Genomic DNA, 288,358 nt, shown 5'->3' with positions numbered 1-288,358 from the left:
TATTTTTAAAGATTTATTTATTTATTTGAAAGAGAGAGAGCTTGTGTGAGTGGGGTAGGGGTGGAGGGAAAGGGAAAGAGAATCTCAAGCAGACTCCCCGCTGAGCATGGAACCTGACTCAGACCTCGATCCCATGACCCCGAGATCATGACTTAAGCCAAAATCAAGAGTCAGATGTTTATCCAATTGAGCCACCCAGATGCCCCTATTTATTTATTTATTTATTTAGGGAGGTTTCCATGCCCAGCATGGAGCCCAATGCAGGGCTTGAACTCACAACCCTGAGATCAAGACCTGAGCTGAAATCAAGAGTTAGATGCTTAACCAGCTGAGCCACCCAGACACCCCTATCTTTTTTATTTTTATTATTTTCTATTTTATTATATTATATCATCTATGTAAGTCTCCTCAAGCCCTTGATGGAATAGAAATAGAAACGGTTAACTAAAATATTCGGGCACTAGAATTTTAATTGTCCCTGGCAGATTCCACCAGATTCACATATTTAGCTGGAATGGGAGTGCTGACTTCAAGCAAGGGATCATGAAGACAGCAAAACAACTTACCAAGTGGCTAAAATGTATAGTATAAAAGAGCTCCTGTATGCAGTCAACACAAGTATGTCTGTCTGCAACAAACCATAAATAAAATGCAGAAGATTCTGATATTTATTTTCATCTCCTCTTCGTTATAGAACTGGTGAAAATCCTTAACTGCAAATGACTAAGTCGTGTTTTCTGTTTTGACTTATCTTCTTGTGTAGTCCAATGCTGATTTTCTTTTATGTGTTCTTTATGTGTGTTTTTTTTTTAAGATTTTATTTATTTATTTGACAGAGAGAGACACAGCGAGAGAGGGAACACAGGCAGGGGGAGTGGGAGAGGGAGAAGCAGGCTTCCCGCAGAGCAGGGAGCCCGATGTGAGGCTCAATCCCAGGACCCTGGGATCATGACCTGATCCAAAGGCAGAGGCCCAACAACTGAGCCATCCAAGCGCCCCTGTGTTTTACGTGTTTTATCTGTCCTTGAACCATGCAGATCTGGCTGAGACGCAAGGTGGCTTTTGAGATCGATGCCTTTATTATTATTTGCAAAAGCAGTGGTATTTTCTAAACCTGCAATTTCTGAGTGATAGCTTCAAATAGAGACTTTGTCAATTGTCTTGCTGACAAGGGTTGGCTAGAGCTCTGCCTGCAAGTTCTGCTCCACATCAGCTTCTCTCACTCAGCCATCTCCACGCTTGATGTGATCAGAGTTTCAGTAGTACTGTTGACTGATGAGATGGATAATTTGTATACTTTGACTTTTTTTTCCACGTTCTGCAAAAAAACTGGTCTCCATTATATTTCATCTGTAACATTAGTTAAAACCTTCTTGTCCACATCCCTGAAAGGGTTTTACTGTTGGGCCAATTTAATCTCCCATTGTGAGGTCTACAATAGCATTTACACCATTGTATTGCAAATTATCTCTTTAGGAAGTCAGGAGATTATGAATTCCGTAAGGCCTGGGACTTTAGACAGGATTTAGCATAAATCTGACACATATTAGGTCCTCAGTAAATGCAGAACTTATTTGAATAAATAGATTAATGGAACTAGGCATACTTTTTAAGTAGCAGAGAAAACGTCAGGAGAAATTTTCAGAGGAATTTAAGACATGAAATGAATTTCCTAAACTAAAAGTGAAAACCCAATTTGAGAATGGGCAAAAGCCTCTAAATAGAGATTTCTCCAAAGAAGATATACAAATGACCAATAAAAATATGAAATGATGTTCAATTTCATTAACCATTAGGGAAATACAAATCAAAACCACAATAAGGGGGCACCTGGGTGGCTCAGTCGTTAAGCATCTGCCTTCGGCTCAGGTAATGATCCCAGGGTTCTGAGATGGAGCCCCGCATCAGGCTCCCTGCTCTGCGGGAAGCCTGCTTCTCCCTCTCCCACTCGCCCTGCTTGTGTTCCCTCTCTCACTGTGTCTCTCTCTCTCTCTCTCTCTCTGTCAAAAAAAAAAAAACAACACACAATGAGGTACCACTTCACACTCACTAAGGTGGCTAAGATAAAAAAGATAGATAAAAATATTAGAAAGGGGGGCGCTTGGTTGGGTATCTGCCTTTCGTTCGGGTCATAATCCTGGGGTCCTTGGATTGAGCCCTTCATCTGGCTCCCTGCTCAGCGGGGAGCCTGCTTCTCCCTCTCCCATTCCTCCTGCTTGTACACGCACGTGCGCACTCTCTTTTTCTGTCAAATAAATAAATAAAATCTTAAAAAAAAAGTATCAGAAAGGATATGGAAAATTGGAACACTGAGATATTGCTGGTAAGAATGTAATATGGTGCAGTTACTTTAGAAAACAGTTTGACAGGTCTTCAAAAGTTAAGCATTGATTACCATATGATCCAGTAATTCCAATCCTATGTATATACCCAAGAGAAATGAAAAAACATCTATTCATATTCATATTCATGAATATTCATATCAGCATTGTTCATTATAACCATAAAGGAGGAAATAACTCAAATGCCCATTAACTGATAAATGGGTAATTAAATGCGGTATATCCATGCAATGTAATATTATTCACCCATAAAAAGTAATGGAGTAGTGATACATGCTACAACATGGATGAACCTTGAAATCCATATGTTGAGTGAAAGAAGCCAGTCACAGAAGACCACATATTGTATGATTCCATTTATGTGAAATGTCCAGAATAGGCACATCTAGAGACAGAAAGTAGACCAGTGGTTGTGGGGGTGCGGGGTGGGGTGTGGGGGTGGGTAGAGGAAGAGGGGAATTGGGAATAAATGCGGGGTGACAAGTACTGGGTAAGGAGTTTCCTGCTGGGATGATGTAAACATGCCAAAATTGATCACGGTGATGGTTGCACAACTCTATGAATACACTAAAAACTATTGAATTGTCCACTTTGAACGGATGAATTGTATTGTGAATTATATGTCAATAAAGCTGTTTTTTAAAAAAAGGAACTGAAAGGCATTTTGCCAGTAACAATTACATTGCTAATCCTCAAATTTTCACTTCTTTTGCAGGATACCTTTTAAGAACAAAACTATACACGAGAAATGCAGCAGATTCTTAAAGGAAAAAATACCTTAGTCCTTATAATAACCCTAGGAGCAGGACAAAATCCATATGATGAAATTGGATCACTTCCTTCTCATGGGCCTTGACCTAATATTATCAGTATATTTATAAATAATGTGGTTTGTTGAAAATAATGCTTGAAATCTTAAGCTGTTTCAGGATATAGAAAGGGAAAAAAAAAAATCCCTGAACCTATACATTTTAGGCCTTAAAGTAAATACTAGAATTTGTAAGCTTTGCTTAGATTAACAGTGGCCTTTACTACTCCCTTCAAAACTCTTCTACAAGCAAGTAGTGTATTAAGCAAGAGACAGAGGTGTGATAAGAGAAGAATTTCTTATAAGAACAGTGTACCTGCACCCCTGCTGAGATACCATCTATTTCGTCACAGGTTTGTTTCAATTTTTCTCAAACAATGGCCAGCCAGTAACACTATCTATCATTCAATCTCACGCAACAATTACAGCAACCGAGATGATGAAACTGATAACCAATGGTACGAGTCCATTACAATACCAAAGCTGGCCTCTACATCACCAAGGATTTCAGTACAAGGGCCAAAGAAAGAAAAATTAATGAGGTCAGAATGGAAAACAAATGACAAGAGAACAGGGAGTGAAGTCACTAGCTCACTAGGATATACTTAGAAAATCAGCTGAAGTCTGCAAGCATTTTTGCAAATAACATTACAGCAGAAATAGGAAGGTGTTTGCCTTCTAGAACAGTTCCAGGAGGACAGCTTTATATGACTCGTTTTAACAATCAGTAAAGTGACATTTACTTAACTTTTACACCTTACAAAGCTCACATCTATTTTCACATTTGAGCCTCCCTCCCATGAGGTGGCTAGAGCAGGTAATACTTGTCTCATCATTACCTGACCTGTATTGAATTCTTGTATCTCAGGCAAAAAGGGATGTTTTGACCCAAACTCTTTAATTCAATGAATACTTTGGGTCACAGGGAAAAATAAAGTTTCACAGAATATAATAGCTGGAAAGAAAGCTCATCATAGCAGCAGTTAAAATGGACAGAATTTGACTAGGATAAAAACCTAATGACTGAAATGAATCTCACTGTAAAATGTACATGGAAAAAGTAGATCCTGCACATAATCATTTCAGTAAAAGAAAAATGAGAATAGAAAAAAGTTGGAAAGGGCGCCTGGGTGGTTCAGTTGGTTAAGCGACTGCCTTCGGCTCAGGTCATGATCCCGGAGTCCCGGGATCGAGTCCCGCATCGGACTCCCTGCACAGCAGGGAGTCTGCTTCTCCCTCGGACCCTCCCCCCTCTCATGTACTCTCTCTCTCTCATTCTCGCTCTCTCAAATAAATAAATCTTTAAAAAAAAAAGAAAGAAAAAAGTTGGAAATAATTTCACTGTTACTGCATAAAAATTTGATCAAGAATTAAATAGATTAGTGCTCACTTCGGCAGCACATATACTAAAATTGGAATGATACACAGAAGATTAGCATGGTCCCTGCGCAAGGATGACATGCAAATTCATGAAGCGTTCCATATTTTTTTTTAACTATAGGAAACAAACTGAGGGTTGCTGGAGGGGAGGTGGCTGGGGGGATGGGGTAACTGGGTGATGGGCATTAAGGAGGGCACTTGATGGAATGAACACTGGGTGCTATATGCAACTGATGAATCACTAAACTCTACCTTTGAAACTACTAATAAACTATATTTTAATTAATTGATTTTAAATTTTAAAAAGAAAAAAGAATTAAATAGATAACTATTCTTAAATGGGTATCTTCATAAATAGAGTTCAAAATGGCAGATTAAAAGCATGCACCTGATTCAAGTGGGGGAATAAAAAACAAAAAGGAGAACATGGCAGGATCAAATTGGCATTTCTTTTTTTCAAATTGGCTTTATTGACTTGATTTTTATTTTTATTTTTTTAAAGATTTTATTTATTTATTCGACAGAGACACAGCGAGAGAGGAAACACAAGCAGGGGGAGTGGGAGAGGGAGAAGCAGGCCTCCCGCGGAGCAGGGAGTCGGATGCAGGGCTCAATCCCAGGACCCCGGGATCATGACCTGACCCAAAGGCTCAACAACTGAGCCACCCAGGCGCCCCTGACTTGATTTTTAGAATCCTGCCTGCCTTCTTATCTTATTTAACATGGTTCAGGTAAGTCTCACAATCAGGCTGTCTATCTGTGAAATGAGAAATGTAATGTTGTGGATTAGATGAGATAATGTGAATAAAGCAGTTAGCATAGTAGTGGCACAAGTGAAGTGTATTTTAACCCTCCCTTTTCCAAGAATTTATTGTATCCTTTCAGTATGCCAAACCAGGATCTTTAAAAGTAGGTCTCCTAGTCACTAAACCACATTACTTCATCTGTAAGTACATTTCTTAAAATTGACAAAATACCCAAAGCAGATCTCTGATGAAACTACAACAGAGCTTTACCTCTGACTGTCTATATATTTTAAAATAGAACTTTTAATTTAGAAAATATTGTTCCAACCAACTATTGGGGTATAGAGTAAATTAAAATTGCTCCAAGTGTCCGTGGGTGGCTCAGTTGGTTAAGCGTCTGCCTTCAGGTCAGGTCATGATCTCAAGGTCCTGGGATGGAGTCCTGCATGGGGCTCCCTGCTTAGCGGGAAGCCTGCTTCTCCCTCTCCCTCTCATGCCCCCCCCACTTGTGCACTCTCTCTCTCTCTCAAATAAATAAATAAAATCTTTAAAACAAAAACAAGGGCACCTGCACAGTGCAAACCTGTGCTGTTCAGTGGTCAACTGTGTGTTCTTATCTCACTTTACTTTTAGTGTCATTTTAATACACTGAAAATAAAGACTAGAAGGGAATGCACCAAAAAAATATTAGCAGTAGTTATCTTGAGGTAGTAGTCTCATTGGTTATGTTTAATTTTCTTCTTTAAATTTTCTACTTTCCAAATTTTCTGTAATTTCCAATCTTAGTTTTATAATCAGACTTTAACATATTTTTAAGTATAGAAAAAAGAAATCTGACAAAAATTGAGACATTTTATTAAAAAGTCTACCTCAAAGAAAATGAATCAAATATTATCACATTTCTCTTTAACACCAAGTACTAGAAGACAGTGAAAAAAATAACCACAAAATCTGAGGAAAAATGATTGTGATCCAAGAATCCTACACCCTGCTAGGCTGTTTTTTGTATGTACTACAACAGAAAGTATTCTCACACATTCTTCATTCTTTCAAGAACCCCCTAAATTAATTGTGTGTGTACATTTTGTAAATTGTATTACTCAGAGAAGTACCCTAGCTGACCTCCAAATGATTTAACCTAGAAAAAGCTATGATAAAATAAAAGGAAGTAACCAATGACCAAAAAATACAGAGTTACATATGTGGAATTTAAGAAACCAAACAGAAGAACATAGGGGAAGGGGAAAAAAAGAGAGGAGAGAGAGAGGGAAACAAACCATAAAAGACCCTCAACTATAGAGAATAAACTGAGGGTTGATGGAGGGAGGTGGGAGGGGGTGGGCTAAATGGGTGATGGCTATTAAGTGCTGGGTGTGGAGCCTACTTAAAAAAATATTTTTTTTCAACTAAATTTTCCCATTTATTTACTCAAAAGTTTCTTGAGAAAAACCAGGACTCTCTGCTCCCTGTTAGGCATTTTTAAGCAAAGTTCTCTCTTGGCAAATAGCACCTACTTACTTGAGAAATTTTCATCACAAAGCAGAGGTGGGAAGAAATCAGCCCTCAGGTGTTTGGGCTGCACACTATAGCATGATAACTGACTTTAGTGACTCAAGCCAAGTAATAAACAAGGAGTGAACCTGAATGTCTGTGCAGGATCCAACTTGATGGGGAATCAAGGGAATTCAAAAACAATCATCCAGCATTACGTGGTGTGGGCCTTTGTTTTTCAGAACACTGTAATTTTTCACAATGTTTGCCTTGAGCTTGCTGTTATTGGATATATCCCCTCCTGTGGATTCTTTTGAAAGTCTCTCATCATGTCACCCTGAGGGTCATATTTGTTCCAGAAGTGCAATGAAAAGCATGCTAGACATAGTCAAGATGCCTGGATTTTAGTCCAGCTCTACTAGTTAGGAAAGTGATCCTTCAGCTAGTAATCAAAACACTTTCTCTGAGCCTTAGTGTCCTTATTCCTCACTACCTCAGTGAGAGTTAAATAAATTAATGGATGCAAAAATGCTTTGAACACTCTAAGGTGCTACATAAAGGTAAAACATGATTGTTATTCTTTTAATTTGAAATCACCATGATTAAATCGGTCTTGATTGCTTAGTGCCCTTTATTTGCCCTTAAGATTAGTATCGTCAGTTCCACTATTATCATGTATTGAAAAAGTATCAGACATTTTCTGAGCTTTAAGCCAGATCTTACTTAAGAAGGGTTATCTTAAGCACTTCCACTTCTAACCTTTTTCCCCATTTTTCCAGGAACCAGTTCTTATGCTACCCTGAACCTTCAATCAATTGGTAAAATAAATCAATAGACTAACTTAAGATGATAGTATTGGAGCACCTGGGTAGCTCACTCAGTTGGGCAGCCAGCTTTGGATTTCAGCTCAGGTCATGATCCCATCATCCTGGGATGGACCACTATGTCAGGCTCCACTCTCAGCGGGGAATCTGCTTGGAGATTGTCTCTCTCCCTCCCCCTCTTCTCCTCCCCACCCACTGCTTGAACACGCTCTAAAATAACTAAATATTTTTTTTAAATGATCGCATTATCCTTAAGTGTTATCCCTAGTGATGTATTTCTATTTCAAAAGAAGTATCTTATAATCAGGGGCGCTTGGGTGGCTCAGTCGGTTGGGCGTCTGCCTTTGGCTCAGGTCATGATCCTGGGGTCTTGGGATCGAGTCCTGCATCGGGCTCCCTGCTCCTCAGGGAGTCTGCTTCTCTCTCTGCCTCTGCTTCTCTCTCTCTCTCATGAATAAATAAATGAAATCTTAAAAAAAAAAGTATCTTATAATTAAAGTGCCTGCTATTCTCTCCACCTAGAAAAACTTTTGTGTTTACTAGGTAAAATTCTATCCATCCTTCACATTTCAGTTATCCTGCAAGTTTCCTAGTGAAACCTTTCTAAATTCTCCTAAAAGAGTTGCCACTCCCTCCTTTGCACCTACCTCTGTTATGCTTGTTACTTTAAGGGTCAGCACTTCCGTTAGGATGGGAACATTGGTGTATGAAACAGCTGCGCCAGGGTTCCTGGAGGTGAAGAGAGTAGAGGTGTTAGCTGGGAAGACTCTGAGGGGCTGGCAGAGATGTTACACTAGGAAAGGAGCTTGTAGTAAAGTTTAATGCAGAGGTGTGACACAGGTAAAAGAGATACTTTTACTTTTTTTTCAGATTTTATTTATTTATTAGAGAGAGAGAGTGTGTGCCTATGAGCAGAGGGGAGGGGCAAAGGGAGAAGCAGACTCCTGCTGAGCAGGGAGCCTGATCCCAGGACCCCAAGATCACCATCCGAGCCAAAGGCAGACACCCAACCAACTGCGCCGCCCAGGCGCAGACACTCCTCTTTGGTATCCTCTGGGTCCTCTATGGGGAAAAATAGGATATATAGGACCAAAAACATTAGATAAGTATTTAAACATTTCTCTCTTTTACATGCCTTGCTTCATGTAGTTAGTGTGAGAACCACATGAAAGAGAACCAAAGAGTATTAAAGCTGTAAGTACCTTAGACACCATCTAATCCCACCCCACATTTTACAGATAACAAAACTGAGGCCCAGAGAACCTAGGACATGTTGAAAACTTAAGGACAAGGAAGTGGCTGAAGAAGTCTAGAACACAGATTGGGCAGTGTGGCACTTTCCCCTCTAAATTTCCTTGCCTCATTTATATGCAAAGTACTTAAAAAATATATAGCCTCTTAGGGGCACCTGGGTAGCTCAGTTGGTTAAGCATTTGATGCTTGATCTCAGCTCAGTTCATGATCTCAGTTCTGAGTTCTAGCCCTGAGTTGGGCTCCATGCTGGGCGTGGAGCCTACTTAAAAAAACAAAACAAAACAAAACAAAACAAATATATGTGTGTGTGTGTGTGTGTGTCTACACACACACACACACACATATATTTAATAAGTAAATAAAATCCTTTTTTTTTAAGTGTCCAGCTCTTGGTTTCAGCTCAGGTCACGATTTTAGAGTCATGAGATCAAACCCCACATCTGGCTCCATACTCAGTGCAGAACCTGCTTGAGATTCTCTCCTTCCCTCTCTGCCCCTCCCCCCTTTCTGCCCCTCCCCTGATCACGCCCATTCTCTCTCTCAACAAAATAAATAAATATGTTAATTAATTAAAAAACCTTTTTAAAAATATTTTATTTATTTATTTTATATTTTAGAGAGAGAGTGAGTAGGGGGAGGAGCAGAGGGGAAGGGAGAGGGAGAGGGAAAGAACCTCAAGCAGACTCCAATCCTGATGTGGGGCTTAATCTCATGACCTGGAGATCATGACCTGAACCCAAACCAAGAGTCATTTGCCCAACTGACTGAGCCACCCAGGCACCCCACTAGTGTAAATTTTTTTAAAAAGTAAAAAAACCCAAATCAAAGTAAAGATAAATCATGACTCATTATAATATCAGCACAATCAGATTAGGAACACATTACCTTTTAAAATGAAATATCTTCTAGATTCACTGGGGGATTGCCAAGACCATGTATGTAATATTAAGAATAAAGTGCCCCAGGTAAAGCACCTCAGAATATAAGTGATCAGCTTTCATTTGTATGTTTTAAAAATTTTATAAGGACAGAAACATGTCAGTGGGACACCAAAACCAACCTCAAAGAACTCCAGATGGCCAAAACTGGAACAATTTGAGTAACAAAATTAATTGTTGGTTTATAACTCAAAGTAAAAATTAGTATATGAGTCCATATAGATGTAAATGAATAAATAAATAAATGGGGAAGAAGAAACATATTTTCCTGGCAAAAGAATTCCATTTAATGTTATGTCAATACTCCCTCTTCCAGGAGGTGAGCTTGATCCCTACTACCCCATTCCCTCTCCACCTGTTTTTTGTTTGTTTTTTGGTGGAGGGAGGTTGGGCTCTACCCACAAAGTGGGACTCACACTCCAACCTGGAGATCAAGATTTGCATGTTCCACCGACTAAGCCAGCCAGGTGCCCCCTCCCCCTCTTTTTTAGAGAAGATTTTATTTATTTACTTGAGAGAGCGAGAATGAGAGATAGAGAGCACGAGAGGGAAGAGGGTCAGAGGGAGAAGCAGACTCCCTGCCAAGCAGGGAGCCCGATGCAGGACTCGATCCCGGGACTCCGGGATCATGACCTGAGCCGAAGGCAGTCACTTAACCAACTGAGCCACCCAGGCGCCCCACCCCTTCCACCTTTTTGAGAATAGGCTAGACTTAGCGACTTGCTTCAAAAAAAAGATTACAGAAAGGGTGAAATAGTAACTTTAGAGTGGAGAAACCTGGCAAAATCTGCCTTAACCAGGTGATGAAACTTAGCTTCACTAGTGATACCATGTAATGTCACCCACCTCTGATATGATGAACAGGGCATCTCAGCTTTGAGGTGTTCTTTCCAAAAACCCTCACCTCCAATCTAAAGGTGAGAAAAATATCAGACCATCCTGATTTGAGGGACAGTCTACAAAATACTCCTCAAAACTAAGGTCATCAAAAAATAAGGACAGGCACCTGGCTGGCTTAGTTGGTGGAGCATGCAACTCTTGGTCTCCAGGTCAGGAGTTTGAGCCCCACGTTGGGCATAGAACTTACTTTAAAAATTTTTTACAAAATAAGGACAATCTGAGAAACTATCACAGTCCAGAGGAGCCTAAAGACACATGATGATCATATATAATATGGTATCCTGGAAGGAATCTGGAATGAAAAAAAGACAGTAGGGGAAAAAAAATTGTGAAATCCAAATAAAGTGTGGAGTTCAGTTAATAGTAACAGGTTAGTGTTGGTTCCCCAGTTGTGACAAATGTACCATAGAAATTAACAATAATATGTTAATGGGGGAAACTTGACAAGGGGTCTATGGGCACTCTGTACTATCCCTGCAACTTTTCTATAAATCTAAAATTATTCTGGGGTGCCTGGGTGGCTCAGTCGTTAAGCGTCTGCCTTCAGATCATGTCATGATCCCAGGGTCCTGGGATCAAGCCCCACATCGGGCTCCCTGCTCCACGGGAAGCCTGCTTCTCCCTTCCCCCTGCTTGTGATCCCTCTCTCACTGTATCTCTCTCTGTCAAATAAATAAATAAAATCTTTAAAAATAAAAATAATAATATAAAATTATTCCAAAGTTAAAACTTTTATTTAAAAAATTCTTAAAGGGGCGCCTGGGTGGCTCAGTCGTTAAGCATCTGCCTTTGGCTCAGGTCATGACCCTGGGGTCCTGAGATCGAGCCCCACATCGGGCTCCCTGCTCTGCGAGAAGCCTGCTTCTCCCTCTGCCTCTGATGCTCCCGCTGCTTGTGCTCTCTCTCTCTGTCAAATAAATAAAATCTTTTTTAAAATTCTTTTTTTTTTTAAGATTTTATTTATTTATTTGACAGAGAGACACAGTGAGAGCAGGAACACAAGCAAGGGGAGTGGGAGAGGGAGAAGCAGGCTTCCCACAGAGCAGGGAGCCCGATGCGGGGCTCGATCCCAGGACCCTGGGATGGAGCCCGATGCGGGGCTCGATCCCAGGACCCTGGGATCATGACCTGAGCCGAAGGCAGACGCTTAACAACTGAGCCACCCAGTCGCCCTCTTTTTTAAAATTCTTAAAAAAATAAACATAAAATAGAATAAAAAGTTCTTACAGAAAATAGGAGAAAAGGTAATTCTTGGTGGGGGCCATGAGTTGTAAAATATACTTTTAAATAAGTTATTTCCCCCTTGAAAGTGGCCCTACCAAGAGACAGAGGCCATGAAGGTGAGGGTGAGGTGCCCTTAATTTTATAGACTGTGTTTTAGGGCAGAACGCGTTAGCATTTTATCTAGGAACTCCAGGCTCAGCATTTATGAGGAAATTTTTGGAATGTTCACATAAGCAACATAAGGACCTGCCTGTCCTTGCCTGTGGCCTTATTCCTCTGTCCCTGTTTTCTGGGAGAAGCTGTGGCTTTGACATCTAAAGGAACATTTCCTCACTGATTTCCCATGCTAGCCTGGGGCCTCTGAGAACCAGGGGGGTGAGCCCTCCAGCAAGCTCTGAATTTGGGGAGGGCCCACAGGGCAGTGATTATGCAGACAGAGCTTTCCACATTTCCGTCCTGTCCTCCGCTTGGCAGCACAAGTACAAAGTTCTGAAGATAAAAGGCTTCCATTAATACCAAACCAATGGAAGTCAAAGAGATTTCTTGACTATGGTTAGGTCATAACCACAATTTCTTTTTCTTTCTTTGTTTCTTTTTTAAAAACATGTTTATGAATCAAAGTCAGGATTTTGACTCCCTTGGGCTACTTTCCAGCTTCTATACTCTAGGAGGGCAGCAAAGATTCAAATGCAGTTTTAAAGGTTCCCAAGGATGAGTAGAAGCAAATGCCTTAATCCCTGGCAGCTCCTTTTCCAGCTTCCAAGGAAGGGAAGGCAATAGGGACACAATAGAAACTGTCTATTCCTCGTGTGCAACATCACTGTTCTGCACTTCATAGACATCCACTTTCTTCCTTCATCGTTCACCAAGCGGCCCCCAATACACTGAGGGATTCACACGCACATTTATGCCCAGACCTCATCATCAACACTGCTCCACTTCCTTCACTAATGTGCTCTCTGGCAATGATCTCCCTCCTTATTTGTTAATGCATTCATTCAAAAGCTATCTCTTGAGCACATCCTTTACTACTGAATGAGGTGCAGGAGGTGGGGTGATGCTCAAGACAAACCAGATCCTGTGCTCAGGGGATTTATGGTCTACTAGAGGAGGCAGACAGAACTGAGATACTGACAAGTCTCGGGGAGATGGATGAGAGAAATATTAGAAAGGTGGTTGGGAAAGCCTTCTTAGAGGAAGTTATCTGTGTACCACAGTCTGAACAAGGAGGAATCAGCCCAGTGAGATGGAGGAAAAATATTTCAGATGGAGGAACCAGAAACCCTAAGGCCCTGAGTCAGGAAGGAGGAATGAGCACTGAGAAAGTGCTCTAGGATCCCTGTGGGGAGAAGGCTATGATCAAAGAACAGAAGGAAAGGAGATAGGGCCAGAGAGATAAGCGGGGTCCATATCTCAGGGACCATGGAGGTCCTAATGAGTTTTCATTTCCACCTCATGGGAAGTCATTAGAGAGTTAGTTACAAGCAGAGAATTAACATGATCCTTCACTTTTCTTGTGAGGGGGTAACTGTTCCCATATACCCTTTACACAAATTCACCAATTGTTTATCTTTTACCCTCAATCGTTTTCTCTCCCATCTTGTAAAACCTCTTCCATCTTACAAAATAAAAATATCAACAACAACCAATGAATCATTGAACATTATATCAAAAAACACCCAAAACCATAAGATACCTAGGAATAATCTAACCAAAGAGGCAAAGAATCTGAACTCAGAAAACTATAAAACACTCATGAAAGAAATTGAAGAAGACACAAAGAAATGGAAAAACATTCCATGCTCATGGATTGGAAGAACAAATATTGTGAAGATGTCAGTGCTACCTAGAGCAATCTACACATTTAATGCAATCTCTATCAAAATACCATGAACTTTTTTCAGAGAAATGGAACAAATAATCCTAAAATTTGTATGGAATCAGAAAAGACCCCAAAGAGCCAGAGAAATGTTGAAAAAGAAAACCAAAGCTGGTGGCATCACAATTCCAGACTTCAAGCTCTATTACAAAGCTATAATCATCAAGACAGTATGGTACTGGCACAAAAACAGACACATAGATCAATGGAACAGAATAGAGAGCCCAGAAATGGACCCTCAACTCTATGGTCAACTATGACCAGCAGTAAAAGAATGTCCAATGAAAAAAAGACAGTCTCTTCAATAAATGGTGTTGGGAAAATTGGACAGCCACATGCAGAAGAATGAAACTGGACCATTTCCTTACACCACACACAAAAGTAGACTCAAAATGTTTGAAAGACCTAAATGTGAGACAGGAGTCCATCAAAATCCTAAAGGAGAACACAGGCAGCAACCTCTTTGACCCCAGCCGCAGCAACTTATTCCTAGAAGCATCGCCAAAGGCAAGGGAAGCAAGAGCAAAAATGAACTATTGGGACTTGATCAAGATAAAAAGCTTTTGCACAGCAAAAGAAACAGTCAACAAAACCAAAAGACAACCGACAGAATGAGAGAAGATATTTGCAAATGACATATCAGATAAAGGGCTAGTATCCAAAATCTATAAAGAACTTACCAAACTCAACACCCAAAGAACAAATGATCCAATCAAGAAATGGACAGAAGACATGAACAGACATTTCTGCAAAGAAGACATCCAAATGGCCAACAGACACATGAAAAAGTGCTCAACATCACTTGGCATCAGAGAAATCCAAATCAAAACCTCAATGAGATACCACCTCACACCAGTCAGAAGGGCTAAAATGAATAAGTCAAGAAACAACAGATGTTGGCGGGGATGTGGAGAAAGGGGAAACCTCCTACACTGTTGGTGGGAATGCAAGCTGGTGCAACCACTCTGGAAAACAGTATGGAGGTTCCTCAAAAAGTTGAAAATAGAGCTACTGACGACCCAGCAATTGCACTACTGGGTGTTTACCCCAAAGATACAAATGTAGTGTCCGAAAGGGTACGTGCACCCTGATGTTTATAGCAGCAATGTCCACAATAGCCAAACTATGGAAAGAGCCAAGATGTCCATCGATAGATGAATGGATAAAGAAGATGTGGTATTTATATACAATGGAATATTACGCAGCCATCAAAAGGAATGAAAGCTTGCCATTTGCATCGACATGAATGGAACTGGAGGGTATTATGCTGAGCGAAATAAGTCAATCAGAGAAAGACATGTGTCATATGATCTCACTGATATGAGGAATTCTTAATCTCAGGAAACAAACTGAGGGTTGCTGGAGTGGTGGGGGTTGGGAGGGATGGAGTGGCTGGGTGATGGACATTGGGGAGGGTATGTGTTATGGTGAGCACTGTGAATTGTGTAAGACTGTTGAATCACAGACCTGTACCTCTGAAACAAATAATACATTATATGTTAAAAAAAGAAGAAGATAATAGGAAGGGAAAAATGAAGGGGGGGCATTCAGAGGGGTAGATGAACCATGAGAGACTATGGACTCTGAGAAACAAAGTGAGGGTTCTAGAGGGGAGGGGGGTGGGGGGATGGGTTAGCCTGGTGATGGGTATTAAAGAGGGCATGTATTGAATGGAGCACTGGGTATTATACGCAAACAATGAATCATGGAACACTACATCAAAAACTAATGATGTAATGTATGGTGATTAACATAATAAAAAACAAACAAACAAACCCAACCAAAGCCCCTCCCTAGACTCCACATCTCCTTCCAACTGCCGACCTCTTCTCCGGCAGCTTCTCCGCGTCCTTTCCACTAGGCTACCTTTCCTCTGCCTACGTGGCTCAGCTTTCACTTGGCCAACACCTATTTCTTCAGGTCTCAGCTTAAAATTTACTTCCTCAAGGAGACATTCCCGAACCTCTAAGTTGGAAAATCTCTGCTTGTGTTTTCCTAGAGTACTGTACTGTCCCATCACATCATTCCTCACACCTTATCATCTACCTTCTCCCCATGCTCCATGAATACAGACACTGTTTTTCTGTTTTTAGATCTTTTAAAATTTTTATTTATTTTTTAGTAGGCTCTATGCCCAACATGGGGCTTAAACTCACAACCCCGACATTAAGAACCGCATGCTTTACCAGCTGCGCCAGCCAGGTGACCAGAGACTCTTTTTCTTGTTCACTGCCATCTCCCTAGCATCTGACACAGTGCCTGAAACTAAGGTAGTACTCAAGAAAGAGTTGCTAAGGGCGCCTGGGTGGCTCAGTTGGTTAAGCGACTGCCTTCGGCTCAGGTCATGATCCTGGAGTCCCAGGATCGAGTCCCACATCGGGCTCCCTGCTCAGCAGGGAGTCTGCTTCTCCCTCTGACCCTCTTCCCTCTCGTGCTCTCTCTCATTCTCTCTCTCTCAAATAAATAAATAAATAATCTTTAAAAAAAAAAAGAAAGAGTTGCTAAATGAAAGTACATATGATCTTCAGGCATTTGGTAGCTTGCAAGGGTGATATATTGCTGAGTGACGAGTGTTTTTTGGAATCCTGAAGGTTTCAGTTAACTCTGCATATGGATTGTTCAATTAGGAGATGAGGAGCAGGTAAAGTGACAGCAGTGGACACAGGAGACTGGATAACTGGCAGGCCTTGGCCTCCTTCTCCAGGATAGCTAACTGCCCACCTTGAGTCTCTTCGACAGCATGGGTTCACTCTACCACGGGTGCCCCTCTCTGTTTCAGGCCTTGGTTCCAACGCAGAAGCCTTAGGGTAACAGTTTGGCCTGAGGAATTTCACTCTCTTCCAGGCCCTTGCTTCCACAAGACCTCAGGGGTTACTCCTCCTGGGTAACCTCCTCTTCTCTCTGACCCTAGTCCTCACTGTGGAGGCTTGAGTATGCAGGAGCGGCCAAATGCCCTAAAAGTTAGGACTCTGAAGTCACTTATCCTGGATCGTATCTCAGCTCTTGTACTTAGCTACTGTGGCCTCAGACCGATTACTTAACTTGGCGTCTAAGCCTTCTTTTCCTCTTCTGATACGCATGTCTCACTCAGAGAGCTGGGGTGAGGAGTAAGAGAGATCATGAAAACAGAGCTCTTAGCACAGTGCCTGATACACAGTGAGTGCTCAATGAATGTAACCTGTTATTAGTATAGCAGAGTGCGAGAGCATACCTGTTATCTAGGGCACCTCTTCTCTCCAGAGATTCTCAGACCCTAAGGAGAAGGCACCAGTGTTAATGGAGATCAATTACCCACTGCCAGATAGTCCTTAGATTCTAAATTACCCGGTTTACTCAGCATCAGACACCTCCACCTCCATAACCAACTCACTTTAAAGATTTTATTTTTAAGTAATCTCTCCACTCTACATGGGACTTGAACTTACAACCCTAAGATCAAGAGTCACACGCTCTACTGACTCAACCAGCCAGGTGCCCCCATAGCCAATTCATTTTAGAGCTAGGCTCCAAAGGTACCTTCTGTCCCTGGAATTCAACTTTCAGGTACAGAAGCCTGACTTCTTGGGACCAAGGATGGCTTTGCACCAGCTTTTATTGGTTTCCCTGACAATGATAACTTTCAGATGTCTAGCAGGTAGCAGAGTATTAGCTGGCAGAGACACTGCCCACTCTATACTGGGGAGCCTGGTTTTTAGTTGTGCAAATGTAAAGACTCTCTTTTTGGGGGGCAGGAAGGAAGAGAGAAGGGAAGAGAGGGAGTGAGGGGAGGAGGGGCAGAGGGAGAGAGAGAGAATCCCAAGCAGACTCCATACCCAGCACAGAGCCGGATGCGGGGCTTGATCTCACGACCCTGAGATCATGACCCAAGCCGAAATCAAGGGTCAGATGTCCAACCGACCAAGCCACCCAGGTGCCCCAAGACTCTCTTTTGAAATAAAAATGTTTTATATTTGCTTAAGAATAAAAAAAAAATCAAGGGTGCCTGGGTGGCTCAGTTGTTAAGCGTCTGCCTTTGGCTCAGATCATGATCCCGGGGTCCTGGGATCGAGCCCCACATGGGGCTCCCTGCTCAGCGGGAAGCCTGCTTCTCCCTCTCCCACTCCCCCTGCTTGTGTTCCCTCTCTCGCTGTGTCTCTCTCTGTCAAATAAATAAATACAATCTTTTAAAAAAAAAGAATAAAAATAATCAGATTTATGTTTTAGAAAGAATGGGTCAGAGCATGACTAATCTGACTTCTGGCAGAGAAGAGCTGACCAGGGAGTTAATGATCCATGGGATGGTGGTGAAGGGAAACCAGGGCCAGGAACTCCAGGGTTTTGAAATGGGCAGTAGGTATCAGTAAAGCAGGTTTAGAGATAAACGTTTTTGGCATATAGTGAATGTGAGTTGCCCATGAGACATCCAAATGACACAACTGAAAATATAAAACTTATATATGGTCATAGAAAAAATTCTGGGAGGACACACACCAAATTTTTAACAGTTATTATCTCTGAGTGGCAGGATTATGGGTGATTTGCATTCTTTAGTATACAATTTTTTAAAAGATTGATTGATTTAATTTTTACGTAATCTCTACCTCCAACGTGGGGCTCGAACCTACAACCCCGAGATCAAGAATTGCATGCTCCAGGGCACCTGCGTGGCTCAGTCAGTTAAGTGTTCGATTCTTGGTTCGGCTCAGGTCATGGTCTCAGGATTGTGAGATCGAGCCTAGCATGGGGCTCTGCACTCAGCACAGAGTCTGCTGAGGTTCTCTCCCTCCGCCTCTCCCTCTGCTCCTCCCCTGCTTGCACGGGCACTCTTTCTCTCTCTGTCAAATAAATAAATATTTATTTGACAGAGAGAGACACAGCAAGAGAGGGAACATGAACAGGAGCAGTGGGAGAGGGAGAAGCAGGCTTCCCAAGGAGCAGGGAGCCCGATGCGGGGCTCGATCCCAGGATCCTGGGATCATGACCTGAGCCGAAGGCAGACGCTTAACAACTGAGCCACCCAGGCGCCCCTAAATAAATAAAATCTTAAAAAAAAAGAAAAGGAAAAAAGAATGGCATGCTCCATCACCTGAGCCAGCCAGGTGCCTTAGCATATAATTGTTTTTCTGTGATGACCCAGGCATAGGAGGGGCATCTGGCTGGTTCAGTCAGTCGAGCATGCAACTCTTGATCTCTGGGTCACAAATTTGAGCCCTATGGTGGAGGTAGTTTATTTTTTTAAAAAAAGGAGCCATGGGAGCCTGGGTGGCTCAGTTGGTTAAGCAACTGCTTTCGGCCCAGGTCATGATCCTGGAGTCCCGGGATCGAGTCCCACATCAGGCTCCCTGCTCGGCGGGGAGTCTGCTTCTCCCTCTGACCCTCTTCCCTCTCGTGCTCTCTATCTCTCATTCTCTCTCTCTCAAATAAATAAATAAAATCTTTAAAAAAAAAATAAAAAAAATAAAAAAAATAAAAAAAGGAGCCACAGGATTTGATCTTGAGGCACCCCTGTGTTATTCAAGGCTCCTATCCTAAATTGCTCTCACCCACTTCCCACTTCATTTCTTGTCTATTCAAGATTTTCCTGGGTTCTGACTTCAGGACTTTTTTACCCACATAGGGACTCTCTTAGTCTTCAGACCAGACTTCAAGCGGTCCCCTTGGCCTTGCCACTTCTTTCTTTCTTCTAGCACAATTTGGGCTCTCCCTCTAGCCACAGTGCTGCTGGACGCCCTGAATAGACAAAAGATGCAGGGATACACAGCAAGGTGCTCCTCCCTGAGATGTATTATTTCAGTTTGTGGAATTTCATAGGACTTTGAGAACTTGGAGAGAAAAATCGCAAATATAAACTAAAGAATTGGCAAACTATGACAGACTTATGAGGTAGATGATAAGACAAGGCTTATTTAAGATTGAATTGTTGATTGGGGCGCCTGGTTGGGTCAGTTGGTTAAGTGCCTGCCTCTTGATTTCGGCTCAGGTCGTGATCTCAGGGCCGTGACATGGAGCCCTGCGTCAGATTCTGCACTGGACGTGGAGACTGCTTAAGATTCTCTCTCTCCCTCTGTCCTCCTCTCTAAAAAACAAAATAAAAAAGATTGAATTTTTGATTATTTCTTGAAAGGCCCTCAAAGTGAGCTAGATAAACTACTCTCTATCTTCACTGAGGGAAGACCAAAAGAAAATGGACTGAAGTTGCAAAGACGCTTCTGGTTAGATGAGTGACTTTTTGTTATGGAAACATTTCCACAAATAAAACAAAACCTGAGAAGGTACAAACTTCCAGGTATACAATAATTAAATCACAGAGATGTAAAGTACAACATAGGAAATATAATCAGTAATATTGTAATAACTTTGTGTGGGGACAGATGGTAACTAGACTTATTGTAGTGATCATTTCATAAGGTATATAAATGTCAGATCACAGTTTTACACCTGAAACAAATATAATATTCTATGTCCACTGTACGTCAATTAAAAAAAAAACAAAAACTAAAAAAGCCCCCCAAAACAAAAAACAAAAAAATCCCCCCACCCTGGGCGTTTGATATATAAAACAGGAAAAAGGGGGATGGCTCCCATAATGGAAGCCCGAATGGGGACTGCCTAGCCCAACCAGCACTTTCTACCCTCAGAGGACTCGCCAAAGCAGTCTGAAAAATAAACTATAGGCAGCTGCTTCTTTTTATACAGACAATGAGCTAAACATGCTTTTTTTTTTTTTTTGGTAAGTGCCTGGGGGAAAAAAGAATTATTTTATGTATCATGTGAAAATGAAATGAAATTCAAATTTCAGTGGCCACAGTTTTTTTTTTTTTTTAATTGTAGTTGACTCACAATGTTACATGAGCTTCAGGTAAGTAAGTGTCTCTAAAGTTTAGTTGGAACCCACACTCCTTTGCTTAGGTATTGTCTATGGCTATTTTTGTACCACAGTGGCAGAGTTAAGTAGTTGCAATAGAAAGCGCATGGTCTGTGAAGCCTAAAATATGTACAGGCCCTTTGCAGGAAAAAATTTGCCAGACTCTTTTATTTTTTAAGATTTTATTTATTCATTAGAGAGAGAGAGAGGACACAAGCAGGGGGAGAGGCAGAGGGAGAGGGAGAGGTAGACCCCTTGCCGAGCCGGAGACCCGATGTGGGGCTAGATCCCAGGACCTGGAGATCACGACCTGAGCCGAAGGCAGACGCTTAACCATCTGAGCCACCCAGGAGCCCCTGCCAGACTCTTTTAGATGAAAGACAATGTTTTATGATATTGGCTTTAACACTGTTGGGATGAATGGAATCTTATGATTTCTCCTTGTAAGGCATTAATGTTCGGCCACGCTGTGGTTTGAAAGAGGTCCTGTCTGTATGGGGGAGAAATGACTGGTCTCAATCTCCCAGGATCCCTGAAAGTCTGTCCCTTCCAGCCCAGGGAGACTGTGGTTTTACCCTTGGGCTCCAGCCAGTCGCCTTCAGATGGCTAAAGGGAAAGAAGGCAATTACCTGGCATTATGCCAAAAAATCCCCCCCCCACCCCCCCGCCGCCCCAAGTTTGGAGCCTCAAATTCCTGGCAGTTAAAAAAAGGATTTCCTTCAGAAGAACACAATTGCCGTAATGCTCTGGCCAGCCAGTCCTACATTTCACAGGCTGGGAAAATATTTGTGATTTGGGAAGAATTGTTCAGAGAGGGAGGAAGGCCCCACGGAAGACTGTGAGAAAGAGAAAAGCACATCTAGAACAAGTAGAAAATGAAGAGCAAAATCTTAGTATCTATTTGCGCTCTTCTAAATTATTATAGATCATTTAAGATGAAATTAGATCATTTGCATTAACTTATATTTACAACTCTTTGGTCCTCAATCTAGCATTTCACAAACATGTTTCTCATGTATGTTAAACAGGTAGAGGCTGGAGTTATAATTCTGTCACCGTAACTCTTCTGTGATTCTAGTTCTACAAAATGGGGATGAGACCTTCAAAATCATGGACTGATTTCTCAGCCTGAAGTTTAAAGGCTAGTAATTGGGGATTAAGTAAGGGCAAGTGTGGGGAAATGATCAATCTCAAATAATTTGTTTATACTTCCCACTTCCCACTTTGTTCTTTACTGGAAAAGGCTTGATTACATTGGTGAAACCACAAAACTAACCAAAAAAATACATACCCCATCATGATCTCTACAGAGAGAGAAACCCAACCAATAAACAACAAAATAGCCAGTGTCATAGCTTTAGATAAAACATACATCATGATAGTTTTTGACTATAGGTTCATTTATTTTACATTTAAAAAAAAAATTTTTAAAGATTTTATTTATTTATTTGACAGAGAGAGAGAGACATAGCAAGAGAGGGAACACAAGCAGCGGAATGGGAGAGGGAGAAGCAGGCTTCCTGCTGAGCAGGGAGCCTGATGTGGGGCTCGATCCCAGGACCCTGGGATCATGAGCTGAGCCGAAGGCAGACGCTTAACTGACTGAGCCTCCCAGGTGCCCCTGTTTTGTTTTAAGTAGGTTCCATGCCCAACATGGGATTTGAATTCATGACCCTGAGATCAAGAGCCACATGCTCTACTGACTGAGCCAGTTAGCCTCACAAACTGGTATTTTACACTTGTATCCCTTTGATACAGTAATTCTACATCTAGAAATTTATCCTAAGGAAAAGTAAGTACATAAAGACAAATGTATAAGACATTCATTACAGCTGGGCACCTGGGTGGCTCAGTCGTTAAGCGTCTGCCTTCGGCTCAGGTCATGATCCCAGGGTCCTGGGATCGAGTCCCACATCGGGCTCCCTGCTCCTTGGGAGCCTGCTTCTCCCTCTGCCACTCCCCCTGCTTGTGTTCCTGCTCTCTCTCTCTCTCTCTCTCTCTGTCAAATAAATAAATAAAATCTTAAAAAAAAACATATTCTTAAAAAAAAAAGACATTCATTACAGCTTAGTAATAAAATGGCAACAAAAACCAACCTACGAAAAACAAAATTTAAAAGTACGCCAAAGATCAAGAACTAATGATGTAATGTATGGTGATTAACATAACAATAAAGTAAAGAAAAATAAAGTATGCCAAAGAAAATACTAAATTAGTAGACACTTGGACATGATAAAATGATGCTAGTATGAAAACTGATTTTGCACATTCTTAGTATATGTGCTGCCGAAGCGAGCACTGATTTTGCACATTCTTTAAGGTTATAGTCAACCAAATTAAGATTGAGAAATGCTCAGCCACTTGCACATCTGGGGCTAGTCCATACATTTCTCATTGATGTTTCTTTCAAAGATGCTTTTGTGTGCTTTCTCCTGTGTGTGCTGCCTTAAATCTGGGGTTTTAGTCTCACAAACTTAATAAAACAATGACTAAGATTTTTCACTTTTTATATTAAATGTGTATAGAACACCTGCAGAATCAGCAATTCCATTCCTTCAAAAGCAGACTCATTACAGGAAACAAGGTTGATAATGGTATTTCTTGTACCTTTCCAAAGTTTGCCTCATTTATGTAGGAAAAGCACTGAACACATTAAGTGCCCAGCCCCAATGTCTCCCAAAAATTAACTAGTGAAACAGCACAGCCGCTGCCTGACAGTGGTATTGCAGTGATGCTCATTTTAATAAGAGGCACAGGCCTGATGTCTTGGCCATCAAAGTAGGCACTAGTTTGCAGTATCAAGGAATCCTCCTAGAACAGTGGCCAACATGTAAGCATTATCACCTGGTCAAACTTGTCAAAGTGCATAATCTTGAGGCCTATATCCTAGATCTGCCAAATCAGAAATGTACCTTTTATTTTTTTTTGAAGATCTTATCTGTCAGAGAGAGAGAAAGTACAAGCAGGGGGAGCGGCAAGCAGAGGGAGAAACAGGCTCCCCGCTGAGCAGGGGGCCCGAACCATGAGAGACTATGGACTCTGAGAAACAAACAGGCTTCTAGAGGGGAGGGGGGTGGGGGAGGATGGGTTAGCCTGGTGATGGGTATTAAGGAGGGCACGTACCACGTGGAGCACTGGGTGTTATACGCAAACAATGAATCATGGAACACTACATCAAAATCTAATGATGTAATGTTTGGTGATTAACATAATAAAAAATATGGAAAAAAATTAAAAATAAAAAATTTATTTTTTAAACTTTTTTTTAAAGGTTTTTATTTGACAGAGAGATAAAAGGACACAAGTAGGCAGAGCAGCAGGCAGAGGGAGAGGGAGAAGCAGGCTCTCCGCTGAGCAGGGAGCCCGACACGGGGCTCGATCCCAGGACCCTGGAACCATGACCTGAGCCAAAGGCAAAATAAAAAGTTAATAAAAAATATAGGGGCACCTGGGTGGCGCAGTTGGTTAAACCTCTGACTTTTCGGCTCAGGTTGTGATCTCAGGATTATAAGCCCCTTTGTCAGGCTCTGCTCTCAGCAAGAGTCTGTTTGGGACTCTCTCTCCCTCTTCCTCTGCCCCCCCAAATAAATAAATTTGAAAAAAATAAATTAAAAAATGTATAAAGTTGTATTTGAAAAAGAGTCAACAAATGTTGACTTTTGAAAGCAATGAAGGTTATAGATAATGGCCACAGGACAGAATAGGAAACTGAGCTCAAGGCCCCAAAATGTGGGCTTATTCATTTAGGTCCTTAGATTTAATGTTCTTTTAGTCATGAAGAAAAATCACAAAAGAAGTCTCAACAAATTCAAGAAGACTGAAGTCCATACTATACATCTTTTTTTTTTTTTTTGAGAGAGAGAGAGCGCAGAGGGAGAGTGAGAGGGAGAAGCTGAATCCCCATTGAGCAGAGAGCCCAATACAGGGCTTGATCCCAGGACCCTGTGGTCATGACCTGAGCCGAAGGCAGACGTTCAACCAACTGAGCCACCAGGGCGCCCTTTTTTTCTTTTTTTAAAGATTTGTTTGAGAGAGAGGGAAAGTACGCACGTGCACACGCAGAGAGGCAGGAGGGGCAGAGGAAGACGGAGACAGAAACCTAAACAGACTCCATGCTGAGCACAGACCCAGACACAAGGCTTGATCTCACAACCCCAAGACCATGACCTGAGCCTAAACTAAGAGTCGGACGCTTAACTGCGGCCACTGAGGTGGCCCACCATGCATCTTTTGTGACCCCACAACACTATGAAACTAGAAGTTAAACACAAGAAAAATCTGGAAATACCACAAATATGTGGAGGCTGTATTTCTTTTTTTAAGATTTTCTTTTAGAGTGTGAGCGGGAAGAGGGGCAGACGGAGAGGGAGGAGGGGGAGAGAAGAGGGAGAGAGACTCAGACTGCCCCCTGAGTGCAGAGTCCCCCACGTGGGACTCAGTTTCACAACCTGTTTCTCCCTCTCCTCCCTGCTAATGCTCTCCCCCACTGTCTGTCTCTCAAATAAATAAAACCTTAAAAAAAAAACATCATCTTGGGCTCCATCCCAGACCTACTGACTCATCTGCAGTTTATCAGGATTCCCAGGTGATTATTATTCATGTTAAAGGTTTTGGTTACTTAGCCTAATGCCATTATTCTAAGTGGTACAGCTGGGATAGAGGATGGGCCTGAAACAAGTTTTAAAAGATGCTCTAGGAGGTACCTGGGTGGCTTAGTTGGTTGGGCGGCTGACTCTTGGTTTCAGCTCAGGTCATCATCTCAGGGTCCAGGGGTCAGGCTCTACCCTCAGTAGGGAATCTGCTTCAGGATTCTCTCTCCCTCTGGCCCTCCCCCTGCACACCTGCTCTCTAAAATATATTTTAAAACCTTAAAAAAGAAAAAAAAGATGGCCTTAGAAAAGCAACAAAGCATTAAAGAGAACTCTTCATAGAGAACCGCAGAAAAGTGATCTGAGCTTGGAGTTCTGGAGGAGCACAGCTCATCTAAGCCCATGCACAGTAAACACACTGAGGACCCAGAAAGTAGTAGAGATATAGAAATAGTTTATTCTCATTTACTTATTTATGAATTTATTTTTTAAAGTAGGTCCGATGCCCCAGTTTAGAGCCCAACACAGAGCTTGAACTCAAGACCCTGAGATCCAGCCCCACGGAGGGCTCGATCGCAGGACACGGAGATCACCACCTGAGCTGAAGCCAACAGTCCCACGCTTAACTGACCACGCCATCCAGGTGCCCCTAAAAAAAATCTTTAAAAAAACAAAAAAAGTCAGTTGCTTAACTGAGCTACCCAGGTGCCCTGATACAGAAGTTTAAACCACAAAATATAAGGCGCCTGGGTGGCTCAGTCGTTAAGCGTCTGCCTTCAGCTCAGGTCATGATCCCAGGGTCCAGGGACTGAGCCCCGCATCGGGCTCCCTGCTCAGCGGGAAGCCTGCTTCTCCCTCTCCCACTCGCCCGGCTTGTGTTCCCTCTCTCTGTCCAAAAAAAAACTTAAAAAAAAAATAAACGAAAAAGTATAAATTTACATTTTTGAAAGGATGTAGAATACAGCGGAGAATCATTGCTTTTTCGTTGAGAATCAGTAAGTTTTTAAAAAAATTTTTTAAGTAATGTCTACACCCAATATGGGGCTTGACCTCACAACCCCTCAAGAGTCCCATGCTATACCAACTGAGCCAGCCAAATCATCAGTATGTCTTAAATATTTTATATGGCCCACTCATGGAAATATTTCAAGTTTGCTAATCAAAATGAGCCATATAAAATTCACCTGCACTTCCCATTGCAGACTAAGATGCTAAGGCTCTTCAATAGAACAAGTATTTCATTTTAGCACAAAGAACCAGAACCTACCTTCTGGTTAGTGTTTTAAACAGTTAAGAGTTTAGCACTTAGGAGAACTGATAGCTTGGGGAGGTGGGGTGGGGGGAATGGGTAACTGGGTGATGGGCATTAAGGATGGGCACTTGAAGTAATGAGAACTAGGTGTTGTATGCAACTGATGAATTCTACCCCTGAAACTAGTAATACAGTATATGTTAATTAAATTGATAGCTCTGTGATTTAACTAGATTTTTCCCAGGCCTGTAGACCATTTAAAATGATGAAATGTTTATTAATTAGCATTCTCAAAGTCTATCTTGTTTCAGATAGAAAGCTTTTGACTATATAGTCCTTAGCAGGTCTATGGACAACTTTTAGCAAAAGCTGTTAAAAATCTGTTATGTCCCAAATCAAGAATGTGTGTGAGGTACTGATGTAAAATGGTAACATTCTAAATAACTAGCTTTATTACATAATTGTGTCTAGGTACGGCTACATGTACTTCACTGTAGCATTTACTTCAATTATCTACATGTGAAATGTACTTACACCTCTGAAAATTTGTACCTTTTTTTTTTTTTACAAACCACTGTTAGTGGAGAGGTAAAGTTGAGGATCATCTCCAGTCCAAGTGAGGAACTGAAATTAAGAAGGGCTGTGGACTTGCCTACAAGAAAAGCAGAGGGAACTCAAAGCTATAATCATTTTATTTTTTTAAAGATTTTATTTATTCATTTGAGAGAGCGAGCATGCAGAGTGGGGAGGGGCAGAGGGAGAGGGAGAAGCAGACTCCCCTCTAAGTGGGGAGCTGGACACAGGGTTTGGATCCCAGGACACCAAGATCATGGCCTGAGTTGAAATCAAACGTGTCATTGACTGGAGTCACCCAGGCGTCCCAAAGCTATAACCATTTTAGCTCCTCCACCTGTTGAATGCTTTTACTGACTGGGCTTTAGCACCATGCCCATGGCACACACGGAGATGCAAGACGGAGCAGCCCTGTGAAATTTGTGGCCGCCGGGACTATATGGTTGTCAATCAGGCTGTTGTTCACATACTGGAAATACTGTATTTTAGAAACAAGGATTTCTCTTTGGTGTTCTATGTCCTGGTTTATACCCATGGACATTTTATTTTTGGTCATCTTGTTTTCCTGTTATTCCCCCATTCTTTACTATAAAATCATTTTGTTATCCTATTAAAAATATCACCTTAGAAAAAAATCTACAGCTATGTTAATGTTAATGATTATTTTGTTGCTCCATTCAGAACTAGGAAGTAAAATGAAGTTAAGGATACAATTTTTTTTACTTCTGAAGGGATACAGAAAAGTTTTGCTCACCTAATTTTAAAATTTTGAACACAAAACACAGCTTTATTTAAATAAATACAAAGGCAGAAAAATAGGAGAAAAGGAGAAAAAAAGAGACAGTCCAAAAAGGAAAAAGAAACATTAGAGTGAGGCTCTTAAATTGGTCCACCTAATCACAGCCTTCCAAAAGGCTAAGTTTCAAATTAATAATTCACAACTCTCACTTTTCGGCTATAATTATCAAAGCAATAATCATCAAATGCTAAATAAAATACAGAAAGGATAATTATCTACCTAAAATATAGAGATCACAGAACTACCTTAAAATACAAAGAAAATATTTTTATTTGTGTAACAAAGACTCTAAGAAATGATGACATAATCAAGTTAACAGAATTGGTGTCAAGACACATACGTTTGAAAGGTTTAGATGATTAGTAACATTGTTTCATCCAACCTTCCCTCAGTTAGACAACATCTCAGATACATTGCTGACTGAATCTTAAGTGTGATGTATCCCGATGATTCAAAGATGGTTCCCTTCAATTAGTCCTCATTAGCTCTCTTTTTTTTCTTTTTCTTCTTTTTCTCTGGACTCTGAAAATAACAAGAATGCTTTTGAAAGAGCTGTAAATGTATGGGTGAGGAATAATAACTTTATCTTATAAGAAGCAAAGTAGATCTATTTCCCTCAAAAACAAATTTGGGTTAAAGATTAAAACCTAAAAATATAAAAATCACCTCTATGAAAATCTGTAGCAAGTTATATTCTCTGTTCCTCAATGTAAACCCATTTTGTAATAAGATTCTAGGTTTGGGAAATGGCCTGTTTTATAACAATATGATTTTTATTTTACTGTTCCTTCTATGAAACCATCTTGACGGCCTGCTCATTTCAAATATAGAGAGTACAATAAAATTGAGACCTGGCCCATGCCAACAAAGTATTAAAACCAAACATACAGGAATTGCTGTGCTGGTGCATGGTTCTTCCTCAGAAAGCGGTTCTTCCTTAATGTGTTTCTTTTTGTCCTTCTTCTTCTTCCTCTTCACAGATGTCTCCTGTTCTTCTACCACTAGTACTCCTTCTTCTTCTTCTTCTTCTTCTTCTTCCTCTGCTGCTACTGGGGCTTCTTCAACTGAATGGGGTTGGGGTTAAGTATAAGGACACAACAATTAACACACTATATCAGACCTCACTTCCCCACCTTTTGAATCTGTTTTTTCCCATCATGCTGGTTGACTATCCAATGTTTATTTATTACAAATTTTTGTAAGTGCAAAGGTAATTCAAAAATCTACGTAGTCCAAGACCACTAACTTCACGAGATCATGTAGCCATGTATGGAAATTAGGATTGAAACAGATCATCTGATCTCTAAACCCAATGTTTTTTGGAAATTGTCAATTGCATTATAAATGATTAAGAACGTGTGCTCTGGGTGGCTCAGTCGGTTAAGCGTCTGCCTTCAGCTCAGATCCTGATCTCAGGGTCCTGGGATCAAGCCCTACATTGGGCTCCTTGCTCAGCGGGAAGTCTGCTTCTCCCTCCCCCTCTCCCTCTCCCTCTGCCTCTGCCTGCTGCTTCCCCTGCTTGTGCTCTCTTAATAATAAATAAAAATAAATATAAATAAATAATAAATAAATATAAATAAATAAATACATACATACATACATACATAAAGGGGTGCCTGAGTGGCTCAGTCATTAAGCATCTGCCTTCAGCTCAGGTCACAATCCCAGGGTCCTGGGATTGAGTCCTGCATCGGGCTCCCTGCTCAGCAGGAAGCCTGCTTCTCCCTCTCCCACTCCCCCTGCTTGTGTTCCCTCTCTTGCTGTGCCTCTGTCAAATAAATAAATAAAATCTTCAAAAAAATAAATGAAATCTTAAAAAAAAAAGAATTTGTGCTCTGGAGTTAAGAGACCTGGGTTTATTCAACCTGCTGTTGACACTGAGAGGAAGTCATTGACTTCTGTAAACCCCATTTACTCATCTGTAAAACTCACTGATGCCTATTTTACTGGATTTAACGAGATAATATATCATGCGAGGCACATCAGAATGCAGACTCAGGGGTGCCTGGGTGGCTTGGCTTGTTGAGTGTCTGCCTTTGGCTCAGGTCATGATCTTGGGGTCCTGGGATCAAGCCCTGCATCGGGCTCCCCGCTCGGCGGGGAGCCTGCTTCTCCCTCTCCCTCTGCCTCCCCCCAGCTCGTGCTCTCTCTCTCTCTCTCTCTCTCTCTCTCAAATAAATAAATAAAATGAATCTTATAAAAAAAAAAAGAACTCAATAATAGGTACCTATCATTAGAAATTCGTTCACCAAAAATATATTTAGCACCTACTAAATGCCAGGCCATTTCCTAGACAACTGGATACAGCAGGGCATAAAACAGACAATAAAATCCCTGTCCTTATGTATCTTTTTTTTTTAGGAGTGGAGAGGAAAAATGATATAACCATACAATATTTTACACAGTAATCAGTGCTAAGAATAAAAATAAAGCAGGAAGAAAAACACTGAGAAAGGCAGTGCATACAGGTACTTCAGACAGGACAGTCAGGCAGGCAACACCTGGAAGAGGCAAAGGAGTGAATGATGCACCTATCTTGAAGAAAAATATTCCAGGTAGAAGAGCAAATGCTAAAGTTATTTTGGGAGAGGAGAGTTGGCAGAATCAAAGAGTAACAAGGCAACCAGTGTGGCTAATGGAGTAAAACGAAATGAGAGGGTTAATGGGGGGGGGTGCCACTGTGGCTGTTAAGCAGTGGTGGATAAGATAAGTGGTTAGATTCTGGATATATATTTTCAAAGTAGAACTGAACTGAGAGGATTTGTTGCCAGAATAGGGGCACCTGGCTAGCTCAGTTGGTGGAGCATGCGACTTTTGATCTTGGGATTTTTAAGTTTGAGCCCCACACTGGGTGTAGAGATTACTTAAAAAGAAAATCTAAAAAAAAAAAAAAAATTTTGTTGCCAGAGTAGACTTGGGTTGTAAGAAAAGAGTAAAGGTTAAAGGTTAAAGGTCAAAGCAACTAGAACTGCCATTAATAAGACAAATTTGTGGAGCAACAGACTGAGTGACAAGGATATAAGAATGTTAAGTTTGAAAAGCTTACTCGATATATAAGTAAAGATACTGGAGTTTGCTGTTTCAAATGCTATTAATGGACTTAGGGATCACCTTACTTGTTAATCAATAAAGAGAAATGTAAGAGTTAAATAACTTTATGTTTTCTTCAGCCAGGGCAGGAATCCACATTTGCTGATAATATATTTTTGACCACTAAGCTATTTAGAATCCAAAACTTAAATCAGTCATTACTTTCATGCCTGATTTTCCTGATAGACTAGCTGGCAGGCATTCAACACAGGTACTTCTAGTAAATGGGGTTACCTGCTTATCAACTTTGCAAGATAGCCTAGTTCACTGGAGAGTACCTATTAAATATCATTATTATAATGATGGTTACCAATATGTTACTACTCTAGTCCACTCTATATAACAGAAACAATGAAGAAAACCACTTCTGCAAATTCTACCCTTACCTATAACAAAAATATATCAGAGACTAATTTAAAAACCATGAACTTTTTTTCCTTTTTAAGCTGATTCTCAAAATAGTTCACGTGGTAGGAAGTGAAGTTTGGTACACTTAGCATAATATGTGATTCCATATATTCAAAGAAATGCTTCTCACATTCCTCTATGAAGTCTGATAAATGTAATACCGTAACTATTCTCAAGGAACACAATGGCTTAAAACACCATTAACTTTCAATATGGGTGGTTTCACAATAAAGTTCAATGGCATGTACTTACTTCCCCAAGACTTATGAAGTCCATCTTTCTTAAAGAATATGAATATAAGCAACATTTAAAAATTCAAACTGACCTTTAATTTTAACCTTGGCTTTTTTGGCCTTCTTTTCAACAATTTCATCTTCTTTATCTACCTGTTCTATCTTGCGTTTTTTAGAACAGGTTGGCAGTGTGGAATCACCAGAAGGATCATAAGTCTTCACTTCACTATAAGAGTCAAAGAATTATAGAAAATCTCTATAAATACTTTTAACTGAAATCATTCTAAGGAAGTTTAAAAGAAATGCCATTAGATAATACTTATATAAGTATACAAAACTGTTTCATTTTAGTAGCTTTGGGGCAGTTTAAGAAAACCAGTAATTTCCAAAAGGTAAAGAGATACCAAGCACTATTTTCCAAGTAGGTCAATCACACTTCAAGTGGTGAGTTAAAATGAATTCTCATTTAGTAATCAATGTAATTACTATGGTATAGAAAAACAGTAAATCAGTATGGGGAAAAACGGAGAAAATTTCTTTACAACAAATGATTACTCTAGAAAGTAAAAACTGAAGCAATTCAAGTTTTAGAAATAAGCAAATTCAATGAAAACAAAAAACCTAAATCAAGTTAACACAGAAGACTTCATCACAAAACCCCAAAAGGCAGAAGAACAAGGGGCTGCATATGGATGAAGATTCCCTAAAAGCCTGCATTTGCTTTTGTTCTAATGTAGAATGAAAAAACTGAAGTACTAAGTGCCTAAAACAAGAACTAATAAATCTCATAATTGGTGCTTCAAGTGCATGTGTTTAAAGTCAAAAGCATAATGGCATGGGAATATTAAAACACTGTTCAAAACAAGCCAAAGAATGTTTCATTTCTTAAGTTTATTTGTAGAGTCATGGCTGCTTAATTTTTATACATTAAAAACAATAATTTAAAAAACAAAGATCCATACTTAACCAACTAAAGACACCAAATTAGACTTTAAAAATTACAAAATAGGGCGCCTGGGTGGCTCAGTTGGCTAAGTGACTGCCTTCGACTCAGGTCATGAGGGATCGAGTCCCACATCGGGCTCCCAGCTCAGTGGGGAGCCTGCCTCTCCCTCTGACCCTCACCTCTCATGCTGTTTCTCTCTCTCTCAAATAAATAAAATCTTTAAAAATTACAAAATATATATATGGTCACTGTTGAAAACTTGGAAAATTCATAAAACATAAAATATTAACGCCCATAGTCAGAACACTTTTGGTTTCTTTCCAGAATTAGGGAAGCAATTTTTCTAAATACGTACGTTTAAATATATATGAATATATATTTATAGTAAGATGTTACTCCTTGCCCAGTTTAAAATTTTACTATTAAAATTCTTAATTACAGGAGTCCTAAGGGAGAATTTATGGGTTAATGACTAGAAAGATTTTATTTATTTTTTTTGACTAGAAAGATTTTAAAGACTCCTGATACATACTGTCAAACCACTTCCCAGAAAAACTGCACCACATTCTACTTCCATCAGTACTGAACATCACCTCAAATAACCAAAATCCCCCTCCCTACATATATCTTTTGTTCGTTTCATGGTGGGGTCTGAATACTATTTACTGTCAACATCTGAAAATGAACTAGTTAAATATGAAGAGAAAAAAAAAAAGCCAAGGGGCACCTGCCTGGCTGGCTCGGTTGAAGGAGCATATCACTCTTGATCTCGGGGTTATGAGTTTGAGCCCCATGTTGGGTATAGAGATTACTTAAATAAATAAGACTTAAAAAAAAAAAGAGAAGAAAAAGCCAAAATATATACCATGTATGTATTTATTACAATAATATGAAATTGTGATTAAAAATTAGAAATATGGAAAACTGTGAAAAAAAAATCAGAGACACTGAGGTGTTTGTTTTATTATAAACATTGCTGTCATCAATTAAAATTTAATAAGCAGATATTGTTCACGCATCCTCCCCCAAATGTACTTACCTTTTATGTTCGTATTTTTCTGTTTTTGCTAATGCTTTTCCTGTTCCACTTATTTTCCTTATCTAAGAAAAGATACCAAATCTTTGTAAATATACGGGAAACTGTCAACAGCAGGAACAAAAGATGTTATTAGACATACTAAAATTTATCATTTAAATAAAACTACTTAGTAGGTGAAATGAGTAAGTACATAAACTACTTAAAGTTTATTAATTTTTGATAGCTAACACTTCTATAATAGGCAGGATGCGGTCCTTACCCCTCTATCTTCCAAGGTCCTCAACCTGGCCTCTAATTTGGCTCTGTTCTCAACTCCCATCGCAGAACTGGAATCTTCACCAAAAGCATCATACCGGATAGCCAAAACAGTTTTGGCTGCCAGCATTCGAGAAATCTGATAGAGAACTTGAAGTTAGAGGCATTCAAACTATATTCCAAGTTGAGATGATAAAATCCTCAATAACTTATTCATGAGAAAACTGGAGCAAATCATCAACTCTATCATTCACTCTAGTATTTTTTTATCAAAGTCAGGAATTAGGAAGTATTATGAATCATACAACTCAAACCACCTAGCTTATATCTGAATCTCTCAATGGTTAACTGGTTATATACAACCCCATTCGTTTTGTTGGATGAAATAATACTGCAGCAGTTCATGTCTAAAAAAAGCTCAAACTACCCTTCTAATGTCAGTGACCTTAATTCTACACCATGAGGTCATCGGGAAAAAGCGTAGCCCCCCTTTTAAGCTAATTAACCCTTTTCATCAATCTGCTCTGAATTTTATAACATTTCTGTTTCTGTTAAATTATGTACCCTAACCAAAAAGCTTGAAAGTACTTAATATTTGCTGAAGACTCAGCTTTCTCATCTATAAAATTGATACCTACAGCTCACAGGGCTATTAAAAGGATTCACTTAAGTCCCACTAGGTATTGATCACAGTGCATGGTTATTATTTTAAAATTCATAAATGACAACGTTAAATTGATTTCTTGCCACACAGAAAATTTGTGATGTGCCATCTACTCCATCTCTCACAAACAGGTGGATTCTAGAAAAATCCTAATATAGCAAAAAAAAAACAGCTTTAACGAGATCAGTAACACTTTATCTTTAAAAAATAATAGTAATAATTTTTTTTTTAAGTAAGCTCCCAGCATGGGGCTGGGAACCCCCAACATGGGGCTGGGAACTCACGACCCTGTAATGAAGAGCTGCATGCTCTACTCTGTTAGCCAGGTGCCCCCAGCAACACTTTATGTTATTTCCTTTCACAAAAGTGCTTTTTAACTCAAGAATTCACCATTCTCTATTTAATGACAAAGAAGTAGAAAAATTTTATTGCATACTATAGAATAGGCAGAAAATGAGTTATCGATGGGTGGGGGAGGGAGAGAAAACAACCTGCCTCAGAAGAAATGCAACTCGGCGTGCACGTATGCCGCGCCAGCCCCGCCTGGGCCGAGGGGCCGCTCCAGGCCCGCGCTCTGCGGCCCACGTGGTGCGGCGGCGCGTTGGCCGGGCGCCTGGCCTCTCGCCGCCGCCCATTGTGTGCTGGCCCCGGGGCTTCCCCCGCGGCCACCGGCTGCCGGCAGCCCCCGCCCCGCCCGTACGCGGGCCGTGCTCTCCCTCGGGAAGCTGTGGCTGGCTCAGCACGCTCCGACGGCCCCTCCTGGGGCTGGCCCGGGACCCTGCGCCTGGCTCGCTGCGCTGCCTGCTGTCGCTTAGCATTTTGTACTCCAGACCTGGCAGGGCCCCCGGAGGCCTGCTCCGCTTGGCCCCACTCCGACACCCTCTTCCTGGGCAAAGGGTCGCCCGCCTACACCAAAAGGTCATCGCGCTGGGAAAGAATTCAACACTGACTTGAATTTCATCTAGCTGTGGCACAGCGTCGATATGCAATGAGAATTAATTACACTGGTGCTTTCTCAGTAGGCTCCACACCCAGAGTGGAGCCCAACATGGGTTTGAACTCATGACCCTGAGACCAAGACCTGAGCTGAGATCCAAAGAGTCGGATGCCCAACTGACTGAACCACCCAGGCGCCCCTCGTCAAAAATCATTTTGTCAGCCTCCGTGCTAAGTATGGAGTCTGGCTGAGGATTCTCTCCCTCTGCCCCTCCCATTTGTGCCCTCTATCTCTCTAAAATAAATAAATAAATCCTTAAAAAAAAAAAAAAAGAAGAAGAAATGCAACTCACCTTTCCTTTGTGTTTGGGACTTGTCTGGCCTACGAGTGAAGCATGATAAATGAGACCATACTTTGGGGTATCTCGTCTAGACTTCAGGGCTCTGAAGAGTGCCTTTTCTGCTCCAAGAATCTGAACTGTAGAAGCTGCATGTTTGGCCAAATTCAAAAGAGAACCTTCAAAAAAAAGAAGTAGTTACAAGGAATGCAATTCCTTGAGAGCTTGTTCGGAGGTTCTAGCAGGGGAGCGCAGCTACTCGTATACCCTTGACCAAAGAACAGTCCTCTCCTCTATCGGGGAAGGTCGTCCTCTTCGACCGAGCGCGCAGCTTCGGGAGGGACGCACATGGAGCGGTGAGGGAGGAAGGGGACACCCGCCTAGCCAGCCAGATCAGCCGAATCAACCCTGGCGATCAATGGGGTGACAGATGTCGCAGCCAGATCGCCCTCACATCCAAGGAATGCAATTCCAAGTATTTGAAAGTTCCATGTATTAAACATAAGACATATAATCTAAGTATTATAGCCACCAGAGTAAATAAAAATCTGATATAGATTGTATAGTCTGAGATTCCCTAAAAAGCCTCAACATTTGTGATTTATCCACGTAGCACCATAAGCAGAGGCTTACAATGAATGCTTACGACAAACTGAAGGTGCAATTAAACTTATTTGCCCAAGAGATGGTATTAACTATTCTACATTACATTAGCATACCACAGAGGAGGATTTTAGACATCAAATATTCTACCTTAGATAGGAAAAAAACATACAAATATATGGATACTCAGGACATCTCAATAGAACTATGTTATAACTTTCTCACACTTTATCTCTGTTGTTTAAGATATGGATTAGGAGATGTAAGTACACTAATCAGGTATAAAAAGTTACTGCTTTGGGGCGCCTGGGTGGCTCAGTTGTCAAGCATCTGGTTTCAGCTCAGCTCATGATCTCAGGGTCCTGGGATCAAGCCCCACATTGGGCTCCCTGCTCCGCAGGAAACCTGCTTCTCCCTCTGCCACTCCCCCTGCTTGTGTTCCCTCTCTTGCTGTGTCTCTGTCAAATAAATAAAATCTTTAAAAAAAAAGTTACTGCTTTGTTAGATTTATTGCACAGATTTTGTCAGAACAGACCCCCAACATTAACGCTCAACCACTAGATATGTATTTAAAATTCAACACAAACTTGTTAATCCCTGCATCTCTGACCACAAAAGTTTAGTTAAGCCTATGAAAATTTGGATGCAGACAAAAAACCAGCCAGATGATCCCAACCTCAAACCTGAGGTTATTTGAATGGGCTGTCTAATGATGCAGTTATAGGGGTTATTCTAGTTTAGACACTTTGATGTAAATGATAACATTAAGATCTTCTGTGACAGATTGTAATGATGACTCCAATAATAGTGATACTTCACTCTATTTGCAAATACTCAATTATACATTTTTATAGCATACCTTCTTTGTAACATCACCACACACACATATGAAGTCTTATTATAAATTTACTAAAAATATTTTGCATGTCAAATATATTAAAATAGCATATTCAGCAGTGAACTATCTTTATTTTTTTATTTTATTTATTTTTTTAAAGATTTTATTTTTTGACAGAGAGAGAGACTGCGAGAGAGGGAACACAAGCAGGGGGAGTGGGATGCGGGGCTCCGGGCTCGATCCCAGGACTCTGGGATCAGGACCTGAGCCGAAGGCAGACGCTTAACAACTGAGCCACCCAGGCGCCCAGTGAACCATCTTAAAAAAAAAAAAAGGGTATGTATCACCTGTTGTGAGAACTATTCCTATTTAATCTGATGAGGTTTGTGTTTGTTTGTTTTAGAGGTGGGGGGGCAGAAAGGGAGGGAGAGAGAATCTTAAGCAGCCTCCATCTCACAAAGCTGAGACCATGACTGAGCCGAAATCAAGAGTCAGGTGCTTAACCAACTGAGCCACCCAGGTGCCCCTAACCTGGTAGTAAATATTAACTGATTTCAACCTCCTGCATTCATCTGATTATTCTCATTAATGATAATAAACATCTGACAACAGACCACAAGTGTCTCAGAAGAGGTAGTGACTGAAGATGCCTTCATTATCCAAAAGGATATCAGGCATACGCATCAGAATCATCATTGAACACTTACTTGGTCCTTAGTCCTCTCCCATATACCATCTACTTTTATTTATTACCTAAATTTTTTAATAAATGTAATTTTACATGAAAAAATAATCCTAGGAGAAAAACAATCTAAATATCCCTATTTATAAGTTACATTAAAATCATCACCTGCATGAGCAATGAGCCGTGCTCCCACTAATTCCCCAACCATCACTGTAACATTTGGTGCAATGGCCATCATTCGATTTTGCAGATATTCATAGAGCTGGGTTCTATATTCTGAGATTTCAATTACCTAGTATAAGGAACAAAATGAATATACCATAAATGACTTGTGTAAAAATCACATAAAAACCACATGTCTGAAACAATGGAGTCCTAAATTGTCATAGATCAGCCGTGTAATCCTGGGAAAACAAAGCATTCCTTATCTGTTTCCCATTTTAAGAGAGACTTTATGAGATAATAAATGCAAACAACCTACTACACTGCCTAAAAATATTAGTCAGTATTACTGTTATTTTTAAAAACTCCAAGGGCTAGATAGACATTTTCATCTTTTTTTTGTGTGATCTTTAAGATTTGTTAAGTAATCTTTACACCCAACATGGGGCTCGAACTTAGAACCCCAAGATCAAGAGTCACATGCTCTATTGCGATCTCCAAATCGGGGGGGGTGGGGGAGGCGGGCGGGGAAGCACGCCAGGATACAAACATAGAGGCTGGAATTAAATAACTCAAGCTGTATTTCTCGGTCTTCTTAACAGATTCATAATTCATTATCCAGACAATGCTAGCTAACAATACAAATAAATTAGATAGTATTCTCTCCACTTCCTTTAGTATATAAATCAAGATGGCATCAGATGAGGTAGTGACTAAACACCCTCATATTTATCAGGTGAATGGTAAGCTTAAAAAATCATCATTGCCATCAGAAAATTATTATTACATAGCCGGTCCCACCACAACTAGTTTCTCTATGTGTATAGTTTACCTGAGTGCAAAGATGCAGAATATTGCAAATATCTTCTTCTGAAACCTCTGTTCCCATTGATATCTCCGCAGCTGCTTTCACTTCTGCTTCAACTTCCTCTGGCAGTAATTCAGAAAGTTTGGCTGAGGCATAATTCTTCCTATCGCCTATGGAATGTTTGCAGAGGATGAGGGAGAATCACTCTTCAACAAATAATATAAAATCCAAATAGTCAAAAAAAAAAAAAGTAGAGATAAGCCAATGAAAAGGGTGCCTAAACAAAACAAAAAGCGAACAAGTTTGACCTACTAATTTTCCTTATGTAAGGCTTGATTTTTAGAGATTAAAATCTCTCCCCATCATCTCCCTCCAAAAAGATATAAATTAGAATAAAAACAAAATACCCCAAAAAACAGGACTAATAATATTATAACAGACAATTTATAACTAAAGTTTTATTAAAGTCAGTGCCATGAATTCTTGGGGTGGTAATATGGTAATGCAATATGAACCTCGTTAAGTCCTATTTATTAACAATCCTTAGGTTGTTCTACTAGTAATATCACTGTACACTGGTATGGAATATAACACTAACAGTAGAGAGGGCAGTACCAGCTTTAGTATTCTAACATATCACAGGATAGCCCACGTCTACGGTTGCTCCTATTAATGGTAAATTCACTGAGATACATTCCACCTTAAGAAGCCAATTTAAGGGCGTCTGGGTGGCTCAGTCGTTAAGCGTCTGCCTTCGGCTCAGGTCATGATCCCAGGATCCTGGGATCGAGTCCCACATCGGGCTCCCTGCTCTGCGGGACGCCTGCTTCTCCCTCTCCCACTCCCCCTGCTTGTGTTCCTGCTCTCGCTGTCTCTCTCTCTCTGTCAAATAAATAAATAAAATCTTAAAAAAAAAAAAAGAAGCCAATTTAAGAAAAACCAAATCAGAGAACCACGTTCTCTTGTACTGGCCATTGACGTGAAAGTTCAAATTACCAGTTTCTGAATTCTAACAGACACTAATTTGGCTACACTCCCAAAATACACATAAGTTGTAAGGAACTCTGGGAAGCTTGTTAAGGAAAAAAATTACTATAACTCGTATTTTGGGATGCAAATAATTATTTTCAATGCCTTAAAGTTACTCACCGACTTTCTGTAAACACTTGCAGTACGTCAGATTATCTGAAATAATTTTTCCTAATTCAGGGAAATGCCAGCCGTACCATTCTCTACACCGCATAATGTAGTTGTTTAGTTCTTTATCTAAGTCATCTAACAAGGCTGCAGTAGATTAAAATGAAAAAGAGGAACTTAAAAGGGCTTAAAAAAACTAAAATATACATAAAATTTACCATTTTAACCGTTTTTAATTGTAGGTTTCAGTGGCATCAAGCACATTCACAATATTATTCAATAATCACCCACTATCCATTTCCAGAACTCTAGATCATCCACAAATGGAAACTCTGCACCCATTAAATAATAACACCTCATTCCCACCTCCCCACCTCTCTTCTACTTTTGGTCTTTTACAATTTGCCTGTTCTAGGTACCTCATAAGTGGTATCACACAACAGTTGTCTTTTTTGCGTGGCTTATTTCGCAGCTTGTTTTCAAAATTCATCCATGTTGTAAACCTTTTTAAGGTTTAAAAATAATTATCCATTATGTGTATGTACCCCATTTTGTTTATCCATTCATCTGTTACTGGGTATTTAGGTTGTTCCATTTTTTGGCTATTGTGAATAATGCTGCTACAAACATAGGTGTATCTGTATCTGTGAGTACCCGCTTTCAATTCTTTGGAGTACATACCCAGAAATGCAATTGCCATTTAAAGGGATTTTTAAATTTGGAAACTTAAAGAGTTTGATATTTCCAAAATTCACTTAATGACATGGGAGAATGACCTATTAAAAAGCCAAGTGAAAAAAGCACAATGCACTAGATCCCACTTACTGATTTGCTTCATGGAAAAAGACAAATTTGTTAACATCACTAGTGTTAATTCACCTTATCTCCAACTAGTCAAATTATGGGTGGCTTGCCTTTTCTAGTCTGCATTTTCTAGTTTATTTACTTCGCTATTAAAAATTCTAATTAATCTTCTCCTTCTTCAACTGATAAAATTATAAAAGATAAAAGATACAGTTTTAACAGCAGGAAAAAGTTATGAGGATCAGACCTCACATGCACTATACTTACAAATTGCCTGAACAATCATGGTGTCCACTTTATCAGCACTAAATTTCAATCTGTATCGGGACAAGCTGAGGATGGGGGGGGGGGATAAAAAATTACTGACAGCAGCTACGAAAAGAGTTTAATTAACATCTTAAGAAACTTCATTTTTATTTATTTGTCAGAGAGAGAGAGCACGTGCACAAGCAGGGGGAATGGCAGGCAGAGGGAGAAACAGGCTTCCTACAGAGCAGGGAATCCGATGCAGGGCTTGATCCCAGGACTCTGGGATCATGACCTGAGCTGAAGGCAGTCGCTTAACTGCCTGAGCCACCCAGGCACCCCTTAAAAAACTTTAAAACCAAAATCCCTCTTAGAGCTACATTAATTTTCCCAACACAGGAAAACCAGTTGAACAAGAATACAATAGGCAAAATTAGGAAATACACATTTAAAAAGAAAATACAGGGGCACCTGCGTGGCTGGTGGCTGGTTGGGCATCTGCCTTTTGCTCAGGTAATGATCCCAGATCCCTGGGATGGAGCCCCACATAGGGCTCTCTGCTTGGCGGGGAGTCTGCTTTTCCCTCTGCCCCACCCCCAACTCATGCTTGTCCTGTCCCTCTGAAATAAAATCTTAAAAAAAAGAAAATACAGGGGCGCCTGGGTGGCTCAGTCGGTTAAGCGACTGCCTTCGGCTCAGGTCATGATCCTGGAGTCCCGGGATCGAGTCCCACATCGGGCTCCCTGCTTGGCGGGGAGTCTGCTTCTCCCTCTGACCCTCCCCCCTCTCATGTGCTCTCTCTCTCTCTCTCTCTCTCTCTCATTCTCAGCCTCTCAAAAAATAAATAAATAAATCTTTAAAAAAAAAAAAAAGAAAATACATCGGTCCTGCTGAAATACGAATTAATTTGTGAAAGACAAACAGGATAATGCTGTGTAGTACAAATCATATTGGTTCATGTATGATTTTTACAGGGTTTCAAGGCTTTACACCAGGTTAACACATGAAAACAGAAAGCCCACAGAGGAACATTATTGTACATAAGGTTTTAACCTTGGCACTGTTAACGATATGGGCATGATAATTGTTTGTTGTAGGGGCCTATTCTGTGCACCGTGGATGTTTAACAATATTCCTGTTCTCTACTCATGTTAGTAGAGACGTGACCCCACCTATAACAGCCAAAATGTCTCTAGCCATTGCCAAATGTCCTCTAAGGGATATTTAATTGCCCTTGATTGAGAACCACTACTGTTATACAATGTCAATTAATCACAAGCTTGAATCCTGACTCAGTTTAGCTGCTTGTGCGCTCTCAAAAATGCTTATTACAAAGTTATCCTTGATTTTTATGCATTTTGTTCATCTTTGTAACTCAGCAGTTTTAACCCTTCCGTTGATTTATGCTATTTTTTGTCCAAAGGTACAGACCTGTTTACTACTACTTTAATATAAATCTAACATGTCTTTTTAACTGTATTAATATATAGGGCTATTTTTTTTTTTTTTAAAGATTTTCTTTATTTATTCATGAGAGAGAGAGGGAGAGAGAGAGAGAGAGAAGCAGGCTCCCAAGGAGCAGGAGGCCCGATGCGGGACTCGATCCCAGGACCCTGGGATCATGACCTGAGCCGAAGGCAGATGCTTAACCATCTGAGCCACCCAGGCGCCCTAGGGCTATTTTTGATAGTGCTCTGGTTATAAAGTTGCATAGGTTTTGAGTAATCTACCTTTAATCCTATTTTTTTTCCACTGAAAAACCCTGTTATTTTAGTGCAATTTCACAGGATGCCAAGCTTTTCAGAACACATATCATAGTACAGCAGAAATGCCTGTTCTAATGGACCTCTGGTTAAACATGATAAGTCAATGTGCTTCTCTTTGACTTATTATATAAAAAGTTAATACAAATCAAGAGTAAAACAAACAACAGATACACACAGAAGGAGACCATAGCAGATGAGAAAATTTGGGGAGATGAAAAGATGGAGGGATAGCAAATGATTCAGCAGAGATCAGGGAAAGAAAAAAGGGAAAGCCCAAGAATTGTGGGGCTCAACACTTGAAGAAGGATAAATGCCTATGATGAGGACTGCCTGGGTTATAATCCAGGCTTCATAACTTACCAGATGAATTGATTTTGGGCATCAGATTCATCTATAAAATAAAGATACTACTACTATCTTCCTCATAAAATTACTATGAGAAATAAATTAGTATTTGTAATATGCATAAACCAGTGCAACACAATTGCTTACTAAACAGGAATAAGTGGACTTTATTTTCCAGTAAATCTCACCTGTGTGCCAATCCAAGACACATAGCTGCCATTTCACGTGGTTCTACTCCAGGGATTAATCCATCCATCTGGGAACGGATTCCTCTCATAAGTTCATTAACAACAGGACTATGGATACAACTGAGATTCAGCTTTTCCTGTAAGAAGAACATCTGTATCAATGAAATAAAAGTTTTGGGTACCTGTATGGCTCAGTCAGTTAAGCATCTGCCTTTGGCTCAGGTCATGATCATGGGGTTCTGGGATGGAGTCCTGCGTCGGGCTCCCTGCTCAGTGGGGAGCCTGCTTCTCCCTCTGACCCTCCCCCCCCCACTCATGTTCTCTCTCTCAAAATAAAGAAAAATCTTTTTTAAAAAAGAGAAATAACAGTTTTTAGGGCACCTAGTGGCTCAGCCGGTTAGGCATCTATCTGCCTTTGGCTCAGGTCATGATCCCAGAGTCCTGGGATCAAGCCCCACATTGGGCTCCCTGCTCAGTTAAGAGTCCGCTTCTCTGTCCGCCCCACCCCTTGCCCTGGCATGTGCTTGCTCTCACTAGCTCTCTCTCAATAAAAAATCTTAAAAAAAAGTTTTCCTAAAACCATTTAAATATTAAAACAGCACAGGTTTAAATATTTTTTCACTTAAAAAAATTTCTCATTTCACATTTTTGTAGTGTGTTTGTACAAAGAATACTAAATGTATATTGTTTGATAAACACAGTACAGTACTGTAAATGTACTTTCTCTTCCTTCTGATCCCCCCCCATGCTTTTTTAAGTAGGCTCCATGCCCATGTGAAGTCCAACCCGGGGCCTGAACTCAAGACCCTGAGATCAAGAGTCAGATGCTTAACCAACTGAGCCACCCAAGGGTCCCCGATTTTCCTTTTTTCTTTAAAAAGACTTTTTTTTTTCAAGATTTTATCCATTTACTTAAGAGAGGGGGAGGGAGAGAGAGCACACATGAGCACACAAACAAAGGGGGCAGAGGTAGAGAGAAAATCCCAAGCAGACTCTGTGCTGAGCACAGAGTTCAGATGTGGGGCTGATTCCATGACCCTGAGATCATGACCTGAGCTGAAATCAAGAGTTGGATGCTTAACGGAGTGAACGACCCAGGCGCCACCCCCGTTAAAAAAAAAAAGAAAAGAAAAGAAAGGATTTATTTTTAAGTAACCTCTACACCCAATGTGGGGCCTGAACTCATACCCCAAAATCAAGAGTTGTATGCTCCATCTACTGAGCCAGCTAGGCACCCCCAATTTTCTTAATAATATTCTTTCCTAGGGGCGCCTGGGTGGCTCAGTCAGTTAAGCATCTGCCTTCGGCTCAGGTCATGATCTCATGGTCCTGGGATTAAGCCCCACATCTTAACTCTGGGCTCTCTGCTCAGCAGGGAGCCTGCTTCTCCCTCTCCCCTCTGCCTACTTGTGACGATCTGTCAGATAAATAAATAAAATCTTTTAAAAAAATAACATTCTTTTATCTAGCTTACTTTATTAATTTTAAAGATTTTATTTATTTATTTGACACAGAGAGAGACACAGTGAGAGAGGGAACACAAGCAGGGGGGGTGGGAGAGGGAGAAGCAGGCTTCCTGCTGAGCAGGGAGCCCGATGCGGGGCTCGATCCCGGGACCCTGGGATCATGACCTGAGCCGAAGGCAGACGCTTAACGACTGAGCCACCCAGGCGCCCCAAGGATTTATTTTTTTAATCAAAAATTTGTTTTAGGGCGCCTGGGTGGCTCAGTTGGTTAAGCAACTGCCTTCGGCTCAGGTCATGATCCCGGAGTCCCAGGATCGAGTCCCGCATCGGGCTCCCTGCTCGGCGAGGAGCCTGCTTCTCCCTCTGGCCCTCCCCCCTCTCATGTACTCTCTCTCTCTCATTCTCGCTCTCTCAAATAAATCTTTAAAAAAAAAAAAAAAAAAAAAATTTGTTTTAGATTTTATTTATTTGAGAGAGAGAGAGAGAACAAGCAGGGGGAACAGCAGAGGGAGAGGGAGAAGCAGATTCTCCACTGAGCAGGGAGCCCGATATGGGGCTCGATCCCAGAACCCTGGGGCCATGACCTGAGCCGAAGGCAGACGCTTAACAACTGAGCCACCCAGGCGCCCCTCTAGCTTACTTTAAGAATATAATATCTAATACATATACAAAATACGGGTTAATCAGCTATTTATGTTATTGGTAAGACTTCTGGTCAACAGTAGGCTTTTAGTAGTAAAATTCTGGGGGAGTCAAAAGTTATACACAGAATTTTTTAAGAAAGATTTCATTTATTCATCTGAGAGTGTGGGGGGGCGGGGAGCAGAGGGAGGACAAGCAGATTCCACACTGAGACTGACATAGGGTTTGATCTCACGACCTGAGCCAAAATCAAGAGTTGGCAGCTTAACTGACAGAATTTTGACCGTGCATGTGTGGGAAAGGGTTGGCACCTCTAACCCCTAAGTTATTCAAGGGTTTACTTTACAATTTAAGTTTTTACACACCCCACACTAATAAATTTTGCTCTGAACACCATTTTTTTCATTCTGCATTGTATTTGCTAAGTCCTTCATATAAATCTACAGTTCTAGTTCATCAAATGCAAATAACTACATGCATGCAAAATTAGATGTATTACATGATTAAGAAACAAATACTTGGTATGTATGTGCTTAAGAAACAAATATTTGGTACGTATGAGTGATCGTCAGTGTAATTTTTTTTTTTTTTTAAGTAGGCTCCATGCCCAGCATGAAGCCCATTGTGGAGCTTGAACTCGAAAGCCAGAGATCAAGACCTGAGCTGAGATCAACAGTCGGATGCTTAACTGCCTGAGCCACCCAGGCACCCCTTTAATGTTAAGTTTTTAAAATACAGAAACTGGGGGTGCCTGGGTGGTTCAGGCAGTTAAGCGTCCGACTCGGGTTTTGGCTCAGGTTATGATGTCACGGTCGTGGGATGGCCCGAGTCAGGCTCTGCACTCAGTGTGTAGTCCGCTTCAGATTCTCTCTCCCTCTCCCTCCTGTGCTCGCTCTCTCCCTCTCTCTAATAAATATATAAAATCTTAAAAAAAAAGAAACTGAAAAAAAAATTAAAGATACCTATAATCCCACCATCTAGCAATTTGTCATTCTGTATTTATTATGCTAAACTTTAATTTTTTTTTAAGATTTTATTTCTTTATTTGTAAGAGAGAGAGAGAGAGAGAGCACAAGCAGGGGGAGTGTCAGGCAGAGGGAGAGGGAGAAGCAGGCTCCCCTCTGAGCAAGGAGGCAGATGTGGGACTTGATCCCAGGACTCTGGGATCATGACTTCAGCTGAAGGCAGACACTTAACTGACTAAGCCACCCAGGTGTCCTTAAAATTTAATGTTTTTTAACAGAAAATTACAAACTAATACTTGTGGGCACTTCATGGAATGAATATAGAGATTGACATCATCACAGAAAACTTCTTTACTTATCAGACAGTATTAGAAACAGTTTATTTAACTGAACTTCTTAAATTCACAATCCTGACCTAAAAAAAGCCCCTCAAATCTCCTTAGAATTTTCCTAAGAAGACCTACAACATAATATAAACCTTACTTAAAAAAGCAGAGGTATGCTCACAAACACAGTAATTAACCTGTCACTGTAATATCTACTATAGGGCGCCTGGGTGGCTCAGTTGGTTAAGTGACTGCCTTCGGCTCAGGTCATGATCCTGGAGTCCCTGGATCGAGTCCCGCATCGGGCTCCCTGCTCGGCAGAGAGTCTGCTTCTCCCTCTGACCCTCCCCCCTCTCATGTGCTCTCTCTCTCATTCTCTTTGTCTCAAATAAATAAATAAAATCTTTAAAAAAAAATATCTACTATAACCACTGAAGATCAAAATAATCACGACCAGCTCTCAAACTGTTCTGCTTTTCATGCTTGGGAGCCCACTTTTCCAATCTTTCGACTTTCATCTCCATAGACTCTACCTCCTGCTAAAGTTTTCTAATAAAACACATACACTAAAAAGAAATGTCATGTCCTCATTTCTGTTGAAAGAAAAAGAAGTGTGACTGAACAAAAACATGGCAGGATATACATAGTGTTAACAGATCTCTGGGTGGCAAGGTAAAGCTAATTTTTATTACTTTTTGGGATTAATATTTTCTACAACAAACAGGCATTACTTGTATGTACTTGGGTCCTGATAATCGTATTGGAAATCAATTATTCTGTAGCCTAGGGAAAAAAATCATGTATGAGAACTTATAACAAACAACTCAATACTAAGGCTAGGCTTTGTAGCTACTATGCTGTATGGTAAGTTCTGATTAGCAGGCATGAAAAACATATTTACCTTTATGACCCCTCCTAGTTTAGCATCAGCTACAGCCAGGGGTTCATGGGCTTCTTTTACTATTTTCTTCAGAACTTTCTTCAGCTGCTTATTGATTTTGCCCTCCATTAGAGCTGTGAATGCTTTTAAGGAAAAAGAAAAAAGAGTTAACTCTCAAGTTTTTTTAATTTTAAGAACCTCAAGATCTCGTTTAAACTTAAAGAATAAAGCAAAATAAACACTTCCTTTCAAAAAGTTGAATTTAACATTACTTCTAAAATGAAATGATAAATGTAGAAAACACTGAAGGAGTTATACATTTCAGTCTCATCTGATGTTCCCACCCTCATTTCAGCTCTAGAACCAGAAGTTAAAAGCAGATACAGCATTCCTTTCCTTATGTCATATGAAATCTACTCTTGAACCCAGACAGAGCTAGAATCAAATTGTTAGAAACAATCTATTTTGAAATGACAAATAGATTTACTCTCCAATGTTACTGTAGGCAGACTGGCCTGATGCTCTGTGAGATATCCTAAAATCCTGTCAAGACTGTACTAAAAAGGAGTGTATTCATTTGGAAGGTCCTGCTGCAGTGTAAGCATGCCTGAATGAAGGCTTTGCAAATTCCAGATCCAGATACATCATTAGTCCTCTACTTGTAAACCTCCAGTGACAGAGAACTCACTACCCAAAGGCAAACTATTCTATTTGGGACTGCTTTCATTTTTGGCAGGTTCTAAATCTGCTACTTTGTAACTCTCACCCTTTCTTAGGCCTACACTTAGGAGCTTCTGGACCCACATGGACTAACATCTCTTCTGCTCTCTGTCAGGGTTTCGGCTGAATTTAAAGTATGCCTGCCAGGAAGGAAGTCGGCCACAATTTCTAAGCAGGCAGTTTATGCTTAATCAGCCAGGTACCTTCTCTTTCCTCCTGACCACATCTCCATCCATTTGAGTTACAAGTCCATTTCATCTGTTATCTGGGAAGATGAAAGATGAGGACAAAAATCATCTAGCTACCACACATCTCTTACGGAAGTCATCACATTCTAAGACGCTGAGTCTCAAGCTACTTTATCTAGGAGGTAACCTTTTACATACCATATTGTACAACAATGACTCCTTATAACCTACTTTTCTAGTAAGAGTTATATTCTTTCAAGTTTTTAATCTTTTATAATTAAAAAATTTTATTCAACTTCCAGCTTCTAGTTATCAATCTTCCATATCATCTTTTATACTTTAGTGTTTTCTTTTAAAAATTTCTTTTAAGCAAAAATTTCTACTCTAGAGCTAACATTTACATTTACCTTCCCTTTACTATTAAAAAGCATGTTAATTACTCTTCACAATATATATTTTTAGAAGATGGCAGAAATGATGACAGGTAAAGGGGAAACTGAGTCTTCTCTCTACTTCACTAGCCACTTTTCAGCATCCCCTAGTAATCTTCCCACTTCATCCAAAAGTAGGCTGGTACCAAATTCTTTTTTTTTTTTTAAGATTTTATTATTGGGGCGCCTGGGTGGCTCAGATGGTTGAGTGTCTGCCTTCGGCTCAGGTCATGATCCCAGGGTCCTGGGATCGAGTTCCGCATCGGGCTCCCTGCTCCTTGGGAGCCTGCTTCTCCCTCTGCTTCTCTCTCTCTCTCTCTCTCCCTCTGTCTCTCATGAATAAATAAAATCTTTAAAAAAAATAAAGATTTTATTATTTGTCAGAGAGAAAGCAAGAGAGTACCAAATTTTTCTGCAGTATTTGGAAGACTTGCAACTTGAAAATCAGACCGTAAAAATAAAGCTCTCCATACAAACGGTATAATCTGAACTTCTAGGACCAATATAAATTCTTTTTTCTTTTTAAAAGATTTATTTTAGAGAGCAAGCGAAAGCAAGTGCATGCTCAATGGGGAGGGGCAGAGGGAGGAAGAGAGTCTTCAGTGGACTTTGCACTGATGCCAGCTCCATCTCATAATCTGAGCCGAAACCAAGAGTTGGGTACTTAACCAACTGCGTCACCCAGGTGCCTTTAAATTCTTAAAAAAATAAAAATAAAACAAAAATTCAACCTTTTATTTTCATCTTTTAAAAGTTTATTTATTTAAGTAATCTCTACACCGAACTGGGGCTCAAACTCATGACCCTGAGATCAAGAGTCACATGCTCTTCCAACTGAGCCAGCCAGGCACCCCAAAGACTTTTTTTTTTAAAGTAGGCTCCACATCCAACATGAGGCTTGAAGTCACGACTCTGAAATGAAGAATCTCATGCTCTATGGACTGAGCCAGCCAGGTGCCCCTCAATATAAATTCTTGATATCACAACCCATCAGACTGTTTCCTAGGCTATGGGGTTTTTAAATGAATACTATGATATCTATAACCGCTCAGTTTGGGTTCTGTCACATCAAAATTTCCTTATAACAGGGAATGGAAGTTAATTCCCAGGAAAGACTGCTCTCTTAATAAGGTGATATTTGAGTTTCTAGTAAAAATAGATGGTATTTTCATTCCTTTACCCAAAATATGTATGTGCTAGAATGCAGGAATTTGATGGTGAAGAACAATGTAGACTCTGCCTTCATGGAAGGTAGATGGGGGTGGGTGGGCTGGAGTTGACTTTAAATTCTAAGCTAACGTGGCATTTGGCCGTTTATCTTTACATTCTATTAAGGAATACCAAGAGCTCAGGAGGAAAATGAGATATCCCTCAAGCCTCAGTTTTCCTATAAGTAGTAATTAACATCTAACCCACAGGACTGCTTCAAGGATTTAACAATTTTGAAATGAGGAGTACAAAACCTGACAATCACTACATGATCAATATATTACCTATTAATAGTAAAAACTTGCTTCATGTTTGGGTAGAAGTTGGATCTATCCATTTAATAAGGACTGGTCAGAAATATCTCAAAAAAGATTAAAGAGGTAATATGCAAAAAGGAATTCAAAAGAAGCCACCTGAGATCAGGGCCACTCACTTTACCACTCGAGAAGTTCAAATCACTGTCTGTGAATAATGTCCCCCAGAGTTGGAGAACAGCGAACACAATCTCACTTGGGATCTTAACAAAATTCTACCCATATAATTTTAAAGCTGTGATGAACAGATCTTTTAAAAAACTCTCCAGGCGGGGGTGCTGGCTGGCTCAGTTGCAAGAGCATGCAACTCGATCTTGGGGCCATGAGTTCAAGACCCACGTTGGATGTAGACATTACTAAAAACAAAAAAAGCAAAACAAAAAAAACCTTCAGGCAAAACTTATTATAGTTGTGCCTTAATGGCTCTATGAGGCTTTAATTACTGACTTACTGATGAAGCAGTCCTAGAACTATTTTTAAAAATTAAAAAATTGGATCCATTTGTGGGTCTTCCTTCAGCTACCCTTCTGCCAATGGCAGCCCATTAATATTCCAGCATGTTTAGTTACATTCCTAATTTTTACAAGAGAATTATACCCTTCTCTTGGGGCTGATGAACAAAATTATTTGGGTTTGTGAAATTCTTTCCTAATGATATGCCATATCCTTCCTTATGGTCCTACATTTTCAAATTATACCGCCAAGCAGTTGGCTGATTTGATATACGGAACTTAAGCAATTGAAAAATTCACAAGCAGAATTTTATATCCAGTCTTCTTGTTTTCCCTAACATTAAAAAACAAAAAAACAAAACAAAAAAAACCTTGAGACCAACTGCCAACTAAAGCCAAGCCTAGTTAATAACATCTATTGTCTGTTCTCCCATCATGAGGACCAGTTGAAGGACAGGAGTCATCCATTTTTCATGCCCCCTTCAGATTAACTCTTAAGCCTAGGTGTAGTTTTTGCATTAAAAACAAAACAAAACAAAACCATACACACAAAAGCCTACTAGTTTTCCTAAAACTTTTAATAATACTGTACTCTTCTGAACTAAAAATGTGTACTTCTGGAGAGCTGCTGTATTATTATTTCAACTGTAAATGCTGGCTATTCTCAACTTTACCCCTGGATTAAAATTATCACAGCTGTGTACTTGACTACATTACCTTGGTCCCTTGTAGAACAGCTTTTACTGAATTGTGCTTCAGCATTATGCTGTTGGTTTCCACAGGGAGATCAATTTAACCACTTCTCACCTCTCATCACATGGGGGGGAAACAAACCCTATGGTGAAAAAAGCTAACTCAATGTTGTCTCAGTGGTAGTGACGAATTTGAGTTAGATCACTTAAATTCAATTCCAAAAAGAATGCATCATTGACAACATTGAATAAGGTTAACTCAGGCAACTGAAGCAAATAATCTTTTGATAAGGATAATCAACTGACAAGTTTAAACAAAGCCAAAAAAGCTAGTCTTTCACTTTACCTGCTAATGCTTCTGCTGTATCCTGAAATTTCTCAAAATGTTTTAGCTTTACTCTAGAAGGAAAAAAAGAAAAGTTATGAGGGCATACTGACTGTGCAAAAACCATGTATGTAGGAAATAGGTTTTAGACTGTTTTGTTTACCAACAAAATACACTTTCCTGTCACTGAGTATCAGGGTGCAAAGTCAGATAAATTCTTCTTAAAACAACCAGTTTCTCTAAATGTTAGGTTAGTAATGTCTGGACTACTGCAGAGGTTGTAGGCTTTGAAGGAAAATAAGCATCAGCAAAGAGGTCTGATACCACATCTCAACCACAGGAAAGATGCTGAAGCTTCAACATAACCTCTGCTGCTTAAAGCTGGACACAGATCCTTAGAAGGACACAGAGGAGACCTTAGAAAAGGTATTAAGAGTCCCTCTTAAGTCAGGAATCTTACAACAATGATTTGTCCATCTAGTACAAATGCCATTAAGAAATAGTTTATCATCAAATCTGATTGCTGTTACCCTTATTTTACCCCCTTCCCCCCATACAGGGTATATGCAAGGTAACATCATTTTATATTGAAACAAAAATATATGATTAATAATTCATTGTTGTCTCAGTGGTAGTGACGAATATTTGAGTTAGATCATTTATATTCAGTTCCAACAAGAATACATCATTGACAACAATGAATCAGGTTAACTCAGCCAAATGAAGCATACAGCCCTTGAAAAAAAAAACTAGTCTTCTATTATGTCTAAGATAGTGTTGTTTTAAGGAAGATTTTCTTACCCACCAGGGAACAAAAACCCCGATGGGTCCCTTAAATACATACTTAACAACACAAAAAGGTTTTAGGAAAAGTAGTAATTTTATCTTATTCTGCCTCTCCCCACCCCCATTTCCACCTTTCTGAAGTGGCATTTGTTCATCTCTATGCTTGCATAAATGCATATAGAGATATACAAGAACCCTGCAAAAATGGGATCACAGTACACATATCATTCTGAAGCATGGTTTCCTTGGTATGCCACCGACCTCTCTCCAAGTTAGTAAGAGATCTATAGATATACTACAATTTATTCAATAATTCCACTACTTAGGGCCCCTGGCTGGCTCAGTCAAAGTAGAGCATGCGACTCTTGGAATCTCAGGGTCATGAGTTCAAGCCCCATATTGGGGATAGAGATTAAAACAGTAACAACAGGGGCGCCTAGGTGGCTCAGTTGGTTCGGGGTCTGACTCTTAATTTTGGCTCAAGTCATGGTCTCAGGTCCCACAGGCTCTGTGCTCACCATGGAGTCTGCCTGTCGTCCTCCCTCTGCTCCCCACCCCATTCACAGGCTCTCTCTCTCTAAAACAAACAAACAAAATCTTAAAAACTCCACCACTACCAACAACAAACACCAACTAAATGTTAACTGCTAAATTCGTGGTTTCAAGATGGCTTACATTTTATTTGCTTTCTCTGGAGTTTCAAATTCTTTCCACAAACTATCAACCTCTTGAAGTTTCTTCTCATTCAAAACCTGTAACAAACATTTAAATAATTTTAATGGCATAGCTTAGGCATACACAATTACACACTTCAAGTACAACTGCATATGTAAAATAAGAGTATAGAAGCTATTTTTCCTCACTGAAGTAACAAACCAGTTTTCTTACCCACCACAAATTTTTGGTCAAATTAATAGCTCACGTTGCCCATTTAATAACTGGATGGAATTCAGTTGAGGTCTTTGATGAAAACTTCCTATTTGAAGGAGCCACTAACCCCTTCACAAAGCATATCATATTCACAGAACATCAAGACTTTATTTGCCTACTTTCTAGAATAAAGAGTAAGTTTTATTTACTGCTACGATCATCCTAACAAAGTATTATGGATGGATTTCTCTAAAACTAAGACTGCATCAATTTTAGGATACATCATGTTATAAGAAAACTTAAAATGCAAAGAAAATGGGGCACTTTAAATTTATGAAAAAGTCATTAACATTTAGGTATATATATTCTTTTTGACTGTCTTAACATTTTATTTATACATACCTTTAGGAATCATACTCTACCACTTAGCATAATATGGACACAATCCTAGGTTTTAACAACCATTGTATGAATATACCAACATTTTATGCCCTTACAGATGTTTAGGGTTTTTCTAAATTTTCCTTTTCTCCTTCCGAAAACAGTTTTGTGTGTATATATGTTGTATTTCTATAGGACATATTCTACTGGAAGTGGAGTTAATTGATCACATAGGAAATGTATTACTTCACATTTGACAGATGCTACCAAATTGCTTTCAAGAGAGTCTATTAGTTTCACTTAAATCAAGAGTTAACAAAATTTATTTCCCAGGCACCTGGGTGGCTCAGTTGGTTAAGCGTCTGCCTTTGGCTCAGGTCATGATCCCAGGGTCCTGGGATCGAGTCCCTCATCGGGCTCCCTGCTCAGCAGGGGGCCTGCTTCTCCCTTTCCCTGCCACTCTGCCTACTTGTGCTCTCTGTCAAATAAATAAATAATCTTAAAAAAATTTATTTCCCCATACTCTCATTAATATCCAATGTAGTAAGTCAACTGCCCAAGTATAACACAGGGTAGAATCAATGCTAAAATGCATTCCCCCCATATTTAACATTCTTGAAATTGGGATGCCTTAAAACTGATGGGAGATTAGTTTAAAGTTCAAACAGGGGGCGCATGAGTGGCTCAGACGGTTAAGCGTCTGCCTTCGGCTCAGGTCATGATCCCAGGGTCCTGGGATCGAGCCCCACGACTGGGTCCTGGCTCAGTGGGGAGCCTGCTTCTCCCTTGCCTCTCCCCCTGCTCGTGCTCTCTCTCTCTCTATCTCGAATGAATAAATAAAATCTTTAAAAAAAAAAGTGAAAAAAATTATATATATAAAAAAAAGTACAAATAGATATCATGCATGTCTTCTTATGGGGGAAAAAACCCAGCCAATAAATTAAAAACTATACTGACAAACATTTCATCAAATCGGTATTATCACAGAATATTTACACAGTAAGTTTTATTGCCCAGTTATAGTCTAGTATATATTTTTATGATAAAGCATGAACACGACACTGCAAGTTGCACTTAAATTTTTTTTTTTTAAGATTTTATTTCTTTATTTGACAGAGAGAGACACAGCGAGAGAGGGAACACAAGCAGGGGGAGTGGGAGAGGGAGAAGCAGGCCTCCCGCAGAGCAGGGAGCCCGATGCGGGACTTGATCCCAGGACCCTGGGACCATGACCCAAGCTGAAGGCAGACCCTTAACGACTGAGCCACCCAGGCGCCCAAGTTGCACTTAATTTCTGTCAGACGAGTATGGTAGGATGATTTTAAAGATTTGTTGTGTTGTTTAAATTCAATCACACATAGGTGAATTGATATATTTACAGAATTGGAGAAGTTGGTCAAAATAAATCGAAGTGAAAAAACTTAGAAACCAGAGTAAGAGCAGTAAATGATCCCAAAGCATAGTGTTTATATTTAAAAATTACAAGCTGGGGGTGCCTGGCTGGCTTAGTTCGCAGAGTATGGGACTCTTGAACTCAGGGCTGTAAATTCAAGCCCCATGTTGGGCACAGAGTTTACTTAACAAATATCTTCACACACATACAAATAATTACAAGCCACTAACAATTCTATTTTGCCTATCATGAGAACTTTAGAATCCAAAGACATTCCAGCAAATCTCATGAATGCACTGAAACATTAATTCAGTTATTTTCTGATAAAGGAAGTTCACAGAACAGTCCTGACTTTTGGATATAGTTTATTCAGAGAATGCCACACTAACCATATCCAAAGTTCAGGAATTGTTGAAAGGATATGTACCAAACAGGGGATATGACTCATGAGTAAAATTTACATTTTTTTGTAGTTGAAAAGCAAGTATATTTGGAGATTAACAGTTGGGTAACAATCGGCATATTCAAGAGATATTATCAGCATTCTTAAAGTAAGAAAGGAAATGTAATGGAAACATTCAAGACTACTCAAAGGTCTCCAAAGACTCTGTTATGGCAAATAAAACCTTGCCACTCTGTTCCCAATTGTGCTACAACATACTTAAGAGAAAATTACTAATAAGGGCACCTGGATGGCTCAGTTGGTTAAACAACTGCCTTCGGCTCGGGTCATGATCCTGGAGTCCCAGGATCGAGTCCCACGACGGGCTCCCTGCTCAGCAGGGAGTCTACTTCTCCCTCTGACCCTCCCCCTTCTCATGCTCCCTCTCTCAAATAAATAAAATCTTTAAAAAAAAAGAGAGAAAATTACTAATAAAGACAGTCTGAACAAAACAAAATTAGAAATAACTGCTACATTTCCTGAAAAATATGCCTCAAATTTTAGTCACTCATTTTCACACAAAGAAATCTGAAAACTTTTGTATATAAAGTCCATTTTGGATTAAGATGGAATTATTTCCACTTCCAAGTAGAAACGGCGTATAGTTATTGCCATTAAAATCCTCAGCATAGTCTTTATCTTGCCCATACTATAGAGAGCGAGATGGTGTCATTCCTGCCAAGCAGTAACTTACATCAAGCAGTGGCGCAAGCAACCAAGGCATTTCAGCTTAGACCAAATATTGCCAAACCAGCACCAGCTGAGACCCACTCAGAAACAATAACCAGGAGAAACAGACGTTTGCCAATCAAGACTGAATAAATCCCTTTTGAAATTATTTGCAGCAAACAGTCAAGACCTTTTTAATGCTGACTCTTTCACATCTGCCCACATCAGAAAGGTAGCTGCCACCGAAGGCCCTGCCCAACTGACCTCTGAACAAGATACAGATTGTCCGGGGGTGCCTGGGTGGCTCAGCCCATTGCTGCCCTCGGCTCAGGTCATGATCCTGGAGTCCTGGGATTCGGGCTCTCTGCTCAGGGGAGTCTGCTTCTCTGCCCCTCCCCTGGCTCATGTGCGTGCGCACGCGCTCTCTTTCTCTCCTTGCGTGCTCCCTCTTTTCTCTCTCTCAAATAAATAAAAGAGATCCTCCACTGCCTGAACATAATAAGCAACTAGTGCTGTGAGCTGACCCGCACCAGACCCAGGCCTTATTTCAACTGTGCAATGGAAGACTGCATTAACTTCCTACCTCCAACTTCCCCTTGTTCTGTCTTGTTTGTTGTGTAACTTGTGCTTTGCTTCTGTGATGTGTAAGAAGCCAAGTTAAACAGGTAGTGAAATGTCATCAAGTTTGGAGTCCTGTGTTATAATTATATTAACTTTGCTTTGAAACTGAATAAAGCTAACATTGCAGGGGAGGATGACATTGTGGAAAGACACAACTTGTGCGTGCGCCTTCATAGTATACTCATGACACATATATTTACAGATAAAACTAAATATGCGGGATTTGCTTCAAAAAAATGTGGGGAGGAGAATGGGAGAGAGATAGCCCACAAAACAGGTCTGTTGAAACTGAGTGATGGTGTACATGGAGGTTCTTTATAATCTACTACTTGTCTCCTTGAAATTTTTCACAATAAAGAGTAAAACACAGACATAAATGCATCCCACAGCATGCCAGCTATTCCTAGAGTATCCTCCTCTATTCCAGACAGGCAATAAATTTATAAAGAGGAAAGAGCACACTATATCAAAAGCGTCCCTAATTTTCACTTAATTGGTTAGTTTGAGATTTCCTATGTTTTATTTAAACATTTAATGCTAACTTTTTTTAGTTTTACTTTACAAACAAAATGGGTAAGTACTGTGTTTTATGAAACTTATGTGAGTTGCTGTACAGGATGACTTGGAATAGTTTCAAACGTGAATTATTCAAAAAGGAACAAATTGATACATGCAACATGGATTAGCTTCAAATGCACACTAAGTGAAAAAAGCCAGACACAAAAAACTATTACTCCATTTACATGAAATTTCTAGAAATGACAAAATTATACAGATAGTGGCTGCCTAGAGCTGGGTCTGACTGACTTGCAAACGGGCAGGAGGTAACTTTTTAAGAGGAAGTATTATTTTTTTTTTGTAAAGATTTTATTTATTTATTTGACAGAGAGAGACAAAGAGAGAGAGGGAACACAAGCGGGGGGTGGGGGTGGGAGAGGAGAAGCAGACTTTCCGCTGAGCCGGAAGCCCAATGTGGGGCTCACTCCCAGGACCCTGAGATCATGACCCTAGCCGAAGGCAGACGCTTAACGACTGAGCCACCCAGGCGCCCCAAGAGGAAGTACTCTAAAACTGGACTGCAACTTGCACAGCTGTATAAATCTTACTAAAATGGATCAAACTGCACTTTTACAGTAGATGGGTTATACAGTATGTAAATTATACCCAATAAATGAAGCTAGAAAAACATATTGCTCAGTAATTATACGTGAACTCTGGTATACACATAAAATCTCTTCCTCCAGGCTTGAGGAAGTGAAGAACACACAACACTATACCACAAAGCTGCACTACACAATGTGACTATTAAAATTTAAGTGAATTTGGGGCGCCTGGGTGGCTCAGTCGTTGGGCGTCTGCCTTCGGCTCAGGTCATGATCTCAGGGTCCTGGGATTGAGTCCCGCATCGGGCTCCCTGCTCAGCGGGGAGCCTGCTTCTCCCTCTCCCACTCCCCCTGCTTGTGTTCCCTCTCTCGCTGTATCTCACCCTGTCAAATAAATAAATAAAATCTTTAAAAAAAAATTTTTAAGTGAGTTAAATAAAAATTCAAAGTGCTAACAACTAAAGAGATTGCTAGTGGCAATCATACTGGGCAGCATAGCTACAAAAAGTCTGGGATGAGTAAAACTAAAAGATGCCTCATGATACAAGGGACCAAGTTAAGTTTTTACAATATTCTAAAAATGGTAATAGTTCGTTTATTTGCCTTCATATATAACCTTGTTAACACCCATTAATTTTTTTACAAAGTATTTAATTCTTGGCGAATCACTCTGTATATGTGCATATATGTACACTAGATCATGATATTAAGATGTATTCCTTACTATGACCTGAGGTTAAAAATTTAAAAAATTTCTTAAAGCATCCCCACTAAGGTATGAATTTTATGCAACCAATGTAATTTTATACCCCAGCATTCTGATTATGGTAAAGGGAGCTAATAACTTTGTACTATAGATCTATTTTTAATATATAATTTACACACCATAATATCCACCCTTCTAAAGTGTACAACTTACTTCTCAGTATATTTTCACAAAATTGTGCAACCACCAATTCCAGAACATTTTCTATGTCTACTTTATTAACAATTAATAACTGCTATTGAAATATTTGGAACTGAATCATTTTATCAATGTATTCAAGCCTTTAGCTACTTCTCTATTACGTTACTTAAACCATAAACCACAATTTATTAATTTTGAACAGTAATTTGCAAGTGGGTACCATTAAAAACTGCTACAGAAAAGTCAAGACTTATTTTTATGGAGAATAGTCTTCATTAAAAAAAAATCAGTAATTCATCGAGAGACATAATTGAGTATTTTATGACCCAGGTCTAGAAACCAGAGAATTGCTAAGCCAATTCCTATCAGCAGCAGCAACCAACGGTCTGTGCAGTTGCGCCTTCCTCTCTTAGTGCGGGACAGTATACCTAACATCTACTTAGATGAGAAATTCATCCAAACACACTAATTCAAAGTATGATAGACCATGTTGGCTAAGAAAATTTGAGGGCACATGCAGAATTCTACTTAAGAATTTAGAGAAGACTACAAAAAGCTAGGAAAAAGTAAAAGAGACACACTCCCAGGCTCTAAAGCCATTACAGACAAGCCCAATGAGAAAAAATAAGCAAAGCTAGCTTTTGGTTTTTATTATTTTATCTCTCAAAAACAATAAGTAATGTAACTAACAAGTGCAAATGGAACTATATTCTCAAATGTCTGGAAAAAAACTTAATAAAGTTAAAGCTCCTCTAAATCAACATTTTGGAATGCCGATTCCAGATTTTTTGCACTCATCCCACATACACAGTTTTTTTTTATTCACAGAACAATACTATACACATTTTATCCAGCATTTTTACGTTATCAGCATATATATGAGAACTGTTTTTCGTTACTACATTTGTAGAGCTCAGAGGAGTGCCTGGCACATGGATAGCACTGTTTACTTCATTCTTTGGAACATCTCATTAGCATCCTACTACACGAATGTAGGCTCCGAGCTGATCTTTAAATTTCAAACTTTCCCTATTAAGACAACCAAATCGGGGCGCCTGGGTGGCTCAGTTGGTTAAGCGACTGCCTTCGTCTCAGGTCATGATCCCGCGGTCCTGAGATCGAGCCCCACATCGGGCTCCCTGCTCGACGGGAAGCCTGCTTCTCCCTCTCCCACTCCCCCTGCTGTGTTCCCTCTCGCGCTGTATGTGTGTCTCTCCCTCTGTTAATTAAATAAATAAAATCTTTAAAAAAAAAAAAAAGGACAACCAAATCTCCAATTAATTATCATCGGCCCAGATTTCTCCCTTAGATCTGAAACTTAAAATGACGATTGCATTTCCACGTCTTAACTAACAACCCAAGTTTCACAGCCCAAACTGGACCTTTTTAGTATCTTCCCCCCGAAAAGCCCCCAAACTCGTTTTTCCCCCACCATCACGTACCCACTTACTCAACCTAATACCCACATTCTCCATTCATCAGCCAATTCCACCAGTTCTACCTTCAAAATTTCTCCTGGTATTTGTTTCCCTCCATACCAACCTTAATCCAAGCAATTTCATCTTGTCTCGATTAATACAAAAATATTCTTGGTTCCTTTCTTGCCTTCTGTAATCTACTCTCTACACAGGAAAGCAACTTCATTAAGACAACTTTAGGTCATTCCTCAGCTTAAAACCTACCCATCATTCCTCAAAAACACTCAGAATAAACCCCAAACTCCGTACCTTTACCTGTGAAATTCTAATAAGGCTCCTGCCCACCTCTCTCACGGGGCCAAATCCTCTAACACAGAACCAGGCGCCCCAAAAGCGCGGCCACGTGTTCACCGACACACGCGCCTCCCAGGCCCAAAGCCTTCCGCCAACTTTCAGAGCAGGACACAAACGGCTCCCACGCGATCCTGAGCGGTGTATTCCTCCCCTTTTCCTCCCCTTCGTCCTCCCTGTCCTCTCCTGCACAACACCAGCCTTGCCTCTCCAACGGTTCAATCTGTAACTTACCTTAAAGATGGCGTAGCCGACAGACGTTTCAAATAGCACCAACATGGTGAGGCCGGGTCAGGGCGCTGCGCGGCCCGCCGCGAGCTCGTATACCGGCGAAAAAAGACCAAACTTTTGGCCCCCAAAGGCCTGCAAGGCCGCAGCAGGCCGAGCACAAACGCGCACGCCTTCTCGCAAAGAATCAGACCACGTTGCCTAAACGTTCCAAACTGGACTATGGGTACAACGCCGGAACCCGCTTCTCCTTCTCCAAGGCTTCTGGGATATGACATCACTTCCGATAGATAGAGTCTCGTCGCTTCCGGTATGCTCCCGCCAACGGGGTGGGAGGGGGGAAGAGGAAAAAAAAAGAGAGAAAGAAAGAAAATGTCGCGAGTTTTCTTAGGTACTAAAGCAAGCTTTTAAGCGGCACGGAAACCTAAAAGGGAAGAACTTTGCTTTTTATTATTATTTTTTTAAGATTTTATTTGTTTATTCGACAGAGAGAGACACAGCGAGGGAGGGAGCACAAGCAGGGGGAGCAGGAGAGGGAGAGGCGGGCTTCCCGCGGAGCAGGGCCCGATGCGGGGCTCGATTCCAGGACCCTGGGATCATGACCTGAGCCGAAGGCAGCCTCTTAACGACTGAGCCACCCAGGCGCCCCTGCTTTTTATTGTAAATTTCTATATGTGATATATTTTACCTTGAGAGAAATGCGGAGCTGTTTCTCCGTTTGCCCCAAGTATCTGGAATTTGGGAAATGTTAGCCGCTTAATTTTACTCCCTGGATAATGCTGCCTTGAAGTGAAGTTCTCGGAATGACAACATGACTGTCCCTGTGTATGCGAGCACTCCTGGCCGTTCTCTTCTCTCTGACCAAACTGATTATTAGTACAGATGTCTTTCATGTATATGTAGGCCTCTCCCATTTTTGCTGCAATGATTCTAGAGTAGGCGTTTGGACTTTACCTCATTGTCTTAGCGGAATTTGCTTTTCCGGTACCTTTCAGTTTGAATGACTGATTTAAATACCTCAATTATTCCACAAGTCTGGCTTTCAAAAGGAGTGAAGTTTCCTTCCTCACTTTCCAGGCCTTATATGCGGATCTCTTGTAAACATTAAGTTGCAACCTGCTGAAAGTTTTGAAACACTAAGTAACTTGATTTTTTTTTCAAGCAGCTCTGCAACCTAGCATCAAGAGGAATGAAAATCCTGGACTGAATAACAGAAAAGATGAAAGTGGGGAAAAATCAAGGGATGGGGGAGTCTAGGTTACAGACAAGAGTATGGTCAATTATACCCATAGGATTCAGTGTGGTCACGGAGGCAAGAGAAACCAAAATGGCTTGATTGGGAAAGGAAGGGTAGGTAGATGAAGTGGAAGCACAGCGTCTGTTTGTGGTATTATATCATTTCATAATATATATCATTTTTTGTCTAGTTTTCTTTCTTTTTTTTTAAGATTTTTTTTAAGTAATCTCTACACCCAACATAGGGCTCAAACTTCCCAACCCCAGAATCAAAAGACGCATGCTCAACCAACTGAGCCACCCAGGTGCCCGTCTTTAAAAAAAATTCTTAACCATTTAATGAATGAATGTTTGCAGGAAGTAAAATTCTTTTTCTTGCATCTAAAGCTTGCATCCTTTACTCAAAGGAAACCGCTTGTTCAATGAGAACCCTCTTTACTGTGGCTTATCGGAGAAGAAGAAGAAATTGCACATTGCAATTTATGTAATCAGCTCAGTGATGCATTCGTCCGGGGTTCAGAGCTGACTCTGGATTTGGATTTGGATCTTGGCCAAATACAGTAATCATCTGAAAATTCCCTGTTGCAAGAGAAAAATAAGAGATTCAATACTTGATTAAACAAAGTACTAGGACAAGGGGAGATAGCACAAAGAAGTATGAGGAGGAGAATATGGGAGAGTATAGATAACCCAGAAGAAGGACTTATAACTTTAGTAATGGCTTAACATGTGAAATGACAAAGATAAGAAACATGGTTCTTTTGTTCTCTCCTCACACTCCAGCCCCATCCCTGACCTAGCTAGAATATAAGCTCCATGAAAGTTCATTGCTGGATGCCCAGTAGTACTAAGCTAGTATCTGGCACATGGTAGGGACTCCATAAATACGAGTAGTGATGAGTAAATGAAAGACTGGAATGAGTAATGGGATTAAATTTCAAGGTGCTAATACAGGCCCCGCGTACTTTTTGGGACCAACTGATATTAGCAAAAGATATCCTTTTGTTCAGAGACCTCCCATGTGCCTTGTCATAAATAGAAGGAGATGTTTGGATCTTTCGTGTCGTTCAAGTAATAAACATCTTTTATGTAGTCAACAAATGTGAGTGTTTACTCCCTGTCAGGCATTCTTACAGGCACTAAGGACATACCAGTGAACAAAACGGAAAAACCCACATACTTCCTGGAACTTCTAGTAAGGGGAAACAAAACAGATAAATATCTCGTATATTAGAGAGTATTAGATGCTACAGAGAAAAAGCAAGATAGGGGAATAAGATATTCCTGGATGTCCAGGAAAGGCCTCATTGAGGTGACATTTGAATAAATGACTTTAGGCAGCCAGCTCTCATGATATCTGGAGGAAAAGTATTTCAGGCAAAGAGAACAGATACCAAAGCCGGAATGTGCCTGGCATGTTCTCAGAACAGTATGACCAATATGACCAGTATGGCAGTATTAGAGTGACTAATAAATGACCCCATTTAAAATTAATTAATTAACATTTTTACCGTTGTAACAGTATTTGTCTGTTTTCAGTGCTCGTCGTATGATGTAATTCTCACAACAAATTTAGGCAATAGGTACTCTACTCTTATTATTACCCTCATTTGCCTTTTCAAAGAAGTTAAGAACCCAAGATCACACAATCTCCTTCACGGTTTCCTTTAGGAATCCGCAGAGGTTGGGCCATAGAGATTGTTTCTGTCACAGAATTGTTGAGCTGCTGCCTGTCGCTCTGTATTCCCTTGCCCTGGTGTCTGGTAGTATCGCTCTTTCTGTTGTTGACTGCTGCCACATCACTGAACACAGGTGCTGCCCACACCATGGCGCATTTTCTGTACGCCACCACCTTCAAGGGTTCCTGTTCCTCTCCAGGTAACAGGGAAGCAGCTTTTGTGCTTCTTAACCTGTTCTTTTGTGAGACATATTTTTCTTTGTGCCAAAGTCCTCTCCTTCCAGAGACCATGGGTACTTGGAGGAAGGAGAGGCAGTTAAGACATGGGTTGGAAACAGGGCTCAAATCTCAGACCATCTGTTTTTTTTTTTTTTTTAAGATTTTATTTATTTATTTGAGAGAGAATGAGAGAGAGCACGAGAGGGAAGAGGGTCAGAGGGAGAAGCAGACTCCCTGCCGAGCAGGGAGCCCGATGTGGGACTCGATCCTGGGACTCCAGGATCATGACCTGAGCCGAAGGCAGTCGCTTAACCGACTGAGCCACCCAGGCGCCCTCAGACCATCTGTTCTAACAGCCATGCTTTCCTGCTCATTCTGGCTCATGCAACTAGATGCGGGATGATTTCCTTTCATGATCCTATTGCGGCTCTCTCCAGTCTGGCATTTTCTGAGGACTTCCTGCCATCAGATCAGCACCTCAGAAGGAAAATCTTTTCTGTTTTTAAAAAGAATTTATTTTTAAGTAATCTCTACACTGAAAGTGGGGCTCAAACTCACAACCCTGAGATCAGGAGTCACGTGCTCTATGGACTGAGCCAGTCAGGTGCCCCCTGAATGAAAATCTTAATGTCTTTCCCTTATTTGCCCTATGTACTGTAGATCCTATGTAAGAGCATATGTTTTAATTGAATTCCTGACTATTTTACTTAAAAAGTTTCCTGAACATCAAAAAAAAAAAAAAAAAGAAAAGAAAAGAAAAGAAAAAAGTTTCCTGAACATTGAGACATTAACAGTTTGGATAACCTCCAGGGAGGGTAGCCTCCCTAGAGAACACAAAGGTGATCTGTGTTCTGAGAAGCTGTGTCACCTAACTCTATGAACAGCCCAAAAAAGTTTCATCTCTGACCAGTTGAAGTATGCTCTTTCATCATTTTCTTGTGAGCTTGGGCAAAATGAGCAATTCCCTCTAAACTAATCAACTCTGGATTCATGATCAAAATTGAGTTTCTTACTTGTAAAGCTAAGGTCCAGACCCTGAACGACATCAAGGTATGGGCCTGAACAGACTATTAGCTGGCCTTTATCTTTGACATTAGCACCTCAGTTCTAACCTCAACATTCCTTGCCTGCAATGAGCTTAATATAGCTTTTTCAAATATAAGACCTATGCATGTTTAAAAATTATAAAATATTAAAAGATAGCTCATTCATGGGGTGCCTGGGTGGCTCAGTTGGTTAAGCGTCTGCCTTCGAGCCCCGAGTCGGGCTCCCTGCTCAGGGGCAGAATCTGCTTCTCCCTCTCTGCCCCTCCCCCTGCTCATGCTCTCTCTCTCTCTCTCTCTCTCAAATAAATAAATAATTTTTTTTTTAAAAGATAGCTCATTCATTTATATGCCTACTACATACTAGACCCTATACTTTGTTCTGGTCAAAGACATTCAGTACATAATCCCTGTCCTCAAGCTGCTACTGATTTTTGGGGAAAGCAGACTAGTGCAACACAATTGCAATACAGCAAAAGTAAGGCAGAGTCCAAATCTCAGCTTCACCTGTTACTACTTAATAGATCTTTAGGTCCCTTGGTGAATGATTTAACTTCTTGGCACTTTCCTTGTGTATAAAACAGGAGTAACATCTACCTCACAGGGTTATTGTGACTATTAGGCAAGATACTATCTTTGTTGACATTACTTAAGTACTTAGTAAATGTAATTAAATTAAATTAAGACTGTAAATCAAATAGACCAGAGGAGGGAGATATCAAGAAGGAAACTAAAGAAATGTGGAATAAAATTGATATGGCTTGTTTCCACTAAGGGTAGACATGCATATTGCATCCTGCAGTTAGGAAACAAATATACACACATGCCACTTTGCCCTCCAAGGAAACAAAAACAAAACACAACAAAACCAGGTTTTAGTTCCAGATCCCTAACTAAATGAAATCTTGCAATTTCATGTAAATTACGCTCTCAAACAAAAACAACTCTATCCCTGACTTTTTGCTATGCTAATACCTGCAGACAGGGGAAAAGCTTGACAGATAAGATATTCATGTGAGAAAACTGCTGTTTTTCCTTTATTAAAAAACCTTGGTAACCAAATTAAATGAGTATTTTCCTTTTAATACATGTTTTGTTCATTTGTTTTGTTTCGGTTTGTGATGAGCAAGTGTTTTAAATACTGCCCCCTTTAATAACTTTCTTGGCAAGTAAATTTTTTGAAAATTTTATTCATTTATTTGTCAGAGAGAGAGAGAGAGAGAGAGCAAGCAAGCACAAGCAGAGGGAGCAGCAGGCAGAGGGAGAAGCAGGCTCCCTGCTGAGCAAGGAGCCCGATACGGGGCTTGATCCCAGCACCCTGGGATCATGACCTGAGCCGAAGGTAGACGCTTAACTGACTGAGCCACCCAGGCGTCCCTAAGTAAATTTTTTTCCTTTCTTTTTTTTTTAAGATTTTATTTATTTATTTGAGAGAGAGAGAATGAGAGATAGCACAAAAGGGAAGAGGGTCAGAGGGAGAAGCAGACTCCCCGCTGAGCAGGGAGCCTGATGCGGGACTCGATCCTGGGACTCCAGGATCATTACCTGAGCCGAAGGCAGTCGCCCAACCAACTGAGCCACCCAGGCGCCCAGTAAATTTTTTTCTAAATGACTTTCTCTTTTAGACTTCCTCTGGCCGTTCTAGTAGCGATTCCACTGAGAAGTGGAGGTAGATTTTACTTATTAGATCTCAGTTGACTGCTTTGCCAGAGAAGGGCAGCATATGGGCTATTTTTACCTTGATGTAATCTTCTCAGCTCCTGAGTTGGTTTCCTGTGGCAATAGCACATTACTCCAAGTCTTTTTCTGTTTCTGATTCTGTTTCTAGTTAATGACCAGGTCTGGATGTAGTTCTGGTTTTGATTTGTGTACAATTGCTGGTGGCAGAAATATGGAATCTGGCACTTATTTATTTGTTTGTTTGTTTGTTTATGATATAACCATTTGTTCTAGGCCAGATGGCAGACAGACACAGGGAGTCTGGTCATGGTTGGATAGCAGAAGTCAGAGTGTCTTTTTTTTTTTAATTTTTATTACTGAAGTATAGTTAACATTCATGAGTAGCTGTCTTTTTATGTATTTTTTTTTTTTTTGGTTATTTGTTGGTTTGTCTTTCTGTTTGTTTGTTATGTCTGTGAGTCATTATGAGCTTAAAAACATTTTGTGTCTGTAAATAGAAAACAACTCTTTGAGATCTGGAACAGCCATAACCAGCTGGTGAGTTTTATGCTCTGTGTTTCCTTTCAGCCCTTGAATTGGAAAACTGTGGCTACTAGTTTTCTGTTTGTGTATAAATGAATAAAACCTTTTCCTTCACTGCAAGAGAAAGGTAGGGAGCCTTTGTAACGGTTCATTTATATTTCTGTATCTGTGACTACCCACCTCTCTCTGAAAACTATTGAAGATTAACTGATCATAAAAACCTGTCATTTGTATGCAATCAGAAGGATTACCATCAAAGGGAGGAAAATGAATACAGTGAAAGAAAAAACTGAAATTCTTTTCAAAGATCTATGGGAAGTAATTTGACTTTGCTCAAAGGGAGGTCTGGCCTTTGCTCTTGGCTTCTGGGAGATAAAATCTGTCATACCTCATAGGAGTGTCTTTGTTTAGGGTGGGGGTTGGCCATGTGACCAACCATGATGACTAACCTGGAAACTGAGTTCAACCCAAAGAGCAATCAATCGATCATGCCTATGTAATGAAGTCTTAATAAAAACTCTGGACCTGGAGGCTCAAGTGAGCCTCTCTAGTTGGTGGTACTCCATGAATATTGTCAACAAAAATGCTGGGACAGTAACAACATCCTAACTCCATGGGAGAGGACTCTTTTAGACTTCCTCTGGCCGTTTAGAGCTCTCCTAGATTTTGCCTTATGTGCTTCTTTCATTGGCTGATTTTGATATTTATCATTGCCTCATAATAAATAGTAACCATGAGGAGCCCCTGGCTCACTCAGTCAGTGGAATGTGCAACTCTTCATCTCAGGGTTGTGAGTTTGAGCCCCACTTTGGGTGTGGAGATTAATTAAAAGTAAAAAACTCTTAAAAATTGTAACCATGAGGTGCCTGGGTGGCTCAGTCATTTAAGCGTCTGCCTTCAGCTCAGGTCATGATCCGGGGGTTCTGGAATCGAGCTCCACGTCAGGCTCCCAGCTCGGCAGGGAGTTTGCTTCTCCCTCTGCCCTTCCCCCCTGCTCATGATCTCTCTCACTCTCTCTCTCACTCACTCAAATAAATCTGCAAAGTCCCTTTTGCCATGTATGGTAACATAGTCACAGGTTCTAGAGACTAGAAACGGACATTTTTTGGGGTGATTATTCTGCCTACCACAGAGAAGCACCATAACTCTCAAAAAATTAATTACTCTTTTAAAAGAGAAGAATGATTTTATTTCTAGGTACATGGAAATAATATGGTAATTTAAGAAAACATCCATTTTTAAGGAATGCATTCTGAAGTATGTATGGATGAAATGACATGTCTGGGGTTTGCCCTAAGAGAATTCCGGAGAGAGAGAGAAGATGAGAAAGAGAGGAAGGAAGTGTGCAAAATCTTGATGCTTTTTGAATATGGATGATGTATAATTGGGGATGAGAAAAGGTGGCTGAAGGAGATATCATTTGAGTCCTGCTAAATAGATGGGAGTGATCCAAGTGAAGGGAACTAGGAAGGGGATAGGATTATCTTCTAGTTAGAGTCATCAGTATTCCTCACATTTAAATTTTTTTTAAAGATCTTATTTATTTATTTGACAGAGAGAGACACAGCGAGAGAGGGAACACAAGCAGGGGGAGTGGGAGAGGGAGAAGCAGGCTTCCCGAGGAACAGGGAGCCTGATGCGGGGCTCGATCCCAGGACTCTAGGATCGTGACCTGAGCCGAAGGCAGATGCTTAATGACTGAGCCACACAGGCGCCCCTTAAATTTTTTTTTAAGATTAAAAAATATTTTTGGGGGGGTTTAAAAAAATGGTCCTGGGATCGAGCCCCGCATCAGGCTCCCTGTTCCTCGGGAAGCCTGCTTCTCCCTTTCCCGCTCCCCCTGCTTGTGTTCCTTCTCTCTGTGTCTCTGACAAATAAATAAATAAAATAAAATCTTAAAAAAAAATTTTTTTTTAAAGTAATCTCTACACCCAATGTGGAGCTCAAGCTCACGGCCTCAAGATCATGGGTTGTATGCTCTACCAACTGAGCCAGCTGGGCGCTCCAGTGTTCCTCACCTTTTAAAATGTTTTATATTTTATGATGCTTTGACATCTTGGGACCTTAAGGACCCAGCAAGGAACTGCCCCTTCCAGAGTTAGCAAATTCCTAGAGATCAGAAAGGACTTACCTGGGAACAGGCCTTTGATATGCAAACCAACGAATCCTGAGTCCACACCTCCTTTTGTCAGGTTCCTGCAGTTGAGGACACTAACCTTCTGCCCTAAATCACTACAGGGCCAGGTACTGGGCACTTGGGGACCACACCTATTGCCGAGAGCCCATAGAAACTATCCAATCCTAAACCTGCTCAGCTTGCTTACCCTGCCTCACCCATTCCTTCCTGAAAAAACCAAAATGAAAGCTTTGCCCACCCTCCTCCCAACCCCCTCCTTCGGCCTAATGGTGGTTGCCCTGTGGTCTTTATGTGATGTGCTGTGCCTCCTTCTTCTAGGGATCCATGAGTATAAAAATTTCTTCTTTATGACAGTTTCTGTGTCTCCATGTCTTACTCTACCTGATGAAAACAAATCGCAAGTACAATTTAAAACAGTCATGCCCTTCTTAAAATAAAACCATATGATGAGTTAGAAGAATACTACAGAATATAAGCTCAGTAAGAGTAGAGGCTTTATGTGTTTTGTTCACTGCTTAAAGTGGAATGCAACTGTAAAAACAAACAAACCAACAAACCTACATGGCATTTACATAACAAGTGGGTGGTGGGCTGCAATGAATCTAAAATCTGTCCATGGAAAGAAGGTTAGTCATGAGATACAGTGGCAAAACATTTGGCAAAATTGTTGCCTGAGATTACTTGAGCAGCAAACTATGTGTCTACTGAGTCCTGGGAGAATAGAAAATAGAAACTTAATAGAGGTTATTTTTAACAGCGTGTGCAAGATACTAAAAGAAAGAGATGAGATCAGGAAAGAATTCCCTCATGGGTTTGTAAAAAGAAATAGAAGGGAATAGAATTTAAAACTTGGAAACTTGCAGGTAAAAATTCTGACTGCTTCTACACCTTAATAATAAGAAATCAGTTAAGAAAGGCTTTGAGCTGGGGCATCTGGGTGGCTCAGTCAGTTAAGCATTTGACTCTTGATTTCGGCTCAGGTCATAATCTCAGGATCATGAGATTGAGCCCTATGCCCGGCTCCACGCTGGGCATGGGCATGGGGTCTGCTTAAGATTCTCTCCCTCTCCCTCTGCCCTCCCCTCCATGAATGCTCTCCCTCTTAAAAATAAAAAATCTATATTAAAAAAAAAGAAAGGCTTTGAGCCATTCCTCTTCCTCTTTCCCCTTTATTTTCTCTTCTTTTTTCTCCCTTTCCCTTCCAAAACTAATCCATCCAAAGTCATTAGATAAAGCTGAGAAATAAGTGTCAATACGGTATCACCTGGACAGAGGGTCAGAGTCTGCCTGGGGTGAGAAGGGTGTCCTGTGAATGGGAGGCCTAGCAACGGGTATCAGAACTTGGGGAGGGGGAGGAAGACATTCATGCTGATGGTTGCCCAGTACAGGATACTGGCGTTTGAATGGAGTGAGGGCATCCCTGTGGGGTAGCAGGCTGTTGTGAGGTATCAGAACCTTCAGAGGTGTTGACACACCCCCAGAGAAAGAGACCTGCACCATATTTACCCAAAGGGATTTCAGAATTGCTGTGACCTAGTGAGTACTGTGTGTTCAATTCTTCCTTCTTCTGAATGAGAATGTTTTTCAGTTTTCCTGTCTTTATTGCATTACCAATGGGTATGGGTGTGTCTGGGCAGATTATTTGTCTTTTTAGTTCATAGGTCACCAGACTATAAAGAGCCGTATCCGAACCTGTTGGAGAAAACTGGACATTACCTGGAGAGCTTGGACTTTGAGCTGAATGTATTTACTGGGTGGAACTTTGGGCGGTCCTCTTTGGGGATGGGGAGAGTATTATCTATACAAAGGAAAAATAGTAAGCAGGATATTTGGTGACAAAAAGAGCTGACTCTGGGCGCCTGGGTGGCTCAGTTGGTTAAGCGACTGCCTTCGGCTCAGGTCATGATTCTGGAGTCCCGGGATCGAGTCCCGCATTGGGCTCCCTGCTCAGCAGGGAGTCTGCTTCTCCCTCTGACCCTCTTCCCTCTCATGCTCTCTATCTCTCATTCTCTCTCTCTCAAATAAATAAATAAATAAAATCTTTAAAAAAAAAAAAAGAGCTGACTCTGCCACAGGTTCACTAAATGGTCACCAGTCTCTTTTCCTTTCACTGAGTCACAAGAAAATGACATATCCCAGGCTTATTTGCTTGGGGCTCTGTGTCTGGATTCTGGTCAATGGGATATGGATGAAGTCAAGTTCCATTTCTAGCCTGCCTTATTATTTCCTTTGACCTCTTGAATGCAGAGAGGATCCAATCCAGAACTCTAAGAAGACCCTGGAACAAGGACTGGTAAACTATCATCCATGGGTGAAATCCAGCCCACCACATTTTTTTGTAAATAAAGGTTTGTTGGAACATAGCCATGCCCATTTATTTGTTTATTGTCTATGGCTGCTTTCATGCCATAATGACAGAATGATGACAGTTTGTCCCACAGAACCCAAAATATTTACTACTTATCTTTTTATAGAAAATGTTTGCATTTACCTGCCTGAGAAGATGGTGCCATCATAAGTTGATAGGAGACAGAATCCTTGAATCAAAATATGAAAGGCTGCTTGCTAAACACCCAATTTGGGCTGTGGTGTGAATGAAAAATAAAGCCTAATTTTGTTAAGACATTGAAATCTTTGAGTTATTTGTTAGTAGCTAGTTACCTTATTACCAAAATACATTTTTCCCCGTACCTAGATCAGTATCTGGCTCATGGCAAGAACCAAATAATTATTTGTCTACAAAAGTAGTATATTCATGGTATAACAATCTAAATGTTAGCCGCCCCCCCAATAACTTAGATTTTGGAAGTCCCTGTAATCCCTTCTCAAGAAATAACCATTGTTGGGGCACCTAGGTGGCTCAGTCAGTTGGGTAAGTGTCCAACTCTTGATTTCAGCTCAGGTCATGATTGCAGTGTTATGAGATCGAGTCCCATGTCCGGCTCTGCTTAAGAGCGTGGAGCCTGCTTAAGATTCTCTCCCTCTGTTCCTCTCCACCTTCCTCTGTCCCTCTCCCCAATCCCTTGCTCTAAAAAAAAAAAAAGAATCATTGTTAAGAGTTTGATGTATAAGATTGTAAACTCTGTGTGTGTGTGTGTGTGTGTGTGTGTGTGTGTGTGTATACACGTATATATGGCATATATGGGGCACCCAGGTGGCTCAATCAGTTAAACACCTGCCTTTGGCTCAGGTCATGATCCCAGGGTCCTGGTCCAGCCCCACATCGGGCTCCTTGCTCAGCGGGGAGTCTGCTTCTCCCTCTCCCACCACTTGTGCTCTCTCTCTCTCATAAATAAATAAATAAATAAATAAATAAATAAATAAAATCTTTTTATTTTTTTATTTTTATTTTTTTTAAAGAATTTATTTATTTAGGGCGCCTGGGTGGCTCAGTTGGTTAAGCGACTGCCTTCGGCTCAGGTCATGATCCTGGAGTCCTTGGATCGAGTCCCGAATCGGGCTCCCTGTTTGGCAGGGAGTCTGCTTCTCCCTCTGACCCTCTTCCCTCTCGTGCTCTCTATCTCTCATTCTCTCTCTCTCAAATAAATAAATAAAATCTTTTTATTTTTTTATTTTTATTTTTTTAAAGAATTTATTTATTTATTTGACAGAGAGAGAGACAGTGAGAGAGGGAACACAAGCAGGGAGAGTGGGAGAGGGAGAAGCAGGCTTCCCGCTGAGCAGGGAGCCCGATGCGGGGCTCGATCCGGGGAACACGGGATCATGACCTGAGCCGAAGGCAGATGCCTAACGATTGAGCCACTCAGGCGCCCCAAAATCTTTTTAAAAAACAAAAAAACCCATTAATTATATATTTCATTTATATTTATATATTTATATTATATTATGTGTTATATAAACATAAATTATGTGTTTATGGGGAGGGGTTGGGAGGGATGGGGTAACTGGGTGATGGACACTGGGGAGGGTATGTGTTGTAATGAGCACTGGGTGTTATATAAGACTGATGAATCACAGACCTGTGCCCCTGAAACAAATAATGCATTATATGTTCATTAATTGAATTTAAATTAAAACAATTTTTTTAAAAAGAAAGGAGCAGGAACTGGGGACTTTCCATGAACCCATCAGATGAAAGTGGTCACATAGCTTATAATTCCAGTTATATAACATTCTTGAAATGACAAAAATATAGGAATGGAAAACAAATGAGTGGTTCTCAGGGGTTAGAGATGGGGTGGGGGGTGACAACTACTCTAGAGAAATAGCATAACAGGAGATCTTTGTGGTGATGGAATAGTCTGTGTCTTCATCAAGATGGTTTTTACATGAATTTATATGTGTGATAAAATGGCATTGCACCATTTACATATACTGTAACAATGTTAAACTCCTGATTTGATATTTTACTGTAGTTACATAAGATGCAGCCACTGGGGAAAGGGGATAAAGACCTCTCTATACTACCTTTGCAACTTCCTGTGAATTTATAATTATTTCAAATTAAAAGCTAAAAAAACAAAACAAAAAAATGAGTTTGATGTATAAGATTGTAAACTCTGTATGTATGTGCTTTTATGTATATAAAATAAACATATTATCTTTATATATGTATATTATATATGATATAAACATAAATTATTTATATTATACAAATATAATTATTTGTATATATAAATATAGTTTATGTGAATATATGTATATTATATAAATATAATTATTTATATTATATATCAGATGACTTAGCATAGTGGGTTAAGATAATGGGCTCTAGAGCCAAACTCCCTGGGTTCAGATTCCAGCTTTTTGTCTATGAGATCTTGGATAAGTTACTTAAACCATACCCCATTTTGCTTATCTGCAAACTGTTATTATAGACTTATTTCATAGGGTCATTGTGAATATTAAATAAAATTATTTATGTATTCTGCTTAAGGAAGTGTCTTACAAATGGTGTTTGCTGTTATTAGTAATAGAAGAGTACTACTTTAGTAGCAGTTTTCTTCTCCCCAGAAATATAAATCATATAATTCCTCCTGCCCCCACTAAATATAGCTCATTTTTAATTGGATTATTAAAAAATGGGCAGATTTATCTGATATCGGATTATGTCATTTGCAAATAACTTCTCCCATTCAGTAGGTTGCCTTTTAGTTTTGTTGATTATTTCCTTTGCTGTGCAGAAGATTTTTTTTTTAATTTCTACACCCAATGTGGGGCTCAAATTTACAACCCCAAGATTAAGACTCACATATTCTACTGATTGAGCCACCAGGTGCCCCAAGAAGCTTTTTAGAAAAGATTTATTTATTTATTTTAGAGGGGGGTGCAGAGGGAGAGGGAGAGACATAATCTCAAGCAGACTCCCTGCTGAGCGCAGAGCCTGACATGGGGCTTCATCTCATGACCCTGAGATCATGACCTGAGCCGAAATCAAGAGTCAGATGCTTAACTGACTGAGCCACCCAGGTGGCCCCCCAAGAAGCTTTTTATTTTGATGTATTCCCAAGTTTCTTTTTGCTTTTATTTCCCTTGCCTCGGGAGACATATCTAGAAAAATGTTGCTATGGCCAATGCCAGAGAAATTACTGCCTGTGTTGTCTTCCAGGTTTTTTTTTTTTAAGATTTATTTATTTATTTGAGAAAGAGAGAGAGTCGGGGGGGGAGGGGCAGAGGGAGAGGGAGAGAATCTCAAGCAGACTCCTCACTAAACACAGAGCCTGACATGCGGCTCAATCTCAAGACTCTGAGGTCATGACCTGAACCGAAATCAAGAGCTGGACAGTTAACTGACTGAGCTACCCAGGTGCCCCTCTCTTCTAGGATTTTTATGGTTTCAGGACACGATTTAGGTCTTTAATCCATTTTGAGTTTATTTTTGTGTTACAGTGTAAGAAAGTGGTCCAGTTTCATTCTTTTGCATGTAGCTGTCCAATTTTCCCAACACCATTTCTTGAAGAGACTGTTTTTTCCCATTGTATATTCTTTCTCCTCCTTTGTCGAAGATCAATTGACCATATAATTGTGGGTTTATTTACAGGTTTTCTGTTCTTTTCCATTGATTTATGTATCTATTTTTTGCACAGTACCATACTGTTTTGATTACTACAATTTTGTAATATAACTTGAAGATGGAACTGGGATACCTCCAGTTTTGTTCTTCAAGATTGCTTTGGCTATTCAGGGTCCTTTGTCCATACAAATTTTAGGATTGTTTGCTCTATTTCTGTGAAAAATGCTGTTGGTAGATTCATCTCATTTTAAAAATTGAAGGCATAGGATTCTATTCTAGGTATAGAGCATAATTTATGTAACTGATTCCCTACTGATAGACATAGAATTATGTACAGTTTTTCAGCTAGTATTACAATGCTGTAGAGAATATCCTTGAATTGTTACTTTGTAAACAGTTGTGTCAGTATTACTCAAGGGTAAATTCCTAGAATAGGAATGTCATGTTAAGCGGCACCTGGATGGCTCAGTCAGCTAAGGTTAAGCGTCTGCCTTTGGCTCAGGTCATGATCCCAGGGTCCTGGGATTGAGTCCTGCATTGGGCTCCTTGCTCAGCAGGAAGCCTGCTTCTCCCTCTGCCTCTGCCTGACATTCCCCCTACTTGTGCTCTCTCTATCTCTGACAAATAAGTAAATAAAATCTTAAAAAAAGGAATATCATGTCAAATTTATGTATGTATAAAATTTTGATATTTTCAATTTGTCCTCCAATAAAACTGTACCATTTACACTCTCTCTACCCATGAATGAGAGTATTCATTTCCAACCCATGACAATAGTAAGCATTATCTATCTTTCTTTGCAAAACAGGTAGGTAAAAGATTGTATCTCATTTTTTAAAAGATTTTTATTTTTAAATAATCTCTACACCTAACATGGGACTTGAACTCACAACCCCAAGATCAAGAGTTGTATGCTCCACTGACTGAACCATCCAGGTGCCCCTGTATCTCGTTTTAATGTGCATTTCTTTTACTATGGGAGATGCTGTCCTTCTTTTCATAGCGATGGGATTAGGATAAAAAGAATAGGCTATCTTTTCATCATACTTGGTTAGACTTACTGAGAACAAAGAAAGCCCAACAACTTCTTCATTTTTTGAGCAAGTGAACCAATAAAGACACAGCTGTTACTTAGGAAACATTATCAACCCTGTATCATAGCAAAAGCTAACATTCATTCCTCTACTGTGTTTTTTAAATGATAGTTTTGCTTTATCCCAAGATGTCTCCTTTTTGAATTAAATAATAATGAAAATATTAATACAATATGTCAAATTTTGTGGGAGGAGGCTGAAGCTGTGTTTAAGAGTGAATTATTTACCTTTATTTTTTTGCTCCTTCCCAAAATATTTACTTCTAAAAATATATATATATTTAGGGGTGCCTGGCTGGCTCAGTTGGTTAAACATTTGATTCTTGATTTCGGGGTCATGAGTTGGGCCCTGTGTTGGGCTCTGGGTGTGGAGCCTACTTAAAAAAATAATACAAAATACAAATACATATATTTATTAAAAAAGAAAAAAGGTTAAAAATCAGTGATCTCAGTATTAACCTCAAAAACCTAAAAAAAAAAAACAAATTAAAAGCAAAAAAGCAGAAGGGGCACCTGGGTGGCTCAGTCGTTAAGCGTCTGCCTTCGGCTCAGGTCATGATCCCAGGGTCCTGGGATCGAGCCCCGCATCGGGCTCCCTGCTCAGCGGGAAGCCTGCTTCTCCCTCTCCCACTTCCCCTGCTTGTGTTCCCTCTTTCGCTGTGCCTCTCTCTGTCAAATAAATAAAATCTTAAAAAAAAAGCAGAAGAAATGGCATAAAAGCAGAAAAATTGGCAGTAAACCTACAATATAGAGAATTAAGAAAGTAAAAGTGTTTTTTTAAATGAATAGTAAAATTAATACACATCTGATAAGACTGTTCAAGAAAAAATAGAGAAGGTACAAACAAGGTGTATTAAGAATAAAAAGGGAGCATCTTATTGATTCTACAGATTTAAAATATTTATATGCTTTGTTCTATACTTGATATATAATAGCTTCAGAATAACAATACTAATATTATTATTAATATTAAGCTCATTTAAAATTTACACTTTTTGTCCCTAGATTATATCCTGTTAGAGATGTATAATCAGGTTACTGTCTTTGAAATAATTCACTAGGACGCCTGGGTGGCTCAGTCAGTTAAGTGTCTGCCTTCAGCTCAGGTCATGATCTCAGTCAGGGTCCTGGGATTGAGCCCCCATGGGGCTCCCTGCTCGGCAGGGAGTCTGCCTCTCCCTCTGCCCCTCCCCCCCAATTTGTGCTCTCCCTCTCTCTCAAATAAATAAATAAAATCTTTTCTAAAAAAAGATTTTATTTATTTATTTAATTGACAGAGAGAGAGAGAGAGAGAGAGACAGCGTGAGAGGGAACACAGGCAGGGAGAGTGGGAGAGGGAGAAGCAGGCTTCTGGCCGAGCAGGGAGCCCAATGCGGGGCTCGATCTCAGGACCCTGGGATCATGACCCCAGCCGAAGGCAGTCGCTTAACCAACTGAGCCACCCAGGCGCCCCTACATAAAATCTTTAAAAGAAATAATTTACTCATGGCTAGACCATTGATTTCACATACAATTTGGGATGACCTGGGTTTTTTTTGAAGAGGGAATAATAAGATGTTACTTTTTTTAATTAAAAACATTTTTTAAAGATTTTATTTATTTATTTGAGAGAGCAAGAGTGAGCGAGCACAAGCAGAGGGAGTGGCAGGCAGAGGGAGAAGCAGGCTCCCCACTGAGCAAGGAGCCCGATGTCGGACCCAATCCCAGGAGTCTGGAATCATGACCTGAGCCGAAGGCAGACGCTTAATGACTGAGCCACTCAGGAGCCCCTAAAAATTAAAAAAAAAAAAAGACTTTATTTAATTATTTGAGAGAGAGAGCGAGAGAGAGTGAGCACGACTGGGGGGAGGGATAGAAGGAGAACCAATTGATGTTTCGTCTATTCTTTTCATCTGAATGGTCTATTTTCCTTTTGATTTCCAGAAAAATTTACTCCAACTTTAGTCAATATTTTAACAAAGTATTTTTACATATTTGTTGAACTAAATACAATATACATTTGAAATCAGGAACAGAAAATAGGTCATGTCCAAAAACCACCATTCCAAAGAGCATGTAAGTTACATTTGACTTTCAAAATCAAGTGGAAAAGTGTCACAGTAAGAAGTCAGCGTTTTCATTCTCTATGTTCCACTTTGACCCAATTTTTCATTAACTTTTTTCTTTCCTCCTCCCCTTCTTCTTCTTCCACTTCTTCCTCCTCTTCTTCTTCTTCAACTTCTCTATCTTCTGACTTCTTTTCCCAATGAGAAAATATGAGTGTGGTGTTGCAGGCTGCACTAGTTTCTAATTATATGTACAGTTCTATCAATAGAAGATAATACGTTAATTGCACGTATAGTTTAATTGAAAGGGCCTCTTCTTGAGAGCTACTGATATTCTAATAGGGGAATTATTTTAAAAATCAGGATAGTTGAAGTTCTTCTAAGCCTATTGGAGCATATACCAAGAGATGGAAAATGTTTCCACTTTTTGTTACTTTGCTTTTGAATGGCACCTGAAGCAAAAGTTGGTGGTACTGCCTCTTTTGAACAAAGACAACTCTCTTTACTATTTTCTACCCTTCCTTACTTTTACTTTTTCTGCTTTCTCCAGGTTTTAAAAATGTTCTGACTACTAATGGCTCCTACAGACAGGGCTTAAATCCTTCAGACAGCAAAGAAGTTGTTTATCCCTGAACTCAGGAGTTTATTCTTGGCTAGTTTGTCCATTAGTTAACACAACTGAGGAATTCTACTTCACCTGTACTGCCATGTTAATGCAGGAAAAACCTGTTGTGATTCTTCTTTTTTTTTTAAGATTTTATTTATTTATTAGAGATCGAGTGAGAGAGAAACAGCATGAGAGGGGAGAGAGTCAGAGGGAGAAGCAGGCTCCCCACTGAGCTGGGAGCCCGATGTGGGACTCGATCCCAGGACTCCGGATCATGACCTGAGCCGAAGGCAGTCGCTTAACCAACTGAGCCACCCAGGCGCCCAAACCTGTTGTGATTCTTTATGGAGGAAGAGAAGGAGAGGAGAGATAAAGAGCCAGTGATACCAAGGCTTAGCTGCATAACAGATGTGCAGGTCATGTTTAATTTTAATTTTTCCAAGAATCTTGTTTGAGAAATGGTAGAAAATTGGTCCAAGTTTTTTGTGTTTCTTAGTTTCTCCAATATGACTGTGAGAACACCATTCCTCCATTGAGTTTAAAAACTTGTTCTTCCTCTTTACTGCCATCTGCCAAACTCATTCACTGGTTCAGTTGGCTTCCAGGCCCAGTCATCTTGACTGAAGTCAGTTTCTTTCTTCTTTCTTTCTTTCTTTCTTTTTCTTTCTTTCTTTCTTTTTTTCTTTATTTCTTTCTCTTTCTCTTTTTTCTCTTTCTTTCTTTCTTTCTTTCTTTTTCTTCCTTCCTTCCTTCCTTTTTCTTTTTCTTTCTTTCTTTCTTTCTTTTTTTCCTTCTTTCTTTTTTCTTTCTTTCTCTCTTTCAGATTTTATTAATTTATTTGAGAGAGAGTGAGTGAGAGAGCACGAGGAGTGGGGATCAGCAGAGGGAGAGGGAGAAGCAGACTCCCCACTGAGCAGGGAGCCCGATGTGGGGCTTGATCCCAGGACCCTGGGATCATGACCTGAGCCAAAGGCAGATGCTTAACTGACTGAACCACCCAGGCGCCCCGTGAAATCAGTTTCTATGTGATAATCCAACACCCTAATATTCTATTCCTTTATCTGCTCATTTCTGAGACTTTAGCCTCACACTTCCATGGCCATACCCTAGTCCATGTTATCACCAAGAATTTCTCCACCTCTGAGATCTTAAATCCAAGCCACTCTCTTATTGCCATACCACACCTGAGAAACGTAAGACACTTCTGGCAATAATTGTGGTTTACTCTGGCTGTGATTCTAGAGGTGAGGAGTGAGGAAAAAAACAAGAAGAATAAACTCCCAAGGGCATTCATCTAACTCTCAGAGGTTCAGTTGATTTTGATGGGTATCCTACAGGGAGCATTTCTTCTGTCCTTTCTACCTGTTGTAAATCACTGAAGGAACTGGAGTTCAAACACTGACTCCATCACTTGGGTGAATTCAATCTCTCTCATCTCTGTTTTCTCATCTATGAGATGAGGATAGTTTTATTACTTTATAGAACTAAGTGAAATAATAAATATATAGTACTTGGAAGAGCATCTGCCACTCAATAAGTGTTAACAATTATCAACATTTATTATATATATATACATATATATACACACATATATACATATATATACATACGTATATATACTTTTAGAGAGAGAGTGTGTGCACATGAGTAGGGGAAGTGGCAGAGAGAGAGGGAGAGAGAGAACCCTAAGTAGACTCCCTGATGAGCATGGAGCCCGATGTGGGGCTTGATCCCATGACCTCTAGATGATGACCTGAGCCAAAACCAAGAGTTGGGCACCCAACTGACTGAGCCACCAGGTGCCCCAACAACATTTATTTATTTATTTTTTAAAGATTTTATTTATTTGAGAGAGAGAGAGAATGAGAGATAGCACGAGAGGGAAGAGGGTCAGAGGGAGAAGCAGACTCCCTGCTGCACAGGGAGCCCGATGTGGGACTTGATCCCGGGACTCCAGGATCATGACCTGAGCCGAAGGCAGTCACTTAACCAACTGAGCCACCCAGGTGCCCCCAACAACATTTATATATCAGTGATTCCAAATCTCTTAACTTCAGCCCAGATTTCTCTCAGTGCTCCAAATCATATCAACTGCTTCCTGGACATCTTTCCTTGGGTGACGCTGGGCACTGCACACTTACATTTAAAACTTATCATTTTTGGGGCACCTGGGTGGCTTGTTGGTTAAGTGTCTGCCTTTGGCTCAGGTCATGATCCCAGGGTCCTGGGATTGAACCGTGCGTGGGGCTCCCTGCTCAGCAGAGAACCTGCTTCTCCCTCTCCCTCTGCCTGCCACTTTGCCTACTTGTGCTCTCTATCTCTCTGTCAAATAAATAAATAAAATCTTAAAAACAAACAAAAACTTATCAATTTTTTATTTGCAAATCTGCCTCTTCTCCAAGGTTTTCTTTTCTTTTCTGTTGTTTTTTTTTTAAGATTTATTTATCTGAAAAAGAGAGAGAGCACAAGCAGGAGGGGCAGAGAGAAAGAGAGAGAATCTCAAGCAGACTCCACGCTGAGTGCAGAGCCTCACGCAGGGTTTGATCTCATGATCCTGAGACCACAACCCTTAAGATCATGACCTGAGCCGAAACCAAGAGTTGGTCACTTAACCAACTGAGCCATCCAGGTGCCCCTTAGGTTTTTTTTTTTTTTAAAGATTTATTTATTTATTTATTTATTTATTAGAGAGAGAATGAGAGAGAGAGAGCACGAGAAGGAAGAGGGTCGGAGGGAGAAGCAGACTCCCTGCCGAGCAGGGAGCCCGATGTGGGACTCGATCCCGGGACTCCTGAGCCACCCAGGCGCCCTTCTCCAAGGTTTTGTATCAAATCTTAAAATGATATCACCGTGTCAGGTTACTCAAGTCAGAATCCAATCAATTATCCAAACTTGCTGATTGTAGCATCTTCATTTCCAACCCTACTACCATCAGTCTAATTCCCTGTCCTTCTCTTTCTTTCTTTTGGATTACTGCAGCTTCCTAACTTACTTCCCTCTCATTCTCTTCTTTCCCTCCCTCTTATTGTCTTGCTTTTCCACACTGCAATCTTGTATTATCACTTCCCCTGATTAAAAACACTTTATGGGGTGCCTGGGTGGCTCAGTTGGTTAAGCGACTGCCTTCGGCTCAGGTCATGATCCTGGGGTCCCGGGATCGAGTCCCGCATCGGGCTCCCTGCTCAGCGGGGAGTCTGTTCTCCTTCTGACCCTCCCCCCTCTCATGCTCTCTCTCTCTCTCTCATTCTCTCTCTCAAATAAATAAATAAAATCTTTTAAAAAATAAAAATAAAAAAACACTTTATGTCCCCCTTGCCTCTCCATGTCCAACCCTATGCATTTCAGGATTAAGTCCAAATTTCCTAATATAGTTGACTAGATTTCCTGTGAATGGTCCCTTACTTTCCTTTCTGGTGTTTTCTTTCTAGCTCCTCCCTCCCAAACCATGGTTCTACCATACAGAATTTGTCATGCTTGCCTCTTTTCCTTTTCTCACTCGTCTAGGCCAGGAAAAGCTCTTACTTCCCTTCCTCTAGCTCAAAATATGGTCCGTGGGATACAGAGGACCTGAGGCCTTTCCAGGCGGTCTGCAAGGTCAAAATTATTTTCATAATAATATTTAGATATTATTACCACTGATAGTGCAAAGCCATAGTTTATAAAACTGCTGGCATTTTAGCATGAATTTTACCACTGATTACCACTGATAGTGCAAAGCCATAGTTTATAAAACTGCTGACATTTTAGCATGAATCAAGACAGTGATGCCAACTATACTAGCATTCATTGTATTCCTCACTGTGATGCACTTGAAAAAAAAACTAGTTTCACCTAAGAAAGTCCTTGATGAAACAGTAAAAAATTAATTGTGGTAGGCTGGACAATGGTCCCCTAAAGATGTCCACTTCTTTTTTTTTTTTAAGATTTTATTTATTTATTTGACAGAGAGAGACAGCGAGAGAGGGAACACAAGCAGGGGGAGTGGGAGAGGGAGAAGCAGGCTTCCCACGGAGCAGGGAGCCCGATGCGGGGCTTGATCCCAGGACCCTGGGATCATGACCTGAGCAGAAGGCAGACGCTTAACAGACTGAGCCACCCAGGCACCCTGCAGTGGCCAGCTGAGGGCTCCAGTCATCAGGAAGGAAATGCTGAAGAGGCACCAAGGGCCCTTGCTCGCGGTTAAGACCAGTCTGCAACCTCAGGTTGAATAGCAGTAAATCTAGGAGCTGGAGCCGTCCATTCATGCGGAAATTCCTCCTTGGTCACAGCCTTCTCAGCAGCGGCCTGCTCTTCCTTTTCAATCTCTTCAGGACCCTGTAGAAGTACAGATCAGGCATGACCTCCCATGGGTGTTCATGGGAAATGGTGCCACACATGCGTAGAACTTCCCTGGCCAGCATCTACCACAGCCGACCCCCTGAGTGAGCTCCCTTGTTGCAAGGCCCATATAGCACAGGGGAGACTCTGTGTTACACGGAGCTGTGGTAGGCAGGTTAACGTAAGATGCCTCTGTGAGAGGCTGGTGATCAGTCCTGGGATCAGTAGCCATGGTAACTCTCAGCTCTCAGAAGGCAGTCTGGATCCGGTTAGTGAGGCTTCCAGCAATAGGAGTGGTTCCGGTAGCAGCAGCGAACTTCAGCATAGCTCACTGGCCAGTATTCCTGGATGATATGACACTGACATCAGCTGACTTTTCAATGGCAACAATGGCACGAGCTGCCAGCAGAAGTTTCTCCCAGGTTCTCTTCAGATTTATGATGTAGATACCATTGCTTTTCCTTTTGTAGATGTACTGTTCCATTTGGAAGTCAAGGTGGGTGCCACCTAAGTGGGTTCCTGCTGCAAGGAATTTGAGGACATCAATGTCTCTGGACATTGTGAAAGTTTCCCTTTAGGTTACGATGGGAATGCAAAACAACACTGTAGGGACCCCTCCCTGGGTAGCACAGAGAGGTCCAAAGCATTTTATATTTCCACTTAGCAGTATACAAGTTCCAATTTCTCCATATCTTTGTCAATTATTGTCATCTGTCTTTTTGATTACAGACATTCTAGTAGGCATGAAGTGGTATCTCATTGTGTGTGTGTGTGTGTGTGTGTGTGTGTGTGTGTGTTTAAGATTTAATTTATTTATTTGACAGAGAGAGACACAGCCGGAGAGGGAACAGAAGCAGGGGGAGAGGGAGAAGCAGGCTTCCCGCGGAGCAAGGAGCCCAATGTGGGACTCGATCCCAGGACCCTGGGATCATGACCTGAGCCGAAGGCAGACGCTTAACGACTGAGCCACCCAGGCGCCCTGTGTGTGTGTGTTTTAATTTATTCACTTCAGACAGAGAGAGAGAGAGAGAGGCAGCATCTATGTGCACAGTCCAGCAGGCAGAGGGGAGGAGAGAGAGAAGGAGACTGCCTGCTGACTGGGGAGCCGGACATGAGGCTTCATCCCATGACCTGGTGAACATGACCTGAGCCGAAATCAAGAGTCAGAAGCTCAACCAACTGAGCCACCCAGGTGCCCCTCATTGTAGTTTTAATATGCATTTCTCTGATGGCTAATAATGGTGAACATTTTTCATGTCCATTTGTCCATTTGCATATTTTCTTAGGAGTGGTGTCTATTCAGATCTTTTGCCCATTTAAAAATTGCATTATTTATATTTTTATGATTGAATTGTAATAGTTCTTTGTGTATTCTGAATATTAGATCCTTATCAGATATATTATTTGCAAATATTTTCTTCATTTTTTAGATTTTTTCAACACAAAAGACAAAAGTTAATTTTGGTGAAGTTTAATTTATTTTTCTTTGGTTGCTTCCATTGCCTAATCAAAGGCCAAGGAGATTTATGCCTATGTTTTATCCTGAGTTTTTTTTTTTAACTTATTTATTTAGAGAGAGTTCACAGGTGGGAAGGGCAGAGGGAGAGGGAGAGAGAGAGAATCTCAAGCGGACTGTGCTGAGCGCAGAGGCAAGATGGGGTTTGATGTCACAACCCCGAGAACATGACCTGAGCAAAATCAAGAGTCCCTCGCTTAACTGAGTCACCCAGGCGCTCCATCTCCTAAGAGTTTTATAGTTTTGGCGCTTACATTTAGGCCTTTGGTCCACTAAAGTTAATTTTTCAGATGTTGTGAGGTAGTGATCCAAATTCAGTGTTTTGCACGTGGATATCCGGTTGTCCCAGTAACATTTGTTGAAAAATTTCTTTCACCATTAAATTGTCTTGATATTCTTGTAAAAAATTAATCAGTGTGTCAGGGTTTATTATTTCCAGAATCTCAATTCTATTTCAATTGTCTAAATCCTTATCTTCTACCCTTATGCTAGCAGGGCCACTGTATTTTAAAGAAGTCGTATAAAGAATCATTCTTTAACTTAAAGCAACTAATTCAAGGGTCAGAATTACCTCCCCCTCCCCACTGGTTTAAAACTTTCCCAAGAATCTCTTTCATCAGTAGCCATCAAGATTGTATCCAATGGGATCGTTTTGTTTTGTTTTGCTTTTTAAAAAAAAAAAAATCAAGGTCATGTGCTAGGCAGAGTGGCCGATTAATCAAAAGTTAGCTGTACGGTAAAAAGCACTAATATTCAACCCAATGTACTTGGGGAAGTTGACGAGCAAGGCCAGGAAGAGACAATAGAAATATCTTGGCTCAGCTTTCCAAAAACGTGCTAGGTGTCAGAGGGGCAGGAGTGCGGCTGTTAGTGTTTCCAAACACTAGACGCGGAACTCTTCCCCTGGAGGACAAGCTACGGACGGAAGCGAAAGATCTAGTCCTCTGTGGAGCTGAGGAGCCTGTTGTTAATTCACTCGAGCGACCACCAAAAAAGCAGCTCCTGGGCCCTCTCGCCTCGGGGCAGCTCCCCCACCCGTTTTCCCGCCTCGCCTTTCCTCTTTTCCTTATCCCTCCTCCCAACGCGTAGCGGAAGTGACGCAACGCGTAGCGGAAGTCCCTCCAGCCGCGGTGTTGTGCTGTGGGGAAGATAGACGGATTTGTAAACCCCGGAGCGAGGTTCTGCCTACCCGAGGCCGCTGCTGTGCGGAGACCCTGGGTGAAGCCACCGTCACCATGTCTGACCAGGTACTGGGTTGGGAGCGGTCCTTTGGCGGTGGCCGAGGCCTTACTCGGCTGTTCCGCCTGCCTCTCGGCTGGGGCCGGGGATGGAGACGCGGGGGAGGGGAGCGCGGAATGGGGGAGGGGGCGGCCGGTGGGACTCGGCCGGAGAGGGAGGGGAGTGGACTAGTGTTGGAGACGCCGGGGCCTGCCGCGGGCCTCCGGGAGCCGCCCTGCTCCTCTCCGGGCCTGCTTATCACCCGCTGCGCCTCAGCGTCTCTGATTGCGGCCTCCCTCGAGTGTTTCCCCCTTCTTTTTCCGGGGTCGAGCAGGTGCAGAGCCCAGCTTCCACCTCCCTGAGAGGGTCCCTGGGGAACACGTCCGTCTCCCTGTCCTGGGGAGTGACTGCAGAAGCAGGGCGCTAGGCCCCAGTTATGTAACGGGAGAGAATCCCAGCCCGGGAGACTCTCTGGCCCTGAAAAGCGGGTGGACTCCACTTTTTGGGTCTCGGTGTTTAGATAGTCCAGGAGTGGGGACGTGGGGGCGGGAGACGTCTGGTGTTGCTGGGAACCTAAAAAGCTTTGCTTTCCGTTCGGATTGCAGCTAGGGCAGGGCCGCCGCTGCTCGGCTGAGTCTTTTTCCGTGTGGTGGTGCAGAGCTGTCGCCTCTTTTCTTGTACTTTCCCATTTCTTACTCGGGATTGGTTAAGCAACTCTCCAGTTGTAAGAGAGCGCTCAGAATAACCAAGAAACAAAGTAGAACAAAACTGCCAGAGCAACAGAAAACATTCATCTGGGCATTAACCTCAAGCTGACTGATACTTTTGAGGGAAAGGATAGGAAAACTTCGTGTTTGTAGAGCAGTTGCATAATATTCACAGAAAGCTGTTTATAAGAGTGTTCCATCTCAGTGTTAATATCAAGAATTTACTTGGGATTTGCACTCGATCATGAGTGTTCAGTTTTGCTTGGTAAGTTTTTCTTCCTCATCCTTCTTCAGTTAACCACGTTTAGAGCTAGTTTTTAATTCATAAGGTTTTTGTCTGGACTTCGTTTTGTTTGCTCAGATGACTTTGACTTTTAAAAGTCTTTTTGGATCTTTTGCTCGTTTAGTGATAGTTATCTAGAAAATTTGTTTTTCATTCAACTCCATAATGTACTTGAACGTCTAATTTAACAGTTATTCCCCTGGCTTTTAACCCGGTTCAGTTTTGTACCACTGGGTGAGAGCAAGTGAGGCTTTTGTGGATTTGTACTATTGGGCAAATGTACACTGATGTTTTTAAAGCTTAATCATAATCTAGATTAGTTTTGGATGGATCTTCTTAACAGTCTAGATTAATTCCTAAATTGGTATGGGAATTATAAGTGGCATTATAAGTATCTCCCTGGATAGTTGTTTACTTGGTTACCAGGGAGGAAAGAACAGGTAAATGCTTAGTTTCATCAGCCTTTTATTTGGATGTTAGGAAGCATGTTGAAATTTACTATAGTCTGATGAAAGAGCAATGTACAGAAAGAATTATAAACTAAATTGCAGAATTTATTGCTCCATTTGAATTCCAGTCATTAAGAGAGACATGAAGGAAGAAATAACGAACTTGGTACACCAACAGGTGGCCAGATGTTCTTCAGCTTCTTTTTTAGAAGGTCCTTGAGGTCAGAACTATTTTCATGATAATACTAGGAATTATTGGTCTTTTTCATTTTCATCCTTTCATGAATGTTCACTGATGTTTTCTAAACACTAACATGACCTGTGATAATCACAACAGATTGAAATGTAGAAGCAGATGTGAAAATCTAGCTGCTTTCTCTTACAAGCCAGGCATTAAAGAGATTTACAAAAATGCAAAATAGTGTTGTTCTCGCTAGGTTTTTTTTTTTAAGATTTTATTTATTTATTTGTCAGAGAGAGAGAAAGAGCAAGCGAGCACAAGCAGGGGAAGCGGCAAGCAGAAGGAGAAGCAGGCTCCTCACTGAGCAAGGAGCCCGATGTGGGACTTGATCCCAGGATCCTGGGATCATGACCTGTGCTGAAGGCAGATGCCCAACCACTGAGCCACCTAGGTGTCCCTCGCTAGTTTTGTTTTCAAAAACATTTTCAATAAAAAATATGTTCTCTGCTGATATATAGTGGGTTTATTGTTATTTTTGAATGAATTAATGAATACTTAAAACATTTCTCAGTTTCAATGTCTGATACTGTAGACCTCAATAAATATAACCAACCTAACAAAAGCTTTATGGGGTTCTAAATAATTTCTAAGAGTGTAAAAGAGTAATGAGACCAAAAAGTTTGAGAACTGTTGCTCTAATCTGTTTTACCAGCATAGTTGTTAATAATCAAGACCCAGTACAATATCAGTGTTGGGTGCTAAGGATTTAAAGTGGTACGAAGCTGAACTCTTACCCTTAAGAGCCTTATGAGCAAGAGTAAGAATCTCAAGTTATTACTGTGCAATATCAGCAGCATGAGACTGAACCACAGCCCAAGAGGCAATATTAGCTTAAACCAAGATTTTTTTAGAAGGATGCCTTTTCTGAGGCACTTCTCAGAAGTTTGTTGTCTGGTGCTAAGATATTGCAGTTGAGTAACAATTTTAGGTTAAAAAATAGGTGGACATTAAAATCAAACAAGACTTAAATCGCTGGATTCTCCATTGATGAGTGAAAAATTATTATTTTGTGAATTTGAGTGAAATACTTTCTTATAATTCTAACAATGCCAGTATTATCTAGTGGATTTGTGAACCATTACTGAATAATCCTCTAAAACAGGTTCTAAACCCAAAATTCATGGACCCTAAGGGCCGAAAATCCAATGAAATTGTATGGTGTTTTCTGAGTATTTGTACACATGTATTTTTTCTTTTAGAGAGAAAGGGCCCATAGCTTTCATCAGAGGTACATGATCCCTCAGAAAGGATAAAGACTAGCCTTTAACCAATAATAGATCTCATTGGGTGGTCTCCTTTAGCCTGGTCTCACCTTGCAGCAAATCTAAGCACTTAAATAGAACCAGAAGCTTACTATCAAAATGGGTATGGGTAATTTGAACAAATATTTTCCCTTCTTCCCTGTATTCAGGTTTATAGTGTTCCACCCCCCTTATCCCCCATGCCCAAGTCATCAAAGGGAGCATGAACTTCAGGTTCTTTAATTCAGGTCTGTTAATTTCTAATAATTGGATGACTGATTCACTTGAAATGCTAACTGGATCTGTTGTGAGCAGGTTCACTCTCCCCACTCCCACCTCAGAGAGAGTCTAAATGATTTTCTTTTATTTTCCTTTTAGTCAAGGATTTGGAAGCATTGTGTAATTCTGGTTATCTGTTTGTACCTTACAAACCACCTCAAAACTTAGTGGCTTAAATCAGCAGTTTTATATTTTGCTCATATATCTGCAATTTGGGCAGGGCTCTGTGGGCTGAATTTAACCACTGCTCTTTGGTGTGTGGGCCCTCAGCTGGGATTATATGGTTGGGGGTTGAAATGGATGGGCTCTTCATAAAGTCACAAGGCCTCTCTGAGGCCATGTGTTTTGTGCAATATAGGGACTCTAGGGTATTGATCTGTGGTGGCTCAGCCTCACAAGAGTGTGAATGTTCCCAGAGAACCCTAGTTGGAAACCTCAAGCTTCCTTAGGACCTCACCTTGGAAGTCACCTCTGCATTCTGTTGGTCAGGCAGAGCACTAAGACCAGCCCAAATTCAAGGGAAAGGCATTTATTTATTTATTTATTTGGGGGAGGTAATTGACATATAACATGTTAGCTTCAGATGTACAGCATAATGATTTGATATTTGTGTGTGTATTGTGAATTGATCACCCCAATATGTCTATTTAACAACCATCACCACACAGTTACAATTTTTTTCTTTTTTTTTTAAAGAAGAAATTCTTTTTTTTTTTTTAAGGATTTTATTTATTTGACACACAGAGCGAGAGAGAGGGAGAGAGCACAAGCAGGGGGAGCGGCAGGCAGAGGGAGAAGCAGGCTTCCTGCATGAGCAGGGAGCCCGATGTGGGGCATGGCCTGAGCTGAAGGCAGCGGTTTAACCAACTGAGCCACCCAGGCGCCCCTACAATTTTTTTTCTTGTAATGAGAACTTAAGATCTAATCTCTTAGCAATTTTCATATAAGCAGGACAGTATTAACTATAGTCAACAAGGGAAAGGCATTTAGATTTCATTTCTCAATGGGAACAGTAACAAAGAATTTATGATTACCTTTAATCTACCACATTAATGGTATTTCTTCTGTCAGGATAGCATTATTCCCTGCAATATTCTTTATATCTTGCTTGATGTTGATGTTTACTGATATTACTGTTAGCTTGAGATAGCAGGAGAATATGATGAATTGGATATATATTAAAATTCATAATTACGTATACTACTATTTATATCACATAATAAGATTGGTAAACTGTAGCTATGACTTGAGCATGTAGTTAGGGATACATACAGTAAGCATTCTATGCCCTAGGAGAGGATTGATACAGTCTCTCTTCTCTCTGATAGATATATGAGGTGCTGCTAGTGGATGTTGCAGACATACAGGTTATAATAAAACATTGCAAATAAAATGTCACCAAAACAATATTTAATAGTATTTTGAAAACCGAGTATGATTGTTATGGTTGGAGTACTCATGAAGGTTAGTTGAATAGTTCAAATTCAGAACTGTAAAGCAGTTGTCAAATATGTCTTCATACCTGTTAGCTCCCTTAGCAGTTAGAAGGTCTCTATTATATTAGCAATAATCTCGCCTGGAATAAACCTCATTGGTTATGATACTGCCAGCAAAGCTGAAAATGTCTCTATTATAGCTTGTATATATAGTGTTACAATTATTTACTTAAGTGTTTTTCTCTATTAGACTGCTTTTGAGGGTCACGAATCAGGTTTTATTCATTCTTTGTTCCTAAAGTGCCCAGCACAGTGACTAAATACTTAGTTTTTGAAGGAATGAGTGGTCAGATTCATTCACCTAACGTGTATTTATTGAATGGCAATATGTACTAAGGACCATTCTAGGCCCTAGAATTGGAAAGCTGCCTCAAAAACTTGAAGCAGCTGGTATCTTCCTCCTCCTCTTTCAGCCTCCATGATGTTTCTTCGCTATTGAGGAAGGGTTGGTTGTCATGGAGTAGTTTTCATGATGTTTTTACATTCCTTTTTATTTTTTTTAAAGATTTTATTTTTTTTGAGAGAGAGAGAGAGAGAGAGCACAGACAGCCAGGAGAGGGAGAAGAGGCTCCCCACTGAGCTGGGAGCCTGATATGGGGCCCCATCCCAGGACCCCGGGATCCTGACCTGAGCCCAAGGCAGATGCTTAACCAACAGCCACCCAGGCGCCCTTTTACAGTCCTTTTTTTTTTTTTTTTAAATTTTATTTATTCATTTGACAGAGGGAGACACAGCGAGAGCAGAAACCCAAGCAGGGGGAGTGGGAGAGGGAGAAGCAGGCTTCCCGCCAAGCAGGGAGCCCAATGCGGGGCTCAATCCCACTGGGATCATGACCTGAGCCGAAGGCAGACCTTAATGACTGAGCCACCCAGGCGCCCCTACATTCCTTCTTGATCTTTATTTCTATTAGCAGTAGATCTGGTAACTTTATCTCTAAGATAAGTCATTTGCTTCTTCTAGGACATTGGGATTGTTATGGATAATTTTCTCTGAGATAGGTTTAGTATCCCACTTTAGAATTTTCTGTAAAGTGCTTTTTGGGAGGTCATTTTCTGATACTCTCCTTCTTTAAAAAAGTCATGTGAGTACGTTCACACATCCTGTTACTGAGCATCTAACTTTTACGTTAATTTTTTTTTTTTAAAGATTTTATTTATTTATTTGACAGACACAGCGAGAGAGGGAACACAAGCAGGGGGAGTGAGAGAGGGAGAAGCAGGCTTCCTGCGGAGCAGGGAGCCCAATATGGGGCTCGATCCCAGGACCCTGGGACCATGACCTGAGCCAAAGACAGATGCTTAACGACTGAGCCACCCAGGCGCCCCTACAGTTAAACTTTTTAAGAAAATTAATTTATTTTATTTTTTGAAAAATATTTTATTTATTTATGTGACAGAGACAGCGAGAGAGGGAACACAAGCAGGGGGAGTGAGGGAAGGAGAAGCAGGCTTCCTGCTGAGCAGGGAGCCTGATGCGGGGCTTGATCCCAGGAACCTGGGATCATGACCTGAGCCGAAGGCTGATGCTTAATGACTGAGCCACCCAGCCCCCCCAAATTAATTTATTTTAAGTAGTCTCAACACCCAATGTGGTACTTGAACTCATGACCTCGAGATCAAGAGTTGCATGCTCTTCTTACTCAGCCAGCCAGGCACTCCCTTACTAGTTTAAATTGTGGATATTCCTGCAACATAACTTCAGTTTATTTAAGGATTCGTTGTATTTGTTACACTTTTTTTCCAGGTAGTTTATATTTCTTCAAAACACAAAAGTTCAATCACAAGAATACAATAAATATATTATTCAAAGTTCCACAGAATTAAGGGGGACCTATAATCATTGATATGCTAATTTAAGTATTTTACTCATAAAGGTTTTGCATGAATTCCATGTATTAGTAATCAAGAAATAGACTCAAATAGAAATTATAAATATTGTATTTCAGTAATAATAAAGCAAAAAAAAGCAACTAACTTGTCACCTTGCACAGTAACTTTAACATAAAAGGTTTAAACTTATTTATTTTGTCAATATTTTCATTGTGTATAGCTCAAAAAAAAAAGACATCAGAAATCTGTGAGATATATTTTTAAACAAGGCAAGAACATATACTCTCACATTTCTGGTGAGTTAGTTCTGCATTAAAGGGGCTCAAGTTATTAGTAATAAGACAAACTGCAAGAAATCTTTTGACAGAGGTAAAAAAAATAATTTTAGCTGGAAATGATGGTCTCATTTCTTCTCCCCTACATACGCAAATAATGTCTAAATACTTACTAGAGCCAAATCTATCTCAAAAGTTTGGGACATTAATTTTTCTCCTTTTTGTTAATACTCAATGAGAAAAAAATACTTAGAATTAAAACTTTTTCGATGAATAAGGGATAGTAATATCCACCTTGATAAAAGTGTTAATTTACAGACCGCATTGCATTCCTTGCAGTACACCTTTCAAAAGACCTCTTCATCAAGTAGGTAAGAAAGGTAAGAATTGCTGGGCTAAGTAAGGGGACTGTTTTATTATGGTCTTCATTTTATCATTATTAAACCTTAATCTCCTATCATGTTCCAATGCATATGTGAGTGTTCAATCAAAGAAGTTAGGTTGTTCTCCAGAATTGGCTCTCTCCTAAAGGTCAAAACCTTAAGTTTCATGTCACCAGAAGACGGTAGTCAGCGGGCCGGGAAAACTGCGATAAAAGACGGCTCGGTTCGGCAAATGGGGGAGGGGACTCTCGTCCCCCTTCTGTCCAGCCCAGCCGTGCCCCGGGCCCGGCCCCGGGTGGGGGTCCGGCTGACAGATCCGCTGGGCGGCGGCAGCCCGTCCGCGTCCCTTTGTTACACTTTTTTATTTTGACCATTATTTTTGCATTCGATTGCCTTTACTGAGCTAATAAGAATCTGAAGGAAAAGTGGAGTTTTGTTTGCTGGACTCTGTTCTCAATATCTAGGCCCAGTTATTTTTCACAGTTTTACCAAAGATTATCAAAAAGTGCACATAAATGTACAGTTTGCTGAATTTTCACAAACTGAACACATCCATGCAGCCAGTACTCAGGTTAAGAACCACTGCCCCGACTACTAGACTAGTTTGCCTGTTTTTATATGTTACAGTGTTACATAAATGAGAGTCATATTGTATGTATTTCTGTATATGACTTCTTTTGCTCAGCATTGTTTGGAGATTTGTCCATATTGTGTATAGTTGTATGTTGTTAAATTGCATTGCTAAATTGCATTCCACTGTAGATTGTACCACAATTTATTTATCCATTCTGCTTTTGATGCATATTGAGGTAGTTTTCTAGGTTCTGTTTTTAATATAAAGCAAATGATACCTATTTACAGCACCATCTATGTCTGCTTGGATTTCTTTTGGGCTGAATAACAGAAAACCTGATGTATATAGTACGTTAAACAAGTAGCAGTTTATTTTTCTCATGAAACAAGAAGTCTGGATAATAGTAGTTCAGCTCTACTAAGGCAGCCCCACAATGCCGTCATACTCCTTTTTCCCCCATCCATAACAGATGTCTTCATTCTCATGCCTGTCTCCTGTGGGCACAAAGAAGTTACTTTGTGCCTAGTTCCAGGCGGAAGAAAGGGATGGAGCAAAGGGAAAAAGTATGTGCCAACAAAAAGTCTGTCACCTTTTATCTCATTGGCCGGCACTGTGTCACATGGCCATAAGAGAAGCTGAGAAATGCTTGTATTTTTTAGCTGGGCAAATCTAGGCTTCTCTTTGTAAGGAAAAAGGGGGAAAAGGATGTTGAATAGTTAATTAACAATGTCTGCCATACCTCTGAATCTGTTTGCTGGGACTTTTGTATGCATTCAAGCCAGTGTGTTCCAGGCTTTGCTTAGGTCCATAGTCTAGGCTTAAAGAGTAGTTTTACACAACCAGTGAGATTTTTCAATTATAATTTTTAGTTCCTGAGAAGTTGCATATGTAGTGTTTAACCACAATTCTAGGGTTGAATGTAAATTTGCAGAAGATCTGGTGTCTGGACAGCTTGACTTAAACCTTGAAGTTATGGGCCAAGTCTGGTTGGTTCCATTCCAGATCTCCAGTACTGTGTCTTAAGTTTGAACATACGTAGCATGAAACTGAAAGTGTGTGTGTATTTTTGTGTTTTTAGAATTGTGGTAAATACATTGAAATAGGAGGGAGATGATGTTATTGTAAATTGGGTTTTGTATGTATATTTTTAAAGATTTTATTTATTTATTAGGGAGAGGGAGAAGCAGGCTCCTTGCTGAGCAGGGAGCCTGATGTGGGGCTTGATCCCAGTACCCTGGCTGAGCGGGGAGCCCAGTTCCAAGCTTGATCCAGGATCCCGGGATCATGACCTGAGCCTGAGCCGAAGGCAGAGGCTTAACCGGCTGAGCCCACCCAGGTGCCCCGGGTTTTGTATATTTTAATAATGGATGTAAGTATTAGAATTATTCTGCTTACCCATGTTGAACTTTTTTCATTAGGAAATAAAATGAAATAAGCTGAAGTATTGTAGTCAGGCCTATGGTTAAGAGATTTTTTTGAAATTTTGAGTGAATGCATTTTCTATGAAAGGTTTTATGGAAAACTTTAATGTGTGTTTGTAATTGTACCCATATACCGATCTTCTGGCCTATTTTATTTCATCTACACTGCTCCAATCCACTCATATTTTGAAGGCAATGGCAGACATTACATCATTTCATCTGTAAATGTTTCAGTATGTATCTCTAAAAGAGAAGAACTTTTTGTTTTAACAATGCTGTTACACATTTAAAAAATACTGTAAAAAACCAGTAAAAATACTGTTTAACAATACTGTTATCACACCTTAAAAAATGAAGATTTGTTAATGCCATCATATAAAAGTAAATACATATTTCTCCAGGATTCCTGCCTCTTCCCCCCCACCCCCCAGGAATGAACAATTCTTGTACAGCTTGGAAGGGTCATTGACAAATTGGAGGTAGTTAAGTGTGATGCTCCATTCATGTGATTAAATTGTCAGCATACTGATTGCTAATGCTGCTTTTTTCTTTTTTCTTTTCTTTCTTTCTTTCCTTTTTTCTTTTCTTTTCTTTCTTTCTTTCTTTCTTTCTTTCTTTCTTTCTTTCTTTCTTTCTTTCTTTCTTTCTTTCTTTCTCTTTCTCTCTTTCTCTCTTTCTCTCTTTCTCTCTTTCTCTCTTTCTCTTTCTCTTTCTCTCTTTCCTTCCTTCCTTCCTTCCTTCTGTTGCCAATACTTCTAAGCAAAGTTCTTGTTCTTTTGACTTTGAAATGGCACAGTAAAATTCTTCTCATGAATTTTGTACATTTGTTAGGTTTTTTGTTCTTTCCAGTCTAGTTCTCTTTCCAAATCCAGCCATCTTCTATTTTCAAGCTGTTCCCTCTATGTCTTGGAAGGAAGAGTTGATAGTGCCTTGTGCCTGGTAAATTCCTTTACCATTCCATTTACCATGATTCAGGCTCTGGGATGACACCTGAAAATTTAGAGGTTTCTGGTTCCTCTCTTTGATCTCATACATATATTTACTTTTCTTTCCATTACCAATTTCTTCTGTTCTAGGGCTATGTATCCTTTCCAGCCAAATCAACCAGCCCTCTCTGGGATTCTGTTTTCTCTGATGACCTAGTGTCCCCAGACCCACTGCTGAATGAATGCTTTCACTGTTTTGTCCCATACCATTCTGTATTAGCTGCTTTTTTACAGGGGAGAGAAGGAAAGAAGACATACAAAAGACACTGAGATCACTGGAGACAGTCTTTGGCCTTTTTTGTCCAAGATCTTCTCATTTTTCAGACTAGTTTGTCAAAAGAAAAAAAGAAGGTACATGAAAAGTTGGATGACTGCGTTAGGCAAGCATGAGGCTATTAAACAAGTGATACAGATGACATTGCCATAGTGCTTCAGAGTTGGGAAGAGATCACCAAAATGTAGTGACTAGGGAAACTGGCAGCGTAGTTTTGGAAATTTCATATCCTAGTTGTTCACATGTTCTTATGCAGTTGAAGTGAATTATCTTTTATTTCCAACTGTGAATATAAAAAACTGTAAGGATTTTTATTTGGACTAACTATTGTGTATAGTAGAAGTATGAAGCATTATTAAGATTTTGTGGTATGATACAGAAAATAATGTTAATTTTATTCAACAAGCTTTAAATAATTGCCTAGTATTTGCCTGGCATTACAGAGATAATAAAGATGAAAAAAATTGGGTCCTCTCCTTGTAAACTTGTAGGGAAGCCAAGACAAAACTGTCATAGAAAACATTAATTTATTTAACAAGCATATTGAATATCTTCAAAGTACCGGGCATTGTGCTTGATTAGAAATACAATGAAGTATGCCAGTGAGGAACTCAATCTGGTAGAAGATACAGATATGCAAGTATGTGGTTATTATAGATAAAAGTAAGCATTAGTAGATAAAAGTAAGATTAATGGATAAAAGTAAGCATTATGGGAATGTTTAAGAGGGTGATTAGAGAAATCATTTTGTAGGAAGTGATGTTTGAGTGGTATTGAAAGGGCAAGGTAAGAAAGGGCATTCTAAGCAGAGGTGATTAACTGAACGGAGATGGTGGAGATACGGTAGAGGGTGCCATGTGTAAGGGGTTGTAGATCAGTATGGCTGCAGCAAAGGGTGTTAGTGGGAAGAGAGGTAGGAGAACAAGGCTGGATTGCTAGGTAGTGACTAGTACATGAAGGATCCGTGTACGTCAGCTAAGGAATTTGAATTAAGATTCTGTCTGAAGATTCTGGGCAAATCAGATTGCATTTTAAAGAGATGGCTCTGGTGGTAGTTTGGAGAATTGAAGGAAGACTGGGGGCATCTGTTGCAGTAATATTCATGCACAACAACGAGTCCTGAAAGAAGGCAGTGGAATGGAGAGAAGAATAAACTTGAGAGCCACCAAGATATAACTTTGTCAGAATGATGAATGGTTGTGAGATTTAAGAGAGGAAGACTAAGCCAAAGATCACACCTGAGTTTCTGTTTTGGGCAGTTGAGTGTATGGTAATCATTTATTGTAATTGGGAATCCAGGAGGAATTGTTTTTCTTTTTTTATTGTGGTTTTCAGGAAGGAGAAGTTAAATCTAACAGAAGAGTTAGAGATCATGCATTCAGTTTTAGATACTTATATTCAGGTACCCATGGGACATCCAAAGTGGAGATGGTCAAGCACTTGGATAAATGAGTGTAAAACTCAGAAAAGTTGTCTGGTTGGAGAGGATGACTGTGAGTCATTAGTATCTGAAAAGTGGTTGGAATCATGGGTCAGTGAAGGAGACAGAGCAGAGGATTGAAAACATGGAACCAGAGGAGCCCCAGCATTTAAGGAATTAATCAAGATGAGAGGAGAATGGAAACTTGGAGGCCAAAGGTAGAAAGTATCCAAGGAAGGCATCACTGTCTATTGTGTTAGAGTTAAAAATGAGATTTGAAACTGATGGATTTAGCAATAAGGAGTCTGGTAACCTTGTAACTGGTAACCTTGGTGAGAGCAGTGTCAAGTGAAATGGTAATGTATAAACCAGATTATAGTGGGTTAAGGGTGAAAGTGGAGACAGTTAATGCTAAGTACGCTTGTAAGAAGTTTGAAGAAAAAGATGAGGACTACTAGAGAAGATGGTTGAGGAGGGAGTATTTTAAAATTGAAAATAAATGCCATGAAAGATACGAATAAATTGCAAATACAAGCATGAAAGGAAAATATTAGTCCCAGTTGGAAGATTAGGGGGTGCTGTGGTTCCTGGAAGAGTTTTTTTTTTTTAATACTACAAATGATGTGTGGGATGGATTTCTGTGAGGTGATCTCAGGAGAGGTTGAGGGAGGATATATATTCTAGATAAAGGAAACAGGGACCACAAAGGGCTGAAGGTGGAAGAATGCTGATAGACTTATGGGGGAACAGCAAATAGTCCAACTTATCTGAATCCTCAGGTGTGTAAAGAAAGTGGTGAGGGAAAAATGAGAATTGAGTTTGGTAAGGGAGGAACTGAATTAGGTGCTATGGAGTTTGGTTCTAGGCCTAAAAGTACTGGGAGCTAATAATGCTTTTTGATAGACATAGTTATCCAATCAGAGAAGCTGTGCTTTAGAAAAGCAGTGTGGACGAGGGATTGGAGGAGAGGAAAGAACTGATTGGAGGAGAGGAAAGAACTCTTTTGTCCTTGAGTAGCTTCTATAGCTATCTTAGCTAAGAAACTGGAGCAAAATCACTCCCATTGTGCTGATGAATTGCTGCTGGGGGTGGGGTGGAGGGTTCTCCTCCTTTGTGTTGATTCAAACAACCGCTTCCTAACACCCCTTTTCCTCACAGTAAAAGAGAACTCTGGGTTTCATTGCTCTTTATTGCTCTTCACTGCATGGAATAAACTGTCCTTATCCTTTCTAGATACTTAAAGGAAGAAGCAACTGTTTACTATGAATATAAATTCATAGAAATGTGGTGGTGAGACTATATTTAAAGACAGTCTTCTAGTTTTCAGGTGAAATACTGTCTCACTAAAGAAGGTTCATTTTGTCTGCTGCCATAATATGCAGTAGTCCGCAAATGTTGAAAGAACTGCAGAATGAAAAACAGGCAAGGATTTACACTAACGAAGTCAATTCTGTTGTCTAAGCATTACAGTGGACTCTATCCTGTATCTTAAAGTTAAAAGCTACTTGTAGTTTAATATGTTCTGTTAAATTTTGAATGTTGAAGACTTTTAATTTTAAGTTACTGGCAGGAGATACACAGGTAATAATGGCCCTGTTATTTTACTTGTAAAATACAACATAGTTGGTTATATTCTTAAAAAGTGTGGATTAACAGAAATTGTTACATGTTTTACAAAAGAGTATATATTTAAATAAGTGGCTAATTTGGTGGCCAAATTAAGGTAAGGTACACAGGAAAGCTATTTTTAACACATTATTGAGTGAAATTTTCCAGGCTACTTTCTTTAGTAAAATAGCTTGCTTTTCTTAGGTACTTCGTGATGAAATTGTTTTAACTAATTAATTCTTTTAACTTCATTTTCATTTCAATAACCTTTCATTTGAAATTATTTTATAACCCTCTTTTCTCCCTTTGAATTTTGTCTGCTCTTTCCTTTCCCTACCTACGCTGTACTTTTTACTTACTCCACTTACTCCCCTAAGTTTTTTCAGCCAAACCTACTCTTTTTAAAATTGGATAGACTGCTTCAGATAGTCTAAAATAAGTAGATGATATAAAGCTGATTTGACTCTAGAGTACATTGGGCTAATATACTCTTTAATTTTCCTTCCCAAATAGACTTTACTTATGGTTATATGGTTAATTTATGTTTCTGGGTACAGTTTTGCAATTGGAGTAGATAACTTCTCCTGATAGGCTGTGAGAAGAGAATCTTGGATTCAGAATGTTTAAGGATTTATGGAGAACAAGCTACTTCTAACTAATAATAGGAGTTGACTGTAGGGTAGTGGTTTCTAGGTTGTTCCTCTACCCAGCAGCATTAGCACCAATTGGTAACTTACTAGAAATGCAAATTACAGCCCTAGCCCAGACCTACTGAATAAAAAGCTGTGCGTGGGGCCCAGCAGGCATTTAAAAAGTCCTTCAGGTGATTCCTATGCATGGTGCAGTTTTAGAACCATCATTGTAGAGTATTATAATAAAAGAGATCTCTTTTTTGATTTCTACTGCATTGGTTTTTGAAACAGTAATTGACTTAGGACTTTTTTTGCTTAATTGGCGTGGCAGAGAAAATAAATGCTTTTAATATTCTCAGGTGCAGATTTTGTACTCAGAATGATGGGTACTCATTAAGTAAGTAATTAAAATAGCATATAGGAACTTTTTAAATGTACGTTTCTTTCAGGAGGCAAAACCTTCAACTGAGGACTTGGGGGATAAGAAGGAAGGAGAATACATTAAACTCAAAGTCATTGGACAGGTGAGTTTCATTATTTTTCTCCTTTAACTCTCTAAAGTGAGTAATTTCTGACACTGGAAAAATTATTTAAATAAGGCAAATTATTTAAAAATGGCATTTTGGGGGCACCTGGGTGGCTCAGCCAGTTAACCGTCTGACTTCAGCTCTGGTCATGCATGATCTTGGGGTCCTGAGATCGGGCCAGTGTTGGGCTCTCCCTCAGTGGGAAGTCTGCTTGTCCCTCTTCCTCTGCACCCTCCCCCTCCTGCGAACATGCACACTCACGTGCTTTCTCTCTCAAATAAATAAATAAAATCTTTAAAATAAAATAAAAATGGCATTTTCATTTACTATATGTGCATCTGTTGTTGGAGGTAGAAGAGGCTGATACTGTTTTATTAATTTACTAGGCAGATTTAGATTATCTTAATTTCTCTAAATAAAAACTTTTTTTTTTGGTTAGCATCTTCAGTGGCAAATACAGTAAATACTAAAATCAAAGGGCCTTTCAGCCCTTTTCCTGACCCCTTTCTCTTTCCTGGTGCCTCTTTTTCTCAGACTGTATCTTTATTGACCTTTTTTGAGATATTAACTGATAAATAAGGTTAGTTGAAAATTGTTGGAGGAATGAATCTTCATATAGTAGTCTCTTCTTATCTGCGGGGATATGTTCCAAGACCCCCATTGGATACTTGAAACTGTGGATAGTACTGAACCCCTATAAATACTGTGTTTTTTCCTATACATACATACCTCTGGTAAAGTTTTAATTTGTAAATTAGGCTCAGTAAGACATTAGCAATAATAGCTAATAATAAAATAGAACAATTATAACTATATACAGTAATAGAAGTCACGTGAATGTGCTCTCAGAATATCTTCTTATACTGTATTCATCCTTGTGATGATGCGAGATGATAAAATGCATACGTGATGAGATGAAGTGAGTGAAGTAGGCATTGTGATGTAGCATTAGGCTACTACTGACCTACTACGTTTAGATTCTTTATTCATATCCTTTTCCCATTTTCTATGATTATCTTATTTTGAAAATTTTATTTATTTTTTAAGTTTTTTTTTTTTTTTTTTTAGAGATTTTATTTATCTATTTGACAGAGAGAGAGAGCACAGCAGGGGGAGCCAGCAGAGGCAGAGGGAGAAGCCGGCTCCCCGCTGAGCAGGGAGCCCCATGTGGGACTCAGCCCTAGGACGCCAGGATCATGACCTGAGCCAAAGGCAGATGCTTAACCAACCAAGCTACCCAGGCGCCCTTATTTTGAAAATTTTAAATTAATGTCTAATTCACATATGATAAAAATCACCATTTTATTTCTTTATTAAAGAGTGCATTTTTTTTTTTAAGGTTTCATTATTTGAGAGAGAAAGAGAGAGATCAAGAGGGGGAGGGAGGTGGAGTAGGTTTGGGGGGTGGAGCAGAGGGAGAGGGACAGACTCTGCACTGAGCCTGATGCAGGGCTAGATCCCAGGACCCTGAGATCATGACCTGAGCTGAAATCAAGAGTCAGACACTTAACCAGCTGAGCCACCCAGGAGCTCTGAGTTTATTTTTATTTATTTATTATTTTTATTATTATGTTATGTTAATCACCATACATTACATCATTAGTTTTTGATGCAGTGTTCCGTGATTCATTGTTTGCGTGTAACACCCAGTGCTCCATGCAGAACGTGCCTTCTTTAATACCCAGGCTAACCCATCCTCCCACCCCCCGCCGAGTTTATTTTTATGTTTTTGAAAAGATTTATTTGAGAGAGAGGGAGTGCACGTGTGTGAGCAGGGGGGAGGGCAAACAAGCCAACTCCCTGCTGAGCAGGAAGCCCAATACAGGGCTCAATCCCAGGACCCTGAGGTCATGACCTGAGCTGAAATCAAGAGTGGGACACCCCAACCTACTGAGCCACTCAGGTGCCCCCCAAGTTCATTTATTATTTTAAGTAATTTTTATACCCAACATGGGGCTTGAACTTAACAACCTTGAGATCAAGAGTTGCATGCTCTCCTGACTGAGCCAGCCAGGCACCCTAAAAATCACCGTTTTAAAGTGTATGATTCAGTGACTTTTGTATGTTCATAAGAATATGCTATACAACCATTACCACTATTTAGTTTCAGAACATTTTCATCATCCCAAAAAGACATGCTGTATTCATTAGCTGTACTCCCTAATCCTCCTCTCTCCCACCAGCCTCTAGCAACCATTAATCTATTTTCTGTGTTTGTGGATTTGCCTATTCTGGACATTTCATTTAAATGGAATCATGATATGTGGTCTTTTGTGTCTGGTTTCTTTCATTTAGCATATTTTCAAAGTTCATCCAAATTGTAGCATGCATCAGTATTCTTTTTTATGGCTGAATTATATTTCATTGTATGGATATACCACAGTTTGTTATCCATTTATCAGTTAACAGACATTTGGGTTGTTTCCTCATTTGGTTATTATAATGTTGCTCAGAACATTCACATACAAGTTTTATGTGGATGTATGTGTTCGATTCTCTTGGATATATATCTAGGTGTGGAATTATTGGATCTAATATAGTAGACTTTAACTTTTTGAGGAACTGCCAAATGGTCTCCAGTAGTGGCTTTACAATTTTATGTTGCCAGCAGCAGTGTGTGAAGATTTAGTTTCTCTATGTTCTGGTCAATAGTTGTTATCTATCTTTTTTTATTATAGTCATCCTGGTGTGTGTTGAAGCGGTATCTCATTGTGCTTATGTATGTATGTGTGTAATCTCTACACCCAACATGGGGCTCGAACTCATGACCCTGAGATCAAGAGTCACATGCTATTCCAAAAAGATGTTGAGCATCACATCGGGATCCCTGCTCAGCGGGGAGTCTGCTTCTCCCTCTGACCCTCCCCCCTCTCATGCTATCTCATTCTCTCTCTCAAATAAATAAATAAAATCTTAAAAAAAAAAAAAGATGTTGAGCATCTTTTTATGTTCTTACTGGCCATTTGTACTTCTTTGAAGAAATGTCTTTTCAAATCTTTTGTCAATTTTTGAATTGGATTATTCTTTTTATTTTTGAGTTATCATAATTCTTTATATATTTGGGATATTAGACCCTTATAGATGGTTTGCAGATATTTTTTCCCATCTTTGGGTTGTCTTTTCACTTTCTTGGGTATCTTACAGTACACAGTTTTTAATTTTGATCAATTGTTTCTTTTCTTGCTGTGATTTTTGGAGTCATATGTAAGAAACTATTGTCTAATCCCAGGTCACAAAGATTTACACCTATAGATTTTTCTAAAATTTTTTATGGTTTTAGTTTCTACATTGTTTTTGATGATTTTGAGTACTTTTTGTGTGGGTTTGAGGTAGATTCTAACTTTTCTTTTGCATGTGGCTATCCATTTGTCCCAGACTATTGGTTGAAAGTCTATCCTTTTCCCATTGAGTTGGTTGGCATCCTTGTAAAAATCACTTGACTGTAGATATATGTGGCTTTATTTCTGGGCTGTCAGTTCTCTTCCATTGATCTATATGTCCTATGCCATGAATTACCTTTTTAAGAATTATTGATTTGTCAGAGTTCTTTATATTTTGATTTTTCTTTTCTTTTTAAAGATTTTATTTATTTTACGAGAGAGAGAGAGAGAGAGGGAGAGAGCACAAGCAGAGGGAGAGGGAGAAGCAGTTTCCCCCTGAGCAGGGAGCCTGACTGGGCAGGGCTGGGGGACCTGAGCCAAGGCAGATGCTTAACCGACTGGCCACTCAGGCGCCCCCTGATTTTTCTTGTCTCTCTGTTGTGAATATTTTCTGTAGTGTCTCTTAACTGTGGGGTGACATTTTCAATTATCAGTGTCCTTTTTTGCTGTGTCTTCTGGCTAAAATCATGCTTTAGAATACAGATTTCCCAATGTCAAGGTTAGGGAAAAAATTCTTAAAAGAGAGAAAATAGTAAAAAAAATTTTAATGCTAGCTCCTTAGTTCATCTGGAAATGGTTTTAGTGTATGGCCTGAGGTATGCTATAGAAATTTTGTCTGTTTGTGAAATTATCCATAGGAAGAGAATTTGTTATTCTTTTTTTTTTTAAGATTTTATTTATTTACTTGACAGGGAGAGATAGCGGGAGCAGGAACACAAGCAGGGGGAGTGGGAGAGGGAGAAGCGGGCTTCCTGCCCAGCAGGGAGCCCGATGTGGGACTCGATCCCAGGACCCTGGGATCATGACCCGAGCTGAAGGCAGATGCCCAATGACTGAGCCACCCAGGCGCCCGAGAATTTGTTATTCTTTATAGTCACAAGAATTGTAAACATGCAATCTCCACTAATATGCACTTGTGAATGTGATATGTAATTGTAAGGATTGGCTTTGAAATTTTACCAGTATTATTTTCTGACGGTTGCCTGATAGTTTGACGTCTGGGTAGAAGAAAAGAATCTGTGGTCCCATATATCAGTTTGACTCACTCAGGTTTTTATTCATTTTACTCATGTGAGAGAAACTGGACTCTGTGGGGTGACTTTTTGGCAGACATGAGTTTCTTGTCTGTTATTTTATGGTATATGCCTTTCTTGTAGGTTTGACCACCTTCAACAATACTTTAGTTGTGGGGGGTACTTTTTGTTTTGAGTTGCTTTTGGGTGTGTTTATTTTGAAAATAGAATAGATATGCAATTATGAAGGAATCCATTCTTTGACATGCATGCTTTTATTTATATTGCTAATTTTAACGTCCAAGACACATGGTTTGTTTTATTAAATTTCTTTTGAAATGGATATAAAGTAACTTTGAGGATGATTAGAATGTTTTCATAAACCTTGTTAGGAATGTTAGAAAAAATAATTTGGTGGGGAGGTGTAAGTCCAGGGTTTATGTTTCTATTTGTAGTATATGTGTAATTAGTTTCAAGCAAAGCAAATAATTTACACAAAGGGATAATTATTTTTCTTTTATCTCCTTAGGATAGCAGTGAGATTCACTTCAAAGTGAAAATGACAACACATCTCAAGAAACTCAAAGAATCATACTGTCAAAGACAGGTTTGTATGTTATGGTATAAAATACAATGCTTTAAATGTCATTAATTTTTCTTGTAAGGAAGGATTTCAAAAGGAAAATGATCTTTTATTATTTTCACCATGAGTAGATCAAGGAGAATACTCCTTATACCTTGTTTAATTGTCTTCTTCCCCACTGTGGCCCATTTCAAAATTTGAACTCATAAGGTATGCAGAAGTGTTTTGAAAAGTAACTCGGAGTTGTGAAGATAGCTATATGAATGTTTCTATCTTAATGGCCTACCAGTGTATGTAACAGTAAAGGCAAGTAATTTTTGGTGATCACTGTGAAGTTTCCTTGTTTTTAATCATGACTGCTTAGCCATATGTTAAATTTAAGTACTAATATTATTAGTTTATTATCTTTATGTATATAGTACTACAGATTACTGCTAATTGCATTCTGTATTTTCAACATCAAAGAATTTTCTTAAAAAAATAAAGCTTGTTAATTTATTAATACAAATCCTCAGATTCTGGCCTTCATGAGCTCGATTATTATTAGATCAATAACTAATAATACTTTTAACCTACCTGGATTCAAATTCAGTCTCTACCACTGTCTGACTGGGATCTTAGACAAGTTATGTGCCTTGTTTTTCCGTTAGTAGGATGGGAACATTACAGTACTTACCTCATGCAGATGACCTACATAAAGCTCTTTTTTTTTTTTTTAAGATTTTATTTATTTATTCATGAGAGACAGAGAGAGAGAGAGAAGCAGAGGGAGAAGCAGGCTCCCCACTGAGCAGGGAGCCCGATGCGGGACTCGATCCCAGGACTCTGGGATCATGACCTGAGCTGAAGGCAGACGCTTAACCATCTGAGCCACCCAGGCGCCCCTACATAAAGCTCTTAACGTGATGCTTAAAAATGCTCAATGGATGTTAATCAATATTAATAAAAAAGAAAATGTAATTGAAATTAGTATATATAAGAGACAGCCAAGATTTTAATAATTGAATCATATTACATGATATTAACTTAGGTAATACAGTTTTATTTTTAGATACCTGCTTTTTATAGTTTAAATTTGTAACCAACATAAAAATCACTTCTGCCAGAAGAAGAGAGATCACTTAGGTGTTAGGATAAGTAAAACAAACATTTCTGTCTCTGTTTCTGATGTTAGTTGTTAAATAACAACTCAGTAAAATCTGATTAATTGGGGCTCAGTTCACATTTTAATAATGTTGCTGGGAGCTATAATGGAGATGTTCACAGGCAAGGAACATATATTAAGTGCGCTCTGCTAGATACTTAGAGGCATTGTCATTTAATCCTTACAACAAGTAGTCTTTTCACCCCATCTATAGATGATGGAGTTGATTATTGAAGAAAAACAATGCAAAGTAAAGAGTTAAATTACAATGCTAAAGTGAATAAACTTTGATCCAAGATTGAAGGTGCTAGGTTTGGGGAGACAATTAAAAATACCAATTTAGAATCATTTCCAACTTTCTTATTTATGGTTCAGAGTATACAGTCTTTAGAAAAAGTTTATACTTAGTTCACAGTGGCTTGATAATCTTATATTTACTGATATACAAGGAATAGGAAACTTAATTTATCTGAAGTACGTAACATCCAATAGAGAGATTGAAAAGTACATAAAGTAAATATTTATTGAGTCATTCTTACATTTTGATGTTTCAGACCGGTTTTTATAGAAACTTTTTTGACCCCAACAAAAGATAATGTTTTTTAAAAGATCCTATAATTAGAATAAAAAAATATTTTGCTTTTCTCAGTTATGCTTATTGTATTATTTTATAGAATCCTAGAATTTAAAATGAAATGAAGGGAAAATTTGCCTGGTCTCCTATATTTATGTGTTAATACTTACTGGAAGAGTTTTAATTTTTCTAATACTTTTGGACTAAAGAAATTCTTGATTGATTCTTACTAGTGAAGCAGTTTCTCTTTAAATGAGCCATTTCTTCTCTTTTAGCTATTTTTGTTGAGTAACTAATACCATTTTTGATACTTAACAGTGTTATCTATGTCATCACAGGTTACTGTCGCTCACCTGGCTAGCTACTGTGCTTTACGAAATTTCTGTGATTTAATCTGTTTAAAACTAATTTTGCTTGTATGGTTGGAAACTAGTGAGGGTGCTCATCCAATTTCAGATTTTATCTTTGATGTTAGCTTACAGATTTTAGAGGAAACTGGATAGAGTGGTGGTTAAGAGTATAAGCTTAGAACAGATTGGGCCTTAAATTGCTATCTAGCTTTGTATGCCCTCTCCATGCCTTAGATTCCTGAGCTGTGAACTGAAGATAAGGTGATAATACCTACCTTCCAGGGTTGTTGCGGCGAACATGATTATGTATGTGAAATACTTGATATAGGGAGGGCCTAGCAAATAGGTGGTACTCAATAAATGGTAATTAGGATATGTCTAGCTTTATGTTCAGTGTATTCTGTTGAAGCTTTCATATTTGCTTTTTGTGCTCAAAGTTCCTACTATCTTTTAAGATTTGTGTGTGTATGTTTTTTTTTTTTTTTACCTTTTTAGGGAGTTCCAATGAATTCACTCAGGTTTCTCTTTGAAGGTCAGAGAATTGCTGATAATCACACTCCAAAAGAAGTGAGTATAATTTCTTCTCTGAGTGAAGAAAAATGTGAAATTCTGCATTGAATGATTTGGTTCACTGGAATTAAACTACCCTTTTCTTGAATATTCTGACTTAAGTGGTATATCGTTTGTCAGAAAGAAAAATAGTCTTTTGGGTTGAACGTCCATCTATTGCCTTAAAAAGTGCCAATCAAAAGAGAGCTGGTGGAGCTCCTGGCTGGCTTAGTCGGTAGAGCATGCAACTCTTTTTTTTTTTTAATGAAATTTTTTTTTTTTTAAAGATTTTATTTATTTAATTGACAGAGAGAGACAGAGAGAGAGGGAACACAAGCAGGGGGAGTGGGAGAGGGAAAAGCAGGCTTCCCGCCGAGCAGGGAGCCCGATGCGGGGCTCGATCCCAGGACCCTGGGACCATGACCGGAGCTGAAGGCAGTTGCTTAACCAACTGAGCCACCCAGGCGCCCCGAGCATGCAACTCTTGATCTCAGGGTTGTGCATTTGAGCCCTCATGTTGGGTGTAGAGATTACTTAAAAATGAAAAAAAAATTTTAATTAGGTGGTTAGATTGATTGATTGATTGATTTTTAAAGACTGTTTATTTGACAGAGAGACACAGCAAGAGAGGGAACACAAGCAGGGGGAGTGGGAGAGGGAGAAGCAGGCTTCCTGCTGAGCAGGGAGCCTGATGCGGGGCTCAGTCCCAGGACCCTGGGATCATGACCTGAGCCGAAGGCAGACACTTAACAACTGAGCCACCCAGGTGCCCCCCCCCCTTTTTTTTTTTTGAAGATTGTATTTATTCATTTGTCAGAGCGCGCAAAGCTGGGGGAGTGGTAGGCAGAGGGAGAGGCAGAAGCAGGCTCCCACTGAGCAAGGAGCCCGATGCGAGACTTGATCCGAGAACCCTGGGATCATGACCTGAGCCGAAGGCAGATGCTTAACCAACTGAGCTACCCAGCCATCCCTAAAAAAATCTTAAAAAAAAAAAAGGTGGAAAGTGGGACTTGAGTACTGCAATTGTCATAAGGCATGCATATGTATATATATATATATATATATATATATAATTTTAAAGAGGAACAAGTATTCTTCACATTTGACAGACTTCTGGTGCACTTTCATGGTGATGGTGACCTTTTATGGTTCAATTTTGACGTTTGACCTATTTTGAGAACTTAATATAGAAGTTCAGTGTATATTAATATATTTGGCTTTGTCATCTTGATTTATGTTTTTCTGTGTCTTTAATTGTTTCATCGTATGGACTGTTTGTCTATATATCCTCTCTCCTCTTAGAGGTATTGGAAAGTGATAAAGTATGGGACAGAGTGTGTATGTGTGAGTGCTTTTATATTTATACAGATTTCCCCCTCCAAATACAAAACATTTCTGATATTTCTGATGGTGGGAACGATGTATTGGTACTAATTTTTTATTTTAAAAACATTTCAAACTTAGAGTTGTTGCAAGAGTAGTATAATATTCTCCCATATAATCTTTTCATTAGATTCACCAATTAGTAACATTATGATGCATTTGTTTTATCACTTTCTCTGTATACACATATTATCATTATTGGATCATTTGAGATTAATTTGCAGATATTATGACTGACCTTTTATCGCTATTTTGGTTATCTCCTAAGAGCCACAGTTAAATGATGAAATATAGGAGATTTGACATTGCTATAGTACTCTTACCAAATATGCAGTCGAAATAGTCAGATTTTGCCATTTATCCCAGTAAGGTCCTTTATAGCTTTTTAAAAAAAAAACTTGACCTAGGATCCCATCTAGGATTAGTGTCTTCTGACTAGTTATATCCCTCTTTAGCTTCCTTTTATCTGGAACAGTTACTCAGTCTTCATTTTAAATCACACTGACATTTTTAAATAGTTCAGGTGCCATGTTTTAGAATGTCCTTCAGTTTGGGTTTGTCTGATGTTTCTTCATGATTAGATTCAGTTTTGCATTTTTGGTAGGAGTAGCACAGAGTGAAGCTATGTACTGCCAAGTGCATCACATCAGGAGGTACATGATGTCCATTTGTCCTGTTATGGGTAACATTAACTTTGGTCAACTTTAATTAAGGTAATTGCCAGATTTATTCGTTGTCAAATTATTTTCCTTTTTAATTAATAAGTAATTTGTGGGGAGATACTTCAAAACTGTATGAATATTCTTGAGAGATTGGCCAGTGGGGGCCCCTTCAAGTTGGTGTCTGTGTTCTCTTTGACAAGTTTTTATTGTGAAGTAATTTTCATCTTACAGAAAACTTATAAGAATAGTACTAAAAATTGTAACTGTCTTTCACCTGGTTTGGCCTATTTTTAACATTTTGCTACCTTCACTTAGTTATTTCTTTCTGCCCATATATGTGTGTATTTATTACTGGAACCACTTGGGAGTAGATTGCATACACCATTGTCATTTACTACTTAATATTTTAGTGTGTATTTCTTAAGAACAAGTATATTTTACATAACCACAGTACTCTTAAATTCAGGACACTTAACACTGTTAGAATACTTTACAACCTAATTTTATCATTTGTCCCAATTATGTCTCCTATAACAAATTTTCTCCTCCATCACATGATCCGTTTCAGTATCAAGATATTTTATTTAGGTGTCTCTTTAATCATCTTTAATTTGGAACAGTTCCTCAGCCTTTCTTTGTCTTTCATGACATTTACATTGTTAAAGGATACAAACCAGTTATTTTCTACAAAGTCCCTCAATTTGGGCTGGTCTGTTTCCTCATGATTAGATTCAGGTTATGCATTTTGGACTGGAATACCACATATGGTGATGTGTCTTTCTTAGGGTGTAATATCTGGAATACATGAAGTCAGTCCCTTCTTTATTATCAGTAAACAGTGATAATGTTTATTCTTATCACTCAATTTAACTGTTTTCTTTTTTTACAGTGTAGATATTTTTCCTGTTGTAGTTTGTGGGGACATAGTTTGAGACTATGTGAATATCCTCTTTGTCATTAAAACTTCTCCCTGGTTTATTATCCACCTAATTTCTTGAGTACATTTTTTTTCTTTTTAAGATTTTATTTTTTAAGTAATCTACCTAATGTAGGGCTTGAACTCACAGCCCTGAGATTGAGTCTTATGACAATTGCAGTGTCAGTCCACTGACTGAGCCAGCCAGGGGCCCCTTGAGTATTTTCTTAATGTCTGGCACAGTAAGATACTCATCTTGTATTTTCCCTGTCCTAATTTGATATAATCTCTACAACACAGTAGATATTGACTACATTTTTAGTGACACTTTCCTCCCTGTCATTAAAATTATCTTTTCAGAAGTTTTTAATGGGGCAGAGGGAGACAGGTATTTAGGGAGTAACTCCTGGTACTGTTGCTCATTCATCTCTACAAGGGTATTTCTTTTTTTTTTTTTTTTAAAGATTTTATTTATTTATTTGAGAGAGAGAGAGAATGAGAGATAGAGAGCACAAGAGGGAAGAGGGTCAGAGGGAGAAGCAGACTCCCCGCCGAGGAGGGAGCCTAATGCGGGACTCGATCCTGGGACTCCAGGATCATGACCTGAGCCGAAGGCAGTCGCCCAACCAACTGAGCCACCCAGGCGCCCTCTACAAGGGTATTTCTTGAAGCTGATTGCTTCACATTTTCCATAGTTGTAGGATATGCACTGCCTTCCTGACTTAAAGGTTTCTTGTAATGTTTGGCATTTTGTTCCTTGCAGTATTTACTAGGCTATCATATGTGCAATTAAAATTAAGTTTTGGGGTACCTGGCTGTCTCAGTAGAACATGTGACTCTTGATCTAGGAGTTGTGAGTTCGAGCCTCACGTTGGGTGTAGATATTACTTAAAAATAAAATCTTTAAATGAAGTTTTAATAGCATCTTTAATAATTATTTTAATATTCATATATATACCACAACCAAAATATCCATAACACTAAAGCCAGCCTAATCACTTAAAAAGTCCTAAATTCATGTCTTTTTTTTTTTTTAAGATTTATTTATTAGAGAGCATGAGCATGGGGACTGAGGTGTAGAGGGAGAGAGAAAGAATCTCAAGCAGATTTCCACCTGAGTGTGGAGCCCGATGTGGGGGCTCTATCTCGCAACCCTGAGATCATGACTTGAGTGCAAACCAAGCGTCAGACGCTCAACCCACTGTGCCACCCATGCACTCCTATGTCTGTTTTATTTTTAAATTTCTTAAGAGTATTTTTTTCATTTTGTAATTCACCAAAAATGTCACCTGCAACTTTTCTCATTAGAGATTACTGATCATAGACTTTCCTTTTATTTTTCATTTGCTTTTGTGGTCTACTGTAGTTTAGTGGAATATGCTAGTTTTTGTTTTCAGTCTGCCTGTTACAGTGCTTCTGAACCCTGACTGCACACCAGAATCAACAGATTGATGTTCCTTTACCCTCACCAAGGGTAATACCTGGGTTTCTGTGTGACACCATGCCCACTTATGTACTCTTTTCTTTTTTAAAGGATACTTATAGTTAAAAATAAAAGTAATAAAAAGCAAACTACTGAAGTTTATAAAATGAAAAGTAAATATACTCTGAATCTCTCTGCATTCCCATTTCTCAGAGGCAGCCATTGTTAATAATGTCAAGAAAAAATTCCAGAATATTTCAGTGCACATAGAACACATTAAAAAAAAAACAAACCAAAAAAACACACTTTGCTTAGTGTTCTGTAAAAGGCATTTTAAAGGACCCCTTTTTTTCTTTAAGAATTGAAAAGGGCTAGGCTGACCATGACAAATGTAGCTTATAAAACTAAAGTTATCGAGTAAGAGCAGATGTATAGATCGTTTCTACCTTCAGAGTGGTCACTATCAAAGTAATAGTTATATGCCAGAAGGACTTGCAGATGACAGAGCAGACCACTTCAGAATGAATCCTTAGGCAGTATTTTTCTAACTAAAACCACATATATTTAAAAATGAGATCAGGTTTTTTGAAATAGATTCTATCAGGTAATTACATCTAGATGTAAGATGGTTTTTTAGAAAAGACGTCATCAAACTATTGCTTAAATACATGTTTCATTAGATTTAAAAGTCTTTTGAGGTATTTTTTTAAAAAACCCCTTTAGGGGCGCCTGGGTGGCTCAGTGGGTTAAGCATCTGACTCTTAATTTCAGCTCAGGTCAGGATCTCAGGGTTGTGAGATGAGCCCAACGTTGGGCTCCACACTGAGCCTGCTTAAGATTCTGTCTCCTTCTCCCTCTGTACCCCTTTTCCCTGGCTCACGCACTCTCTCTCTCTAAGAAATAAGTTAAAAAGGGGCGCCTGGATGGCTCGGTCGTTGGGCGTCTGCCTTCGGCTCAGGTCGTGATCCCGGGGTCCTGGGATCGAGCCCCGCATCGGGCTCCCTGCTCAGCGGGAAGCCTGCTTCTCCCTCTGCCTGCTGCCCCTGCTTGTGTTCCCTCTCTCACTGTGTCTCTCTCTGTCAAATAAATATAAAAAATTCTTAAAAAAAAAATAAAAACACACTATATGTTGAATAAACTGGGAGGTGAAATTGCTCAGCAGGGTCAAATGAATGACTTCACAGAATCAGGAGGAAAGACATACCTCTGTGTTCTTTAAAGGAAACCGGGATTCTTAATCTTAGAACAGGGTAACAATAATCACTTTTGTATCTTTTTGTACTTTAAAACAATGGCCACATAATTGCAGCCAATTAAAAAATAGTACTTTTATAAATTCTAACATTTTTTTATCCTCTTACAGCTGGGAATGGAGGAAGAAGATGTGATTGAAGTTTATCAGGAACAAACAGGGGGTCATTCAACGATTTAGATATTCTTTTTATTTTTTTCTCTACCCTCAATCCTTTTTTATTTTTAAAAATAGTTCTTTTGTAATGTGGTGTTCAAAACGGAATTGAAAACTGGCACCCCATCTCTTTAAAACATCTGGTAATTTGAATTCTAGTGCCCATTATTCATTATCACTTGTTTTCATTGTGCTGATTTTTGGTGATCAAACCTCAGCCCCCTTCATATTGCCCTCTCCTTTTTAAAAATTACGTGTGTGCACAGAGAGGCCACATTTTCCAGGACTGTGCATTTTCAGGCTTGTGATAAATAAGATCGACCAATGCGAGTGTTCATGATGACTTTCCAATTGGCCCTGAAGTTCTAGCATGTGATTGCTTCACTCCTGGACTATGACTTTCAGTGGGAGATGGAAGTTTTTCAGAGAACTGAACTGTGGAAAAATGACCTTTCCTTAACTTGAAGCTACTTTTAAAATTTGAGGGTCTGGACCAAAAGAAGAGAAATATCAGGCTGGAGTCGAGATGACAGGGATGGTGAGAGTAATGACTAACTCCAAAGATGGCTTCACTGAAGAGAAAGCATTTTAAGATTAAAAGAAGTCTTGTCAGAAGATCCCAGAAAAGTTCTAATTTTGATTAGCAGTTAATAAAGTTATTCATGCAGAAGTGTATTCAACAGAACACTGCTCTTTTTGATTTTATTTGTACTTTTTGGCCTGGGATATGGGTTTTAAATGGACATTGTCTGTACCAGCTTCATTAAAATAAACAAAATATTTGTAAAAACCGTACTAATGTTTATTTTATTTTTAATTGTATAGAAAGAAAAAAAAATGCCTATAACAAAGTTTTCTTGCATAATACTGGAAATTATTGTTTGTACATGGTACAAATAAATTTTTCAGTACTGTACAGTGGTGATGATCATGACTTTGAAGCACTGAAAGCTACTGAAGTGCCTTTGAATTAAGGGTTTAATTAAGGCCATGCTACCTTCTTAAGTAGTGTTCTGTTCTTTTTTTTTAAACTGGATATTCCTGTGTGGTGCATATCTATGATATAGTTACCCAATCATGTTGAATAAATGGGCATGCCAAAAATTCTTAATTGATTCATATTGATAAGATCTTAAGTCTTTCCTTTAACAATTTACAACATGTTCTCTGCTTAGTTAAGGTTTGGTAATACTTTGTTTATATTTTCCTTTTATTTCTTTGTTTTAAATATTTACACTTTGTGTAAAATGAAAGTACCAAATTAGTGCCTATTAGAGGGCTTAACCTTTTAACTCTAACAAATCACAGAATTTAGTATCTGTGTGCATACACATAATCCAGTTTCATGTTGTCCCAGGTAGAATGTCATCTGAGTACTTTAGAAGAGCAAATAAAACCTATCTCTTAGTTTTATAAACCATTACAGCTTAAAATACCCTACTCAAGTCACCTGTTAAAAAAGAATTGGCTTGCCTTCTAAATTCCTACATCTGATCCTAACTGAAAAATTATTTGTATTGTACATGTATAGTTTAGGTAAATGAGAGCGTTTAGACTGTCACCTGGCATTTATTAAATAGTGACTAGGAATGGGGTCTGTTTCTGGAAAATCCTAATTGCATATTCCTGTCAGGCCTGAGTAACAAACTTGATAGGCTATTTGAGCTATTCAGAATGCGTGAGTATGTCGTTTGGTATCTTAATTTTGTTTGCATCTCTGTCTGAAAGTTCTTTATTTTAGGTTTTTTAGGTTCTTTTATTTTAGGTTCTTTATTTTAGGCATTTAGGTGGTGGACCTTAGCTACTAGGGAAATCATTTTTTTAGTTTATCGAACTCTTCTAAATACACTGCATTCTGCTATGGTAAACTTAGTAAAATGTGCGTATCTGGTGTAGTAGTGCTGGTAAAATAGGACTTTCACAGCAACAATTTCATAGGACATCAGATTTGGAAAGGGACCTTGAATAACATTTAGTGTAGCCGCTCCACCTGGTGCTTGACTGCAACATCCTAAATTTGTAAGAGAAGGGAGAAAATAAAGTCGGTAATGGTAATTTCCCCCACAAGGGTGTTTTCCTTGCGTGCTCTTCTGTATTATTTGACATGCTCCTTTCTCATCTGCTTAAGCATTACTGAATGACTTGAATGAATGAATGAATGTGCAAGTAGGATGGACAATTTTGAGAAAAAATTTGTGACATATTTAAAATCACTGTGATAGCCAGTATTTTGGCCATTTTATTTGTTTTACATAAAGCAAGAAGTTAAAAAGCATCAAATCTAAGCAAGTCCAATAATAGCAATACAGAATCAAAATGAAGCTTGACTTCTGGTTTGTGGAAGTACAGTTCCTGTAGAGAGCAAATACTTTACAAGCTTTGGTGAGAAATTTTGAGGGAATCATCTGTAAATAGTTTTTCAGCTGCAGACTGTGGAGTATTGAGTAGGGCCAAAGGGAAATTGTGGGAAAATTCAGGTTCAGATGCTGCTTGCTTTAACGTCCTCTTCCGTATCTTGCTTGTAAAGATCTTTCATCCCTTTTAATGATCATTCTAGGATAGGTACTTTAATTAGATACTTGATATTTAAAGAGACGTTAAAGAAGAATTATCTAATCAAACTATACCTTAATAGCATCAGTATGATTTTAAAAACGGGGAAGTTATGGGGGCGCCTGGGTGGCGCAGTGGGTTGAGCGTCAGACTCTCGGTTTCAGCGCAGGTTGCGATCTCAGGGTTGTGAGATTGAGCCCCACTTCGGGCTCTGTGTTCAGTGCGGAGTCTGCTTGAGACTTCCTCTCCCTCTGCCCCTCCCCACCACATGCTCGCTCGCTCTCTAAATAAATGAATAAATAAATCTTAAAAAAAAATGACATTATGTGAGTGGTCGGATCTTAAAGGCACAGGAACAAACCCTCCAGATTTGTTAATTACCAGGGGTCTAGAACAGTGCTGTCCAGTAGAACTTGCTGTGAGAATGGAAATGTTCTGCATCTGCACTGTCTAATAAGGTAGCCAGTAGCTACATGCGGCTGTTGAGCAATTGAAACATGGCTAGTGTGACTGGAGAATTGAATGTTTTAATGTACATTTAAATAGTTACGTGTGGCTACTTTGAATGTTTTAACATACATTTAAATAGTTAACGTGTGGCTACTTATTGGCCAGTGCAGCTCTAGAATCTATATTTTGAGGAAGTGAGAATACTCTCAACAAAACGGCTCATTTTGCTCAAATGAACATTTATCAAGTGATTGCCTTATTCTATTATTTTATGAAGATTTTATTTATTTGGCAGAGACACAGCGAGAGAGGAACACAAGCAGGGGGAGTGGGAGAGGGAGAAGCAGGCTTCCTACTAAGCAGGGAGCCCGATGTGGGGCTTGGTCCCAGGACCCTGGGATCATGACCTGAGCCAAAGGCAGACGCTTAATGACTGAGCCACCCAGGTGCCCCGTGATTACCTTGTTTTAAACGGACATTACATTTTAGATTCTTAGGCTGAAATGGATGTGGTTTTGCCTTTTAAAGAGACAAAGTTCTCAATATATGAACTAACTGCTTAGCTTATTCAGAATTATTTGCATTATGGAATTTCTATACATCTGCAACTCTTTCAGACACACTGTGAAGTGAAATACTTTGATCATCTTAAAGATGATGTAAGTCTTACTAATTGAAATTCAACTGAATTTACTGAAATTCAAACAACAAATGAAATTATTGGCCAGTTTTAGGCACCAAAGCTTCTGGATTTATGTGGTTCTAGAGAACATTAAGGATTTAGGTGAGTGAAGAGTTTAAATGAGTTAAGTCACATGTGTGGTTGGGAAGGGTGGTGGGAATGGAGGTCCTAGAGTGAAGCGAGGTGTGCGTTGAGGTGAACCAGATGAAATGGGACATCATTATAGAAGTTTGTCTTTTTCTGTCACTACCTCCCAACTTACTTTTTAGTTTTCTTCTAGCCTTAAGGTCTGGGTATTTGTAGGAACTGGAAGTATGAGTAGACCCACGATCTGGAAATGTTGTGTGTCCACCGCAAGGCACTGGCTTCCTTACAGAGTTCTTGATGGAAATGAAGATGTTTCTCCAAAGCAGCTTTTTGCCTAAGGAGACAACCCACCCACAATCCCAGTATGATTAAGCATCCTAAAAATTGCCCTTCTAAGCTAGTAGAAGAACTTTGGATTTGAGCAAACATCAGTTAGACTTGGGGCTACTGATCTTGCATTTTAGTGGAAGATCATACCCTATTTGTTTAGTAACTTTACACATGAGTTTTGGAGTTTCATGAGCCTTCTACTGGAAAAGCAAAAGCTAGCATTTCTTAAACTTGTATTGCTGGAAGGGACTCCCTTGTTTTAGAGATGAGGAAACAGGCCAGAGAAAGAAGTTAAAATACCTGCACCAATGTCACACAAGTGAAGATGAAACAAAGCCAGCTGGCGTTACCTTCTAACCCTTGGTGGAGTGAGGCTCTACCTCTCACACACCGCCTTAGTTACTTGGTTTTCTGCTCTCAGCTACTTGGACTAGCTTTACGGAATTGTTTAGCTTGCTTTTTGGTCTCAATACTTACGAACCCTGTCCTGCTGCTCTTGATATATGGAATACATAATTTTGAATTTGAATCAAGACTTCTCTAATGATCTGTTTTTTAATTCACATAACAGCTGGGGGATGGCAGGGGAAACCCAACAGTTAAGTCCAGGAGTGGAACAACTCTAGGTTCGGTGGAAAACCTTGAAATAGAATTGTTCTGGCTGCCTTCTCTTTCTGGTCCCCTAAAGAGTACTTACTAGCTTAGATTCAGCTTAAGTTGTAGAAAATACATTTCGGGGGGGGTAAACTGTTTACAGTCAAGATGGGACTCACATGGTTTTCTGTGTCATGCTTCTATACCCTTCAGTTTTGATGGTTCTAAAGAGGGATGTCTATTTGTTGCTTTCACTAAGGAGTGGAAATTCACGAGAAAGCAACTATAGAGGACCTAGCTTTTAAAGAGTTAGTGGAAACCACATTGCTCAAGAAATTCTATTATCAGAGAGATGAAATGATCATTACTACTGTAAAAGAACACAGCGAGGGAAAATGCCACTGGCCCCTGATAATTAGTTCTGCACTATTTCTCCAAACAAGGCTCTCATGAGGTCTGGTCTTCGCTTACTTCTCTGACCTCATCTTGGAAGTATTCTTCGTGCCTTGTTCACTTAGTTCCAGCCATACTGACTTTCTTTTATTCTCCCAATGTGCCAGTTTCATTCCTTCCTTTGAACCTTTGCATTCACTGTTTACCTGCTGGAATATTTTTCTCCCAGATGTTTATGCGGCTAACTGTCATTCAGGCTTCTCCTTATAGAACACTTTCTCTGAGAAGTTTTGCCCTGACCGACCAATCTAAACCAAGCCTCCTGCAATCCTATCACATGTTTAAAACCTTTTCTGTCTAGCATCTATTGCCAGCTAAAAAAAATATTTGTCTCCCTACCCCCAGCCCTAGAATGTAAATGCCAAGGGAGAAGGGACATCTGTTTTGCTTACTTCTGAATTCCCAGTGTCCATAAGAGTGTTTGGCATATAAGAGGTAACCAAAAAATACTGAGAAGGGCAGTGGTTCTGAATCAGGGGGTCTTAGATGTGGTCCTGGCACAGCCCCCAACTCACTCTTCGGCCTTGATCAAGTTCCTTCCCCTTCTTTAGGACTCCATTTTCTCATCTGTAAACCAGAGTGCTGGGAGAGATGAAATCTAAACTCCCTTCCAGCTTCAATACAAGTTCTATTAGCCATGAAGAAATTCTGTGACACTGACTGCAAAAGAATCTGTTTTTTAGTTCTTCCAGATCATGCTTATGGAAGGTGGGAGAACTGCTCTTGTCCAGAGGCGGTGCAAGTTTGGTATTAGCACCAGGTAAACAAACCCCCTGTGGCAACTGTTCCCGATTATCCCCTACCTGGCTTCTTCCTGAGCTCGTGTCCGGGCTCCCTCCAGATCCAGCCTTGCAGCCTCCTCTCCCCTTCGCCTCCTTGCCTCTGCTTCCAGCTGAGCCTTCTCTCCGGCTTCCTGTTTCCTCCGCTGGGGCTCCAGCCGTTCTTCTTCAGCCATTTCCAGCAGGCGTTTTTCCTCCTCTGCTAACTGCATTTCCAATTCCTTCTGCCTCTGCTTCTCATCCTCTGCAGAAGAGAAAAGGAGGGTAGGCTCAGCAGAGGTCTCAGTACTGGAGAGAGTTCTCGGATCTAACTCCCAAGTCTGATTCCCAGGTACGCCCCCCAAGATATTGGTGTAGCTTACCTACCTGCCAGCAGGCTGCCAGCTCCTCAGTGGGGATCATGTTGGGGTCAATTTACAAATTTAAGAGTCCTTTATCAAGCACCTACTGTGTGCACTGCACTGTGCAATGAGTACAAAACCTTGCTGGAGAATTTTCCAGAGCCTGGGGTGCTCATGGGTGGTAGGCAGGTAGTTGAGGAGATGTGTCAGATTGGGGTCTGGAGAAATCGTGTGTTCACTCAGAGGAACTAACCAGCCTAGAGAATGTCATCTGCCGACATCTGCTGAGCCTCTCAAGTAAGGCTATTGAGATTCTACAGGTCAGCCCCTGAAAGGCTGGCCCGAAGCTATCCAGGTGTTTGTTTCCGTCTGCTAGGGAAAGGAGCAAGGAGCAGGGCTCTGTCGCCAATGTAGGCGGCTCCTGAGCAAGGCTAAAAGGGCAACGGGAGGGGCAGGATCCCAGTTCAGGAGGTGACTGGATTGGGAGTAGGGCCCAAGAGTCATTTCCACAAGTGAGTCTGTCTTATTTTGATCTTCTATCTCAACTCACTGTGGTCACACATACTAATCACTTCGGGAAAAAAAAAGCTTATACACTTAGAGTGCTTCACACACTAAGGCTTAGGATAGGAATAACTCTGGGGAGATTCAAATGAACACCCACAGTGGGATAAAAATACTTCTGCCCCAGATAGGAGATGCAGATTGCTCCAGAAGCGCTCCTCACCAGCCCTCTCGGCTTCCTCCTGCTGCTTTGTTGTCTGCAGTTCTCGAAGTTTCCTCCGGAACGCCTCCCGTTGCCGCCGGACTCTCTCCTGGGCCACTTGAAACTGAAGCTGCTGCATCCTCGCCTCTTCCTCCTGCCGCTGCCGTTCTTCTTCGAGTCTCTCTTTCCTCAGGCTGGGAAAAAGCCACAGGATGGCCAGGGAAATGGCAGCAAACCCTGGGACATCCTTGTGAGACTGGCCACCAGGCAGTGTTCACCCCCCCCCACCTCCCCTGGGGGCTCTGCAGCTACAGGCCACAGGGGGCATCCCATTCAGAGGGCACTGGGTGTCCAAGGGAAGCCTGAGCAAAGAGCAGAAGCACTAGCGCAGCTGCCCTGGAGCTAGAAGCCTCATGTTTCACCACACGGCTCTGTGCTCTGGGGCAGGTGTGTGGGTTCCCAGAGCTTCATTTTCCATTCTTAGAAGATGAATTTAAAACTCTGGAGGGTCTCACAGGGTTGTCGTAAAGATGAGATGAAATGAGTCAAGGCCTATGAAAGAATCTAGAACAATGCAGACAGGCATTGGGGCTCAACAAGCACTTGTGGGGCCGCGTCACAAACCCCTTCCAAGAAGATCCCAGGAACATCTAACTGGAGTAAGTAACCATCACGGTCAGGACACTTCCCCTTATCTTTGGACAGGGGACAAACGAGATGTGGGCATGAGCCTCAGAACCAGCTCTGTCGCTAGTGGAGGTCGACCCCGGCCTTTTCCTGCTGCGTCCCAGCGTGGTCACAGGCTCGGGCCGCCCTACCTACCGCTTCTCCTCGGCGCGGGTGCGCAGCTCCAGCTCCAGGTCCTCCTTCATCTCCTCCGGCCTCTGCAGTTGCTCCTGGGGGAGCCGCCATTGCGCTTCCTGCCCGCTTCTCCTCTCCACCTCTGAATGTCGCCTCTCGGCCCTCTTGGCTCGCAGCCTGTCCCGGGAAGCTCCCTGTCGCTCCCTCTCGGTGAGGAGGGCCTACCGAACCAGAGCGTTCTTAGTGCAAGGGGGAGCCCGTCTCAGGGGTCTCGGGGGTCTCAGGGGCGAGGCCTCCTCCACAGCCCTCTGTGTCCGAGGGTGTCGCCCCTCACAGAGACCACGTCATGGAGTGGTTTCCACACTGACTGCAGCCTCGGCCTCGGGCTCTGGGGTCTGATTGGCCTGGGTCCAAGTCTCTTACTTGCTTCAGGATTTGGAGGTCACAACTGAATGTCCCTGATATTGTCTTCCCCTTGGGGCTGTTACCGGGATTAATTGAAATACTGAAAGTGCCAAAATAATGTCTGCCCGTCGTCGTAGGTCTGGAGTTTTTAGCCCTGGCTGCACTTCACAACCTGGTAAGGAGCTTTTAAAAAAAATTACTTGGGGCCAAGGCCCCACCCAGGCCAATTAAATGAGAATACCTAGGTGCAAGGCCTGTGTGGTTTTAAAAAGCTTCTCAGGTGATCCTAGTGAAGCCAGGGCTGGGAACCACAGGTTCCAGATAAAGGCTACTTACCAGGGGTGGTCTTAGATGTAAATGTGTTTACTCACATTTAATCCCATGCAAACCCACTTTGTCAACGAAAGGTTCTCTCAGCTTCTGTGAAGGATGTCTTAGCTTTCTTTTTCTCCCTAACACCCCCGCCACTGTCAGAAATATGCCCACGAGGGAAGCTTTGAATGCAACTCTTCCATGGGAGCTCCGTGTGTCCAACTTGGGGTGGAATTTCCTGGCTTTTTTGCCTGTGCAGCGCAGCACAGTACTATGGGTTGACAATACATCTAAGAAATTCTGATTCTCTACCAGGCTCAGGAAAGTTCTGCCCACATCTGCCGTACAGAGCAGCATTCCATAGTCTAGGCAGCTGGGAGGACTGGGAACTATCTTTCTGAAATCCTTTTTGGTAGACCATGGGCAATAAAATAAAGAAAAACAATGGGCGCCTGGGTGGCTCAGTTGGTTAAGCGACTGCCTTCGGCTCAGGTCATGATCCTGGAGTCCCGGGATCGAGTCCCACATCGGGCTCCCCGCTCAGCGGGAAGTCTGCTTCTCCCTCTGACCCTTTCCCCTCTCATGCTCTCTCTCTATCTCATTCTCTCTCTCAAATAAATAAATAAAATCTTTAAAAAAAAAATAAAGAAAAACAAAATAATTTAAAACTGACAAGAGCCTTAATTTTAGAGTCAAAGGACCTGGATCTAAGTCTTGGCTCTACCGCTTGATGGTTTTGTAACTTCTGGCAACTGGGACACTTATCTCCACGCCTCACTTTCTAGGTCTGTGAAATGGGGATAATCACATCTGGCTCACAAGTGTGGCTATAAAGATTAGATGAGATTCAGCAGAGTTGTACCATATGCCCATGTAATTTATGTGGCTTTAACCATAGCAGTTTAGCTGTGGGTATAATTGTAGTGTTTAAAGATACTCTTTTTTTCTCCCCTACAACAAAACCTCTAAATGCAGTTCAGCACCTTCATTCATCCCGGTGGGAAAAAATTGTGATTTATTCCAACGGCAGAGGAAAAATTGGTTGTGTTGGTCTTATTGAGAGATGTATCTGTATGGTATTTTTTAAAAATTCACTGCAGGGATATTCAAGGGTAAGCTTCCTTACGCTCACTCAGTTTTTCTCTTAAATACTTGACATAAGAATTAAGGCTCTTGGAACAAAATTACTTTTATATGCCGCAGCACCTTGTAAAGATAGATATGTGTCTATAAGCTGCTGCCTATGGCCCAGCTATGTGCCACAGAAAAGCAGATTAGGAAAGGAGGAATTTCCATAGCCTTTGGGAGGCAAACAAAACATGAATTCCTGACCAAGTCAAGGATATGTGCTTGGCCGGCGGGGGGGAGGGGGGGCGCGTCGCCTGGGTGGCTCAGTCCATTAAGTGGCTGTCTTTGGCTCAGTTCATGATCTCAGGGTCCTGGGATCGAGCCCCATGTCAGGCTCTGCTCAGCAGGGAGTCTGCTTCTCCCTCTCTCTGCTCATGCTCTCTCAAAAAACACAACGATATGTGCTTGGCTCTGATGGCCAAAATCCATCTTTCCCTGTAACTGTGAGGCCCGTGCCAACTTCCTGCTCCTTATGGGATAAATATATGCTGTGGCATTTTGGGACCCTCACAGAATGCATCATTTCAGAGGGGCTTTTGCCACTCCATCTTTGATCAGCTCTGGCTTCTTACAGGGTCAAATAGAACAAATAAAAACATGTTCCAGTAGCACTGTTTCAGTAACTGCAATATGATTCAGGGCAGTTTTCCCCACCTCTGCAGTTGTACCAATGAGAACAGAAATCTCTCTGGCCAAGGTGAGAATACTGGACCTTACTTTGGAAGGGTCTTCATAACTTCTTTCTTCTTTAGATTCCATGTTTCCAGCGACCGGTAGAGTCTGGGTGGGTGATGATCTTCCATCTATGGACACTTGGCTCTCCTGAGCATCATATTCATGGGAAAGCCAAGGGTCCTCTACGACAGCATCTGCAGGAGAGAAACCTCTCTCTGAAGAGTCTTCTGTTTCCTTAGAGTTAATGACGTCAGGCCCACTCCTCTCTGCTACTTCCAGACGCCCTTCCTTCTGTGTCCTTTTCCTTTTGGCTCTTGGTTTTCTTTCTTTGGGAATTAACTCTGATTTCTTTTCAGCCTTTGATTCCTTTGACTTTCCTGGAGAAGAACAATCGGGGACAAGAGTTGTAGCTAAATAAATGTGATCTCTGCATCCTTTTCAGTAGCTTTTAAACTTCAGTGTGCAATGGAATCACCTGGGGCGTAGATTCCTGAGCTCCACTCCTAGAGTCCGATTCTTTAGGAATCTGCATTTTAACGACCACTCCCAAGTGTTTTGAGAAGGGTAGTCCACAGACCGCCCTTTGAGAAACTGCCTTATCCTATTTGGATCAACTGTAATTCAATAGTCTTTTTTTTTTTTTTTTAAAGATTTTATTTATTTGACAGAGACACAGCGAGCGAAGGAACACAAGCAGGGAGAGTGGGAGAGGGAGAAGCAGGCTTCCCGCGGAGCAGGGAGCCCGATGTGGGGCTCGATCCCGGGACTCCGGGATCGTGACCTGAGCCGAAGGCAGACGCTTAACGACTGAGCCACCCAGGCGCCCCTGTAATTCAATAGTCTTGCTACTAAAAAAAGTTCTGTTTCTCCCTGACCTATGGTAGAAGCAAGACTCTCCAGAGGGGAAAACTACATACGCAAATGGAAAATCAAGGCTCAAGAGTCTGGCTTGAGGTTACAGCTTTGTAACCTGGCAAAGTTTAAGCCTTCCATACTCTAGGAACTCTTCCTCAATTCACCTCTGGGGACCACAAGTATTTCCTTTCCCCAGTCCTGCCAATGCAACCCAAGTCATGGGCTACAACAATGTAAGGTCAGCAAGATTTTAAAAAGCAAATCTCAAGAATAGATTGGGCCCAGGAGACGATCCAATGTCATCCTTTCTGACAGCCTTTGATTTGTCTGGAGGGTCTTCTAAATCATGTGGCCAGGAAAGAATGGGTGTTAAGTTTTAAGCTAAAGAAAGTCTTCAGAAGCATGGGATTCTAAATTCCTTGGAAGGTGCAATATAGGGAACCAAGAAGAAAAGTGGCAGCTGGGGTGATCAGTCACAGCTTGTTTCGTCCTTCCCCTTCCCAAATGCTTTCACTGCCCAATTCTTAAATTATGATAGCTACTAGTTCATAGAGGCCATAGTAAGAACATGTGCTTGGAATCAAATGGTAGGGTCAGACTCTGGGTCCACCATTTCCTGTTCAATCTGTTTGATCTTATGCAGGTCACCCTATCTCTCTCAGGCCTCAACCACTATACAATATAATAATAATGCTTATTTTAATGGAGATGTTTTGGGGATTTCATGATGTCATTTATGCGGGGCTCTTAATACAGTGGGTATTCAGTAAATAGGTGCTATTATCATTATTATTTCCTCTCTTGATCACAGGTCTCTAGGCAACCCTGGTTTTGTCTCTCCTCTCTCTCCTACGATACTGACATGAAGTAAGGCTGCAATAGCATCTTAGCCAGAGATAGTTAAAAAGACTCAATTGGATTGAGTCCCATTGGATTCATGCTAATTCTCTGTGACACCTCCCAGCCCCCATTAGCTGTCTTTTCCTGGGTTGTTTGTCAAGGGCACACTCCCTTACCTACAGCGGCCTCTGCTTCCCTCTGGACCTTTCCTTCTCTCCTCTCCTTGGGCGCCTTGGACTTGTCTGTCTTGGTTCTTTTCTTTCTCTTGACTTTGCCAATCAACTCCATTTCCTAAAGGTGAAAAATTAAGGAAAAGGACCACGATGTGTAGCAAAGAAGAAAAAAAAACATCAAAGGAAGATTATGTTGAACAAAACAGAATGGCTTAGATTGGAATTTGTGTGGGTTCCACATGAAGCAGAAGAGGGAGTCTTAGAATGGAGCTGGTGCAGAGATCCTCACGTTCAGCCTTTCCTTTAAAACTGCTAGGTCTAATGCCACAGGAGGAAAGAGGAAAAAATACACCGTGATTGTCCCCTTTTTTGATGCTAAATCATGATCTACAGAGTTGGATCAAAGTGAAGCAACTTTCAACTTTGATAGAATGCTATTGCTACAATTAATGTTTAGTTTAAATCAAAGCCAGCTTTATTCACTGTTGCATCATTTGCTAACTTTCCAGAAGTTTCTCAAGCAGATGACCACAACCGTGTCAGTCTTCACCTTTCCCCATGGGCTGGGACAACAGTGGAGATTCCTCCTAAGAGAGGATGGCAGAGTGGGGCCATGGCTACCCTCTCAGTGCCTGTGATATTTTGACATAATAAGAAATATATATTTGGTCTTCATCCCTGGTCTCTGGCACAGAACTCCTAAAACCATTGTAATTTCTGGAGAACAAATGTGAAAAGAGTGGCTTTTGCTTTTCATTAACACAACCTCCTTCAACTACACCTGAGAGTGTGTTAGTAAGGTGATTTTGGAAAGCACCTAAGGAGGGGGTACTAGTTACCAGGGGAGCCAACCACGTTATTAGAGGGTTGGAACTTTCAGCCCAACACCCGCAATATCAGAGGAGGGAGAAAAGTCTAGAAGTTGAGTTTAACAATCATTTGCCAGTGCTTTAATCAATGCTTTTATCAATCAATTCCTACGTGATGAAGCCTACATAAAAACCTGAACCAAAAGAGTTTGGATTGCTTCTGGGTTGGTGAACACATCTACAGGCCAGGAGGGTACACACCCTCAACTCCATGGAGAAAGAAGCGCCAGCATTTGGGACACTCCTGGACCTTGCCCTAGGTATCTCTTCATCTGGCTGTTCATTTGTATCCTTTAAAATATCCTTTGTTTGGGGCGCCTGGCTGGCTCAGTCGGTGGAGTGTGCAACTCTTAATCTTGGGGTTGTAAGTTCGAAGCCCACATTGGGTATACAGATTACTTAACAATAAAATCTTTGGGGCGCCTGGGTGACTCAGTTGGTTAAGCATCTGCCTTCAGCTTGGGTCATGGTCTCAGGTTCCTGGGATTGAGTCCCGTATCGGGCTCCCTGCTCAGCAGGGAGCCTTCTTCTCCCTCTCTGCCCCTCCCCCTGCTTGTGCTCTCTCTCACTCTCTCAAATAAATAAAATCTTAAAAAAACACAAAAACCAAAAAACAATAAGATCTTTGAAAACATCCTTTGTAATAAATCAATTATAGTGAGTAAATAACTTTCTGAGGTTTGTGAGCCATTCTAGCAAATTATCAAAGCTGAAGAAAGGGTTGTGGGAGCCCTCCTTAGGTGACAACCTGGGACTTGTGACTGGTGTCTGAAGTAGGGGCAGTCTTGTGGGACCAAGCCCTTAACCTGTGGGCTCTGTGCTAATTCCAGGCAGGGTCAGAATTGAACTACAGGACACCCAGTTGGTGTCCTTTGAGCTGGAGATTAATTGATGTGGGAGAAGACTCCACACATCTGGCATCAGAATTGGTGTGTAGGACAACTGAAGTTTCCTTTTAGTACCTTTGCAGGAACTAGAAATGGGCACCCCATCCTTCAGAAGGATGCAGTGCATTGCGGGGGTGTGGGGCATGGTGAGTGAACCACAGACTGGATTTCAGCTCTCACTTGCCCCTTTGCAGTTCCCCTTGTATACAGAGTAAGCAATCTGCACAACTGTACATGGTAGCCTGATGGGAGCAAGCTTTTGGACCAAGCTCCTAGATGTTTATACTTACACTGATGCTGGCTAGAGCCTGCCGGTTGAACAGTCTTGGTTCAGCCCTCCTTTCTGTTCCTCTTGGAAAAAAAGATGCATCTACAGGGCCCAACCTCTCTGGGGACTTGTGTCCTGGGCGTCTCCTGTGCAGATGGCGTACATCATAATCTCTGCCCCTTTAAGAAAGAGCAAGACAATGGGACCAAACATTATCAAAACCTCTTACAGACAGGGAAGAGGAAAAGTGAACAAACATTGAGCCCTCGTTTCTGCGGTGCTATGATGGGCATTTTACACACTCGGTCAACCCTCTTTTTCTCAACACATTCCTGAAGAAGGGAGCATAGAAAGTTGAGTCTTCCCTTTTGGGGTTCTCTCCGGCTAAATCCTCAATTTAGAGAGCCGAAAGAAATAGTCTGCCTCTCTGGGGTTGCATATTTATGCCTTTAGTTGAATGACATAAGGTTATCTAACTGAAATTCTTCTATCAAAGACTCAGCTGAAAAATAAATGACCTTTAAGAAAGACTGTTTTAGGAACATGCAACTATCCATCCATTCTTTTATGCCCTTTGAATTCTATTGTTGATCAAATCTAGCCACCAGAAGGTCAAGAGCTGTGTTTGTGTGATCCCTTGTAGAATTGCTGTCACTGATTATCTGCCCTAAGGATAACAGACTTAAGTTCTCCGGGTAAAAGGGTCCCTAAGAAATAGCCATGTGGGTTTCAGTAACAGCTGCAGCAACAGCTTCTGTGTGCCAGGCCTGGTTCTGGGCATTTTATTTTCTAGCTAAATCAGTATTATATTCACTGTTGTTGTGCTAGTACAGGGCCTTACTATAGAAACGTGAGAAATATTTGTTGAATGAGGTAAATGGAATTTCCTGTAAATATATGAGTCTTTAAATCTTTCAATGTCACTCTATAAAAACCTACAGAAGATTTATCCTTTAGAATTTAATGCTAAGAACACATTTATTTCCCCCGAGGAACAGGTATGCTGCAAATGAGAGCCACAAACCTGATTGTGTTGCTTTTGTTTGTTTGTTTGTTTGTTTTGCTTTCACATTCAGGAATCTCTATCAAATCTGAAATTCTGATTTTTGGTCACAAAGACTATAATGACTTTTGTGTAGTGTTGGTGTTCTTTTTTTTTTTTTTTTTCCCTGCTGGCTTAAAATTTTTTTTCTTTTTGGTTATCTCACCATTTTCTTGGTGATGGGGTTGTTGTAAGTCATTTAAATCCATTGCGGAAAAAGCTGAGGTATAAAGGTTAAAAAATGGAATTTTTCAGAGAGCTGCCTCCATACCAGATAGTGCCTCTCTCCCTTTGTTCCTAGGGAACATAAAACCTTTTTGACCCAGGAGGGAATCCTTAGACCAGGAGGCAGGTGAGGGCAGGTTCTCAAGTCACTGATGCTCATGGGAGGTCACAAGAGGCTATAGTTCTAGCTGCCACTGCCATATGGGGCTTAGGTCAAGTTACTGGGGCTACTGGCCGAGCCTTGGTCAATGAGCTTGGAGTAAGCACATAGTGAGCACATAGGAAGCACTTACTACATGTTAGCAATTTGTGTTAGTATTATTAAGTATTATTTATTTTACCCAGAGCTGAGTGAATGCTGAGAGGAGAAACCAAGGTTGAGATGACAGACTTCACCTTTCTAGGCATGTCTGTAGATCTCAGCTATATAGACAAATGGAGAAAGTGGTTTGCACACTGTCAAGCTTCCTTCTTCACCCACCCAGCCAAAGAATATGGTTGAAGGAGGAAACATATCACAATATAATCCTCCCCAAGAATCCGTTTCTTAGACAACAATTCCAGCTGTTAGAGTATGAGGTTGGCCTGAGAATCTTCATGCTTAGAAAAAACAGAAATTCAATTAATTAAAAACAAAGAAAAATGAGGGGCGCTTGGCTGGCTCAGCCAGTAGAGAATGTAATTCTTGATCCCGGGGTCATGAGTTCAAGCCCCAGGTTGGGTGGAGAGATGACTTTTTTTTTTTTTTTTTAAAGATTTATTTATTTATTTATTTGAGAGAGAGAGAACGAGAGACAGCATGAGAGGGAAGAGGGTCAGAGGGAGAAGCAGACTCCCTGCTGAGCAGGGAGCCCGATGTGGGACTCGATCCCGGGACTCCAGGATCATGACCTGAGCCGAAGGCAGTCGCTTAACCAACTGAGCCACTCAAGCGCCCCGAGAGATGACTTTAAAACAAACAAACAGACAAATATGAAATAGAAGTGGAGCCGTCCATGTCATTACAACCTTGAACACTTACGTCTTTTGGACAGTATCTGACACAGGGGGCTGGATGTGGTCAGCCAGGGATGCACCAAGAGGGTCAGGGGTCATACTCTTCAGCTCCTGGTCTGTGAAGACAAAGAGCATCCTTAACAGCAAAGGACAACAGATGATAGACAACAATCCCAGACACGGAGAAACATCTACTTGGCTAGTAGTCAACAACATGCAAATTAGCACAATGAAGTATCTTATACCCAGAAAATTCTCAGATGCTGCACAAATCAGCGCTGGTGCATAGCAAGTGACATTAAAATTAGTAGACTCTTTGGGAAAGGGCCACGCCAGTGTGTACCAAGAACCAGAAAAATGTTCCAGTCTTTGATCAGGAACCTCACTTCTGGGTCATGAGGAAGTAATTCAAAAGAACAAGCTTTTTGTCCAAAGTAAAAATTAGAAACAGCTCAACAATAGGAGATTGGGGAAACAATTCATGATGCATTAATTTTATATTTAAAATTATGGTTAAAAAGATAATAAGCAGGGGCGCCTGGGTGGCTCAGTCATTAAGCATCTGCCTTTGGCTCAGGTCATGATCCCAGGGTCCTGGGATCAAGCCCCACATCGGGCTCCCTGCTCTGCGGGAAGCCTGCTTCTCCCTCTCCTGCTCCCCCTGCTTGTGTTCCCTCCCTCGCTGTCTGTCAAATAAATAAAATCTTCAAAAAAAAAAGATAATAAGCAATATGGAAAATATGATATAAAGAAGTAAAAATGTAAACTATAGGATAGTGTGTTAGAACTCTATAAAATACATATGTAAATGAATAAGGGCTGGAAGAGAAAATAGAAAAAGAAAATAATATGTTAAATTAGGAGGTCTATGTGTATTTAGATTTCTTCTTAAAACCCCAGTGTGGCTATAACATTGGAAATGAAACTGATTAGAAAAAAACCAAACAGGGGCGCCTGGGTGGCTCAGTCGGTTAACTGTCTGCCTTCGGCTCAGGTCATGAGACCAGGGTCCTCGGCTGTAGTCCCGCATCAGGCTCCTTGCTCAGTGGGGAGCCTGCTTCTCTTTTTCTTCTGCCCCTCCCCCTGCTTGTGCACACTCTCTCTCTCTCTCTCTCTCTCTGTCTCAAATATTAAAAAAAAAAACAACTAAGAAAAAGTAGAAAAAGTGAAATTGACTGCATTAAAATCTTTATAGGAAAAATAAATAGTATTTTTTTTTAAAGATTTTATTTATTTATTTGAGAGAGAGAGAATGAGAGAGAGCACAAGAGAGAAGAGGGTCTGAGGGAGAAGCAGACTCCCTGCCGAGCAGGGAGCCCGATGTGGGACTCGATCCCGGGACTCCAGGATCATGACCTGAGCCGTAGGCAGTCGCTTAACCAACTGAGCCACCCAGGCGCCCCGAAAAATAAACAGTATTATTTAACACTTTAAAAAACTTCCCTAATTGTAAAATTTAAATAAGTGTAATTTATCATATGCCAATTATCCCTCAATAAAGAAAAAAATATATTTTTAAAGATTTTACTTATTTATTTGACAGAGAGAGAGACAGCCAGAGAGGGAACACAAGCAGGGGGAGAGGGAGAGGGAGAAGCAGACTCCCCGCAGAGCAGGGAGCCCGATGCGGGGCTCGATCCCATGACCCGAGCCGAAGGCAGACGCCCAACAACTGAGCCACCCAGGTGCCCCAAGAAAAAATATTAATACAAATAAAGTACCTCAAACAGTGTTGGCACTTGGTAAAAATAAATAAGAACCAAAAAAACCTCACTCATGATCACTCTATTTACATACAATTAATGCAAATATTTTGGTGTATGTACTTCCATGCATATATAATATATACTCATTTTAACTGAATTAAAAAATAACATAATTGTAATTTACTTTTGTTATTAGAATTTCCCTAAATATTCCTAAAAATGATTTTAATAACAGCATAGCACTTCATTGTACAGATGTACCGTAACTGACTCAACCAAACATGTAACTTTTAAAATTCAGATTGTTTCAAATTTTTTATAATTAATAAGAACTTTGCATAACATATCCTTGAAAGGAATGTTTTTGATTATTAAAAGACCTACTCTTTGTTCACATCTATGATTATTAAGGGATATATAGTATTTAAGGCACAGTGTTTACTGCTAAATTGTTCCCCAGAAAATTTGTACTGATTTACACTGAGAAAATGTCATTTACTTCCTTCATTATCACATGCTTATTAGCGTGGGAATTGTGCTAGGTGCTGGGAATACGGTGGGGAGCAGGACAGAAACACCTAGTTTCGGGGAGCTTAAATTTTATTGGGGAAGATGGATATTAACACAAAATAAAACAAAACCAAAAAATAAAAACTTTTTAAAAGGAAGGCTCTAATATTCAGTACCTATTTCTCTCTTTGAGCAGTAGATTCTTCTGTGAATTTATTTTTCCTCAATTTTGTTCATTTATAGGTATTATGACTTTTTTTTTTATTTGACAGAAAGAGACACGGCGAGAGAGGGAACACAAGCAGGGGGAGTGACAGAGGGAGAAGCAGGCTTCCCGCGGAGCAGGGAGCCCGATGCGGGGCTCGATCCCAGGACCCCGGGATCACGACCTGAGCCGAAGGCAGACGCTTAACGACTGAGCCACCCAGGCGCCCCTGTATTATGACTTTAAAGAAAGATTGGAAAAGAAAAAATTCACCTGTCATCCTACCAACATCATTTCCTTAATACTACAGTTAATCCATTTTTCAGCAATCAAGTTGTCTGTGACACCCCCACTCCTTCCCAGCCCAGAGCGTCTTTGTTACTTGAGCTTTTTTTTCTGTCATTCCCAAACTTTAAGGGTGGCATCTACTGTCTCACACATCAACCTCCCGATCTAGCAGTGGGGGCAAAATTGTTAATGTACAGGGTGGCTGGGGAAACTGAGGAGGTTGATTGGGGTGGTACCTTGGAATTTATTTTGTTTTGGATCATATGTAATATTAACAGGGAGCTGGAGCTGATTTAAATGGCTTCATGATAAGGGGAACTCTGAGGGGGGGGTTCATTCCCTAACATGGCTGGCTCAGTAAAAGCTGTCTCACTGAAGACATTCACGACTCCTCATAGCTCTTTTGAACTTTGGGACAGGACACTACAGTACCAGCAGAGGGCGCATTTGTATTGACCAAAACCTGAGGTCCTACCTTGGTGTAATTTCACCATATTGATTAGAATCGAAGCTCTGCCAGTTCTGGGAGGTGGATGGTAGAAAAGAGCTCCCCACCCCACTCTAGTATAATAACCTGATATTTAGGAAGTATTGGAATAAACTAAGGCAGTACTTTAATAGTGTATAACTTTTAACTGCTTTTAAAAAATCTGTAAAATATTTACCACCCAGCTTTGTGAAATCTTAACATTTTGCCATATCTGATTCACATTTTTTTCTAAAGAAATAAAACATTTCAGATACAGTCTAAGACTTCATTGTATCACATACAATCCAATTTCTCTTATTCTCTCTCCAGTGGTAACCACTCTCTTAAATTTGGTGTTTGTCAATTGGACGCACTACCCCAAAATACAGCACCTTTGCATATTAAATATTTCAAGCTGAAGGAATTTGAGGAATAGCACATGAAGGAAGGATTCTCTGACCACCGCACCCTTCTCCCCTGAAGCAGGTAATAAGACCCTCATTGGGGCGCCTGGGTGGCTCAGTTGGTTAAGCGTCTGCCTTACGCTCAGGTCATGATCTCAGGGTCCTGGGATTGAGCCCCATATTGGGCTCTCTGCTCAGCAGCAAGTCTGCTTCTCTCTCTCCCTTTGCCCCTCCCCCCTTGTGCCCTCTCTCTCAAATAAATAAAATCTTTAAAAAAAAAAGGCCCTCATTTGAGAGGTGCCGCCCACCCCCCCCAGGGGAAAGACGCATCCTTGTCTCTGAAGACAGAGAAACTTCAAGAGGAATCCAAACAAACAGGACTTATTAAGTTTCTCCCAATTTATCACCCTTAACTCATTCCCTTTAAGTCCTATCATATTTGCCCACAACTTTCCACTCTTCATCAAATCTAGTATAAAAATACTCAGGTTTGGGGGTGCCTGGGTAGCTCAGTCGGTGGAGTGTGCAACTCTTGATCTCAGGGTTGTGAGTTTGAGCCCCATGTTGGGTGTAGAGATTATTTAAAAATAAAAAATATTTAAAACAAACACTCATACTTAACCATTTCTTTGGGTCCTTACTTTTTTTTTTTTTTTTTAAAGATTTTATTTATTTGAGAGACAGAGTTAGCGAGAGAGAGAGAGCACATGAGCAGGGGTAGAGGGAGAGGGAGAAGTAGGCTCCCTTGCTGAGCAGGAAGCCCCATATGGGGCTCCATCCAGGACTCTGGGATCATGATCTGAGCTGAAGGCAGATGCTTAACCAACTGAGCCACCCAGGTGCCCTGGATCCTCACTTTCTTATGAAGGCTCCTGTGTCACATAAAAATTTATGTTATATATATTTGTGTGTTTTCTCTTAAATTTCTCTGTGTCAGTTTAATTTTTAGGTCCAGCCAGGGACCCTAGGAGGGCCAAGGAAAAGTTTTTCTTCTACAGTGTCCTCAGGCATATGTTTATATCTTTGCCGTGTATAAATGCACTTATACACAATGTATAATACTATTTTACACACTAAATCCTTATATCAATAGTATCATTTATATAACTTTTGCAACTTATTTATTTTGCTTAACATTTTGTTTTTGTGGGCGCCTGGGTGGCTCAGTTGGTTAAGTGACTGCCTTCGGCTCAGGTCATGATCCTGGAGTCCCGGGATCGAGTCCCACATCGGGCTCCCTGCTCAGCAGGGAGTCTGCTTCTCCCTCTGACCCTCTTCCCTCTCGTGCTTTCTATCTCTCATTCTCTCTCTCTCTCTCAAATAAATAAAACCTTTAAAAAAATTTTTGTTTTTGTGATTAATTCATGATAATACACATAGTTTCCCTTCATTTATTATAAGCTACTGACACTATTCCATTGTATAAACATACCATAATTTATTTATCCATTTTGCTGCTGATGGCTGTTTTGATTATTTCCAATTTTTTTGTGATTACAAACAATGCTGCAATGAACCTTCTTGAGTAAGTCACTTTTCATACATGGAAGAGTTTCTCTAAGGTATACATGGGAATAAAATTGTTGAGTTGCAAGGTATATGCATTTTCAATTTACTGGATATTTCCAAATTGCTCTGAATTTCTAAAACTCCATATCCTCATCAACAATGGGTGTTTGCGGACTTTCAAATTTTGGCTAATCTGATATATATATGAAATGATATCTTTTTTTTTAGTTTGAATTTTCCTGATTAGCAGCAAAGTTGACTTTTTTTACATGGCCATTTACTTAGGCTTCCTCTTCTGTTAATTGCCTGTTTGTATCTTTCAGCCATTTTTTACTTGGGTTGATTGTCTTTTCCTTCTCTATTTGTAGCAGTTCTTGCTGCATTTTGATATTAATACTTTGTTGGTTTTATACACTACAGATATTGTCTTCTAGTCTATGATTTGTCTTTTTTTAAAGATTTTATTTGTTTATTTATTTTGGTAATCTCTACACCCAACATGGGGCTCAAACTCACAATCCTGAGATCAAGAGTTGCACACTCCACCGACTGAGCCAGCCAGGCACCCCTGTGATTTGCCTTTTAACTTTGTTTTTGCTGTCTTGTCAAAAACTTTAAATTTTAATATACCCAGAGTTGTCAGTAATTTTCTTTATGGTTTATGTTTTGAATCATGGGTAGGAAATTTTTTCCTTTCTCAAATTCATAAAGATATTCTTCTTTATTTTCTTCCAAAAAAGTTCAAAACTTTTGCTTTTTCAGGGGGGTTGGCTCAGTCAGAAGAGCATGAGACTCTTGATCTTGGGGTGTGAGTTTGAGCACCACGCTGGGTATAGAGATTACTTAAAAATAAAATCTTAAAAAAGTTTTTTTTTTTTGCTTTTTCAAAAAAATACACCCAATATTTTGTGAGGTAAAGATTTAAAAATTGGATAACCAGTTATCTCAAAATTATATACTGAAAAATAGATCATTCTTTATACTTTTGCCATATATTGTTTCCATACATGGGTGCATTTATTTCTGGATTCTCTATTCTCTTCTGTCTGTCCCTAAGCCAATATCATATGGCCTTAAAGTGATTTTTGATATTTAATATTTTTGATATTTTAGTATTTGGCCTCTTTGTTTTTCTTCAAAATTGTATTATTTTAAGCCCCTTTATGAATTTTGGGATCAACTTATCATGTTGTACCAAAAACCCAACTGGGAATTTAAAAAAACTGTAGTTGCACTGAATTTGTAGATTAGGGAAAATTGTCACTTTCCTATTTGTGAACATTATATACAGCATTATATAGAACATTATATTTATTTTGGTCTATTTTCATTTAATTTAACAAAATTTTATAATTTCTTCAAGAAAGTCTCACATATCTTTTTTACATTTATTTGTAGGATATATATACATCAATCTATACATATATATGTTATATTTAAAAATTACATTTATCCTGCCTTCCTATATAAACTGTACCAGTGGATAGCCAGTAGAAAAGGAAAGTTCTTTTGTTTCCTTTGGTAGGAGTTTTCCAAGTAATGAGTGGAGAAAGAACAACAGAATTTCAGTAACACTATTTTGCAGCCTCTGTGAATGAACAGATCTGTAGCTGCAGGCCTCGCAAAGAGAACAAGCGAACATTATGTGTCCTGATGGAAGAATACAATGCCTTCCAGGAAACAGTCTTGCTAAAAGGAAAAACCAAACCTGAATCTGTCCAGGTCTCTAGATCCTAGTACTAATTTTTATTATGGGGAATACAGAAGACAGAGAAACACATAAAACTACCCCATGAGGAAGCAAAAGCAAAATCTAGATTGTAGGAAACTCCATAGGACAAGTGACTCAATTTCCTAAAAATAAACTAACAGAGGGTTAAAAAAAAAGAAATGGAGGGGAGCCTATAAATTAAAGGAGACGTGAAGGCCACAACAACCAACTGCAAACAAACAAACTCTAAAACAATTAAAATAAATTATGAGACAATTACAGCATTGAAAAAATGGAATATTCAATTATATTAAAGAATAGTTCTAATTTTTAGGTGCAATGGTGGTATTACAATTATGTCAAAAGTGTCTTTTCTTGGGGCGCCTGGGTGGCTCAGTCAGTTAAGCGTCTGCCTTCGGCTCAGGTCATCTCAGGGTCCTGGGATCGAGTCCCACATTGGGCTTCCTGCTTCTCCCTCTCCCTCTGTCTACCGCTCTGCCTACTTGTGCTCTCTCTCTCTCTGTCAAATAAATAAATAAATAAAATCTTTAAAAAAAAGTGTGTTTTCTTGTTTTCTAGAGATATATATATACTCATGTGTATAGGTAAAATGATATGAGCCTGGAAAATTTGTTTCAAAATAATACAGAAGGGGGCACCTGGGTGGCTCAGTTGGTTAAGCGACTGCCTTCGGCTCAGGTCATGATCCTGGAGTCCCGGGATCGAGTCCCACATCGGGCTCCCTGCTCAGCAGGGAGTCTGCTTCTCCCTCTGACCCTCCCCCCTCTCGTGTGCTCTCTCTCTCATTCTCGCTCTCTCAAGTGAATAAATAAAATCTTTAAAAAAAAATAATATAGAAGGGAGGAGTTGGGGATGTGGGATTCTTGTGCTGTTCTGTTTATCTTTGTGTATGTTTGGGGTTTTCCATAATAACAATGATCTTAAAATTGCATTATAAATTGTGCTTTGTGTTTTGACATACTATTGTTTCTCCACAATCGATTTTTATGTGATCTCTATTTAGTAATCTTGCTGCATTTTGTTTGTCTTTTAATAACTTGTCTGTAGAGGCCCTCAGATTTTCCATATAAGTACTACTATTGTCTGGGAATAATGGCAGTGTCACTTCCTCCTTTCTGCCCTTTTCCTTCCCTTTGGTTCCCTACGGTGCTACCACAATGTTGAAATAGAAGCAATGGCAGAGGGCGTGCTTATCCCAGTTCCTTGTCTCAAGAGAAGGCTTTTAAAGTTTTACCATTAAAGTGTGATGTTTACTGTAGGTTTTTGGTAGACACTCTCTATTAAAATCAGTAAGTCTTCCTCTGTTCCCACTTTGATAATTTTAAATCATGAATGGGCGAATGTCATAAATTTATTTTTCTTTTTGTATCTATTGAGATGACCCTAAGGTTTTTCTCCTTTAACCTCTTGATGTGAATTACATAAACAGACATTCCCCTATGAGACTATCTGAATTCCTGGGATAAACCGAATTCAGTCATGAATTCAGTACACTCACACATACATATACACACACACACACACACCATATATCATAAAATATTATATATTTAAATATAAGCTTAAGGACTTGATTGGCTAATATTTTATTTAGGAATTTTGCGTCTTTGATCATAAGTGAGATTGGTCTGAAAATTTCCTTTCTTATGTTGTCCTTGTCTCTAGTTTCAACTGCTTTTTGGTTTTGATGAATTTGGTCTCAAGTCAGATAGAAGCTTTACTTCCTGGAAGGTGAAGAGAATTTTCAGGATCAAGGGGCAACAGCTGTGTTCTGGGATTCTGGGGACTTCCCTGGGGTTTCCATTCTGGGTTAAATGGAATGAGCCAGAAACATTCTTAAGGACAGACCACTTCCCACCATGAAGGAGGACTTTGAAATACTTTCCAGAAGCAAAAAATAAAGCAGTAACAGAGGGTGTAGGACATCCAGGCTGCTAAGAACTTGCAGATTATTCTGAACCCAGTACTGGGGCTCTAGCCCGCAGAGCCTGGCAGGGTATGGAGACTGTGTGGGCCTCACAGGGAACAAATCAGGGAGAAAGGAGCCCCGACTGACATCAAGTGGCAGCCCTCTGCAGGGAGTACCACTTTCCAGGCTGTAGAATCTGGGGCAGTGGCACTGTCTCAACTCCTGGGCACACACTTCTGATCTATTTTTTTCCATAGCTTTAAGAGAAATTTTTGCAACACTGGCTACTCCTCACTTCTTTGCCCAGGCTGGGAAGTCATTATATTTGCTCCCTCTGGAGCTGTTTATTGCTGGAGTCAGGAACTGCCCCTGAGGAAAGGCCTTCAAACCTCCCCTATAGCTAGTGGGCCAGTGGGAATTGTGTTCCTACGAGGCAGCAGTGCGCCCAGCACTGATGTTTTCTCTCCTGTCCTCAGGGTGAGGAAATGTAGAGCCAGCTCCGACCATGTAGAAAAGGGTAATGGCAAAAGGGGATGGCAGAGAGAAGGAACGGGAACAGAGCTGTCCTTCCCCTCGCCTGCCAGCTTGGACGTTTCCATGAGAGAGAAATAAACCTTCCATCTTATTTGAAGATGGAAGACCTTATCTTGGTCTTTGTTAGAATGATTGTATCAATATCCTAACTATTACACATCCATCTCTTGAATAAAGCTCTGAGCCTTTTATCCTGGTAGAATAGAAATGGCTTACTGGTTTCTAAGGGTTTCTATAAGACCTGGATTTGTCTCCCCTCGCCATTGTTTTAGGTTCCTCATTAGGGAACCCCTGCATCTCATGCAGGGCTCTCCAAACCTCCAACTCCTCTTAAGAATATCTAAAGTTCTGCCACATTCTAAGGGGTTACATCAGTATTGCTCCATAACCCTTCACAGAATGCAGAGGCTGGTAACACTGCTTCGTTCAGACTGGGTCTGCTGCCCACGCTTGGCCTTAAGTAAAAAAAGGACTTACACAGAGGACTCACTTAATCCCCAAGATCAAGCCCCCCTGTCACCGAGACTGATCTAGAAAGTAATCATCATGTTACCAACTTAGAACGAGTCTCTGCCGACAAGGTACAACTTATGGCTACTAAATTAAGGTTTGTTTTTTTTTTTTAAAGATTTTTTATTTATTTGAGAGAGAGAGAATGAGAGATAGAGAGCACGAGAGGGAAGAGGGTCAGAGGGAGAAGCAGACTCCCTGCTGAGCAGGGAGCCCGATGTGGGACTCGATCCCGGGACTCCAGGATCATGACCTGAGCCGAAGGCAGTCGCTTAACCAACTGAGCTACCCAGGCGCCCCTAAATTAAGGTTTTTAAGAAATAGACGAATAGCTAGCTTTTAGTGAGCATGTACTGTGTGTCAGGTACTTGTATACATTACACGTATGAACTCCTTTATCTCTCAGTCACCTCATGAGATAAGGAGTATTAGTACCTCCATTTTACAGATGAAGAAAAAGATGCCCAGAGTTTAGTAGCATACTCAAGGGCATGTAGTTAGTAAGTGGGGAAACCAGGACCTGAACCCAGAGAATCAGACTTGCTCTCAGTGCTCTTGATTACTGTGATTCTGCCTAGACAGTACCCTCCAATCCTTCCACCCCCATTATTTTCAAAAGAACAGATGAAATCGAGTCGCTGCTAAATTTAGATAAATAAATTCTAGAAGCAAGGCCCAGGGCAGTGATTCTCAAAGTGTGGTCCCTGTGCCACCACCCTTAGCATCACCAGCAATCTTACTAAAATTGTAAATTCTATTGACCTCAAGATCTAATCAGAAAGTCTGGGGACAGGCTCTCGGATGGTTCTAATGCACACTGAAGCTTGAAACCGCTGGCCTAGGAAAGAAACACGAATTGAATTTTCCTTCTTTCTTTGGGCCGTGGGGGTAGGGAAAAGAGGTGGAAAGGAAAGTTTTGTACTTAACACGAGCAATTTTCCAAACCCTCTTTGATTTGTCTGGCGAAAACTTGCATGCAGTAATCTCACCAAGTCTGAGACTCAAGGTATTCTCAGGGGAGATGGCACTGGTTCACTGCTCATAATTTAAACATGAAGATCACTACTTAATTTAGTGTAGGAAAAAAAATCCTGGCAATTGGATGTAAGACCTATGAGGGGAAGAGCGATTTTTAAATAGTTAAAAAAAAATTCCTTGGCATGCAGTCTTGTTTTCCTTCAAAGATTTGAAATCCTTTTTAAACATTAGCATTTATCATTCAGGACAGGCAAATGCCTTCTTTAATTTTCTGCAGTGATATTTCACTGCATTAAAGACTGTCTGGATAACCTTTATGGAACTCAGCTGGAGCGCGTCCCTCTGTCATGAGACAGGAAATGTTTCAACTGACTTGGTCATTGCTTAGATTTGGCCATGTTCTGCACTGCCTAAAACCTCCACTGCACTTGGCCAGGATCTTGGAGCCTCATCAGTGTTCACATTCTGCATATGTGACTTATGATATGAAAGGTCTGAAGACTGGAGCATGTTTCCTTGGCTACTGTCACTCAGCTTTGAAAATGGAGGGGGTGGGAGACTTATTTTAGCAAAAGCTCTGCTTAAAAGCTTGACCAAATCCAGAAATTGGACTATCATAATATTTTATTGTCTGATATGCAGAAGCAATGAAATTTTTAAATTTTTTTTTAAAGGGGGAGATAACATGCGAGCAAGGGTGGGGGTGGGCAGAGGGAGAAGGAGAGAGAGAGAGAATCTCAGGCAGGCTCCACACCCAGCATGGAACCCTATGCAGGGCTTGATCCCATGACCCTGAGATCATGACCCAAGCCAAAATCAAGAGTCCTACGCTCAACTGACTGAGCCACCCAGGTGCCCCAGCAATGAAGTCTTTTAAAATGAGTATAAAAATTATTTTTGTCTAGAATGTCAACTGAAAGAAATAGTAAAATATGTAAACAAAAAAAAAATACCAAGTTTAGGATGAAATCCCAAATCCATGACTTCGCACATTTATCTCTAGTGAGCTCTCACAGTCTCCCTCAACTCATGGGTTCTAGAGGAGAGAGGAAGAGTCCTGGTGTCATTTTACAGGTTGATAAACTGTGACCATGAGAGGGTAGACATTTAATCATTATGATATCCAAGTCAAGACTAATATTTGTGAAAGAGCTACTATCTATGAATTACTTCATTTATTTCTCATGCAACCTTATGAGGGGAGTACTGTTTTCAGCCTCAGTTAAGGACACTGAGGCCAGAGGGGTTAAGGCAGAGGTAGTCCAACTGCAGAGCCCATGTTCTCCACTCAGCTGCCCAGAGCTGCTGTTGCTAGCCTATATAAAGTACCTTGTATGAACCAAGCAAGGCACCCCAGCAGAAGGGCTGAGTAGGAAAAGGAGCCCCCACTGCGTGGAGACCCCCAGTCCTGAGGTGCTTGGTTTTGGGAGCAGAGCACAGGCCCCTATTTGCTCCCTCTGCTGGATGCCTTTGTACAGCAAACACCAAACAATTCTTCCTGGCCGGCACTGTGTCCATCCCTTGGGAACACAAGAGTCCCTCACATATCAGTTTCCACTCCTGCAAGATGCAATGAGGATAAAGAACAGTCCTGCTGCCTGGGTCTACCCAACTGCAGCATCATGCAGATGCACAGGTGCCCTCAGGGAAGAGATTAGAGTCTAGCTCAGAGTCTGGGAATATGAACTATGCCAAAAAGCCCAGTTCTGGGCCCAATATTTCCAAAATCATCATTATTAAATGCAGCATCATTTTTGGAGGAAGCCACACTCGAACAGCTCTGGCCACTCAGGGTGGTGGGGCAACAAGTTCTGGGTCTCTAAAGACACTGGTCACCCCCTCTGTTGGAATATTAACCCTCTAGGCAGGGAACCTCAGCTCCTGCACCTGCATATCGGAGCCTGTGTGCAAGCAGGAGGAACAGGGAAGTGGAGGTGCTTATACAGCCTTTTCATGATGCCCCAGAGTCTCCACTCTCTTCCATCAATCTGCGGCCTCTGGCAGGAAAGAAATCTTTCAGTAAGTCCAAGGATATAAAAGTATGTTATCATCAATTAGTTGGTGATACACTAAGAACCACCAGCATCTGAACTCAGCACTTTGGCATGTTTTCTGACTTCTGGCCCTGAGAGGAAATGAAGGGTCATTCTGCATTAACATCTTTGAACCAGTGCAAACCTCATCAGAGAAGTATTGTGATAAGATTTAAAAACCAACCCAGCTGTCTCTACCTTGGGTGTCTTGATGATTTTCTCCAAGGGGTCCTCCTGGTTCTTCATGATTGTCCAGTTCATCTCCATTTTCCTATGAGGTTAATACATAATAAAAAAATACATAAGATAAAATAAAGGTGAACACTCCTGTGGTCCATGCCCTTTGGTAAAAGGAAATCCAGTTTTCTTAGTTGTTTCTTCTTGTCAGCTTATTTTAACTTTCAGTGTCCAAGAAGTCTAGTGCTGGTGTGAAGAGCCCTAAAGAGCCAGCTGGGCTTAGCTGTGGTGTTGAGCACTGGTGGGGTCTCAGTTGTACTTCTCTTGTGGGAGGCTGGCCCATTCATGTGCATAGTGCTCCATGCCTGGCATTAACTGGGAGTGGGAAGAAGAATGCCACGGGCCAGCCAACTCACAAAGGAAGCAAGGTACCTCCAGGGACTTGATGGATGACTGGGGTGATGAGAGCAGACACTGAAAGAATGGGAAGGGGTGGGATGAGACAGGATCCAAAGGCCTTGAAGGTAGATTAAGGTCTTTGGTCTTTATCTTGAGAACAAATGGAAGGTACTGAGGGTTTAAGTCAGGGAAGCAAAAAAACTCGAACTTTTGTCGAGTTTCCAGGATTACCACGGATTGGGTTTCTTATCACATCTAATCCCCTCCTCCTTCTTTCTCCCAGTCATACAAACTGCGTGCCATCCACCATCTAGAAATCTCCGTAACAGCGGTTCTCAACCCTGGCTGCAAAGTTAGGATTATTTGCGGAGCTTTAAAAAATATGATTTCCAGTCCTGACCTCCAAACCATAAAATCAGACTTTCTGGGATTAGGGCAATTTTAAGGCTTCTTGGTTGATTCCAATATGTACTGGGATTGACAGTCACTGTTCTTCTCTAGACTGACCATTAATAGAAGAGCAGTTTTTGGTAGTCAAGGTGATGTGGCAGGTAGAGTCAATGACTTAAATAAAGCCTCATGTGTCTGATGAAGCCAGCTCTTGGCCTTTGTCACCTGGATCTCTGCTGAATCCACATCTTCATTTCAGCTACAGAGAAGGAACTGGATATGGAGAGCCCTGGAAGTCTCTCCTAGGACCAAAGTTCCTCAATCTTTAGTGACAATCAGTTTTTCCACTTTGTTATCAAATGCCCAAGCTGCTTTGGGAAGAGACAATTAATTATCTGCTAATTTGTTTGACATTCTCTTCTTACTCTACAGCTTTTTACCCTGCGCGTTTCTCATTTGTCAGCTTCGTGTTTGTAGCCAATGAGATAGTCTGACATAAAAGAGCTGGACCTAGGGCTGGCTCAGCTGGAAGAGCATGTGACTCTTGATCTCAGGTGTGTGAGTTCGAGCCACACATTGGGCATAGATAATTATGTAAATAAACAAGCAAATAAATCTGTAAAAAAAAATAGAGCTAGAGCAGGTAAATAATTTTCTTTCTTTTTTTTTGGCTTTTTAAGTTTTTATTTATTTATTTTTTAAGGTTTTTTTTTTTTTTTTTTTTAGTAATCTCTATACCTAATGTAGACCTCAAACTCACGACTCTGGGATCAAGAGTCACATCATGCTCTTCTGAATGAGTCAGCCAGGTGCCCCCTAAGTTTTTAATTCCAGTTCATTAACATACAGTGTTATATTACTTTTAGGTGTACAAAAAAATAGGAAATGCTTCATGAATTTGTGTGTCATTCTTATTCAGGGACTGTGCTGATCTTCTCTGTATCATTCCAATTTTAGTAAATGTGCTGCCGAAGTGAGCACAGTAATTTTCTTTCTTTTGCATTTCTCATTTTGGAGACAAAGTGGATTTAGCCTTGGTACGGTAAAAAAATTCATCCCTAAATAAATGGAAAGGTTTTTTGAAAAATTACAGCAGGAAAACCCACCTCAGTCACCGTAAACTGCTAAGTTATAAGAGTAGAAAAGAGATAAACCAAAAGACAAATTCCTGTTCATAAGTCCTTTTAATCTAACAGGAAACTGGATTAAAAGGAAGAAACAAGCTTGCTCCTTTGGAAGAATTTCAAAGACAAGAAGGATAAACCTTCAGTCTTAACAATATATAGCTATGAGCCTTCAGGGGCAAGAAATATTTTCATTTCGCAGATGGGGAGATGGAGGCAGAGAGAGTCAGGATTTTTAAAGAACCTTCTGGTGGGTCCCTGTTAGAAAAATAAGTAGTCTGAATTTGAAATTCTGTCTGTTGCTTAGAAAACTATAAAAAAACCCTATCATGTTTTAATATATGAACACCCGCGATAAGTGACTTATACCTAAGGCCATTTACTGCAACAGATTTGAAACCACCTAAAAGTGCTACCATTTGAGGACTAGTCAAGTAAATTATGGTAATTCACACAATGGAATATTACACAACCATGAAAAGCATCTCTTTATGAATTAACATAGAAAGAACTCCAAGATCTATTGAGTAAAAAGACGTAAGACTCTGAACAATGTGTATGATATTAAAGTGTGTATAAATGTGTCTTTGCACTCCTCTACGTGTGCTGGCCTATGTATGTGTACTACAGTCAGGGAGGACACACCAGAAGCTAGCAACAGTGGAGCCCAGGGGGAGGGGAGCTGAGAGACATACCCTTTCATACTTAAATTTTCAAAGACTGTCTGAGTATATTTCAAATTCAAAATTTGAATTAAAAAACTAAAACTACTAACATAACATTGTATGCCAACTATACAGCAATTAAAAAAAAACTAAACCAGGAGGACCTGGGTGGCTCAGTCAGTTAAGCATCTGCCTTTGGCTCAGGTCATGATCTCAGGGCCCTGGGATGGAGCCCTGCGTCAGGCTCTTTGCTTAGCGGGGAGTCTGCTTCTCCCTCTCCCTCTGTGTTCTCTCTCCCTCTCAAATAAATAAATAAAACCTTAAAGAAAACCCTAAACCAAATAAAATGCAATTTGTCATTTTTAGTATGAATTACAAATGCAATGACTAAACTGTGACTGAAGCACATAATAACACTTGGTGAGTGAGCGAAACAAACTGAAGGACTGAAAATTCGATCCCAGCTTGGTTATTCTGGCCAAGTCATTTGCTCTTCATCTGTTCGTTCAGCCCATGAACACTGATGGAGTGTTGTGTGCCAGGTTGTGTGTTAGGCATTGGAAGCACAAAGCTGAAGGATCTATTTGTAAGCAGCTCACAGACTTGTGGAGAAATGACATAAAACTTCAGCATTGCAATTCTCTGATACATGTTGTGACAGATTATGACAGGTTTCTGCAGGACCTCACAGGAGGTGAAGCTAAATTAGTCTGGGGAAGGCTTGTTTACCAGGGGACGTGGTGCTAAGTCTTGCAGAGAAGAGGGAGGTAGGGTAGTTCCTGGCAGAGGAAGCAGCCCGTGCTGGTCAGGGGGTGGTGTGGTGTGGCTGCCGTGCGTGGACAGTGTGAATTTGATATGGGCCAGATCTTGCAGGTTGCAGGATGGAGTTCAAAAAAAAAAAAAAAAAGGATTTATTCTATTTTTCTATTTATAAAAGAAATACATCTTTGATGCCAGGATTTACCAGAAGGCCAATGGGGACATGGTAAGAAATTCCAAGCAAACCAGTGAGAGGACTGAGCTGTATTTAGAAAGAGCACTGGCAGCAGTGTGGTATTATAGGGCTGGGGGTGGGTGGGGATAGTAACAAACACTTCGTAAACACAAACTGCAGCACTGAAACCAGACACGAGACAGTTGCCTGAGTGGCTGGGGTGCAGGTCCTGCAGTCAGACTGCCTGGAAGCCCTGACTCCTCCACTTGATGCCTTACAGAGCATGTGACTTACTCAAACCCTGAGCCTCAGTTTCTTCAACGGACAGGGGACCTGCAGTTCTCATCTCTTGTTGGAGAATCTTCCACTAGTCTGGCCCACTACCCTCAAGCACAGTGCCCCATCTGAGCTTGGTACTTCTAGGCCCGCTGCAGGCTTTCATGAGGAGCTCCCAGAGAACGGAGGAGTGTGGGATACGGGAGTCAGAGGTGGGGCTCCAGTGGGCCAGCAGCCAGCTACACGACCTGTCTCTGCACCTCACTCTCTCCATCTGTGAAATGGGAGTAATAATAAGTATTGTACAGGCTTCTTCTTGAAAGACTTATTTAGGAAAATACATTTGGAAATTCTGTGTAACATGCCATAATACATGCATCTAAAGAACTAATTTCAACAACTTCTTAAAAACGGAAGAAAATCAGTATCTACAGGCACCTGGGTGGCTCATTCCGTTAAGTGTCTGCCTTCAGCTTGGGTCGTGATCCCGGGGCTCTGGGATCGAGCCCCACATTGGGCTCCGGGATCGAGCCCTGCTCAGCAGGGGAGTCTGCATCTCCCTCTCCTGCCTCTGCTTCTGCCCACCCCCCCCAACTAGTGCTTTCTCTCACTCTCTCAAAATAAATAAGTAAATAAATAAAATCTTAAAAAAAAAGAAAATCAGTATCTTATTTAAGAGTTTCAACTTCGGGCGCCTGGGTGGCTCAGTTGGTTAAGCGACTGCCTTCGGCTCAGGTCATGATCCTGGAGTCCCGGGATCGAGTCCCACATCGGGCTCCCTGCTCAGCAGAGAGTCTGCTTCTCCTTCTCACCCTCCTCCCTCTCATGCATTCTGTCTCTCATTCTCTCTCTCAAATAAATAAATAAAATCTTTAAAAAAAAAAAAAAGAGTTTCAACTTCAAGGTAGTACTTTTCTTGTGTATTATAAAGATCCTGCATGTTTTCTTTAATAAAGAAAATCGATTTATGAAAATCATCAGATATCTTGTGTTATTAAGATTAAAATATATTATTAATTCTCTGCTCCTCTCCTAGGTTCTGAAGGCAAAACAAAGATTAAATTCTTCACAGGAACAGAGTAGACTGACCTCGTCAGGCTCAGGTATTGTGGGTTTTGTGGCTTTGAATCCTAGCGCCCTCTGCTGGCAGCCACGTCACCTATGATCAGCTCATTTTCCCAGCCCCGTTTCCTCATCTGTACAGCAGAGATCTCAGGAAGCGTGTGGGAAAATGAAATAAAGTTCTAATATGGGCCTGGTCCTAAGCAGGAATCAACGAATGTTTGGTCCTTTCTCCTTTATGAATTGAATCCTTTGTGGGTGTGAACATTCTTTCAAGATTATTATTTCCTGTAACTCTTACCTCACTTTTGAGAGACAGCTATGGAGGTTCCAGTGTTACTATTTTCATTTTACTAAAGAGGAAGCACAGACCCAGAAGTGTTACAAGGTCACTCATTTGGGGTCTGCAGTGAGGCTTTATGGCAGATGGTTGAAAACATGGGCTCTGGAGCTGGGCTGTCTTTATCTTGTTTCTGTCATTTACTAACTGTAGGACATTTAGGGAGTTACTTAGCCTCTCAATGCCTTAGTTTACTCATCTGTAAAATGGGAAAATGTTACCTATTTCTTAGATTCGTTTTGTGAATTAAATGAGTTCCTGCACGTAAAATTTAGAACAGTCTGGCACAGAGTAAGTGCTCAGTCATGTCAGCATTTATGATTATTTGCATCTCTTTCCATTCTCCTTTTCTGCCTCAATATTTTTTTTTAAAGATTTTATTTATTTATTTGACAGAGAGAGACACAGTGGGAGAGGGAACACAAGCAGGGGGAGTGGGAGAGGGAGAAGCAGGCTTCCCGCGGAGCAGGGAGCCCGATGCGGGGCTCGATCCCAGGACCCTGGGACCATGACCTGAGCCGAAGGCAGACGCTTAATGACTGAGCCACCCAGGCGCCCCCTGCCTCAATATTTTTATCTCCTACTCTCAAATGCTGAAATTTGCAATGCTTCCTACATGCACCAGGAAAAGTGAATGAAATGCCCTATGGATATGCAAGAAATGCATAAATGACGTGCAGAATGAGCTGGTTTCTATAAAGCTCCAGATGCTGAGCACAGGACTTTCTCTGTTTGATTCACCATCCTTTTCTACACAAGCCCTGAGATTAGTCCTTTTCTGCAATACTTAAGGATTTCCTAAGAATCAAGGAGCTACCATGTCAAGAAGGGGAAGGTTACTTAAGGGGAGCTTTTAACACTGAACATTCTCAAGAAAAGGTGTGATCTTTTGGGCAAGGACAGCCCGGGAGTGCGTACTCTGTGAGTCCCCTGCAGAAGCAGGCGGAGTTACAGTTTCTGTGAGTCTTGGAAAGGGTGGACTGGAAATTGAGCCTTGGGAATGACAATGCCTTCCCCTCTGTAAACACAGTGCCAACATTGCTGAACAGAAAGTATAACTTAAAAGCACTGTGGACACTAAATACACACACAAAAATAATTGTAAAATTCTACACTCTGAAGTCTGCAGTTTCTAGATGCTCCATAAATATATTTATCTCATTTCCATAGTAATTATCACCTTTGGACATACTATACATGTTGCCTAGGGCAGGACAATGATCCTGGTCTCTTTTGTTTGCTGATGTATTCCAAACGCCCAGAAAGGGCCAGACACAGAGTAGGTAGCAGATGCTCACTATGGATTGAATGAGTGAGTGGTGATGATGTTGTGCTATCCCATCCCGGGAAGTACTAACCATAATTCTTTGGGCCCAAAGGGGAGAACTAAACTGATGCTACGAAAAAAGGGATAGTTTCATTGGTAGAAGTATTTTGGACTAAATGGTGTTCCTCCAAAATTAATATATTGAAGTCCACCACCAGTACCTCAGAATGTGATTGTACTTGGAGATATGGTCTTTAAAAACTTAAAATGAGGTGGGCTCATCATTGGCATGGGCTCTAATCCAATATGACTGGTGCCTCATAAGAAAGGTGACTGGGACACAGACACACGCAGAAGGAAGACCAGGTGAAGACACAGAGAGAAGACAGCCATCTACAAGCCAAGGAGAAAGGCCTCAGAAGAAACCAACACTGCCAACACCTAGATCTCAGACTTCTGGCTTCCAGAATTGTGAGAAAATTTGTTAAGCCACCCAGTCTGTGGTACCCTGTTTGGTGGCACTAGCAAACTAATATAATAAGTAATGAATTAAAGCAATTATTTTGAATACTTATAGCGTTTTGTCCCCCCCCCCGCCCCATCCAGAATCATTCTCTCTTATTGTGGTTATACGGACCCTCTTTTTTCTTTTTGAGATATTCCTCCCCTCAGCCCTTTTAGTCCCTGGGACTTTGGGCTAGGCCAATTAGTGTATTCTAATTTCCTTGCCACAGTGATTCATTTGGGCATGGGCATGTGACCCAAGTTTGGCCAATGAGATTCAGTTCCAGAATGATCTAGAAAAGAGAAGTCAGTGACCATCTTGTTACATGGGGAAAGAGCCTATCTAAGAGGAAACAGAGGAATGCAGGGCCCAGTCATGGAGGGAGATAGCTTGGGGACAAATACATGATTCTTCATAGAAGCCCCACACTGCAGAGCTGGGATTGGAGTAGCCCAGAGAAGATGTAACCTGAGAACTCAGGATTAGCTGAGGTTGGAAGGGTGACCCTCATGACCTCGCAAGTCTCTGACAGCTTACAGCATTAGATAGTGCCACCATCACGAACCCTGCACGTATTTGGTTTCTTCTCCTCTGTTTCTGTCTTTCCTAGTCACTTTTTTAAAAAATAGATCTTATTTTTTAATATTTTTAATAGATTTTATTTATTTATTTATTTGCCAGAAAGAGAGAGAGAGAAAGCACAAGCCGGGGGAGTGGCAGGCAGAGGGAGAAGCAGGCTCCCCGCTAAGCTGGGAGCCCGATGCGGGACTCCATCTCAGGACTCTGGGATCACGACCCGAGCCCAAAGCAGTCGCTTAACCAACTGAGCCACCCAGGCGCCCCCTCCTAGTCATTTCTTATCGAGGGCCTGGGATGTTGCTCTCTAGGGTTGTACAAAGGATCAGAAATCCTTCCATTCCAAGCCTTGCTTGGTTCCTGATTAGTTTCTTTTACTCCCTGATCATTTATTCCCAGTTCATTCAGCTCTCGGGGTGCAAAGAATGGGTAAGAAGAGGACCCTAAGCCAGAGGGCTGTTGGATTAGAAGGGGGCCAATTTATGGGGCCTTCAGGGAGCACCTTCCAGTGCCAGGCACTGTGTTAGATGCTGGGGCAGAAGAGACTACTGGAAAAGTGGACAAATGACATCCACCATAGGAACACTGAGTACCTTAACTAGATATGAAGCTGAGCTTAGGAGAATAATGAACTCTTAGAGAACAGAAATAAGGTCAGACATCCAAAGAGGATATGCAGTTGACTTGTAAATAGTTACCAAGTATCAGTCTTCTCCTCTAGTCAGAACACCAGCTCTACTCAGTTAAGGTGATAAAAGAGTAACAATTATTTTAGCTACTGTCAAGATAAAACGAATTATATTTGCTTGTTTTATGAGGTAGTTCAAGGTTATCCTTTCTCCTCTCTTTTCTCTGTCCCCCACCACCCAAACCGGACACCCAACTGATTTGTCCCCGATGGCTGGCTGTGATTACTGTCCTAATTTGTTCTTCCTTCATCTGCTACAAACTGCCTATTTTCTGTCCCTTCTGATAAAGCAGGAACTCTGAGGGACTTCTGAAGCTGTTTTTGCACCATGCAGAAATGTATTAACTGGAATGCCTGTGTATGTGTCTATAAAACCCCTCGCCTTCTCAGTGTGAGATCACCTTCAGGAACGGCGTCATGTCGATGTGCAGCTTGCGCGTGTAAAATTCTTTTCTGTTTGAACATATCAGCCCTTTATTTATACAACTTTGAGGCTCTCCTGTCTTCTGAGCTGCTGCCTCCAAGGACTGCTGGGCTCCCTGTGAAGAGAAGCAGAAAGCCCAACTTTCATAGGAATGATATACAGTGCGACAAGAGCTAGTCTAAATCCCCAAATATTTATAGAAAGTAATTTTTCATCGTTGGAACACTAGTCATAACACCTATTTTTACCATCGAAGACACAGGGGACCCAGATGTATAGAGGATAATCCAAGTCTGGTTAATTCATACCTGGGGTCAGTATAATGGGAAAGGGGAAAAAAGGACCTTCCTGTGTCCCACGATTGTAATCATTTTATTTAATCCTCACAACAACCCTGTTCTTGTTATTCCCATTTCACAGATGAGGAACCAGAGGCTCTGGGAGTTACTTAACATAACTTGCCTAAAGCCATAACAGCTGGTAAATGGCAGAGCTGAAATCACCATCTGCCCCAGACTCCTTTTTTTAATGAGATCTTTTCAGTACTTGTATGGCTTCCACAAACGGTTATCAAATCTACCTTGTAGATAAAGTCATAGCAAGATTCCAGTTTATTTGCAAGCTTAAAATGTACTTGATGTGTTAGGAGGAGTGATTTGAACGAATCTAGCAAGAGGGAAGGAAGAATGGGAGGCCCCGGGGCCCCTTCAATCTGTTGGGCCACACTCTCTCCTGTTACTACAACAAGCCAATGATGTCATGAATCAGAGCACAACAAAGTTTGATCTGGAGTTGCTTCCAGCCCATGCTCCATACTGCAAGCTGGGTGATCTTTCCAAGATGCAAAGTGGACCACACCAGTCTTCTCCTCTGGTGAAAACATTAAAAGGCCCTGGCCCCCAGCATGAAGGTCAACCCACTTAAAAGACCCTTCTTGCCTGGCCCATCTCTCCTGCCTCATTCTGTCCTTCAGCAAATACTTTTTGAGTGCCTTTTCTATGCCCAGTAGAGCAGATATGACAGTGCAAGAGGCAGACAGAAGTCTCCACCCTTGTGAAAACGGCACACACGAATTCCATTGGGAGGGAAGAGATAACAAGCAAGTGAACATAAGTTATGTCTGCCAGTGATTTGTGATATGAAGAAAAATAAAGCAGAGAGGGGAGTAAGGAGTAGCTGGGGATGGTAGTCGAGGCTGCAATTTTAAGCAGGGTACTTGGGGAAGGCCCCGTAAGAAAGTGATGTTTGAGGGGTGACTGGGTGGCTCAGTCAGTTAAACATCTGCCTTTGGCTCAGGTCGTGATCCTGGGGTCCTGGGATTGAGCCCCGCATCCAGCTCTCTGCTTGGCCGGGAGCCTGCTTCTTCCTCTGCCTCTGTCTGCCCCTTTGCCTACTTCCGTTCTTTCTTTCAAATAAATAAAACAAAATCTTAAAAAAAAAAAAAAAAGTGATGTTTGAGCAAAGCTCTGAAAAAGGCCAGGGCAGGTGCTGTGGGACTTTCTGAAGGAACTGTTTACCTCACTGTGGGAATAGCAAGTGCAAAGAGCTACCACCAACACTGACCTTTCAGGTCCCAGAGCAATGTCCTTCCCGTTCCGGAGAACACATGTCTCCCTTCTAATTCCTCCTCATTCTTCAGGTCTGGCTCATCTGGGCCTTTCATGACATCCCGCAGCACTGAGCACTTCCCCCATTGCCCACAAGGATGCTCATGCTGTGCAGCCAACTTGCTTCCCCACTAGACTATAAGCTCCATGAGGGCAGAAACCATGACTGTGCTGTTCTCAGGTAACAGCAGTGCCTGGCACAGGGTCTGGAAACAAATGCACACTTGGTAGGTATTTGCTGAACAAAAGAGTAACAATCACATTGGGGCAAGCTATGTGTTATGGCCCAGTTCAGTTACAATGGCGAAGGCCAGTGAAGACGTCTCTACAGGAAGCATGTGCAGACCTCCAGAGACCTGTCCTCTGCCTAGCACTGGCTCATTTCCAAGGAGGAAATTTATTTGTTATTTTTCAGGGCTGATTTGCTAGGGTCACTAGGATGCCATGAGATCACTGTGGGTGTGGATTTGATCATTTCCATATTTTCTAGGAGACTGAATCTCAGATGTCTGTCTCTCTGGGCCATTATAAACTCCCCCTCCTATAACATTTATATTAAAGTATTAATGATGAATTAACAGTTGGGTCCCCACAAACAGCCATCATTTTGATGAACACCTCCACCCATTTCCTTTGTTTTGAAATGCAGCTAATGACTTTTCTGGACAAATACATATCCAATTTTTTGTCATCTCAGTCATATATCTGATTAGCTCCTCGGAGTGAGACAGCCCCTTCCTGTTTCTAGATCAAATGAAAACATTTGGTCCAAGCTAGAATCAGACAAAAATTTTGAAGCTTTCTAGCTTCCAAAATCATGCATGAATCACTGGGTGCAATAATAGAAATCAGACAATACTGATTTGAGGGAAATTTCTCCATTATCTTCAAGAGAAGAGTTTGTGTTAGCCCAGAAGACAAAAGCATAATCACAGCCAGTTCCAATGGCTAGAATTACTTTAACTCCTTATGTGGGGCTCAGACTGAAGAGTAGGGAGTTGAGAGGCTTTGAGAAAAGTCTCTCCAAATCACTGACCTGTACATCTTTTTTTTTTTGTTTTTCTTAAGTAGGCTCCATGCCCAGTGTGGAACCCAACATGGGGCTTGAACTCACGACCCTGAGATCAGACCTGGGCTGAGATCAAGAGTCAGACACTTAACTGACTGAGCCATCCAGGCGTCCCCGGCCTGTAAATCTTTTGATAAAACAATTCTTTTGACTGTATGGCTCATCTCCTTAACTTCTGGGGCCATGAATTCTAGCTTGATGGAATGTCTTCATGAAGGCTCTATTGTCACTGGAATGCGAAGAACTGTTTTTGCTTATTACATTCAAGTGTTCTAACAAATAAATGATAGTGAAAGGGGGCTTGGGAGATGGGAGGAAAGAAAAGATTAAATATATGAAGAGGATTCTGGGAGGTGGTAGGAAGAGGAGAAAAGAGTCAGAAAGCTAAAACCAGGCAAGAAAGCCATGTGTTGGGATGGGTTTGCATTTATTCATTAAGCTGATATTTACTCGGTGGTATGTGTCAGACAAACAAACATGTACAGAAGCAGAATGATTTTAGATAGTGATAAGTCTATGAAGACAATGAAATGGGATAGGATGGAGGCTGAGGGGGAGGGGAAAGACCTTTCTGATATGACTGGAGCAGAGAGCTGGGTGACAAGAAGGAGTCAACCATGGAAGGCTCTATCTTTAGCCGTCAGAGTAGCCTGTATCTGATTATTCAGAGGTAAAACCAGGCAGGGGTCCTCTGAAAAGGAAAGTGGAGTTCCTGTTTGCTAGGCCTGTTCTGACCGGCCCTCTGGGCTCCCTAGAGGCACCCTGCTGTTTTCTGGGTGGAAGAGCCATCATAATTGACCCTTGCAACTCTTGGGCTATTTCGAGAGTGAAGACAGCAAAATAAATAGTAAACAGGAGTCAAGGTATCTGAAGAGGCAGAAGGGGGAAGAAAGCACAAGGATAGACAGAAGGGAAGGAAAATGGGGGAAGCGGTAGAAAGCAGAGGTGCCTGAAGCTTTTTTGTGTCTTTTTTTGTGCAGGCTTCAGTGGGAATGATTACCAAACTGGTGGGAGGGTGAAATGTTTAGCAGAAAATCAAAACCCACCTATACCGTATTGTAACTAATATTTTCATGTTCTGCTAAAAACACCTGGAAGCCTTTCTCTTCAGTAAAGGAAACAATAAAGATTAATGAGTTAATTTGGTAAAGCTGACTTGAATTGCACAGAAGGTGTTGCGTAAGTACTTGGCATTTAAAAAGTTATCTGACATTTAAAAGGAGATGGCTGTTAATGAATTCAAAAGCTAATCTTATACTCTGACAGAGAGTGCCATGGAAAATCCAGGATTATTATCTTGCTGTAAACATAATGTGATTCAGTTGAAAGCCAGAACAAAAGAGAGCTATGGGCTGTAATACAAATACCCATATGCACGCATATAAAACGCAGGAAAACTTACAGAGGATGTCCATTAAATAAATACCATTTCCTTTCTTATTCCCATAATATCTGAGCCCCAAACTTAAAGAAAAGCCCTTCTCTCTGGTAATTTTCCCTCCTCCTTTAAGATTGTCTATTTTGAAGGGTCGCCACCATGGATTGGCTCTACAGTCACTGGAACATCCTACCTGAAGAAGGAAAGCAGGTTCTAAACTCAATCAGCTAGATCTCCACCCATGCGTCCCACAGAGCCACCAAAGATACACATCTGTCCTGCAGGCATCTCTCAGACCCTCCTCTCTGCTTCTCCCACTCCTTTCTAATTGGGGTTCCCCATCTCCGTAGCTGCGGCTTAATGGCTCCAAGAAGAGCTATTGTCCCTCATTAAGGAGGCTGCAACACTCTCACTGTCTAACTGCCTCCCACGCAGCTCACAACTTCATTCTGCCCGAGAGAAAGCTGCCAAGAGTCTCTGGGAACCTGTGGGCAAGCTGAGCTGGAGGAAGAAAACAGAAGGAAGGAGGGCCTTTGTAGCCAAGATCTGAAATGTGCTGGGGCACACACCCCATCATTATCTTAATGCATGGAGAGCAGGGTCGGGAGGCCTTTGCTGAAACCCTTACGTGGTCTATCAAGTTGTCACATCAAACCTCTGTGCACACAGGGCATTTGTCCCCTCCTGTGAGCAAACAAAAGGAAAAGAGCCAGTCTCTCCTTTGGACCACCAGGCCCCCCTCCTTGGCTGAGAGTCTGTCCCTCCACTTTCTTGGGGGCTGGGGGGGACTCTGAATCCCAGCGGGGATGGACAGATCTGAGAGATTTAGCCATTGGGGGTGGGGAGGGGTGAGGAGGGCTAGGATTCTGAGCTTCCCCCTCACCATGCTCCCTACTGGGGGGGTGGGGACCAAACCCTGGAAAGGGCCACTCCCCTGCCAGGGAGCCATGGGCTGAAGGGTCTGGCCAGTTCCCCAGCACTTGGCCTTCTCAGGCCCTGTTATTTCTTGCCTGTGGAACTAAAAATGGGTGGTACGAATGGGGACAGAGTGGGAGCTGAGGGAGAATGGAGCCCTGCGGGGCTCCCTATGACTGGGCTGCTTGGGGAAGGATCTGAGTGGGCCAGGGGCTCTGTATACACTATCAGCTCAGGGTAACTGGGAGGGGACCCAGCCTGTGCAAGGTCAGGGACCCCAACCAGACCCAGGTCCCCCTCTGAGACCTTTTCTCTGTCTAGGTTTCCTTGGCCTGGAGGAGCAGAAGACCTCTAGTCTTTTAGGAGGCCAGACAGAACACCAGGATCTCAATTCAATAACCTGGTCTGCCTGCATGGCCTCTTTCAGAGGAGAAAGGACCATAAACCATGGTGTGGTTCCACTCATCCCAAGGGTGCCCAGCAGTCCATGTGCCCATCACCTGGGTCCATCCTGTTTGTCTTGGCCACCTGACATCCTGGCCCACTTTTTGTGTTCTAAAGGCAGTTAGGTGCTGGTGAGATGGGCAGAGTGGATGGTTTTGGGAGGGGCTCTGCAAGGAGGCATGGTGGACAGACAGTTTGGTTGGACGCCAGAAGAGCCTTATTTCCCCTCCTGGCACAAATTTTGGTCTCCACACACTTTTTTATGCCGCAACTCTACGAAAGGAGATTTTATATCCTCCTAAGTGTTTAGCAAATTAGTCCCAATAGCTAGCAAATGTAGATTAGGAAGAGAAACACTGCAATCTCCAGTCTTAATTTGTGAGAGACTCATTTAGGGACTTTGGCCATGTCATTAATCTTTTTGTGCCTCAGTTCCCCTACCTATACAATAGGGCCAACCAACCGCACTGTTCCCCTCAGGGAACATTTGAATAATGAAACCCAGAACACCTTAATTCCATGGACTTCTACTATCAGGAAGTAAATCTTATCCATGAGTTCTAATTGATATTGTCTTCAGTTTAATTAAGTGCTTTGTTGACACAACAGAATCATTGTTTATCTGGCTTAGCAGGAGCTGGAGGAGAAAAATTTTAAGCCAAAATAGTGATCTCTTTTGCCCCAGGGGAGGTAGAAACTAGCTTTTTCTGTGAGGGGGTGTCTGGCTGTCTTCAGTCTGGAACTTTGCCTGTGTTTGAGAGATGACGCATCCTATTTTAGACCGGGAGATGAGAGGTGGTGGGGTGCAGGGTGAGAAATCTGAACAATCCCCTACTTTCTTCTAACCCAACACTTTAACCCAAAACTGTGTGACTTTCTTGTTATCACTGGGTCTGGTGTGACTTTTCCAATCTGACAGCCAACCGAGAGACAGGGAATCTCAACTTGCAAACCGATTCTACTCTAAAAGGTCATTTAAAATCAGTCGATTTTCACTAGAAAAAGAAATGATACCCATGTTGCTTTGATTCCCACATTGGCCCATAAAAGTTTATCTAACCCATAATTTAGCTGGACTAAAAAGCTGAACTAGCCCTGGTAGTGCTGGGGCAGCAGAGGGCCGGAAGGAGAGAAACAAACATCTCCTTTCCCTTTCTTTCCTGCCCCCTTCCTTTCCTTTGGGCCCTCTTGTCCTCTGACCTCTAAGTTTTCTTGGGCAGCCCTGTGCTGGGGAGGGGGAGGGAGCAGGGGTTGGGCCCTGCCAGATACAGTACTCCTGACTCCAAAATCCTCTGCCTGCCCCCTGTCCCAGGCCTTCAACTGTGCTTCCTTAGGTGCAGGACAGAAAACAATTTAAAAAAAAAATTTCACAATGAGATAGGAGAAACCCAAAGGAATCTCTAATAGGTAGAAATATAAGCAGTGAAACAAAATCCAGACAGCATGGAGGATATTTGGTTGGAGGGACAGTTGGGCTTAGGGGTTGGGGGTGGGTAGAGTGAGGGATGGGGACAATGGTCGGTAGACTGGCTCACAGTCCTTTAAATTATTCCTACTTTTCAAGCTTCTCCTTTTCCACATCTGCCCTTTTTGATTGTATACAAGCTCCAAGTTCTGTTTTATAATGGCTTTCAGGCAGAGAGCAGGGGGATAGAATACTTTACAATTGTAATTTATTGGGATGGCTTAGTGACAAACATTGTGCTAATCCCTTTCCATATGTTGTTTCATCTCATTCTTGTCATGACCCCCATGAGGGACATATTATCCTTCACAGATGAGGAAATTGGGCCTCAGAGAGGGTAAATAACCTGCCTGAAACCACACAGCCAGTTGGGAAGAAGCTGGGATCTAAATGCAGCTTTGTGGGATTCCCAAACCAGCAGACCTCTTTGCAAGTGAAGGTCACAGGCTGAATGGGACTCTGTCAGTCATGACATGTTTCCTCATCTGTAAAATGGGGATAATAACTGTAACTACTTCACAGGGATATCGTAAGGATTAAGGAAGATAATCAACGCTGCACATAGTAAACCTCAAAAACATTGGCTGTTATTATTTAAAAAGACACTCTCAAGATAATGGGGAGAAAATTGTTGATACTTATAATAAAATGGAGGTTCATTATACTAGTCTCTCTACTTTTGCATGTGTTTGAAATTTTCCATAATAAAAAGAAAAAAAGAAAAAGAAATCAACATGGCATCTATCATGTGTCTGGTTGGAACGAGCAGCCAATAGATCAATAAACACAGACGTCCTAGAATAAATGATAGAGGGAAAATTCAAAAAATAAAAGCCTTGGTTTTGTAATTAAACCCCTCTCAGTAAGTTATCCTTAAATTGTCAATGGAGTTTGGGGCTGACAAAATAATCCTGTGGGTGAGGTTGAACCAGAAGTTGAAGTTTGCTTAGATCTTCAAAAAACTTTGAATCAAGCCCCACGACCAAAACTATTTACAAAGCCAGGAGGGAGCAAGGGGAAGGGGGAGGAGAGGGGACCAGCATGGAACCTGGGGAAATTCTGTGCCATGCCTTTGGAAATGAGAAACAAAAGGTGGGGAGTAAAGCCTCCTTCTCTGGATAGGGAGAGGCAGACAGTTAATTCTCTTAGGAATCAGTAATAGGCCCAATCTTACTTATCAGCCTCAAAAAAGTCTCCAAGAAGGGTGCCTAGTGACATCTCTGATCTGCACATGACGCAGAGAGTGAAATACCAAATTGTGCCAACCAACAGCAGGAAGTATCTGGAGATTGTGTGAGTTGTTAGAGAAATGTTATCTGAACTTCCATATCATTATCACTGGAAATAAAACAAGTGCAATCTCCAAATCCTATTTGGAGGATTATAGCTTTTCTACGGAGAACATGGTCCTTAATGTCAACTAAAGATTAATTTGTCAATTTTTTTCCAGTAGCTACCATGTGTCAAGAACTGTGCTAAATACAAGAGATACAAAGGTGAATAAGGCAAAATGGGGGTGGGAAACGTGGGGGGAGTCTGTCTTTAAAGATTAGTAGCTTGTTCTTTCAGATAACTGCCAAAAAATTCTACAGAAGGCAGGGCATGCCTCAGAAGGACACTGAAACAAAAGGTTACCTTTGTACCCTTTTGTACAAAAACTTAAGTGTGTCTACAGGTGGGTTTTTATGTGTATGATTTTGTTGTTTGTTTGTTTGTTTTTTGTCCTGCAGGAGTAAGGCTGAAAGGGTTATGAACACCATCTGTGAAACCACCAAGGAAACAGATGGGGTAAGCATAGGTTTATTCAACTTAAGTCCTAGTGTGCTAGAATTACAGGCTACTCTTTGAAATCCCAAAGAGGTAAATTTAGGACACCTAAGATCAAATATGAATTCATACTCTTAAAACTCATAAAACCTGAACTTAAGAGATAATATAGGTTGAAATAGAAGTGGCTTTGTGAAATGGGAAAAAGGGACATAATTCCAGTTTAACAGGATTTTTAGGACACTACCAAAATTCTAATCCCCACAAAGCAACAAAACAAAACTCAAGATAAAGCATGTGAGAACGGATGTTCGCTTTCCTAAACAGAGGGAGAAAATTGACAATGTGAAAACTGGTGAGATAGTTTCTTTCTTATTTTAAACAAAGAGATGCAGTGATTCTTGGGAAATCTAATTAAGGTTTGAGCATGTACTTTGATACTCTTTACTGACAACCTCTCTGCCCTGACAGTTCTATAAACCAGTGGGCTAAGGACTATTCTTGCTCCAAGCTTTCATGGATGGATCTGGGTGCACAAGAGTTTCATAGTTTGAGATCCAAACTTTTCAGAAAAAGAGGCAAATTCATTGTCCCTCAAAGTCTAGGGTCAGAGGGATAAAATGCTGAAAAGGGGTTAAGAGCTTTCAAAGGAGAATTCTGGTGACCCTATCCCAACAATTTAATAAAAACTTAATAATTTTAACTAACAGTAGTTAAAAAACAATGGCACTATGGTGTTGACCCTTGTTTAGCTTGCTGCATACTTGTTTACTGTGACTTCTAGATCATTTTAAGCCAGACTTGAAAAAACCCAGTTTTCCGCTTGATTCATTTTTCCTTCTTACAGGGAGAATTTTGGAAAAAGAAAAAGAAGAAAAAAAGAAAAGAGAAAAGCAAGAAGACAAACTAAAATCAAAACCTCAACTCAACACAGCCCTAAAAATTTCAAATTAGCATGACTGCAACTTTTTTGCATGTGTTATTTACAAGTCTTTTCTTCATAGATACATTTATTATTTTTTTACATAGCTGCAGTTCTAGTTAACATCACTCTGATTTCCACTTTTAAAATGTAATCAGTAGTTCTCAACTGGGGGTGATTTTCCCCTCAGGGGACATTTTGGCAAGGTCTGGAGACATTTTTTTTATTGTCACAACTAAGGGGCTGTGCTCCTGGCATCTACTGGGTAAAGGCTAGAGATGCTTCTCAACATCCTACAACACATAGGAAGGCTCCCCACGACAAGGAATATCTGGCACAAAATGTTGATGGTGTGGAGGCTAAGAAACCATGAGCATTAAATCACAGTTTCTAGTATGAACAAGCACCATTTTTTAATGCATGAATTAAACCTCTCACCGAGAGGGATATGTCGTCATTAAGGTAATCATTTCTCTGATGTTGGACTATTAGGCTGTTTCCTATTTTTCCTTATTATAGACAATGCTGCAGTGGACATCTTCACTAACTTTTTTCAGCTGAATTATTTCCTTAAGATAAATTCCCAGGAGTCAAAAATACTGAACAAATGAGTAGGAATATTTTTTCATGCTTCACAAGTTATTTTGCCATTTTGCTTTACAACTGGATTAAACCAAATTACAACCCACCAGAAGTGTGTCAGTGTACCCGTTTCACCAAAATATAGGCAGTACTGGGTGTTACCATTTAAATAAAAGTGAGAGGCGGCATACATCTCGAATATAAAATGATACCTCCAGTTTGCCTCAATCTGCATTCAAATTGCCACTCAGGAGAAATATTTTTCCATCCTTGTTTTCTATTGCTATTATTTTTGATATAAATTGTTTATGTCTTTTGCTTATTTTTCTAACTGGTTCTCACTGTTTTTCTTTTAAAATCGAATGTAATCTTTATCAAGCATAGATAGCAATGCTGTCATAGTTAACACAATATTTTTAACTTTTTTTTTTTTTTAGTTTTGCTTTTTCTGCCCCTACAGCATAGATATGTTAACGTAACGTTTCCTGCTGGAATTTCCATTTACAATTTTAATACTCTTTTTTAGGTGCTGGTCACCTCACCCAACCTGCAGCCTCAACACAGAGAGGCCCTTGGGGAAGAGAAGCTTCTCGAGCGATTGATGTCAGCCGCCGAGGTAAGAGCAGTACTTGGTCCCCACGGTATGCGGGAAGTAATTTCTCTTAATCAAATGAAAGGCCCGAGGAGGAGCCACAAGGCAGAAAGGAAAATATACGTGAAGGAGAATACCAAATTCTGTGAGGAGTTTGAAAGACCTGCATTAAAAAAAGGGCATCATACCTTTAGGACTTCAGAACTGGCAATGCTCCAGATGCAGCTATTAATATGCAAAAAATGCCTTCATAAATACTTGATTCTGTTCACAGTGGGGAGGCCGTTCATTTGAAAGAGGAAATGGGAGCTTGGAGTTGAAACATGTCTGCTTGTCTCCTTTTTCTTTTTTCACTGCTCTTTTCATCTGCACATTTTGCCCTTGTAATTTCTTCCCCTCTTTTGGCGACTTACCCCCCTCCTCCAACTCCCAGGAAGTTGTCGAAGTTGTCGAGGTCGTGGCTTCTCCCACTTCTATTTGCGGATTTGCCTCGAGGCCCTGACGCCGGGCCAGGTGTGGAGGGGGCGCCTCAGGAGCCAGTCGCCGGGTTGGCCAGCCCGCGTGCGGGAGGCTGGAGCCGGGCTCCTTCCCGCTCTCTTCCGCGCCGCCGGCCGCCCGCGAGGCCACGCGCCGCCGAGCTTTCAAATCCCGCCGCTAGGGGGCGTCCGGAGGCAGCCTCCCGCAGCCGGGGGCCAAAGCCACCAACCCCGTCAAGTCGGGCTTGCTCTGTCGCCACCCCCCCCCCGTCAGAAATTGTTTCCCCAGTCCAGGTCTGTGACTTCTCGTGAAAGCATGGTGACGCCCAAATAGTCCACTTTGGTGGGTTTTTTTTTTTTTTTCCTTTCCTCGCGGCCAGCGCCATGATAAAAAAGTGAAAGTGTTTTATGCGACCGAACTCCTAATATGATCAGACCCCAGGGAGGGGGAGGCAGGGGGTGGGTGAGTGAGGAGTTAATGGAAAGGAAAGAAAAGTAGAGACTGCTGGTGCTGATAACGATCAATTTTGTGTGCTCCCCTAGCCTGCTTCAGAGTGGGAAGACAACCCTGCAAGGAATCCGCTGGATTTGCCCGCGGCCCATCAAGGGACCGAACTGAAATCTGCTGGGCAGAAATTTGTTTTCTAAATCCTTCCCAGATGCTTTATAGTAAATATGAAATTAGTCATTTACATGGAGTAGGTGGAGGAAGTAGTGAAAATTGAAGCCAGTGATTACTCCAAAGAAGGGCCATTGGCCTCAAGAAGTGAGGGGTGGGGGAGGCACGGGAGCCGCCCCCCTTCCTCAGCCCCACCCCCATGCTCTCTGTGTTGAGGGGCTGGTGGCGCTCCCTAGACATTTCCTCAAACGGCTTTCCTTTTGGGGGCTACTTCTAAAGGGAGTAAGACTCCTGTGACTTGAACAAACCCCTCGGTTCTGTGGGGAGCGACGGCCCACCTTTCACAAAGGAGGCCCACGAAGTTCTCGGAGTAAGCTGGTTGGCCACGGCTTCACGGGGGAAACCCAGGATTAGAGTTTGAGACCCTCGGTCTGGTGTTCCCCTTTCTGACTGCAAGGTGAATAATTCAGTCTAGGGCTTAACCGGACGTGCCTGAGCCACCGTTTTATTGCAGGTGATATTAGGTCTCCTGAAATGCAGCCGCGGGAGCTGTGTGAATTTGGAGCCTGTTTAGGGTATGTGAGGCATCCACAAGGCCTTTGGTATTAGCAGAATGTAGCATAGTTATATTCTCCTTAGTCACAGACTCCCTTAAAAAAGAAAACCTTCTAGGTCCTTACAAAGGCTGTCTCCAAAGCAGGCATGTAAAAAAAAAAAAAGAAAAGAAAAAATGCAAACATTGGTTCAGTGATTCCTCAGTAGCAGGAAGGGTCAGCTCAGCTGTGTTTTACCTCAGCGGAGGCCTGCCCCAGGCCTGGGGTTCTAACAGTGAGAGTTCAGATCCTTCCTTAGAACCCAGCTAGGCACACACATGAAAACAAAACTAACTTTATTATTATTGTTTTTTAATGGATGTGAGGGAAGAGGAGAGAGCCAGGCAGTGGCAGGAAGTGGGAGATAAGGGAGAAGTAGAGCTCATGCCCCCTTCTCCCTGCCCAGGCTGTCGCACAGCAGGGAGAGACCTGAGAGTGCCCTGGAGCTGTGCTGCTTCTGCTTGGGGTTCTCTGAGACCCTGGGCACAGCTCTAGGAATCCCCCTGAGTTGTCTCTCTAGAGTGAATTTGAAGACAGTCCCAGTCTCAAAGCTTCAAATGAAGGAACAAACTTATACATATTTGTGAATGTACATCCTTGAAACACTAATATTTCTGGCCCATCCAAATGAAGCATTTTTCTCCTTTCTTCACAGTATCCTTACATTTTTTTCTTGATGCTACTTTTTTCCTCCCCATTAGGAATGAGAAATGGATGGGAAAAAAAATGGGCCCTTTAGCACAAGTCTTAGTGCCTACTGCCTTGATGGATGATACCTTTCTCTTTCCCTGTTGCCTTTTTGACTTTGCAGAAGTCAGGGAAAGGCTGATTCAACTCATTCGGGCACATAAGAGCCACACAAAATAGTCCAAGTTTAGTTAAGACATTCCAAGGAACCTGTGTGATTTTACTGATGAGGCAAATGAGGCCCAGAGAGATGAAGAATCTCACCCAGGGTCACACAGCAAAGGCAGCCCAAGAACCCAAATGTCCTACCTCCCAGTCTCATGCTCATTCAGAGTCAATACTGTACCTGCTTCTCTGGCTTTTGGGTCAAAGGTGAGATTTCATTAAGATTCGTGAGAAGACAGGTTCTGGATTCAGTGTTTGCTATGGTGAAAATCAGAGAAAAGGATCAAAGTCAGATCTAGGTCTAATTAGTTTTTATATATACTATATACATACACACCTAGTTCATGTGTACAAGATTATAAACACACACACACACCTATGGCATTTGTATTTACTCACCAAACAACACCTGCACCCTCTAGAAGCACCATTTACATAGCATGTTAAATATAGTGTTGAGAACTTATACTCAGATATCTATTTTTCTTGTTTTGGTTGCTCTTTCAAAGAACAAAAGTAAATTCTTTGTGCTACTAAAATTCAGATAAAGCTGAAATTAAAAAGGAAATATTGATGGAAAAAAACCTGCTGATACTGTTGACTATAAATTTTGTACGATCGTACTTCACTAAAGTAGGAAAATGCTTCTGCAACCTTCCAGATAGAAAGATCAGAGATTTCCCCTTTTCCTTATAATGTGGAAGGGCAACAAGAGAAGTGGAAACATAAGGCAAACAAAGGCAAAGGCCAAGGTAGGGCTGGTGAGAGGGGACTAAGGGACCTCATGGAGCTTGCCACAAAGCAGCTGCCCACCCCCCCCACCCTCCCCCACAGACGTGGTGTTAATCGCCATGATTTTCCTCCATGGTTGCAGGATCACTGCTCTCCACAGGGGTGGAAGCTGAGGCTTGAAAGCTAAACAAACCTACCTGAGGTTGTACAACTAGTGAGGTTTTCAGGAACGGTTTTGTGCCCAAGACTCAAACCCCGTGCTGCAAAAGGATAGGATTTATTTTTGTTTTTCTTTTTATCCCCAAGAAAGTGAATTTAATGTTTATAAAGGAATGTTTATTTGAGGACAGATTTAGCTAAGCACATGGCTCTACTGACAAGGGTTTTAGTCAGTCTCTAGTGTGGGTTGAGGGTCCAACAAAAAGTTATTTCTATGCTTGCTACTTTTTTTTTTTAAGATTTTATTTATTTATTTGACATAGAGAGACACAGCGAGAGAGGGAACACAAGCAGGGAGAGTGGGAGAGGGAGAAGCAGGCTTCCCGGAGCAGGGAGCCCGATGCAGGGCTCGATCCCAGGACCTGGGGATCATGACCTGAGCTGAAGGCAGCCGCTTAACGACTGAGCCACCCAGGCGCCCCTCTATGCTTGCTACTTTTAAGAGCCCATGGCATCTTTGTCTTTTTGACCTGAAGCTTCTACTCATTCCCTGTGGGCTGACCTTTCCTTTCCTGTTGTTTCTCAGCTGTCCTGTTTGAAAATGGCTTTAGGACAGATTTAAAACATTTCTTTTTTAAAACAGCTGGGGAAACTGAGGCCCAGAGAGTGGTTTCACAAGATTGGTTTAAGTCTATTCCTTGAAATAGTGTGAGACCAGAACCTGAACCCCAATCTCCTTAGTACCTAAGACTTTTCCCTGCACATCGCACTCCCTCCTTTAGCCTCATTTGAGCTTGCCACATCACAGCTGCTTGGCCATGATCCATCCTCTGGACAAATCTAGCCCAGCAGAATTGTGTTGAGATGAGGTTCACTTCACTGGGGCTTGGAAGGAACCTTGGGTCTCTTTGAAATGAAACTTACAAATTCTAACGCATAAAGAAAGTTCTTGCAACACCAGGAGAATGAATCAGTCAGCCAGAGTTCAAGAAATGTAAACACAGTTTTAGATAGGAGACTAAAAAAATCGCTTAGGACTTCTCCATCTCTTGGGTCAAGACCCTGGTAATTTACTGAGGTCCACGCTGTCAAGGAGGAGACACAACTCAAACTGCATTCCTGGGAGATAAAGCAATGGGGGTGGTAAGACTTCCTCTCCAAACAATGTGGCAGGATCTATCCTTGTTATCAAGCTGAAGAAACTGACTGACCCATCACCCAGTGCAGGCAACTGGTTGTGAACACAGGCTTTCTCATCATTCTGAGCTGGTGTGTACATTCACAGGCTACAGACTGCACAGCTTCCAGGCCTGCTTGAAACGGGGAGCTCAGAGTCTTTCTGTGATGAACATTTCTGCCACTAAAGAGATAAACAGAAAACACATTCCTTCTCTGGCTGCCCACCATCAGGCCAGAGCAGATTTTCAAATGCTAGCATTAATCTAACCACAGGCTTTTAGCAAGGAGATAGCATTCCCACCAGATAATCAGGCTGTTTCAGAGATGACCCTTACAAGATGGGGTCTCATCCCAAACTCTTCTGCCTTCTTCAAATCATGGGATCCTTCACCAAACACTCAAAAGCATGAAAGAGCTCTGATTTTAGCATGGAATAGGGTGCCTTAAAATTTCCTTCTATTTAAATCTATGTTGACAATGTTCATTGTTTTGATAAAAATGAAATGTCATATTTATTCCCATTGCTTCAGAATACTTATTTCCCTGGGATGCTCTCCTGGGGCTCATCTGGTATCAGAATAGAGATCAAGCCAAAAAGTCATCTTATCAGGCAGACTGGGCCACCTGGCTCTTTCACGGTTGTATGTCAGGGCTTGGGAAAGAACATCAGACCCACAGGCTCCGTGACCAAACATTCTGTGGTTACCAGGGCAGTAGCTTTTGGAGGTGCTAGTAGGAGCCTCTTTAAATATGTGTAGGGCCTTTTCCAACATATGTCATTTCTGAGACATGATTACTCTTTGATCCCTAGTATGCTCTCATGACACTTCCCCCATAATTTGCAGTGGTTCCTCATTGGAGAGGGGATATATCCAATGCCAAACAGATCTCAGAAAGCACTTTTGCCTTCTCACAGTGTTACACATGGATTTGCTGCCCCTAGCAGAATCCAATGGGAGGAGTCTTAAAAGTCAGCCTTTTGTACCTTCGTGGTTTTGTTATTTGTGGTAAAAAATGGAAAATGCAAAGGCAAATTCCAGATTAATTTAAAAAATCTTCTCAGTATAAACGAAACCATAAAAGGAAGATAATTCTGGTCCTTTACATAGCCCTGCTGACCTTTTCTTAAGAATGATATCTAAAAATACTTTATTTTATATGATATGACTCAAGATGCCTATGACCTATGGAGTGTTTGATGTGTTATAACAAATCTTGATCTGCTTGTTTAATGAAGGAAACCAAGACCCAAGATGGCCTTCTGGTATTGTCATTATCAAATTCTTGGGATAAGATTTAAGACCTTGTTTATGTGACACATTTTTACTTTAAATCTTGGATGAAGAGGAGAGTGAGATGGGCATATCAAACAATTATTCAAGACCTGAGAAAATCTCCAAGCTAAAGATATACCCCAGGGAGCTCTATTAAAGGAGCCAAGTAGACTCGTCTAGAAGATAGAAGTTGGTCTGAATTTAAATATGGAAATGCCTAGTAAATACAAGAGCAATATTTTTCTTCCAAGTTGGAATAACAGTTCTTTTACATACTTATGTCTTCTTAGACCAAGTCTAGCTCAGTCTCAAGAGTTTGGCCTTAGCTTTGGGAACACCAACTTCTCTTAAAATTTCATAAATTATTTTTTATGGAAAGGTCCAAAGGTACATGGCAGTTTACCAAACCCAAAATGGAAGGCAAACTAGATGATGGAATTTAAATTCAAGTTGTGTGACAACAAAATATCAACTACATGAGAAACCCTCCAGTCAAGATATATCACAGGATTAATAAGGATACCTGTGGTGGAAGACTGTGAGGAAGAAGGGAATTAACAAAAGGCTGAAGTTGGAGCTACAAAGTGGCCAACCAATTCAATTCATGTGGTGATCTTAATTCTACAGAAGATACTGTTCTTGGTCACTCACAAATAAGTATAGATATCTGGTCTCCTAGCCTCTAGGCTTACCCCCTTCAATCCATTTTTCACATAGTTGGAAGAGTCATTTCTCTAAAATAAAAAATCTGGTTATACCAATTCCTGCGTCAATAGGATCTCACAATCTTTAGGATAAATTTCTTAGTTGCTATAATGGCTTTTCACGATCTGGCTCCTGACCACCCCACTAGCTAATTGCACTTCTCCCCACTCCCTTTCCTACCTGTGCCCTGCGGACCAGTCATTAGAAGCCACTTACATTTCTCCTATGTCTCCATGTTCTCTAACCTTAATGTGGTCCCTTTCCCTGGAGCATCCTTTCCTCTTCCCCACTTGGCTAGTTCCTATATATATCCTTAGAAAGTCAGCTTAAGTGTTCTCTCATTCCAAAAGCCTTCCCAAACTCCGGGCTGAGTTAGTCTGCACTCATTCATAGCTGTCACCATACTTCACTACTGTGGATGACACTAAGGCATGGATTTTGTCTCTCAGCCGTATTCATGTGCCCACCGCAGTATATGGCATTAGTAGATGGTCAATTAGTGTTTGTTGAGTGAATAAATGAATGAGTAATCCTATGTGCTTTGTAAAACAGACTTATTAATTCTTTCTATTGGACATGTTCCAGTGCTTGTGTCTTCATTATTTTTCAAATAAGGAATTGTGGAGAATTAAGACAACAGTAAATGAAAATCCATAGGCCACAGGAAGATGTGTGAAAGAAGCAAGGGAGAAGCTAGGAGGAAAACAAATCCTAAAGAAAAGCCTCATGCTTCTCTTTATGGCACAAATGTCTGAGGGGTGATGAAACAGAAAAAAGTATTTATGGATTACTAGTTAATGAAAGTTATAATTTTTTGATTATCCTGACAGAAGAAAAATACTCTAAACTTTATTATAGGTTGAGAAATATAACTGATAATACACTCACACACTCATACACACACACACACACACACACACACACACACCTTAAAATCTATACCAGCCTTAAAATGCATTGTGCTAAGCATTACTTCACTACTTGAACAAGACCCTGATCCCTCATGCATATTATACACTAAGTGAATAGCAGATTCTGGCTACTTGGAAGGGACACAGTCTGAGAATTTCAAGAATCCTTAGATTTGTGAATACCCCTTGTGTATATCATAGCCCCAGTAAAAAGAGGGGGAGTTCTTCAAGCTCTTAATGAGTCTATAAATAAAGGGTTAGGGTGGTTTATAAAACTATTTTGTTTTTGGCAGAGAATCATCAAAATGTTAGACCACATCACTTTCTCTTACTTTCATCACCAGTCCTAGCAGCTGGCCTTCTATTTAAGTCCATTAAACAATATTTATATAAAAAGAATCAATGTTCTTCTTTCTGAAAAATAACTTTACAAGAGTCATTGCACGTGTTATAATGAATATAGTTCACAACAGTGAGATGTGGGTGCTCAGAGGAGGGCTAGGCGCACTCACTAGCTTAGTGATGGTCTTCTGTTTTCCAGCCTCATAATGTCTTTGATTTGACTTCATGCCTCTGTAAGATGACATATTGTATGTATCCCTGATTTGTGAAGTCATTTGCAAATAGGTGAAACTGACTTTCGAGTCCACAAATACCCAAAGTCCACCATCTATATAATTCTTTAGAATCCTATCATTTTTTTTCCTGAAAACATTCGTTAAAACCAAATGACCAAAAAGAAAACAAAAAGTTGTGAAAGATCGATAGTGATTCCAATGCATAGATGTTTTAAATTGCTCTTTGAACTCAATGCCAGGGAGTATCAAGCATTTTCTGAGTAGTGTTATATCCATTTTCTCAAAAACAAATGGGAATGTTAAGCACAAAGAGTTGTAAGAATTTTTTGTTAAGGTCATTGAACAAATCAAAGGAACAAATACATTTCCTACATCTAAGACCTGAAAGAGGTGCCCTATGCTTATATGGGCAGTCCCACTGGAATGGGAGTTGCTATTTAATAGGTATAGCATTTCAGTTTCACAAGAAAAGAGTTCTCGAGATTGGTTGCCCAACAATGTGAATCTACTTAACAGTACTGAATGGTACACTTAAAAATGGTGATTAACATAACAATAAAAAATTATTAAAAAATGGTTAAGATGACAAATTTTATGTTATATATATTTTACCACAATTTTAAATAATGACAGGGGATAGGAGGAGATGAGGAATTGTATTCTGGGCAGAGGCAACAGTATATTCAAAAGCTTGGACATAAGAAAGAGATTTGCATTAGCCTAAGGTCTTTAGTTGCTAGGAGTGGAGAAAAGAAGAAATAAAAGTTTTCTTTCCTTTTCCTGAATATAGAGCTTGCCATGGGGGCAATTCTGAAATAGTCCAAGTTTGTCTTTGGCACTCTACCATTTCCCTTTCTGTACTTTTCTTCTTCTTCTTTTTTTTAAAGATTTTATTTATTTGTCAGAGAGAGAAAGAAAGAGAGCACAATCAGGGGAGCGGCAGTCAGAGGGAGAAGCAGGCTCCCCACTGAGCAAGGAGCCTGATGCGGGACTTGATCCCAGAACCCTGGGATCACGACCTGAGCTGAAGGCAGACGCCTAACCAACTGAGCCACCCAAGTATTCCAGTGCTTTTCTTCTTGTTCCTTCTCCAAATAGCTAATGTCCTGTTTATCCAAGCCCTCCAGGGCCATCCACCACCAGTCAAGCATATTTCAATTCTTAAAACGTTCTTTACCCTCAAATTACCCACCTCTCCTTCTACTCCTGTCAGAATTTTTAGTCCCTCAGAGCAGCTGTTCTCAGCTAGGTTGCCATCTGACAGCCACCTGGACACATATATATATATATATATGTATATATATATATATATATATATATATTTTTTTTTTTTTTTTTACTAAAGTGTGAATGACTATTAGCTTCTTGGAAGTATAAACCTTTTAAGAGAATACTTCTGAATTCAAAGTGAATCTATTAATAAGGTTTTAATAGTAGAATGAAGTGAAATCACAACATTTTTGGCCATATTAGGAAGAATGTTTTTGGTCTGGAGAGCTACCCTATAAATGGCCTATCTTCCTAGAAAATCTGTCTCAAGAGTTTGGCTTCTCCCAAACTGTTCCTCCTTTTTTTCAGCTCCTTCCCTTCTCCCCATGTCTCTCTCTCTCTCTTTTTTAAAGATTTTATTTATTTATTTGACAGAGACACAGCAAGAGAGGGAACACAAGCAGGGGGAGTGGGAGAGGGAGAAGCAGGCTTCCTGCCGAGCAGGGAGCCCGATCCCAGGACCCTGGGATCATGACCTGAGCGAAGGCAGACGCTTAAAAACTGAGCCACGCAGGCGCCCCTCTCCCCATGTCTTTAAAAGTTGCAAATCATTTTCAGTGTTACCCACAAAAGGGTGTCTGATGCCAAGTAAGGGGGATTGGAGGGAGAAAAAGATGTGCAACAGAAGTCATTTATTTGTGTGGGTCATAAAGTCAGGAATGTCCTAAAGTCTCCATTTTGTCAGATGGCAACATGCCTGTTAAGATTGACCTCACCGCCAACCATGCATTGTGGTAAAAATGCAGGGCTCTGGGGTTCAAATCACAGCTTCTCCATTTAGCTGTGTGACCTTGGGCGAGTCACTTAACCTCTCTGAGCCACACAGGCCTAGATGAAAAATGAGGATAATGATAGAGTTTACCTCATATCATTGCTGTGAGGATGAAGTGAAACAATGAATGTAAAGCACTCAGCACAACGTTTGGCATATCAAAGATCGATGACAATGGTAGCTATGATCTCCATGATCTCCGTCATCATCATCATCATCATCCTTCACTAGGGGGCTCCTATTAAGAGCTGCCCTGGCCTAGTTCCAACCAACAAGTGAGAATGAACAGAACTGACGCTGAAATTTCCCACCACGGTCAGGATGTCCATCCAGGGAGAATGGCAGGAGGGGTGATTGAGAATGCCAGGCTCTCAAGTACTTCCCTGCTTACAGATTTTGAGATTGGCAAGCGTATGATTGTGCCTTTTCTCCTTCTGGTTTTGTAGTCTCTGGCAAAAACAATTCCCTCCCCCTAGCTCTGGCCCCAGTGCTCCATCTGGGGCATTGCTTCCTGTCACGATAGCGGGTCCCTCATTCAGGATTCATTGCTGCCTGCCCCATAACAAGCAGTGAGGAAGACCACACACATTTCTCTATTAATCAAAGGCTATTTTTAGGAGAGAGAGAAGGTCTCTACATAATCATCCTTTCCCCCGGGTCTGAAGCAGAAGCAGCAGTGGCGATAGGTAGGGGATGAGCTGCAAAGTCACCCTACGCTCCTAGTTTGTGCTTCTTTTTACAGCTAGCTGCTTACGGGGATTGAAGTACGAAAGGAAGCGTGGAAGACGTAGAATTGGCCTCGGTCCTCCATTTAGAATAGAATCCTCGCCTGCGAGGATTTTCCAGATAGTTTCCTCCTTCGTGGTTGTGTAGGCAGAGCTGTGCACAGCTCTAGGGGCTGTGCCCACCTCATTATACTGTGAGTTGTGCAGCGTATGACCTGCAGAAGCCACAGTACATCCCCACAGATTTTCCTTCCTGGGCTAGCTAAGCACATGCCCTTGGTCCAGCTTCTCCCCTCCCCTAATATTTACACTCACACCACAGCACACTGGGCTACCCATGAGTACCTCATGAGGACACCACATTTCCCAGGCTGTCCAAGAAGTGAATCCTCTTTCCTCCTTGTTGCTATATTTGGGGAGAAATTGAGTGTTTCTGGAGGTCCCTGTATGAAATAATGTGCATGCAAATCAGACGATATAGAGGAGAAGTAGAGGTGACTTTTTTTAGAGGAAAAGCTTACTTTTTAGGGGACGTTGAATACTAGACCTCTCCTTTTCATGGCTGGTATTTGAATTGATAGATTCGTAGGCTGAAAAACAATAGGGGTTTTACCTGTGAGTGTGAAAAAGTCTTGAAAAAAAAGTGATTTTTCTTACCTCAAGACAAGGGAAAAACCAAGTGGGGGCTTTGATGCTGAAGCCTCATAATAAATTGAACGGTTTAAAAAAAATCTGTTGATGTTATCATGGAGAGAAGATTGATCTGGGATTTTAAAAGCACTGAGGAAAATAATACTTTTATTTAAGATGTTTAAGGGTGAAATCCTGTAGGGACTGTGATGCTGAAATCCTGAGAGGAGAACTTTTGACAGAGCAAGAACATGAAACAGTTAATGCCTGACACATGCCGTGAGGAGATGCCCAGATTTGAACAGCAGATGTGCTGTGGGGCCCCAGTGCGTGCAGCAATGGCGGGATGACAGACGAGGGTGAGGAGCCCCAGCCTGCAGCTGTAGCGCAAATACAAGGGTTGGGCCAGGGGAGACAGGAGGGATTCTAGCCCATCTGATTCCGGCCAAGGAGACAGACAGGCTTATGTACAGCCCTGATTTTTTTTTTTTTTTTTTTTTTTTGCAATCTCTTAAAGTTACCTTGGGAGAGAATTAATCTCCTGGCTGTCCTTGTCAGTCAGAATGAAAACTAGTTAAAACAATGCTATTTTGATGAATGAGGAGAATTTGCATGATGGGCCAGAGAAAGACAATTAAGGGGGTTGATAATAGCAAAGAGGTCAACTGAGTGGATCTGAGATGGAAGAACAGTTTTTAATGGGAAATATGGGGTGTGTGTGGGGGGGTGGGGTGTGTGTGTGAGATATTGAGGAGACAGCAAGAGGGAGAAAACAGTCAGAGGGAATCATAGAAAATTCAACCTGGAAAAGATTTTGAGATCCTCTAACTTGCCCCCTCCTCCAAACTCATTTGCAAATACATGTATGTGTGTATTTATGCTTCCTTGTCTCATTACTGATAATAAACATACTAGAGAGGTTGCCAAAAAAGGATGTTTGTTTTTATTGATTTGCTAAACTGTGGTAGGCTTGGAAAAGCCTGTTCCTTGGTGTTTTTCCACCTCAGAGTACACAGACATAGTCACATGCATGCATAATAACTTAGGCCGAGCGGGGCAGCTTGGGATTCTAAGAACCAACACTGGAGAGAGGAAAAGCCATAATTAGTGTTAATTGTTGACCCTACAGTTCAAGAATAGATGCTCTGGAGAATGGGAAATGAGAACAAACATTAATTATTGAGTAGGGACCTTGGAGACAGACACTCTGGATTAAAAGGAGAGAGATAAATTGCATAATGAATGTTAATTTTCCCTCAAAGAATTGAGTGGTCGGTGGTTGGAAAGGAAAAAGAGGCTAAAACAATCATGAAAGAGAAACCTCAATGTGTGTCAGGGCATGAGGGTACAGGAGGACTATACACACACTTTCCATCACTGCTTACTGCCTCACCCTTTGCCTTACAGCTCCCAAGAAACGTGCTCTCAGGGTTTTCCTTAGGACTCTTACTATTTACCACAGTTGTCTGCTAGGGAGCGCAACCACTTCCCCAAGAATGCAGAAGCCACAAAACAAGCACACTGCACACTGACACGCTGAGAGGTGTGTGACACCGGAATTTATTTTTTATGTGTGTTGGTGGGAGTTTGACTTCAAATGAGGGAGGTGGCTGGAACTGAATGCCTCTCAGGAGAAGGCAGTGGCCCTGAGTCTGCTGCTGTGGGGGTGACGGAATCCGGGGCCTTAACTGTTGCTTTATCCTAAGTATAAGACATCACACACACACACACACACACAGCCTCCAAAGAAACCCTCTTCACTGAAAGTGAAAACAGAAAAAAGTAATTTGAGTCAAAAATTGGAGATGAGGATGGTAGCCAGTTTTTAAAAGAGACTCTATTATCAGGCTTGTCGCTGGCTGCTGGGATTCAGAGAGCTGGTCACATCCCCACAGCCAGGCAGCATCTCCTACGTCTGTGCGTGGCCTTCTGTTCAGGCCCTCATCAGCTGTTGCCTGGATGGCTCTGAGGTAGCCTGAATGCTCAGCCTTTTCTCTTGCCTGTTCCTTCATGCTGGCACACGCGCTGGGTTACATGACATCCCTCTTCAAACATCTGTGATTCCTTGTTGCCTAAAAAGCAGCATCTCCGCTTTATCCTGGAACACAGGGCCTTCTCTGGTCTGGCCCTGGCCTGACTTTCAGCCGCATCTCCTCCCGGGAAGCCCCTCACAGTCCATTCACAGGGACTGCTCATCATTTCCCACACGTATTCTATTTTCCTGTTTCTCTTTGTTTGGGTTCATGCTGGTCCCTCAGTTGGTCATGTCTGTCCCTCTTCTCTGTTTATCCGCTTCCATTAGTTTCTCAAAGGTCAGTGCAAGTGGGATCTCTCTGCAAAAATCCTTCCCAGCCCCCTCGGTTAGAATTAATGGCTCCTTCCTTGAACACCCTTGAATCGTGTCAGTGAGGCCTCTAATGCAGCACTCCTTCCATTCTGCCTTGTGATAGAGTGAATTGGTTGTGAGTTTGTCCTCACCTGGTCTGTGAGGCCCCGTGGGGCAGTAGCCGCAGGTGCTGAGCCTTGGAAGTGGGATGAGAAGAGCACAGGCTCTGGGACGGGTGGGCCTGGAAATGAATAAGCTAGCTGCTTACTGGGTCAAGTCCACATGCACCAGGGAGTTAAGCTCCTGTGTTTCAGTGTCCTCACCTATGATAAGTGAATGAAAATACTCACTTCATGGGAATATTGGGCTCATGGAATGAGATGACATAGGTGGTACAGTGCCCGAGAGTGTTTACTCTCAAAATCAACATCCTTCTCTGTCCCTTGCATATTGTAGACATTCAGTACATTTTACTAAAGGAGTCAAGCACATATGTAATGGGTCTTCTCTCTTTTAGGTGCAATAATATTTTACATCAGAATTTTATCTAATACTTAACAAGATGTACTGCAAGTATAATCTGTTTTTTTAAGATTTATTTATTTATTTGAGGGAGAGAGAGAGAACAGGCATGCGTGCGGTGAGGGAAGGACAGAGGGGGAGAATCTTCAAGCAGACTCCTCGCTGAGCACAGAGCCGCATGGGGCTCCATCTTGTGACCCTGAGATCATGACCTGAGCCAAAACCAAGTGTTGGAAGCTCAACCGACTGAGCCACCCAAGCGCCGTAAGTATAATCTGGTTTGATTGTTTTTTCTTCTTAAAGATTTTATTTATTTATTTATTTGTCAGAGAGAGCACAAGCAGGGGGAGCGGCAGGCAGAGGGAGAAGCACGCTTCCCGCTGAGCAGGGAGTCCGATGCGGGACTCGATCCCAGGACTCTGGGATCATGATCTGAGCCAAAGGCAGACACTTAACAGGCTGAGCCACCCAGGCATCCTGAATCTGGTTTGATGGTTATAAAGTGTAAACTAGGATGGCAGATATTATTATAGTTGCATTATTTCAGTTAAGAAACATGACAAGTTGCTGTACAAAGAGTATCTAGAAGATAAACATTTATTTCCCTTTTGGATAAGAGTGGAGAGGTAGGTGGGCGGACTAGGGTGGTTTTGCTCCATGAAGTTATCTGAGCACTGGCGTTTCCTATATCTTACGGCTCCATTATCCCATAGAATACTGTCCTCTTCTGCTCAGTTGAAGCTATTTCACCACCTCAGCCAAGTCCAAGGGGAAAGAGGACCTCCTTTGGTAAAAACGAGGGTGAGCAGTATCCTTTTAAGAAAATGAGCTGAAAGTTGCACACGTTACATCTCTTCACATTTCGTTAGCCACAATTTAGTCACATGGCCATGCTTGGTAGCAAGAGAGGCTGGGAAACATAATTTCTAGCCAGCAGCCATATAGTCAGCTAAACTTAGGTGCTACTAATAAAAGGAATAATGAAAGAATAGATATTGGGGAACAATTAGATTCCCTGCTACTCACAGTTTCAATCCTTATTTATGGGCCATGTTTCAGGAATGCACATGCTGTTTTCTGGGATATTCGGAAGTAGATAAAGGGGATCTACCCACAGGAATTTCAAATCTTGGAGAGGAAAGAAGAAAAAAAAAGTAAAAAAGATAAAGGAAGTGATGGGGTGCCTGGTGAGAGGCCCAGGCAGTAAGAATTAGTGGAACCTAAGAAAGTAGCCATCAGCGTGGGCTGAGGCATCACAGTGAAGGTGGGAATTCAGCTAGGTCTTGAAGCCTGGAAACCTGGACAAGTAAGACTAGAGGCATGTATGAGTTAGTGGGAAAAGCTTTGATCTAAGTGGGGGCAGAAAAATCTGGATTTGAGCCTTAGATTTGCCACATAGAGGCTGTGTGACTTTGAGCAAATCACTGTACTTCTCTGGGCCCCAGTGTCCTTATCTACAAAATGAGAGACTTTTCAAACTGTGGTCTCATAGTTCCAGTGGCTCTGTACAGACCCCCTGCCTGGGAGTCATCTTAGGAGGGGAAGAACTAGCTGGACTGTGGAGAAGTTGCGGGGAGACAGACCAAGCCCACTTCAACCAGACAGCTCTGCTTATCCATTTTATCTACTAGGGTCCTCAGCAAGTCTATTTGGTAAGCACTTCCTCTGCTTAAACGACGATGAAGGCCATGCCTACATTCCCGCTCGACTCTAAGGCTCTCTGAATTGGATCAAACGTAAGGGAGGTAGAATTCATAGTTTCACAGGCTTTGTAAAAAATGTAAGTACCATCATATGCAAAAAATAAAGAGGAACTAAATATTCTTCAACACTTCATACTGATTTTTTTTTCTCAAAAATAAAAGAATTCCCAGCAGATTCAGAGAGAACTATTATTTTTGACATTTTTCTTCTTTGGGAGGCATAAAGTGGTGATGACACATTTTCAGCCAAATGTGAGGTAGGGGAGTCTTTGTGCTTATAGGAACCATGAGAGGCTTCTGTCAAAGGAAAGGAGGCTCCCTAATGTTTTTTAGTGGCTCTCCGCTGGTGGCTATCAGAACGCCTTCCAGTAGGGCTGCTGGTGCTTCGCTGGCCTCACTGTGGTGAGGGAAAGAACCCTACTTCTCTGTGAAGTCCAGGAACAAGTCCAGCAATCACAGCCTGCCCTGTGGTATATGTGACAGACCCAAATTAGCCCCATGCCGAGCTTCATGGGAATCTCCCATGATTTCTGTAAGGAGAGCATGTCGGTCAGGGCTTAGTGGAGAACGGAAACCACCAGATATTTTAAAAAGGAACGGAGTTACTCTACAGAACTTGGTGCTTATAAAGTTGCTGTTGCATCCACCTCTTGACACACTCAGTCTTCATGAGCTTACTTGCCAGTGTAAGCAGCCCAGAACTTCTGCCTTACTTCTGCCCTCCATTGTCTCTTGCAAGTGCAGCTCTTTGGCAGAACTCAAATTTGCATGCAACCTCCTGATGGCAAAGGTTATCTGGGAAGTGTTTTTAGCCTTTTAGACTCTGCAAATACAGGAAGGCCCACTGGAAGGAAATGCTGGGTGCCAAGTGACCATATCCAGTCACATTTTCCTTTATTTCAATTGACCTGAGACCCCTTAAACTGTCAACATGATTTCTTATGGGTTATTAGCAGACATGGATTGGGGCAAAAGGGCCCAGTGACACACTGGCTTCTTCTTACCTTCCTCTACTTCTCACTCGGAGATGGATGGATTGTGGACCCTATGATTCAAAAGTGATGTTTGGAAAATGAAAATAAGAACAGTCATGAGTTATTGAATGGCTGAGATCCTGTTTCAGGATTCAGACAGCAGAGCTGCCCCACCAAGGGAGTCTCCTTGGGAAAAGGGCATATTTAGTAACGTACAGCATTACAGCTGGAAGGAACCATAGAAACATCAGTTTAGCATTTTCCAAGGTGCGTTCCAAAAATGATTTGGATCCACATGATGCTTTGCTGAAAACAATAAAGAACTAAGTGGTCAAATAAGTTTGGGCAGTGATGCATCGCCTCATCTGAAAGAGCAGGAATTCACGTTAGCATATTAGAGTCCTTGTGAAATCCTGCAGTAAGGAATCTGCTTAGCTTTAGCCCACTGGCTTCCATACCTATTTGACCTCAGAAACTTTCAGGTTCTTTTTATAATGCCTGTTAACCTTGTGAGGAACTGGAGTTCTATGGGACATATGCTGGGAGGATTGGATCTAATGCCAACTCCTCTTTCCCCATATGAAGAAGCTAAAGTCCACAGCAGTGAAATCACTTGCCCATAATCACAGAAATTGCAGGTGGCAGAGCTGAGAATAACCTCAAGACTTTGGACATTTAGTCTGGAGTTCTTTCTTTTTACCCCTCACACTACTTTGTCTAAAGGCCTTTTCCTCCTTTAAATCTCCAGGCATCTTCTTTAAGGCAACAGTTGCTACGAGAAAGACTACTCAAGGAAAATCATATTCTTTTACCCATGGGTTGCTGCAACCAGCATTATCACAGATGCCAAATGGGGAAAACAAAGAGAAAGTCAACCATTTAGTATATGTTTGCCTCCAAATAAGCAGTGTTTTGAGACCAGCTGGGATATCCTTAGACCCTTCATCTTTCTGTTTACCAAATTGCAGAGCACCAGGAAGTGACACGAAGTATATGATCTATTACTGAAACTAATTACCCCCAAATCTAGTGACCCTAGAACAATAAACCTTTATTATATCGCACTCAGTTTCTGTGGGAATCTGGAAGTGGCTTTGGTGTGGGATTCTGCTGCAGGGTTTCTCATGAGGCTTCAGTCACAATGGCAGGCAGGACACAGTCATCTGAAGGTTTCACTGGGCTGGAGCATCTCCTCTCGAGATGGCTCATGCATAAACCTGGAGAGTTAACTCTAGCTGCTGGCAGGAGGCGTTACCGCCTCGCCATATAGACCCCTCCACAAGGCTGCTTGAGTGGCCTCATGACAGACATGGTGGCTGGCTTTCCCCCAAGTGAGTAATCCAAGAGAGAGAGAGCAAGGAGGAAGCTGCAGTGTCTTTCCTGACCCAGGCCACACACAATCACTTCTGTCATATTCTACATTTATCAGAAGTGAGCCACTATGTCCAGTCTACATTCAAGGGAAGGAGTATTAGTTTCTCCCTTTTGGAGGAACAAGTGTCAAAGAATTTGTGGACAAAACCACCATACCAAGAAAAAGTTGTGAGAAGAAGGATGCTAATTAAATGGCCAAAGCATAAGGAACATATTTGGGGTAAACATCCATTTAGGACAAGAACAAGTGCTAACTGGGAACTGTGAAAGAGATCAAGAATTTAAATTTAGACCAGAAGTCCCAACCTGAATCACCGGAACAGACATCTGTGAACTCCTTGCAATAAAACACTTTTTTTAGATTTATTTATTTATTTGAGAGAGCAAGAGTGAGAGAGAACACGCGCATGCTGGGGGAGGGACAGAGGGAGAGAGAGAGAGAATCCTGAAGGAGATTCCCCGCTGGGTGCAGAGCCCCATGGGGCTTGATCCCAGGACCCTGAGATCCTGACCTGAGCCAAAATCAAGAGTCAGACGCTCAACTGACCGAGCCACCCAGGCGCCCTGCAATAAGACACTTCTGAACAAAAAAACTTCTGAAAGAAAACTTCTCTTGTGGCCACTGTGACTGGGAAGAGAGGTGAAGGGTATGACTCAAGGATAAGCAACGCAGAGCGCATATCCACTGCTTTGACTTGTATCCTTCCAAGTGAAGTTTTCCTTTCTTAAGCCTTTGAATTTTCTAAGTGTTGCAATATCCCAACACGACAAAGAGGGTCAAATTCCAGCTCTAGTCTTCGCATCTTTTTTTTTTCCTTCTGAAGGTTTAATTCATTTCTCTAGGCTCTCTGAAAGTAAGATATCATGATCTAATTGCCTGAGAATTTATTTCCAAATAGATGTTGACAGAGTCTGAAAGTCTCAGAAAGATCAGACAGATCATATTGTCTCCTTTACTAAGACTTTTTAAATTAAAAAAATACCCATCTATGATCCCCAAAGAACTTTCCTTTGTGGCACCTGCGGTATTCAGTCAATTGACAAACATTTCTTGGACATATGATACAGATAAGAGGCTCTCTAGGACTCATGTAATATTTGGGAACTAAACAGAAAACAGATGCAGATAAAAACAATGATCACAAAAGTGGGATAGAGAGAGAGGAATGGGCTGAGGCAGTTGTATGAGAGGAGGTGGATTTATTAAGGAAACTGTCCCAGAAAAGATGAGTCCTTGCCTGGAGCTTAAAACCATCCTCAGCATCTGTGGGCAATTGGGCAAAGGCTGGGAGGTAAGAGAAGGAAGCCTGAATGTTTGCGCCATTGGAAAGAAGAGAAGAGAGTGGGCCCCAATGTGATGGGAGACAAGACTGAAAGGTAGGGTGGGGAGGTTTGGGATGGATCTGACCAAACCGAGCTACAAAGAGTTTGGTGTAATTGGAGCAAATCCTTTGGAAGAGTTGAACATTTTTTTCAGTATACTGCTTCTCACAATGAAACAAAACAGCAACATACCTTTCCCATTCATAGATACTCTTTGAAGGCTAGATATGGCCTATAGGCCCCTGTAGGGAATATGGGTTTCAGGTTCTGCCTCGACTTCCAGGGCAAATGCCAATCACCATCAAGACCGAAGGAGATCCACCGATTGTATGGGGAGGAAAGACTGGGGAGGGGCCAGTGACTGACTGACTGACTCACTCACTCACTGGTTGACTGATGGATTCACACCTTCAACAAGCTTTCAGGGAATGCCTTTAGGTTTGAGAGGCAAACAGGATTAAAAACACTGTTCATGGGACTAGCACAAGATGGCAGGCAAGTCTCCATTTATTCATCAGAAGTTTCATTTTTCTCTTTCTTCCTTTAGTGTGGAAATCTTTGAAAGATTTTTTCACTGAAAATCGATTGTGATCCTGCTATGTATGTTTCAGGGACTGTGTTAGGTGCTGGGAACACCAAAATGACTGAAACATCCTACTGACAATGTGACAACCAACTTAGAGCCCGAATATTTCCTTTTTCTGCGTCTGACTATTGCTTTGCCAGAAGGGGGGTTATTTCTCCTGGAACAGAGTAGACAAATGTGCAGCAGGTGAACAGAAGCATATGTGCTCTCCAGTTGTTAACCCAGCTGTGTCACACTGACAGTGGCCTCCATCTGTTCAAATCCCGCTTCCACCAAGTCAGAACCAAGTTATTTTTATATTTATATCATGAGATAACCCAAGTGGTGGTGACACTGAATTTGGAACCAAATGCATTCTAGTTTCTGGAAACCCATGTACCTAGGCAGCTACTTCCATAGGAATAGACATAACACGTAAACTGTAGCAATGGTCAAGGGCCTTCCCAGCTGCTGGTGGTGGAAGAGTTGATCCTCTCATTTTGGATGGGATGAGGAATCTTGGACATTGGGAGGGACTGACCCAGAGTCATCTGACACATAGATGGATGCAGAGGACAAGCCAGGGCTACTCAAATCTCCTGGCTTTGAATCCACGCTCTTTTTATTAAGCCAGTGGTGACATAACCCACCAAATGAGTGCAGATTTTAATCTCCCTCATCAAGAGGCCTGCTGGGCATACGTCTCGTGCATATACATCATGATGGTTCCTGGGTGGTTGATACTCATCACCCTCTGACTTCACTTTTTTTTCCCCCTTTGCAAAATGGCTATTGCCCAGAGCCAGCATCTCTTCTCCAAAAAAGTAACATGCCAGAAGGGTTTTTGGAAACTGCCTTGATATCTGTCAGAAGCCAGATGATTCGCAGCAATGAACTGATGCATATAACAAGGATACCTGATTGGATTACCAATTAGCCATCTCCATCTCTGGAGGGTGGTTGGAAACAAGAGAAAAGGCAGTGTTTAGTTTGGGCAATTACCAAAAGGGCTTATCATTCTCATCAAGGCCTCAACAGAGCACATTAGACCTCCTCCAAGCCATTCCACAGGAACTTCCCTGTCCAGATGCTCCAGCAAGAGCAAACTTGTCATGCAAACATTGGGTTATTGTGTCTGAGCTACAGAAGCACCTCTGTGTCAGTGAGGGGGAGAAACTGGCTGACTTGCATCTGTTTTTAATGATGTCTCTGCTGCTGGAATGTTCTGGAAGCTGCAGGTAAAATATTCCCATATAAAAGTGAGACTGGCCTGGGAGGTATCATCTTACCTGTACCTGAAAGAGGTTCCTTGGTTTCGGGAGGCCTGGGGAGGAACAGGCAGATGTTTTCTCCATCTGGACCTGGCAAGAAGTGTCCCAGTGTGGGGTCTCTGGAATCTTCTTGAAAATAAGCACAAGCATGACTAGTGTTAGTACCAGTGCAGGGGAGGCTCCCCGAATCCCCAGAGGGCAGATGTCAGTGCACTCAGGTGCTTGCCAGGGTGCAGGCTAAGCCCTACTCCTAGGGTTCAGCAGAGCAAGGCCATCATGTAGGCCCTGCCCTCGACATCAGGGTGAGATGAACAGGGTGGGGCCCCACTAGCCTATGTCATGTCTTTGTGAGAGTCTGGTGAAGAGGCCCCTCTGGACTCAAGCTGCCCTACCTAGATGTGGCGAGGCTGGTGAGGAGCCCCTTCTGCTGGGGGTGTATAGCCCAGCCCCTGGGCCCAAGGCTTGGTGACTCCAGCCTCTGCTTCTTCTTTCCATCATGTGTCTCTATGCAGCATTTTGCACTACAACCACACCCTATGGACCAATGCTGGGACTGCTTTGTGACTCCAGGGTCCTGAGGCCAATGAGGAGAAGGAAGCTGTGTTTCCCTCTGTTGCTTAGAAGTATTGAAGGTGTTTCTATAACTTTACCTTCCAAGTCACTGAGGCAAAGGGGTCAGGAGTAGAGCTGGCCACCATCCACAGTGGGTGCTTATAAGGACACAGACACACACACACACACACACACACACACAGAGAAACTCGCACATATTTATAGAGAGGTGTGCACACACATATATATGCAGAGCAAACGCACACATGCACGCATGCACAACCGCATATGCAGGTGTGCATGCGTGTACACATGGACCATGCATGAACAAGGACACACACACATCAACAAATGCACAGTGTTCTCAGGTAGGCACGTATGCATAATCACACACACACACACATATCTTGTGTATATATATATATATATATATATGTATATATATATACAAGAACTCAGGTATAAAAGCTGACACATACCCTCATACACACATGTGCTCTCATACACACATTCATTTATATACACCTACCCAACGCACTTGAGGCTTTAGGCTGCACTCTTATCATAGTCATGGCCCTGGCATTCATTCTAATCAGATTCTCCCTTTATAAAAATGTCCGAGTATGGGTGTGTGTGTGTGTTTGCTGTGGTTGGTCCTGGGCTATGCAACCTCCTAGGAACACCCTTGTTACTGACATGACCATAGCTAAAGTTTGGTTCATTTGTATCAAATTTAACAGAGGATCCCTGCCATGCAAGTGTAAAAGAGAGGGCGTTGTAAGAGAAAGGTTCCGGGCCAAAATAGTTTATAAGTGAAAATGATGTCTTTGGAGAAAGAGAGAGAGGGGTTTGATTTTGACCATTTCAGTGGCAGAGAAGCTGCAGATACATAATGGAGTTACTGATCTACGCATTTAATTTATGCTTACAAGGCTTCAACCGTAGATGCTTGGGGGAGGAGGGAGGGAGAGAGAGATGGGGAGGGAGAGAGGGAGAGAGGGAGAGACTTCAAGAGTGAGGCATGCTGTCCCTGAGTGAGCATGAGATGAAAATGAAAGATACCATACCCGCTGTCTTTGTGGCTCTCGGTTCCCACGTGCCCCTCAGAGTGTGAGTTTCTCGCAGCCCCTAGTGTGATTCGGCTGTTAACAGAGATCTTTCTTCACATGTCTGGCACCCAAACACATACCAGTCTCCTTCATCTGGTGTTCATCCAGAAACAACAGCCCCACACTCTCACGAAGGAGGGACAGCTGGGTGGCTGCTCTTTCTAGAAAATGGTTTTGTCAGTGTCCAGCACGGCACTTCCGTAAGGGATTTTCAGGGGGTAATTTGGACTCTAAGCAATTTATGCTTTATGAGCTGCCTTTAGATCACAGCCCCCATGGAAGGGATTCCTGCTCTGTCTCTGCATTATTGCTCTTGTATAAGCATCTTAGTCTCCTCCTAGACTGTCAGCTCGTAAGGATAAGAACTTTCAGTGGGCCTAAGTCATAGAGGAAGTGGATTTGCTTTGCCTCGCCCTTCAAGAGAAATCCAGAGTCCTTCTCTCTCTGTGGACAGGACTCAGGCTCTGCACGGGGCTGGAGGGGGGCTTCTCTCCGGGGACTCTTGCTCTTGGCGGGGTCGTGTCAGCAGGCTCCTTTGCCCCAGGGAGGGGGTTGAGTATGCTTGGTAAATCCAGGAGCGTGTCTCCCTGACGAGCATAGGGAGCTGTGTCATCACACACTGCTGCCAGGAGTGAGGAGTGCACAGGACAGCCTGGCGGTGCGTGTTGGTGCAGCAAACCCTTAAAACATGTACTGACTCTTTTAGGAATATTCGTGGTGAACATTAATCCCAGACATTGTTGGAAACACTGCTGATTTCCCCCTTTTCAATGGGGTGGCTTTTAGACAGCTTACATCACAGCTGCTGTGTGGCCTTGGCAGATGATTAAAATGATCCCAGAGCCCCAGACAAGCTGAGGAGGGGGGAGGGAGGAACATCTGGGGGCACAATCACCCCAGGAGTGATTACCTTGTCCTTCTGCTGGGAGTGCCCCCCTGGCCCTTCTCACATCCGAGGGGCCTATGGAGCTGCTGCAGCTTGATGTCCTGGGGCTGTCCAGGCCCCTCTGGCTCTCTGGACTTTTTCTTCCTTTAATCAGGGACAATGGTGGGGTCACATTCTGGGGTGAGGCATCATCATCTTCTAAAGCAAAAGGAGAAAAAACACAAGTGAGAAAACTTCTGAATCAGCAAGAAAGAGAGAGAACCTCTTTTTCTGACTTGGTTGATGGCTCCTTGTGCTTAGGCTGGTTTATTCCACTCATTCTTCAAATTTGTCCCTCTTTCTAGCCTTGCTAAGGAGTGGAGGCCAAGTGACTCCCTCCCACCACCCATGGAGGCCAAGGTGGCTAGAACAGGGGTCCTTCAGTTGGGGAGCTTCCAAGAACTGGGAGGACTTGAACAGTGGTTGTTGTTGTCATCTTGTTGATGGGCCCCTGAGAGAGAAAAAGGACTAGAAAGGCTATGAGATCCTTCTAGCCCCCAAAACAAAGGCTCAAACTAGAGAGACTCCAGCTTTAGTGCTCATGCGATTGTTGGCTACAGATCCAACCACAAAGCAATTTCTCTAAGCAGAACCAATGATCACATGGCTCCTCAAGGTCATAAAGTACAAAGTAGCACCTTCCAGATGCTAGTTAGAGGGTAATGGGATTGATGGTCATGCTCCAGAAAGCACATCCTGCCCTCCACTTCTGTTCCCTTTCTCCAGTTATTTTTCAAAATCAGTAGGGACTACTCTAGGAAGGGTGAAACCCAGTAATCTAAGTGATTGAGACCTTGTCTTAATCTCAGAGAGTGGTCTTTATTTCATATTCAACACACTGTTGCTGTTGTGTTTAAAAGCTGGCTTCACACATAATTGCAAAGTATCCCAGGCTACTTATTTATTTCAAAGGGAAACGGTATCTTTTTTTTTTTAAAGATTGTTTACTTCTTTTTTTTTGTTTTGTTTTGTTTTCTTTAAAGATTTTATTTATTTATTTGACAGAGACAGAGATAGTGAGAGCAGAAACACAAGCAGCGGGAGTGGGAGAGGGAGAAGCAGGCTTCCCGCCGAGCAGGGAGCCTGATGCAAGGCTCGATCCCAGGGCCCCGGGATCATGACCTGAGCCGAAGGCAGACACTTAACAACTGAGCCACCCTGGCGCCCCGGGGAAACGGTATCTTTACAGTGGAGAAATCTAGTAGACACCACCTTTAAATAAATAATGAATTCTAACATCCCCTATAATGAAACAATTGATAACAAATGAAATAAATAGGAAGGGATATTTCCTGTCTCTTGATGTGATATGCTGAGAAAGACGTATCATGACCTACATACTATTCTTGCCAAAAATGTTGGATCTGAATCTAATCACAAGGAAACAGACAAATCAAAATCGAGCATAATTCTGAAAAGCAACTGGCCTATCTTCTTCAAAAATGTTGATGTCATGAAAAACAAGATTCTAAAGACATGGGACAATTAAATACGATACATGATCCTGAGTAGAATTCTGGATTGATTGGGGGGAAAAACTACAAGGAACATTATTGGTATAATTATGAAAATTTGAATATGGACTATATAGTAAAAATAAATTTTCTTGAGTATGGTAATTGCATTGTGGTTATGGGAGAAAATCAGTGCTCTTAGGAGATATGTGCTGATAAGGGAAGAAATATACAAAGTCTGCAATTTAATCTCAATGGTTCTGGGATAAAATATGTATGGCATATGTGTGTATATAAAATCTGGCTTTATTTTTATGATATTAGAGGTGAGATAATCTAGGGCTAAGCAAGTAAGTGTGTACATGCAACCTCTGGCAATGGGACAATCCTGCTTAGTAGCTTTAAACACCCTTGCCCCAGGAATCTTCTTTTTTTGTTTAAGTTTTGTTTATTGGGGCACCTGGGTGGCTCAGTCAGTTAAGTGTCTGCCTTCAGCTTAGGTCATGATCGCGGGGTCCTGGGATCCAGTCCTGCATCAGGCTCTCTGCTCGTGATCTCTCTCTCTCTCTCATGTCCGCTCTCTTAAGTAAATAAAATCTTAAAAAAAATAAAGATTTATTTATTCATTTTAGGTAGAGGGTAAGGAGAAGGGAAGAGGGAGAGGGAGAGAAAGTGTCAAGCAAACTCCATGCCTGGGGGGAACCTGACATGAGTCTGTCAGGACCCTGAGATCAGGACCTGAGCTGAAACCAAGAGTCATATGCTTAACTGACGGTCACCCAGGCACCTGTCCCAGGAATCTTTGTAAGAAAGAGTACCATGCAAATCTTACCTCTTTAGACTCTTCTTTATGCATCTACCACTAGGTTGGGTCACATACTGAACTAGCTAACACCAAGGATCAGGGACTTCTTAGACCAGCTTCCTCTTGGGGCAGAGGATGGACAAGCTCTAGATCCTTGGTGGACATGGCAGCTCAAAACAGGTGGAGAGCCGTGTGAAATGAGGATACCAAAGATGAAATTCACTGGAGTTGCCATTGATCCCAGTGGCTCAGGCCGGGCACTGGACATTGTTGTTTTTTTTTTTTTTTTAAGGAAACTTCAGAGCCTTTAGGATGTTAACTCTCACTTAAGAGAAAGAGTAAACAAGCCCCTGCTCCAATAATCAAAGGAAGCTCTCAAAACTGAAACATCTCAAGAACATCCTGACCTGTGCTCATTGTTTTGTTTATTCTGAAAGACAGTAGAGTGTCATGGACGGGAGGACGGATTCTGGCCCCAGAAGGCCTGAGCTCCAGCCCCAGCTAGGCCACTTGTATTTGTGTGACCTCAAACATATAACTTATCTGTCAGGGCTTCAATTTTTTTTGTTTTTTTTTTTGGTTTTTTTTTGTTTTTGAAGATTTTATCTATTTATTTGAGAGAGAGAGAAAGAGCACAAGCAGGGGGCTTGTGCTGAGCAGGGAGCCTGACATGGGCTTCATTCCCAGGACCCTGAGCTGAAGGCAGATGCTTAACTGATTGAGCCACCCAGGCGCCCCAGAGCTTCAGTTTTGTGATCTGTGAAATGAGGGTAGGGTTGTTGTGAGGAATAAGTGAGATAAATTGAGGATGGTGCCTGGCACAAAAGGAGAACTCCATAAATATGAATGCTCATCTTTCTACTTCTGATTACCACTAGTCAGAGATCACTTAGCATTTGTCATATGGTCATTCTGCCCTTTGGAAAGGAGGTTCAGTTTTCTGAAAATGAGGGGCTTTCAAAATATGATGCGTTATTTCCAGCCTATCAACACATACACTTATGTGTATAGTTTCAAATGTCCATATGACGTTTTGAAAAATTGGAATGAAGTCTTTCATTGATGTTATGACTTTTAATGAATAAATACATATTCCTAAGTTGATTAGAAATGAAATTTCATTGGTTAAGAACATAGGATAGACTACAAAGTGTGCAGAAATGTTTAGTAAGTTGGGTGCTGTTTTATATCTACAACCAGAAACTATGAGTAGGGGGATGATTCAGTGAGTAAGTTGCATGCACTAGACACTAAATTGGTTTCATTATAGCACTTTGGCTAAGGCAGGTGCTGCCTGAACTAAGTCATCTTCAAGTGGCAGGGGACGAGCTAGCCTCCCTTCCAGCCTCCTTTTTCATGGCTGAGGACTCTTGTGTGTCTTGCCTTGCTTCCCTTCGGGGTGAGAGTCCTGTGGGGTGCTGGAGGGAATGAATAGCTACCTTGATGTGAGAGCATGTCCCTGCCTGTGTCCATTGGGAGATGCACGGTTAACTCCCTTGGCTTTTCTAAGGATGCATGCTTCAGGGGAGATTTCTGTAAAGGCCTGGCCTTTTCTTCTGTTTCTGGTCCTGGCTCAGGGTGTGGAGCTCCTAGGAGACAAGGAGAAAGACAAGTTTTGTAGATGTCTGTGGTTTTTGCCAGTTGTCTCTTCTTTTGGAGGCCCATCTCTTCCCTGCTCACGTATGTGGTTTGGGTGGAGCTGTGTCTCCTCCCTGACTCTGGGGGTAGGCATGCGGCTGAAGCCTAGCTAATGAGCACTCCTCACTGTCTGAGCTGTGGTGACTGGGTCCAGGTTGGGCATACAACCCATGCCTGGCCAATGAGAGGCAATTCTGGTACTTTTACAAGAGCTTTCAAGGGGCATATCCTTTCTAGTCCAGTTAGCAGGTGAGAGGTTAGCATGAAATTGCAGGAGGCCATCTTTGCTACCATATGGGGACATATGAATATGACCAGAAGACACCTTCTTCTAGATTTGACCCCTTTTCTTCCTTTAAAAATCATTCTCTGAAGAGGATAGCCCTGGGGAGGGTCAACCATGATTTAGGAGAGGGTTACATTAGGGAGACCCCCATCCCAGTCCTTACCGGCCTGCCTGTGTTCCACGAAGAACGCCCAAACATAGGGGACCTACCTTTTCTGTGTAGTTTTTCTTTTGGGGGCTGTTGAGTATGGAAATGAATCTCCCCTGGGAAGATGAAGAGCTCTGCTGGAGGTTCACTCCTCAGGGGGTCCAGGACTCTGGGCTGTTCTTCTGAGAGAGGGGGTAATTTCAAAGCCTTTGGCACCTGGAGAAAATTTTTAGAACAAAACAAAACCCGACATGGCAGGTATTTAAAAACTGCTGCTTGCAGGGGACAAACGACACTGTATCTTCTTGTAAATCTGGTACCAGGTGCTGCTGGGTGTGATGCAGCTTCAGTACCCACGGCTGAGAAGTAGAGCCAAGCAACCCCTCAGCTAGCTGTCTGATCAAAGCAGTGCCGCTTCGCTTTTTGAGAACCTGGCAATGCCCCTCCCTTAATCCAGCCTCTCACTCCCCTGAGAAGTATAAACGTGATAAATTCACCAGCCTTCGAGACAAACTAGTCTTTCTTTGTCTTGCAGTCAGGGAAATTAAGCCAGATTAGAATAATATAGCTGAGATTTCCGTGTACAGAGAGGGAGGAACCTCTACGTATGTTGCTAAGGGAAAAAAATAACAGGGTACAGAACATTGTGCAACCTTTAAGGTTAAAAAGGGTAGAAAGCAGGAATATGCATTTGTGCTTGCTTACTTTATGTAAAACTCTCTAAACTTCAAATTCTTTTTCTGTAAAATGGAAGTAATCATACTTCCTACCTCATAAGGTTGCCGTGAGTAGTAAATGAACTAATTACACGTAGTTACGATCGTGTTTGGAATTAGAATTTTTTCTATATTTCTTTGAGAGTAGACTCTTCTCTCATTAGGTTTAATGTCCAATCTTGCCACTTGCAGGATATCTAGGTGTCTCTACATTTCTGCGATATGAACAGAGCTAAAAATGAATCACCATGTGACAGAATCAGCAACAACTTTAGCCCAGATTTTGTGTCCAAAAAACCTCAATACATGTGTGTGCGTGGATGTGTGTGTGTGTGTCCAGAGAGAGAGAATGAGACATTGGGGTAGGACTTAGAGCTTCCTCTTTCCAGTTATTCAAAAGTTGCTGAGGGGCATATGGGTGGCACAATTGTTTGAGTGCCCAACTCTTGGTTTCGGCTCAGGTTGTTATCTCAGGGTCTTGGGATCAAGCCCCATGTTGGGCTCCATGCTCAGCTCGGAGTCTGCTTGGGTTTCTCGCTCCTTCTGCCTCTGCCCCTCCCCACCTCTCTCTCTCTCTCTCTCTCAAATAAATAAATAAATAAATCTTTAAAAAACAAAAGTTGCTGAAAATTTCTCCTTTTAGTTTGTAGCTTTTAACATATGAACTTGCCTCTGTGTGATGTACATGTGTGCTGGGTTTCAAGGAGTTCAATTTCACAGAAGGAAAAATAAAAACGTTTCTCGTTTTTTTTTAGTGTTCAAGGAGAAAAAAAATGATCAGAAACACATGTAAGCATCCTCCATGTTTAGAGGTGAATGAGGAAGGAAATGCAACCAAGTACATGCAGGGAGATTTTTATGATTTTAAGACATTAAGAAAATGATTAATCAAATGCACACACATAGGATCTTTATGTTCCTGGAGACCTTCGCTGCCCAGGTACCAGCTGCCCACCAACTGCCCTTTTCTGAATACTGACCTTGTGCGTGGTGTTTGACAAGGTTTGCATTGAGAAATCTATGTGGAAACCCAAATGATCTGTGTGAGGTATGCTGACAAACCAATCCTTAATTTCTTTATTCTAATTAAAACTTTACAGAGTTTTAATATAGTGGAAAATATTGCCTTCCTCTGCTAACCCATATACATGGGTTGGAGGAAAAGACTCCTGTCCTCTGAGCCTGGCTTGGTTCTGGGCTGACCCGGGGTATGGGATCGAGGGCTTTCCTCAGGCCTACAGTGACTCTGGCAGATCAGGCCTCCTGTTTACTCCTGGTCCAAAGGAACCTGGGAAGACAGAGGCCCTTCTGGTGTGGATGGGAAGGTTTTGATCAGGTTAGACACAGGAAATCTGAGAAAATCCCGAACACGTTGAAAATAACCTCCTTCATTTGCATCAGGAGCACCTGGAGTGCCCATGGCTCCTCCAGCGCCACTTCAGAGACTGTGAATCCCCACAACGAACTAACATTGCTATCGTTCCCAGTCCAAGACTAGATACTTCCACGGGAATGCGTCATCTCATGTTATCCTTCCATCTGCCTGTGGGGTGGGCATTATGGTCTGTATGCACAGAGGAGGTCAGTGCAGCTCAGAGGGGTGGGTGACCTGCTTGAGTTCATGCAGCTGCTACAGGGCAGAACATTCCAGAGCCCCTGCTTGCTCCTGCTCGGCACAGGTACATTCAAACCCCCGAAGACCCACATAGAATTGCAAAGCAGGATGAGGCCAGAGACAGCCAAGAACATTCCTGAGGGGAAAAGGTGTACTTGACTTTTGAAAAGGTTGGTAAAACTGCCAAATTTACTGTACGTTTTCAAAGATGACAGGTCCTTAATTAAGCAAAACCATTGCTGGATTGATATCGCCAGCATTTTGAATTTGAAGTGGGTCAATTGCTTGCAAGTTCAAATTCTGTCCTTATATGTTTACAGATAATCCCCAGTCCCTTAATAGCACAAGGGACTCTGTTGCCCCCAGAGTGTGGTAATATCATGTGCTCTAAGGTAGAACTGGGGGGGCAGTTGAAACTCCTTGTACTTCACTATTTTCAACATTTAGTAAATTGTAACAGTTTTATTTCAGCTCCACATGGTGAGCTCAATAGTGAGTAAGGCCAGTTCTCTGTTTGAGACATCATCCCTTTGAGTTGCCTCGTTCCTAGACTGAGATTAATCTTTTAAGGGCGAGCACACATGTGCACGGGCACACACACACACACACACACACACACACACACACACACACACACAACCTTTTTCTTCTTCACTTCCCCAGCTGTGTTTTTCTCCGAGCCAGTAGCAGGTGCTATAGGAGGGAAAAGGCATCTTTCAGCAGGAGGCTCCTGTAACAAGTGGCAGCTTCTGCCCTTGTGGAGTCTTATATTCCCTTGTCTGTCTGTGGAAACAGGGTGGGAATGAGAACTTATTAGTTGCAGGTATGAGGATGGACAGTTGACCTTCAACTTTTATCACTTTTGGGTTAACAGGAATAGAGGCAAGAACAGGCACTGAGCCAGGGCTTTAGCGGAGGCAGGTTCAGGGAGTCCTAATCTCATTACCTGGGTTGGGTTCTTGCTGGCAAGTCGGGTGATGGAGAGAATGATAATGATAATATTAACAGTTAACATATATTAAGTGCTAAATATAGGAAAAGAATGATACAAAGTATTTTACATCCAGTAAAATTCACCTAATCCCCATAATAGTCTTATGAAGTTATTATTGTTATCCCCATTCTACAGGCAAGAAAACCAAGCCTCAGCAAGACCAAATACCTTGCTCAAGATCACAACTAGAAAGTGGGAGTAATTTACACCCAGGCAGTCTGATTGCAGAATGTGTGTGCTTGAGTACTAGGCAAAAAGGAGGCCGGGGGTCTTGTTGCCACCTTCCACTGGACTTTGGTTGTTACCTTCTAAGATGAGAGGCCTGAGGAAGTGACTCTCAGCATGCCTCAGTGTTCTCAAATGAACTCCGCATGATTAGGGTTACCCAGATTAACAAGCAAGACATTTGGCTTCTTACCGCTGAGATCTGCCTTTCTATTGGGGAAGGCCCCTCCAGAGAACGTAATGTGGGATTTGTCACTCAGGAGCCAAGAATGATCCATGTGGGCATGCCCAAAGGCCCTTCGGGAGGTTATGTTTTCATTGTGGCTCTCCTTTGAAGTGTGTATACGATGGTGATTCTCTATTGACGTGTCCTGGGGAATGACAGATACACATTCCTATAAACAGGCTTTCTAAAGAAACAGAGCAGGACAGTCAGACCTTGTGGCTAGACTCTTGTTGCAAAGAAGTCTCTTTTGCAGCTTAGGAGGAAAAACAAGGTTGTAACAGTATGATCTCTAATGCTATTTGTTATAATAAAACATTGTATTATTGTGAGAGCAAGAATGAACTTTAACCATGCCTGACACACAATGCTTTCTTTTTTTATTTCATATAGTGCTTTTCTGCAAAAAAAAAAATTAAAAATCAAAATGAAGCTCTAGATCCTTGTCTTTATGCATTATAAATGTCTCTCCCTCCTGCCCTTCTCCCCTGTGGCACCTCTCTTCCCCTCCTTTGCAGCTCACAGTGGCACGTGACATTCTTGTCGGTCAAATGAGCTTAAAGACAGGAGCATGTGTTGTCTATGTTGCTCTGAACCACTGTCATCTTGTACATACATTCACACACACACACAGGCCTTAGAGTTTAGGAAGCATGTTTATATTCTAATGCATTTAATCCTCATAGTAGCCTAGTGAGTATGTATGGTAACAGCTCCATTTTACAAAGGAGGTAATTCAGGCTCTAAGTCAGTTAATGTTCTTTATCGGGCTCACCACGACTTGTCAGACGCAGGACCCCAACCAAGCCTTTTCCAATTCTAAGGCCAAGAGCTCTTTTCTCTAGAGAAGATGACAGCTGCCTAGATGGGGTGAAGAGTGTAGGGGGACTCTGTGGTTAAGTAAGTTTGGAAAACCATGGGTTAAAGTTAAACCAGCTACTTCACCTATAGAACTTCCCCAAATGGTCCATATTCAAATGTGTCCTGTGACCCTCCAGGAGGAGAACATGGTACACAGCATTTCCCCAAGGTATTTGACCAGGAAAATCTTTTTTTTTCATCGAGCCACTGGCAATGTTCCACATGTGACACTTTGGGGAAACAGTGGTCAATAGGCTCGAAGTCCTCTTCCCTTCTCTGGAGGAACCCCAAGGAGCAGTGAAGGGAGGGCATATCCCCTCTGAAGTCAGGAGGAACAATGACAGAGGGCAGCCCATCAGAAATGGTACCTCTGCCTGGGTTTCGGCTTCTTGCCACAGCTGCTTCCTGAGCTGTGGCAAATGAATCCTTTGACTGCTGTAGTTCTTGGCTATGGAGCCCTGGTCCATGCGTCCGCTAGCCCCAGCTTCCCCTCCGGCCAGGCCCTGCTGACCTGCAAAGGTGAACAGCGGGTCAGCCCTGTAAACCCAGAAATGGGCATGGTGCTATTAGCTGCTTCCAAGCTGCCTCCCTTCTTGCTCTTCTGACCAAAAGTGTTGATGGAGGCCCTTGTACCTCTTCCCTCCTTATTTCCGTATTTCTGCTAGTGCCTTCACAGAAGTGGCGGCCAGGTCTATAGAACAGAACTGCACTCGAATCAGGAGGCTCAGGATCGAGTCGTCATTTATTGGACTCAGTTTCCTCATCTGTAAAATGGGGATACTAATTCCTTGCCCTTGATTCCTCACACAGTTGTCTGGAGCTCATACGAAATAATGAATGTGATGGCCCTTTGCAAACTGAGGGACTGGAGGGTTACCGTGGTGTGATGATGGTGGGCTCTTCGGCAGCCCTGCTCTGTTGTCATTGAGATGCTCAGTCGGAAGCACTTGATTTCCTGGGCTGCCTGCTGGTGTTTACTTGTGGGGAAAAGCTCTGCTGAATGCACTGTGATGGACGGCTGCTTAGCTCTCTGAACTTACCCTGTCTGTGCAACCCTCAGGAAGGATCTGAGTCAACAGATGACTCCAGCATAGTTAACAAATCATTCATCGATGGGGTAAAGGGTCCTGCAGCTATTTTCATCACTTACTCAAGGTAGATTTATTGCTGAAGCGATCTGGCAAAACTTCCTTGTTTGGAGCTGCTTTAGCAACACCTCCACTCTCGGCATGCTGCTCTGTGGAACAATATGGGGCTGTCTTTCAACCAGGGGCTCTGGAAGCCTTTCAGGGGCCCTGTATATGTTGGAACTCCAGACTTCTGGAGACTCCCAGCCAGCCTCACCTTCCCTCTATACTCCCTAACCCTCGTCATTCCCTTCCTTGGTGTCATCGGGTCAAAAGCCAAATGCCCAATTGTGAGGCTACTCCTTCCCTCCAGCTCTCCTTCCTTTGCTCATTGGCTCCTGACAGTTTGGGGGTCTGAGCCAATGCCAAGAATGTGGGTGGAACAGAGGCAGACTCAGGCTCAGATTTAGAGGGGTCTGCTCAGGTTTTAGTGGCCCAGGGAAACCTGACGAGCCCTGGGGACCCCTCAGCCTGGGGAGGCTCAGGGCCACACAAGGCCTACCTCAAGAGGACCTCAATGCCATACAGGGTGTGGCACTAAAGACCTTTTTGTGTATTCTAGAATGATCCTTTGGGGCCAAGCCTGACTTCAGGTCCATCCTTCTTGGTCAGATTCACCTGGAACCAAATGCATTTCTGAGGGTAGAGGAAGTGAAACTCTGGCCAAGTGACCACTCACTCAGTGAAGAGACTTATATGGTACACTGTCTGAGTTGCGGCAGGGGGCACTGTGGGTAGGGGAGCATTCTTCCCTTTGGCTGTATCCCAGGTGATATTGAGTATATGACTCAATCTATGCAAGGGAAACCAAGATTTTTCTTAGTAAACATCATCTCTGGCTCATTTGCTTATGCTTAATAGAAGCAGGTATGCAAGCAAGGTATTGGAAGGTTCAGTTGTTGAAAGGAGACCATAAAACTTGGTCTCTCTGTCTCAAAATATGGATTCAGATTACCCAAATAATGTGAATTGGAGTAGCAATTTAGAGGTCTTAGAGAGCTTTTTTTAACCTCTGTCCTCTTCTGTGATTTTTTTTTTTTTTTACACCAACCCAGAGAAGGTGGAATGCAGATACCATTACTTCCATTTTACAGATTAGCAAACTAAGGATGCAGGGAGCATAAGTGACATGACCAACATCACATTGTTGGGGATATGTTATATTTGCAGATGGGACTTTTCCTACTTTTCCAAATAAAGTATCTGGAAAAAAGAGGGAGGCCAAGGGGAGATGAAATTAAAACCAATAAAACCATCAGTCAGGGTTCAAGTTACAGCCTCTGAGCTGTTTTTCTTTGCAAATTGATTTTTGATCCTTGTGATCATGAGCAATGGGCATTGCAATTAGTTAGTAATTATGCTTAAATACACAGGGTAGGGATGTCTACACTAGCATTTACTGAGCACTTACTATGTGCCAGATACTGCATTATCCCATTTAACTCCAACATCCTACCCGGTGAAGCAAAAGTGGGCGTGGTCATCTCCATTTTATAAATGAGGATGCTGAAGCCCAGAGAGGTCACATGGCTTGGGATCTGGTGCTAATGGCCACATGTTTAATTACAATTCTATATGGCCTCTCTGTTTTCTTCCTGATTGTTACAGCTCCTTGGCATATGGCATTAATAAAGGAAATCACTTGATCCCTTTGGTGTGCAGTCTTGATCTACTCCCAAAACGAAAGTACTGCAATCCCCTGTCTAGTATTTATAGACCCTAGGGCATTGAAATCTAAGGATATTAACTGGAGGCAGTAGGATTTTTGAAGAGAGAGGGCACAAGGCAATGTCAAAATGGAGTGCCACCTGGGGAAGGACAGAAGGTCCCAAAACAGGAGCATTACCTGGGCAAATTCACCCATTCCCAGGACACGGATGGCCAAGAAACTTGATCTCTTTAGTGTCCCAGAATCAACTGGTTTCAGGGATGTTGATCCACATTAGCAAAGTGTATGGAGACTCTATAAGCCAGGATATTAATTTACAAAGAGCAATACAGTTGCCTGACCAGCATATTTCCTGTATATGAACTATATGTGGATCAGGTTATGATCAAAATTCCCTGGTTCCAGAGTCAAGACTTAAGGGAGGTATATGGCAGGAATGTTTAATGAGAACCTGCCACATTCTTCTCCATTCATTGGATAGATCAGATATTCTACTTATCCTGACAGATCCTTTCCCAAGGACAAGAATTGATTAGGCACTATCATTATTTCTGGAAAATTCCTTTTTCATTTCAGAAAAATTAACTTTATATTATGTTAAGCTCTTGTTCTTTCCTTCTCTTTTCTCAAGAACCCTGGCACTAGCCAATGTCTTATTCTTTGTCCATTAGTGCTACTCAGTCATCTTTTCCTATCTCCCTTAGCAAAGGCAATTTCTGGCTCTTTTATTGCTTCAAGTTCCCAAGAATAACTTTGATAAGTAAACCCCATAGTACTGAACAGCTTACAGACAATTCACAATAATCTTCTGTACAGTAATAAGGCAGGCCTTATTACGTTCATTGCAGAGATGAGCAAACAGAAGCTCAAAGAGGTTAAGTGACTTGCTCAAGATCTTACATCTAGTAAGAGATAGAACAGGCATTCCTCCAACGCCTGTATTTTTTCTTATGATATTGCCACAAAACCATAGAATTAAAGAATGTTAGAGTAGAACAGGCCTAAGAAATCATCTAAAATCTAGAGTCTAGGCCTGTACTGTTTAATACAGTAGCCAATAGCCACATGTGGCTGTTTACCTGTAAATTAATTATAAATAAGTAAAAATCAAAAACTCAGTTTCACAGTCGCACTTCCGACATTTCAAGTGCTCAATAGCCGCATGTGGCTAGTGGCTACTACTTGGACAGCATATATTATAGAATAATCCGTCATTGCAGAAAGTATGGTTGGATAGTTCTGGTCTAGACTCTAAAGACAAAGAAACCCAGAAACCCTAGACTTTATTTTGGGCAACTCCATTTTAAAGGGTTAAAAATCCAAATATTTGATGGGGCGCCTGGGTGGCTCAGTCGTTAAGCGTCTGCCTTCAGCTCAGGTCATGATCCCAGGGTCCTGGGATCGAGCCCCGCATCAGGCTCCCTGCTTGATGGGAAGTCTGCTTCTCCCTCTCTACTCTCCCTGCTTGTGTTCCCTCTCTCACTGTCTCTCTCTCTGTCAAATAAATAAATAAAATCTTTAAAAAAAATCCAAATATTTGAGATCTGGTCATAAAATCAACATGTACCTTGTTCAAAAGATTTTCCTTGTTGAATCCAACATGGAGGGAAGACAGGCAGGAGATGGTATTTTGGGGGTACACCTGAAAGATCCTGTTGTGACCTGAGATTCTTTGGTACATTAAGTTGACCGTCCTGGAGCAGCACAGAATCCTTGATGTACCCTGAAGAGTAGGTCAGGAGTTATTGGTAGAAATAGTGGTCACCGGTCCAGAGGTCTTGGAGATGACTACAAGGTCCCTCACTTACACTAGTCTTGGCTTTGGACATCGCCCATTAAAGAAGACAATTAAAAGATGGGAGGGATTAAAAATCAGATAGAACCCATAGAGGGTTCTCTGTTCAGTGTCTTGGGTGCTTCTGGTCCTGTGCCACATGTGTGCTTCTTTCACTTCACCATTTCCAAGAACTGGGTCTCCCTGGTGGAAGAAGCATGGATGCTTCTTTGGGGTTGGGTGAAAGGCTCCTCCTGCTTCAAGAGGAGAATCCAAAGGTTTCTCCTGGATGTCTCCTACTTGGTTCTGTAGGCCCCATGATTCTCAATTCAGTCATTCTACAAGTATTTATTGGGGTTATGGTTAATATGGGCCGTTTTTAGAGGCGCTAATAGGCAGTTGGAAAGACAAAGCTCTCCTGTGCTCAACTGTGTGGCCCCAAATGTCAATGTGATAGAAGGTCAGAAAATAGGGAGCTCAATATTGGCTGGCGTTGTCAGAGAAGCATTTGTAGAAAATGTGGGCCTGAAGGGTCTGAAGGAGTTATCATAGGGGTGGCAAGATGGGACCAGAGAATATACACTAACCTCACAAAGGTAGTGAGCTCTGTGATGTGAGCTCTCTGGCAGAGGCCATTGGGCCGATGATCTCATACCACAGTATTGCTATTGTTCCTCCAGCTTGAGGGTCTCGCCATCAAGAGGGGCTTTGGTGATGAATTATGGCAAGGGGCCCAAGAACGCACATACGCATGAATCTTTCCTTAAACTACACATTGTAGGCAAATGACTTCCACAGAGGGGTCTGAGACATTTTTTGATGTTAAGTGGGGCTCTTGTCCTTGAAGGTGTTGGGCCTAGGCTATGGGACAGTGGCCTGCTGTGCCCTCTGCCCCACCCAGTGATAAACATATCTTTGGTTAAGAGGCTCTTTCTCACAAGTGTTAAATAAATGGAACTGCCTGTAATCCTGGGCCTGTCATGAAGGTAAAACCAATAAATGGACAAACCCATATCTCATTTTCCTTCAAGTCATCACTTACTGGGGAGAGAGCTCTTTTCTCTCCTTTCCCAAGGTAAACCTATAAAGCAAGATGCAAGTCAGTCTTCCTTTGGTCCTGTCTGTGCTGAAGAAATGGCAAACACCCAATGGGCACTGGCAAATCCTACTTCCCACTCCTCTCAACCCCAACAGGTTTGCCAAATAAAATATGGGATGTCCAGTTAAAATTGAATTTCAGATAAACAATGAATACTTTCTTAGCAAAAATATGTACCAAATACTGCAAGTTTAACTCTTTGTGTCCGTGTGTCTGTGTGTCTGTGTATGTCTGTGTGGGTCTCTGTGTGTATGCACTAAATCTGGCAACTTGAATCCCCAACAGTTTCCTGTTTTCATTTTTAAGCCTTTACACAGTCCGTTTGGGGTTTCTGTTCAGCAGAAGGGCATCCGTCTCCTCAGTGGATGGTGCTGGTGAGCTGCCATCTTTAAGAGGAGGAGGCCTAACATTCCCACTTCCTGGAGGATCTGAGGTCACCTCAGGAGGGCAACTAGGGAGTGTTGGGGTGAATGTGGAGCTGGGGGTGTGGGGAGGATTTGCCTTCTGGTCCCAGCTCTGCTTTTGGCTGAATGACTGTAGACAAATTACTCTGCCACTCCCCACCCCCCTTCCTTATCTTGTAAAAGAGAGGGATTGATCTGGAGGATCCGAAGTCCCTTGGTGGGGAAGGTTGGGAAGAAAGTTCTGCTTGGGATGTGGAGTATGAAGGTATGAAGGTCCTGAGAGGAGCTAGAGAGAAGGCAAGACTGGCTGTATGTTCCTCTGCAAATGTGCGGGGAGGACAAAGGGCAAAAACGTATGATAGAGGTTCTCAGCTCCCAAGCTTGAGCACCTTTGCCTTACCACAAAGTTGTACCTGAAATTCTAGGGTTTCAGGACTTAATGGAAAACACACTCTCACATCAGAGTTCAAGGCAGGGCATCTCAGTGCGTATGTCCTCCCATTGCCCCACTGACCTGCACACTGGAGCCTGTACATGGTGTCAGGGGGCCATGTCCGCAAGAGGCCTCGGAGGTATCTCTTGGCCGAATACCCAGGCTGCATCTGCCGTTGGCCCTGGCTCTCTGGTTGGCTTCGGAAGTGGAGGTACGGTTGCCATGCTCTGTCCTGCTCCCTCTGTGGGGACACCAGTCAGGAAACAGCATGGCTGCTGAGTCCTGAGCCTCCCAGTGATACATGCTAGTTAGTATAATCCTCATCAGTAATCTGGGAGACTCCTGGAAGGTGCCTAAAGGCACCTGGAACAGATGCCTGAGCCAACAGACATAAACCAAGAGCCCACAGAGCAAAGTTCTGAAAGGCCCCTGAGGATTTGCTGTTGGAAGGAGAAATGAGAAATTCCAGACCCCATCTTGAGACAAAGCATCAGAAAAGAATAAGAGCCTCAAAGAAAACACATTACTTAGTTTAGCCTGTGGAAATCATTTTAGTATCTGAAAAAGTGGTCCTGTAGGGTAATGGGAAAGTCAGCTCAACAAGTCAGTATCGGCGGTCAATGTTTGCAATATGAATAATGGGACAGACAAACTATGTTCATGTTAATGGGTAGCTTGGCATTTTGAAAATATCTGGCTCTGCTGCATTTCATTTCAGCCCAGAAGAATTTTCTGGGAACTTACCTGCCAAAATCAGTTCCACTGTGCAAGACATCATGGGGAATAAATGTGAATAAGAACATCTTACACTTAGGAGGGGATATATACTCTACAAAGAACTTTCACCTCATTATAATCCTTTAATGTGGGCAAGTTAATACTATAATTACTCAAGTGATGCAGAACTCTCTAAGGATGATCAGTTAAGAACAAGAATAGCAAACATGAGGACTTGTGTTGACATCGATCAGCCTCCCCCTTGTCCATGGTGGACATCACCAATCAATTATAGCATTCTTGGGGCGCCTGGGTGGCTCAGTTGTTAAGCATCTGCCTTCGGCTCAGGTTGTGATCCCAGGGTCCTGGGATCAAGTCCCACATCGGGCTCCCTGCTCAGCGGGAGGCCTGCTTCTCCCTCTCCCACTCCCCCTGCTTGTGTTCCCTCTCTCACTGTCACTCTCTGTCGAATAAATAAATAAAATCTTTAAAAAAAAATCATGACATTCTTGACTGAAGAATAGATTGTGATTTCAGAGTCTTCCTACAAATTTTTTTAAAAAGATTTATTTATTTATTTGAGAGAGTGAGGGAGAGAGAGAGAGAGAGCATGAGTGTGGGGAAGGGCAGAAGGAGAGAGAGAATCCCAAGCAGACTTGGCCCTGAGTGTGGATCCCGACACAGGACTTGATTTTCACGACCCTGAGATCATAACCTGAGCTGAAACCAAGAATTGGACGCTGAACCAACTGAGCCACCCAGGCACCCCATTCTCTTATAAATTTTTTAAATTGAGGCAGAATTTATATATAATAACATGCACAGAGCTAAAATGTTCAATTTAATAAAATCTGACAATTGTACACACCTTTGTAACCACCACACATAACAAAATATAGGTCAGAAACTTCCCTCTTGCTACTTCCTGGTCAATTTCTCCCCACCCATCAGGGAATTACCACTGTCTGATGAGGTCAGTAAGCCACAGGCCTGAGTTATGTTGCCATATCCTGCCAGAATTTACCAAAGAAGAATGACTAAATTTTAAAAAGTAAAGAAAAAAAATATGATGGAAATATAGAACCTGCTTGATGTGGAAAGAACGGCCTTAGGTTTTGGGTTCTTGCTCTAATGGGCAAATCTGTGGTTTGCTCCCATTCAGATGTATTCAGATCAAAATGCCACAGAAGGACAGCCTACAGCTGTAGCTGAGGATTCAAGAACACCAGAGACCCTTCTTAGCTAAAAAGAGGGCTGGGAAGCCAAAGTCCATAGGACAAAAGAATACCTCTGCTGGGGAGAGAGGAACAGGTGCCAGGATAGACATTCATTCATTCATCTACTCATACAATGCATCAAACAATATACCAGGCACTGGAGGCAAAAGGACAAATAAGACAGATTGATAACTAACAAACAATTTGAGTAACAGAAAGAAGAAAGCATGGCTAATTATTCAATTGGCTGTACTCTTTAGGAATCTGTATATTAAATGAATGTTTAGAATCCAAACAGAGCATCAACTGATCTTTGATGTCTGGACATTTTATATGGCAGATACTTCAAGTGCAAAAAGATCCCAAATAATTCACTCCCACATAAATCTTGAGGGTTTTTCCAGAGGATAAGAAAGAATTATAGGGAGGGCAGTGGAAGCAAAGTGATTCAAGTTCTCTCTCACTCCATTTTTTCATTTGGGGATCATGCAGTAATCTTTCCTGAGCATCTTCTATGTGTCAGGCACTGTGGTAAGCCATGGAATATTAAGCATTAGATTCAAGGCCTTTTCTGGGTGAATTGGAGCCTCATTTTCTCCCTGTAAATCTTTGCTTCAAATGACTTCTCTCTGAATGCGATAAGACCACGCCTCCTCTGAGACGCTGTAGTCCCTACACAGATGGCATGATGCACTGTTTGATCTGGACAAGAGCCCCTTATTGTTTCCCATTCGTGGATATTTTCTGAAGTATCAGCTTGGTTCTGGAGCTTTACTGGGCAACTTGCTAAATGGGGCAGGGAGTTGCCGAGAAGAGTTAGGAAATCCTTTGTCCTGGAATTTGGGGTATCTAGTACATTTTTGCCTATAGTTTGAAAGCTGACTTTGGCCTCTGTATTAGTTTCTTATTGCTGCTTTAAAAGAAAAAAAGATTTTAGGGGCACCTGGGTGGCTCAGTTGTTAAGCGTCTGCCTTTGGCTCAAGTCCTGGGATCAAGCCCCACATCGGGCTCCCTGCTCAGCTGGAGTCTTCTTCTCCCTCTCCCACTCCCCCTGCTTGTGTTCCCTCTCTCACTGTGTCTCTGTCAAATAAGTAAAATCTTTTAAAAAAATAAAAAATTTATTTATTTACTTGAGAGCGAAAGTGAGAGCAGAAGAGAGAGAGTGAGCACACAGAGGGAGGGGGAGAAGCGGGCTTCCTGTGGAGCAGGGAGCCTGACACGGGGCTCCATCCCAGGACCCTGGGATCATGACCTGAGCCAAAGGCAGACGCTTAACCGACTGAGCCACCCAGGTGCCCCAGTTTCCTACTGCTACTTTGACAAATTACCGTATACTTAGTGGCTTTAAACAATAAACATTTATGATATTATTGTTCTGGAAGTCAGAAGTTTAAAATGGATCTCACTGGGCTAACATCAAAGTGTTGACAGGGCTGTGTTCTTTCTGGACACTCTAGGGGATAATCTGTTTCTTGGTGTTTTCCAGTTCCGACAGGCTGCCTGCATTCCTTGCCTGTGACCCCTTCTTCTGTCTTTAAAACCAGCAAAATTGGGCTAAGTCCTCATGCTGCTATCTCTCTGGTTCTCCCTTTTGATTCCTTCTAACATTTTAAGGATCCTTGTGATTGCATTAACCTGCGCAGATAATTCAGGATCATCTCTTTTTTAGAAAATTAAGATTTATTTATTTATTTGAGAGAGAGAGCGTGCGCGCGAGCTTTTGCTTGTGAGCAGGGGGAGGGGCAGAGGGAGAGGGAAGGAGAAGCTGACTTCCCACTGAGCACAGAGCCTGAGGTGGGCCTCAATCCCACGACCCCGAGATCATGAGCTGAATTGAAACCAAGAGTCGGAAGCTCAACCAAGTGAGCAACACAAGGCTCCCCGATAATCTCTTTATTTTAAGGCCATCTGATTAGTGACCTTAATTCTATCGGCAACCTTTATTTTCCTTGCCATTTAACCTAATATATTCATATGTTCCAGAGATTAGGACATAGATATCTTCGGGAGTCATGACTCTGCCTGCCACAGTTTCTCTGAAGTTTTTTCTAGTTTTCTGGGTTTTTTTCTTTTATTAGTTTCTCAAATCATGCTTGTGAAGTTGGTTGATAAATTTCACATCTCATTGGATAAATGGATGCACTGAGAGAGGCCCAAGGCCTGTTTAGGGCTACCAAGAGGACCAGGCAGGGTTAAATCTATTCACTCGTTTCCAAGGTATAGAATAATATGTTAAGTAGCAAAAAGCAAGATACAAGGGAGAATGTAAAGTACAATCACAACCTCATAAAAGTATATTTTATAACTATATAATCATGGCGGAAAGACTGGAAGAAAATATATTAAAATTCTAATAACAATGGTTAATAGGGTGTTGGGCATAAGGTTACAGTTAGTTTTTTTTCTTCTCCCTTTTGTGAAATAAAATTAAAAATCCAATAATATGGTTAGATTATATTAATACATGGAAAACATGTTAAAAAATTAATTTATTTTATTGCACCTACCCTCCTCTCATTTCCTTCTCCAACATTATCCTGGACCTCTAACCACCCAGAAGTTACTATAAAACCTCAAAGGAGACAGAAGGGAGCCGGGAAGGGAGTTTCTGGAACAGCGAAATAAGTGACAGCAGGAGGCTGGCTGTGATGGTTTCAAACTTCTCAGGCCTGCCTTGGCTTTGCCAATCAACTCCAGCTTTTGGTTTCTTCTGAAATGAGTTATTAGTGTGCACAGAGTGGCCTATTGTCCACACTCCACCAGAGTGCTTCCTTTAATAAGGGACTTTCTCTGGCCAGCCATGTTCCCAGGGCCTGCTGGGCCTCCATGTGCAGAGGAGCTGAGGGGACGCCCAGTACTGGTCCCCACCCCTGCACTGGCTGTCACGTCCACCCTGCCCCAATGCTAGCCAGTGAGGGTTTCCAGAGAATGAAGGAGCCACTGCCGGCTGTGCTCCTGCTCAGCAGATATGGGGTGGCAGGATGCCAGAGCCCCCAGGAGGGCAAGAAAAGCCTGGACAGACAGCTGCCATCTCACACAGACTGTGGCCAGCCTTTGTGTGCAGGAGTCGACAGAGGGGTAAAGAGAGAAGTCCAGAAATCCCAGGACTGGCAGACAAAGCCCTGCACAATTTGACCCCACCTGCTTCTCCAGGTACATCTCCGGCTAAGAGTCCTAGCTGTCTAATTGCCTTGACTTTCTTCCACCAGCTCTCCCTCTAGGCCTTCACTTACCTGTGACTGGAAGGTTTCTCTCCACTTATTTGTACCACGAGACTCAGCTCAAATTCTACCTCCTCCAAGACGTAGTCACTCTAATCTGGTCCTTGCATACCCCTACTGGGTAGAGGTTATGGCCTCTCCCTGTCACACCCTGGCAACTAATGTGTTCATCCCATGTGTTGAGCATCTGACATAGGTCAGACGCTATTCTAGTTAATAACCACTCAAGATGTTAGCTCAGTTGAATCAAAATCCCAAAAATGTCTGTACTTCCCTGCTGAACACCTGTACCTTGAACGGCCTACTTCAGTCAGAAGTTCTTTTCTGAGGGGAAACACAGCCGGTGCTTCCTGTTTCTCAGTCAGGCTTGCTGGAGCCGGACTTTCAGACAGAGGCTGACCACCTGCTCTTGTTGCCCCTGTGCAGGTCTGGCTGGAGCCAGCCTGGAGATACCAGGGAAGTGCCGCTGGGTAGAAGTGGGGGTATCATGGGAATAGGGAGATGTGTGCTGCTTGCAGCGATGCCTAGAAAGCCTTCTCCACCCCTAGCCTGACTTTAATCAGCTTTGTGTAAACACTACCACTCTCAGCCAGCCATTTTCTCTGCAGGTTTAATTTCTGTGATTCTTTGCAAATGATACTATCTCTCTCCCATATATCTTCGGTGATTACATGTTCCTGGATATCAAGCCATTATAAAGAGACTCGGGGCGCCTGGGTGGTGTGGTCAGTTAAGCATCTGACTCTTGGTTTCTGCTCAGTTCATGGTCTCAGGGTTGTGGGATTGGCCCCACATTGGTGTCCATGCTCAGGGCAGAGTCTGCTTGAGACTCTCTCCCCCTCTCCTTCCGCCCCTCTCACTCATGCTCTCTCTATCTCTCTCTCAAATAATAAGTGAATCTTAAAAAAGAAGAGAGAGAATCAGAAAGTGGTCTGAATTTTCCTGTAGTTACAATTGTAACAGGGCTTGATTCCCCACCAAACCATTTAGCATCAAAGATTTGACCAACCCTATGTCATAAAAGCAAAGGTACAACAATTAGAATTGAAAACAGCAAAAACTAAGCTTCAGTTCTTGTAAGAGCTCAGTCTTCCTGGGTTTGAATCCTGTCTCCATCATTTACTAGCTGTGTGACTTTGGGGAAATTACTTGACCCATCTGAGCCTCAGTTAAGGAACTGTCAAATGAGGATGAAAAAAATACATATCCTGCATGCAAAAAAATGAAGTTGGACAATTACCTCACACCATACACAAAAACTAACTCAAAATGGATCAAAGACCTAAGTAAAAGAGCTAAAATTATAAAACTTTTAAGAAGAAAATATAGGAGAAAAGCTTCATGACATTGGATTTGGAAATAATTTATTGGATATATAACACCAAAAAAACAGACAACAAATGAAAAAATGGGTAAGTTGAACTTCATAAAAATTTAAAACTTGTGCATCAAAGAACAATGTCAATAGACTGAAAGGCAACCCACAGAATGGGAGAAATTATTTGCAAATCATATATCTGATAAGGGATTAATATCTAGAATATATAAAGAACTGCAACTCAAAAACGAACAAAGCAAAACAACCTGATTTTAAGAATGGACTAAGGACTTGAGTAGAGGACTTGTAGACCTGTAAAAAAGGTATACAAATGGCCAATAAGGACATGAAAAGTAAGCTCAATGCTTACTTATCATTAAGGAAATGAAAATCAAAACCATGATGAAATATCACTTCACACCCATTCAGATGGCTATTATTAAAAAAAAACAACAACAACAGAAGATAACAAGAGTGGGTGAGGATGTGGAGAAATTGGAACACTTGTGCATTGCTGGTGGGAATGTAAAATGATGCAGCTGTTGCTATGGAAAACAATATGGCAGTTCCGCAAAAAATGAAAAAAAAAAATTACCATATGATCCAGCAATTCCACTTCTGGGTATGTACTCTAAAGAACTGAAAGCAGGGATATGAACAGATAGATTTTTTTAAGATTTTTTTTTTCAGATTTTATTTTTAAGTGATCTCTACACCTAAATGAGCCTGCCAGGTGGTCCGAACAGATAGATATTTATACACCCATGTGTAGAGCAACCTTATTCACAATAGCCAAAATATGGACACAATCTAAATGTCTATTGACTGTTGGATGGATAAACAAAACTTGGTCTATACATAGAGGACTATTATTCAGCTTTTTAAAAAAAAAGAAATTCTGATACACGCTACAACATGAATGAACCTTGAAGATGTTATGCTAAGTGAAATAAGCCAGTCACAAAATACTAAAAGGATAACTACTATATGATTCCACTCAGATGAGGTAGAGTAGTCAAATTCATAGAGACAAGAAGTAGAATGATGGTTGCCAGTAGCTGGTGGGGAGAAGGAAATAGGAAGTTATTGTTTAAAGGGTACAGAGTTTTACTTTTGTAAAACAGGCAGGCTCAGTTGGTGGAACATGTGACTCTTCTCTCAGGGTTATAAGTTCAAGCCCCATGTTGAGTGTAGAGATTACTTAAAAATAAAATCTTAAAGGGGTGCCTGGGGGGCTCAGTCGGTTAAATGTATGACTCTAGATTTTTGGCTCAGGTCATGATCTCAGGGTCATGAGATTGAGCTCTGCATCTGTGTCTGTCTGGCTCTGCACTCAGCGGGGAGTCTGTTGGAGATTCTCTCTCTCTCCCTCTCCCTCTGCCCCGCCCCCAGCTCACGCATGCGCTCTCTCTCTCAAATAAATAAATAAATAAATCTTTTAAAAAGAATAAATAATCATGGAACACTACATCAAAAACTAATGATGTAATGTATGGTGATTTAGATAACAATAAAAAATTTAAAAAAGAATAAATAAAATAAAAACTTAAGAAAAGAGTTCTGGAGATGGATGGTGGTAATCATTGTACAACAACGTGCATGTACATACTGCCATTGAACTGTATATTTAAAATTAATTTAAGTGGTAAATTTTATGTCACACTTATAAAGTTGTTATATGTTATATATGCCTATATTTTTAATATATTTTTAAAGTTGTTATAAATTTTACAACACACCTTATAAAGTTGTGAGGACTAAATGAAATAAGTATAAAGTGCTTATAATAGTGATGGATATAATAGTGTTACATAAATGTTAGCCATTATTATAAATATTCTCTCTATCTGTTGGTTATACAAGGGAACCAATGGATGAAATACATAAAGTCTAGAAAAATAGAAGTCTAATGGATCATATATATGGCTAACTATGAACATATTACCTATAACTCAGATTGATTTTGATGAAAATCTGATTTGCTTTCCTAGAATTATAAATGGTTTTAAGGGATGTTCTGGAAGACCCAGGTCCCTTTTTAAAAAATGCTGTTAAAACAAGATGGGGGGCGCCTGGGTGGATCAGTTGGTTAAGCGACTGCCTTCAGCTCAGATCATGATCCTGGAGTCCCGGGATCGAGTCCCACATTGAGATCCCTGCTCAGCAGGGAGTCTGCTTCTCCCTCTGACCCTCTTCCCTCTCGTGCTCTCTATCTCTCATTCTCTCTCTCTCAAATAAATAAATAAAATCTTAAAAAAAAAAGCAAGAGGGAAGCTTCTTTTCTCTGGAATGTGTGGAATCTTCAAAATCAGGCCCTGTAGGCATTAGGAGTGGGGCTTTGGAATCAGTTGTCTGGCTTCTAATCCTAGCTCCATCCTTTAGATGTGTAACTTTGGGCAAGTTAATTAACTTCAAGCCCCAGTGTTTCCTCCTACAAAATGGGGGGTAAAGCTAACACCCAGCTCATAAACTTGTGCAAATTGAGTGAGGTTATATAGATAAAATGCCTGGCATACACTAAGCACTCAATAAGTGCTAGCTATTATTGACAATACCTTTCAGCTCATTGTCACGGTTGAACCATGATTCACTCTTGATCTTTCCTACTTCTAGCTTTATTAAAGGCTCTAAGTACAACTGCTCAGGAGCTGCTCAAATGGAGGACAGTTGGCAGAAAGTATAGTCAAGTCACTCTGTTAACCTTTCACTGCTTTGGTGCCTACTTGACGCTTGGTTGATAGCCATCAGCACTGAGCACTTCTTAGGAACACCATCACAAAAGTAGGAGGCTGTTGCAAAGGGAACTTCTTCCTCCTGATCTTTGGCTCAAAAAATAATTTATTATTCTGCCTACTTTTCTGTATTTTTCTATTTTGTATGATGAATCATTATGTTCAGGACAGGAAAATAAACTTTATTCAAAAAGCATATTTCTCACAATATTACTTGATAAAATAGTAGCCTGAAGGTGCCTGCATGGTTTGGACTTTGGCTGAAAACACTAAATAAAGAGTTAAGAACCTTGAGTCCTGAGTATTAGACAGTATAGAATGTGTAGGGATATATTCGGTGGAACAAGGTTGATATTACCCTTAAATACAGCCACATTTATAAGGGAGATGTCAGGAGCAATACAACCTTGGTTGAAATCAACTATGGTAATCCTAAATCCTATTTATCCCTCAATGGGACAGGGAAATGGGATGCTCTGTGAATTGAATTTTTGAAACAAATTATTTTTATTTATTCATTTCTTTTTTAAAAGATTTTATTTATTTATTTTTGCGAGAGAGAGAGAGAGAGAGAGCGAGCATGAGTGTGGGGAGGAGCAAAGGGAGAAGCAGACTTCCCGTTGAGCAGGGAGCCTGGTGCGGGACTCGATTCCAGGACCTGGGATCATGACCTGAGCCAAAGGCAGATGCTTAACCAAATGAGCCACTCAGGTGCCCCCAGATTATTTTTAATATACTATTTAAGCAACGTTCCATTGTTGGACACTTAAAAATATCACCAGATTTACAAAATCCTAAAAATATAAGAAAAAGAGGGGCACCTGGGTGGCTTAGTTTGTTAAGTGGCCGACTCTTGGTTTTGACTCAGGTCATGATCTCAAGGTTGTGGGATCGAGCCCTCCATCGGACTCCATGTTTAGCAGGGAGTCTTCTTCTCCTCTCCCTTTCCCTCTGCTCCCCCCTCCCCCGCAGCGAACAAATAAATAAGTAAATAACTTAAAAAAATAAAAAAAATACTAGGGCACCTGGCTGACTCAATCGCTAGAGCATGCAACTTACCACAACTTTTTATTTATACATACCTTTTTACCAAGCATTATTTTTTTTAAGTCACGGAATTTTAAAAATAAAATAAAAATCTATGGGGAATCTCTCATCTTTATATGGATTCCCTGTATATTAGATGTAATTAAATTGGATTTAATTTAACTCCAATTTAACTCTTGGTTAAATTGGATCTCCTGGTTATGAGTTCAAGTCCCATGCTGGGCGTAGAGATTACTTAAAAAAAAAAAACCAAAACAAAACTCAAAAACCCCCAAACCCCCACACTCTTTGTAACCAAATGAAACTAAAATATATTTTTAAAAAAGAATAGGAAATACTAAAACAATGTGAAAATTATTGCGTATTTCTGATGATTTGAGAAGTACTTGAAGATTCTGCCATGCTTCAAGAGAACCATTATGACTGTCATTTAGATACTACCCCAAATTATGGTTATTTAGGTTTTATAGCTATTTGATGTCTAAATAATGGGAAGCCGAATGAATTAAAGTCCTCAGGAAAAATGGTTACCGCTTTGGGAATGTTTTAACAATATTTTCTCCTTAAAAAAAAAAAACAAGCAACATATTGTGTGTATCTACAATTGTGAGAACTCTGACATCTAATCTCTTGACTTAGCACTTACCTTTGCTCGTTAGGAGTTGGGCCATCAAGAAAGTTAAAGGGTAAGTATACGTTGAGCTACAAAACCTAGACATACTGCCACATGCATGTCATTATATCCATGTATGGAAGTGGAAATAACGTGAGATGGTTGAAAAATTTAATTGCACCTCCCTGTGATGGGCTCTAGTATCACAGGTCTGAATGCACTGGAATTTTGCAGGTTTCCTGATTCACAGTTCGGCCAGTAGAGATCCTTCCGTAAGTAGCACTGCTCTGTCTGTTAACTATCTCCCATTCCCTCCTGCCCAATTTGGTTCTTTTACTTTGAGTGTGGTGTTTTTAATTCTTGAACTATGTACTCTTTGGACAACGAAATACTGACCCTGAGACATAGATGATGTGGTTATTGGTAAGGCCTAATTTACAGCACTGTTTCTATTTCATTTCCCTTCCTGACCTCACCTGACTCCTTAGATTCAACCTCACTCTCTCTGCCACTGTTTACTTCCTTCAAAGGAATAGATTTTTATTTTTCAATAGATTTTTACTTTTAAAAATGTTTATTTTTAGCAGGAGGAAATCTAATTTAATTACATATATACAGGGAATCTATATAAAGATGAGAGATTCCCCATAGATTTTTATTTTATTTTTAAAATTCCATGACTTAAAAACAATAATGTTTGGTAAAAAGGCATGTATAAATAAAAATATAACTTTTAATTCCACCACCCATGGTTAAATGTTGATGTGCATCCTTCTGCTTGTATAACTAATTTTTGAAAATTGGGATTACATTAGAGAGGCAATGTTTTCTGCACCGCCTAGTCTCGAAGTCTGGTGTGATCATCTACATGGCTGTATAATCTTGAGTGAATGACTCAAGCTCTCTGTGCTTCAATTTCCTCACCTCTAAAATGATTTAATAATAATAAACACCCTCAGGACTGATAGGAAGCTTACATGAGTTATACACAAAGAGTACTTAAAACAGTAGCAGGAACATAGTAAATACTCAAAAAATGTTAATGAACTTCAGTATTTTTATTAGATGAATATTACTTTGTAATCTGCCCTAAGAATATACTGTGGCTATTTTCTCATGTTATTCATGACTAATACATGACTTTATTGCCTGACTCCAAACCCATTATATGACTGTACTATAATTTATTTAATCGATGTTTCATTGTTGGACATTTATTATTTTCAATGTTTTGTAGAGTAATAAATAACCTGTAGTAAACATTCTTGTGTGTAAATCATTGGGCACATCTCTGATTATTTCCTAAGGCAAATTCCTAAAAGTAGAATGCCAAATCGGAGTATTAGCTCTTTATAGGTTTTTGCCAAAATGCCCTCCCGAAAAGTCATGTGAATGTGTGCTCCTAATGTATGAGACAGCTCATTTCCCCACAGCCTTCTCAGCACCGGATATTATGATGTAAAATCTTCTTGCCAGTCTGTAGTTTTCATAATCAGATGGTGGTCTGTAGTGTACAAAGCTCTCCTCTTCTGAGCTGTTCCTTTTCTTTAATCCCAAATCCCTTCAAATTGCTCCTCCTATTTCAACCTACAGTGTCCTCCAATTGTAAATTTCTGCCTGTAATTATTCTTTTCTTTCGTTTCTGATTTCTTCACACAATTTCCCTTCTACCCACTCGGGGGTAGATGACATACTCTTTTTTGTTACAGGTGTGCGTTATAAATCTGGTAGGTAGGTACCAGGGGAGGGCGGGAGCTTCTCCTCTTTTCACTGAGCTCAAGTCTAACCCAAGAGGTAGCCATCCCCAAATAGACTCTTGTACTTTTTAAAGTAAAAATATCCCTGCTGCCTGAAATAGTCAAGTGTCTGAAAGCTGTGGAAGGTATTCTTACTCTTGACAGTAAGTTAGCCTACATAGCAGTGTCTCATTAGGAAAACAGAAATCACTCTAAGTATTTGAACACAGCAAAAATGTAATTCAAGGAATTGGTTGCACAGGAGATTAGAGAGCTCAGAAGCCAGAAAGACGGTGAGGCAACACTGAGATTAGTAATCAAAAAGCCAGCACCATCCCTGGGCTCAAGGACAGAGGGAGGAGCAGGTGGGGTCAGCTGGGGGAACCTGGTGAGGAGGCACACTGGGCCTGTCCTTCGGGAGCTGGACCACAGAGGTGATGCAGGTGTTTCTCACCACCTACAGATGGAATGGAAGGAGAGAAATGCCTTGGCTTTTTTCTCTCCTCTCTTTCCTATCTCCTTCCAGTGTCTTCCACTAACAAATTCAATTAGAAGCTAGTTGACACAGATGTTTGTGGAATTATATATAGCTTGTGGTTAACCCCACTTTTGTGCAGAGCAAAGTAAAGTAAAGGTGAGGAATGGATTTGAGGATAAATAGGGCCAAGGCCTGGCACAATGACATCCGGGGGCTCTTCCAAGCCCACAGACAATAGGGCAAAGTACAAAGCATGCCTGCCCTAGAGAGGCAGGCAATTCTGGGCTGGAATTCTGGCTCTGTCACTTACTAGCTTGAGACATTGGTCAGATCACTTAACTCCTCTGAGCCTCAGTTTTCTCATTTATGAAAGGGGGAGAGAAAAACCATATGTCACTGGGTCACTGTGAAGATTAAATAAAATAAGGGCTATAAAATAATAGTAAGATTTCCACAATAATTGGTTTCCTTTCACCCAAAAATTTATGATTCTAAGACAAAGGACAATGGGCATTTGGTCACATCATTAAGCTTCTCTGTATTTTGGGGACGCCTGGGTGGCTCAGTCAGTTAAGCGTCTGCCTTCGGCTCAGGTCATGATCCCAGGGTCTTGGGATCGAGCCCCGTATCGGGCTCCCTGCTCGGCGGGGAGCCTGCTTCTCCCTCTCCCTCTGCTGCTCTCTCTCTCGGTCAAATAAATAAATAAAATCTAAAAAAAAAAAAAGCTTCTCTGTATTTTGAAAGAAGGAAAAGGGGACAGGAATCTTTCCTTTTGGAAACTCTGTCTAGGGTGGGGTAGGTGATAAGTTGCCCAGCAATGATATTGGGAGATGATGTAAGAAACACTGAAAATGCCCTGCACAATCGATTTGTTCATTCCACCAACGTTTGTGGGTAGTCACTGTTTTCTGGAAATGATTTAGACATGGTCCCTGCCCTCAAGGAGATGGTAACAGATGGATAAAGAGATACATTGCAATGCATGATGCTATGGGAATGTTCACAGAGGAGAGAGCAATGGGATATCTTTGCCTAGAGAAATGGGAGAAAGCTTCACTGAAGAAATGACATCTCGTATTTTGAAGGGTCAGCAGGAGCTTTGAAGCAGATGCAAAAGCATAGTCAGAAAAGGGCACAGAATGTGTGGGGAACAGTGAGCTATTCACGTGGGTGGGGTCTTGAGGGGTTCATAGTTAAGGCGGTGGTAAGAACAACTGGTAGACACTGCTAGCTTTAGAAAAGAAAGTCAGCCTGAAGGGTCTGGCATAAGAAGCTAATGACTTTAGCCTGTGGGAAATGAGAAGCCAGCAGTACACTCGGGAGCAATCGGGGCGCCTGGGTGGCTCAGTTGGTTAAACATCTGCCTTCGGCTCAGGTCATGATCTCAGGGTCCTGGGATCGAGCCCCACTTCAGGCTCCCTGCTCAGCAGGGAGTCTGCCTCTCCCTCTGCCCCTCTATCCCCTCCCTCCCCACTCTCTGCTCTCTCTCAAATAAATAAATAAATAAAATCTTTAAAAAAAAAAAATAAACTAGGGAGTAACCCAGCATCTATAACCTAGAATTCTATAAAGTGACACATCTTTCCAGACTCTCTCATGACTTCAGCCAAAGGGCTGATGCATGCAGTTACATCAGTCAGGGGCCATGTGGACATCTCATAAGACATTAGAAAGTATGAATCAGAAAAATGAGCACAGGGGTTTTCCCTTAAGATTAAATTCAGAATGGAAAAACTCATTAACTTCTCCTGCAGATGCTGAAGGGCTCAAGGTAAATATTTAAAATGTTCTCCCTCTCCCTTCCACAAAGCCAGAAACATCAGAGGTGTGAGGATGATGCTTGTGGCTATGAGACAGGATTTCAAGGATTCTGATGAAACGTCTGCTGGCCTGGATCTGTCTGAAGCTGAAAAGGACTTTGTGTTACTCTAACGGAAAGGAAAATACAAGATGAGGGTAACACTGCCCCTGATGCTTTCAGAGCCCTTTCACATACATTATCTCATTTAAGCCCCATGGCAACTGTGTGAGGCCCATAGGGCCCAGAGGACAATCCCATCTGAGAGACGAGGAAATGGAGGTTTTAGGGTTTCATACCTTCCCTAGGGTCTGAGAAGGTATGGCCAAAGCTACAACTGGATTTCCAGACACGCAGGCCAGCGCCTTCCCCAAACCCAAGACCGCTCTGCCTACCTGTCTCCTTCCGTACGCCAGGATGGCTTTTTTGAGGTCCTCAAGTGTGCGCAGTTCAAGACCTGGTCTCTTCCTGTGGCCTTTGGGGCGGTGGGGGCCTTGTCTCCTCTCTTCCGGTGTCCATGCTGATAAGGCTAAACCTTCTGAGTAGAGGATCAGGGCCCCCTTCCTAGTACTGAATGTCTTGGGGAGAAAGAGGCTCCAGGTGTGCTGGTTGGCACTGCCTTCCTCCTGCGGTTTGCTGACCAGGACATAATCTTCTGGGGACTTCCAGTTCAAGTAATCCTGCAATGGAAAGAAACCACCTCGATCCATGGTCCCTTGATAGCAACAGCCCTGGTGCAAGGTGTTTGACAGTTTTTTAGTGACTGATTCTCTGTGAATTGTTTTCACGCTGTCACGGGACACAAACACTCTTCGGAGCAACTGATTTTGTTCTCCACATCTCAGAATCAGGAGAACCTCAGGCAGGGTTCTGTTTTACCCCATACAACTTTCAGCAGAGCCGTTCATGCCTGGAGGCTTCAATAGGCTAGTTAAAATGTCCTGGTATGCAAGTAAGTAGTCGTAAGTATCAAGGGCAGCAAATTACTTTGAAATTATGGACTGGATGGCAGTTTAAATAGGGGAAAACCATTCATTCCAACCCTCACTTCAGCTGTACACAGGGAGACTTTCTGTGCATTCCAGATGCTGTGTAACATTACCTAATTTGGCTATTTAGGACCCTATAAAGTAGTTGCATATCTTCTAAGTAAGTAAATGCCATTGGCCACAGAGGTCCTTTGAAACTTTATAGGTCTTTTAATATAGCAAAGGTCAAATATCACGACAAGCTACCATGACAATGGAAATCTCTGTGTGATCCAAATATTTTCAAAGAACCCCACCGGGTTTCTTATTCCTGGGAGGATTCAGTGAAATAAAATTCCAGTACAAGGGAATTTTGCCACCTCTTTAAAATCTTCTAAAATGAGATTTAAAAAAAATTTATTTTTATTTTTTGCCTATGTTAAGTATGAGTCCTCTGGGTTGAATTCCAGAAAGTTCAAGGAAGCCATTGAAATGGTATGAACATACACAGCGTTTCAACCACAGAGCAAAACTTCTAAAAACCAAACAGCCATCAACTTGTCTAGAACCCAGGTGGAAATTCTGGTCTTGAACCAAACCATCTGAATTCTAAACAGTCTGGAATCTCCTTCAGTCTAAAGCAAATGAGGCTGTAAGTCAGTGTACAAGGGGAAGGAGGAGGGCTCCAGGGGCAATATCGACGTGCAAGCAAACTTCCTTATTTTCTTGAGTTTTACCAAGGAGGAGGGAACGTCTACCAGCGATCCCCACCCCCCAACCTCACTACCAAACCAAACCAAAACAAGCACGGCTCAGCCCCAAAATATTCTCCCAAAATATTCAGCTCTAAGAGCATTCTCCTCCCACCCCCAAAATATTCAGCTCTAAGACTCACCTCTGGTTCAAAATAGACTTCTAGCTTCTGTTTGTTCTGGACCAACTTCCCATGTCCCCGGCTCAGGAGAGAGAGCGTGAACATGTTTCCCTTCTGACCACACTTCTCAAGGGCAGTTCATCTTGGTTTTGAAGGCTGAAAACTGGTCACACCTCAAGATTTCCTGAGCTCAGCAGTGAGCCCAAGAAGACCACAAACACTGGGCCTTTTATTAAATACATTTTTCCTTCGTACAGCAGCTTCTTAATAACAACCAGCCACACAGTTTAGACAGTGTGTGTCTTTGTCGGGAGAAAAAATAAACCGCAAACCCAGACTCCTCAAGCTCTGGATTGTCTACTCTCTGGGCAACCTTTCTGTCTTCTTCGCCTACTCCCTTGTTGTCCCTTGGTCCTGTTGCTCTGTTACGGGGCTGTGTGCATCTACAGATCTGGGCCACTGCACCATCCTTCTCATTGTGAGCGGAAGGTTGTTTCCTGGTTGCTATGGCAGCACAGGGAAGTGAAGTCTCTTCAACCAGCCTAGGCAAGGCAGAGACTGCTGAGGGCAGTGTTCACACACTGTGGGGGAGGGAAGGTCAAATGGACTTTAAGGGACCAGGCTCAGATTTCAAGTCCTGATTGCAGGAGCAGGGGGTGATATTGGGGTATTTTTTTCTGTTATAGTACTCATCTTGCTTTTAGAAAGTGTCTTCCCCTTTCTCTTGATATGCTAGCCTTTCACTGTCAACTAACCATTAGCAGACTCAGAGGAGTTGTCTAGGTCACCTAAAGCAACCTGTGACGTTTTCCTTGGCCAAGCTCCAGCATCTCCTCAACTGGACATGAGTCCTTTTTATGGGTGCTGCTGCTTTGCATGGGTGAGCGCAGATACTGGGAATCTCCAGGTTCCTTTGCATATCTCACTTGGGCAACTCCCAATTTCCAGAGGGTGGGGTACTTGGAAGATGTGGGGGGGCACATTTTGGTTGTCACAATGACTGGGACCTCTACTGGCATTTAGCAAGCAGGGTCCTGGGATGCTAAATGTTCTGCAGTGCGCAGGACTGTCATGCATGATGCAGAATTTTCCCACCCCGCATACCATTAGCACCCACTTTGAGAAACAAGGCTATAGCCTGGGCTGTTTGGTTCTCCTTGATGCTGACACTATGAGGGCAGGGCGGGGGGAAAGAGAGTCAGGAAACCAAAGGATCCTTTTGCTGGTGATCTAGAACCCTGCTTTGACCTGGAAAACCGACCTGCCCTGTCATCGTCAGCTGAACCTCCATGGCAACCCTGTGAGAGTGCCCCCTGCAGACTTTCAGGAAGAAGTACAACAGGCTACAGGCCCAGTTACCTTTTAGATCTCCCTCCGTGGTGGTGACTTTCCCAGAAGGCAGATTCAAGTCTCAGGAAGAAGAAATACAGGTCATGCTATATAATTAGATTTGGTTTATCATGGAAAATTAAGGCATTGAATGCAGAGGTTCAAAACTGAATTTAGTCAAAACCACAGTGGGTGCCATTTCAATACTCATTAGAATGGCTATTGCTAAAAAACAAAACAAAACAAAATACCAAGTGTTAGTGAGGACACGAAGAAATTAGGACCCTTGTGCACCATTGGTGGGAATGTGAAATAGTGCGGCCACTGTGGAAAACAGTATGGCAATTCCTCAAAAAATGAATACCATATGATCCAGCAATTTCACTTCTGGGTATATAATCCAAAAGAAATGAAAGCAGAGATTCAAACAGATATTTAAATACCCCATGTTTATAGCAGTATCACTCACAATAGCCAAAATATGGAAACAAGTCAAGCATCCACTGACAGACGAACGAACAAAATGTGACAAATACATACAATGGACTATTATTCAGCCTTGAAAAGGAAAGAAATTCAGCCTCATGCTACAATATGGAAGAAACTTGAAGACATTATGCTAAGTGAAATAAACCAGTCACAAAGGGGAAAACATTACCCGATTCCAATTATATGAGGTACTCAAAGTAGTCAAATTCATAGAGACAAAAGGTAGAATGGTGTTTGCCAGGGCGAGTGGGAGGAGGGAATGGAAAGTTAGTGTTTAATGTCTAATCTTCAGTTTGGGAAGATGAAAAAGTTTGGAGATGGTGGTGGTGATAATTGTACAACAACATGAATATATTTAATGTCAATGAATGGTACATTTAAAAATAACTGAAATGATAAATTTCATGTTATACATATTTTACCACAATTAAATCTTAAAAAAAGAGAAGAAAACAAAAAAACTGAATTTATCACTTTATAATCTGAAGGCCGATTGGTCAGCATTATTGTGGGGTGATACCCTCACAGCAGGTGAGACAAAATCCTACAAGATGAGGGTTTCAAATAGTTTACGGGGCTCTTAAGCTACAGTTGCTCCCTGTCTTTCCCACTCTGCTCCTTTGATGTACAAAAAGGACACTCAACAAAACTTTATGGAGAGAGATACATATTAATTATATATTATTAATTAATTATATAACATATATTAATATATATGACTATACATGGCCCCTGTCCTCAAGAAGCTCCCAGCAGACCCTGTGACCCAGCAATTGCACTGCTGTGTATTTACCCCAAAGATCAAATGTATGTGATCTGAAGGGGCACCTGCACCCCAATGTTTATAGCAGCAATGTCCACAATAGCCAAACTATGGAAAGAGCCTGGATGTCTATCAACAGATGAATGGATAAAGAAGATATTGTATATAGATACAATGAAATATTATGCAGCCATCAAAAATCGAAATCTTGCCATTTGCAATGACGTGGATAGAACTAGAGGGTATTATGCTGAGTGAAATAAGTCAATCAGAGAAAGACAATTATCATTTGATCTCACCAATATGTGGAATTTAAGAAACAAAACAGAGGACGATAGGGGAAGAGAGGGAAAAATGAAACAAGACAAAACTGGAGAGGGAGACAAATCATAAAAGACTCTTAATCTCAGGAAACAAACAGGGTTGCTGGTGGTGGGGGAATGGGGTGACCGGGTGATCGACATTGGGAGTGTATGTGTTGTGAGTGCTGTGAATTGTGTAAGACTGATGAATCACAGACCTGTACCCCTGAAACAAATAACATTATATGTTAATAAGAAAACTAAAGAAAGAAAAGAAGCTCCCAGCAGGGTTGAGAAGACAGGCCTATATGAACCAGTGCCTGAGAGGTGATGTGACAGATAGATAATGGAGGTGGAGTTAAGTAGGTGCTCCAGGAAAAGAGGTGGGTGGGTGTTGTGTGGTGTTGGGCCTTGTAGAAGGTTACAAAGAGGAGGGATATTAAAGGTGGGCTTTGATAGACAGCAGCATACGGCCAGAAGGGGAGATGAAAGAGAATCCTGCAGGAGGCACGGACAGGAAAGTTTGAGATGTCCGGAGACAGGGTGATGTCTCTGGTGTAGCCAAAGCCACAGGTCACGTGGGCAGAGATGCAGCTGGAGAAATAGGCCAGTTGGCCGAGGCCATGAAGGCCACATGCGCCCTGCGAAGGAACTTTGGACTTTATTCTTCAGGTTTCTTTGTTTGTTCTTTTATTTTATGAGATGCGGGAGTGGGAGAGGGGCGAAAAGAATAGATGTGAAGGGTTTTGAGGTAGAACCAGTAAAACGTGGAAATTATTAGATTCAGAATTAGATTGCTTAGACATTTTTAGTAGTATCATTTCAAACATTTTGGTCATTAAAGCACAGTCATTTTCTAACCTTCATGTTTTCACAGAACTTCAGACTTGAAAAGGACATTAATGGTCACTTTGTTTTTGTATTTGTTTTCCTCAGAATGATTCACAAGTTCATAATGAGATTTATTTTGAATTTCAAAGGAAGAAACAGCCCTGATCCATTACTGAAAATTAAATTACATGGAATATATCATAAAATAGAGTAGTGCCGAGTAATTTGTATGACATTAGTTCTACTTGTTCTGTAATAAAAGACTGTGTAAAGTACCACAGTGTTTGTAGTCTCAAACATTCCTTTATTTAGCCATTTCTATGCTGTGTTGTTTGCAGTGGGTAGAAAAGCATGGTTCTTTTTACAGTAGGCTTAAGTGGGTGATTTCTAGTAGAATTGATTTCTTTTTTTAACTTTTCTCTTTTTATTTATTTTTCCAGTTTCACTGACAAGTAATTGACATACTTCACTCAGGTAGGTTTTTTAAAGCAGGGGGTTGATGGGATTCCATCTGGGTTTTAGAAAGACAACTCTGAGAACAGTATAAAGGATGGACAGAATGAGGGACTTTCAGGACCTTGCAGCCCAGGCCAACCTTCTCTTGGATTTGAATGAATTAATCAAATCATCAGGAATAATCACCCTCTTAAATGGTCTTTGAGTGAGACATAGAGGGGTAATTCCACTCCATACTGACTGCAATAAAATATAGATGTTGCCGTTTTGCAAATGCCATTGCTCAGGGAAGAGTAAGGAGCACAAGAAGGAAGTGACTGAGCGACTGAGACCCGAATAAGAACCACTACTGTTGGCCAAGGAATGACTCCAAATTTCTCCAATGGAAATTCTTCCTCTGAGCTCACCTGACTTGGAAATGTTAAGTCACCCATACACGGTAAACCCCAGGAAGTGACCTCGCTGTCTAGGTTGAGTGAGCAAAATACCCAGGTGCCCATCAAGCTCTCCCAACACCGTGGCAAGGCTCCCAGGCCTCTTTGGGGTTGTAATCGGTGAGCAGCCAGACCACAGCCCAAACCAGGCCTCTCCTGAACTGTCGTGTTTACATCCATGCTGTTTAATATGGACAATGAACAGATGTACAGATCAATTAATAGACATTTAAAAGCATTTACTCAGTCCCCACAGCAGTTTATGGAAAGTGCATTTAGAAAGCAATTGAGGTTATTGCTATTCTAAAGTGCTTTGGGATCCCAGATGAAAGGCCCTTGTAACTGGAAAGTATTTATAACTCAAGAAGAAACCCTCCACACCCATGTTATATAACACCAACACCATCTCCTGGCATGCCTGACCTGTCAGCCCATGCAGCATGTCTGTTTAAATTACACTGTAAATTCTATAGGGTGGAGACCTTGTTTTTATGGTTTGTAAAGCATCATGAATAACCATGGCACTCTGTAAATAAATAGAAAACACATGAAACAAAGAAAAGAGATGTTATTCAATGGCCATGTCCCCACAGCAACCAGGAATTTGTCCCTTGCTCCAAAGTGCTTGGGGTAAATGGATGCCCTTCTGGGGAAGTGGCCTGTGGGATAGTGTCAGGATCCTCATCCCCCTTTAAAGGGCAGTATGGGGACACCTGGGTGGTGCAGTTGGTTAAGCAGCTGACTCTTGATTTTGACTCAAGTCATGATCTCAGGGTCGTGGCATCGAGCCCCACGTCGGGCTCCCTGTGCATCGTGGAGTCTGCTTAAGATTCTCTCTCTCCCTCTCCCTCAGTGCATCTCACCCCTGCTCATGCTCTCACTCTCTCTCTCTAATTAAAAAAAGAGTTGAAAAAATACATAAAGGGCAGTATGATAGTGTTTTCCAGGGATTGTATTCACCTGCAGGGGCGGCCTACAAGAAGAGTCATTGGTGTTGCCCTTGTTACCCACAGAGGAAAGATCCGTGCACAGAGAAATTAAATTATTTGCACAAAGCCACAGAGCAAACCAGAGGTGAAATGGGATCTTGTCCAAATTCGGTCCTCATACCAGCCCGTTGTTCATCCCATTTCCACAACAGAGTAGTAGCAAATATTCCTGAGAAGCTACATCATGGTTAATATCCAGCAGTCAGGAAACTGCTGTGACCAAGGTCACCACAACACCCTCTTCAGCCTCAGAGCTGGTGACTGCACACCAGATCTGTGTCTGGCCCTGTGAAGGCCTCAGAACACTCCTATCTCCTCAACCTTGCTTCTCCTCACTTTATCATGCAAACCTGGTTGCAAGAGAGTCTAGGAAATCCCATTTTCAGCTTTTCAACCTCTTGCTCTAGGGGGAAGGTTGATAGAGCCATCCACAGTTATCTACCATAAGTACCAAAGACAAGTTGTATGAGAAAGTCAAAACAAAGGATTTTTTAAAATATACGCTGTGTAGATGACAATCATCATGGCCTTGCGTCATTAAGTCTCTTTCCATTTGCTTGTGTTTTATACTTCCAACTAGACTGTAAGTCTTTGGAAGGTAAGGACTACGTCTTATAATTCTTAGTACTTCCCATAGCATCTTTGCATAAAGTAAGAGCTGAGTAAAAATTTGTTGCTTGCGTTTTCACATGCCCAGGGAGATGTGCAGTGATCTTTGGGTGAGTAGGAAAGATATATGAAAGAAGATAATTAGTTCAAAACCTGTTTTAATAGGCTATCGTTTGCCTACAGTGCAAGGCTTAAAGCTATAGGTTAAAGACTGACCAACAAAAACTTGGTATTCAAAGGCTGAAAAGACACCAAATCAGGGTGGAAGATATGGCCCTCTAAACTTGTTGGAAGAAGCACAGACCTGCTGAGGGTAAGTTACTTGACTTGCTCAGAGGCTAGGGCTAATTTCTCATTTGGTGCAGGTCAGGTTTGAAAGAAGAAAATACGAAAGGCAATAAAGAATATTCTAGAACCATAGCAAGGGAGAAAGTCAGTGATGACTCCCTGCTTCCTTTCTTTCTTTATGTATAAATTATGACCCCGTGGCCTGCCTGGTTCAGGAGGGAGGGGACTGAAGATCTATGTTTTTTAGATCTTTCTGAAGGGTTTGCTTTGGGAGTCTAAAATACTTACCTAGGCTTTTGCTCAGGGCTTCATTTTATTAGTAGGAGTGCTCACGGTAATTGCAAGTTTCTAAATTTATGGTGGAGATAGTAAGGTTGGAGAAGAAATAAAAATCACACATTTTTGGATCTTTCCTAACATGGAGAAAATCAATCACTGTTCTGCCTAGCGGCTCAGTCACTGGGGGCAAAGTAACAAACCTTCACAGGGACCAACCTGTGGAGGGTGATGAGAGCAGTAGTGATTTCAATTCTAAAGGGAGGATGTTGGAGCAGATGCCATTCCTCAAAACTACATGGATCCTGATAATTTAGAACCATTGAACATTGGAGTGAGAAGATAAAATATTTTACGAATGTCATTAGTATGGTTGTAGGAACAGTTTTCTTTTGACTTTTGTTAAATATTTTTATGATGATGTTTAATTAACAAATAGATGATTTATGTAAGGCACTGAGTACAGTGTCTGGCACATAGTATGTGCTCGATAAATAGAAAGTATAGTTTAACGAAAAACTCCATTCTTTACTTAAGAACACACATGAATTCTCTCCCTACTATGAGCACACAGTGATGCAGTTCTGCTGTACCCAGGGATGTTCTGAAAGCCCTTTCCTCATGGTTGGGATTCCCATGTGGCGTCTAAGCCTCTGGGCTGCACACCAGACACTGCTCTGTCACCGGGCTTCCAGGTCACTCTTTAAACTCCGTGATGAGAATAATTCTTATACTTTCTAACCATCACAGAGTAAAAATTGTACAAAAAAAAATTGTAAGCTGTCTGCTAATAATTTTAGAGAAACATTAATTTGATGTGTAAAACACATACTTTTTCAGGGACATATGTATTGTGTAACCAAATGTAGACACAAATTCTCTTCCCGCTGTTTGCCCACACTGGTGAGGTTTCGATGTACGAATGGGTAGGTCTCCACCCTCAGCCCCAGGGAGCTGGAACAGTCAGTCTGAGGAAGAGGAAGGGGCATCAGGGAGCCTGGGTTCTGGGAGAACCTTCCTCTCAAGGCCCATGCAGTGTTACACTTCACCTTGTAAACCCAGGAGCCCCTAACCCACAGGTGATCTCCCTGCCTGTTATTCAACTTTTAAAATTTCCTTTGGGAAAGTCAGGTCTTCCTGAGAACTGAGTTAAAATGCAAGTCCCTCTGTAGAGATGGAATTAATCACACTGTGAAGGAATGGGACCCAGGGTGGATGCCTGAAATTGGGATTGATGAGGGGAAGAATGAGGGAAAGAGGGAGAGGAAGTGGGGCAAGAGAGAGGACAGTGTCCCTGGGGAGGCAGGTTGGGAGGCCCATCCACGGCAGCTCTGCCCGCCCCCCCACTTTCCTGAGATCCGGTTTGTGCCGATGCTCCTTCAAGCAACAATCATAAAATGGGCCAGAGGCTGCCAACTTCTGGGTGGCCCCAGGAAGCTCTGTAAGTATACACTTAAGGTAGAGCGGAAGCATTTCCTTCTCATCTCACAGAGCGGACCCACCTGAGGCAGCAGAGTCCCTTCCCTAGGGGCCAAAAGACCAGCTAAGACTCTATCACAAGTTGGATCAAGTGTCATATATAACGAGTATGGTCAGATATGAGCAGGGCCTTCCGCAGAACCTCATGCTTCTCGCCAGCCCTCCGTCATGCCCACCTCTGATGCCAACCCACTCTGAAGCAGGTGTCCAGGGGGCGTGGTTAGTCAAGCAGGGAGAACATCTTTGAAACAGTACCTTCCAATGGGAGCTACTGAGAGCAGGAGTGGCTTTTAAGATTTTTACGATAATCCTTCTCCTGATTCACTGTCTAGACATGGTTAGGTGCACAAAGGGTTAACAGGCCTTGTAAGCCTCGGCTGCCAAGTACACTTAACGCTCAGTCCAGCACTCCCGGTTTGTATTCTTGCGCTGCTGGAGTGGCCTGTTCATGGCATCTGGTTCCCTGGCAACAGCTTTCATTGGCTCAATCAAAGCCCTTTCTTCTTAAGAAAGCTCCTACTGAGACGCCCACCACCACCACTAATCACCATCTTAACTCAGAGCTTAGGATGCAGCTGGTATGAAAAATAGCATTTGTGGATGTGAGAAGATAAAGCCATGACTGGGTTGAATACACCTGCCTTGTGTGATCCTTGCACTGGCTTTCTATAGGATGGTTGGAAATTACCTGCTTTTCCACTGGGACACAGAGAAAGTCGGGGCCGGAAAGTTTCCCAGAGCTGAAGTTCTTTGTTCGGCAGAAATCCATGAGCCTCTGTGATTCATGACTAGCTGTTTCCTGGGCTGATCTGTGATATAACTATGGGCTCTGTGCTCTGACAAGGGGCGTTGCTGAGCTGAGGGAGTTCAGACAACGAAATCCATATTGTGGAAGGCTTGTCCCCAGTCAGCCACAAGCTGGGGAAAGAAGTCTGCGTCCACTAGAACCCAGGGAGCCTGGAGGCTGTTCCAACCGCTGCAAGATGTCTCAGCAGCTTCAGAATGGCAGGAAAAAGCTGTTCATGCCGCATTTGGGGGGAAAAAAGTTATCAGATTCTCTAATCAAGATGGGCATTCTCAGGGGGAATTCTTTGGTCTTACTGGGAATTGCTTTGAGTTTTCTTGTTTTGTCTAGGGAATACATAAAGTGAAAGCAACAAAGTAGAGACAAGGAAGGAGGCAAGATGTTCTCACTTTTGGTTTACCCATATCAATCCATTTAAATCATTGTAACTTTTTTTTTTTAAGATTTTATTTATTTGACAGAGGGAGACACAGTGAGAGAGGGAACACAAGCAGGGCGGAGTGGGGGAGGGAGAAGCAGGCTTCCCGCCAAGCAGGGAGCCCGATGCGGGGCTCGATCCCAGGACCCTGGGATCATGACCTGAGCCGAAGGCAGATGCTTAATGACTGAGCCACCCAGACGCCCCTCACGGTATCTTTCTAAAAAATCAAACTTTATCCCGTGCACTTAGACTAACTGAAATCTAAACACATAGCATCATTCAGGAACTAGAAGTGTTCAAAATTCAAGAATATTTACAAAAGATGTTAACTTTTGGCCGGCCGGCCACCCCTAGTATTTGTGCTACCCTTTCTGGTTCCTCAAGAGAAAACAGTCATCTGGTCATGGAGCCGAGATGTAACAGGCCAGCTCACAATTCAGAGACAGTTAAGGTTTGCAGCTGCCCTGCCTGGGCAAGCGAAGGTCCTCTCCGGCTGCTGTGTGTGGATGAATGGCTCTCTGTGTCCGATGCCAGCCTGCCACAGCTTAGCTGGGTGAGGGCTTTCGGTGGCGCGACCTCACATGTTGTCAAAGTATGTCAGGGAGGGCACTTGTCAAAAACAACATACCTTTGGGAGCTATGCGGGGACCAGGCTTATTCTTGCTCCAGGTGTGTAATGGGAAAATTCCTGACTGCTCAGGGCCTCAGTTTTCTTATCTGGAAAATGGGGATAATAGCACTTATGCTGGGGGACTGTTGTAAGAACTAGGACAAATGATGTGCCAGTGCCGCACCCCCTACAGATTCTGGTGAAATTATCTTGAAGTAGGGCCCGGGCCCTGGTCGTTTTTAGGAGCGCCTCAGGTGACTCTAATGTTCAGCCAGCATTGAGAACTGCAGATAAAGCACATGAAAGACACTCTATGGTTATTTTTTAGGCTGAGGAATTCCTTGCATATCAGGGATTCTTGGGGATGGAGATGAGGAGGTTAATATTTATAGAAATAAAATTCTTGTAATCCTTCCTCAGATTCAAGAGTCACAACAGTTTGAAATGGAGATGTATCCCAGTAGCATAGAAGAATCTCTCCCCTTTGAGCCCCTTCCAGAAAAAAATTATGGAGCACCTTCTATATGAATGTTTTGATATAAGAGTGTGTAATTGGGATAAATAAAGAGTGTAGTTCCTGGGCTCAGGAGGTTCACAGCCTGGCAAGGGAAAATAAGATGTGTTACAAGAAGCCTATTTGTTCCTGGGCTTGGCATGATTGAATAGTAATACCCTGATCTGCTTTTCTCTGGGAGATGCTTGATGGTATGACACAGGAAGTTTCAAGATACCCTGAACTGAGGGACACATTTTCAGCTTGCATTCTAAGCAAGAAGTGATTCTTATGCTTCCTCACAAAGGATGGCACACTCTGATTAAAGACCCAGAGAATAAAGACACAGAACACTCGGTGAGAGTGTTAAACTTTATGAAATACCACACTGCCATTTTCATTACTTAGCAGAATAGGCAGCAAGGGTTGCAGGGCATAGTTTAAGGAAGAAAATATTTTGAGTATCTCAAGTGAAAGATGTTTAGGATTTAAAAAATGTATATTCCTTAAATATGTAAACAAAGACAATTTTCTGTGGTTAGTGTCAAGGCATGGAGACTCAAAACAATGTGGGAAACTAGGTCTAGAGATTCTAGAAGCTTCAAGAAGATTCCAAGCTGACCCCCAAATGGTTCTTTTGGCCATGCTATTGTGAGCTTTCACTAACTTCTTAGGGTGGAGAGAGAGGAGACTGGTGCTAGAACTCCTTGTATATTCTTTGGAGATAATTCCATGTAAGCACATAGCATTGGGATGGCAAACGGGTTTCCTGTTATGTACCAAGTCCAATCAGTTGGTAGTGGCTCCCTAGAACACTTGACTGAGAATAATTCTGCAGAGTCATGGCCTAGCATAAAAGAATTTCATGGAAGGGGCGCCTGGGTGGCTCAGTCGGTTAAGCATCTGCCTTCAGCTCAGGTCATGATCTCAGGATCTTGGGGTGGAACCCCATGTAGGGCTTCTCTGCTCAGCGGGGAGTCTGCTTCTTCCTCTCCCTCTGCCCCTCTCCCTGCTTGGGCACACACTCTCTCTCTCAAATAAATAAATAAATAAATAGAACCTTTAAAAAAAAGAGAGAGAGTTTCATGGCTGATAAGCTATGTCTCCCATAGGCAAGGGAAGGAGAGTGAATTGTGATACATATACAGATCTTCCTCAACTTATGATGGTGTTAAGTCCCAATAAACTCATTGTAAGTTGAGAATGCATTTAATATACCTAACCTACTGAACATCATAGGTTGGCCCAGCCTACCTTAAACATGCTCAGAATACCTATATAAACCTACAGCTGGGCAAAATCATCTAACACAAATCCTGTTTTATAAAGGACTGAGTATCTCATGCAATTTATTGACTACTGTAATGAAAGTGAAAGAATGGTTGTATGGGCACAGAATAATTGTAGGTGTATCAGTGGTTTACCCCTGTGATCCTGGTCTGACTGGGAGCTGTGTGGCTCGCTGTTGTTCCCCAGCATCATGAAAGAATAGCATATTGCATGTCACTAGCCTGGGAAAAAATCAAAATGAAAAATTTTAAGCATGCTTTCTACCAAAAGTGCATTGCTTTGACATCATCCTAAAGTTGAAAAATCGTTAAGTTGAACTATCCTAAATTGAACCAGCAAGTTGAGGACCGTTGGTACTGAGCTTTGCCAACTCAATATTTAAACTGTACAGGATTGTCATTACAAGGTGTGGATTTAATCATTCTTAACATATCATTTTGGCGACAACCTAAAGTCAAAAGTTGAAGAACTAGGGGAGACGAACCATGAGAGACGATGGACTCTGAAAAACAAACTGAGGGTTCTAGAGGGGAGGAGGGTAGGGGGATGGGTTAGCCTGGTGATGGGTATTAAAGAGGGCACATTCTGCATGGAGCATTGGGTGTTATGCACAAACAATGAATCATGGAACACTACATCAAAAACTAATGATGTAATGTATGGTGATTAACATAACAATAAAAAGTTAAAAAAAAGTTGAAGAACTATTCCACTTATTATTACAGTAACCCTAGTTCCTCAAGTCTGGGATGCCATACATTTTTAGATACACTGATAATATAATAACAGGTTTTAAGGGGAAAAAACACTACTATAAATATAACACTTATCTGTGTATTCTTTTTCAGTACCTCATTCAATGTTTAAGAATAGACCTCTTCTTTTTTTTTTTTATGATTTTATTTTTAAGTAATCTCCCCATCTACATGGGGCTTGAACTCACAACCCCGAGACCAAGAGGCACATGCTTTACCAACTGAGCCAGCCAGGCACACCAAGAATAAACGTCTTTCAAATTCAGCCTATGGATTCCTCTGAATCGTTTGTGACTGTTGACAGTTGTGCATAGCATTATGGGGGTCCTCTGCTTTTTATCACCTGGCCTAGTGATCTTTTATTTTAAAAATTTTATTTATTTATTTATTTGAGAGAGAGAGAGAGAGCACGAGAGGGGAGAGGGGCAGAGGGAGAAGCAGGCTTCTGGCTGAGCAGGGAGCCCGATGCGGGACTCGATCCCGGGACTCCAGGATCATGACCTGAGCCGAAGGCAGCCGCTTAACCAACTGAACCACCCAGGCGCCCCTGGCCTAACGATCTTGACCTTCTTAGCAAATGTAGGCTTAGGCAGTGTAATTGTTAGCCATACTGAATGCCAGGGTTTCTTTCATATTTCCTGTTTGGTTAAATTAATAATTTGTTCTACTTTTAATTAAATTAATCCTTTCTAGAAGGTAAACAGCTTCTCTTGAAAGTTATAAAGAAGGTTCTTTTTTTTTTAAGACTTTATTTATTTATTTATTTATTTATTTATTTATTTATTTGAGAGAGCAAGAATGAGAGAGAGAGAGAGCACATGAGAAGGCGGAGGGTCAGAGGCAGAAGCAGACTCCCTGCTGAGCAGGGAGCCTGATGCGGGACCCGATCCCAGGACCCTGAGATCATGACCTGAGCCGAAGGCAGACGCTTAACCAACCGAGCCACCCAGGCGCCCCATAAAGAAGGTTCTAAAATATACTTGGTGCCTGAGAATTACTTTGTGATAAAGGAGTTAATCACACCAACCTCCCTTAACTTTAAAGGTTCTGCTGTTTCTCCTGAGGTATCTGTCAACTTTTATTGTGTGTAAGTACTATGCCCATTGTGCAGACTGGCAATCTTCTTCTAGTGTCCTCTGGAGTGCTTGGCCATTGTTTTGCTAGAACACATGAAGGTGTAGTCATGCCTTCAGCAATAAACAATTGCTTCACTTACTGTAAATACCCCAGGCGAAGTTCTCCCTGGGGCAGGCAGTAACAGCTCTGTCTGCCCTTATTACCCTCCTGCCTGCAGGTGGCAAATTTCTTTTAACGTAAGTTCTAAATTTCATCCCAATTTCAGAAATGTTAAGCTGAGAACACATAAGAGTCTGACACTAGAGGGAATAAAGCAACTGCCTAAATGAGGTAAACTCTGAGGATTCAGGTCAAAGTTCCAGAGCCCAGAGTAGGCGAATAAGGTAAGCAGCCCACATCAGCCCCCTTACAGAAGCGTGGCTTACAGGGCTGAGTCGGAGCTGGGTGGGCTGCATCGATCGCTCACAGTATGAAGTAGAAAGCACTGCAAGAAAGTAACAGAAGATAGAAAGTGTTGGGTCTTGGGAGAGAAGGATGGCGCTAGAGGGACGGGCTAGAAGGCTTCCGCTTGGATAAATTCGGGCAGAGGACAGGTGGCATTCAAGCGGGCGTGGAAGAAATAGGTGCTGAATGGGACCCTGTGGAGAGAAGAGGCCGACTGTGGTGACCGTGAAAAAGTACCTCTCGGGTCTCCAACTGTGTGGCGCGTAATTGACGGAGGGCCCCAGTTGCCCACTCCGAAAGCCATCCCCGCAGTGGCCCTGCAGCTGTCCTTCCTGCAGGCTGCTCCTAGCCGGTGACTGAGTATGATGGCAGGACTGTGGCAGGCAGGCTTGTTCTTGGGGGACCCTGCGGCTGGGGGGCTCCTCTGGTGGGTGACTTGGTCTCAAGGACTCCCAGGCTGCCTTGCTGGACTTTTTTTTTTTTTTTAAGTTGGCTTTATGCCCCATGTGGGGCTTGAACTCATGATCCCTAGATCAGGAGTCCCATGCTTTATCAACTGAGGCAGCCAGGTGCCCCCCCCACCCCCCGCCAAACTTTTAAAGAATTTTTGAGAACTGCGCAGCAGTCTAAGATACTTCCATCTTCATTTTCCTCCTTTCCCGTTCTCCTTCACAAGGTCAGACCTGTCCCCAGTGGGACAGTACTCCTGGCTCCCTCCCCATTTTCCCTCACAGGTGTTTTTCCTAATAAATCTCTGGCACATCTAATCTTGTCTTGGTGTCTGCTTCTTGGAGGACTCGGACAGACACCCAGTCCTTGTGGAGGTGCCAGGTAGGGGTCCTCAATGCGTTCCAAATCTACTGTTTCATTTACTTTATTTCCTATCCCTTTCCCAATGACCACTATGTGTTAGAAGTTGGCACTATCAGATATGCTCCAGGGTAAGAGACATTTTAGGCAGTAAGAAGTAGGAAAGTCCCATGGAGAAAAAGAATGAAGACCTAGAAGATGATTAGAAAGATATCCTGAGAGGGAGGGGCCTGGGTGGCTCAGTCAGTTAAGCATGGACTCCTGATTTCAGCTTAGGTCATGATCTCAGGGTGGTGAGATCGAGGCCCGCATTGGGCTCACGATCAGCAGGGAGTCTGCTTGAGATTCTCTCTCTGCCCCTCCCCGAACCCATCCCCGCTTGCATGCTCTCTCTCAAATAAATCTTTTTTTTTTTTTTTTAGATTTTTTTATTTATTCATTTGACAGAGGGAGAGAGAGAGAGCACCAGTGGGGGCAACGGCAGAGGGAGAAGGAGAAGCAGGCTCCCCGAGCAGGAGGCCCAAAGAAAGACTGACTTCTTTTTCAACTCCAGTTCTAATTCCTTGGGAAAAGTTCCACTTGACCCAGCTTGGGTCAGCTGCCTACCCTCACAATGATAACTGTGTTTGTTCAGGGGGTCAGCAAAAGGACCGTGATTAGTGCTATACCCACATGGTGGGGTTCATGCTTACTGTGTTGCACGCTGGCTGTTCTCAGAAGGAAGGGGGGCTACTGCTATGATCATGTGGAGAGAGCTGCTCATCTGTTAGGCCTTCCGAGTGAAACCAGGGTTTGAAATCCTTGCTTCCTGTTTCAGGACCTCTCTCTTCTCTAAATTCCTTCTTACCGAAACTCCCTATAAAGAACACATCCATTTACTGGAGCTTAGAGTAGTGAGGGACTTGAAAACGCGCTCTGCTTTCAAGTGGGTTATGGATTATTTTTATTTTGCACCTTATTAAATTCCTATGGAATGTACTCGTTTTTAGCAGGCAACTGGCAGCACTGCTTTTGGGAATTTGAGAGCCCCGGGAAGAGAAAGATCTAGTACTCACCTCTCCCCCTCCATCACAGCTCTTTTTGGGCTGACGATGTCAGAATGTTCATGCTGTCTCCAATTCCTGGCTGTTGGCCCCTGAAGTCACAGCCTTTGGCGCCCTTGGTGCTTGTTAGTGCTTTGGACATGGGGAAGGTAAGATTTTGGAAATGCCCTCCACTATCCTGATGGCCCAGCTCAAAACTGGGCTCCTTAGCCGGCCCCCTGGCACTGCCATGAGGACTGCCGCCTGGTGAGGCTGCCTTTGAAAGCTGGTGTTTAGTTGGGATGAAATCAAGCCCCAATGGCAGACTTGGGTTGCAATGGAAAGCAGATTCCAAAGCTGCCCCTGGAATGCGAACTTTTCCTGGAGACTTTCCAGGCTGCCTCTTAGAGAACAGCGGCCATCCACGTATTCACACCGGAGTCAATGAAAGAAACCCAAGTTATTGGGTTGATCTCTCTTCCTTTTCAAATAAACTTGTTAGGATGGCCTAAAAGCCAGGTCTAATTACACAATCAGATAGCATAAATCTGATTAGAAGCTTTTCATCGACTTTAATTAATTTTCTCCTGCAATCAGAGCTATTTTTAGTAAATGTCAAATATGTATTTAAACACCTTTCATGTATACTTTTTCTAAAACCTACTGGGGTTCGCTTTCATTCATCCTTCTTCCTTTTTGATGAGGCATGAATGTTCCCAGGACACAGTATTCTGAGAGGAAAAGTTAGGAGACTACTGTACCTTCACAGCCTGTAATATGAATACATGTATCCCAGATACAAACACAGAGATTATGTATCATATGTTGGCGGGGGGGGGGGGGGGGGGGGGGGTGTCACTTAAGGTGGTTCTGAGTAACTGTTAAATGTTTGATCCACTAAATTTTGCTAAAGTAAAATTTACTTTAAAAGTAAATTTAAAAGTAAAAATTTTACTTCTTCCCCCTTTCTCTCTATAATACAGGTAGAAAATATCCTACATATATTATACTAGCAGTAGAATATAACTACACTTTTCAAACTGTCTGAAATAGGACCTTCTAAGGGCAATCATTCTTACAAATTATCCTTCTACCCTCTACTCCCCCCACGCCACACACCAAATAGTTTCCTCTTCCCAAGGTGCATCTCTGTCCATCCAAAAATTGCGAGATCTGCAACCTAAATGATTTAAATACTGATATAGGTAGTAGAATGTATGTCATTCACCTTTACTTAGCACAGCACCTGGTACATAACAGGAAGGAGGGAGGGAGATGGAGAGGGAAAAAAGATGGAAGAAGAGAAAATTCTCATACTCTCTACGGTTAGGATTCAACTATCTCTTTGCAAGTTCATCCTTATGGTTGATAAGTATGACTGGTGAAATTTGGTGAAATGCTACTTGACTGAATACAGAGCAATGGTTAATGTCATCTGTCAAGTACCCTTAGTATGTGTGCAGGAGTGAGTAATTGTGGGTGAACTCTTTTTCCTTTGTAGTGGGATTTCTTAAGGGTCTGAGTTAAGATTCTATGTCATCTTCATGTTGATGAAAATTACTGCTGTCATTTTAGGTTTTTCTCAGTTCACTATGTCCTTGTCAATTCTGATGATGAAAAAAGCTCCCTTGAGATTTTTTTTAAAACAAATTTCCATAGAACTCAAGCAATTGCTTTTTTTTTTTTTGCCTTTTTTGGGAGGCTAGAAAATGTTAGTCTGAAACATTTCAGTTTGACTGCAATTTACTGATTGTAGAAGTTACTCTTTTCTTTTTGTTACTTTTAATAAGTTCTAAAACCAATGTCCTTGAAACCAATGATCATCATGTTTTTCTCCTTTTTTCAAATTGGCCAAGAACAGCAGAAATAAAAGGAGAAGTTCTATGTAATCATTCCTAAGAGGTAATTAAAAAATCACAACCACCAAATATGAAATAAGACTTATTTTCTTGTTGATATATTTGAATAATTCGCATGTGAATTTGAAGTTAACCCACACAGGAAAGGAAGAATCCCTAAAGATTATTTCTTTAATATGTATGCACAAAGAGATTTGGGGCTGTTAGTAAAGGATGGAGACTTTAATCAAATGTAGTCAAATGATCTGTTTGCACTGTTCGAGGGGTGGTGATAGGGTCCCTTATCAGAGTCCCTACACTAGACAGCAGGAGACCTCCCACACTCTGCCTTAGAGAAAGGACCCATTTTGGCCAAACAGTAGATAAAAAAGAGGACTCACCACTGTCTGGGCTGCTGCTGGCTGGGCCGAAGTTTGATAATGTCTAATAATATCTCATGTTTACATAGGAACATCTTCTTGGGGCAAAGTGCTTTACCAGCATTATCTCATTAACTTGTCCTCTGACCCTAAAAGCAACCATATTTTAGCGGGGCTGGGTGTGACTAGAAGAGAGAAAGAACAAAAGAATTAAATGGCAAAGCTGGATTTGGAATTCAGGTCTCTACACGTTGCTGTCCTGTAGTCCATTATCACTCTTAGATGATCCATCGAAGCCCATTCCAAGTGATGGGAGCATCATGATTTGGCATGGCCTAATTTAAAAAGGAGAAACGGGGGCGTCGGGGTGTCATAGTTGGTTGAGTGTCAGACTCTTGGTTTTGGCTCAGGTCTGACCTCAGGGTTGTGGGACGGAGCCCTGGTGTCAGGCTCCACGCTCAGCAAGGAGTCTGCTTGAGGATTTCTCTCTGTCTCTACGCCCTACGCTCTCACGCTCTCTCTCTCTAAAATAAATAAAATAAAATATTAAAAAAATAAATCTTTAAAAAAAGATATTTTAAAAAGGAGAAACAATTCTGTTGCTTTTCTCTGTTTTCCATGTGTTCAAAGAATTGGTAAAAAATCCTAAATATTCTACCTGTATCTTCTAATTTAGGAGGTCTCAATCTTGGGGTTCAATGAGTCTGGGGAGGTAGGAGGAAATTGTCTGCAATCTTGGGCACATATGACTGTACTTATGTTTTTCTGGGGACTGAGCCCATCGTTTCCATCAGATTTTCAAAAGGATCTATGATTCCTTGAGAAGAACCTCTGGGTTCTTAGTTTTGTTCTCTAGCTATAGTGAGGTATTGAAGCCGATTTACAGAAAGACTAGTATTTGGAGTTTCAACTATACATTCAGCTCTAATCTAATTACAGGCCCATGGGGCAATGAAAATAGGTTTTGGCTGATAACTTACAAATCATACCTCTAAGGGTGTGATCCATTCATTTATTCTTGTATTTATTTATCCAATAGACACTGAGTGTACTATTTTCCTAGGGTTCCTGTAACAAATTATCACAAACGAGGTGGCTTAGAACAACAGAAATGTATTCTCTCTCAGTTCTAGAGGCTAGTAGTCTGAAATAAGATACCAATAAGACCATGCTCTTTCTGAATTTTCTAGAGGAGGACCCTCCCTTGCCTTCTCTAGCTTCTGGTGGTTGCCAACAATCCTTGGAGTTCTTTGCCTTGTACACACATCAGTCCAATTTCTGCCTCTGTCATCACATGACATTCTCCTGCTGTGTCTTTTTACCTCTTTTTATAAGGACAACAATCTTATTGGATTAAGAACCCACCCTATTCTCATATGACCTCATTTTAACTTAATTGACTATATCTGCACTGACCCTATTTCCAAATAAGTTCACATTCTGAGGTTCTGGGAAGGACATGAACTTTGGGAGGGGGGGGCACTACCAACCAGTATACTGAGCATCTCTATGTACTAGATATTGTGCTGGGCACTAGAAGTTAAATGTAAAACAAATCACTGCCTAGGCTCTCATAATACTTAATACTTGATTTTTTTTTTTTAGTCCAGTAGTGTTCCTTCTTTTTGGGGTTTCCTTAGTTGTGCCAGGGTGATGTAGGAATGTCCCAGGGTGATGATGGAGGTATCTAAGCCTTCACTCTCATTTTCTTCTGAATCCACATTCCTGTCTATTTTTGCAGGAAGCAACAGAGCTGGAGTGCATCCAATACAGAGCTTGATTAACTTTCTGTGGTCAAAATAGCTACAAATTCTCCTTTTCATCAAAAAATGCATTTGTGTGATACATGAGTATGTAGGGTAACTGTGAATAGATCATTACCAGAGTACTCTCCAAAGAGCAGGAATGGTGGGAGATGAGGCTGGAGAGCTAGGCAGAAATCATGGAAGGACTTGCATGCTTCATTTATTTTTTTTTTTTTAAGGCATTTATTCATCTGAGAAAGAATGAGAGAGAGAGCAAGAGAGCGCACAAGTTGGGGGAGCGCCTGAGGGAGAGGGAGAAGCAGATTCCCTTCTAAGCAGGGAGCTTGGGCGCCTGGGTGGCTCAGTTGGTTAAGCAACTGCCTTCGGCTCAGGTCATGATCCTGGAGTCCCGGGATCGGGTCCCGCATCGGGCTCCCTGCTCGGCGGGGAGTCTGCTTCTCTCTCTGACCCTCTCCCCTCTCATGCTCTCTCTCTCTCATTCTCTCTCTCAAATAAATAAATAATCTTTAAAAAAAAAAGATTTTAAGCAGGGAGCTTGATGTGGGGCTCGATCCCAGGATCCTGGGATCATGACCTGAGCCGAAGGCCGACGCTTAACCAACTGAGCCACCCAGGTGCCCCTTCACTTATGGTTTTAAACAAAGAAGAGACATAGTCATAATTACATTTGCTGCGATTCTCTCTGGCACAGGGTGGAGATGAATTGAAGGAGGGACCAAAATGCAGGCAAGGAGACCAGTTAGGGGGCCATTATCGTGATCTAAGCAAGAGATGGTAGTCATGGGGAGGAACTAGAATCCAAGTTAGTTGGCCAACTGTAGGGGTTAAGGGAGAGGACAGGGCCAAGGATAAATTGCAGTTGCTGGCAGAGTAAAATATATAGCACCAGCTGTTGGATCTCAAACCACTGACCTTGTCTAAGGGGTCCACTATACCTCTTGCACACTCAGAGCCTGCTGGACTACAGGGGAAGGCTGACAACTGCAGGGAGAGCAGGATTTCCCTTGTAACCACCCCCTCTTCTCCGAGGCAAGTCTCATAGAGGGAGCTACAACTAACTGGCTCTCAGAGAGAGAGATGCCTGCTTTGCCTTATTCTTCCAACAGTGTTGATAGGTGGGCTTTTCAACATCCCAGGATGCAATGGTTGGGAAAAGGGACATCTCAGGCTGGGAGGTGACAGAGCCTAGGTTGGCTGTGAGACATTCTTGTGTCCCTTGACCATTTTAGCACCTTGCACTCAACAACTGAGCCAAAGTTATTTCCCTAAATCAGAATAACAGTGGTGGCTTTTTTCATGCTTGGAGAGAGCCATTAACTCATCTTTTCCAAACAACTCCAAACTTAGAGAATCTGTCATTATTTCTCAAATCTCTTATCTTCAGGGGGAGACTGGATACAGGGTGAATACTTGAGGAGCACATGCAGTGAGTCATCTGGACTTGGATGTTGACCTTGAGTCACTTTGCCCCAGGGGGATTCTTATTGGGCTTCTCTGCAACCCCTTTTATGTAAGAACACAATGAGATCAGTTAAATTCAAACCCATTTTGGCTCCACAAGTCTATAAGCTTCCCCACTGGTGACCGTGATCCTCCTGTGATACCCTGTCATGTGAGGTGAAGTCATTAAACATAGGTCATGGAAAAGCAGGGTCTAATTCTCCACTAACAAAGAACACATGACTTGGAATATATGTATTTCACAATCCCAAGAGAAGTTAATCACAGTTTCAGTGATATTTCAAAGAAACAGTTGGTTTGGGGCTCCTGGGTAGCTCAGTCGTTAAGCGTCTGCCTTCGGCTCAGGGCATGATCCCAGGGTCCTGGGATCAAGCCCCACGTCGGGCTCCCTGCTCGGCAGGAAGCCGGCTTCTCCCTCTCCCACTCCCCCCTCTCTCTCTGTGTCTCTCTCTGTCAAATAAATAAATAAAATCTCAAAAAAAAAAAAGAAGAAGAAACAGTTGATTCTATGGATACCCACAATTCTTTAGTCAGGATTGGAAAAAAAAAAAGCAGAAAGAGGTATGCAGTGCAGTATAGAAATGAAGGGGTCTTACGCAAGTTACTTAACTTCCTGGTATCTCAGCTTTAGGGAAATGCGGGATAATAGTATCTATCTCAGAGAGTTTGGAGAGAATCAGGTAAGTGTACAGTGCTTAGCACATTCTACATATGTGCCTGGTGCATCAAAATCCTCAATTAATGTTACCACTTTATTATAACTCTGGGATACAGGGAATGAGAGTAACAATGGAAAGTCAACTAATATTTGTCAAAGGAATGACTGAACCAAGGTGTCAGGGGCTCAGAAGCAGGGCTGCGTTCAGAATTTTCTCTTGCTATCTTGCTCTCTCTCTTTCCTTGCTGGGTTTTCCCTTTGATCTTTTTCTTTTTTCTTTCTTCTTTTTCTTTTCTTTTTTTTTTTTTAAATGCATTCTATCTTTGTGCTTCCTTTTTCTTGGTTCAGAGTGACAGGTAAGAAAGATCTCTGGGTTAAAAGAAGTGTCCCTGAGGAGAATGAGGTTAGCTCCATTCTAATTTTTCTTGAAGGCTGATCCTATGCAAAAGGCTAACACCTTCATTTTTTTAAATCAAGTGGCCAGGAGTAAGAGGCATAATAATGTTTACCTCTATACACACTGTAACTGCTTTGGAGGTGGAAACTGTTGAGTATTTCTATTCATAAGCCAGAGTCCAATCCTGGTGTTCTGAGTGGCAGAAAATTGTGTTTTATAACTTAAAAATAAGAAAAAGCAACTGAGGTAGCATTCTGATTGGACAGCAAAGAGCTCATTTAGATTTTTTTCGGTAGCCGCTTGAACTGCTGGGACAGATTGGAGCAATCCTGAGAGACAAACACAGAGCAGTTATAAATACATAATAGTGGTGGTGTGCACTGAAAGGAGACTTAGTTATCTGAAGTAAACATTTTGTACAACTCGTAGACCAAAAGCCACTTAGTGAATAGAGGAATTGTATGTCGCCTTCCTCTCATCAGAGATGAACTAACTGAATTTCCTCGCTGTTCCACTTAACTCTTACGGTGAAATAGATTCCCACCTTACATGAAAGATGAATCCACTTTTGTAGAGGGAGCTCCCCTAAGTGGAGCCTGAATGGAGAACAGGAAAGTTTATTTTTTAGCCTTCTTTTTTGTCAGCCACTTGTCCTAACAGTAAAATGAAACTTCTTTGTGACTTGAGAGGATCATTTGGTTTGGAACATTTGTTCTCATTTTCTGGGGTTCTTTTGACTTTATCAAGCCATTTGGCTTTTGAAGAATGCTGTAAGAAGCACTGGCAGATGCAGCCTATGCTGGAGGCTGGAAGTACGGGTGGCCAATTAATATGGCCTTGACTTTCCCCTTAAAACGTGCGTTATTTACGAATTTAATTCCTTGGAAAGGCTGAGTGCAAATGGTGATGAAAATGGCAACAAATCGTCCTTAGAATGAATTCATTTTTGCTAAAAATTAACTCGTCTCCTTTTAGGCTGGTATGTGTCTTTTTGCAAGGGTGTCAAATGACATCCATTTGACATCCATGTCAACACTCATGGAATGAAATCCAGAAGTTAACAATGAGAAATGCAGCCATAACTATGGAATTTCAGTCTTAGTCATGAAGGAAAGAAGAGAGAGACAAAGGGGGGGGGACACACATGTAAGATACAGTCTTTTAATAACAGATTAAATGAAAAAGATCTTACCTTAACATTTAGATTTTCTCTCCTGAAGGCTGCCTCCCTATAGATCATCAAAGTTCAGTTTGAACTGTCTCTCGTACACAAGACCCCTTTTATTTATAATAGTCTGCACACACGCACGCACACACACATCATCGCCACCACCGCCACCACGAACCTTTCATTTCTTTTATGCATGACTTGACCTTCTGTGAAAATCCAGAATTTCTAAGCAATGTAAGCTCACCGAGGCCCATACACTAAAGAATGGACTCTAGATCCCCATCATAGCTAACTAACAGACCTTAATTAGCAGATTAGCAAATAGTTGTGCTGGGTGAAACCTTTTGGGTTGCTTATTTACCAGTTTCTGCTATAAAGTCTCCTTTGATTGGCCCCTTCCCTCTGTTGGAAATCCAGTGATCTTGCTGGCAAATGTTGGAAGCCTGCAGAAATGGGGAAGGGGAAGGTGCCCTGGGCTCTGGTACCCAGACATTCAGCATCAGGAGAAAGGCAATATCACACTTCTTTATCTGCAAATGCACTGGATTTGCTGTTGTTAGAACTTGTGAAATTCTTTGAGTGTGTTTTTTTAAATTTTTAAATTTTTAAATTTTTATTAAAGAACAACAACAAAAAGAGTGTTGGCTTCAGAATTCACACTTCCTGGAGCCAGGGGTGGAAAGAAGAGAAACTTAACTGTGTTCTCTGGAATTGTTTTCACTTTTCCCCCAAAGTCATTTCCTATTTGTTAAAGAGCACTGCAATGGGAGGTAGACCTAAAATATTCCCCATTCTACACCATTAAGGCCCATATAAACTCTCTGTGCCTCAATTGTTCCTTCTGTAAAGTGGGGATATGGGGGTAATAAAAGGGTATTTAGAGTAGGGTGCTTGCACATGCTCTCTCTTGAGCTCATGTTCAATGCTAATGCTCAGAATGAGTCCAGAATTCCATACTGAGAGCCTGTAAAATGAGAAGGAAAATAATTTCCACCTTCTAAAGTTGTACGGATAAAGTGAGTTGATGTAAGGGCTTAACACAGAACTTGCACATAGTAAGCACTTACTAAAGGACACCTATTATATTATCATCTCATTTTGAGAATACCACTATGATACATATGATAAGAATACTGTGAAGGTTCTTGTGATTCTCTCAATAGGCCTTTACGAAGAGGGTTTCCATGGTGCTAGGGTTTGTTGTCCTCATGCTCACGTTCATCGGCTCCTGGTTTGCAAGCAGCACGAGCTTTCCCACTAAGTCCATGTCCCGATCCTCAGGCTGGAATGGGTAGGGACAGAAGCCATAGCAATGGAGGAAATCTCTGGAGGGACTCTTAAACCAACCTTCCAAGCAGCTCTTGGTGGTTTCTGGAAAGCACTTCTCCAGGCTCATTCTTGCTGCCAGGTCCTTGAACCCCAGTGTAGAAATGCATGCAAGAATGGGGAGCACCCAGCCCTCTAGAATTTAAACAGCATTTATAGGGTCGCCTGGGTGGCTCAGTCGTTAAGCGTCTGCCTTCGGCTCGGGTCATATTCCCAGGGTCCTGGGATCGAGCCTTACATTGGGCTCCCTGCTCAGTGGGAAGCCTGCTTCTCCCTCTCCCACTCCCCCTGCCTGTGTTCCCTCTCTCGCTGTGTCTCTCGCTGTCAAATAAATAAATAAAGTCTTTAAAAATAATTAAGGAAAAAAACCCACATTTCCTGGGAACTAGCCCTGAAAATGCCCTCGTCAATTCCATTCAGTCCTCATGTGAAATATTTTCCTCACTTATTCTTGCTTCAATTCTTGATTAAATTAAAAAGAGTAATAGAGAACAGAAGACATTAGGGTCTCAGTGAATATTTATAGCATGGTGATTAGGGGCACAGGCTACAGCCAATTTTGCTGCTCTGTGCCTCACCTTTCAGAGCCTCAGTTTCCTGGTATGTAAAATGGGGAACAATAATACCCGCCTCGTAGGGTTGTTGTGAAGAATAAATGAGATGATTATATATTAACAATAATAATGCTGACACGTATTGACATTTGTTAGATGCCAAGTACCATGGTTAAGGCTTTGTGTAGATTATCTTAACTACTATAACCATATCATACCCAGAGCTCAGCATGTCAGTGCTTAATAAATGTTAGCAATTATAAAGATAATGATCATTATTAACAAAGTAGGAAGAGCGGGTGCCTTGGTGGCTCAGTCGGTTAAGCATCTGCTTTCGGCTCAGGTCATGATCCCAGGGTCCTCAGATAGAGCCCCGCATTGGGCTCCCTGCTCTGTGCGGAGCCTGCTTCTCCCTCTCCCTCTGCCTGTCGTTCCCCTTGCTTGTGCTTGCGCTCTCTCTCCGTCAAAGAAATAAATATTTTTTTTTTTTTAAAAGTAGGAAGAGCCAGTGTTTACCGCTGTTGGCAACCTATTTGTACAATTGTGCTCCCTTTAAAACAAAACAAAACAAAAAAACAATCGTGCTCCCTTTCACAAAGCTGGTCTAAATCCCTGGTCACTCCCCTTTCCCTCTTAGGCCCCTCGCCTTCTGGCCATACCACATCTTCAAAGCACACTGCTTTATGGGAAAGATGACCAGATTCAGAGTCTTTGGGACATCTGGGTGGAACCTGCAGCCCTGGCCCCCTGTGATTACTCATGACACGGAACAGGCTGCTTTTAGACTCACTGATTTCCCATCTTCCAAAAGTGATCAAGATACTGCTACTCAAAAAAAAAAAGAAAAGAAAAAAGAAAGATACTGCTACTCATTTGTTGTTAGTACTTTAGGACTGCAGGGAGAAAGATAATTTGTAAACACAAAGGATGGTGTTTTTGGTTCAGTCCCCACTTGAGAGGCTGGTGTGAGAAATAAATGAGGTGAGGAGTGTGTGCTTAGCTCTGGCTAAGTCAGGACAGTCCCTTCCAGAAGTCTGTGCACTAAACCCAGGGCCTGCATTGCACCTGGCATGTCCTAGGTCCTCAAGAAACAATTTGCTGGCGCTAAAGAAACTCATGATTTTAGCTCAAGGACTTGTTCTCTATGTCTGTTGTACCTCAGGGGCCAGCTGCCACCTACCTCTCCTTCCAGCTCTCCCACATCTGGAAACTGGAACTAAAGGCTACATGTCATTTGTTTTCCTTTAGAAATTAAAAATATAGGGCACCTGGGTGGCTCAGTTGGTTGAGTGACTGCCTTCGGTTCAGGTCATGATCCTGGAGTCCCGGGATCGAGTCCCGCATCAGGCTCCCTGCTCAGCGAGGAGCCTGCTCTGGCCCTCCCCCCTCTCATGTGCTCTCTCTCTCTCTCTCTCTCTCTCATTCTCTCTCTCTCAAATAAATAAAATCTTTAAAAAAATTTAAAATATATATATATTACTGGTGCAGAGCTATGCCTCACAAGCTTTCATTGTTGGTACTGTATTTCCTATTCCCTGACCTGCCATACCCTCCCCAAGATACTTTTATTTTAAAGATTTTATTTATTTATTTGACAGAGAGAGACACAGCGAGTGAGGGAATGCAGGCGGGGGGAATGGGAGAGGGAGAGGCAGGCTTCCCGCTGAGCGGGGAGCCCGATGCGGGGCTCGATCCCAGGACCCCGGGATCATGAGCCGAGCTGAAGGCAGATGCTTAACGACTGAGCCACCTGGGCGCCCCCTCCCCTGGATACTTTTCCCACTGCTTGAATTGTCCTCTAGAATCTTTAGGGCCAAGTTGAAGTTTGGGGAACAAGTTTTCTAAAGGTAAGCAGTATCAGGGTGTTGTCTTCCCTAGATCATCTGAGAAGCTTCTTTTCATTCGTGGACTATATGGAACTTTATCTCCCCCAGCCTTTGTTTCTGCCTCCTAAATGCCCTTTCTTGATCCTGAAATGCCCATCTCTAAGAGACCACTTCTGACTGTCCAAGCTGAATCTGATGCTGGGGTCAAGCCACAGAAAGAGATTTGCAGGTGTGAAGCATTAAAGGAAGCTAAATGCAAAAGAGGTGGAGCTGAGCTCCTAAAAGGACTTTGGAAAGTGCAGTAGACCCCCCAGCTAAAGTATATTTGAGCTCCTCGTGATAGATTCCATTTAATTTTGTTAAAGATTTTAGGGACAATGACCTAGAGAAGCATTGAAGTTTTTGGCTGGGTATAACTGATTCAAATCAAAAGCCTCTGTCCTATTATTTCAGCCATATAAAATGTTGATTTGGCACTGAAATACCCAGCAACAGGAATTCCAAGATAACATGACTGCAGCCAACCTGGTTGTGATAAAGACATGGTTTTTGAGAGAAACCAAGACCCATGTGCTAACACCCCTCTGGTATTGAGGAAGATGAATTAACAGATGGCAGAACCCAATTGCTAATGAGGAGGAGCAAGGAATGACATGGTAGCCAGTTCAAGAAACTAGACAACTCCAAAACTTATATTCTGGCTTCAGTATATCGTAACACAGTAACGATTTTACTTTTTTAACTGGGCTTGTGAAGGTCAATGTAAAGCTCATTTTCCTTCACTGAGTGCACCCTGGCTTGGTTGGCTAAAAAGTAGGACATGCTGGCCTGCAGGAAAAAGAAAAAAAAAAACACAAAAAACAACCAGTCAGGGATTTCAAACTAGCTATGGATGATCCACAAATCGGTGGGTAGGCCAGTTTATATTTCCTAATGACTGCTTGGAATCACAGGATGCTGGAGGAAGACCTTTGTCGCAGACATTACCCTCGCCAGATGAGGAAAGCAAGGCCCACGGAGGTGAAGAAACCAATCTAAGAGCACACAAACTATGTAGGATAATCTGGGTTCTTGGGAAAATTGTTCTTGCTGGACGCCATCCTGCCCCTGCAATTAAATGGTCACTCCTACCACAGCACTTTTCAAGACAGGTTGTGTGGCATATTATGGGAAGTACACTGAGTTCAGGATCTGAGGACATGGGACTGATTCCTTCTTACCCCCTCTGTCACTTCCCTCACTGAACCTCTCAGCTTCTTCATATTTAGGAACTGGGGGGCACTTGGGTGGCTTATAGTTAAGCCTAGGACTCTTGGTTTCAGCTCAGGGTTGTGAGATCCAGCCCCATGTTGGGCTCCACAGCTCCTTGCTCAGCACATGGAATCTGCTTTAGCTTTTCTTCTCCCTTGGGGCTTCTGGGTGGTGCAGTCGGTTAAGACTCTGACTCTTGGTTTTGCTCAGGTTGTGATCTCAGGGTTGTGAGATCAAGCCGCACTTGGAACCCCAGGTGGAGCCCCACGTAGGGCTCCTCACTAAGCGCAGGGTCTGCTTGGGATTCTCTGACCCTCCCCCTGCTCTCTTTCTCTCTCTCAAACGAATAAATCTTAAAAAAAAAAAGATTTTCTTCTCTGTCCCACCCCACATTCTCTCTCTTTCTAAAATAAATAAATACATCTTTTTTAAAAATAGGAATTATTATACATCATGGGGTTGGTATAGTGATTAGGAGGATAGTCAAATAATGAATCTGAAAGCAGGTTTTAAAAACAGTAAATGCCACCACTTGTTAAGTAATATTATTCCAAACAGCACTTGGGCCTCTATAATGACACTTGCCAATTTCTGTCTAGAAATATAATTAGTTGCTTATTCCTCCTTGGGGGATGCCTTCCTCACCCTGAACTACGTCACAACTTACTGCAGGGGGACTGCCTTTCTTACTTTTATCTGTTTCCCTCCAGTCCCTGTCAGAGTTCCTTTGATATAGGGACTCCTTGAGGAGTCCTTCTTGAACTGGATCACTTAAACTACAAATATTGTCTTGGACAAACTTCCTTTTTTCAACCACTGTTTTTTACTGATTGAGAAAATTTCAAGTGACTGAACTTTTTTCTTTTTTCCAACCAGACAGACTAAGATGCACAATGTGTGGTTACCAAAGACTTGACATTGTAATGGTGCCACATTTTTGTATAAATGTGAGGAATACAGATTCGGATGTAAGAAATGTCACAAACTAGAAACAGCTGAAGATGCAAGTTTTATGAAATCTGTTTAATGCCACTAAGGGTGAAATAAGAGAAAAAGGGAATAGAACTATGGATTGTTTAAGTCCACATTGGTGTGCTTGTGGTCCCTTCTAGGATTTCCTGGAGCCCTACAGACTCTTACTCACCACCCACATACACATATATAAAAATATACCATCTGTAAATAGCCACCTGCCTTTTCAGTGAAATTAAAGATGAGAGAGTTAGAAGAGAATTTCCCAGTATAATTACAGGGCTCAAACCTACAGATGCCGTACCCCTAGTGTTCTACCCAGAGAATTTCTAATATCACTTTTTTTTTATCAAGCATGCTTAAAAATTTCTTTAATGGCAAAATGTTGTCAACGGGACATTTATTTATTGCCATGATTTCTCACATACCTACTCAAAAAGCTAAGGTGTTGCATCGGGTTGTGTAAATAATTTTATCAACTACAGAAAATTTTCACAAGTGTTTCTGCTCCTTATCTAGGGATTAACACCAAACTGCTGCCAATGTTTTTCTTAAACTCTACACATGCCCTTTCACAGTCTCCCTCATATTTTCTGCTAAGATGTGCCTCTTTAAAAATCTGTGAGCTTCTAAAATTCTTAGGTAAGAATCAACTGTGTAAGGATGCACCCCAACGTGAAAGGAATTAAACCGAACACTTTTATCTTTGCTTACAAAAAAGCAGGTAGTATTTGTTCATACCCAGTCTTTGTTCCCTCACTAAAGACCAACGCTGTTCCCTCACTAAAGACCAATGCTCTTCAATCTTTGAGTGCCCTGAAGGATGAGGCAGCTCTGACAACGAGAGGAAGGGGACACATTTATAGGAGCAGTCACGCAGCTGTCCCCACACAAGGGTCTAAGTGCCTTTAGCAGTTAATTTGTGAGCAAAAAACCCCATTGGGAGCCTTCCACCTACTCTAAAAGCAAACATTCTTAACAGGCGGTATTAGTGTGGTGTTAAAAGAGGCATGCTTTCACCTAAAAGGTGTCATTTTATGAGCAAAAACTGGATAAACCTAAAGAGACTTTAAGTCGCTATTTTTTTCCTTCCCTGATGCCCAGATCTTCACAGGTTAAGATGACCTCACACCCACTGTGATGTTCCAAACCCAGGAGGATCTTAAAAGATGCTCTGCACAGAGTGCAGTGGTGAGGCCTCCTCCTCCCGGTGAGGACTCTCACCGCTGTTCCTTCTGCGTGTTTGCAAAACACACCAGCCATGGGAGCACGCCTGTTAATTAAAACAAAAACACAACTGTTTCTGTGGAGCTTTCGAAGTACAGAAGCTTAGTGCCGAAGCCGGGAAGGAAACAGCAGTGTCCAGTCAGCTGCTGGGTCTCGATGGCTGCCTAAGAATGAAGCAATGGTTAGGAAAAGCCAGGAAACAGGCACCTGAATTAAAGAGAAACGAGTGGGGGGCGGGGGGTGGGGAGCGAGTGAGACTTGGAATTGGAAGTATTTAGAATGCCTTTATCATTTCCCTGAGGGACTGTTTAATATCAAAGTGGCTGGATAGGAAGGCTTCTCAGTCTAATCTGATTCCAAAGTTAGCCTCTCCGAAAAGAGAGAAAGAATAGCTTCAGTGGCTTGAGGCCATGCTGGGGTCAGGCTGGAGTCTATTCCTGCCGGAGCTGCTGAGTCACTGCCACCTCAGGAAATCACTTGACCTCTGGTTCAGTTGACCTAGAAGGTAGAGTGAAGCCTACAGCCGAGAAGGCTCCATTCGAAAGGCCCTTGCTATTAACTGGAACCCTCCACTGACTTCCCAGCCGCGTGAACCCAAAGATTTAAGAATGAACAAATAAGGTAAGGTGCATTAGAATACAAAAACATCATTTAAGAAAAGAAACACACACAAACAAAACAAACTCAGTGATTTCTTCCCAAGGAAAACATCACCAGAAAAGCAGACCAAAAATATCTTCTGGTCCTCTTTCAAATATGGTCTGCATCTTGGAAGGGTGGTGAAAACATGGATCAGATAGCACCTCTCTTAAAGAGATGCCTATTCCAACCCCTTCCATAAGTTATCCAAAGCAGGATGTGAAAAGGCTTAGGTGTGGGAAAGGTAGTGGGGTGGTAGGCAGGAAGCAGCAACAACAGAAAAAAAAAAACAAAACTAAAGGACAGATAAGGCATTCATTACACTGTATTTTAAAAGGCAAGGAGAAGACTTCAGTAATATAGAACATCTACATGAGGGACAGATCCAATGGTGTCCCTCCACACCTTCTTTTCATAACACAGAGTTCTGTTCTTTGGCTTAAAGATCTATAGGAATTGTCAACTAAATAGATGTTCGCTTTGTATTAAAAAAATTTATTTTGTGATCTGTACATGTGATAAAGTGGGGCTTCCTTGTAGACTTTTAAAGGCAAAACAAAACAAAAACCCAAAAGTAAAAATGTATAAATACAATATATATTTTCTTACAAAAATGGGAGATTTACAAAATATACATACTGCACTTGTCTCTATTTTACAAATTTCACATGCAAGAGATACAACACAAAAGATGCCAGAAACTGTGTAGTGGGAATTTTAAATCTGACAAATGAGACCATTTTGGAAGTTTAAGAAACACAACGTCGATGTTAACTTTAATATAAAAAGCAGCTCCACTCAACTGAACATTACATATATAAAGTAACTTGTACTCCTGACAGTACCCTCTATGATTTAAAAACTATTTAAAACAGCATTAAAAAATTGTTTTGAGAAACAGGATAGTGTTGCAAGATTGGAGGGTGGTGTCAAAGGTGGAGTAAAGGTTAGCTCCCATGATTCTCTGCTCAGCTTTAGAGCATTATGCAAAATAATCAGTTCTATTATAGAAAAAAAAAGTACATGATTTAAGATTAATAAATTTAAGTCATGCAGCACATTTCAAAGAACTCCAGAATTACTTTGAAGTTTACCTTCTTTTAATGACTTTCCTTAAAAAAGGGGACCCATGGTTTGAACTGTCCACTTCATTCACTGTCATTTCTGCAGGTCACCTCCCCATCCAGCCACACAAAGACAGGGTCAGCATACACATGATGTCTTATAAACGGATTTATGGAACTAAGAAAACAGGACAAAATGGCTCTTTACTTTTTAAAAAAATTTAACTTCTTTATTCTGGAGGCTGACGGCATCATGCTTTTCCTTTTACCTTGAAGGATTCAAATTGGAAGAAAATAGAAAACCCAAATGCAGGTTTATAGGAAGAAAAAAATAATAAAGGGAGAGATTTCCCTGAACATTTGAACAGAGTCTGTAGATAGGATTGTGTGTTCTGAATTAAATTTATTTAAAACAAATAGAACAAAACCCCTTGCATTTCCTTTAGCCAAGTCAGAACCTCTGACTGACTGGGGGTATGGAAGCACACTGCCGTTCACTTATCCTTAAAAAGGAATGTTTATCTCAGCCAAATTAACATCCAAAGGGAAACCTCTGATTTGTGCTACTTTGCGTATAAAAGTTGCTGTCTTCACAGTTATGCCTTTCCACAGGGGAGACACTTTTGTTTCCTCTTTTGTCTCTTACAACAAAGACAAGGAGAAAAATGCACTCCTGTTTTGAAAAGCAACAAGTCATCACTTTTCAGAGTATTAAACCAAATAAAACACCTTCTTCCTTCTGCCTTCCCCAGAAAATAAAAAAGTAGCAGAAATACCTACTACTCATCTCCTTTGCCTCCTCTCGAAATGTTATCTTCATTTCTTTCGCATCCTCACATTCTAGGAGGCGGGCCCCCCAAGACTTCCAAATGCTTATTTTACAAGACTTGAAAGGACCAGGAGAGGAAAAACAGGCAGGAGGGGCCAGGGGAGGAGAGACTGTAATGTCTGACCCTGGAAATTAACCCATCTGGGCTCCAGTTTGGCCCCAGTGAAAAGAGATTATGGTTTGACCACCGCTTGACAAGGACACCGCAGGGAGTCCTCCCTTTTCCCAACAAAGCCGCCGCCGCAGACAGAGCTGTACCTTTCACCCGGGCCTCACAGGAGTGAGGACAGGCCACTTGTCTTGCAGCAGGGGAATCGCTCACAGTCCCAGTTCGGCCCTGGAGCCGGGAAGAACTCAGAGCCATCTCTGCTGGGCTCAATCTCGATAGGCCCAGGTCGGGCGGTACCGTACACGATTAACATCATCGTTATCATCACCATCATCATTATCTTCCCGCAAGTCTTTGCCATAAGTCTTTCCATCCAAACCGTCTTTTCACCCAGGCCTCCTTTTCCAAACCCACCCCTCGCCCCAAATCTACAAATATCATCTCTCTTCCAGGTCACTTCTCATTGGAGGGGGTGGAGGTTACAGGACACCCCTCCCCCCACAGCAGTTCTCTCCTTCCCACGCCTCTCCCCCTGCTAGGGGGATGGGGGAAGGGAGGGTGGGGGAGGGGCTGGGGCTCATACCGCAGTTTCCCCCTTGCTGCTGTGGCTGAGTCTGTGGTAGAAGCGGCGCCACGACTGCAGAGTCTTGCCGGACCAGATCCAGAAGCCGGTGGTGATGCCCACGATCATGGTCATCAGGTACTTGATCATGAAGACAGTGAAGTCGGGGCTCATGGGCGGGAAATGGCCAGGCGGGCAGGGCACCGCGTAGCTCTTGCACGTCTGCAGGAGCCAGGTGCGCTCCCAGTGTTCGCGGAAGGCCTGCTCATAGAAGTAGCAGGCCAGGACGATGGTCGCGGGCACCGTGTAGAGCACGCTGAAGACGCCGATGCGCACCATGAGCTTCTCCAGTTTTTCGGTCTTGGTTCCGTCGTGCTTCATGATGGTGCGGATGCGGAAGAGCGACACGAAGCCGGCCAGCAGGAAGGACGTGCCAATGAAGAGGTAGACGAACAGAGGCGCCAGCACGAAGCCCCGCAGCGCATCCACGCTGGACAGGCCCACGTAGCACACCCCACTGAGCAAGTCCCCATCCACCTGGCCCATGGCCAAGATGGTGATGGTCTTGACAGCGGGCACGGCCCACGCGGCCAGGTGGAAGTACTGCGAGTTGGCTTCGATGGCCTCATGGCCCCACTTCATGCCGGCTGCCAGGAACCAAGTGAGCGACAGGATGACCCACCAGATGGAACTGGCCATGCCGAAGAAGTACAGCACCATGAAGAGGATAGTGCAACCCTCCTTCTTGGTGCCCTGCGCCACCGTGCGGTAGCCATCGTCTGAGAAGCGCTCCACGCACACGGCGCGGTCCTCCAGCAGGAAGCCGGCCACGTGCGCCACGGCCACCATGAAGTAGCAGCCGGACAGAAAGATGATGGGCCGCTCGGGATAGCTGAAGCGCCGCATGTCCACTAAATAGGTGAGCACGGTGAACAGCGTCGAGGCGCAGCACAGCACCGACCACACGCCCACCCAGAGACGGGCAAAGCGCCTCTCCTCCTCCTTAAAGTACATTAGGCCGTTGGCACGGCCTGGCTCGCACGGGGCGCCGCAGTCGCGCTCGCCCAGGAAGCGGTAGCCCAGGTAGGGGGGCACCTTGAGCTGGCGGGGGCACGAAAAGGGGAAGGCAGAGCGGCCCCTGCCGTCAGCGGCCCCCGGGGGCAGCGCCGAGTAGGGCAGGTCCGGCATGTAGGGCGCGGTGGGGTAGGCTGTGGGGCCGCCGCCCGGGCCCCCGGAGCCGTCGGACGTGTTCTGGCCCACGCAGATCTCGCCCGCGCCGTGCACCGGGAAGTTCTCACAGCGCAACCGCTCGGGCCACTGGAAGCCGAACTTGTTCATGAGCGCTTCACAGCCCTGGCGGGCACGCTCGCACAGAGAGCGGCACGGCGGGATGGCCTGATCCAGCACGGTACACACGGGTGCGTACATAGAGCACAGGAAGAAGCGCAGTTCGGGAGAACACTGCACCTTCACCAGCGGGTAGAACTGGTGTACCTCGAGGCCCGCGTCCTCTTGATTCGTGTGGCCTAGCAGGTTGGGCAGGATGGTCTGGTTGTAGGCAATGTCCGTGCACAGCGGGATGGAGATGGGCTGGCAGAAGCCGTGGTCCGGCACCGAGATCCCCTTCTCGCCGTGGTAAGGCTGCGCCCCGGCGCCGGCGGGCAGCGCGCCTAGCAGCGCAAGCACCAGGGTGCACAGGCCCAGGGGCGAGCGCGACGCGGCCGCGCCGGGGCCCCACATCGCCGGCCACGGGTGCAGCGGCGCTCTCAGCCGGAGGAGCGCGACGAGGCAGCCGGGAGAGGCTTGGATCCGAGGAGGCGCGGTCGCGCCCGGCGCATGAGAGTCCTCCCGGCGCCGGGGCCGGGCCGTGGGCGGCGCGGCGCTGAGGGCGCTGCAGCTGGGGTGCCCGCGCCGCGGGGGCGCCGCTGCCGTCTCCGCCCAGCACTCGAGCAGCCGCGGGGAGCCCTAACTCGTCTGTTTGGGTCGGGGGCGCTGAGGGGGGCCGCCTTCTTCTCCCGCTGCGACGTAACGGTGCGGCTTTTTCTGCGGCGAGGAGCAACAAGCGTCTCCGGCTACCCTTCAAAGTTTGCCCAAAGTCTATCGACCCACAGCGCACAGTAACGCACGCGCCCCCCACACCAAGTCCGGCCCCCGGCAGGCGAGAGCCCGGCGCCGCCGCCTGCTAGCCTCGGCCGCCGCCTCGGCCGTGCTGCTCCGCCTCCTCGCCTCGAGCCTCTCTCGCCGCCGCCGCCTCCTCCTCCTTCGCCTCCTTTTCCACTCCCCCGCTCCTTCTTCAGCCCCAAAAGCTCGGCCCCCAAGTTTCTGCCAAACGGGTGATTCTCGCTGTGAGTCCGATCGGCGCCTTGGAGCCAAGAGCTCAGCGAGTTCTTTTTGGAAATCCAGTTACACTGCGTCCGAAGCTGCGAGGGCCCGGTGCCCGCGGCCTGGGCCTGGCCTCTCCAGCCTCGCGAAGCCCTGGCCCGTGAGTCCCGGCGCCCGCCGCCGCCGCCGCCCGCCGGGAGGGAGCGAGCGCAGAGTAACGCCTCGGAGTCGCGCAACTCGCCAGAAGAAGCGTCGGGCTCGCAAGGTTCCGGGCCGCCCCGCCCCCTCCCCTCCCCCCATTCACAAACCACTCCGGGGGCGGACCCTAGAGCTCTAGGGCGGCCCAATAGTAGCCTTTGTTTTCTGTGTGGCGGCCTCCGGATTGGGTGGAAGTCGGAAAGGCCGGGCGAGGGAACTGGAGAGGCGGAGTCTGAAGCGCTCTGGGCGGATTCCTGAGGGGAGGGGCAGGGGTTCGGGACGGAAAAGTTAAGAAAAACTTTTACGGTGGATTCGCTCGAGGGTTGGGGGGTGGGGGGTAAACGCACCAGAAAGGGAATTTGCCTCAAAGGTTTGCTCCTCTTCCGGGTACGCAAAAATACACATCTCGAACGGGAGGGCGAAAAGACAGAGGCTTTTGCTGGGAGAACAGCGCAGCGCCTCAGCGGAGAGACGTGACCCGGAGTCACATTAGCCCTGTCTGGGCTGAAAATGCTGGGTTTGGCAGGGGCTTTTGGATAGCTGGATCCTAAATGTGGGGTTCGGTACCGAGAGAGAAGGGGTGCGCCTCTCAGATCGACTTTTTCTCCCCAGACCCAAACAGACCACGTGAGGCCACAATCCCTCACACCCTCTCTCCGGGTTGTAGAAAGGAGGAGGGGCCCGCGTCCGAGGAGAAATTGGAGTCGGGAGGAGGGGGCCGACTTAAGGCGGGAGGAAGTACAGACCCCTCCGAGGGGAGAGGGCTAGGGAGCGGCGAGCTCGGGGGACCCGGGCCCCCAGGCCACCCCGCCCGCGAGCACGGCCCAGAGTCTAGAAATCTGGTGTGGCTTTAGAGCGGTTATAAGAAAACTAAGACAGTGTTGGGGGGCGTGGGTATAAAAGTACCTGAGACCGAATGCCCGGGAATACTCTACGGTTTAAAGTGCGTCTTCGATTGCGGCGCTTTCCTTAGTTCTTCGGCGTGTGGCCATTCGGGATCCCCTCTTCGTTTGAGAAGCAATGACTTGATCCTGTAGTTGAAATGTTGCGTAGAGAAGTTTCAATGCGTATTAGAAACCAGGGCATTTGCTAATTAAGGAGTTTTCAAAACACAAAGAGAGGTGATCCGTGTTCTCCAGTGGCGTTTTCTGATTGGCAAGCGGTCTTTTGTTCCCGGTCAAATCTTGGCCCTGCTCGCGGCACTGGGCGCTCCCGTGAGCTCTCCGGTTACTCCCGGCGAGGTCAGAATTCACCCGGGGGCCTCTCCCCTCTCTCTGGGCAGCAAAGAATACCATGAATTCCCATGCAGGGTAGTGACAATTTGAGAAAGGCTAAATCTGTCTCTCATTTTGTCTCTGTCACACACAAACACACACACACACACGCACAAATACTATGTTTAAGAAAACGTTACTCCTGGCTGAGCCCTTCCTTCTGCCAGGCTCAGTTCCGGGCGCTGGACCCTGAGGGATTTCTGATCAGGTTGCGTGTTTGCAGAAGTTGCTGCCTCTGCTGCCCCCGGTGAGCTTCTCCAGCAAGAAAAAACTGGTTCTGAAATGTAAGACAATTAATTGGGTTCCCTTCCATGGGAGACTTTGGCTTCCTCTGTTTCTCTTTTATTTATTTTCTGTTACTGAAGTTTACTGAGCATCTTACCTTCCACTTCACAGTTCTTTGTCCTTTTCCACTCTTGTTAATGGATCTAGAGAGCTGAATCATTTGGGCCAAGGTAGGGTGTCAGACTGCTCACATTCTCCATCCGCCCCTCAACAGGAGTCCTCATACTCTTTTTTTCTTCCAAAGCATCAGCTTCCCCCTCACACCCAGGACCTTATTTGTTTTCTTTTGGGTTATCTGCTGCAAGGTACCATACAAAGGATTAATGACATTTGCTTTAAAAATATTTTATTCCTTCCTTATATATTTTTAAAGGCTCCTCTTTTTCTTTCTAGATTATTATTCTTACTACCTAACATTGGGGAGCATTGATATTGCTTGAAAGATGTTGTTTAAAGACAATGCTGCTGCTTTGCTTTGTCATTTAAAGTGTGTGTGGTAGGGGGTTGGAAATCCTTTTTTCTCTCTGTGAGCTTCTGGATATCCTCCTTTTCTAAATCAAATTTTCATGCTTATTCATCAGGCCACAGATCTAAGTCATCTTTGCTTATTGAGGGAGAAATTGCAAGCACTGTCATCAAATAAAATGAAAACCGACAGGATAAAATACTGTGTTTCAAATAAAGCTAAAACCAGTTTAGTTGATGAGCTAGTTTTACTCCCCATATTATAGCCCCAGACAGCTCGCTGATGATAAGTAATAGGGATAATTATTTAGAAAGGAAAAAGGAGAACCCTTTAAGAAAATACAAGGGGTGAATGAAATATTTTTAAAACAGTCTATGCATAAGATGCAGGAAACCCATCCCAGATGGAAAGTATCGCAGATGTGAGTCCTGAGTCCTATTGCACTGTCCCAGGCAGACAAATGCAAAAAGCATAAAAGCAAAGACTACTTTTTTGGAGTGTTTTGTTTTTTAAAAGGATTTTTCAAAACCCACTTGAAAATTATTTTGAAAAATAAGAATTTGCTCTTCGTGAGAGGAGTGTGGCAGCCTTCTATGCCTTGCCTGATACAGAATGCTCTGATTTCAAGGAGCTAAGTAATAAATGGGAGTAGATCAGAAAAGCGAGTTCACAATGTAGGGGGCTAAATAGTCTGTTTTAGGCTCTATGATAAATGTAGTAACACTGGTTCACATTCTGTCCAGGATCAATTTAATTTTCTTTTCCAAGCAATTCTTTCCACACCCAACTCCCAAAGCCACTAACTGGTATCTTCTTTGGAGAGCTAAGGGTGGAAAATTTTGTAACTGTCTGCTGCAAAACTTCCAATTGTCCCTGCCCTTTAAAACAACAAAGGCTTTTATTTCTTCACATCACAGTCATATGGTCTCACAGAAAAGTGATGGTATTCATTGGCTCCAGTTATTTAAATGCTACTTATTTTGGCCAAGTCCCAGGTTTATCTAGTTGAATTACATTCTGATGTCAGGCCAGATTTGAAAATGGCCACCTTCGTGGTGCCACAATTCTGTGGCTGTAGTGAAAACTCCAGCTGCAAGAATTACTCACGCAAGATGAGAAAGGGCAGCTTTTAGTATATACTTCCCTTTTTTGGCCTCTCTTTTACCAGACAGTTTTTTGACTTTATAACATTAAGGACTTGGAATTTCAAGTTGCCAAGTTGCCGTTGAAGTCCTTTAATTTTAGTTTGGGGTGTTGGATCATTCCCAGAATGGGAACATTCGTATCCCTAAACAGACTTTCCAGTGTCATGAAAGTTAGAGATGTCTAGATTAAAAAAGAGGGCCATGCTGAAGTCCTGATAGGCGTGCTAGGCCCCACGCAGTAGAGGTGATTTATATCATTCAAACCCTTTGACCATTTCTCTTGTTGCTTGAGGGTTGCATTAGTTATCTATTGTTGTATAACAAATTACCCCCCAAACTTAGCAGCTTAAAACAATAGACATTTAATATTTCATAGTTTTTGTATATTGGGAATCTGGATGAGCTTAGCTGGGTCCCCTGGCTTGGGGTTGTTCATGAAACTGCAACCAGGGTGTTGGTTGGGGCCGCAGTTACCTCAAGGTTCAAGTGGAGGAGGATCTACTTCCAAACTCATGTGGCTATTGGCAGGTCTCAGACTATCCATTTCCAAGGTCATCACATGGCTGTTGGCAGGCCTCAGGTTCTCACTAGCTGTTGGCTGAAGACCTCAGTTCCTTGCCTGTAGGCCTCTCATAAAGCCACTTATAACATGGTACCTGCTCTCCCAGAGCAAGTGCTGAGAGAAGGAGAGAGAGACACAGAGAGAGAGAGAAAGACAGAGAGATAGAAAAAACACAGAAAATGGCAATCAAGTCACAGTCTTTCTATAGTCTTGGCCATCCTGTCACTTTTGCCATATTCTACTCATTAGAAGCAATTCGCTAGGTCTACCCATACACCACACTCAAGGGGTAGCAGGAATTACTATAGGGCATGAAAACACATTGGAGGGTGAGGATCACAAGGAGCCATTTTAGAGTCAGTTTATCATAAGGATTATTCATTCATTCCCAAAGTATACGGAGAGGAGGCCACAGAGAGAAACAACCGTTAGGTCCCTGCCTTGTGGTGTCCAGGGAAAGGATCACAAATAAAAACACATATTGACTGGTTATAATGCCACTTGTGTCTGTTAGAACAGAAACCTAATTGTGGCCAGCCATTTTTTCAAATACATGCCATTGGACTTGAAGGAGAAAGAATGTGGAGGAAGCTGATTAATGAAAGGCCATCAGCAATCCTAGGGGAAAACCTCCAGGTGGAGAGGGTGGGCCATTCTGGGGAGTCAAATCTGTACTCAAGGACAGAACATTTGGACCATAGTCTCTAGAACAAGACTTTGGCGATTTGGGTTATGAGGTAGAGGCACTGTTGGTAATTGCTACCTATGTGTTTAACACCAGTCTGCCCAGTACAGATGTGGAGGAAGGCTGGCAGAGGTGGTTAGCACAGACTGGCTAGGTTCTGCTTTTCACCATTGATTTCCTGTCATGCCTCGGGCAAGTCACTTAACCTCTCTGGCTCCCTCAGTGTGCTGTGAGAATTAATGAGATAGTATTTATGCAATGCTTTGTGATCTATGGGCAAAAAATCATGATGACAGAATCCTAGTTCGGTTGTATGGATGCAAATCATAGAAATAAAAGACCAAGTTAGGTGCATATTTTGGGGCTCTGGCTCTTTGCTAATGTGATTTTTTTTTTCAGTAGTATGCTGGTAAATGTTTAATCACCAGCTCTCCAAGAAAAAAGTCCTGACCTGTACATTTGCCCATTTCCATGGTGTAAATACTGCTACCATGGCTTATTTCAAGGCAACACTATGTTACTAAGCTTGAATTTTGGAAAAGATGCAGGTAATCAGCTCTCACAAGCCCTGAATAGCTGGCTTTTAGCACACCATTGGGTTTACAGAACTTATTCTCTTCAGATTATTTTGAGCATTAAAACCATTATATAGTATCATTTAGTAGAATGATTATCATTTGTAAAGTACCAGGTGATTTAGGTACAATATTCCTAAGTTTATAACAATTCTTCAAGTTTCTAGATAGAAACTCCTTTTTATAGTAGCAGTGTCTGGACTAAAACCTAGATTTATATAACATTTTTCACTTTGCACTGAACTGCTACTTGATGTCTTCTTGGTAAACATCACTAATTTTTGTCCTTTTAGTTGTCTTATCAAAAGCCCTTCTAAAATTTAGAGAAGCCCCAGAATTTCTAGACTTGAGATACCAAGCCCCAGATTGGTTATGACCCCCCAGAGTATCATTCCTGTACAGCTTTCAAAACCACTTGGTAATGCTTACTATTTTTTTTTCTAATTTGTCAAGGAACAGTTTAATTTCCATTGCTGAAACTGAGCCAGTAGGGATCTAGATTAGGAGATGTGGGGGACACTTTTCCTGTTCCACTAGGATGAGTGTGTCAGGCCCTTCCCATCACAGCATCTCAGCGGGCCATGAAAGTCAGCAGAGCACTAGGAGGAGAAGCTGCGGCAACAAGACTCACAATATTCATGACAGCCTCCAAGGGAACCTTCAAGAAAAGAGAGGATGGAGCTGGAGCAGTGGCCGGAAGGGTGGTTATCAGAATCACCTAAGGAATTAAAAACAAAAAAAATCAGAAGCGTGTGCCCCACCTCGGACATGTTGAACCAGAATCTCTGGCATTGGACTTGGGGGTTTAAGTTTTAAAAGCTCATTAGGTGATTTTTTTTAATTAGACAGGTTTCAGAACCACTGACCCAAACTCATATTCCAAAGCAGGGTCTTGTGCCATCGATGCCTTATAGAAGATCTCTGGTGTTGTGCAAAGTCCTCGCTTTACTTGATTATGTTTTGAACGGAGGGATGGAATAATGAGAAGCATAAGGGAGGATGGAGTGTGTGAGGGGTGTGTGTGTGTGTGTGTGTGTGTGTGTGTGTGTAAGAGAAAATAAGAGAGGGAAAGAGAGAGAGGGGTGGTTGGATGATGTGATGTTGGGTCTGGGACTTTATTTATGAGTCTCAAGAAGTTTGCGGTGGCCATTGTAAAATGTAATACCTGCTACTCCCACAGTTCATTTCTCCCACAGGCATTTCCTCAGACCCACATTGCCATCCTCGGAGCTTGGACCACAGATGACTGAGCCAGGACTAGGCGAGCATCTGACCCAGCCATGGTGTTGTCTGCATGAGACCTCATCCAGCTGGTGTGGCCACTGGATATAGAGTGGTACCCAATCAGATCCTTTCATTTGAGGAGTCTAAGTGTAACATAGAGTGGCAGAGGCTGAGAGACTCATTGAAAAAGGAACAAGCAGAAAACAGGAAGCAGTGGAACCTTGGAGGAAACCAGAGCCATGAGCAAAGTTCGATGGTAGCAACAGGAGGGAAGGGAAGAAAGAACACCTGTTTCAAAAGGAGAAGACAAGTTTACAAGAGCCATTTCCTAGCTCCTTGCCTTGGAATCCTACCATTCCCATTAATGAAGCCACCTGACTGCTTGTCTATTCCTAATCACTAGAGAGAATCTCACTAACTCTAGTGCCAGGGGCCTGGGAAAGGCTGAAAACTCTTCTGACTTTGTCCTGGGGGATGGGCCCACAGAAGCAGAAGGCTGACCTCCAAGGACCATCACCAGCCCAGGGGAGGGATCCGTTCAGGGTTGGCTAACAGCACTGTGTTGCAGCCACCTTCATCTTGCTCAATGGCCTGGATAAAGAATTTGAAAATATACCTCCTAGGACTGCAGTTGACCCAGAGAGCTGTGAGTGAGTGATTATAAAGTGTTGCAATGTAGGAATTATCTATGAAGTCATTTAACTGTCTTCCCAGGTGTATGAAAGTTTGTTTTGAGATGGATGTGGCGCGTTTCTCTCTTCAAGGATCGAACAGAGGAAAGGGCTCCGTTACAGCCAGGGAAAAGAGAAGAATTCTGAGGGTCTTGGTCCTGCCACAAGCCTCTTGGCCTCAGGCAAGTTGGTCTGTTTCTCCATCTGTGAAGTGAGGAAGCTGGGCTTTGTGATCTGCCACCTTCCCCCCCCCACCCCGCCCCGTCTGGCCCACGAGAACGTATGGCTCTCTTTGGGGGTTCCTCACCTGGACCAAGATTTCCCACACTAGGGACTTTTTCCTGTGTTATGTGGAAGTTACCCAACAAAACTGATCCAGTCTCATCCCAGTTCTGGGTGACTGGCACAGTTGGCGCTCACGACCTGAGTTAACTGTCTGTGTCCCGCGGGTGCCGCGGAGGCCAGGCAGGCAATACACTGAGTGTGCCCTTAAGGGCCACTTGCCCATTGCTTTTCTTCCCTTTCACATTTCCACTTAGTCCCCTCTCCCTCTCCTGCCTCATTATTGTAAAATAGTACTTTCAACTCTAGAGCCAGGCTCTTCAATTAAGGTGTAGACAAAGTGGTTTGACTCCACTTGATTAAAAACTCTGCGAATGGGACAGAACACAAACCTCAAAACATTTGCCTTTCAAAGCCCGGGGGAGCGGGGTATGGGGGGTGGGGAGAGAGAAACTGTTATGTGATCCCAAATTTGCCAGAGAATTTGCCAGATGTCAGTTTAAAAAGGAGCCTAAAGAATTCCTAAGCCTTTGTTGACCAAATCCTCCTCCCCTCAGTCAGAACTTCAGTGAGGCGGGGGCCTGGGGCTACCTGGCTGGAGAGGCCAAGGAGAGGCCAAAACTGGGTGGGAAGGGGCGGGGTTGGGGGGGTATTTGAATTTTTGTTTTTTCCTCTTAATTATCTGGGGCTGCCCTTCAAGAAATCTGTTCTCTTTGCGTTGGGAAATTAACTCTTAATCTCCATAAATGAGGGCAATCAACCCATTTACTAAATAAACACAGATCATTGCAGACTGGCTGCTCCTCTTTGTGATTTAATTTGAGAATGGCCTCACCTGAGGGAGGAGCCAAGGCTCGGCTGGGCCCGAGCCACCTGGCTGGGTCCCCAAGGGAGGTGGCAGGTTGATGAGGTGGTTAAAAGAGGGCAGGGGAGCTGGGTTGAGACTAGAGAGGGCTTTGAGGTTTCCTCTTCTTTAGTAAATAGGACACACTCCCTGGCTCAGGTCTTACCTTCTGAATTTGTTTGGGGCCTTTCGTTGTATGCATTAATTTTGGCTTTGAAAGTGTGAAGCTGGTTCAAGCAACTTTTATTAGAATGTTGGCTATCAGAAGTCTCTGGGTGGGAACAGAGACGTCCTTTCTTTCTTTAGCTAACTCATTAGTATATTGAGGAATTTCTCCTTGCTTTTAATTCCCCTCCTTAGTCACCAGTTTTGTTTATGAGTAGTCACAGAAGTTTATTCAAATCCCGGGTAGTTACACCACAGTGGGATGCAGTGGTAGGCATGTTATGGGTGCTCAGTAAATGAATGAATGAGTGCAGGAATGAATAAGGTACATTTTAAGTTGGAACGGATGAAGTAAAAGCACATGGCCTGCATTTATTATTTTTTTAAATGTCTTTAGACATTACCATGGGCCAGGCACCGGGCAGGGTCCTGGGAATATATTGTGTCCCTGCCTTTATGGAACTTGCAGTCTTATTGAACAAACGAACCTGGTTTTCTGTGACGACCTTGAGTCTGTCTCAAAATTGTAATGGGAGTTTGGCCCAGAGCTGGGAGCCAGCCCACCCTGTAATTAAAAAACCACTCTCCGATGGTTTGGGGATTTTTCAGAAAGGACATCCAAGTTCAGTAATTCTTTCCCCTCATTTTTCAGGTGAGAACACCAAAGCCCAAGATGGTGGACGGAATTGTCCAAGAGTTCCCAGAAAGAACTGGAACAAGAATCCGCATTTTTGGTTCCTAGAGCTGTGCTTTGTCCAAGAGCTTTGCACATCATGGCCCAACTTTATCTATCTATCTATCTATCTATTTATTTATTTATCTCTGCTTCCTGCTCACCTCACTCTGGAAATGGCTTGTGTGAGCTCCGGAGTGAAAAATGAGAGTGCGGGGTTGAGCGAGGGGCCTCGGGTGGGCTGGTGCCCGGGAGATCTCCGGGAAGCAGGTGAGTGCGGCGGCTCCGCGCTCTCAACTCCGCGCTCCCTTGGCTCCGCGGGGCCCCAGGCGGAGCTGACCCTCTCTCCCCAGCTGTGCTTTGTCAGGAAACAGCTGAAAGGGGAGTTGCAGAAACCTCAGTGGGGCCTCGGACCCAGGCAGGGGGAGGCACTTGCGGCTGTTCCCGCTGGCCCTTTGAGCTGGGGAGAGGCCTGTTGGCCTGTTCTGTGGCCTCCAGCAGACTTGTGAAGAGCTGCTACCAAAACGGAGGAGTTTTGAAGACAGCCCAGGAGGCGGGAGAGGAAACATTTAGAGAAGAGATCAACAAAATAGGCGACAGACTTCTCACTCTAGCAAAAGGGGCTTTGGTTTACCTGTGAAACTTCACTCCTCCTCTTCCCCTCGCCTAAAACTTATAAAGCTAGTCCTTGGCACTCAGAGATTAGCCATTATTTTAAGGCCTTCGTTCTGAGGGCCATATTGGTCTTGCTGTTTCTTAGCACCCGGGGCCGATGATAGCCTGACATAGATGCCAGGGGAGCAGTGAAGAGAAAGCCAGCTGACTGACTCCAACATCTGCTATTAGTTGTATCATTGCTGTTTTTGCTAACAATTCACATTTATTGAGTGCTTCCCTTGGCCAGGCATTGTGCTAAGACCTTGACCTGCACTCTCTCCTTGAATCTTTATCCTCACAACAACCCTTTGAGTGGCTACTACTTATTGGACCCGTTTTTGCAGACGGGGAAACCAAGGTATAGACAGGTCCAAAATTACGCAGATAGTGAATAAAAGAACCCAGGTTTCACTTAGGAGAAAAAAAAAGAAGCTTGTGGGAAGGAAAGAAGAAAAGGGAAGTTGAGTCTGCTCCTAGGAGTGTGAGTGTCCTAAGCCCCTAAGTATGTCTGGCCTGGAGAAAGCCCCCGGGAGAGCAAACAGACGGGGTGGGCTTGTGTTTTCTATGGAAACCTCTATGAGGATGAGTTTCTATCCACCTCCTCTGTGGCCAGTTGTCAAAGAGAATGTCCCAAAGCTGGAACAGACCTCCATGGGATGCTGGGCATCCCTGGGTAGCCATCTCCTGTTTCTCAGTCTGCTGGGAGTGATCAAGTCATTTTTCCATTAATTGTTTGAAAAGCTCTTATTTTTGTAGTGGGGATTCCTCTCCCCTTTCTTTGGAGATGCAGTTTGGTATAATGGTTGAGAGCACAGGTATTGTGGATTTGAATCCTTGTTTGGTTGCTTGTTATGTGGCATTAGACCAATTCCTTCTCTGGGCCTCAGTTTTCTCATCTGTAAAATGGTGAGCATATCAGCACCTGCCTCATAGGACTGTGAAGTACAAATGAGATAATGCAATGAACTTAGTACCTAGAATGTTGTAAATGCTCAATAAAGGATAATTATTACTGTTCTTTAGTGGTTTAAAGAGACAGTTTGGTCTAGGCAGATGAGTGCTGAAACTTCTGGTTTCTCAGAAAGCCACCAGCGTCCTCTACGTTCAGTTGAGAATGAAAATATTGTAGAAATGGCAGGGCCAGGGAAAGTCATGTTTCTGTCTGCATATTTCCAGTGAATTAATAAGCTTGAGGGGCGCCTGGCTGGCTCAGTTGGTTAAACGTCCGACTCTCAGTTTCAGCTAGGGTCATGGGATTGAGCCCTGCTCAGGGGTCCTTGCTCAGTGCAGAGATGCTCTCCCTCTGCCCCCACCTCCGCGCTAGCACCCCTTCTCTTTCCTAAATAAATAAATAAATAAAATCTTTTAAAAAATAATAAGCTGGAGAAATGGATATTTGACAGTTGCTACAGACTAAAGGAGCTACTGAAGCGAAAGCTTTCTTTTCCAAATCTGGATGCCTACAACCCATAGGAAAGAGATATTTTGGGCATCTCATGTTTATTCCTACCAATGTCCTTTTTAGGCATTGGGCTTTCAGAACCAAGAACTGTGCTAAGTGCAAATGAAAGAAAAAGTTATTTTTCATTCTTAGGCAATATGCACATACAGTTTATCAGCGTGATCACAATCTTTAGAAAAACTGAATGTCTAATGGAAAACAGGGAGAAAATTTAAGCGGTCCATTTCCCACCACGCTTTCTACTATTATTTTATAATATTGCCCTGCCCATTTCATTTGGAATACAAACCAATTCAAAAGGCCCTACAGAGCACTTAAAATTTTCAGAGCCGGTGGAACGCGGCCCATTTTTGTAAGGGGGGGGTCAGAAGCAATTATTTGCTACCTGGCCAGCCCCCAGCAGGGCAGCTGCTGTATTTAAGCCGCACTGGCATTTCCCAAGAGGCTTTGCACTAGGTGGGTACATAATAAATACCTGCTGAATAAATGAGCTATTGTTTCCTACCTTTCTTTACCTTATGCAGTTCAATTTGTTGCTTTAAGAGAATTTTCCTCATCACAATTTCTGAAAGCTTCAACACTAACATTGTGTTTATGTACGTATGTAAAATAGCAATTACCAAATGCTGTTTTATGTTGTAGTTGCTGATAAATGGTGGCCTCTTTTTATGACTTCTATAAATCAGTAAGAGCTTTGAGCACACAAAGGCTTAGAACACTATCTTACTCTTCAAAAACCACAGATTGATTTGATAACACAACAACACAAAAGAAAACAAAACAAAAGAAACCCCTCACAACTGCCCAGAAAGACTAATGTGTTTTTAATCTGTATTTTGTAGAGAGGCTAAATAACTTGCCCAAGACCATAGAGCTAGTAGGTTTTAGGCTGCGAATTGAACCCAGGTAGTCTGGCTCAGGAAATAGAGGCACTGTTGGTCACACTGGCAAACATCGGGGGTGTGTGTCGCTGGCCATTGCGCTGTTCAGGCTGGAGATATCTCCCCTCTGCCTGAACTCCAGGGAAAGGGTGTCTTTCAAGGGTTCCCATTTTTTGGACAGCTTTAATTGTTAGAAAGTCCTTCATGATATTGAACTGAAATCTGCCTCTCCAAGGCTTCCATTGATCTTCACAGTACAAATTTAATCCCTCTTCCGTACAGCTGCCCCTCAGGTAAGTGTGAGCCACCCTCCCCCCACACCTCCTGCTCCTCCAGACTATTTGTGGGAACACTGGAAATGGACCCTCTCAAGATTCCAGGCCCCCAAAGCAGCCAGCTGAGGCTTCAGGGAGGTGAGACAGGGCTTATGCAGGAGGTGGAATGTTAGTTAAATTAGGTACGTGTTGTCAATAGCTCCCAGGCAATGTTTAGAATGGGGGGGGATTCCCTAGGGTCCAGCTGAGGATGGCTCCCTGTGCCTGAATTACGTACTTCCTGGTAACACAGACATTGCCATGAGACCTAATTGGTCCTGAAAGTGGTAGTCGCAGTGGAATAGCAATGACTGAGCAATAGCTGAGTCTATTTTCAACCTAGGTGAGGTTCACCGGGAAAGAGAATCAGATGCACAAAATTAGCGAGGATGAGACTGAAAAAGACATTGTAATGGGGAGGAGCCTGCCTGGGGATACAAAGTAGGTTCTGTGGCAGGAGTGATTATGTGGTCCGTGATGGGTTTGAAATAGCAGCAAACCCTTGCTAAGTGCAAGGAGATAAATGAATACCCTGGCAAGAGAGCCAGAAAGGCCGATTAAAAAAATTTTATGTCCTCTCCATCAATTACACTGTAGAAACAAAAATGCTTGGGTATGTTGTGGAATGGGTATAGCAGTAAAGCAACTGGGGCCAGCTCCTCTGGAAAGCTCAGTCGAGAAGAATGAAGGAGAGGCACCTTTTGACAGCCATTTTTAGCTATCTCTGCCCTGACTCCCACCCCCACGTTTGGCTAGACCACAGCACCTGATGAGTGGGTGGCTTATCCTTGTGTAACCACATGGCTGAATATCTCCAAATGGTCAGAAAGGATGTGATAGCCCCAGAGCTCGGTGGAACCCAAATCCTGATCAGAACCAAGGTCTTTGAGAGAGGCAGCTGGAAGGAGGAATACTCACAGAGCCCCCCACCCCTGCCCCCATCGGCTTCTAAGTCTGTCTTACTCTTGGAGACAAATTCCCCTTTGTCTAAATTTGGATATTGTTCCCTCTCATGGAGTGGAGCATAAGTCTGGCAATGCCAGCTTCCCTTGGAATCTCAAGCCAAGTCTTTGAGCAGACAGGTATTCCCCATCTTCAGTCTCTCAGCATCTCCCAGCGATTAACATAACATGACACCAGGCCCATCAAGATAAGGACCCTAATGGCCACAATGGCTTCCCTTTCTTCCCTCAGCCCTTCTTTATTGCTTTGCATTTTACGCTCCCTTCTAGCAGGGAAGAGTTTATAAGCATGGGGTAGGCGAGCCCGTTCTGCAGGCAGCTCCCCGCAAGGCTTGTGCGAGGGCTCCAGGGACAGAGATGCATTTCCCTTTAATAAGCTTCTCACACTACATTAGAGATAAAAGGGGAAGGGAAATATTTATATTCTGACAAAGCAGCTCTTCCCTTCAGGCTCTTGTTTTATTTATTAACTTGCTCTGTCCCTCTCTCAGTCTTTCTCTGTTTCAGGGGCTAGGCATTTCCTCTCCTTCTCCCCTTTAGTCATTAATTTTGTGGGTGAGTGACAGTGACAGGGGGACTTTAGAATCGTCAAAGAGATGAGATTTGTATGTGGGCGCCATTCCCCAGTGACAGAAACAGCTGTTCCTCCGCCCTCCTGGGAGCTGCTCCCCATTACCACCCTTATTATGTAGCTCTTGGACAGCAGAATGCAGCATGCTGGTTACGGTATGTCATTTAAAATGAAGTCGTGTCAGTCCAGCAAATTGTTCAGAGATCCAGTAACCTGGACGCGTGACTGTGTACACCAGGGGCTTTTTAGACCTTTTGTTTATTACACATTTTCTTCTCTCTCAGAGGTGATCCCTTAAGGATGCTTATTTCCTCCAGCTAATCTGCCCAAAGCCAGTAAAATACAGGTATGCTGTTTTGAATTTTGATTCACCCCCTTGCAGTGATTACCATTAAAGTTTCAGACCCCCTATTTTCCAGAGTCTGTGCTAGTTTGTTGAGGAGTTTATCCTCTAGATGCTGCCTTCTCCCTCCAAGGTAAGGCTAGATAGATCAGTGGTCAGGAGAGAGGGATGTGGGGTGTGCTGGCAGGGACAGGTAGGAGGGGAGGTATTTTAGGCTCTGCTCAGTTGGCCTGTATTAAACCTGGGCGTATTCATCCTGTTTTTTCATGTAGAAGCTCTTTTAAAGTTTGGGGATGACATTTTTTTAATGATCCATAATCATCAGTTAAAAATTCAAGTTCAGAAAAACAAATGACTTACCTATCCATTTGTCAGGAAGCATTGTAGGGTGATGGTGATGAGCACAGACTGGAGCCTGAAGCTCTGGACTTGACTCAGCTCTCCCAGTCACTATCTGTGTCGCCAGAGGAAGCAACCCCATGCCTCACCTGTGAAGTAGGGGTGATGAAAGGATATATCCTTTAAGAATCTTCTGAGGATTAAACATGTAGATGCGGGTAAAGCACTTAGGATAGTGCTTGACGCATTGTATAGTCCATAGTAAGCATTAGCTATTGTTACTATTACTATTCAAAAATAACAAATAAATAACACTTAGGAGATATATTCCAGACTTCATTGTATGCATATATAGGACAGAAATAATTTTAGGGGCGCCTGGGTGGCTCAGTCGTTAAGCGTCTGCCTTCGGCTCAGGTCATGATCCCAGGCTCCTGGGATCGAGCCCCACCAGGCTCCCTGCTCCACGGGAGGCCTGCTTCTCCCTCTCCCACCCCACCTGCTGTGTTCCCTCTCTCTCTGTCTCTGTCTCTCTCTCTCTGTCAAATAAATAAATAAATAAAATCTTAAAAAAAAAAGAAATAATTTTATAGTAACAGGATCCCATTTTGCATGCTTTTAAAAATAATTTAAAACTTTAGGTTTGGTTTTACCTGAACTTAACAGATAGAAGAAACTCAGGTGAAATTGGTAAACTTCGAATGTTAGTTCCTGAATGACGAGTTACATTAGTTCCTAAAAAATGACTCCAAGACTAAGAAAAAAAGAATAGATGATGAAAATCAATTGAAAAGTTGGGTGGGTATCTTTGGTTGATGATCAGATGATTAGATGTATTAGTGCTCTCGTGCTTCCTCCTGTCTCCCAGATTTTGATGCTCCTATTATTTTTAATTTGTTTGGGTTTATAGCACCTACATTCTGATTTGTGTCCATTTATTTTTCCAGAGGTTGAGTTCTCTGGATTCAGTGTTTACTGCTAGTCTTTTAATCAAAATTTTGCATGACTAATTCTCTAATTTGATCAGTTTCTTGAATGGCTGCATTTCATTGTCAAGGAGCCTTTCCCCCCACTTCCCCTTGCAGAAGGACTCATTGGTAGTCCCTGAATTCGTTCATTTTTGGGAATGTCTGATTGTTCCCCTTCTATATGTGAATGACGGCTTGCTGAGTGTGATATTCCTGAGTCACCTTTTCTTTCCCTCAGAATGTTGTAGGCAGTGTTCCATTACCTTCTGGCATTGAATGTTGCTATTTAGAAGGGTGAGGCCAGGCTTATCATCTTCCCCTTGGAGATCCCTTAGACTTTCTGCTTGGATATGCTTGAAGAACTCTTTCCCTATCCTTGATGCCTTGTTTTTTTTTTTTTTTAAGATTTTATTTATTTATTTATTTTTAAAGATTGTATTTATTTATTTGTCAGAGAGAGAGAGAGCATGAGCAGGGAGAGTGGCAGGCAGAGGGAGAAGCCGGAAGCCGGAATCCTGTAATCCTGACCTGAGCTGAAGGTAGATGCTTAACTGACTCTGAGCCACCCAGGTGCCCCTTCCTTTTTTTTTTCTTTTAAGATTTTATTTGTAAGTGGTCTCTACACCCCTTGTGGGGCTCGGACTCACAACCTCGAGACCAAGAGTTGCGTGCTTTACGGACTGAGCCAGCCGGGTGCCCCTTTAACCCTTTTTCTATAGTTGTCTTTATCCTTGTGTTGTCCCTCCGCTTTATCCTTTATTCCTCAAGTATTTCCCAAACGTGTTTGGTTTTCTTCCTTCTTTTTTGGGGGGGGGGGGCGGTACTAGTCTTTTTTATGCCTTTTTTTTCCTATTTATAGAAGATGATGATGTTTTGGTTTTTAATGGTTTCTTTAGCAGCCCAGTCTATCCTTTTATCTCATTCTTATGCTGTTTTTTCCCCCCAACTTGGAGCTCACTGTGCACTTGTCCCTGAGGTTACCCGAAGAGGCAAAGGGAAGTTCCCGCCCCCTGACACGGGTAGTATACAGCTAGGAGGTCCTGCCCCCTGACACGGGTAGTATACAGCTAGGAGGGAGAGAGCAAACACAGAGAGAGTGAAATGACAATCAGAGCCCTCTACAGGTGTAAGATGAGTGATCTAGACATCAACTGGTATGGGTGCTCAGAAGGAGTGGTTGCTAAGAACTGGCGGTTGGGGTGGTCAAAAGGCTGGGACGGAGAGCTGAACCGCAGGGCGGGTGTGGGTCATGGTGAGCCCTGCAGTCTGAGAGAAGGCAGAGGTGGACAGTGGGAATCACAGTGTGGGTTGGAGGCACCCTATGGAGGGTTCATTTAGCACAGTGGTTAGGTCCCCAGATTTCAAAGTCCTACAACCTCGGTTCAGGTCGTGCTCTACTACCCACGAGCTAGGTGACCTTGGACATGGTACCTCTGAGCCTCCCTTTCCTCATCTATAAAGTAGGAACAATACTGTAAGCCATCTTGTGGCATTGTTAATGAAGATTAAATGAGATAATTCATGTAAAGGGCAAGGCAATTAGCACATTATAATAAGTTCTCAATAATGGTGGCTATCATTATGGAAGGCCTTGAATCCTTGGGGGAAGGGATTATATCGTATCCTTTATTGTATGCCTAGTGCATAGTAGACAATCACTAAATGTATGATGACTTTATTGTACCAACTGGATTGTACTTAACTGCAAGTAGCAGAAACCCTAATTCAAACTGGCTTAACTGATGAATTGTAGTCTGTGGGTCAAATCTGGCCTACTGCCTGTTTTTGCACAGTCCATTAACTAAGATGGTTTTTACATTTTTAATGTTTGAAAAAAAATCAAAAGAAAAATATTTTGGGGCGCCTGGGTGGCTCAGTTGGTTGAACATCTACCTTTGGATCAGGTCATGATCCCAGGGTCCTGGGATTGAGCCCCACATGGGGCTCCCCACTCAGCCCGGAGTCTGCTTCTCGCTCTCCCTCTGCTTCCTGCTCACCCTGCTTGTACTTTCTCTCTCTCTCTTGGTCAAATAAACAAATAAAAAATCTTAAAAAAAAGAGAATATTTTGAGACACATGAAAATGATATGAAACTCAAATTTCAGTGTCTGTAAATAAAGTTTTATTAGAACACATCCACATTCACTCATTTATATATTGTGTATGTCAGGTATAGGTAAACTTTTTCTGTAAAGCACTACATAGTGAATATTTTAGGCTTTGTGAATTACATGTCCTGTGTTGTAACTAGTCAGTGAAAACAGCCATAGACAATACCCTTAGAAGAGACCTGAGGACAGGAAATGGTGAAAAAGTAGAAAGACTCCTAGACAGGGAGCCAGGTCTTCTGGGTTCTGGACTTGACTCTTACTAACCAATGTTAGGATTTTGATCAAGTCACTGAACTTCTCTGGGTTAAACCGTCTGCAAAATAAAAGAGTTGGACTAGATTTTGAAGACTTCTCTTAGCTCTGAAAGTTCTCTTTTTCTGTTTTGGTATCCCAGTTTAATTACGTGGACCTTTTCTGTAGGTTTGTACAGCAGTTAGACTACTTCAGTTACAAGCAACAGAAAGAAACTCTAGTTAATTTAAGCACGAAAGGTATTTATTAAGAATATAAAGGTAGGTCACAGAACTAAATGGAAAGCAGAAAATATAAGTGCACAGCCAGGGCAGGTCCTGGGGTCCAGACAACAGGAACTAAGGAATAATCTCTTCAGGATCCTTCAGTCTCCGTTGAACTCCAACCATCCTCAGGAACATTCACGATTGTTATGTTTCTCACCTATCTTAGATTTGTATAAAGGAATCGCCATGATTGTATCTAATAAGGAGGGATAGTTCCCAAAGCCAAATTACTAGAAAAAATGGGAAATGGATACTGGGCAGATGTCCCCAACAGTGTGAAGGACAAAGTTGTCTAAGTGCTAGATGTTGTAGCATGAGGATCCAGCAAATGATTCAAATAAATCCAAATGATCCTTGTGTCATTTGCTCATTCTCTCACAAATACTTGCTGAATTTGTGAATGACATTTCGGAGGACACCAAAGAAATATAATCATGACCTGTAAGACTGGTGGGAAAAGGTGCTTGGATTTTACTCAAGATGACCTGGGAACAGAATTATATTCCCTTTTAATTTGAATCATTAAAATATATCTGGGCAATGCAACTATGGCTCATTATAGGAGAGATGTTAAGTAATTCCTAATTATATGTATGACACTGTAGGCAGAGGATCCTGAGACCATTGACTTATGTCACGTGTCAAAGGGCAGAGCTAAAAGCAGGACTTGACTTCCCAACTTGAATAGCTATTCTGGACCAGCTGCCTAGCAACCATGGCGCCCCTTTGGGAGCAACTATCATGTGTAGAGCCTCGGGCCTGGCTCCCTGACTGAACCATGGACTTCTCAAGGGCAGGAACTGGGTACCGCTCCTCTGTGTTTGCCCCTACCACCGGATGCACAGGTGGCAGATACTCAGTAAGGAGTTGGCTGTCCGGTTTTCCTAGATGAAGCTGAACCTCTCTATCTCCCCTTTAGGTGTAGCCTGGAGCTGGAGAGCACTGAAACAGCCCCTGCTGTTCTCTGAAGAGCCTGCTCTGGAGGCATGGGAAGGAGTGATTTCAGGGCGGAAGAATTTCAGAGACTTCTTTCCTAACAGGAGATTGGGCTGTAAGCTCAGTGGTGTTCCTGTTAGATGGCTTATCTGTCTCAGTGTGTACGTTATTACTTCTGGCAAATAATGAAAAATCACGACCTCACAAAGATAACCAGTCTGTGTCACTGTCTCCATCATCTCTCTCCTCTACTGGGAAAGGCTAGCCTGTGCCATGAACTTTGCTCAGAAGGCAACGTTTATAGAATTTGGTCCTCAGTCAAGTGCTTGTGCCTGTGTGTGCTCTTTGTTTAGGGAAACTTACCAGTTTGCTGGACTTACCTTTGAGGGCTCTTAGCCAGCCCTTTAACTGGCTGTCTCTGATCCCACAGCAGTCCTAGCCTCAGGTGGGCGGGGCTAGCACCCCAGTGGGAGGCTGGAAGGGTAGATCTCAGAGGCCATGAGATTGTTATTAAATAAGAATGCTTCTTCCTGGGGCTCCCAGGAGGCTCAGTCGGTTAAGCGTCTGCCTTCAGCTCAGTTCATGATCCCAGGGTCCTGGCATCAGTCCTGGGATGGAGCCTCCATGTCATGGGCCTCCCTGCTCTGCGGGGAGTATGCCTCTCACTCTCCTTCTGCCCCTCCCTCCGCTCATGTTCTCTCTCTCTCTCTGTCAAATGAATAAATAAAATCTTAAAAAAAAAAAAAGGGATTGCTTCTTTTTATTTTATTTACTTGTACCTGGGAAAGGGGGTTTCTACTCTTTTGTTTGTCCTGAGGTGATCAGTCTGCACCTCTGGGCCTCAATTTGTGGGATGGCAGGGACTTGCCGCTGTAGTTTCACAACAACCTAGAATGTCTCCAATGATCTGAAGCCTGTTGAGAAATCCTCAAAATTAAATTAACCTCGGTTCATGTAGGCTTAATAAATCAACGTCAGTCTGCACTGTAAGGAACAGAAGGGAGAGTATTGGGAAATCAAACAGATGGGTGCCCTTGGAGATTATTTTGGGCTGGTTCATCACCACTTTTCCTATCTTCACGGCAGGAATATGTTGTTGATTTGTTTAAAGAAAGGTTGGGGTTTTTTTTTTGTTTTGTTTTGTTTTTTGTTTTTTTCTGAATCTCCACAATAACCACCCCTCAGCATTTACTCTGCAGTCCTTTGTTGGATCTTTATGTCCATGTAACTCTGGTTACTTCACTTTCCCCCTTTGCCTTCACCCCATTTTCTGTATCCATTGCCATGTCACATTGATCCCCCGGCATTGTGTGTGGTAGTAAATCTGAGGTATTTATTAATAAGGCCCTTTTGGGATGACTTCCTCTGTGCCAGTTTCTGTGACAACTTCAGAGGGCACTGAAGATCTTGCCCTTTACTTTGGAGAACTTCCTGTTGGGCTACCCTTAACTACACCTGTCTGACAGTCTAAGAGATTCTCTAGAGAGCCCAGCTCACCTTCTCAACTTCCTTGTTTTTCAGTACTCACTTAAAGGCAAAACTACAAGAAGGTAATTTTAATTCTGCTTCAGGGGCGCCTGGGTGGCTCAGCTGGTTAAGCGTCTGCCTTCAAAAAAAATTAAAAAAAAAAAAAAAGGGGCACCTGGGTGGCTCAGTCGGTTAAGCGTCTGCCTTCGGCTCAGGTCATGATCCCAGGATCCTGGGATGGAGCCCCACATCGGGCTCTCTGCTCAGCGGGGAGCCTGCTTCTCCCTCTCTCTCTGCTGCTCCCCCTGCTTGTGCTCTATCCCTCTCTCTCTCAAATAAATAATAAAATCTTTAAAAAAAAAATTTTTAAAAAGCGTCTGCCTTCGGCTCAGGTCATGATCCCAGGGTCCTGGGATGGAGTCCTGCAACAGGCTCTCCCCTCAGTGGGGAGTCTGCTTCTCCCTCTGTGCCGCCCCATGCTCTCACACGTGCTCTCAAAAATAAATAAATAAAATTCTTAAAAAATGTTTTTACTTCTACTTCAGCTGGACTTCATCTTTCTCTGTGTAGACACAGAGAATTAGAATCACACAAATCTGGAGCAGTGCTGAATATTACAAGAAATGTAGAGACAGAGGGCAGCGACAGTATTAACAGTCATCACGGTCTCTGATGGGGCCATCCACCTGTGACTCACACCACACTTTTTTCCCAAAGACGCTGTCTGGCTGACTGTGTGGTTCTGCTCTGGGATAATGGATGTTTACCTACTTTGGGACAGATGGTTCTCCTCTTTGACCTTACCTTCTTCCCTTTCTCTCTTAAAAATGTTTCCAAACTTTTTAATGTCAAACCCATTTTGACAGAGATTCGAATATCAGGAGCATCCAAAGAATGTTTTGAAGTTTCCATTCATCAAGTGGCTTTGAGGAAAGAGCAGAAGTTCAGGCAGGACACACCCAAGGCTGTGGGTGGAATCTACAACTGGGCTCTGGGGGTTATCAGCTCTCTAGCTGGGTTCTTGGGAGGGTATTTGAGATACATTCCTGAGGGTTCTCCAGGGCGAAAGAGGTATGATGGTACATAAGGAGAAATGAATAGCAATAGAAAGGACATATGTATAGCTGATTCCAGCATAGGCTGATTTCCTTTTTGCCCTGGCTAAATATTTCTTTCTCTGAAGCTAACTCACTGACACTGTGTTGCCTGATGCTTAGAGCAATGGGAGCTTTTGTTTAGGGCTTTTTCCTCTAGGAATGATTGGGGGAAGGTTTGAGTAAAGGGAACATTTTCTGGAGGGATGAACTTACAGAAGAGAGAGCTATAGAAAGCAGGGAAATGTAGGATGATTTTTTGTGCAGTGTTTTGTTGATCAAATAAAACCTTTGCCCCGCCTGATTCCAATTTATCTGTTGTATCAGAGGACAATCAGCTTATATGTTATAAGATTAGGGGAAAAAAATACCCCAAATCTTGTTCCAAAGCTTGTCAATGAATATAGTCATTTAGTTTCACCTGACTTGGTGACCACCTAATATCTCTGTGCAAACTTAACTGTAGTGTCCAGAGTCCTGCTTGTAGCCAGACTAGTGAGATTATTAAAACTCACCCAACGGCTGCAGACAATTAAAATAATGATGTGCAGCTCCACAAATTGGCATGAGTAACTTGGGTGATACCAAAGGGGAAAGGAGGATTTTGAGCCTCTCCAGTAAATCAGCTTTAATGAGGACGTTCTTTGCTTTTCCTGCCATCCTTTCTAGTTCTAAAATAAAGCTACCAAGATCTGTTGATGTAATCCTCACAATGATTCTGTCCCCAGACAAGATGGCCATCTGTCTAAAAGTCACATTCCCGATCTTACACCCTCGTTTCTCTTGAACTGAAAAGGTCAGCTGGAATGAGGTATTGCATGTAACCTTTGCAATTTCCATTTGATCTTATGAGGAGAGAGGAAAGGATTAGGTTCAAGTTGTGAGAAAATTCAATGCTTGCTTCACGGCTTTCCCCTCTCGATCATGGGGTGGTATGTTTTCCAACCTCTTGGGGAGTCCAATTGATTAAACAAGGCTCATTCTGAGCTTGAATCAAACATGAGTTGAGGGCTGGGGAGGCCTCCAGCCGTTTGAAGGACCACCTGTTTGCAAAGAAACCTTAAAAAAGAGAGTAAAAAGACTTTTTTTTAAATAGAGCTAGCTCAGGCAAGGTAACATCTTAAGGGAATAAGCTGTAACTGAATTAGAAACAGGTGGATTAACTTTTCTTGAAAAGATCCTTCGTTAAAACAATTAGGGGGAAATTCTTGGCATGATGATTTTCAGATTTGGTACAACTGAGACTGGGGGCAAGGAGGCAATTTACCGAACCTAGCGTGTAGGTATCAGCTAATGTTTGATGTTACGGCACACGAGTATACAGTATATACATATTATATATGTTACTGATAAAAGCCTTCCCAATGGCTAATGTATCTCAGTGATCAGCAAATAAATAAAACTCTGTGTTTACACTTCTTTTTTGAAGATTTAATTCAAAAATAATTTCAAGTTCATTTATTTAAGCAATCTCTACACCCAGCATGGGGCTTGAACTCACGACCTTGAGATCAAGAGTCACATGCTCCAACGACTGAGCCAGCCAGGTGCCCCATGCTTCTGTTTTTAAGTCACTAGCTTGTTCTAAAAAGTCACCACCACCAACCATAAAATCTCCAACTCTATCAATAATTAGTTCTAAAAACAGAAATTTAAAAATAAATATTTTTATTATCTCACCTCTTAAATTTATATCATTTGACATGTTCACAGTTCCTAATAAGGAAAGTAAAGATTAGTGAAACAAACTATTAGGTTAGAAAGAACATGTCAAGATCGGCCCACTCTAAAAAATGTGACTCATTCTCAAGTTATATGTGTGTATGTATATGTGTGTGTGTATGAATAAACTTGTTCTTATGCCTCTAAAATGCCCATTAATCGAACCAGGAACTTTCCCCTGTAATTTGAGCACAAAACTTTGTATACAGCAGGTGCACCTTACTTAACTGCATTATATTGAGTATCTACCACGAGGAGTAGGGCAAGAGTACCTTGGAGGAAAGATTATCCTTGAAAAATCTCTTTAATGGCTTATGAAATAGAATATAAGGACAGCCCTCACTGGGTCCAACAGAGCCGGGTTTTTCTCCAACAATGGATCAGACTACTGTTTTGTTTGGTTTTGGCTGGGAACCACATGAATCAGCTAGCTCTTATTTAGAGGCCCTGATGTACCCTGAACACTTCACTTTCAAGCCCTAGCCTGACATTCAGCCTTACTTCTGAGAGGTACAAGGGAAGTAAAACCAAGCATGCTGACAGCTGGCCCATGCTGGGCCGTTACCTAATGAGTGGGTGGGTGGCTGAAAGTGTTATCTTTCTTTCTCTTTCCTTGGGGGGGGGATGGGCCAAATGTGCATAGTTGAATTTGTATCATATGATATGTTATGATTCTACAGTAAATATTTATTGAATTAATAAATATTTGAGATGGTAGTAGATATTATTTGGTTCAGTGGCTCTACTGACTCTTGTATGAATATCAGCTGAAAAAAATGGTTTAAGTGTCTTTCAAATAGCAAAGCATGTGAAAAAGACTAAGGAGAAATTACTCATTTTAAAAAGGAAAAAAAAGTAAAAAGGAGAAAAAAAACCCCAATAGGCTACTTAGGTGAAGGTCTTGCCATAAATATTCTAAATTCTTAGGGGTACAATATATAGCAATACTGGCAATTTTAATACCATCACTAATCATTTGGAATATCTGACATCTTTTCACTGTAATATTTGTTTATTTACTGGAAACTTTTTGAAAAGTCATTCCGCCGGCCAACAAAAGCCATTTCATAGTTATGATGTAATGGTAAGGTAGTATTTCAGGGCTGTCAAGATCAAAGACTTGAAATATGACTTATAAAAAAAAAAAAAGCAGCTCAGGAGAGACCCCTCCAAACAACCTTTTAAAGGAACTAACCAATAGCTCCTCATCTTCTGTTTTCCTTTGGCTTTTTGGAAATAAAATTATATAAAAGATACATTCTCCAGAGGCACATGAATTAAAATTAATGAGTGAAAATAATCCTAGATGAAACCTCTCCCTCTGATTTAAATGGTGAGAGATATACATATGAATGTATTGGCAATAAAAATAGGAAAACTCTACTCAAATTGTGAATTGGTCTCAATACCAAATCTGAAAATGAATGTCATGAAAACCACTTTATGGTTATTTTGTTGATTGAAGGAAATTGTTTTATGCATGTGGAGTATCTGTCTAGTTTATCTTCTTGGGCCTAATAAGCCAAAACTAAAGTTTTTATTTATTTATTTTTTTAGAGAGGGAGGGAGTGTGGAGGGGCAGAGGGAGAGAGAGAATCTCAAGCAGACTCCACACTGAGTGTGGAGCCCGACATGGGGCTTGATCTCACAATCCTGAGATCAGGACCTGAGCTGAAATCAAGAGTCGGAGGCTCAACTGATTGAGCCACCCAGGTACCCCTAAAGATTATCTTTAAAACCGAAAATCATTTCTGTATAATAAAACTCAGGTCAACACATAAGTTTTTCTATATTTTTGCGTGCTGACCACTATAAGCTCAGCTATAAACTGTTGATCTGGTTTGAATGCACTGATTCCTGGGTGAACTCAGAGGGTTATTTTTTTGCTTGCCTAAGGTGATGAAGAAAGGAGAAAAGTTGTAATTCTCCCTTGTTGCACTAACTTCCCCAAGCTAAAAAAAAAAGGGAAAAATGAAAAACGAAACAATACTTGTTCACAGATAAAGCATTTTTAGATGATGATTTTTTTATCATGATTTGCCAACTCTTTATTTTTTATTTATTTATTATTCATTAAATATTTTGTTTATTTATTTGACAGAGAGAGAGACAGCGAGAGAGGGAACACAAGCAGGGGGAGTGGGAGAGGGAGAAGCAGGCCCCCCACCGAGCAGGGAGCCCAATGCTGGGCTCAACCCGAGGACCCCAGGATCATGACCTGAGCTGAAGGCAGATGCCTAATGACCGAGCCACCCAGGCACCCCTACTTATTTATTTATTTTTAAGTAAGTTCTGTGCCCAATGTGGGGCTTGAACTCACAAGGCAGAGATCAAGATTTCCATGCTTGGAATGCCTGGGTGGCTCAGTTGGTTAAGTGTCTGCCTTCAGCTCAGGTCATGATCTCAGGGTCCTGGGATCGAGCCCCGCATTGAGCTCCCTGCTTAGCAGGGAGTCTGCTTCTCCCTCTCCCTCTGCCCCTCCCCCCTCCTCGAATGCATGCACAGGTGCATGCATGCTCTCTCTCTCAAATAAATAAATAAAATCTTTTAAAAAAAATTAAGTAATCTCTATGCCTAAGTGGGGATCAAACTCATGACCCTGAGATCAAAAGTCGCATGCTCTACTGACTGAGCCAGCCAGGCACCCTAACCCATGTCTGACTTTGAACACTCTAAGAGAATTTTTTTTATTGAGGTATAATTGACATAGTGTTAGTTTCAGGTATACAACATAATGATTTGATATTTGTATATTTTGCAAGATGATCACCACAGTTAGTCTAGATACCATCTGTCACTATGCATAGTTACAATTTTTTTCTTGTGATGAGAACTTTTAAGTTTACTCTTAGCAACTTTCAAATAAACAATACAGTATTATTAACTATAAGCACTCGTTTATACTCTTGTGTTTTAGTACTCTAGCCAAGTGTTAGGGCTATTTACCTTTGTATGGGGAGCCAAATAAATGTGGAGAGAGCATCTGGGAATTTCTCAGGAAGATTGAAGAATAAATGACTAGCACTGCTCTGGCCATTCCTTTGCTAAACTTTGAAGGCCAGCCTCATTCACTGAGGTATTGGCAGCCATGTAGGTGATCAATAAAGGTGAAATGAATTGAGATCATAGATGCTCATTCAATTGTTCTGCATTTAATTGAATTTTAAAACCCCCGCCACACCAACAGTCAAGGCTCTGCAATTTCAACACAGGGGGAGTTTAAGGAATGACCATCTGGTTGAAAAGGGGCCCAGGTGGACTGTCTTGGAGCACATCAAGGGATGGGTGGTTTCAGTCACCGTGGTAATAAATGGTAGAGATGGTAACTTGGGGCGCACTGAAGTCCTCACAAGACTGCTCAGCATGGCGTCTGAGTACTGATCCAGCCCAGTGATGGGTCGGTGGTCCTGTGGCCAGTGAAGAACCCGCCACCTCCCACTGGCATCGCAGGGAGGCTGTGAAGGACAGCAGGGCTCAGCTGGGTGCCTTTCCCTCCCACGGTCAGCTCTCTGTTCGGGGTGTTTCCTCCAATGCGATGACAGTGTGATGGAAGAGCCATTGCCTCGAAACGTGCAGCCCTGCCAAGCTTTGGGAACGAACGCTCATGTTCACATTTGCTTCAGCTGCTCTCCCGAGAACCCAACCAGCTTCGTGGGGCCCACAAACGGAGGGGAGGGAGGGGCGCCTTCCCTAATGTAACAGCTTAGCACATTAATCAAAAACAAAATAAAAGCAAATTTCCCCCAAACATACACCCACGCCGATGACATGTCTCTCTTCAGAACAGAACCGTGGCAGGGTCCAGCTGGACCCGCCGGCTTCACGTCCATGGATGTAACCAAGAAGAGTGCAGAGGATGTAGGAGATAGAGTTTCTCTGTCAGGGAAGAGATTTGAAACTGGCTTCAAAGGAAAGAGAGGGGCGTTATTGGTGAGGTTTGGGTCTCAGAGGAAGACATCTTTCCAGCTGAAACACTTAACACACCAAACCCAGAGAATTGGAAATTCTAGACTCTGGATGAGAGCACCTGGGGGCCCGGGTCTCACTGAATTCTCTTCTTGGGGCTGCAGCACTTTTGATAAGTCTCTCCCGGGTCAGACCTGGATTAAGCGAGGCCTTGTACCGTTCTCTGGAGGTTTCTTTTCTGCAATCCGACCTCCCTTCCCTAACTAAGCATTTTAAATCCAGAGGACATTTTCCTCCCTCTCTTGGCATCCGGCTGAGTGAGTGAGTGCGAGTGAAAGCTTGTTGTACACGGGAATGTACTTTACAAACATGGGATCCCTTGAAGACTGCTAGACCCCTCTCAGAGCCCGGAATTGTGGCATCCTGAAGCAGAAACTCAACAAAGACCCATCGAATAAGTAAAACGATTGACTGGAACAGCTCTCCTGTTGGCCAGTTAGAAAAACTGAAATCCTCATAGACTACAGTTTTGCTACGTTTCTGGAAGCAAGGAAAGGTGAGGAGAAAGACTGATGAGAAATGTCCACAAAGGCAGTGTTAAATGTAAGCTTTCTCCGAGAAGGACAGGACACAGCACAGGAAAAGTTTCTACCTTTTCCTTCTTTCCTGGGCAAGCTAGTTGTGCTCCTGGGGAGAAGAGGTATTTCCCAGAGCAGCCAAGAGAAGAGGCTTCAGTAAACCCTGAGCCTCTAGGTGCTTTCAATGAGAGTCTATTGGACTTTTGACCCTTCATATATTACCCAAAGAAGCTCTTGTACCTTCTCATTTATGAAGTCTATCAAAGCGGGACAAACATAAAATAAAATTAGCCCATAAAGTTAACAATCACACTTGCTTGCTGTTAGAAGCCTCTAAGAATTTATGCCCGAGTTTCTATTTTATCTGTAACTATAACTTTGTTTTCACTGGAAGGAGAAGTTCCTCCTGCAGAGGGTAATTTAATTTTGTCAGTAACCAGACACACTCTGTTTGGATTTGGAAACCTTTTAAAATGGGAGCTTTCTATCAATCACCTACCCCAAGCATGTTTGGATTATGGGCTCTTCGAGAAAGAGGCCCTCTGCTTATTGATGACGTGGTGGCCCAAGGGGATCGACTCTCTTATCAGTGGCGGCTTCCTAGAGAGAAATATTATCAATATCCATGTGTTAATTAGCAGGAAATGCCCCCCCTCCTGGCCACGTGGCCCCTCTCGCCCCCACCCAGCTCAACACTGCCCTCTCAATGAATGGCAGCCAGACACTGCTGAAGGGAGAGAATTCTAGCAACAGCGAAAACATAACTTTCTACTTCATCACAAGAAGCCAAACACAGAAACCGTATTCAAAGAGTTCTTTGTCCACAAGATAACATTTGAATCGGAAACTTGTTTAGCCAGATTCTCTTGTTACAATTTACTGCTTCATCAGGTGGGGGCAGGGACAGGCACAATCCGTCCTTTAAATAATAGGATGATTCCCACAGGAAGGTTGGCAACTCCAAATGTGTATTTTTATAAATCCCTCATCTACCCACACTGCATCCTCCAGTGTGGAAAAATGTGCCTCTGATTGCCTGGAGGGTGTTCCCTTGGGAGGGATTCATACACAAATAACCGCACAGGAGAGCATGTGACTGACTCCCCAGTTGAAGAGAAAAAAGTAGCCCAGAGTCACATTGTGCGACCTTCCCTCCCAGGGATTCAAGGTGGGGGCAGAGTCGGGAGGGATGGGGAGAAAGGGAAGGGGTGGACAGACCTCTCTCCGCAGTCCTTTCCTGGGAGAACAATCACCTTTGTTCAAAGCAGGCTGAGGGAGCTGTTTGGGAAGTGCCGGATCTGGGCGCAGGGGCAGGTTAGGGCCTGTGTGTGCGCGTGAGGTCTCCTGGTGACCAAGGGCCCGGGTGGGTGGGCCTGGAATGCTGATACTAGAGCCGGGCTGAGGGGGTGTTTTGGCACATTATCTGCCCACCTCCACCCGGAGTTCTGACTGCTTCCCTCCTGAAGCCCCCTCTAGCATTCCTGAGGGGGATGGAGGAAAGCACAGATTTCCTGCCTCCCCGGGGAGAGCAAGGTTGGCTGTGGGGGAGTGACAGGGATTCTGACTGCCGGCCTGGGGAGGTGGGGGGGCAGGTTGGGGGGGTGTAGCTCTGGTCCTGGCTGGGCCACAGTCACCTGGGGAGTTAAAACAAAACATAACAAATTCCTGGGCCCCCTAAGATCTTTTGAATTCAAATCTCTGTGGGGATTAAGTTTGAGAATTTGTTTTCCAAAGCTCCCCAGATATTTCTCATGCTACCGGTGAGGAAACTGATGACTTATAAGGTGCCTTCTAGGATGAATACAGTCTTTGTTTTGTTTTAAACCTGCTAATGCACGTGAACCAGTTGGGAATTCCAAATCCAAAAATTGGCCCCACTTCTAAGGGGCCTGAGCAGACCCCAGGACAGACTCCTGCAGCTCACACCTTTTCTAAAATAGGGTTGGGGAGAGCCATTCACCTGGAATCCTTCAGAATTCTAGTCTCCCAGGACAGGACTCTGTATGATCATTAGGCTTATGTTTTCAAGACTGATGTCTTGGGAAAGTTAGGCATGGTTGAGCTCAAGTCCAGGCCAGCCACCGGGAGGCGGGAGAGAATGTAACTAAGAAAACACTGATATGCTTCTTAGTCCAGAATGTTCTCCACAGCATGGCCCCATTAGTCTCTGTCTCATCCCTCATGCTCCTCCTGCCTGAGCTCTTATCTAAGCACTATTCTCATGTGCTTAAAGTGGAACTTTTGGTTTATATGGTATTCTTGCAAAATGTATATTGTTGTCTTTTTCATTGATTCATTCAAGCATTTGTTGATTACCTACCGTGTGCCCAGCGTTTGGGGATATATTAGTGAACAAAACCGTAAGGGATTCCTGCCTTCAAGGACTGTACATGCTAACTGGAGATAAGAGACAATAATCTATATGCATAAAAATAAATAAATTATCAGTATGTTAGAAGGCATTAAGTGCTATGGGAAAAATACTCCAGAAAAGGGGGATCAGAGGGATCAGGGGCTGTGAAAGTTGCAGTGTTAAATTTTCTCAGCATCTATTTCTTATTTCTATAAATGGTATTACTACATATCTCATGTTGCCTTTTGCTTTTTGCTTTTTTTTTGCTTAGCACCAAGATTTTATGTGCTGCAGAATATTCCATGGTGTGTGTTTACCACGCTCACTTTTTCACTCTCCCAGTATGGACATTCCAATTGCTTCCCATTTCCCACTGCCATGAATAAGGCTGCAATCAGTGTGAAAAGTTAGAAAATGTATTTGGGATTTAGACCCAGAAGTGGAATTTCTGTGTTACAAGGTTTACCTCTACTTAATTTCACCAAATGTGCCGCGTTGCTCTCCAGAACTATCGTGACAGCCCCCACTTCCAACAGCATGGACAAGGGTCCCTAAATCCTCAGGCCCTGCCAACATTATCCAGCCTCCTGGATATTTTTTTTAATTTTTTTATTGTTATGTTAATCACCATACAGCCTCCTGGATATTTTGGCAGAGCATTCATTCTATCTTCTGCTTCCCCTTCTCCTCAAAATTTGGTATTGATATTTGATGTTTAATTTTAAATAAGGGACAGCGTATTATGATGAAAAAAGCACTGGTTTTTGGACAAGCTCGTCTGTTAGCCTGGTTCGTGATCACGGTCAGGTCATTACACGTCCCCAGATGTCAAGCTCCTCCAGGGTTCAAGGCTGATGTTGAACCAGTATGCACCAGTCCAGGGGGCCAGCCGTCTTCTGGTCTGACGTTCCAGTTGTCAAATGTCTTAAATCTGGACCAGATAATCTCAACATTCTTGTATATCTGTGATTCTATAATTCTAGGCAGGAAAAATCTCACCCTCACCTTTTTATAATCTCTGCTATTCTGATATAATCTCTGCTATACAAGTACACCTTGTATAAAGAACAAGATGAAGCATCTTGTATTAAAACCAATCAGTAGCATATTTATGCTCCCGATACATTATTTTTATCCTCACCAGGTCTCCTTTAGATCCTTTCGTCTTGCTTCAGTTATGTCTCATTTAGGAAAAAGGGAACTGGGAGGTCTAGGCCTCAGCCTGGAGTGTGACCTCCAGCATGTGATTTGTCTGTCATGATGCTATGGGTAGGAATGCCAAAGAGGATAATTCACAGTGACATCAGGAATCAAGTTATGAGGTTTTTTTTGATTTTGTTTTACTTTTGCTTGTTTTGCCTAGATTCTGAAACAGAATAGATTTTTCCCTTCACGACTATAAACTTTTAAAATGTTTTCTTTTAAAAAACAAGTGTTTTCCCATAGTTCTTATTGCTAGAAAAATCACACAGCCTTTGCACCACAATTCCCATTAATACTTTTCATGGATGTCTTCAAGTTTAGCAGGATGTTTTTCTAGAGAAGTTAAATATTTCTAGGCCTACTTATCTCAGGGTAGCCTACAGAATAAGCAAATTAGTACTGGAATTTCTAATGAATGAATTTGTGTGGTCCTAACGTCTTGGGCCTGGCATATGAGAAACATGGTCAAGGGGAGCCTGATTTGGGTATATAACTAAACTCCACTTATTGCTGTAGTAAATCTAATAGCCCATGACTGAGGAACTGAGTAAAATTAAGGAAAGTGAATATATAAATAAAGAGCCTCCTCAGACACTTCTCTTAGCTCAAAGGGGCCCAGTTGACTTGTTGAGAGATTTTTTTTTTTAGTAGTTTTGATTCATTCATTCCAATTTATTGGCAAATTCTATTGGCTTTACCTTAAGAGTATGTCCCATATATAACCACTTCTTACCCTCCAAGCTTCCAGCTTGGCCCAAGGCACCATTATTTCTCATCTGGACTCTGCCATAGTCTCCCATCTTCTATTCTTACTCTCCTTCAGTTTATTTATTTTTTTAAATTTATTTTTATTTTTTTAAGATTTTATTTATTTATTTGAGAGAGAGAGAATGAGAGATAGAGAGCACGAGAGGGAAGAGGGTCAGAGGGAGAAGCAGACTCCCCGCTGAGCAGGGAGCCCGATGCGGGACTCGATCCCGGGACTCCAGGATCATGACCTGAGCTGAAGGCAGTCGCTTAACCAACTGAGCCACCCAGGCGCCCTGATTTTTATTATTTACTTTTTTTTTTTAAAGAT

General features: G+C 42.1%; 4 protein-coding genes, 6 non-coding genes and 1 pseudogene across 15 annotated transcripts; 2 read left to right on the top strand and 9 right to left on the bottom strand.

Moving 5' to 3' along the window:
- Positions 1-4,532: 4,532 nt before the first annotated feature.
- On the top strand, positions 4,533-4,639 carry LOC113921089. Its single transcript, XR_003519497.1, has one exon. It is a non-coding gene; the product is annotated as a U6 spliceosomal RNA (small nuclear RNA).
- Positions 4,640-28,089: 23,450 nt separating this feature from the next.
- On the bottom strand, positions 28,090-61,424 carry NOP58 (NOP58 ribonucleoprotein). 3 transcript variants are annotated; one of them, XM_027590143.1, is made up of 15 exons: positions 61,120-61,424; positions 53,406-53,482; positions 51,966-52,018; positions 47,635-47,756; positions 43,335-43,471; positions 41,057-41,121; positions 39,998-40,132; positions 38,873-39,018; positions 38,044-38,170; positions 35,768-35,931; positions 33,819-33,953; positions 33,560-33,621; positions 31,667-31,800; positions 28,732-28,907; positions 28,090-28,365 (listed from the first exon to the last, which is right to left on the bottom strand). In XM_027590143.1, exons 1-15 carry the CDS (start codon positions 61,162-61,164, stop codon positions 28,315-28,317), a joined length of 1,629 nt encoding a protein of 542 aa, XP_027445944.1. In that variant the 5' UTR covers positions 61,165-61,424; the 3' UTR covers positions 28,090-28,314. The 3 variants fall into 3 exon arrangements, with proteins under 3 accessions (XP_027445944.1, XP_027445945.1, XP_027445946.1); XM_027590144.2 differs by lacking the exons at positions 51,966-52,018; positions 53,406-53,482; positions 61,120-61,424 and adding exons at positions 48,537-48,598; positions 51,645-51,878 and having other exon boundaries at positions 28,138-28,365; XM_027590145.2 differs by lacking the exons at positions 51,966-52,018; positions 53,406-53,482; positions 61,120-61,424 and adding an exon at positions 51,645-51,876 and having other exon boundaries at positions 28,138-28,365.
- Positions 37,813-37,896, bottom strand: LOC113921207. The gene has a single exon (XR_003519602.1). It is a non-coding gene; the product is annotated as a small nucleolar RNA SNORD11 (small nucleolar RNA).
- On the bottom strand, positions 38,730-38,812 carry LOC113921208. Its single transcript, XR_003519603.1, has one exon. It is a non-coding gene; the product is annotated as a small nucleolar RNA SNORD11B (small nucleolar RNA).
- Positions 51,782-51,868, bottom strand: LOC113921200. The gene has a single exon (XR_003519596.1). It is a non-coding gene; the product is annotated as a small nucleolar RNA SNORD70 (small nucleolar RNA).
- On the bottom strand, positions 52,558-52,646 carry LOC113921199. The gene has a single exon (XR_003519595.1). It is a non-coding gene; the product is annotated as a small nucleolar RNA SNORD70 (small nucleolar RNA).
- A 22,102-nt stretch (positions 61,425-83,526) lies between the features above and the next one.
- On the bottom strand, positions 83,527-84,223 carry LOC113920315 (annotated as a pseudogene).
- A 2,047-nt stretch (positions 84,224-86,270) lies between these two features.
- On the top strand, positions 86,271-115,203 carry SUMO1 (small ubiquitin like modifier 1). Its single transcript, XM_027589973.2, has 5 exons — positions 86,271-86,427; positions 100,946-101,020; positions 105,946-106,023; positions 108,563-108,634; positions 114,364-115,203. The coding sequence occupies exons 1-5, from the start codon at positions 86,416-86,418 to the stop codon at positions 114,430-114,432; spliced, it is 306 nt and encodes a 101-aa protein (XP_027445774.1). The 5' UTR covers positions 86,271-86,415; the 3' UTR covers positions 114,433-115,203.
- On the bottom strand, positions 114,455-219,952 carry KIAA2012 (KIAA2012 ortholog). Of its 4 annotated transcripts, none has more exons than XM_027589969.2 (23): positions 219,544-219,952; positions 218,076-218,360; positions 202,885-203,044; positions 200,661-200,816; positions 196,666-196,808; positions 195,407-195,584; positions 194,635-194,777; positions 191,726-191,879; positions 191,031-191,180; positions 187,318-187,491; positions 184,765-184,875; positions 165,936-166,012; positions 152,451-152,588; positions 143,845-143,917; positions 130,885-130,975; positions 128,619-128,775; positions 126,576-126,690; positions 124,747-125,081; positions 122,206-122,405; positions 121,405-121,577; positions 120,361-120,580; positions 118,356-118,514; positions 114,455-116,961 (listed from the first exon to the last, which is right to left on the bottom strand). In XM_027589969.2, exons 1-22 carry the CDS (start codon positions 219,625-219,627, stop codon positions 118,376-118,378), a joined length of 3,456 nt encoding a protein of 1,151 aa, XP_027445770.1. In that variant the 5' UTR covers positions 219,628-219,952; the 3' UTR covers positions 114,455-116,961; positions 118,356-118,375. The 4 variants fall into 4 exon arrangements, with proteins under 4 accessions (XP_027445770.1, XP_027445771.1, XP_027445772.1 ...); XM_027589970.2 differs by having other exon boundaries at positions 184,765-184,872; XM_027589971.2 differs by lacking the exons at positions 196,666-196,808; positions 200,661-200,816; positions 202,885-203,044.
- Positions 145,487-145,593, bottom strand: LOC113921095. Its single transcript, XR_003519503.1, has one exon. It is a non-coding gene; the product is annotated as a U6 spliceosomal RNA (small nuclear RNA).
- A 31,583-nt stretch (positions 219,953-251,535) lies between the features above and the next one.
- Positions 251,536-255,276, bottom strand: FZD7 (frizzled class receptor 7). Its single transcript, XM_027590853.2, has one exon. The coding sequence runs from the start codon at positions 255,262-255,264 to the stop codon at positions 253,540-253,542; it is 1,725 nt and encodes a 574-aa protein (XP_027446654.1). The 5' UTR covers positions 255,265-255,276; the 3' UTR covers positions 251,536-253,539.
- Positions 255,277-288,358: the final 33,082 nt, after the last annotated feature.

This window comes from Zalophus californianus, chromosome 3 (assembly GCF_009762305.2).
Source record: "Zalophus californianus isolate mZalCal1 chromosome 3, mZalCal1.pri.v2, whole genome shotgun sequence".
Lineage (NCBI taxonomy): Eukaryota > Metazoa > Chordata > Mammalia > Carnivora > Otariidae > Zalophus > Zalophus californianus.
Note: the sequence above shows the minus strand (reverse complement) of the source record. Positions and strands in the feature narration are given on the sequence as shown.

Coding starts and splice junctions, on each gene's coding strand:
- NOP58 (XM_027590143.1), bottom strand. CDS start 61,164: ATGTTGGTGCTATTTGAAACGTCTGTCGGCTACGCCATCTTTAAG. Junction 33,622..33,818: donor GGACCTTGGAAGATAGAGGG/GTAAGGACCGCA, acceptor ATCTTTTCTTAG/ATAAGGAAAATAAGTGGAAC. Junction 28,366..28,731: donor GCACCAGCACAGCAATTCCT/GTATGTTTGGTT, acceptor TGTTATTTTCAG/AGTCCAGAGAAAAAGAAGAA.
- SUMO1 (XM_027589973.2), top strand. Junction 101,021..105,945: donor AACTCAAAGTCATTGGACAG/GTGAGTTTCATT, acceptor TTATCTCCTTAG/GATAGCAGTGAGATTCACTT. Junction 106,024..108,562: donor AATCATACTGTCAAAGACAG/GTTTGTATGTTA, acceptor TTACCTTTTTAG/GGAGTTCCAATGAATTCACT.
- KIAA2012 (XM_027589969.2), bottom strand. CDS start 219,627: ATGTTCACGCTCTCTCTCCTGAGCCGGGGACATGGGAAGTTGGTCCAG. Junction 184,876..187,317: donor ACTCCCAGCAGAAGGACAAG/GTAATCACTCCT, acceptor CTTATTTTCAAG/AAGATTCCAGAGACCCCACA. Junction 122,406..124,746: donor GTTATGAAGACCCTTCCAAA/GTAAGGTCCAGT, acceptor CTGGTTCGGTAG/GCCCTCCTCACCGAGAGGGA.
- FZD7 (XM_027590853.2), bottom strand. CDS start 255,264: ATGTGGGGCCCCGGCGCGGCCGCGTCGCGCTCGCCCCTGGGCCTGTGC.